Source organism: Mytilus californianus, unplaced genomic scaffold (assembly GCF_021869535.1).
Source record: "Mytilus californianus isolate M0D057914Y unplaced genomic scaffold, xbMytCali1.0.p SCAF_4, whole genome shotgun sequence".
Classification (NCBI taxonomy): domain Eukaryota; kingdom Metazoa; phylum Mollusca; class Bivalvia; order Mytilida; family Mytilidae; genus Mytilus; species Mytilus californianus.
Genome location: NW_026262690.1, coordinates 210037 through 498394, shown reverse-complemented (window position 1 = coordinate 498394; position 288358 = coordinate 210037). Strand labels below are relative to the sequence as shown.

At 33.6% G+C, this 288358-nt stretch overlaps 4 protein-coding genes and 2 long non-coding RNA genes across 15 annotated transcripts in view; 2 read left to right on the top strand and 4 right to left on the bottom strand.

The window, feature by feature from the left end:
- Nucleotides 1–1940, bottom strand: part of LOC127737238 (uncharacterized) — a 15315-nt gene extending 13375 nt beyond the window's left edge. The window contains exon 1 of the long non-coding RNA XR_007999284.1: nt 1096–1940. This is a non-coding gene — a long non-coding RNA (uncharacterized LOC127737238). The remainder of the gene's footprint in view (nt 1–1095) is intronic.
- Nucleotides 1–27675, top strand: part of LOC127737233 (uncharacterized) — a 50868-nt gene extending 23193 nt beyond the window's left edge. Inside the window, exons 2-8 of one of the 2 annotated variants that reach the window (XR_007999282.1) lie at nt 2987–3234; nt 13171–13668; nt 16271–16302; nt 17050–17124; nt 20208–20265; nt 21640–21773; nt 24575–27675. Coding sequence is in view for 1 of the 2 variants with exons in the window: in XM_052247771.1 (XP_052103731.1) it covers nt 2987–3234; nt 13171–13668; nt 16271–16302; nt 17050–17124; nt 20208–20265; nt 21640–21702; nt 24575–24631 (1031 nt within the window). In the remaining variant the exon portion in view is untranslated. The remainder of the gene's footprint in view (nt 1–2986; nt 3235–13170; nt 13669–16270; nt 16303–17049; nt 17125–20207; nt 20266–21639; nt 21774–24574) is intronic. The other variant, XM_052247771.1, reaches the window with a different exon arrangement.
- A 9390-nt stretch (nt 27676–37065) lies between these two features.
- LOC127737235 (P2R1A-PPP2R2A-interacting phosphatase regulator 1-like) lies at nt 37066–87945 on the top strand. 8 transcript variants are annotated; one of them, XM_052247778.1, is made up of 11 exons: nt 37066–37557; nt 49075–49171; nt 54519–54607; nt 57576–57627; nt 60544–60666; nt 73239–73330; nt 74488–74537; nt 76009–76120; nt 79162–83314; nt 83407–83452; nt 83544–87945. In XM_052247778.1, the coding sequence occupies exons 1-9, from the start codon at nt 37403–37405 to the stop codon at nt 79433–79435; spliced, it is 1044 nt and encodes a 347-aa protein (XP_052103738.1). In that variant the 5' UTR covers nt 37066–37402; the 3' UTR covers nt 79436–83314; nt 83407–83452; nt 83544–87945. The 8 variants fall into 8 exon arrangements, with proteins under 8 accessions (XP_052103738.1, XP_052103740.1, XP_052103739.1 ...); XM_052247780.1 differs by having other exon boundaries at nt 83499–87945; XM_052247779.1 differs by lacking the exon at nt 83407–83452 and adding an exon at nt 83361–83406 and having other exon boundaries at nt 83636–87945.
- A 24575-nt stretch (nt 87946–112520) lies between these two features.
- On the bottom strand, nt 112521–245131 carry LOC127737232 (kinesin-like protein KIF28P). 2 transcript variants are annotated; one of them, XM_052247769.1, is made up of 25 exons: nt 244887–245124; nt 241989–242183; nt 239855–240070; nt 235939–236056; nt 232275–232386; nt 231197–231304; nt 190070–190203; nt 187527–187597; nt 177804–177864; nt 175992–176162; nt 166847–166962; nt 164199–164313; nt 163087–163150; nt 160405–160533; nt 156370–156530; nt 147729–147877; nt 136196–136333; nt 135125–135260; nt 131861–131946; nt 130201–130269; nt 126676–126795; nt 126102–126215; nt 124897–125052; nt 120161–120217; nt 112521–118179 (listed from the first exon to the last, which is right to left on the bottom strand). In XM_052247769.1, exons 1-25 carry the CDS (start codon nt 244926–244928, stop codon nt 118093–118095), a joined length of 2925 nt encoding a protein of 974 aa, XP_052103729.1. In that variant the 5' UTR covers nt 244929–245124; the 3' UTR covers nt 112521–118092. The 2 variants fall into 2 exon arrangements, with proteins under 2 accessions (XP_052103729.1, XP_052103730.1); XM_052247770.1 differs by lacking the exons at nt 112521–118179; nt 120161–120217; nt 124897–125052; nt 126102–126215; nt 126676–126795 and adding an exon at nt 126821–126853 and having other exon boundaries at nt 244887–245131.
- On the bottom strand, nt 203764–209060 carry LOC127737237 (uncharacterized). Its single transcript, XR_007999283.1, has 3 exons — nt 208185–209060; nt 204960–205065; nt 203764–204417 (listed from the first exon to the last, which is right to left on the bottom strand). It is a non-coding gene; the product is annotated as an uncharacterized LOC127737237 (long non-coding RNA).
- Nucleotides 245132–260637: 15506 nt separating the features above from the next.
- Nucleotides 260638–277279, bottom strand: LOC127737229 (D-beta-hydroxybutyrate dehydrogenase-like). The gene is made up of 8 exons (XM_052247763.1): nt 277128–277279; nt 275853–275965; nt 274812–274934; nt 271268–271371; nt 269311–269383; nt 266644–266705; nt 262741–262794; nt 260638–260814 (listed from the first exon to the last, which is right to left on the bottom strand). The coding sequence occupies exons 1-8, from the start codon at nt 277277–277279 to the stop codon at nt 260722–260724; spliced, it is 774 nt and encodes a 257-aa protein (XP_052103723.1). The 3' UTR covers nt 260638–260721.
- Nucleotides 277280–288358: the final 11079 nt, after the last annotated feature.

The window sequence follows — 288358 nt, the reverse complement described above, 5'->3', positions numbered from 1 at the left end:
TAGCAAGAAATCTTCAATTGCACAGTATTGTGCAATAGCAAGAAATATCCAATAGCACAATATTGTGCAATAGCAAGAAATTGTCAATTGTACAGTATTGCGCAATAGCAACAAATATTCAATTGCACAGTATTGTGCAAAAGAAGATACTTCGTATAAATTGCTTATTTCTTGACCAATTTCAATGGGGTTTTATTCTTGAATTCTTGGGGTTCTTTAATATGCTGATTCTAACCGTGTATTAAGTTTTTGGATTTTTATGCCCCGTTTTTAAATTGGTCCACATTGATGGTCCAAAGGGTCCAAAATTAAACTTTGTTTGATTTCATCAAAAATTGAACTATTGGGGTTCTTTGATATGCCGAATCTAACCGTGTATTTAGATTCTTAATTTTTGGTTCCGTTTTCAAATTGGTCTACATTAAGGTCCAAAGGGTCCAAAATTAAACTTAGTTTGATTTTAACAAAAATTGAATTCTTAGGGTTCTTTGATATGCTGAATCTAAACATGTATTTAGATTTTTGATTATGGGCCCAGTTTTCAAGTTGGTCCAAATCGGGGTCCAAAATTAAACTTTGTTTGATTTCAACAAAAATTGAATATATGGGGTTCTTTGATATGCTGAATCTAACCATGTATTTAGATTTTTGATTTTTGGGCCCCATTATCAACTTTGTCCACATTGAGGTCAAAAGGGTCCAAAATTAAACTTTGTTTGATTTCAACAAAAATTGAATTCTTGGGGTTCTTTGATATGCTGAATCTAACCATGTATTTAGATTTTTGATTTTTGGGCCCCATTATCAACTTTGTCCACATTGAGGTCAAAAGGGTCCAAAATTAAACTTTGTTTGATTTCATCAAAAATTGAATTCTTGGGGTTCTTTGATATGCTGAATCTAACCATGTATTTAGATTTTGGATATTGGACCATAATAGGTGAATGTCCAATTTAAAATTTTTAAGCTCTTAGACCACATTCATTCTGTGTCAGAAACCTATGCTGTGTCAAATATTTAATCACAATCCAAATTCAGAGCTGTATCAAGCTTGAATGTTGTGTCCATACTTGCCCCAACTGTTCAGGGTTCGACCTCTGCGGTCGTATCAAGCTGCGCCCTGAGGAGCATTTTATTTAGTTTTCAGAATACCTGCCAGAGTTATCACAGGGATCATCCCGTATGCTAGAAGTCTCTGAAGATTCTGGAGACCTAAATCAGATGATTTTGTCTTGCGGTCTAAAAATTGCCATATTTCTGGGTTAACTGGCGGCACAACAAGGCTTTTGCAATTTGAGGGCACCTTCAGTTCATTGACCATTGACGAAACATCTGTTTTCTTTTTACAAATGTTGTCACAGACTTTAGAGATGGATTCACATACCTCTTCACCAAATCTTTCATCGCCTTCGAAAATACGGGGCAATTCATAATCAAAATCATTATTCTCATCTGAAGAGACTTCACTCTGATCATTACAGTTACCATCATCACTAAAGATAGAAAAGTTCCCATTCTCAATGTTATTGTTACATGTATCATAAACAGGATAATCAGACTCTTCTTCTTGGTCAGAATACTGATTATTGTGAATATTCTCAGTCCTAGCTGTCTCATTATTTTGTCTAGTTCTTTGCAGACTATTGTCTCTCTGTGTGTTCCCAGTAAGGGTGGACCTCAAAGAATCTGTCAACCCTTGAAATAATGATTTTATCAGTTCTGTATTGTCAGTTTTTGATTTTTTAGCCTTTGGTTTAGTAGTTTTTGTTTGTACTTTTGGTTTGGCTTTCTTTTTCATAGGGCTTACTGTTACTCTACTACCCGAGGGTATTTCAACTGATTCGGAAGTTTTACGTTTAAGGGCCTTGCCCTTTCCGCTATTCTTTACACTTTTTCCTTTTCTAGAGGTATTCTTCTCAGGAGACTTGACCGGTGCTTGTGTAGCGGCCATTTGCATTTCGAGTGTAACTACAGGTTCTTCCGGAATTTGCACGGTTTCAGCTCCGCTTTTCTGTGGGGTCGAAAACCCAGAAAAAGAAGCATCTATTTCTTCTTCAGATGCGAAAAGCTTTAAAACTTGCTCATCGTTAAGTTCATCATCAAAATTATCGTGGTCCGAGTCGGACTCACTGTCACTCAAACTATGACAACGTGACATTATTCAGTGTCGGATTTTTATATCTCGACCAAATTACTTTTTATCAATACCGAGTCGGTAAATTAAAGGTTAAGTAAATAATCTTAACAGAGTCTGTTAGATCTTTACAGGCGTGCTGCCTTTAAAATAAAGAGGACACTTACAGGTGTACCTCCACTTATATAGTACTGGTCAATTTAAAAACCAGCGAGCTGTGAAAAAAAGGCGTGCGACCTTCACATAAAGTAAAGGTGCAATTATTAACCCGAGCAAAGCCCGGGATTGTGAAATATAATGGATTTTTTTACTTTAGATGAACAATAATGAATAAGAAATGCTTTTGTGCAGTGGAAAATTATGCGATTAAGTGGAGTTGACTGTACTAATTTGTTAATTTTACAACTGTTCATTATAAAGGGAAGTAATATTGTTACCAAATATAGGCTCATTCAGAAAAAAACAATTAAAAATATTTTTTGTTAATGTTACATATTTGTATTGTTTATTGTTTATTTCTTGTATTTAGTAGCAGTCAGATTGTTTGATGGCTCAAATGAGGGAAAGTTTTTCCAGTGTTATTGTTTTGAATCATTACTTTATAAAAATTGAACATTAAATGGCACAATAATGAGAAAATCTTAAAACTCAAATAAGTAGAAGCAAGTCAGTAAAAAATCTCCAAACTTAACAGTTTTTGAGTCCACTACAACATGTATTTTTTCTTAAACTTTTGTGATTCAGGCTGACGAATGAACTTTTTTGGTAAAATCTTTGAAAAACAATTAGGTGATATTTACAAAATGTAAACATATGAAAATGTGATGAATGTTAACTCTCATTCCATTGCAGATGACATAATCAGACTTAACAGTCAGTCAGGGAGAGGTGGTAGAGGTCGTAGAAATCAAGGTCGTGGTGGGAGATCTGATAGAGGGGGTAGAGGAGGAAACAGACAAGACGATGGACTCAGAGGGACAAGATATGGAGGAGTACAGAAAGGCAGAGGGCAAAGAAATTTTAGAGGGTTAAAGAGAAACTTGGGTGCTAAAGCTTTACAGAGACAATTATCAGGAGTTAGTCCACTTAATAGACAAAAGGTAAACCAATTACTTATTGGTTAAATGCACCCTTATTTCCATAATGAGGACTTACAGATTAAGAATGCATTTTGTTCTGACTGACCAACATTTTGCCAAAGGACTGCATCTGGAAAAGGAATATTGTGGCCTGTTGACACATTTAAAAAAAGTAAGGAGATGTTGTGTGAACGTCAATGAGGCAACTATACACCAGAGACCAAAGGACTAGGAAGTGAACAACTATAGAATGGAAACACGGAATATAGGTCACCATTTAAACCCATACCATAAAGTAAGCTATAAAAGGCTCAATAGTTAGGTTGATATTTCTGGAATAGGAGTTTCCTATATAAAAGACCAGGATTTTTCCAATCCTTTCTAGATATTTTTTGACGTTTTGCTCCCATATTTTTTTATATTTTTTTTTTACATTTCTGTACGGACTTTGGCTTGAAATAAGGGAAATCTTGAAAATCTGTTGCAAACCCACAAAGGACCAGTATTTTTCCTCAATATTTCAATATAGAGTTTTTTGCAACTGCTACAAGAATCGCAGAAGCAAGAACATTCTGTTTCCAGCATCAGCAGTTTCAACAGTTGTAAATGTTTGTCACACAGGGAACTATATGGCTGTAATGATACACCTACCAATGATACGAAACAATACAAGGGTGACAATACGATACAATACAAGGGTCACAATACGATACATTTAGATACGATACATAATCAATACTTTGAATTAATACATGTACTCATGTAGTCTAATATACCAAACTACCTTTATTCTGTTTTTTTTTTGTGTTTAGTAAACCTGCTGTTCCTTTAGTGTAGCTGAAATACATAAAGATTTTAGATGTTTATTTATTCAACATTCAACAGCCATTTTCATAGAGACATTTAACAATTTGTAGTTTTGAGTGGCCAATAGAAAATTATAACTTCAAATTTATCAAGACTGGAACCGAACTGAAATATGGATGAAATAAATCAAAAATGGAACCAAACAAAAATATGGTGGTTCATTGTTTCTTCAGTGAATAGTTTCACCACTACTATATATGACTACAGGCAATCCATATCTCTGGGTTAACTATTTATTTACTTTAAAGATAAGGATGTATTCCTCTGACCTCTGGGTTAACAATTTATTTACTTTAAAGATAAGGATGTATTCCTCTGACCTCTGGGTTAACAGTTTATTTACTTTAAAGATAAGGATGTATTCCTCTGACCTCTGGGTTAACAGTTTATTTACTTTAAAGATAAGGATGTATTCCTCTGACCTCTGGGTTAACAGTTTATTTACTTTAAAGATAAGGATGTATTCCTCTGACCTCTGGGTTAACAGTTTATTTACTTTAAAGATAAGGATGTATTCCTCTGACGTTTTAGTCTTGTTGAAATCTCGTTCTGGAATTATTTCCAAAACATGTGATACAAGTGGAAAATATCAATGAATTTTAAAAATATCATAATCAAACTTAACTCTGTGAAAAAATTGTGTATTTACAATAAGTAGTTTTTATACGACCGCAAAAATAAAAAAAAATTTGGTCGTATATTGGTATCACGTTGTCGTCGTCTTCGTCAGCGTCGTCCGAAGACAGATGGTTTCCGGATAATAACTTTAGTATAAGTAAATAGAAATCAATAAAATTTTAACACAAGGTTTATAACCACAAAAGGAAGTTTGGGATTGATTTTGGAGGTTATGGTCCCAAAGGTTTAGGAATTGGGGGCCAAAAAAGGGGCCCAAATAAGCATTTTTGCAGTTTCCAGACAATAACTTGTGTTTAAGTGTATGAATCTCTCTGAAATTGTACCACAAGTTTCAATACAACAAAGGGATGGTTATGGGGGGTTATGGCTCAAACCATTTAGCAATTGGGGCAAAAAAGGGGGAAAACAAGGGTTTTTATGGTTAAAGGACAATTTAGACTATTTAAAAGCAGTGTAAGGGAGGTAATCCAATCCATTTAAAGAATACTATTGTATATATGTTTGATTACCTCCCTTACACTGCTTGTAAATTATGTATTAAGAAATGATGATTGTCTTGAGATGATTAGCTGTAAATTTATTTTTAGAAGTTACTATTTTAATTAATATTAATTTTAACCATGACTGTATGTCATTTTATATTTTAATATTTTATGATGTATTTAATTGAGCAGTTATGGTTGCAAACTCCATTAGAAATTTGAATTGAGATTATTTTTGGAATAAGGGAAAGGGGGAGTTGAAAAAATTTATTTTTGGGGGGGGGGGGGGGGGGGGGTAAATAAGAATTTGTGAGGGGGGAGATACAATTTTTTTCATTTCAGATTTCAGAAATTAAAAAGAAAATTTCTTCAAATATTTTTTTTAGGGGGGTTAATATTCAACAGGGAAAGGGGGAGTTGAAAAAAATGGGGGGGGGGGGGGGGGGTAAATAAGAATGTGTGGGGGGGGGGGGGGCTACAATTTTTCTCATTTCAGATTTCAGAAATTAAAAAGAAAATTTCTTCAAATTTTGCAACAGCATAGTCATGATAGTGTATTGCACAAAAGCAAAAAATTAAATATAAATTCAAATCATACAACCAATTTTAAGTTCTTTGACTAAACCTATTATGTGTCAAATATTTAATTACAATCCAAATTCAGACCTGTATCAAACGCGAATAATGTGTCCATTTTCCAGGGTTTAAGCTAGGATTTTGAGGGCTTTAGTCACTTTTGCGCGATATCAAAATCAACGTTATTTTGGGTAACAGCAAGGGACCAAGGATGTATTCATATTACTAGCTATACATCTTTGTCAGACTTTGAAGATCTAAGGCATCAATTTACTAGGCAGTAATTGCATGATTTGACTGATGTTTCACTAAAATATGAAGATTAGGATATAAGATCTGAAAATCTAGTTCAAAATTAAACTTCAATTAGTTTCAGGGGACGTTCCTGATCAACAAAAGTTGGGTTCCGTTTTTTGAAACCAGGAATCACAGTATAAACATGATAAATAAACTTGTTAAACTTTGTAAGACTATTACACTGCATAATCATTATCCTTATAAAACGTTTAAATCGATATTTTGAATTAATTTCTATAAAGTTGGAACCAAGGATTTGTAAAAATTCACATGGAACGATTCCAATAACTGTAAATTGTAAATTAATCGAGAATTGATCACGTTTACTTTCAATTTTCAAATGAAATGTAAACGGGAAGTGACAAGTAGATAATAAATTCAGAATGTATCAGGATTCATCTACGGATTGGTTCGTGTTTAAAAAAAGGCAGGAAATTATCATTTTTTTATTTCAATTTGCTTAGTAAGAACTATATTTGTCTCTCTCATTTATTTCGGCACTAAATTAATTTCTTATTTATCCTTTTAGTGTCTATAGGAATACTTTCACGCATGCGCAGTATATCGTAAAAGAAGCACCTGTTTGACTCGTTGATGATGATGGAAGGTTTTAACGTGAAAACCTTTCTGAACGTTTTGAATAAAGTTCTATCTTTTTAATCGAAATTGAAAGTTTTATATCAAAAATGACGAAAATACGATCATTTGACGGAACTACGACAAACGAACTGCAAATTATGATCGTTTTAGAAATATTGAAATTAAAAAGAGAACTGTCAGGGGGGAAACAATTTTGTTCAAATGACGAAACTAGGATAAACGAACTGCAAATTGTGGTCGTTGGCCTTCAGAAATATTGAAATTAAAATGCAGACTGACTAACTTTACTGGGGAAAATAATTAACCGGATTAGTGACCCATCCGATGGCGATAAGCGGATTAGCTGTAATCACAACTTTATAACACCTGTTGTAAATGTTAATTAGCTGAGGGTCATAAACTTGTCAGAAACATGTAGACAGGTAGATCTATAGCATTTTCATGCGAAAATATTTTTACACTTTCCAAATTTAAGTGACGAGATTGATTTGAAATACTTTCGTCATTTTGAAAACAGGTTTGTAAATAACGAAAGTGACGAGCGCTAGCAAAATCACTGCATTTTGACCGCAACTTTTCAGGGTTGGACATCTGCGGTCGTATCCAGCTGCGCTCAGCGAAGCAATTTATTGAGTAATAAAATTTTCAAATTTTATAAACAATCAAGTCAGTCTCATTAGCAAAAATGTTGAGAAAATGTATGAGGGGTACAAGAAATGATTTTACCAGAAACATGTACATCCCATATCAATTTTTTCTTTTCAAATTTCTCAGATATATATATATATATTTTTATACGCCCGCAAAAAATTTTTGAGACACATTGGTTTTCGCACTCTAACTTTAGTTTAAGTGAATGGATCTCTTTGAAATTTTACCATAAGGTTCAATACCACAAAAGGAAGGTGGGGATTGATTTTGGGGGTTATGGTACCAACAGTTAAGGAATTAGGGGCCAAAAATAAGCATTTTCTAGTTTCCAGACAATAACTGTGGAACGGTGTATGGATCTCTCTGAAATTATACTACAAGTTTCCATACCACAAAGGGATGGTTAGGATTTACTTTGGGGGGTTATGGCTCAAACCGTTTAGGAATTAGGGGCAAAAAAGGGGGAAAAACAAGGTTGTCCTGGTTAATGGACAAATACTTTAGTACAAAACATAATTTAAAGCAGTGTAAGGGAGATAAATCAAATACATCATTGAAATTATCTCCCTTACACTGCTTTTGAATTATGTATAAAGTAATGGTTAATGAACAATTAAGATAATTTAAAACAGTGTAAGGGAGGTAATCCAAATACAACATTTTGGTTACTTCCCTTACACTGCTTTTAAATTATGTTTAAAGAAATGCATATTTATAAAGGAAGACCAGTAAAAATATCTGCAAATGTTGCATCTTTTTTTTTTACAAAAAAATCCATATGAAAGATTTGACACTATATTTTAAATTCTATTATAAAATAGATTAAGTTAGCACTATGGTAAATTTAAATGGGTAATTATGGTTGCAAACTCCATTGGATATTTGAATTGAGATTATGACCATATCTTGAGGGAAAGAATTTTTTTGGGGGAAAAAAAGGTGGGGGGAGGGGGGGGGTTGTAAAAAGAAATTGTGGGGGGTCAATTTTTTCTCATTTCAGATTTTAGAAATTAAAAAGAATTATTCTTCAAATATTTTTTTTTTTTTCAAATTTCAAATATTGAAAAATTTCAAGAAGTAATCTTTAATTGCACAGTATGGCGCATTAGATTTGTAAAATCTTTGACCACATTTATTTATTTGTTATGCCGAATCTAACCATGTATTTAGATTTTTAATTTTGGGTCCAGTTTTCAAATTGGTCTACATTAAGGTCCAAAGGGTCCAAAATTAAACTTTGTTTGATTTTAACAAAAATTGAATATATGGGGTTCTTTGATATGCTGAATCTAAACATGTATTTAGATTTTTGATTTTTGGCCCAGTTTTCAAGTTGGTCCAAATTGGGGTCCAAAATTTAACTTTTTTTGATTTCAACAAAAATTGAATATATGGGGTTCTTTGATATGCTGAATCTAACCATGTATTTAGATTTTTTATTTGTGGGCCCCGCTATCAAATTGGTTCATATTGAGGTCAAAATGGTCCAAAATTAAACTTTGTTTGATTTCATCAAAAATTGAATTATTGGGGTTCTTTGATATTCCAAATCTAACCGTGTATTTAGATTTTTAATTTTGGGTCCCGTTTTTTAAATTGGTCTACATTAAGGTCCAAAGGGTCCAAAATTAAATTTAGTTTGATTTTAACAAAAATTGAATTCTTGGGGTTCTTTGATATGCTGAATCTAAACATGTGTTTAGATTTTTGATTATGGGCCCAGTTTTCAAGTTTATCTAAGTTGGGGTCCAAAATTAAACTTTGTTTGATTTCAACAAAAATTGAATATATGGGGTTCTTTGATATGCTGAATCTAACCATGTATTTTGATTTTGGACATTGGACCATAATAGGTAAATTAAAAAAATTCAAGTTCTTAGACCACATTCTTTCTGTGTCAGAAACCTATGCTGTGTCAAATATTTAATCACAATCCAAATTCAGAGCTGTATCAAGCTTGAATGTTGTGTCCATACTTGCCCCAACTGTTCAGGGTTCGACCTCTGCGGTCGTATCATGCTGCGCCCAGCGAAGCATTTTATTTCAATCATTTATAACAAAGAAGTTGAAATAATATGCTTTTTGTTCTAAAAAATGAGAAAAATCCCAAATTTACAAAATTGACAGCATGGTAAATTTGACACGAAAAAGCAACAAAATTTTATAAAGTTTTTTTATATTTAAAATTAAAACACCTACCTATAGTAATTGTCGACCTTGCAAATTTTGTTGCAGAAAGCTCAACATAGGGATAGTGATCCGGCGGCAGTGGCGGCGGCGTTAGCTAACTTCTTAAAAGCTTAATATTTCAGAAGGTAGAATACCTGGATCCTTCATACTTTGTATATAGATACCTAATGTTATGAAGTTTCCATCTGTCATATGTCCATTGTTCTTGACATCATTTTCATGGTTCAGTGACTACTTGAAAAAAAGTTAAGAATTTTAGTATTCTTAATTTCTCTCTTATTATGAGTAATAGGATAACTATATTTGGTATGTGCGTACCTTGCAAGGTCCTCATGCCTGTCAGACAGTTTTCACTTGACCTCAACCTCATTTCATGGATCAGTGAACAAGGTTAAGTTTTGGTGGTCAAGTCCATATCTCAGATACTATAAGCAATAGGTCTATTATATTTGGTGTATGGAATGATTGTAAGGTGAACATGTCCAACTGGCAGGTGTCATCTGACCTTGACCTCATTTTCATGGTTCATTGGTTATAGTTAAGTATTTGTGTTTTGGTGTGTTTTTCTTGTACTGTATGCAATAGGTCTACTGTTTGGTGTATGGAATGAGTGTAAGGTGTATATGTCCAACTGCCAGGTGTCATCTGACCTTGACCTCATTTTCATGGTTCATTGGTTAAAGTTAAGTTTTTGTGTTTTGGTCTGTTTTTCTTATACTGTATAAAATAAATCAACTATATTTGGTGTATGAAAATATTTTATGATGTACATGTCAGTCTGGCATGTTTTAATTTGACCTTGACCATGTTGACCTCATTTTTACGGTTCATTGCTCAAAGTTAAGTTTTTGATTTTGGTCTATTTTTCTAATACTTTCAGCAATAGGTCAACTATATTTGGATTATGGAATGATTGTAAGGTGTACATGTCCAACTGGCAGGTGTCATCTGACCTTGACCTCATTTTCATGGTTCAGTGCACGTGGTCAAAGTTAAGTTTTTTAGTTTTGGTCCTTTTTTCTTATACTATATACAATAGGTGAACTATATTTGGTGTATGGAAATATTTTAGGACGTACATGTCTGTCTCGCAGGTTTTATCTGACCTCAGTGTTAAAATTGGTGTTTTGGTCTATTTTTGTTCAACTATAAGCAATAGGTCAACTATATTTGGTGTATGGAATGTTTATCAGGTGTTTATGTCTGTCCGCCAGGTATCATATGACCTTAACCCCTTTTACATGGCTCATTGGTCAGTGTTAAGTTTTAATGCTGAACTTTGTTTCTTATTAAAAATAAGCAATAGGTCAACTATATTTGGTGTATGGAATGATTGTAAGGCGTATCTGTCTGTCTGGCAGGGTTCATATGACCTTGACCTTATTTTCATGATTCATAGGTCAATGTTAGTTTTTTTCATTCTTCACTGCCATCTTTAATCACAATAATCAATATCAATGGTATATCACTAAGTTATTTCACTCTTAACCACAGTTATCCAACATATCTTCATATAGCGGATAATAACCTAAACAATTAGTAGTATGAAGACGCTATGATAGTTGTCTTCATCAGGCCTGGCAGCAGCTTTAGCGTTGATTCAGGCATCAGCAGCAGCGACATCTCATTATTTACAGCTTAAAATTTATAATGTATGTCTGATAGCATTTACTTTCAACATAATTTCAATTAGAAATACACGACAGGCGAGACATTTCTGTGTGTCCACTCTTGTTTTAAGTTGAATTTATTCAGATTGGTCCACTTCATCTTTAGTGAAAGTATGAAAAAAAGTTTAATTGTGAAACTGATTTTTTTCATGATAATAGCCCAAAAATAGCTAAAAATTGATGAAAAATGGGAAAATCATCAAAATTGGGTACTTTCAAATGGCCGTAGCAAAAAAGTGCACCACCATATGATTTTTTCTTCACCAATTATTTTTTTACAGACATATAAACCCAAAAATCAGGTTAAAAAAAGTTTAATTCTAGAAATTTTTGGCTCCTCAGACATTTGTCAGAGGTGTACATCCTTAAGCAACATTGGGTTAGGCAAACATCTTGTCTACTTGACAGCAAACATCTATCCATCTATATATATATATTGATATAAAATAAATTGGGTGCAGGTTTTCCCATGAAAAAATATTGTTAGTAGAGGTTACAGATTAATTGACTATAGTAGATATTTGTGAGCATTTTCAAACACCGTACATTTAACAAGTTTAATGATGACAAAATTAAGGTAAAATTTAATAAAATTTCCAGATCCTTGGATTTCAGTTGCATTTATACAATGTATGTATGACAGGAACCAGTCTCTGGCAAACAGGAAGTCTATTTTCATATCCCTCTTTGGAACAGTGACATACATGTATCTCAATTAGATGACATCATACAGATAATAACATTAAAGGCACCACTTTTACTGCATTTCGACAATAAATGTCTTGTCAGTGATGCTCAAGCCCAAAATATTTGAAAATCCAAAACTTTTTCAAAATTTTAAGAGCTGATAAAACCAAAAAAAGACAAAATGTATAAGGGTTTTGATAAAGCTTTTACAACCATGATTGATACCTTATTCATCAGGGATGGCAGATACAGCATTATTTAGGGGGTACAAGGGGTTTGATAAAGCCTTTACAACCATGACTAATAACTTATTTATCAGGGATGGCTGATACAGCATTATTTAGGGGGTACAAGGGGTTTGATAAAGCCTTTACAACCATGACTAATAACTTATTCATCAGGGATGGCAGATACAGCATTATTTAGGGGGTACAAGGGGTTTGATAAAGCCTTTACAACCATGACTAATAACTTATTCATCAGGGATGGCAGATACAGCATTATTTAGGGGGTACAAGGGGTTTGATAAAGCCTTTACAACCATGACTAATAACTTATTCATCAGGGATGGCAGATACAGCACTATTTAGGGGGTACAAGGGGTTTGATAAAGCCTTTACAACTGTGACTGATATCTGATTCATCAGGGATGGCAGATACAGCACTATTTAGGGGGTACAAGGGTTTTGATAAAGCCTTTACATCCTTGACTAATAACTTATTCATCAGGGATGGCAGATACAGCATTATTTAGGGGGTACAAGGGGTTTGATAAAGCCTTTACAACCGTGACTAATAACTTATTCACCAGGGATGGCAGATACAGCATTATTTAGGGGGTACAAGGGGTTTGATAAAGCCTTTACAACCATGACTAATAACTTATTCATCAGGGATGGCAGATACAGCATTATTTAGGGGGTACAAGGGGTTTGATAAAGCCTTTACAACCATGACTAATAACTTATTCATCAGGGATGGCAGATACAGCACTATTTAGGGGTACAAGGGGTTTGATAAAGCCTTTACAACCGTGACTAATAACTTATTCATCAGGGATGGCTGATGCAGCACTATTTATGGGGTACAAGGGGTTTGATAAAGCCTTTACAACTATGACTGATATCTAATTCATCAGGGATGGCAGATACAGCATTAGTGTTATTGATTGTATTATAATTCATCAGGGATTGCTGATACAACACTTATTGCTATTGATTATTACACACACAATATACTTATCTATCATGATCTATTAGGTATATAAAAAGAAATGTTAATTTATCTTTCATGTTCAGAAGTCTGGACATCAACAGAACCAACAACAAAATCGGCAAGGACAGCAGCGTTATTTCTCACAAAATTCATGGCAGCAACAAAGCAGAAAAGGTCAAAATAGACAAGTGGTACCAAATCAGAGTCCAAGGCAAAATAGAATAGGCTTACAAAATAGACAAAGACAACAAGGTCAAAACCAACGACAAAATAGACAAATTCAACAAGGACAAATCCCAAGGCAAAATATGCAGCAAGGATTTTATCAGCATGATTCTAGACCCAACCGTGGAAGAGGGCGAGGTGGTTTACAAGGAGGAGGTGCACGTAGGCAAAATTTAGGAGTGAGGAATAACATTAATAATAATATAATGAATTTATCCAAGAAAAAGACGGAAGCATTGAAAGCACTTAAAAAAGCAAGGCAAACACTGCAGAAAATTAATCAGCAACAAAATCAAGGACAGCAGATTGTTGGATTTAAACGGAAAAACAGTTTACATACATCTATGTCCTCTTTGGTATGTATAAATACATTTCCTCTCTAGTATGTATAAATACATCTATTTCATCTATGGCATGTATAAATAAATTAATGTCCTCTCTGGTATGTATAAATATATTTATGTCCTCTCTGGTATGTATATATAAATACATCTATGTCCTCTTTGGTATGTATAAATACATTTATGTCCTCTTTGGAATGTATAAATACATCAATATCCTCTCTGGTATTTATAAATACATCTAGGTGATCTGTGGTATGTTTAAATATATATATGTCCTCTCTGGTATGTATAAATACATCTTTTTACTCTCTGGTATGTATAAATAAATCTGTCATCTCTGGTATGTATAACTATATCTATGTCCTCTCTGGTATGTATAAATACATATATGTCCTCTCTGGTATGTATAAATACATCTATGGTATGTATAAATTCATATATGTCCTCTCTGTTATGTATAAATATAGATTCTACCACTGTATCGAGTGTGATACGATATTTATCCACTCGAGTCAGTTAAATTTTTAAATATTTAAAATTTAACTGTCGAGAGTGGATAAATATCGTATTACACGAGATTTGGTGGTGGAATCTGTTTCTCTAATGATTTTCAAACAATATGCAGGCAAGCTTATTCCGTCTTTTCGAATGATCTGTGTTCTTTCTATGGGACGTCATCTGGCATGGTTGCCTTTTTTCATGCCGTCACAATAGGAAATTCAGAGGAAAGCAAGTAAATTCGACGTCATAATCGGATTTTAACCAATGAAGAACTGAGATCAAACGAACCAGACGTTGATTAAATTTTTTTATACAATGGGTGCAGAAAGGGATAAATTGACGAAGAATTAGAGAAATACATATATGTCCTCTCTGGTATGTATAAATACATATATCTGATGTTCAGTAGTTGTCGTTTGTTGATGTGGTTCACAAGTGTTTCTCTTTCTCGTTTTTTATATAGATTAGACTGTTGGTTTTCCCGTTTGAATGGTTTTACACTAGTAATTTTTGGGGCCCTTTATAGCTTGCTGTTCGGTTTGAGCCAAGGCTCTGTGTTGAAGACCGTACTGTGACCTATAATGGTTTACTTTTATAAATTTTTACTTGGATGGAGGGTTGTCTCATTGGCACTCATACCACATCTTATATCTATGTCCTCTCTGGTATGTATAAATACATATATGTCCTCTGGTACATGTATGTGTATTTATAAATCTTATATGAATCTGACATGTCTGGCATTGATATCAATTTCATGCTCTGGACAGTGGTCAGGTTGGCTTTCCAGAGTGAGGTCTGTTGTTCAGTCACTATGCCTTATAAGTATACAATATTGTCTGTTGGTAAGTTTGTTCATCCCAAAATTAGTTTCTGTTCTCTAACTTTACTTTGCCACAACCAAATGTTCTGAAAGATATACACAATGCTTATTACCAACAAACACAGATCAGGTTTGAATATGGGTGGCATCCCTTTTGCCGTTCAGTTCTTAAGTTATGTCTAGTCCCTTCATAAATGTAAAAATTGGCAAATTTGAAGTTTCTGTACTCTTAACTTTATTTTGCCACTACTTTGTAGATAGAAATTCACAGTAGGTCAAGGCTGTACACAAATATACATGTAGATGAATGTTCACAGTAGGTCAAGTCATGTACATGTAGGTAAATGTTCATAGTTAGTAAATGTTATACATATGTAGATAAATGTTCACAGTAGGTCAAGGCTGTACACAAATATACATGTAGATAAATGTTCACTGTAGGTAAATGTTATACATATGTTGATAAATGTTCACAGTAGGTCAAGGCTGTACACACATGTACATGTAGATAAATGTTCATGGTTGGTAAATATTATAAATATGTTGATAAATGTTCATAGTAAGTAATTAAGGCTGTACATGTCGATAAATGTTTATAGTAGATCAATAAAGGCTGTACATGTCGATAAATGTTTATAGTAGTTAAATGTCCACAGTAGGTAAAGGCTTGCTGTACAAATGTACATGTCAATTAATGTTTATAGTAGATAAATGTTCACAGTAGGTAAAGGCTTGCTGTACATGTCGATTAATGTTTATAGTAGATAAATGTTCACAGTAGGTAAAGGCTGGCTGTACATGTCGATAAATGTTTATAGTAGATAAATGTTCACAGTAGGTAAAGGCTGGCTGTACATGTCGATAAATGTTTATTGTAGATAAATGTTCACAGTAGGTAAAGGCTGGCTGTACATGTCTATAAATGTTTATAGTAGATAAATGTTCACAGTAGGTAAAGGCTGGCTGTACATGTCGATAAATGTGTAAAGTAGATAAATGTGCATCATGTTCATGGTTAGTAAATATTATAAATATGTTGATAAATATTCACAGTAGGTAAAGGCTGTACATGTTGATAAATGTACATGTAGATAAATGTTCATAGTAAGTAAATGTTATACATTTATTGATAATGTTCACAATAGGTAAAGGCTGTACATGTACACTAAAATCTTCATAGTAGGTAAATTTTTAACTACAGGAGGTTCTGTTGATGAAATATTGCATTCAATTTATACAATACTAATTACATGAATTACTAATTCTAAATTATTATATTTTCATTTGCAGATTGAGCAGCCTCCAGTTAAAAGACGAAGAAGGTAGGTAAAAAATGTCTTATATGGTAGTAATGTTGTCTGCTTGATTGAATCTAATATTATATGATAAATATCTCACTACATGTATATGTTGACAAGTCTGAGATAAACATGATAAATATCTCACTACATGTATATGTTGACAAGTCTGAGATAAATATCTCACTACATGTATATGTTGACAAGTCTGAGATAAATATCTCACTACATGTATATGTTGACAAGTCTGAGATAAATATCTCACTACATGTATATGTGTATCAAGAAAACTTTTATTTCCTCTTTATCATGTTTATCACAACTTTTGTATATTTAAATGGAACATAATTCTGAATTTTAGGCATGTAATTATATAATCAAACCAAAACAAATATGTAAATGACTTGCAGGAAGTATTATACTCAATAAAAAAGGATACAAAAGTCTTACATACATCTGAACTTATAATACTCAATAAAAAAGGATACAAAAGTCTAACATACATCTTAACTTACAATACTCAATAAAAAAGGATACAAAAGTCTAACATACATCTTAACTTATAATACTCAATAAAAAAGGATACAAAAGTCTTACATACATCTTAACTTATAATACTCAATAAAAAAGGATACAAAAGTCTTAACATACATCTTAACTTATAATACTCAATAAAAAAGGATACAAAAGTCTTACATACATCTTAACTTTTTATTCAAGTATGTGACCTTCAAAGTGTAATATAATAAACAAAACTTAATACATTTACAGATGGAGAAAACCAGCTGCTGTAGATGTAGATGACGGAATATTAACTGTGAATGTTGATAATTCAACTGTTGAACGGTAATATTAGTTATCACTTCCTGGTTAAATTAAATTCTTAACGAACAAAAGTAATTATTAATGTTGACAAGGAAACACTCAGAGGGTAAATAGAATTATTGACAAAAAATATTAAATGTTAATGTCAACATTACAACACTTAAAGGGTAACTTTGTGATTACATCAGTCTGTGCGAAACTATCTGACATTTGGTCCAACTGTAATGCCATATACCTCTGACCGAGAAGAATTTTTTTACTTAATTGTTATAATGCCTTCTATTTCAAAGATGTTCTCAAGAAACAATTCATGTCTTTTATTTATAAATAATTTATTCAAGTGTATATTTATCTCTATTCCACTGCTTCAATTCCCTGAACATTACTTAAATCAACCTTACAATTGGCAATTTATGGTACTTTTTTATTTACTAATTGTCAGTGAAATAAGAGTTTCTGGATTCATTCATGCAATGGAATGACCTTATCTGGAAACTCAGATTTTTACCAGTATCAGGGTTATGGTCACTGCTTTTACAGTATGGTGAAAAATGGTGATTGCTAAATTACTCAATGAAAAAGTATTTTACAATTGTAAAGTCTTTTTAAGGAACAGAAATTTATCATTCCCTATGCAACAAAAATGATGAGGTATAATGTTTTTGATGCCTTCCTCCTCTCATCAAATAGTGCCTTCAGTTTTTTATTGTACCCTTTTCAGATTTCCATTCATCAGAACCACTGATGTTTTTGACAGGAAAAACTTAATGAGGGATTATTGTTTGGAGGGGAACTAAAAAAAAATAGCCCAAATTATTTTTTTTGACATGTACCTTCAGTTTTATTGGGATCCTCTTCAAATTTTGATGAAGGTTTTCATCCAAACCACAGATAAGTTTGATAATCTGAAAAGGGTGAGTGATTTGTAATAATAATCATAATAATCCATACTATTTCTTGTCGCTGGAATAGCACCTTCATTATTATCAATTGGCATCAAAACCTAGGATGAGGCTGATAATCCGAAAAATTCGTAAGGGTTCCGCGGAACCCAGTGTCTCGCCTAGTTTTGCTGTTAATCGCAGGCTCAACAAAAATGAGATGAGGAAAAAATTTAATAAAAATAATCCTCTCGATACAATTTTTTTATTGTAAGAAGCTTCTGTCTAAGTTTGGTAAAAATCCAGGATAGTTTATGAATCTAATAAATGTTTTTAAAAATTGTAACTGCAGACTGTATGTAATGTTAACTGGAAGAAAAACTAAGTCCATTTATAAGTAAAATACGGAAAAACAGGAATTTTTTTTTTAAAATTTACTTCGGGATACTATCTTATGATCATAAACAAGCTTCTGTCCAAGTTTGGTAGAAATCCAGGATAGTTTGAGAAAGTTATTAAAATTTTAAAAACTTTAACCAGAGTGAATGTAATGTTTCCTGGCAAAAAAACTTAAGTCCATTTATAAGTAAAATACGGAAAAACAGGAATTTTTTTTTTTACAAAATTTACTTCTGGATACTATCTTATGATCATAAACAAGCTTCTGTCCAAGTTTGGTAGAAATCAAGGATAGTTTGAGAAAGTTATTAAAATTTTAAAAACTTTAACCAGAGTGAATGTAATGTTTCCTGGCAAAAAAACTAAGTCCATTTATAAGTAAAATACGGAAAAACAGGAATTTTTTTTTTACAAAATTTACTTCTGGATACTATCTTATGATCATAAACAAGCTTCTGTCCAAGTTTGGTAGAAATCAAGGATAGTTTAAGAAAGTTATTAAAATTTCAAAAACTTATAACCACAGAGTGAATATTTGTGGACGCCGACACCGACGGAATGTAGGATCGCTATGTCTCGCTTTTTCGACAAAAGTCGAAGGCTCGACAAAAATCATAAGTCCCTTCTTTGGTTCCATCTTCTGTCGTACCGACTGATAAATTGCTAATTTTTTTTCCTTTGAAATTGCATGAAATATTTGCCATTGGAAATTTTGGTGGTTCAGGTGTTTGAATATTGTGTTGGGTCAAATGATTCTTGTAAATTTTTACTACATGTAAAAAGTTGGAATATCTTTTTTAAAATCCTATCTTTTAATTTTCTTATCCTCAATTCTGTTTTACCATAACAAAATATGTCAATTGTGTGCTTCCTGTAGTTCAAAACAACATGGTAACTGATATACAAATAGAAATATGATAATTAAAATAACTTTTATGAATAACATAATTAAAATAACATGAATATCATAATTAAAATAACATGAATATCATAATTAAAGGGGCATTAGCTGTCAAATTCATGTTCACCGATTTGATTCAAATTCTCATATTTGATTTATAACAATGTAAAACATTTATCCAAATTATTAAAATTCTAAAATAAACAATTTACAGGGCATGGGCTCGATAATATGTAGCTTCGTTTTGTGTGTATTTTATTCTAGACGTCATCTAATTAACTATCGAGTTGACCTCCGAAGACCTCCGAATGTCATATAAGCGATATAAACATAAATATAGATATAAATAGATTAAGCGAACTTGGGCAATTGGATTTTTCTAGGTCTATTTAATTTCTTATTATAGATTAAAATATATGTTAATCATCGTTTTTACCTGTAAAAGAATGATTTTTTGTGGATCGAAACCAGTCAATCAAATGATTTACCTTTGTTACACTTTCAATGTTGACATTCTTTTCCTTTAAATAACTGATCACACACGATTCATGCTTTATCCATCTCTAGCTAAGGGGTTAAATTAAAGTTCACATGAATACAGATTCAATGAGGTCGAATTATTCACTTGCAAGTGAATAATTCATTATCAATGTTTCTTAGCTTATTTTGACAAAATTGAACCATACTGGCAGCCAAAAGCGAATTATTATTTCATTATTTCACTTTCATTAATGATTGAACGAAAAAAATCGTATTTTAGATTTTTTATATATCTTGTAGCTAGTGCCCCTTTAAAAACTTAATTTTGACATAGAAAGAAATATTTTATTGAATTTAGTTAAGGTGTTTGAACTACTTATTGTGATATGAATAAATTTCACATTTAAAGACACCATAGCTATACTATGTAATTATTTTGACAGTGGTCCTCGTCGAGGCAGAAGATTAAACAGACAAGACAATCTTAGGAAACAAATACAAGTAAGATAAAAGTATTCTTTCAAGTATTTCCTCTGTGAAGATTTTCAGGTTAATTGTTAGGCACTTCATTTCCTAGTTCAAAATTCAATTCATCTACCCCCTTGTAAATAATAGGAAAAAAAGGGGTGGATGATACCAAGGGGACATTCAAATCTCATGTCTAAATAAAAACTTACAAAACAACGGCAAAAAAATGAAAAACGGTGAAAAGACGAACAAATGCACAAAACACTACATGGAAAATAAAAGATTGAGCAAGACAAACCCCATGCAAACTAGGGACCGGCCCATGGTCTCGTGGTAGCGTATTTGCCTTGAAAGCGGTAGGTTGTGGGTTAGAACCCTGACCAAGTCAAACCAAAGACTTTAAAATTGGTATTTGCTGCTTCTCCTCTAAGCACGAGGCATTAAGGAGCAAGAGCAAAGACTGGTCAGCTAGGAGTCAGAATAATGTGTCCGGGTAAGGTGACATGTCTTCCTGCAGGCTGTTTGTTACCTTGTAAACTAGCACGTTAAAAATCCAGCTCAGCTTGTCGGTCTAGTACAAAGCCGGGTAAATATTCATATTACATTAACATGTTCTCGTCCTGAATATGTATATTAATTTGCCGCTGGACATTAAGCAGCCATCCATCATCATCAAAACCAGGAATGTACTGATGCTTTGGAAGTGTGAGCAGTTGAAATCTGCTTCATATGTGGCACCGGTGAAAGTGATGTAATACCATGTTTTTCCATGTATTGAAGCTGTAGCAATACGTGGTGATCACTTCTGTGATCTTTTATCATTGTCCCTGTAGGTGTCACACATTGTTAATCCTCAAGTTCTGAAAATTGCATGACAAAATTTAACCAAACTTGGAAAGAATATTCTTCAGGACATGAAGTTGAAGACCTGCTATTTTGATTTTTTTCAACCATAAACCTTCACCTTTTCTGCATATATTATTTGGAGAACCATCGCCATATGACATCCACAAAAATTAAAAATCGGCAATTAAAATATGTTACAGGCATCCATTTATTAAAAAATGAATAGTAAGCATGGAATATTGTCATTTGTTCTAAATATTTGTAGAAATAAAACAAAACATCAGTTATTCAATTTTTATGGTTGTGAATTTAAGCAATTTTGGTACTCCTCATTACAGAATCATGTTTTTTTTTTAGGTCAGTTAAAACCCATTTGTCTATGATTCAATATGGATTCAAAATCAAATTGATGGAATTATATAGTAAAACAGGAAAAATCTACAAAATAAACACAGAATGGAAACTTTTGTCTGTATCATGAAAAAACTATAAAAATAGGTGCAATTTGGGTACTCTTCAATAGAATAAATAGGGATTTATGTTTAAATGTTTATATTTTAGGCACTAAAACCATCAGAACAAGTGACTTATACAATGGAAAAACAGTTGTTCTCTCAACCATCAGTAAGTAGGATTTAAAACCATGGGAACATGTAACATACACCATGGAAAAACAGTTGTTCTCTCAACCATCAGTAAGTAGGATTTAAAACCATGGGAACATGTAACATACACCATGGAAAAACAGTTGTTCTCTTAACCATCAGAAAGTAGGATTTAAAACCATGGGAACATGTAACATACACCATGAAAAAACAGTTGTTCTCTCAACCATCAGTAAGTAGGCTTTAAAACCATGTAACATACACCATGAAAAACAGTTGTTCTCTCAACCATCAGTAATTAGGATTTAATTCCATGGGAACATGTAACATACACCATGGAAAAACAGTTGTTCTCTTAACCATCAGTAAGTAGGATTTAAAACCATGGGAACATGTAACATACACCATGGAAAAACAGTTGTTCTCTCAACCATCAGTAAGTAGGCTTTAAAACCATGGGAACATGTAACATATTCATCAGTTAGTAGTTTAAAACCCTAAATACATAACCATGGAAATAGTTGTTCTCTCAGCTGGCAGTAAGTACAGTTTAAAACCCTAAATATATAACCATGGAAACATTTGTACTCACAGGTCATCAGTAATTACAGTTTAAAACCCTAAATATATAACCATGGAAACAGTTGTACTCACAGGCCATTAGTAAGTACAGTTTAAAACCCTAAATATATAACCATGGAAACAGTTGTACTCACAGGCCATTAGTAAGTACAGTTTAAAACCCTAAATATATAACCATGGAAACAGTTGTACTCACAGGCCATTAGTAAGTACAGTTTAAAACCCTAAATATATAACCATGGAAACAGTTGTACTCACAGGCCATTAGTAAGTACAGTTTAAAACCCCTGAATATATAACCATGGAAACAGTTGTACTCACAGGCCGTTAGTAAGTACAGTTTAAAACCTCTAAATATATAACCATGGAAACAGTTGTACTCTCAATCATTTGTATGTATGCACAGTTTATAACCCTAAATATATAACCATGGAGATAGTTGTTTTCACAGGTCACCAGTAAGTACAGTTTATATCAGTTAATAAATAACCATGGAAACTGTTGTACTCGCAGGCCATCAGTCAGTACAGTCTAAATCCCTTGATAAATAACCATGGAAACAGTTGTTCTCACAGGTCATTAGTTAGTACAGTTTTAATCCCTTAATATTTAACCATGGAAACAGTTGTTCCTACAGGTAACAGTTCTCCCAATCATTGGTGCCTTTCATGTAACCATGTGGGATAGCAGTTTTTTATGCCCTCGCCGTAGCGGAAGGGGCATTAAGTTTTACCCTTGTCCATCTTTACGTACGTACATCCCAAAATTGGTTTCCATTCTCTAACTTTAGTTTGCCTCAACCAAATGTTATGAACCTTATACACAATGCTTATTACCACAAAACACAGATCAAGTTTGAATTTTTGGTGGCGTCACTTTAACCGCTCTAGAGTTATGCCCCTTTACAAATGGAAAAATTGCTGAATTTTTCGTTTCCGTTCTCTTTAGTTTGCCTCTACCAAATGTTATGAAACTTATGTACAATGCTAATTACTACAAAACACAGATCAAGTTCGAATTTTGGTGGCATCACTTTAACCTTTCTAGAGTTAATCCACTTTACAAATGGAAAAATTGCTGAAGTTTTCGTTTCCGTTCTCTAACTTAAGTTTGCCTCTACTTAATGTTATGAAATGTATACACAATGCTTATTACCACAAAACTCAGATCAAGTACAAATTTGGGTAGCGTCACTTTTTCAGTTCTTGAGTTCTGTCCCTTTATAACTTTATATGCAAACGGGGGCATCATCTGTGTCCCATGGACACATTCCCCATTTATTTTTCTATTATCTTGAAAACTATTATAGATAGGGAGAAACTTAAAATTGCCAAAAAATGATCAGCAAGACAAGTTCTACAAATTAGTCTACATGGTCGAAATCGTCAGTGGACTCCATATTAGAGCTATTCCTCTTTGGACGATATTTACCAATTTTTTGCATTTTTGCCTTATATTTTAAAAATAATGGCTAGATAGATGAGAAACTTAAAAGAGCAAAAATGATCAGCAAGACAAGATCTACAATTTGGACAATATGGAGGAAATCATCCGACGACTCTTTATTGAAATTGTTGCCCTTGAATGACGAATTTTACCATTTCTTTGTATTTGCCTTATATGATAAAAATTATAATATATAAATAGACACTTTAAATCACAAAAATGATCAGCAAGGCAAGATCTACTAACAAGTCAAATTTTGCCGATATAGTTAGTAGACTGTCACCCTTTATGGGAGTGATTGCCCTTAAATGAGGATTTTTTTTACCCTCTTTTGTGTTTTGAGCAAAAACTAAAGAAGATACAGATAGAGAGAAGCTGAACAGACTAAATGATCAGCAATACAAGATCAACAAAACAGAGACTTTTGTCATGAATTCTATTCTCGTCTACAATGTTGGAGAGTGTCCTTTGTTGAATCTGCAAATAGACCAAGTTGAACGACACAGGCTCTTTAGAGCCTCTATTTGTTATTTACCACAAATGTGAGCAAAATTTAAAAGAATAAAGAATGGAAATGGGTAATGTGTCAAAAAAATGTATGATATTTAACTCCTCCATCCGTTCATTCAGACCACAAGGCATGGAAATAAAACCCTAACATTTGTAATGAAAAGGCTTTTAAAAATAACTAGGTGAAATTCAACAAATTATTGCATGAAAAGCATTTATATGACTGCACAATTCTCCATGTTGGGTCTTCACTTCTTTCCATTTGGCTGCCAGTGAGAAACCACTTCCTAAGTGTGATAAACCCTGATAAGAGTTAGTGTTTCATATCTTTTACGTTATTGAATTTATTTCAGACCAGTTTAAGCCTTAGTGAAAGATTCAAACAAGAAGGAAGAAAGGTATTCTTTTGATGACAGAGAACTAAATCAGAGAGAATGAGAACAGAATGGAGATAACTGTTGGTGTTGACTGATGTTTGTAGTTTTGGTGGATGTTTATTGGTGCTGGAAAGTTCTTTTGTCATGATGGACCATGTCAGAGTGTAAAGTTTGTCTCTAAATGGAACATGACAACACATGGCTGATGTTGAAGATCATGGGATAGTTCTAGGAGAGTTTTACATATGATAGGCAAACTATCAAATCCTGCAGTATGAGATGACTAGTCCAGTTTTAAATACTTATCTTGTTTTCTTAAGTTAAACATTATACCAAAAATAGGTAAATAAATGGAATAGTTACCAAGGATCCTTTGCAGACAGCAATACATTGTTGGTTCTCGGTAAATTTTGTTCTTTAAGAAGTAGTTGAATTTATAAATAGTTTAAGATCAACTTTGATTTTTTTCATGTTTTGTTGTCCTTGAGTTTATAATATTATATTAATTTTCTTATTTGTTTTGCAAATAAGCAGATGTAAGGTTAAGTTAAATCTTTACAAAATATTTTGATGTTAAAACTTTTAAAATAAATACAGGTCAAATTTGACAGACTATTTTCCTTGTTCTTGAATTTTGCCTAATGAGTACATGGAAACTAGCTTAATTGAATTATATATGTAGTTTTTTATATATAACATTGACCAAATTAAATGTCATTTGAAATTTGGAGATGTTGTAAGCAATTTAAAACTGGCTAAATTGAATTTTTATATATTTCAATATTTTAGTGTTGTTGTTACTGTGTTATTGCCTTTGATAAGGTCAAAAAGAGGGACAAATCTAATTTTCTGTTCAATAATTTGAGTGAGCATATACAGGTAAAATTCTTTAAAAATCAGAACTGTCATTATGGACCATTAAACTGGGATCAAGTAGCCTGGTATCCATGATGAGTTTTTTACTTTGACATATTTTGCTTTTGGTAGGTCCTGAGTTAGGCTATTCATTATATGGAGAATTTGATGGTTTTTTTATATCATTGGTATGGTCAAAACTGTAGGGGAAAGTTGTCTCATTGGCAATCACACCACATCTTCTTATTTTTATATTTTCAATAATCTCACACAATTTGAAATTATATGTAAGCTACAAGTTGACAAATTATATGTGGTTTTCAAAAAATTATAATAAATTGAAATATTTTCTATATTTCAATTTATTATAATTGATTTGCCAAAACCATATATTGAAAGTAGTTTATGTGCATCTGTGTCTGGGAGCCCTTTTTAGTTTAGTTCAATATTTTGTTAACTTATTCATATTTCCATTTTTGAAGTTATATGCGAGTTGTTTCCTGTCACATATTTGGTCTGTTAGAAATTAAATTTTGTGTAAGAAAGTGTGTGGAGCAGACAATACTATACACTTGATGAAATCACTGAACTTCATACTAAAAGTTAGTCAAATATTTTGTCTTATGTAGTATTCATTTTCTGTTGGACCTAATAGCATGTAAGGTCTGGTACATTTCTTTCTTGTTTAAATTTGTTTATAACTGCACTAAGGACAATTTCTATCCTATGAAAGCAGATATGTTAGAAACTCAGGTTATGATATTAATTTTTCTGTAGTTTTTTTATGGTTAGTCCAATTGTTGCAGCTTGACTGTTATTTTCAATATTCTTGATTAGTTGTATGAATAATAATTGTATATTAAATCTATTGATGTGTGAATGAGTTGTTCAGTTCTCTCAGTTCTTGTATATTCTCCACTCTGTGCCTCATACAAGGACTTATTATTATCAATTAACATACTGGTCAATAAGTACAATGCTTACTGTGAGAAAGGAAATCATTAGGGCAGTATGAATTAAATGTTATCCCTTGACAGATTATTGAGATTATGAGCTAATGTGTGTAAACCAATCATTGGATGTTTATATTTGGTATTTTATAATATTTAGAATATATCTTTTTTATATTTCACTCTGTTGTAGAATTTATGTTTTTAGAAGTTGTACTCAAATGTTTTATTGGATACTCTTAATTACTAGAATTTTTGTATTATTAGATGAAGTGGCAAAGACTTAGACATACTGGTGCTTGTATATTATTACAACTGATAGTAGAACAATGATATTTAGTAATGTATAAGCATTGGCTCATCTTATTTTCATGGAGATTATTTGGCCTCACTCCTCACTTAAGTCTTTGTCCATTGATGTGAAACCTTTTCCATAATTTACTTCTTTGTAATTAAGTCACATTATGAAAAAAAACTAATGATAAGTCAGTGATATTTAGAGGCAGTTTAAGTTTAAGAACATCTCATATCCAATGAGACTATTTGCCTCCCCCCCCCTTCCACAAGTCATTGGTCATTAACTTCGAAACTTCTGCATACCTCATATGTTAATGGGCTGTTGTTTGATTTTCCACATTTGCATTATACTAAAGAAATATCTGTGTCAAAATGTAATCATATCTTTTTGTTAAAGTTATAGTTTATCAAGTATATATGTTATTTTGTTGATATTGGTGATAGGACATCATTAGTTATTTTGTTAGTTGTTGGTGTGAATGATATAAAGTAATACATTACATGTGAGAAATGAAATAAAAAGTCTACTCAAATAGATTGTTTGATATTTTGATGAAGAAACATTGCTGATTATGTGTGATTTTGATTTTATGAGCTATCTTGCTTCTGTTGGATTAAAATATGTTTTATGGTAGCTATGTAGTATATCTACTTAACTATAAGTAATGGCAGACCTTAAATGTCATCATTTTTATTTTCAATAGAATATTGCAATTGTTTACTTAATTTAGATGGACTTATCTGAAATTGTAAAATTGTTCAATTCATTCACCAAACATTTGTATTTCATAAGTTTTATTCATGCAACATGTATTTTGTATAATCTGCTCATAATGAAATCACTTAACACAATTCTTGAAGACAATAAACAATTTAAAAAAAAGGATTAGAAACTCTCTTTATAGCCCTTGATTCAATGGAGATTCCATTTGTATGTTTGTCAATTCAAGTACAAATAAAAAGTTGAATTTGCAATGTTACTATTTTTTTATGCCCCCGCCGCTAGGCGAAGGCGGCATTAAGTGTTACCCTTGTCTGTTCCGTCTGTCCGTCGCATACGTCCCCAAAATTATTTTCCGTTCTATAACTTTAGTTTGCCTCAACCAAATGTTGTAAAACTTATACACAATGCTTATTACCACAAAACTCAGATCAAGTTCGAAATTGGGCGGCATCACTTTTACTGTTCATGAGTTATGTCCCTTTATAAACAGAAAAATTTTATCGTTTCCGTTTTCTAACTTTAGTTTGCCTAAACTAAATGTTATTAAATTTATACACAATGCTTGTTACCACAAAACCCAGGTCAAGTATGAATTGGGGTAGTGTCACTATCACCTTTCTTGAGTTATGTCCCTTTATAACCTTATATGCAAGCGGGGGCATCATTTGTGTCCCATGGACACATTCCCAATTTATTTATTATGTTTAAGCTTCATAATCTGGGATTTAAGAAACATTTCCAGTTTGTGATCCAAAATGGTGGTAGCAGATCTTTCAGAGGTGATTTCACATAGCGTTATAGTCTTAACAAACTACTGGATGTAACTCCCTTTCAGAGATGATTTCACATATCTTTATAGCCTGAACAAACTACTGATTTCTCAAAGCGTTATAGTCTGAACAAACTGCTGCGTGTAACTACCTTTCAGAGGGGATTTCACAAAGTGTAATAGCCTGAACAAACTGCTGGATGTAACTTCTTTTCAGAGGTGATTTCACAAAGCGTTATAGCCTGAACAAACTACTGGACATAACTCCCTTTCAGATGTGATTTCACATAGCCTAATAGTCTGAACAAACTACAGCATGTAACTCCCTTTTAGAGGTGATTTCACAAAGTGTTATAGCCTCTACTGGATGTATATCCCTTTCAGAGGTGATTTAACAAATCATTATAGCCTGAACAAACTACTGGATGCAACTCCCTTTCAGAGTTGATTTCACAAAGTGTTATAGTCTGAACAAACTGCTGCATGTAACTCTCTTTCAGAGTTGATTTCACATAGCGTCAGTCTGAACAAACTGCTGCATGTAACTCCCTTTCAAAGTTGATTTTGCAAAGCGTTGTATAGTCTATACAAACTGCTGCATGTAACTCCCTTTCAGAGGTAATTTCACAAAGGGTTATAGTCTGAACAAACTACTGCATGTAACTCCCTGTCAGAGGTAATTTCACAAAGGGTTATATAGTCTGAACAAACTGCTGCATGTAACTCCCTTTCAGAGGTAATTTCACAAAGGGTTATAGTCTGAAGAAACTACTGCATGAAACTCCCTTTCAGAGGTAATTTCACAAAGCGTTATATAGTTTGAACGAACTGCTGCATGTAACTCCCTTTCAGAGGTGATTTCACAAAGTGTTATATAGTCTGAACAAACAACCTGATGTAACTCCCTTTCAGAAGTGATTTCACAAAGCGTTATATAGTCTGAACAAACAACTTGATGTAACTCCCTTTCAGAGGTGATTTCACAAAGCATTATATAGTTTGAACAAACAACTTGATGTAACTCCCTTTCAGAGGTGATTTCACAAAACGTTATATAGTCTGAACAAACTGCTGCATGTTACTTCCTTTCAGAGGTGATTTTACATATCTTTACAGCCTGAACAAACTACTTGATGTAACTCCCTTTCAGAGGTGATTTCACAAAGCGTTATAGTCTGAACAAACTGCTGTATGTAACTCCCTTTCAGAGGTGATTTCACAAAACGTTACAGTCTGAACAAACTGCTGCATGTAACTCCCTTTCAGAGGTGTTTTCACAAAGCGTTTTATAGTCTGAACAAACAACTTGATGTAACTCCCTTTCAGAGGTGATTTCACAAAGCGTTATATAGGCTGAACAAATAACTTTATGTAACTCCCTTTCAGAGATGATTTCACAAAGCGTTATATAGCCTGAACAAACTACTTGATGTAACTCCCTTTCAGAGGTGATTTCACAAAGCGTTATAGTCTGAACAAACTGCTGCATGTAACTCCCTTTCAGAGGTGATTTCACATATCGTTATAGTCTGAACAAACTGCTGCATGTAACTCCCTTTCAGAGGTGATTCACAAAGCGTTAGTCTGAACAAACTACTGGATGTAACTCCCTTTCAGAGGTGATTTCACATAGCGTTATAGTCTGAACAAACTGCTGCATGTAACTCCCTTTCAGGGGTGATTTCACATATCTTTATAGCCTGAACAAACTACTTGATGTAACTCCCTTTCAGAGGTGATTTCACAAAGCGTTATAGTCTGAACAAACTGCTGCATGTAACTCCCTTTCAGAGGTGATTTCACATAGCATATTTGTCTGAACAAACTGCTGCATGTAACACCCTTTCAGAGGTGATTTCACATATCGTTATAGTCTGAACAAACTGCTACATGTAACTCCCTTTCAGAGGTGATTTCACATATCTTTATAGCCTGAACAAACAACTTGATGTAACTCCCTTTCAGAGGTGATTTCACAAAGAGGTACAGTCTGAACAAACTGCTGCATGCAACTCCCTTTCAGAGGTGATTTCACATATCTTTATAGCCTGAACTAACAACTTGATGTAACTCTTTTTCAAAGGTGATTTAACATATGGAAATAGTCTTAACAAACTACTGGATGTAACTCCCTTTCAGAGATGATTTCACATATCTTTATAGCCTGAACACACTACTGATTTCACAAAGCGTTATAGTCTGAACAAACTACTGCATGTAACTTCCTTTCAGAGGTAATTTCATAAAGTGTTATAGCCTGAACAAAATACTGGACATAACTCCCTTTCAGAGGTGATTTCACAAAGCGTTATATAGTCTGAACAAACAACTTGATGTAACTCCCTTTCAGAGGTGATTTCACAAAGCGTTATAGTCTGAACAAACTGCTGCATGTAACTCCCTTTCAGAGGTGATTTCACATATCATTATAGCCTGAACAAACTACTGATTTCACAAAGCGTTATAGTCTGAACAAACTACTGCATGTAACTTCCTTTCAGAGGTGATTTCACAAAGTGTAATAGCCTGAACAAACTGCTAGATGTAACTTCTTTTCAGAGGTGATTTCACAAAGCGTTATACATTTTGTATAGTCTGAACAAACTGCTGCATATAACTTCCTTTCAGAGGTGATTTCACATATCTTTATGACCTGAACAAACTACTTGATGTAACTCCCTTTCAGAAATGATTTCACATATCGTTATAGTCTGAACAAACTGCTGCATGTAACTCCCTTTCAGAGGTGATTCACAAAGCGTTAGTCTGAACAAACTACTGGATGTAACTCCCTTTCAGAGGTTATTTCACATAGCGTTATAGTCTGAACAAACTGCTGCATGTAACTCCCTTTCAGAGGTGATTTCACACATCTTTATAGCCTGAACAAACTACTGATTTCACAAAGCGTTATAGTCTGAACAAACTACTGCATGTAACTTCCTTTCAGAGGTGATTTCACAAAGTGTAATAGCCTGAACAAACTGCTAGATGTAACTTCTTTTCAGAGGTGATTTCACAAAGCGTTATACATTTTGTATAGTCTGAACAAACTGCTGCATATAACTTCTTTTCAGAGGTGATTTCACATATCTTTTTGACCTGAACAAACTACTTAATGTAACTCCCTTTCAGAGATGATTTCACATATCGTTATAGTCTGAACAAACTGCTACATGTTACTCCCTTTCAGAAGTGATTTCACATATCTTTATAGCCTGAACAAACAACTTGATGTAACTCCCTTTCAGAGGTGATTTCACAAAGAGGTACAGTCTGAACAAACTGCTGCATGCAACTCCCTTTCAGAGGTGATTTCACATATCTTTATAGCCTGAACTAACAACTTGATGTAACTCCTTTTCAGAGGTGATTTAACATATGGTTATAGTCTTAACAAACTGCTGCATGTAACTCCCTTTCAGAGGTGATTTCACATATCTTTATAGCCTGAACAAACTACTTGATGTAACTCCCTTTCAGAGGTGATTTCACAAAGCGTTATAGTCTGAACAAACTGCTGCATGTAACTCCCTTTCAGAGGTGATTTCACATAGCATATTTGTCTGAACAAACTGCTGCATGTAACACCCTTTCAGAGGTGATTTCACATATCGTTATAGTCTGAACAAACTGCTGCATGTAACTCCCTTTCAGAGGTGATTCACAAAGCGTTAGTCTGAACAAACTACTGGATGTAACTCCCTTTCAGAGTTTATTTCACATAGCGTGATAGTCTGAACAAACTGCTGCATGTAACTCCCTTTCAGAGGTGATTTCACATATCTTTATAGCCTGAACAAACTACTGATTTTACAAAGCGTTATAGTCTGAACAAACTACTGCATGTTACTTCCTTTCAGAGGTGATTTCACAAAGTGTAATAGCCTGAACAAACTGCTAGATTTAACTTCTTTTCAGAGGTGATTTCACAAAGCGTTATACATTTTGTATAGTCTGAACAAACTGCTGCATATAACTTCCTTTCAGAGATGATTTCACATATCGTTATAGTCTGAACAAACTGCTACATGTAACTCCCTTTCAGAGGTGATTTCACATATCTTTATAGCCTGAACAAACAACTTGATGTAACTCCCTTTCAGAGGTGATTTCACAAAGAGGTACAGTTTGAACAAACTGCTGCATGCAACTCCCTTTCAGAGGTGATTTCACATATCTTTATAGCCTGAACTAACAACTTGATGTAACTCTTTTTCAAATGTGATTTAACATATGGTTATAGTCTTAACAAACTACTGGATGTAACTCCCTTTCAGAGATGATTTCACATATCTTTATAGCCTGAAAACACTACTGATTTCACAAAGCGTTATAGTCTGAACAAACTACTGCATGTAACTTCCTTTCAGAGGTAATTTCATAAAGTGTTATAGCCTGAACAAAATACTGGACATATCTCCCTTTCAGAGGTGATTTCACAAAGCGTTATATAGTCTGAACAAACAACTTGATGTAATCCCTTTCAGAGGTGATTTCACAAAGCGTTATAGTCTGAACAAACTGCTGCATGTAACTCCCTTTCAGAGGTGATTTCACATATCATTATAGCCTGAACAAACTACTGATTTCACAAAGCGTTATAGTCTGAACAAACTACTGCATGTAACTTCCTTTCAGAGGTGATTTCACAAAGTGTAATAGCCTAAACAAACTGCTAGATGTAACTTCTTTTCAGAGGTGATTTCACAAAGCGTTATACATTTTGTATAGTCTGAACAAACTGCTGCATATAACTTCCTTTCAGAGGTGATTTCACATATCTTTATGACCTGAACAAACTACTTGATGTAACTCCCTTTCAGAAATGATTTCACATATCGTTATAGTCTGAACAAACTGCTGCATGTAACTCCCTTTCAGAGGTGATTCACAAAGCGTTAGTCTGAACAAACTACTGGATGTAACTCCCTTTCAGAGGTTATTTCACATAGCGTTATAGTCTGAACAAACTGCTGCATGTAACTCCCTTTCAGAGGTGATTTCACATATCTTTATAGCCTGAACAAACTACTGATTTCACAAAGCGTTATAGTCTGAACAAACTACTGCATGTAACTTCCTTTCAGAGGTGATTTCACAAAGTGTAATAGCCTGAACAAACTGCTAGATGTAACTTCTTTTCAGAGGTGATTTCACAAAGCGTTATACATTTTGTATAGTCTGAACAAACTGCTGCATATAACTTCCTTTCAGAGGTGATTTCACATATCTTTTTGACCTGAACAAACTACTTAATGTAACTCCCTTTCAGAGATGATTTCACATATCGTTATAGTCTGAACAAACTGCTACATGTTACTCCCTTTCAGAAGTGATTTCACATATCTTTATAGCCTGAACAAACAACTTGATGTAACTCCCTTTCAGAGGTGATTTCACAAAGAGGTACAGTCTGAACAAACTGCTGCATGCAACTCCCTTTCAGAGGTGATTTCACATATCTTTATAGCCTGAACTAACAACTTGATGTAACTCCTTTTCAGAGGTGATTTAACATATGGTTATAGTCTTAACAAACTACTGGATGTAACTCCCTTTCAGAGATGATTTCACATATCTTTATAGCCTGAACACACTACTGATTTCACAAAGCGTTATAGTCTGAACAAACTACTGCATGTAACTTCCTTTCAGAGGTAATTTCACAAAGTGTTATAGCCTGAACAAAATACTGGACATAACTTGACTCCCTTTCAGAGGTGATTTCACATAGCGTTATAGTCTGAACAAACTACAGCATGTAACTCCCTTTCAGAGGTGATTTCACAAAGTGTTAGTCTGAACAAACTAGCCTCTACTGGATGTATATCCCTTTCAGAGGTGATTTCACAAATCATTATAGCCTGAACAAACTACTGGATACAACTCCCTTTCAGAGTTGATTTCACAAAGTGTTATACTAGTAGTCTGAACAAAGTAACTCCCTTTCAGAGGTGATTTCACAAAGGGTTATAGTCTGAACAAACTACTGGATCTAACTCCCTTTCAGAGGAGATTTCACATAGCGTTATAGTCTGAACAAACTGCTGCATGTAACTCCCTTTCAGAGGTGATTTCACAAAGCGTTATAGCCTGAACAAACTACTGGACATAACTCCCTTTCAGAGGTGATTTCACATATCTTTATAGCCTGAACAAACTACTTGATTTAACTCCCTTTCAGAGGTGATTTCACAAAGCGTTATAGTCTGAACAAAGTACTGGATGTAACTCCCTTTCAGAGGTGATTTCACATATCGTTATAGTCTGAACAAACTACTGGATACTTTTACTGGCATGAAAATACGGATTTTGTGTTATTAAAATTTGCTGTTACAAAACATGCAAAATTTTGGAAATTATTTAAAATTAAGGAATATATCTCCCTCATGCAAAGCTCTGATTCCTTGTCCGGCTTTGGCTATAATTTTTTGTCCATTTTGGTTTATAGCTCCTCATCTTTTTAATAAGCTTTGGATTTTCAAATGTTTTGGCCTCGAGCATCACTGAAAAGACATTGATTGTCGAAATGCGCATCTGGTGCAGAAAAATTGGTACCGTTTATGTTATTAATCTATTTGATACTTATTCAGACGATACTGTCTTGTTTGCCAAGTCACCCGAACTTCTTCAACATTTATTTGACAATCTATCCAGATTTTGTCGAAAACGGAGCACAGCATTTAACACTGATAAAACTAAAGTTGTTGTGTTCAGAAATGGATGACAACCTGTAGATAATCGTTTCGTATATAACAAGAGTGCACACGCTGACATGTTCCGCCTGCTTTTACTGGCCGTTGATTTTATGTTGATAGTTCTAAATATAAAGTGATACTACAAGTATCACATAAACTTAACATGATCAAAGAAAATGAGGTCAAGGTCAGATTAACCAAGCCAGAAATACATGAACACCTTACAATCATTCCATACACCAAATATAGTTGACCTATTGCTTATAGTATACAAGAAACCAAACCATGAAAACCTTTGACCAATGATCCATGAAAATGAGATTACGGTCAGATGAATCCTGCCAGAAAGAAATGTACACCTCACAATCATTCCATGCGTTAAATATGGTTGACCTTTTGCATATAGTATCTAAGAAACAAACTTAACCAGGAAAACTCAACATTGACCAATGAATCATGAAAATGAGGTCAAGGTCAGATGATAACTGCCAGACAGACATATACACTTTACAATCATTCCATACACAAAATATAGTTGAACCATTGCTTATAGTTTAAGAAACACAGACCAAAACACAAAAAAAATTAACATTGAGCAATGAACCGTGAAAATGAGGTCAAGGTCAAATAAAACCCGTCAGACTGACATGTACATCGTAAAATATTTCAATACATCAAATACAGTAGACCTATTGCTTATAGTATTAAACTGAGATATGGACTTGACCACGAAAACTTAACCTTGTTCACTGATCCATGAAATGAGGCTTAGGTCAAGTGAAAACTGTTTGACAGGCACGAGGACGGTCCTTGCAAGGTAAGCACATCATCTTTGAGACAACTATCCACCAAAGTTCAAATGAAGTGGATGTAAGCAACTATAGGCAATCATACTCCTTCAACAAGTCTACAAGTCTTTATCGAAATATGGAAAAGGCATGTGACCAGGTGGAATAAGGCTTAAGATGACACAGGAACATGTTCCCAGGATGACTCGAATGCGGAACGTTCAAATACTTTATTAAATATATTCAAAGAAGGCAATGACAGATCTGAAATATACAAGATAATGACATTGTGTAGCAAATAATGTATACTATGTTTAATTACACAATTGCGAATGAATAATAATGCAAAATACAGTTAAATGACAACTCTAAATGTAAACAATTTGTTAATCAATGCAAATGAAAACTGAAATGATAAATACCTTATACTGCTGGTTACGGCTCATAAGTGTTGCTTCTGATCTAACGTATTCCGCATTGACAAAATGATAAGATATAGATAAAAATCACAATATATATAGTCAAAATACAAGGTCAAACTAGCCAGTAACAGATAAAACAACCATAGATGTAGTACATCTATGAAACAACTATTCAGAAAAGTAGTGTGTCCACTGAATAGCCAGTAGTGAGTAAAAATCAAAGACTGAACCATATCATACATAGTTAGATCATTATAATATAAGGGTAAAATAGATATAAATGAAGTACAAAGTTGGAAATATTAAATCAACGTGTTCACAGGTAGAATCGCAGGTGACTCAGCAGTGGCGGATCCAGAACTTTTCATAAGGGGGGACCCGCTGACTGACCTAAAGGGGGGGGGGGGGGGCCGCTCCAGTCATGCTTCAGTGATTCCCTATATAATCAACCAAATTTTTCCCACGAAAGGGGGGTCCGGGCCCTCCAGCCCCCCCCCCCCCCCCCCCCTGGATCTGCCTATGGACTAAGACATTAAGTTTCCAGTGCTTTTGCATGTCCAGTCTAGGTTTTGTGTAACTGCAATACAGTTTTATTATTGAAAGAAAATTTCTAATGTAAGAAACTTCATCTTAACAGACGACAAACCTTTTTACTAATAGTAAAGCTATTACTTGTACTGCTAAATACACAGATATATTCAAGTTACGGAATATTGAAGTTTTTCCGTATAAGTCCAAAATTTATTTACTTCATTTGTAACGCCGACTCTGATTAGTTACGCATATATGATATTTATTTCATTTTTATTATTACCCAGTGTAACAGTTACATGGAAAGAGAATGAACTATAGCATTTAAATAAGCCAATTGTTACAAAATTTCTCTGAAAGCTGTTGACATCTAGCTAAAATAGTGTTTTACGACCAATAATCCTTGACCAATCAGAAACAGGCTTCCATAAGCAGTTTCGGAACAGATGGTTCATGGAACGATATAAATCAAATATGTAGACTAAATTCAGCTCGTTCATACAGCTGGAAGATTTCTCCAACATGTCACAATGCTTGCATCCTCCTTGTCTTTTAGCGAATACCGTGGACTAAGTTACAGCAAATATATAACTATTTTTTGTAAACAAGATACGAATTGAGGATGTCAGGACGTCAAAAATTAATTTTGTGCAAAAATATGACCTTGTTTCTGTTGATTTTACTGTAAATTATTTGTGTATTTTCTTCAAATGTGAATTCATCATTCACAGCATCGTGCATTTGATAAATTAATTACAAGCAATTAAATGAACGTAATGTCTATAGAACGTGAAAATAGTATGGAAGTGGACCTTCCTGTAAGCCATTCACATGGACAAGGAAACACAAACTTAAAGCGGTCAAATAGTGCACCCATGATAAATGTTTTAGTGAACACAACACAAAGTCCACCAGAGATCAGGTTATTAATCATTTTTGGTTTTCCTACTTGTATTTCCTGAAAATATTTAATTAGCCTAGGAATGCTACATGTATTTTGAAGATGAATTCATAAATATTATCATAAACTATAATATAGTTTCAGAGAAAACATATAGTCTAAGATAAATAATATGTCAAGGACTCAAGGTAGTACTTGATGAGCTCCTAAAGGTTATTGGTGCATGTTTTTTGTATTTATCACAAATTTTGGTATTCAGATATACAGATTTGGGGGAAATGATGTTTAAGAAAAAATCCCAAAATGCCATTGTGTAAAGCATCTTTGCAACACTATCATGTTTTATATCCTGAGCCATTATCAAAAGATTGTATAAGACCTTTTACTATCATGACTATATATATCTATGGCAGTCGATAAAACCCTTTCTAGCTGTTCATTATGCATGTATTATGCTTAGTACAAATGTATCTTGCAATCAAAACCACAAAATGATCAGTAGGACAAGATCTAGTCCAAATTATTATGATTTGAAAGTCTAGTTTAAGTTTTTTCTGTGACCCTTTCCTGTTACAATCTGGCGGCCATTTACATGGTTCATTGATTAATGTTAATATATAAGTTTCCATGGTCAGTAGGGGTACTACTTGTACAAGTAATTTTTATTTACTTGAAGAAGTAATATTAATATACTTATATAAGTAAATTTGTAGGATACTTATACAAGTGAATTTTATTTACTTGTATAGGTAAAAAAAAAATTGGCTTAGTTATGTCCCTTAGACATTCAGATTTTTTTACTTATATAAGTGAAAAAGTCATCCTATCTTCTTTTCTTGAATTCTTAGGATTTCTTTGCTTTAATAGAATTTTAAATTGTCTGCCCTTTGCAGTTGTCTTTACTAATTATTTAAGTGTAATTTTATGGACAATGGATATCCCATTTGTCTGTTATCTTCAGAACACTGCTCATTTACAAGCCCCTAAGGAGCAATTTTTGAAGGCCTTGCACAAATACTTAAGATCTTTGCGCAATCAGTTTCTTTGTTGAATTAATGAGATGAAACATTGAACTCTAATAAAAAATTATGAGCTAACCTGGGAAAAATCATTAAAGGCATGTTTTTACATCTCAAAACTTGAGAATTTTTGTGGGATTGTAAATATAATTCACTTATACAAGTGAATTTTTGAGAAAATTCAGGGGAGATTATTCAAACATTATAATTAACTTATACAGGTATATTTTTTTTACTTCTTCAAGTAAATAAGGATTAGTTGTACAAGTAGTACCCCTGACTGATGGTATTGTCCATTTATCAGATACTAGAAGCAATTGGTCAACTATATATGATGTGTATGGAATAATTGGAAGATGTACATTGTACATGTCTCTCTGGTAGGGTTCATCTGACCTTGATCTTATTTTCATGGTTCTTTTGTTAATGTTACTATAAGTTTTCAGGGTTATCCCTATTTCTCAGGTACTACATGTATAATTTATAAGCAATAGGTTAACTATTGGGTATATGCAATAATTGCATGGTGTAAATGTTGTCTGACCTTGACAATGGGAAACTGCATAATACTGCAACCCAACAACATAATCAATTATAAAACATCTAACATACCATGGATTTTTCTAGCATTCCACAGGGTCTGATATTCACCTAAACTATCTCAAAATTTCAAATGGAAATAAATCTGGTAGTTAACCTTGCCAAAATTAAACTACGCTCTTTCTTTAATGGGGAAAAGGGCAGTAAATCCTTATCAGATGTGTGCTTTAAGACTACTACATGTATCATGACTATCTACAGTGTTGATATTCCATAACCTGTTAGCTACATCCATTTGATATATCTTCAGTACCATCAACAGTGGATATTTCCTAACCTGTTAGCTATAATGTAAATTCATTTGATATATCTTTAGTACTATCTACAATGTGGATATTTCCTAACCTGTTAGCTACATCCAATTAATATATCTTTAGCATGCATGTTTAGTACCATCTACAGTGTGGATATTTCCTAACCATCCTACATCCATTTGATATATATTTTTATCATATATTTAGTACTTGTTATTGCGATTTTGAATATTTGATAAAGATGGAAACTCCAGACCTCTATGGCATTCCCTGTATCACACCTCCTGTATCTTAACCCTGTATCACACCTCTTTTGGATCATCTCGAGACTGTTTTTGGAAGTCCGCAGTGGTTATTCACTTGAAATTTCAGCAGACGCCAATGTGGGATACATGTATGTTAAACCTCTTGCTGCCGTGGGACACGTGCCCATTAATAAATTATGCAAGCACTTGTTTATCACTGCATCTCTTTCAAATAAAACTTCGAAGATTACGTAGTGTAATCTTTTTCTTCAATAGGTCTCCAATGTAACATTATCAAGGATAGACAAGGCATGACGTCATATATCGAATAACGTCAAAGTTAGTAGATATAAGAAGATGTGGTATGAGTGCCAATGAGACAACTCTCCATCCAAGTCAAAATTTATAAAAGTAAACCATTATAGGTCACAGTACTGTCTTCAACACGGAGCCTTGGCTCACACTGAACAGTAAGCTATCAAGGGCCCCAAAAAATTACTAGTGTAAAACCATTCAAACGGGAAAACCAACGGTCTAATCTATATAAAAAACGAGACATACATGTATGACGTCCAGTTGCTGTATTTCCTGGCATGCTTTGATATGGAACCACATTTAATTAGCGACTACAACAAGTTTAAGACACAGTCCGCGAACAGTGGAAATGGGAGAAGAACAGAATTTACTTCAGCCATACCTGAAGGTTGCATTTCTGTAAATATTGAAAATGCAATTTCCCATTGGAATTCCTTTTACGGTTAAAACTGTACCACTTTGACTATGAAGTTTTGAAAAAAATCATATCCTAGAATGGAAAGTTCATATGCACTACAATTTTTTTCAAAGGTCAAAATATAGGGCTGTGCTGCATATTTTCATTGTTTATTTGCCCCGAACTTCTAAGAGTTTAAACTAACACTAAATTGCTTAACTATCCCTACTTTGACTGTAGGATTACCACAGATTTCAGTATAAACAATATGCATATGTATATTTACTGGTAACATTCCCAAGTTATGTCTCTACGAGATGAAACCTAGAGAACATAACTGGGAACCAGTATGTAAACAAAATTAATTATCTATGAATATTCTATATCTCCCCAAAAGCGGCGTGGTTTGAGAAACAGCTGTATTTACAAAATGCAACCTATACAAACATTTATTCCAATAGAAAACTCTCTGAAAACACTTTTTCTCACATTAAAACTTATTTATGAGAATTATAGCCTTATAAAAATCACTGCATAAACTCTAAGTTTTCTTTTACCGTACATTTTATACCCCCTCCCCCGTTTCATTTTTTTAAAGAATTTGAAAACAAGACTTAAATTATTGCCAGCTTACCCTATTTGCATGTTTTCTGACATGAAATGCCTAGAACCTGTTTAAAACTGTTCTCATAACATATTGAAAGCATTTCAGAATAAACAGGCTATTATTTGAACTTGGAATTATTTTTAATTATGGAATTTGCATAATTTCTTGTGCTTGAAATTTTTAATGAATTCCATGTTTATTCTGTATTATAATGTTTTGAGCGGTGCATAACACTTTCCACACAATGTATTTTGTATAGATAGTGTTGTGCGCGGCACAGTACATTCTATTGAAAATGTGCTATATTCTTTGTAATAAAAAGTGTTGTGCGCCGCACAGAACATTAAAATACAGAATAAGCATAAAATTTATTAAAAATCTCAAACACAAGAAATTATACAAATTTCATAATTAAAAATAATTCCAAGTTCAAATAATAGCCTGTTAATACTATAAATGTAATGTTTAGCAGTCAATCATTCCAACATTCAAGATTATATAAAGTATCCAATCATGCCTGTGTCTCCAGTCCACATTTTACTGTATGCCTATTTGTTAATGAAAGTTCATAAATTCTGCCTCAAATGGTCAGTTTAGAATTCTTGTCACAACAGTATCATCTCTAACCATATATCTGACATAATTTAGCTAATATATGAGCTAGAAGTGTTAAAACAAAGCCATATTTGCAATAGTTGTATGTATGCAGATACCAGTCTGATGTATAAATTCACTTTAAATTTAATAGAAATAACTGCTAACATCTGAGTTTTGCATAACTTCCAAGCACAGTTATTGTTTTCTATATAAAGACCTTTAAAATCATAAAATCATAGCATTAACAAGTTAAATTATTTGTTTTATGACCCAGGGGTAGGCAATTTTCTCTTTTTTTTGCCCCTGGGCCTCAAATTTCCTAAATTATTCTGCTGTTTCTAGCAATATAGAATATTTAGTACATATTCAGGATAGAACACACTATTGTAAGTTTTGTTGAGATATTTTTGAATTTCTAGCTTGTATTTTTTATGCCGCTGTGACAAAAAAGCAGATTTAGGCGTTACAGCTTACTTTTGGGTTATCGACAGGACAAAAACACCCCACCAATAATATTCAGGAAGGATCTATGAGTTTCAATGACTGCGAAGAGTAAATATAAGTACTTCTAAACAATTTAACTTACAAATATGCATATATTATGAATTTATTTTGCATTCAGGGCTTTAAGTAAACTATGCATAATGTAAACTGTGAATTTATGCTGAGTCATCACAGTTAAGGCCCAGGATTTTTTCAATCTTCATGAAATATTTATAAAACTTCATATTTGAGTTAATTTCTTTAAAATCTGTGAGATAAACCAAATTTGGTTAAATTCTGTATGTTCTCTTTTTTCACCCAATATAGGTTGCATTTCTGTAAATATTGACAATGCAATTTCCCATAGGAATTATAATTTCCAACGGTTCGATAGTATAGTGGGAAATTACTGTAATAACGGTACTAGTGATTACTATTGATACGGGTACTTCGTATGTGCACGTATATATATACATATCACGTGATATTGATATTTAGCGGGAATATTTTCCCTTGTTGGTCACTTCTAGCCAAGCATCAGACTGGACAACAGTGAAATAAAGTTCATTTTCAATTGTATTGTTATTCTAATTTGTATTTAGTAGGAATTAGATATTTTACTAAAGAGTAACTTAAATTATTACTTATTACATATAGATAGTATATTTACTTTATATACAGTCCAAGTATAACTCTCGAGACGGTCTTCCGAGCATTTGGGTTTGGACACAGGTTTCCCACATTTTCCACTTTATTTAAAATGTAGTCTTTTGACTGCAGTTTAAATGGAGTTTGACCGAGGTGACTCGTTTTTGTTGGTTTTTCCTGGCCGGCGGGATCGTTGATGACAGAGCAAAATATTTTTGAACACAATTTACTAATTATTCTATTGAACTCTTTAATGAAAGTGAATTTATTGTGCATTGATACTTATGCTTTATGTATACTGTGTTTATCAATTATATTTAAATTAATAAAATATGGGGTCCACCAGTATTGCTGGGCTATCGGCTATATATAGTATTTAGTATTTATTGAGATGCCTAGAAATAGTTATTAGTAAAGTTGATACCTCCTTTTACGGTTAAAACTGTACCACTTTTACTATGAAGATTTGAAAAAAATCATATCCTAGAATGGAAAGTTCATATGCACTACAATTTTTTTCAAAGGTCAAAATATAGGGCTTTGCAGCATATTTTCAATGTTTATATGCCCCGAACTTCTAAGAGTTTAAACTAACACTAAATTGCTTAACTATCCCTACCTTGACTGTAGGATTACCACAGATTTCAGTATAATCAATATGCATATGTATATTTACTGGTAACATATCCAAGTTATGTCTCTACGAGATGAAACATAGAGATCATAACTGGGAACCAGTATGTAAACAAAATTAATTATCTATGAATATTCTATATCTCCCCAAAAGCACCGTGGTTTGAGAAACAGCTGTATTTACAAAGTGCAACCTGAAATCTGTTGATATCGGATTTAGTTTTTTCTGATTGTGTTTGTATAATTTAAAACAAAGAACAAAAACTGATCATCTCAGAGTGAGAAAATTTTTTTTTTCCCCTCTCATTTCTCTGTCCGCGGACTGTGTCATAACACATGTAGCATTTCAAATTCTAGACAAATTGGCGCCAGGACAATTCTGCATCTGTGAGCCTGATTGCAATATATATCTATGTTTTTGATTTCATTGAATAGTACAGACTTAAAAAATTTAGATAGTAAAATGGTGTTCAAGATATCAATGGTTTTGATGCTCTATTCATTAAGGTTCAACTGTTGATGCTGTGTTTTTGTTCATGTCAGTACAATACAGTGTTTTTGGTCATGTCAGAACATTACAGGGTTTTGGTCATGTCAGTACATTAAAGTGTTTATGTTCATGTCAGTACATTACAGTGTTTATATTCATGTCAGTACATTACAGTGTATATGTTCATGTCAGTACATTACAATGTTTTTGTTCATGTCAGTCCATGACAGTGTTTATGTTCATGTCAGTCCATGACAGTGTTTATGTTCATGTCAGTACATTACAGTATTTTTGTTCATGTCAGTACATTACAGTGTTTTTGTTCATGTCAGTATGTTTCAGTGTTTTTGTTCATGTCAGTCCATGACAGTGTTTATGTTCATGTCAGTCCATGACAGTGTTTATGTTCATGTCAGTACATTACAGTGTTAATGTTCATGTCAGTATATTACAGTATTTTTTTTCATGTCAGTACATTACAGTGTTTTTGTTCATGTCAGTACATTACAGTGTTTTTGTTCATGTCAGTCCATGACAGTGTTTATGTTCATGTCAGTACATTACAGTATTTTTGTTCATGTCAGTACATTACAGTGTTTTTGTTCATGTCAGTATGTTTCAGTGTTTTTGTTCATGTCAGTCCATGACAGTGTTTATGTTCATGTCAGTACATTACAGTGTTTATGTTCATGTCAGTACATTACAGTAATTTTGTTCATGTCAGTACATTAGTGTTTTTGTTCATGTCAGTACATTACAGTGTTTTTGTTCATGTCAGTCCATGACAGTGTTTTTGTTCATGTCAGTCCATGACAGTGTTTATGTTCATGTCAGTACATTACAGTATTTTTGTTCATGTCAGTACATTACAGTATTTTTAGGCAGTTAAGCTGCCTTATGCGAGCACCCTAGATTTGTGTTCTACCCAATAAATGTTGAAATACGTGCCATTGTTATTATCTAGCTGGCTATTATGTTATTTATAACTAATTGGACATTTTTTTAATACTTTTATTTCTGGAATACAAAAAATATGACCAGAAAAACCTTAAATGATCGTGGAACTACCCAAAACTTTTGAAGTTGCACATAGGAAGTAGTGCTCAATAGAAATCCGTACGTAGTTTATTATCCCCTGTGCTTTTGGCTACGATGTCAAAGAACAATTGTATGAAATATTTCATCGCCGAAAATCGGTAATTACAAGTCGTTTATATTTCCCAAATGGCAAAATGGTAATGTGGACAACTCGTCCCCGAGACAAGTCGGACCGAATCCACTCAAACCATCTAAGAAGACAACTTTGACCGTTTGTCAGATTTACTTAGGGTTTCATAAAAATATGAGACTAACAAGTCTAGCGGAGCCATTAATCTTTTGTTTGTGCATTGGGGTCTATTTAGGGGTATTTGGAGGGGCCTCAAGAAGGGAGGGGTTTACTATAGAACCCTATGGGATTTTTATATTTTTAAATTTTCAAATGACTCAGTAGGTGATAGACACATGCAGTCTTCAGTAATGAGAACAGGACAATACAAAAAATCAACCAAAATATAGGGTGAGTCCCTGGGGGTCATCCCAACCCCCTTCAATTTGAAGATGTACTTTTATCTTGTAAACCGTCGCGTTCCCCACCCCTAAACAATATATATACTTGAATGGGACAATAAAAGAAATCAAATGAAAATAATTTGGGGGAGTCCCCAGTACCGTCCCACCCCCTCCTGTTTGAGAACTTGGAAATAGTCGATCCCCACCCCTAAACCATATATATTCATATATGGGACAATAAAACAAATCAAAAATGAAATATAGAGTGAGTCCCTGGGGTCACCCCACCCCCTCCTGTTTGAGAACTTGTAAACGGTCGAGATCCCCACCCCTAAACCATATATATTCATGTATGGGACAATATAACAAATCAAATGAAATATATGGGGAGTCCCTGGGGTCACCCCAACCCCTCCTGTTTGAGAACTTGGAAATGGTTGAGATCCCCACCCCTAAACCATATACATTCATGTATGGGACAATAAAACAAATCAAATGAAATATAGGGGAGTCCCTGGGGACACCCCCGCCCCTCCTGTTTGAGAACTTGTAAACAGTCAAGATCCCCACCCCTAAACCATATATATTCATGTATGGGACAATATAACAAATCAAATGAAATATATGGGGAGTTCTTCGGGTCACCCCCCCCCTTTCTGTTTGATAACTTGGAAATGGTTGAGATCCCCACCCCTTAACCATATACATTCATGTATGGGACAATAAAACAAATCAAATGAAATATATGGGGAGTCCCTGGGGACACCCCCGCCCCTCCTGTTTGAGAACTTGTAAACAGTCAAGACCCCCACCCCTAAACCATATATATTCATGTATGGGACAATATAACAAATCAAATGAAATATATGGGGAGTTCCTCGGGTCACCTAACCCCCTCCTGTTTGATAACTTGGAAATGGTCGAGATCCCCACCCCTAAACCATATATATTCATGTATGGGACAATAAAACAAATCAAATGAAATATATGGGGAGTCCCTGGGGTCACCCCAACCCCTCCTGTTTGAGAACTTGTAAACGGTCGAGATCCCCACCCCTTAACCATATATATTCATGTATGGGACAATATAACAAAACAAATGAAATATAGGGGGAGTCCATGGGGTCACCCCACCCCTTTCTGTTTGAGAACTTGCAAACAGTCGAGATCCCCACCCCTAAACCATATGTATTCATGTATGGGACAATATAACAAATCAAATGAAATATAGGGGAGTCCCTGGGGTCACCCAACCCCCTCCTGTTTGAGAAATTGTAAACGGACGAGATACCCACACTTAAAATATATATACTTGAATGGGACAATAAAAGAAATCAAATGAAAATAATTTGGGGGAGTCCCCAGTATCGTCCCACCCCCTCCTGTTTGAGAACTTGGAAATGGTTGAGATCCCCACCCCTAAACCATATATATTCATGTATGGGACAAAAAAACAAATCAAAAATGAAATATAGAATGAGTTCCTGGGGTCACCCCACCCCCTCCTGTTTTAGAACTTGTAAACGGTCGAGATCCCCACCCCTAAACCATATATATTCATGTATGGGACAATATAACAAACCAAATGAAATATAGGGAGAGTCCCTGGGGTTACCCCAAGCCCTCCTGTTTGAGAACTTGGAAATGGTTGAGATCCCCACCCCTAAACCATATACATTCATGTATGGGACAATAAAACAAATCAAATGAAATATATGGGGAGTCCCTGGGGACACCCCCGCCCCTCCTGCTTGAGAACTTGTAAACAGTCAAGATCCCCAACCCTAAACCATATATATTCATGTATGGGACAATATAACAAATCAAATGAAATATATGGGGAGTTCCTCGGGTCACCCCACCCCCTCCTGTTTGATAACTTGGAAATGGTCGAGATCCCCACCCCTAAACCATATATATTAATGTATTGGACAATAAAACAAATCAAATGAAATATAGGGGGAGTCCATGGGGACACCCCACCCCCTCTTGTTTGAGAACTTGTAAACAGTCAAGATCCCCACCCCTAAACCATATATATTCATGTATGGGACAATATAACAAATCAAATGAAATATTTGGGGAGTCCCTGGGGTCACCCCACCGCATCCTGTTTGAGATCTTGGAAATGGTCGAGATCCCCACCCTTAAACCATATGTATTCATGTATGGGACAATATAACAAATCAAATGAAATATAGGGGGAGTCCCTGGGGTCACCCCACCCCCTCCTGTTTGAGAACTTGGAAATGCTCGAGATCCCCACCCCTAAACCATATGTATTCATGTATGGGACAATATAACAAATCAAATGAAATATAGGGGGAGTCCCTGGGGTCACCCCACCCCCTCCTGTTTGAGAACTTGTAAACGGTCGAGATACCCACATCTAAACCATATTTATTCCTGTTCATCATTTCAAAAAGATTTGAATGACATACAGGGTCAATCTCCTTGGTGTCACATATGCATATCACTTTACTAGACCAAACCAATATGAACTGGACTTTGCCCAATGTCAGGAGACCATAGGAATGACGAATTATGGGGGCTTTGTTTGGGAGACTTCGTAACGGCATCCTGTTACAATTATTTCTTGTTTATTATAAAAAAAATTTGATGCAAAAAATGAGTCTAGATTATTGAATTTACTTTAATTGTTTATTAAATTATTTCTGGGCCTATCATAATTTTCATTTATGGCTCATTTTAAAGAAAACATTTAAATCTTTCAAGCAGTGTAAAGCCCAAGAATGTTTGACCAACTGTTTTATAATCACCTGTCATTTTATTCCAAACTAGGTATGGAGTCACATCATGCACTTGGGGATGAAGATGGGGGTCATTTACATTGATATATGAGTTGCTTTTGAAAACCTTGATGAAATATTAATTAATTTGCCTTAATAATCAATTCATTTATTGAACATAAATGTACAATATACGATTGTTTAATGTTTGTTCTTACAAATCTTAAAAAAAAATTGAAGCAACATTGCCACAGTTTTCATAATTACGTTTGCCTTGGTTTTTGGTTAACTGCCTACAGCGCTTACAGTGCTTTGATTGTTCATGTCAGTACATGACAGTGTTTTTGTTCATGTCAGTACATTACAGTGTTTATGTTCATGTCAGTACATGACAGTATTTTTGTTCATGTCAGTACATTAAAGTGTTTATGTTCATGTCAGTACATTACAGTGTGAATGTTCATGTCAGTACATTACAGTATTTTTGTTCATGTCAGTACATTACAGTGTTTTTGTTCATGTCAGTATGTTTCAGTGTTTTTGTTCATGTCAGTCTATGACAGTGTTTATGTTCATGTCAGTACATTACAGTATTTTTATTCATGTCAGTACATTACAGTATTTTTGTTCATGTCAGTACATTACAGTGTTTTTGTTCATGTCAGTATGTTTCAGTGTTTTTGTTCATGTCAGTCTATGACAGTGTTTTGGTCATGTCAGTACATTACAGTGTTTTTGTTCATGTCATTATATTACAGTGTTTTTGTTCATGTCGGTACATTACAGTGTTTTTGTTCATGTCAGTACATTACAGTGTTTTTGTTCATGTCATTATATTACAGTGTTTTTGTTCATGTCGGTACATTACAGTGTTTTTGTTCATGTCAGTACATTACAGTATTTTTGTTCATGTCAGTACATTACATTCTTTAAATCCTTTCTGTTTTAGTCATCATAGTCATACACAGACCTTCAGACAAGCTGGTGATACTTCACGGATTAGAAGATTCAGTTCTAGTTCACTGTCTCTCAATTCTCCCACAGCTGTAAGTATTGGTAGTTATTAAATGGTTCATTCAAGTCAGTGATTTATTTTTATGATATACATACGACATATAAAAATAAGGAGATGTGGTATGATTGCCAATGAGACAACTATCCACCAAAGTTCAAATGAAGTGAATGTAAGCAATTAGGGTTAGGGTTATGCTTATCTTATTTGACCAATATTAGTGAAAATAAAGAGGATCTTCTTCATTTTGGGGTAGGAATCTGTCTGTTTTTGTTGAGCCTGCTACTTCTGTCACAGAAAGCTCGACATAGGGATAATGATCTGGCGGTGCGTTAGCTAACTTCTTAAAAGCTTGATATTTCAGAAGGTAGAATACCTGGATCCTTCATACTTTGTATATATATGCCTTATATTATGAAGTTTCCATCTGTCATATGTCCATTGTCCTTGACCTCATTTTCATGGTTCAGTGACTACTTGAAAAAAAAGTTAAGATTTTTAGTATTGTTAATTTCTCTCTTATTATGAGTAATAGGCTAGGATAACTATATTTGGTATGTGCATACCATGCAAGGTCCTCATGCCCTTCAGACAGTTTTCACTTGACCTCAACCTCATTTCATGGATCAGTGAACAAGGTTAAGTTTTCGTGGTAAAGTCCATATCTCAGATACTATAAGCAATAGGTCTACTATATTTGGTGTATGGAATGATTGTAAGGTGTACATGTCCAACTGGCAGGTGTCATAGATCTGACCTTGACCTCATTTTCATGGTTCAGTGGTTATAGTTAAGTTATTGTGTTTTTGTCTGTTTTTCTAACACTGTATGCAATAGATCATCTATAATTGGTGTATGAAAATATTTTACGATGTACATGTCAGTCTTGCATGTTTTATTTGACCTTGACCTCATTTTTACAGTTCATTGCTCAATGTTAAGTTTTTGTTTTTATACGACCGCAAAAAAATTTTTGTGGTCGTATATTGGTATGACGTTGGTGTCGTCGTCGTTGTCGTCGTCCGGCGTTGTCGTCCGAAGACGCATTAGTTTTTGCACTCTAACTTTAGTTTAAGTGAATGGATCTCTATGAAATTTTACCATAAGGTTCAATACCACAAAAGGAAGGTGGGGATTGATTTTGGGGGTTATGGTACCAACAGTTAAGGAATTAGGGGCCAAAAAGGGGCCAAAAATAAGCATTTTCTAGTTTCCAGACAATAACTGTGGAACGGTGTATGGATCTCTCTGAAATTATACTACAGGTTTCCATACCACAAAGGGATGGTTAGGATTTGCTTTGGGGGGTTATGGCTCGAACCGTTTAAGAATTAGGGGCAAAAAAGGGGGAAAAACAAGGTTGTCCTAGTTAATGGACAAATACTTTAGTACAAAACATAATTTAAAGCAGTGTAAGGGAGATAAATCAAATACATCATTGAAATTATCTCCCTTTTAAATTATGTATATAGTAATGGTTAATGAACAATTAAGATAATTTAAAACAGTGTAAGGGAGGTAATCCAAATACAACGTTTTGGTTACTTTCCTTACACTGCTTTTAAATTATGTTTAAAGAAATGCATATTTATAAAGGAAGACCAGTAAACATATCTGCAACTTTTTTTTTACAAAAAAATCCATATGAAAGATTTGACACTATATTTTAAATTCTATTATAAAATAGATTAAGTTAGCACTATGGTAAATTTAAATGGGTAATTATGGTTGCAAACTCCATTGGAAATTTGAATTGAGATTATGACCATATCTTGAGGGAAAGAATTTTTGGGGGAAAAAAGGGGGGGGGGGGGGTAAAAAGAAATTGTGGGGGGTCAATTTTTTCTCATTTCAGATTTCAGAAATTAAAAAGAATTATTCTTCAAATATTATTTTTTTTTCAAATTTCAAATATTGAAAAATTTCAAGAAGTAATCTTTAATTGCACAGTATGGCACATTAGATTTGTAAAATCTTTGACCACATTTATTTATTTGTTATGCCAAATCTAACCGTGTATTTAGATTTTTAATTTTGGGTCCAATTTTCAAATTGGTCTACATTAAGGTCCAAAGGGTCCAAAATTAAACTTTGTTTGATTTTAACAAAAATTGAATATATGGGGTTCTTTGATATGCTGAATCTAAACATGTATTTAGATTTTTGATTTTTGGCCCAGTTTTCAAGTTGGTCCAAATTGGGGTCCAAAATTAAACTTTGTTTGATTTCAACAAAAATTGAATATATGGGGTTCTTTGATATGCTGAATCTAACCATGTATTAAGATTTTTTATTTGTGGACCCCGCTATCAAATTGGTTCATATTGAGGTCAAAAGGGTCCAAAATTAAACTTTGTTTGATTTCATCAAAAATTGAATTATTGGGGTTCTTTGATATGCCAAATCTAACCGTGTATTTAGATTTTTTTATTTTGGGTCCCATTTTTAAATTGGTCTACATTAAGGTCCAAAGGGTCCAAAATTAAACTTAGTTTGATTTTAACAAAAATTGAATTCTTGGGGTTCTTTGATATGCTGAATCTAAACATGTATTTAGATTTTAGATTTTTGGCCAAGTTTTCAAGTTGGTCCAAATTGGGGTCCAAAATTAAACTTTGTTTGATTTCAACAAAAAATTAATATGTGGGGTTCTTTGATATGCTGAATCTTACCATGTATTTAGATTTTTTATTTGTGGGCCCGCTATCAAATTGGTTCATATTGAGGTCAAAAGGGTCCAAAATTAAACTTTGTTTGATTTCATCAAAAATTGAATTATTGGGGTTCTTTGATATGCCAAATGTAACCGTGTTTTTAGATTTTTAATTTTGGGTCCAGTTTTTTAAATAGGTCTACATTAAGGTCCAAAGGGTCCAAAATTAAACTTAGTTTGATTTTAACAAAAATTGAATTCTTGGGGTTCTTTGATATGCTGAATCTAAACATGTATTTAGATTTTAGATTTTTGGCCAAGTTTTCAAGTTGGTCCAAATTGGGGTCCAAAATTAAACTTTGTTTGATTTCAACAAAAATTGAATATATGGGGTTCTTTGATATGCTGAATCTTACCATGTATTTAGATTTTTTATTTGTGGGCCCGCTATCAAATTGGTTCATATTGAGGACAAAAGGGTCCAAAATTAAACTTTGTTTGATTTCATCAAAAATTGAATTATTGGGGTTCTTTGTTATGCCAAATGTAACCGTGTTTTTAGATTTTTAATTTTTGGTCCAGTTTTTTAAATAGGTCTACATTAAGGTCCAAAGGGTCCAAAATTAAACTTAGTTTGATTTTAACAAAAATTGAATTCTTGGGGTACTTTGATATGCTGAATCTAAACATGTGTTTAGATTTTTGATTATGGGACCAGTTTTCAAGTTTGTCCAAGTTGGGGTCCAAAACTAAACTTTGTTTGATTTCAACAAACATTGAATATATGGGGTTCTTTGATATGCTGAATCTAACCATGTATTTTGATTTTGGACATTGGACCATAATAGGTAAATTAAAAAAATTGAAGTTCTTAGACCACATTCTTTCTGTGTCAGAAACCTATGCTGTGTCAAATATTTAATCACAATCCAAATTCAGAGCTGTATCAAGCTTGAATGTTGTGTCCATACTTGCCCCAACTGTTCAGGGTTCGACCTCTGCGGTCGTATCAAGCTGCGCCCAGCGAAGCATTTTATTTGGTCTGTTTTTCTTATACTTTTAGCAATACTCATTATAGGTCAACTATGTTTGGTGTATGGAATGATTGTAAGGTGTATATGTCTGTCTGGCAATTATCATCTGACCATGACCACGTTTTCATGGTTCATTGGTCAATTTTAATTTTTCCTGGTTAAGTTTGTTTCTTGGATACTTTATGCAAAAGGTCAACTAAATTTAAAGCATGTAATGATTGTAAGGTATACATGTCTGTCTGGCAGGGTTCATCTGACCTTGACCTAATTGCATGGTTCATTGATCAATGTTAAGTTTTCCTGGTTAATTTTGTTTCTAAGTTGTGCAATAGGTCAACTACATGTATATCTAAAGCATATTTGGTGTATGGAATGATTGTAAATGTACATGTATTTTCAGTTTGGTTTATCTGACCTGTGACCTCATTTTCTTGGATCATGTTAAGTTTATGTCATAGTTTTAGTAAAGCTTTATATTTAGAACTTTCAACATAATATCAATGGTTAGTAAAGAAGGCGCAACATTTCAGCATGTGCACTCTTGTTATTAATAAAAATACATATGATATGCTTCCTTTATTTGACCAATATAAGTGAACATAAAGAGGATCTTCTTCATTAGGAGCAGGAATCTGTCTGTTTTTAATAAGAAATATATATATATAATATTCTGCCTTTATTTGACTAATATTGGTGAAAATATAGACGATCTTCTTCATGTTGGAGCAGGAATCTGTTTGTATTTGTGTCGCCTGCAACGAAAGTCACGCAAGGCGAGACATAGGAATTGCTTTTCAGGCAACCACATCATCAACAATTGTAAAGTTTTTTGCTTAAGTTAGTTTGATAGGAACTACTTCTGATAGATCAGTGATATTTTGTATGAGTTGCATTACTATCAGTACATATCAGTTTGACGACTATTTTGAAGCCCTGTCTGCTAAAGCATGGTCCAGTGACTTTTAATTTATTAATATATATATTTCAGTGTTAAGTTTCTGCTTGAGTTAGTTTGAAAGGAACTACTTGTGATAGATCAGTGATATTTTCTATAAAGTTGGATAAATATCAGTTCATATCAGTTTGACAACTATTTTGAGGCCCTGCCCCCTAGGTCATGGTCCATTGACTTTCTACATGTATTACTAAGCAATTTTCAATGATAAGTTTCTGCTTAAATCAGTTTGATAGGAACTATTTGTGAGAGATCAATGATATTTTCTATAAAAAATGCATTACTAACAGTACATATCAGTTTTACGACTATTTTGAGGCCCTGCACCCTAGATCATAGTTCATCATCATCTTTCAATTAATAAGCAATTTTCAATGTTAAGTTTCCACTTAAGTCAGTTTGGTAGGAAATATTTGTGATAGATCAATGATATTTTCTATAAATTTGCATTACTATCAGTACATATCAGTTTGACAACTAGATGCCCTGCCATGGTCCAGTGACTTTCAATAAATACCAATTTACAATGTTAAGTTTTCTACTTAAGGTAGTTTGATAGGAATTACTTACAATAGACAAACATATTTTTAGATAAAGTTACATTCTCTGGAAAATCAATTTTATGAAAAGAAGGAAGGACGCAGGCAAGTATTAGTATAATAGTATTCAATACTGGATGGATACTACCAAACTATACTGGAGTACTCCTTGACATCCCTTAATTTTATATGTATTGCAGGCACCTGTTAAAATACCAAACAGAGTGAATGAAATCAAAAGAGAAGAGAGTTTTGTTACAGTTGCAGAAAAAGAAAAAGAACAAGAGAGGTAAAATAAAATAATCATAGCCTCCAAATAAAATAAAATGATCATAGCCTCCACATTTAAAATCTTTATTTTTAATTTGTTACTATGTTAGAATATCAACTACTGTAGCTTAAATTTCATGACTTTTTATTTTTGTTGTTTTTGCAAGAAAAAAATGATTGTTTGCGATGTTACTTTGTATTATAGATTTCTAACTCAAAGTGTTTGAAGAACATCATATTTGATTGCTACTTAATTTTATGCTTGACCTCTAAGGCTCTTTAATTAACCAAGATATTTTATTTTTATCTCCTTGCATTAAGAAACAGGGAATATTTTTCTGTCCTTTCCTCATTATGAAATGAACAAATTGTCAAGACCTTTTTTCATGATGACTGTCACTACAGATAGTAATTTGATATTTGGCCTATTAGTGTATAATGATGACTTACAAATGAAATTGAGGTTTGGTTCAGGTTGATTGGTTTAAAATATTGGTTTAGTTATGACACTTGGGCTTAAAGTCGGGACACTTTTCAATGATGCCTACAGACCTTGAGCTGATTTTTAGGACATCTGTATATAAAGATGATTTGAAGATTGTTTTGATTCACAATTTTTTTTTATAGAAATACAGCCCTCAGAAAATATCATGAAAATTGTACTTGTCTACACTTTTTGTCGAGCCTTCGACTTTAGTCGAAAAAGCGAGACATAGCGATCCTACATTCCGTCGGCGTCGTCGGCGGCGTCCACAAATATTCACTCTGTGGTTAAAGTTTTTGAAATTTTAATAACTTTCTTAAACTATCCTGGATTTCTACCAAACTTGGACAGAAGCTTATTTATGATCATAAGATAGTATCCAGAAGTAAATTTTGTAAAAATAAAATTTCATTTTTTCCGTATTTTACTTATAAATGGACTTAGTTTTTCTGCCGGGAAATATTATATTCACTCTGTGGTTAAAGTTTTTAAAATTTTAATAACTTTCTTAAACTATCCTGGGTTTCTACCAAACTTGGACAGAAGCTTGTTTATGATTATAAGCTAGTATCTAGAAGGAAATTTTGTAAAAAAATAAATCCATTTTCCCGTATTTTACTTTTGAATGGACTTAGATTTTCTGCCAGGAAACAACACATTCACTCTATGGTTACAGTTTTTAAAATTTTAATAACTTTCTTATACTATTTTGGATTTGTACCAAACTTGGACAGAAGCTTGTTTATGATCAAATGCTAGTATCTAGAAGGAAATTTTGTTTTCTTCCAGTTAACATTACATTCAGTCTGCAGTTAAAGTTTTTTAACATTTATTAGATTCATAAACTATCCTGGATTTTTACCAAACTTGGACAGAAGCTTCTTACAATCAAAAGATAGTATCAAGAGGAATATTTTTATTGATTTACTTCCTCATTTTTGTTGAGCCTGCCATTAACAGAAAAAGTAGGCGAGACACTGGGTTCCGCGGAACCCTTACAAATTTTTTAAGCTCACCTGGCACGAAGGGCCAAGTGAGTTATTCTTTTCACTTGGCATCCGTTGCCGTCATCTGTTAACTTTTACAAAAATCTTCTCTTAAACCAATGGGCCAAATTTAACCAGACTTGGACACAATCATCATTTTGGTATTTTAAAATTGTGTCCGATGATTCTGCTTGCCAACCAACATGGTTAGAATTAGAACATAGGAGTTATAAGTTTTGTCTATTATCTTGAATATATATCTATAGCTTTAGAAAATCTACAGCTGACACGGGCAGAATTGTTCAGAATGTTGAGATCTACCTACTGTCTATTTACATCAAAACTGCCAGACCACTTCTGTAAGAGTTAATGACCTAAGATGAAGAAATTTTACCATTTTTTTGTCTCAACTGTGACGAAAATCGTAGTATGCGAGTAAAAAGGATTACTATCCAGCAGTGGCGGTGTTAACTATTTGTATAAAGCTTTATATTTCAGAAAGTAGAGTAGAAGACCTGAATGCTTCTTACCTTGTATGCAGATACCTTAAGTTAAAAAGTTTCCGTCTGTCATACGTCCATTGTCCTTCACCTTATTGGAAAGTTTGCTATAGCTTGCTATAGCAATATACTTTCCTAAGGCATCGGCCTCAAACTGGAAGTAGGACAGACTAACTTACTTCCGGTGTTCTACTCCTAGATAATGTAGTACTAGTGTTTGAATACTAATTGTAGGAAGATTCTTTTGAAATTTTGAGTTACTACTTTTTTGATAAGCTTACAGCTTGAATAAAAATGGACTGAATGTTCACCGACAATTCAAATGAATTCAACTTCATTTTGAAAATGGGTATCACAAACACTACTTCGCGGATCTGCCCTGTGCGGAAGAAAAAATCAATACAAATCTACATGAGACAGCAGTTTCTACATTTAATTCATAGAAAATATCATTTTTGCATATATATGTTATCACAACTTTTGAAATACACAAAACATATTGCATTGAGCACAACATTCTATAAATCTTACCTATGAAAATTTCAAGAAATTTATCAATGATATGTATACTCAGATAATCAAGTTACAAAATCATGTGTATGTGTATAACCATTCTTGTCAAGAAAATTACATACATTGTGCATGGTGTAAGAATCAAGTAGCTGTTCTAAAAATATCATTGATGTTAATTGTTCAAGAAGTATTTAAAATTGGAGTTATCTTACTTTATACATATAAATTGTCATGATTGTAGTTAAAATAACTAAAATTATATCTCGAATTCATTGTAAGGCCTTCTAATGCTTAATACATTGCATTGTTCAATTTTCAGTTTCCACTGCAAAATGAATGTAATCTTTACCCTTCAGTGCTTACATTCTCTTTGATTTCTAACTTTTGTATCCGACTTTTATCAGTGGCGCTTAATAAAATAAATACACCAAATATATTGAAATTCATTACCTATGACCTTGGAATGTAAAACTGTACTGCCATGTGAATGTATTTCTCTTGCAGAGATATTTGTTCACAGCTGAAAATGTCAACATCATGGAATGATTTCTCCTTGGTAAGTGTAGAAAACCTGTTAAAATTGTACAATAATTTATCCATGGCAATTCATTTTGTTCAAGAAACAGAAAATCTTTAAAAGTTAAGTTTCCTTCCTAGCTGCATTTCCTTTTAAGCTCAACTGGCCCACAGGGCCAAATGAACTTTTCTCATCACTTGGCGTCCGTTGTCCATCATCCGTTGTCATCGTCTATTGTCTGTCTTCGTCATCTTTTACAAAAATCTTCTCCTCTGAAACTACTTTGCAAATTTAACCAAACTTGGCCACAATCATCATTGAGTATCTAGTTAAAAAAAATGTGTCCTATGACCCTGTCTGCCAACCAACATGGCTGACATGGATAAAAATATAACATAGGGCTAAAATGCAAGTTTTGTCTTTTATCTTGAAATCCGCTATAAATAGAGAAAGTCTGACAGGGACAATAATGTCAGAATGTTCAGAATGTTCAGATCTACTTTTTGTTTATCTACACTAAAACTTTCAGACGACGTCTTACAGGAGTTATTGCCCTTTAATGATGATTTTTACCAATATCTTTCGTTTTTGCCGAATACTTTAAAAACTATAATAGATAGATACTAACTAAATGATCAGCAAGACAAGATCTACAAATAAGTCTTTATGGTTATAATCGTCCTAAAACTCATTATTGGAGTTATTGCCCTATAATAACTATTTTTACCAATTTTTTTTTTGCAATTTTGCCTAATATCATAAAAACTATAATCACATAATGGATAAACGAAAAACTGAAAATATGTAAAATGATCAGCAAAACAAAAGATCTACAAATAAGTATGATGGTCCAAATCGTCAGTTGACTCCTTATTGGAGTTATTGCTCTTTAATTACTATTTTTACCCATTTTTTGTGTTTTTCCTATATCCTTGAAAATTATAATTGATAGATAAACACTTTCAACAGTAAAAATGATCAGCAAAATAAGATGTACAAATTAGTCAACATGGTTGAAAATATCAGTTGACTCCTTATTGGAGTTCTTGCTCTTTAATGTCAATTTTTGGCGTTTATTGCCTTTCATCTTGAAAACTTTAAAGGATAGATAGACATTTAAATAAGCAAAAATGATAAGCAAGACAATATCTACAAATAAGTTAAATTTTGCTGAATTCGTTAGTCAACTTTATAGGAGTGATTGCCCTTAAATGACAATTATTTTTACCCTTTTTTGTGAAAAAGTTATTAATATAAGAACAACAAAAAAGAGATTTTTGTCATGAATTTTAATCTAGCCCACATTGTAGGAGTGTGTCCATTTTTGTTAATGCACTTAGAGATAGGTGAGTGACACAGGCTCTTTAGAGACTCTAATTTTTAAAGAAACAAAAAAACTTAAATATTGACATAGATGAAAGATTTTTCTTGGTAAGTGTGAGTCATTTCAAGAAAATAAATGATTAAAATTTTAAAAACACTTCCCTTGGTGTCGTCTATGTGAGAGTCTTGTCTTAACAAACACATATGTTTCCATTGTTTATATAAAATCTCTAGTTATTGCAGGTTTCCATTGTTTTGATAAAAAATCAAGTTATTGTAAGTTTGAAATGATATTATCAATTGAGAAATCATTGGAAGTTTACATTTATTTTATCAAGTGAATTTCCTTTGGAATAATGACTTCTAGGTTGCACTTTGTAAATACAGTTGTTTCACAAGACACGCCTCTTTTGGGGAGATATATAATATTCATAGATATTTTGTTTTGTTTACGTACTGGTTCCCAGATATGATCTCTATGTTTCATCTCATAGAGACATAACTTGGGAATGTTACCAGTATAAAAACACTTGGTAGCGGCGAAAATTGAATTCTCAGGCAGACCCAAAGTGAAAGTAGGGGTAGTACAGAATTTTAGTATAAGTTTGAACTCTTAGAAGTTTGGGGCATATAATTGTTGAAAATATGCCGCACAGCCTTATGTTTTGACCTTTGAATAAAAAAGTAGTGCATATCAACTTTCCGTTCTAGATATAATTTTTTACGAAACTTCATAGTAAAAGTGGCACAGTTTTAGCCGCAAAGGGAGTTCCTATGGGAAATTGCATTGTCTATATTTACAGAAGTGCAACCTCTTAATAGGAATTAAAAATGGATTTTTTAGTTTTCTTTTAAGACATTACATTTGCCTCCTGAGTAAACATTGTTTCATACATGTCGATCCTCAGTCTTCTTTTAAGACATTACATTTGCCTCCTGAGTAAATATTGTTTCATACCTGTCAATCCTCAGTCTTCTTTTAGACATTACATTTGCCTCCTGAGTAAACATTGATTCATACCTGTCAATCCTCAGTCTTCTTTTAGACATTACATTTGCCTCCTGAGTAAACATTGATTCATACATGTCAATCCTCAGTCTTCTTTTAGACATTACATTTGCCTCCTGAGTAAATATTGTTTCATACCTGTCAATCTAGACATTACATTTGCCTCCTGGGTAAACATTGTTTCATACCTGTCAATCCTCAGTCTTCTTTTAGACATTACATTTGCCTCCTGATAAAACATTGTTTCATACATGTCAATCATTGCACAAAAAATAAGTTGAAGTTGTGACAGGATTGCTTCCCTTAATACATGTAGTAGATTTATTAGGTTGGAGTCCCGGAGGAGACCATATGATTTTGTAATGAAAATCATGCTTTCTTGTATGATGATTAATGGGCTTCAACAGCTACATCCTGGTTTGAGAGATCATGCCAAACTTGGCAAAGGAAAGAAGCTTAATTTGATTTAAAAATTTGTGTTTAACATTAACATCTACAGTTTTTATCTGACACACTGACCTATGATGTAAGAAGTGCATTAATATGTTTCTTTTGTTTCTGATGGGAAGGGTCTGAGCTTTAAGGTCAAAAGTACATAAGCAATTACATTTTTTGTCTTACAGGACGAGCCCATGATGCCAGAAGTACAAAAGAGGCCACGATCCTTTAGTGAAACTCTTCATATTTTTACATCACCTAACATGCTAACTAGTGCCCCATCACCAACAAGAGTTGGACCAGGAAGGGTGAGTTTTGTGTTTTATGAATAATGTCACAATCCCTGAAATCTTAATATATAGATATTAATGTTTTGCAAATTTTTAAACCAATTGCTTTCATATTTTTAAGTCTCCCAAACGAAGTTTGGGAAGACTTATTGTTTTTGCTCAGTTCTTATTATTATTATTATTCTTCTTCTTCTTCCGCCGCTTTTAAATTTGAACTTGTCCGCACCCGTTCTCCAAAACCACTTGTCAGATTAACTTAGGGTTTCACAATATGTTAGACTAACATGTCTAGTGGTGCAATCAGGGTTTTGTTTGTGCAATGGGGTTTATAAAGGGGTACTTTGAGGGGCAAAAAGAAAAGAGGGTTTTACTATAGAACCCTATGGGATTTTATTTTTAAAAATTTTCAAATGATTATAAATTGAAAACTGTTTGTGATAGACACAATCTTTTTAATTGAAAATGTTCTAAATGATAAAGCCAATTAAATGAAATACAGGGTTAGTCCCCAGGGGTCACCCCCACCCCCTGCCATTTAAGAAAGTTCTAATACCTTGTAAATGGTCAAGAACCCCATCCCTAAACCATATATATTTTGGTTTGTCATGCTAAGATGGTTTGAATGATATACAGGGTTAGTCCCCAGGGGTCATCCCGACCCCCTGCCATTTGAGAAAGTTCTAATATCTTGTAAATGGTCGAGATCCCCACCCCTAAACCATATATATTCTGGTTTGTCATGATAAAGCACATCAAATGAAATACAGGGTTAGTCCCCAGGGGTCACCCCCACCCCATGCCATTTAAAAAAGTTCTAATATCTTGTAAGTGGTCAAGATCCCCACCCCTAAACCATATATATTCTGGTTTGTCATGCTAAGATGGTTTGAATGATATACAGGGTTAGTCCCCAGGGGTCATCCCGACCCCCTGCCATTTGAGAAAGTTCTAATATCTTGTAAATGGTCAAGATCCCCACCCCTAAACCATATATATTCTAGTGTCATGATAAAGCACATCAAATGAAATACAGGGTTAGTCCCCAGGGGTCACCCCAACCCATGCCATTTAAAAAAGTTCTAATATCTATTAAGTGGTCAAGATCCCCACCCCTAAACCATATATATTCTGGTTTGTCATGCTAAGATGGTTTGAATGATATACAGGGTTAGTCCCCAGGGGTCATCCCGATCCCTTGCCATTTGAGAAAATTCTAATATCTTGTAAATGGTCGAGATCCCCACCCCTAAACCATATATATTTTGGTTTGTCAAGCTAAGATGGTTTGAATGATATACAGGGTTAGTCCCAAGGGGTCAGCCCGACCCCCGGCCATTTGAGAAAGTTCTAATATCTTGTAAATGGTCGAGATCCCCACCCCTAAACCATATATATTCTAGTTTATAGACCAGTTATTTCCAAATGTAAAATGAAGACAATATACAGATATCTACATGTACGAACAAACTAGTAAATGTCTCATGTCATATACCACAATAACAGAACTGGATACATGTATTAAGAAAGCCAATCTTTTGAACTTTACCAACCTATTACTATTTCTTGCATGACTTAAAGACCAACAACATTGTGACCTGAGCAAACTATACCAACTTATAAGTCCTATACTGCAGTATTAAATAAACTATTGCCAAGTTTGAACTGATGCTGCTTCTAAGAACATGTATACAAGATTCTATTCGTTTTTGCTGTCTCACGGATTTATACCAGCACCTCTCTCATACTTTGAATCTATATATGTTAACAACAATAGGATAAAAGAAACATTTTATTACGAACTAAGCATTCTAATCTAACAACATATATACATATTTACATAAACAAATTACAACTTGGAAAAACTGGGGACTAACAGCTGTTTGACACTTTAGAAATTAAAATTGAGTTATCCCCCTTTTCATATAAATATAAAAATTAAAACTTGGGGGATAAGATACAAAGGCTAATGTGTAGAATTTGTATCGAATTGGCATACCAAAGTATAATTTAACTGAATAAACATATGATTTAGTATTGGTAAGCACAAAATTTAATGATGCAAAAATTTAAGATCAATACAATATATACGTCAGCATACGTAAAAGCAAATGAATAATTCATAAGTCAGCATGGTAAAAATTTATACATAAGCATATGGATAAATAGTGAAAACACAAGAAATTCCATACGTCAGCATGGATAGTAAAAGGCAAGTACGTAGACCATACGTAGGCATGGATAATAAAGCAACAAGAAATTCCATACGTAAGCATGGAAAGTATTTAGACAAAGAATTTCCATACGTCAGTATGGATAGTAAAAGGCACAGTAGACCATTTGTTAGCATGGATAATAAAATACTGAGATAGTTCACACGTTAGTATGAATATAAGATGACAAGAAAAATCAAGTGAAACCCATACGTCAGCATGGATAGTAAAAGACAAGAAGAATCCATACGTCAGCAATGGATAGTAAAATATAAGAGATCCATACGTCAGCATGGATAGTGGAAGCAGGTTGAAACCATACGTCAGCATGGATTGAAAAAACAAGTAAAACCCATACGTCAGCATGGATAGTAAAAGGCAAGAAGAATCCATACATCAGCATGGATAGTAAAATATAAGAGATCCATACGTCAGCATGGATAGTAAGATAAATAGATCCATACGTCAGCATGGATAGTGGAAGCAGGTTGAAACCATACGTCAGCATGGATTGAAAAAACATGAATTCCATACGTCAGCATGGATAGTAAGAAACATAAATTTCATAAGTTAGCATGGACAATAAAGCATAAAAAATCTATACGTCAGCATGGATATCAAATCAACAACAGAAAAATCCAAACATTAGCATGGATAATAAAACAAAAATACACATGGGATAAGTAAGTAATATAAACAACGCAAAAATGCTACTAAAAATAATAAGAAATATATAGTGTCATGTATGTCCATAAAAATTAACTATTAGTTTCTATAAAAATTAATTGTCCCCAGAGGCACTGACAACAAAGGCGATTGTAGGGGATGGCGGTGGGTGATGAAATTCTAGATATAAATTTTCAAACGAGAACTATGCTCTGCACATGAAAGGAACAAAGAGGTTATTGAAATCTGAGACGTCTTGTACATTGTACCAAAGTGAGGCTGGAATGACCACGCGGATGAAATTCCTTAAGAGGGGCACCAGGGGGAAAAAACAACTATAAACTATAATTATATACATAATTGCCATTTATAGACCAGTTATTTCCAAATGTAAAATGAAGACAATATACAGATATCTACATGTACGAACAAACTAGTAAATGTCTCATGTCATATACCACAATAACAGAACTGGATACATGTATTAAGAAAGCCAATCTTTTGAACTTTACCAACCTATTACTATTTCTTGCATGACTTAAAGACCAACAACATTGTGACCTGAGCAAACTATACCAACTTATAAGTCCTATACTGCAGTATTAAATAAACTATTGCCAAGTTTGAACTGATGCTGCTTCTAAGAACATGTATACAAGATTCTATTCGTTTTTGCTGTCTCACGGATTTATACCAGCACCTCTCTCATACTTTGAATCTATATATGTTAACAACAATAGGATAAAAGAAACATTTTATTACGAACTAAGCATTCTAATCTAACAACATATATACATATTTACATAAACAAATTACAACTTGGAAAAACTGGGGACTAACAGCTGTTTGACACTTTAGAAATTAAAATTGAGTTATCCCCCTTTTCATATAAATATAAAAATTAAAACTTGGGGGATAAGATACAAAGGCTAATGTGTAGAATTTGTATCGAATTGGCCAAATACAGGTGTGAAGCAGCTGTAGCCCCCAAGTGGGATGGGGAACCTTTGTTGCCAGTACAATTTAACCTAACTTCTGTCTGTCTCTGCTAATTGTTTTTGAGCATTTTTAAGAACATTAGGAGAAGTATGAATGTATCTTGTGTAACAATTAGATGACCATCTACCAAGTGTTTGAATTAAATGATCTTCAAGACGGGCTTCTTGAGCAGATGTAGCTGCACCAATTCGAAAGGAGTGTCCATTGTAGGAGTCACTAGATAAGCCTAATTTGTCGAGTAAAATTTTGACATGTGAAATGAAAAATTTTCTGTTTAAAGGTTTCCTATCTTCAGAAATGAAAAAGGCCTCAGTATTAGAAGAGTACACAGACTGCCTCAACTGATTGTATTTCAATATAGATAAAACAGGACAAATAGAATAACCTGTTTTGTAAAGTGGAATAGTAATACCTTGTCTAAAAGGATCAGTTTTAGACTTTTTAAGAGTTACAAAAATACAGTCAGCAGTGATTTGCATATCACTGCAGCATAAGTTACATTCAGGATCAAACTGATTCATTACAGTGAATTCACCACATCTTAAAAAACCAAAAAAGGCTGTTGTACAGGCAGCCTCTAACATAATACTATTGAAATTACCAAAAATACATGTATGTAGTAATTTACACATTTTTGACAAAATTGACATAGTTATAGGTAAACGTTTGCGTTTGACAGTAGACCCCTGTTTTTTCTTTAAACCAATTAAAATTGTTTTAAGACACTCAAGAGGCTTTCCAAAACTAATTAATGGATTAAAACCTCCATACTTTAAAAAATGAAACCTTATGCCACATAAATATAATTTAATTGTTGAATGACATAATTGTTTGTGTTCGGCACAATATGCTACGAAGCGCATAAGCAAGTTTTCTGACACAGGTGGGAGACGGTCTTTATCCCAAGTTGATCCATCTAATAATAGAAATCTTGTATATAATTCGATTCCTGTATTATACACACTACTGGTGTTACTAGAAAGTGAATAATTCCACAAACTGTCTATTGTGCAGTCCAAAGGATCTCTGCCAGTGACGGACAAGGTGTTGGTTCTCTCTCGGCTTCTGGTGCTAATTCTTGGAATTTGTGTATCTGAAAACGAGATAAAGCATCTGCTATAGTGTTACTCGCACCAGGTAAATGTTCACTAAAAACCGCAAAATTGTTATATACAGCACACATTGTTAAGCGTCTCATAAGTTTCATTATGCATGGTTCTTTTGAGCGACCTTTTTTAATGATATGAACTGTAGCAGCATTGTCACAATAAAAAAGGATCTTTTTTCCACACCACTGTTTACCCCATAAAAAGGCTGCAACCACTATAGGGTATAGTTCTAAAAAAGCCATCGATTCTGAATAGTCTTTAATACTTGGCAATTCTTTTGGCCATTTATCATAAAACCATTTGTTTTTGAAAAAACCACCAAAACCAATAGTAGATGAAGCATCAGTATATAACGAAATACTAGATGCTGTAGTCAGTTGATTGTCATAAAATAAATTGATACCATTCCAATTTGTTAAGAATTCTAACCACATCTGTAGATCTGCTTTGCATTCCTTGTTAAGATGTACATAATGATAACTTTCTTTAACTGTTGACATGAGTTTATATAAGTAAGTCACAAATGCACGGCCTGGTATAATAACACGACTGGCAAAATTTAGGTGACCCAATAATTGTTCTAAGTCTTTCCTAGTACAGGTTCGTTTATGTATCATTGTTTTGATAAAATCAGTAATACGAACAATTTTGTCTTGTGGCAGACGAGCTTGCATGTTAACAGTGTCTAAAATAATACCCAAATATTCAAGTACAAAAACTGGGCCTACTGTCTTCTTAGCAGATAATGGTATATTTAATTTGTTAAAAATTAATGATAATAAAGACATAGTTCTTTCACCACAAAAATTTGGTTTATCTATGGTTAAAAAATCATCCAATAAATGAAAAATAACATCTATATTATAATTGTTCTTGGCTATCCAGCATATGCTTGTGGATAACATGTCAAAAAGTCTTGGACTTGAACGACAACCAAAAGGTAATCTTACATAGTTATAATATTTATTGTTCCATTTAAAACAAAAAAGATGCCATTGTTTTGGACTAATAGGCAATTGTTTGAACGCGTCTTGGCAGTCCACTTTGCAGCAGATACTTTTTGGTCCATAGTTTTGAATTACATTTATTGCATCGTCCAACTTAATGTAAGACAGAGAACATAAATCTTTGTCAATTAAATCATTAATACTAAAGTGTTCTTCTTTGTTATGCGGCGAGGAAAGATCCAGAATCAGTCTTTTCTTAAATGAATACTTGTGAGTGGCAATGCCAATAGGACTCACTCTATAAGCAGTGAAAGGAGGGATATTAAATGGACCATTGATAAACCCTTTTTTAAGTTCATCATTAATAAGTGTATGAACGGTTTCTGGATCTTTCCTAGCAGAGAGTGCATTTTTACATTCATAAGTAATGATATCTGATTCAGAAACAAGCATATCAAATCCATATTTTATACTGTTACATAAAAAAGAGGAAAAATCCCTATCAGGGTGATTTTGTAACTCTAAAGATAATTGAGTATAATTGACAGGTGATGTGGCAACAGGAAGTCATTGTTTTTTAACTGGTGCTGGTCTTTGACTTGGCTGGCCCTGTTTTGTTGAATCTTGGGATTTAATGCAACTGAATTTCCCATGACTTTTTGCCTTGCACAATTTACAAACATGAAGATATTTGCAGTACGGTTTTTGACAACCACGTGCCCAATTAAAGTTGTTACATAGCTGTTGACCTTCATGCCATACAATATCTCGGCCTAGAGAATCTGACCCTTTGGATGTGTTGGCAATGGACATGGTGTGTTGATTAGAGGTTTTCATCTGACACATAGCTGAAGTATGCAGGGTTGAACTGCAGAAAGAACAGGAATTTACTTTGGAACCAGCACAAATTTTTTGTCGTAATTCAAAGTCACCCTTTGACCAATCAATTTTGAGATTATGCTGAAGAAGCATAGTTGCACATTTAGCAGAAAACATTCTGTGATATTCGAAAAACTTGTATGGCCAAATGTTAGCTGTTTCAACAATGTGGGCTAAATAGAGTTCCAATTCCTCTCCCCTAGATGGAAAAGCCGAGCACATTATCCTTTTGAAACGGCCAAAAGCGATTATAAATTCATCTAGGGACAAGTTACGCATCAATCGGTCATCATTTTCTGAAGTTTTCCTCTTAACAGGAATTTCATAATTTGGTATTAATAGGGAGTTTAAGTTCACATCTTTACCTGTGATAATATTCTGTCTGATTTCCGGCGAAATCATATCTGTATCGCTGATAGATGAAGCTGGCACACCAAACGATTTAACGGAGTATACTGGCATTCTGTACGAGTCGTTTTGAGCGACACGGTTTGTTGACAGGGCCGTTTCGGCCATTGGGGTTGTTATAGAATGAGGCATGAAGGATGCCGCCATAGCTGACTGTAAATTAAATGATGGTGTTGATGTTTCTTGTAGCATACTCTGTCTGCTATTTACTTGTTTGAGAGTTTGTTGACATAGTTCAATAGTGTTTATCAACATGTTGTTGACTTGGGCGGAAGCTGCCCCATGCAGATGCGCAGACGTCGGAGTATTTATGTCCGGATTAATCCGCGGCGATGTATTTGAAGCAGAATTTATATTTGCTGAATTTACACTTTCTTCTATAACACGGTTGGAATCATCGTTTGCTGGAATATTTTCGTCAGTTGAATTGTCTACAGAACTATTATTTGTGACGATAATAGTTGGATTGTCTGAAGAGTCGGGACTATTTTGTACGACATTTTGCACGTTTCTCCTGTTGTCTACATTGTCTAAATACAATTTTCTGAGCGCACTATTATTCAATTGAATAGAAATGTTTATGCCCAATTCCTTTAACGCATCCTTTAATTGCGAACTTGTCCAATTAGCGGGATTAGAATTGTCAATATGGCTTCTGGTCCTTACACGTCTGGAGGCCATGATAAATTCCAATATTTATAAAAGTTTCTTTCTAAACTTGACTAGCACATACTTGTATGTTAAAATAGACTGCAATCACGATATATATACGTAAAATCCAAATTTAAGTTGAATAAATAAGTGAAATGTACACAGTTGATGAAATTCTAGATATAAATTTTCAAACGAGAACTATGCTCTGCACATGAAAGGAACAAAGAGGTTATTGAAATCTGAGACGTCTTGTACATTGTACCAAAGTGAGGCTGGAATGACCACGCGGATGAAATTCCTTAAGAGGGGCACCAGGGGGAAAAAACAACTATAAACTATAATTATATACATAATTGCCATTTGTAATGATAAAGCACATCAAATGAAATACAGGGTTAGTCCCCAGGGGTCACCCCCAACCCATGCCATTTAAAAAAGTTCTAATATCTTGTAAGTGGTCAAGATCCCCACCCCTAAACCATATATATTCTGGTTTGTCATGCTAAGATGGTTTGAATGATATACAGGGTTAGTCCCCAGGGGTCATCACGACCCCCTGCCATTTGAGAAAGTTCTAATATCTTGTAAATGGTCGAGATCCCCACCCTTAAACCATATATATTCTGGTTTGTCATGATAAAGCACATCAAATGAAATACAGGGTTAGTCCCCAGGGGTCACCCAGACCCCATGCCATTTAAAAAAGTTCTAATATCTTGTAAGTGGTCAAGATCCCCACCCCTAAACCATATATATTCTGGTTTGTCATGCTAAGATGGTTTGAATGATATACAGGGTTAGTCTCCAGGGGTCATCCCGACCCCCTGCCATTTGAGAAAGTTCTAATATATTGTGAATGGTCAAGATCCCCACCCCTAAACCATATATATTCTGGTTTGTCATGCCAAGATGATTTGAATGATATACAGGGTTAGTCCCCAGGCATCACTAATGCATATAACTTTACTGGACCAAACCAATTTTCACTGGACTTTGCCCAATGTCAGGCGACCCTGGGAATTACGAATTATGGGAGCTTCGTTTGGGAGACTTCGTAACAGCATCCTGTTACAATCATTTCTTGTTTTCATAAGAATTTCTCACTTTATATCATATGAGTAATATCTATATACATAGAATAACTATTATTGGTTTATTGGATGCTTTGCAAGATCTATATGTCTGTCAGTCAGAGTTCATCTGACCTTGACCTCATTTTATGGATCAGCAATCAAGGTTAATTTTTCCTGATTAAGTTTGTTTCTAAGATACTTAAGGCAATAGGTCAAGTATATTTGGTGTATGGAATGACTGTTTGGTGTATATGTATGTCTCATTCTTCACCCTTGGGCATACAAGCTGAGGTTTTTAAAATTTCTGTCAGGCATGTTAGAATTTCTACTACAGGCCAATAGAATCTATACAAAATTATCAAAAAAATATTGTCTGTGGCTGCAAGAGTTCATTATGACAACTGCCGTCTGGCAGGGTTCATCTGACCTTGGCCTTATTTTCAAAGTTCATTGGTCAATATTAAGTTTTCATGTTTAGGTCTGTTTCTCGGAAACTATAAGCAATATGTAAACTTTCTTTAGTGTATGGAATGATAATGTGAGGTCAAACAGGCTGGGTTCATCTGATCTTGGCCTTGTTTACACATGGTCCCTTCTAGAGCACCTGAGCTTACCCCCCAGTTTTAGGTGGTGTTGCTCTGTATTTAGTTTTCTATGTTGTGTTTTGTATACTGTTGTATGTCTTTCAGACGTTATGCCATGGCATTGATAGTTTGTTTTGGGATTATGAGTTTGATAATCCCTTTGGTATCTTTTGCCTCTCTTTTACATGGATCATTGATAATGTAAAGTTTATTTAATAAAACCTTTATCTTTAAGACTAAATTCAATCATGATCAGTTAAGCAGGTGAGACATTTAAGCATGTGTACTCTTGTCTAAATAGGTCTATTTCAGAATAAATACCTATAATATTTCTTTGTAATTGGTAAACTGTAACATTATCATAAGATGTGTTTCTAAAATTTATGCAGGATATAAGGCCCTGCTGCTGCTTCAATTTTACTCAAGGTACCTTGAAATTTAAGACATTGCTCTACAAGATTGGGCTGTACCAGTTTTTTAAAGTTTAAATGTGATTTTTCTGTACCTACAATGTATTTAACAGTAAGTTTCTTATATCAATTGAAGAATTTGTATCTTATAATAAAAGTTTATGAACTGGCTGTTTCTGTATTGGCCCTTTTATTGATTCTTGATCAGCTGTTTTCGAGTCTTGGGGCTAATACAGCTAACCTTGAATCTATAACAGGGCCAATACAGAAACAGGCAGTATGGACTGGTAGACACCTTAGTTATCAAGAGCACCCCTCCAGAGCTGTGAGGGTACAGTGGTCATGGTGAACACCCCTCCAGAGCTGTGAGGGTACAGTGGTCATGGTGTACACTCCCTATCAATCATGTTAATGGAGATGTGTCACTTACTTATGTACAACCCACTACCAAGGAAACAATCCCCAACCCAACACCAAGGGAGTGTTACAGTTAGAACACCAGGAAGTCTGTTATTAAATATATAGGAAAAATGTGCTGAAGTTGAATGAAGATACAGTAAATTTCAGTGAGACCCTAACAGGCATATCCAGGTGTTGAGATATTCCATGTCTATCGAAGGGAGGTTTTGAATTTATTTTCCTTCAAGGTGGGACTTAAAAATAAGAGAAACTCCAATGTTTCCCTCCAGGTCTCCCCAATAAGATAAAATGACCAGACTCTCAGATTATAGGTATACTAATCAATAATCATAAGACCTTGCTTGATCTTTTTGTCTTGCATGGGTCGAAAGTCGCAGAATGCAGGATATAGGGATTACAATCCAGCAGCAGCGACAGCATGAACTATTTGTATAAAGCTTTGTATTTCAGAGGGAAGAAGACCTGGATGCTTCATACCATGTATGTAAATGCCTTATGTTATGAAGTTTCCGTATTTCAATTGTCATTCACCTCATTTCCATGGTTCAGGGACCGCTTGAAAATGTTTTTGAGTGGTTTTGTCATGTGAAATACTTCCTTATTATGAGTTATAGGGCAACGGTATATTTGATATATGGATGATTGCAAGGTCTACATATACGTCAGACATATTCACCTGACCTCGACCTCATTTCATGGATCAGTGATCAATGTTAAGCTTTCGTGGTCAAGTCCGTATCTCAGATACTATAAGCAACTGGTCAACTATATTTAGTGTATGGAATGATTGAAAGGTGTACATGTTTGACTGGCAGGTTTCATTTGAACTTGACCTCATTTTTTTTGGTTCATTGGTCAAAGTTTTCAATGCTAACTTTATTTCAGTGTATTTGGTGTATGGTATATATGAAATTTAATCATTATAAGTAAAGCAGGCGAGACATTTCAGCATGTGTACTATTATCATTTAAGTAACATTTTATGAAGTTTATTTTTTTTGTGAGTATGATATATACAAAGTTGCCTTTACAAAGAGTTTTGATAATATGACCCCATCACCATATTGAAAATATTTATTAGTGGCTACATGTAGCTTAACTTTACTTGCACTTTTTTCTCTCGAAAAATATTGAGATATTAGATCTGTAAACATGATAAACAAGCAGCGTTAATTAAATTTATTACTTCACTGTTATATTATTTTCTTTAATGTTTTGCCATATAGAAGTTTGGGAAACCTATTTGAATTATGTTGTATCTTTGCATGCACAATTGGGTATCTTACATTGATTATTTAAGTGCATATTTTAGAGAACTATTTTTGTTTCCAATCCACTGTAGAGGTCTATTTCTATGCATGCACATAGTCTTGGTGTGTTTTCAGTCTTGTAAAAGCAGACTGTATCTAGAAAATACATTATTGCCTCTCATTGGGGAATATTTTGAGGTTTTGTTTCTTTCATGTGATTTATTAAATCATATAACTAATTTGTTAACTTTATAAATTCTTTTGAACTTCAGTATTTGTTTTGAATAAAGGATATTGGGCATTGTGAAGATTATTACCAAAATTAACAGTACAACCTACTGATATACTGAATGTGTTCATTCAACATACCTATATACAAATAATGCATCTGTCATGGTTATCTGCAGTGAAAAGTCACATCAACTGTTACATCTCTAAGCTGTCACAGTCAGTCAATTTGAATGTCCCTTTGGTATCTTTCACCTCTCTTTTAGACAATTATTGAATCAAATCTTGTTGTTTATACAGTATTTTCACTGCTTCCAATTTCTACGTTTGTGAAATGCTCTCCAATTTATATAGCCAATACTTAGTTTTTACATCAAAAAGGATATACTACCAAATTCATGAACTCATCTTGCGGCATTCTTGCCCAGCATAATCATTAATTATCAACTTTTATCAATATTTTGATTTGGAAGGTGCTGATTTTTTTCATTTGTTCAAATTGACTCATTGATGAATTCTTGACTAAGGACATACATGCAGCCAATTGTGGTTAAACGGACTGTATAAAAGGAGAAAATGCAATGTCATTATGCTTAAATGTATTTTTTTACAGGAAATCCCAAAGTAATTTTTGCAGTGTTGTCACTGTATGGCTGTTATTTGTGACAATAATCTATGAACTATTGCATGTATTGGTAGATTTGACAAACTAGATAGAACCAGCTTATTTAAATATTAGATTACTTTTCTTCAGCAATGTTTTAGTCCATCAATGCAAAAGCCAGTGGTGAATAGTACGTTTACACCTAGCCCAAGTCCAAGTCCAACAAGGAAAAATTTTATCAGGTATGTTATAAATGCATTAAGAAATTAAGAAAAGAAAATTTAGATACATGTACTATAAGAAGCTGAGTACTCCATTAGAAGCATGTAAATCATTGTGAGTAAATAAATGTCAAACTTTGACAAATAACCAGTGACAATTGATTTGTTGAATTTCTGTTACATATTTATGTCACATCATGATGTTACTACCCTATTTATTAAAGATTCAACCACTGCATCAAGGGAGATAAAATATTTCTCCACTTAAGACATTAATTTTCACGTTTTAAAAACAAGGCATGTCAAGAAATACCATATCACATCAAATACAGTGTGTTTGGGTATACGGTTTGTTGACAATATACAATATTTAAAATAAACAAATTTTAACATTCTTTTTCACCTTTTCAACTTGAAAGAATTGTATAACAATCAGTAGAAATAGTTTGTTATTAAATGGAGTTTTCTTGGTCATATAATTGTGGACATTATTCTGAAAGAATTCTTGAAAAAAGTGTTCATATGATGCCGAACAGACATCCAATAATGGCTGTAAAATGTATATTTAGTTCTTGTTGTACAAACTCAAAGCTTTTGGTGTGTAATACAAGCATTTTCAACTGTTTCCACTATTTCCATCACACAGCGTGTACAAGCATTCCACGTCATTTTCATTATGCACAATCACACTCATTCTCATATGTTTTATGGATTTTATGTTGATCATAATGGTCATGAATGGTTTCTTCTACAAAGTTTAACATTTTTCATTTTGTTATATTGTTATGTGTTTTGAAGAGTTGGCAATGTAGACTAGTAACTTCTTATGAAGAGGAGAGATACTATTATACCTGTTATAATGTTTGGGAATAGGAGTTTATCGTAAATTAAAGAAAGTGGACAGAATAGATTGCTTCATTTTTCACTTTTGTAACTTGCTTATATTTACATATATAAAATAAGAGAGGTGTAATGTAAACTATTTAACAGAGTTCAAACAAAGCAGATTTGATCAACTCAATCACTTTACTGCCCTCAACAAGAGAAAAACTCATATCGTATAGTCTGCTTTGAAAGTCCCCAACATGCAAAAATGTGAAACAACGAAAAAAAACAATGGCCTGATTTTTGAAAACAATAAACAAATTAATCATGAATTTAACTTTCATTTCTTCCAGAAGTTTGAGTCCTATAGCTGTTAGACCAAGTCCACTTGGAAAAAGACGATGTAAGTTATACCACCTCTCTTGGTCTTGTATCTCAGTTATCAAACATTAAGTCAGTTAGAAGACAGGAATCATACATTTATTTTAGACCTAAAATTGAAGTAGCCCTTAAGTTCACATTTCCAAAAAATAATCTCAAAAGGGCAGGCGATCATCTTGCTGGCGTAATGATGAAGTCAAGTCGCTATCAAAATCAGCATAAGGGAGACAACTTGTGATTTACAGGTCACACAGGTAAACAAAATGGCGACTGACAAGGAAAATCAAGACACTCTAAACAACGAAGGACTAATACTTTTGATGATTAAATGAAATAGATACAACAGTGATTTTGAAAATCCTAGGATTTAACATCAAAAATTATTTAAACGAGAAACCAAGCGACTGTTTGAGTTATCATTTTACGATGATTTTCATCATTAGGATGTTGTGTAATCACTCAGCTAATTTGTTTTAATTTTATTTATTAGGAACCGGCCCGTTGTACTACGCAGTAGGTTAAGGGGAAGGAATTAACTGGTGATTTTTTATTATTCATTGAATTAAAATTTAAAAAGTAAAACAGAACTGAAGGATAATTTGATTGCATAGAACGAAGTGTAGTCAGCTTGTGCTGAGCAGCTTGTTTGGTTTCCACGACCAACTCGTTATTATCAGATATATTTTCTAAAAAAATAATAAGAATTTGCTCTTTATCGGTTAATTAATATGTGATTGACAGATGTCTTCCTTTATAGGCCTACAATCATTCACAAGAATCTCAAATTACAAATGGTTTACAAAATTATGACAAGTGGCTAATATGAATTAAATTGCCCATTCATTCTCAAGCAGTTCTTGATTAAAAAAAAAACAAGTCATCAGATTCAAACTGGGTTTTTTTTTTTTACTTTTTAAAATAAATTGAGGTAGAGCACATGGAACTAATACATGATATGCTAGCAACACATTTTATTTAAACTTAAATTCAAATTGACTGTACAAATGATATGACTAAATAGAAAAAAAACAATCTTTTAAAGACAATTTTATTAAGAGTTTTCAATATATACAGCATTACATAAAAAAAACTGCAGGTATATTTTTTATTGCATATATAAAACAATTTCCTTAATGTATATGTCATAGATATTGATAAGCATGAAAACACGACACAACCAAAACAGTAATGGAATTTCACTTCTCCAAGAAATTGACCACTTCTCCTTACTCTCTCATGGAATGAGAAGTCACTTCGCTCTCTCCAATATCCTAGATAAGGCCAGGCACAAGGTAGAACTACCATGTAATGAAAAAGTTCAAATTTATACTTTTTTGTAGTACTAAAGTGACATGCAAAATAGCCATACTTAAAAAAATATTTTAGATAAAAACACTGCAATTTTGATGGGAGAGATTTCTTGCTAGGAAATTTTTAGATTTCTTTGTATAATCATCTCTGTTTTTATTGTATATTTAACTTTTTGTTTATAGTGGATCATGATTCCTCGGATGGGTATATAAGTCCAGCAAAGAAGTTTCATATAGGACCAATCACACCAGATAAAGTTATGCATGTCCATCCTTTAGCCCACAGTCATCACAGGTAAGTCCATGTTAGACCTATCACACAAGGTAAAGTAATTCATGTCTATCCTTTAGCCCACAGTCATCACAGGTAAGTCTATGTTAGACCTAGCACACCAGATAAAGTAATGCATGTCCATCCTTTAGCCCACAGTCATCATAGGTAAGTCCATGTAAGACCTATCACACCAGATAAAGTAATGCATGTCCAAAGCCCACAGTCATCACAGGTAAGTCCATGTTAGACCTATCACATCAGATAAAGTAATGCATGTCCATCCTATAGCACACAGTCATCACAGGTAAGTCCATGTTAGACCTATCACAAAAGATAAAGTAATGCATGTCTATCCTTTAGCCCACAGTCATCACAGGTAAGTCCATGTTAGACCTATCACACCAGATAAAGTAATGCATGTCCATCCTTTAGCCCACAGTCATCACAGGTAAGTCCATGTTAGACCTATCACACATGATAAAGTAATGCACGTCTATCCTTTAGCCCACAGTCATCACAAGTAAGTCCATGCTAGACCTATCACACCAGATAAAGTAATGCATGTCCATCCTTTAGCACACAGTCATCACAGGTAAGTCCATGTTAGACCTATCACAAAAGATAAAGTAATGCATGTCTATCCTTTAGCCCACAGTCATCATAGGTAAGTCCATGTTAGACCTATCACACCAGATAAAGTAATGCATGTCCAAAGCCCACAGGCATCACAGGTAAGTCCATGTTAGACCTATCACACATGATAAAGTAATGCACGTCTATCCTTTAGCCCACAGTCATCACAAGTAAGTCCATGTTAGACCTATCACACCAGATAAAGTAATGCATGTCCATCCTTTAGCCCACAGTCATCACAAGTAAGTCCATGTTAGACCTATCACACCAGATAAAGTAATGCATGTCCATCCTTTAGCCCACAGTCATCACAAGTAAGTCCATGTTAGACCTATCACACCAGATAAAGTAATGCATGTCCAAAGCCCACAGTCATCACAAGTAAGTCCATGTTAGACCTATCACACCAGATAAAGTAATGTATGTCCATCCTTTAGCCCACAGTCCTCACAGGTAAGTCCATGTTAGACCTATCACACATGATAAAGTAATGCATGTCCAAAGCCCACAGTCATCACAGGTAAGTCCATGTTAGACCTATCACACATGATAAAGTAATGCACGTCTATCCTTTAGCCCACAGTCATCACAAGTAAGTCCATGTTAGACCTATCACACCAGATAAAGTAATGCATGTCCATCCTTTAGCCCACAGTCATCACAGGTAAGTCCATGTTAGACCTATCACACCAGATAAAGTAATGCATGTCCATCCTTTAGCCCACAGTCATCACAGGTAAGTCCATGTTAGACCTATCACACAAGATAAAGTAATGCATGTCCATCCTTTAGCCCACAGTCATCACAGGTAAGTCCATGTTAGACCTAGCACACCAGATAAAGTAATGCATGTCCATCCTTTAGCCCACAGTCATCACAAGTAAGTCCATGTTAGACCTATCACACATGATAAAGTAATGCATGTCCAAAGCCCACAGTCATCACAGGTAAGTCCATGTTAGACCTATCACACCAGATAAAGTAATGCATGTCAATCCTTTAGCCCACAGTCATCACAAGTAAGTCCATGTTAGACCTATCACACCAGATAAATTAATGCATGTCCAAAGCCCACAGTCATCACAGGTAAGTCCATGTTAGACCTATCACACAAGGTAAAGTAATTCATGTCTATCCTTTAGCCCACAGTCATCACAGGTAAGTCCATGTTAGACCTATCACACCAGATAAAGTAATGCATGTCCAAAGCCCACAGTCATCACAGGTAAGTCCATGTTAGACCTATCACACATGATAAAGTAATGCACGTCTATCCTTTAGCCCACAGTCATCACAAGTAAGTCCATGTTAGACCTATCACACCAGATAAAGTAATGCATGTCCATCCTTTAGCCCACAGTCATCACAGGTAAGTCCATGTTAGACCTAGCACACCAGATAAAGTAATGCATGTCCATCCTTTAGCCCACAGTCATCACAGGTAAGTCCATGTTAGACCTATCACACCAGATAAAGTAATGCATGTCCAAAGCCCACAGGCATCACAGGTAAGTCCATGTTAGACCTATCACACCAGATAAAGTAATGCATGTCCATCCTTTAGCCCACAGTCATCACAGGTAAGTCCATGTTAGACCTATCACACCAGATAAAGTAATGCATGTCCAAAGCCCACAGGCATCACAGGTAAGTCCATGTTAGACCTATCACAAAAGATAAAGTAATGCATGTCCATCCTTTAGCCCACAGTCATCACAAGTAAGTCCATGTTAGACCTATCACACCAGATAAAGTAATGCATGTCCAAAGCCCACAGTCATCACAAGTAAGTCCATGTTAGACCTATCACACATGATAAAGTAATGCACGTCTATCCTTTAGCCCACAGTCATCACAAGTAAGTCCATGTTAGACCAATCACACCAGATAAAGTAATGCATGTCCATCCTTTAGCCCACAGTCATCATAGGTAAGTCCATGTTAGACCTATCACACCAGATAAAGTAATGCATGTCCAAAGCCCACAGTCATCACAGGTAAGTCCATGTTAGACCTATCACACCAGATAAAGTAATGCATGTCTATCCTTTAGTACACAGTCATCATAGGTAAGTCCATGTTAGACCTTTCACACAAGATAAGGTATTAAACCACAGACTTTAAAATGATATGTGCTGCATCTCTGCAAAGTAAGCAGCATTTAAAGAGTAAAAACAAAGATAAGTTTGGCTTGGAGAAAAAATTATATGACAAGAAAGAGTGAAATATTGTGTTGGACCTTCTACATAGTAAACTGACATGACTGTGCTTGTCAGATTTTTACATGTAAATAAGAGATTAAGGACATCAAACAAAACAGATATTTCTGATTCCAATATATATCATTTGTCACAGAGTTCCATATTACATTTCATATGATATTATGAATCGCACACCATATTCCATGGACAAGTTTTCTTATTTTTCAGTGTATCATCGAGTAGTCTAGAAGATGGTAGCCCAGAACAGACTGTGCCAAAGGGAAACAATTCACATGATATCCGGTTACGATATCAGCATCAGCCAAACATGTATACTTTTATGCCACTTGGGCAGGACTCGCGTGATTCACGTGACTCACAAGACATGCAGACAACAGATTCAGAGACATCAGATATAACAGACATTTCTGATCCCAATATATCATTGTCAGCCAGTCCAGGCACATCTGGATTTCAACCAATCAAACACACCCAAGTATGACAACAAGTGTCCTTACTTAATGTTACTATGGACACAAAACTAACCTGTAAATATTGTTAAAAATCTAAATGTGCAGATGAAATCATTAGAAATATTTTACATCTTTATAAGATGATATATAATTTTTATTTAAAGTTCAAATGAAATGCATTATATGTAATTTCCAGTTACATTTTACAACATAGATTGAAAGAGAAAAAAGATACTGTTATAAATATGCAAATTTGTATATATCTTATCTCCTATACACATCTAGGAATATCATTGGTTAAAAGCAAACATGCGGAGACTGTGTATATATTTAATATTTGGTCAGTAGGCATGTTTTATTTTAATACACGGTTAGTAGTGGTGTTACGTCCCTTTATAAAAACAACTTGGGGTTGAAGAAAAATCTGAAACTTGTCGCCCAGAAAACAAAAGAAGAAATTGATGACAAACGATTGAAAATAAATACAGGTAACACATTAAAAGCTAACAAATTGTTATTCTTGGCATTTTTTTTTGTATAGACCAATGGAAGTAGATTCTTGATATAAAAGACTTGATCACATTAATAGGCCACTAGTCTAAATTCCACATATGAATCTAGTCGATAAGATAAATTTGTTACACAGTGTGCTAGTAACCTAATATGATATGTAAGGGGTCAGTAAACTCTATATGAAATTTACTAATCCCATATATATCGTATAAGGTCATTAGCAAACTGTGTAACTAATAATATTATAACAAAAGTTTTTAAACTGTAAAAAAAAAACATAACTTAATAATCACTGAATTTTTGGAGCAATACAAAATTATAAAAAAACATGTGCTTGTCTTTTTCCTCATACTAAATATCCATATATGCACATGTTTGTTAAAATGTAACTCAGCTTTAAAATTATGCCATATAAAAAATCTTTTGGGCTAATTAGCATCAAATTGCATTATAATAATTTGATATTATTATTTATGTTAAAAAAGTGCTAGTCAAAACATTCACTTGTTTCATTTTCACTCAGTAGTAGACCAAAATAACTTAAATATGATTTTATTATGTTTTTGATTGTTAATGTATTACTACTTTCTGTTTTTACCTGACCAAAGGCGCAGAGTAAGACATTATATTTACTTGATATGACCTGTCTTTGAATAACCCTAAAGAAAACATCTTCTTTCTATAACAAAACAAAATCTGTAATACCACTGAAATGTTAATTTATGACAATATGTAACACTTCTCACTAAGTATGACCAAAATTTTAATCATACTATGCTTTCCACTGTTATTAAGAGAAAAATGACAAATTTCTGAGAAATCCTGTTAAGGTTCCAGATACTGCAGAATGATACTTTTGTGATGCTTTAGAAACAATGGTTCACACCCTCAGCAAACAATAACTTGGTTAGAAACAATGGTTCACACCCTCAGCAGATGATAACTTGGTTAGAAACAGTGATTCACACCCTCAGCAGAGAATAACTTGGTTAGAAACAGTGGTTCACACCCTCAGCAGACAATAACTTGGTTAGAAATAATGGTTCACACCCTCAGCAGACAATAATTTGGTTAGAAACAATGGTTCACACCCTCAGCAGACAATAGCCTCGTTAGAAACAGTGATTCACACCCTCAGCAGACAATAACTTGGTTAGAAACAATGGTTCACACCCTCAGCAGACAATAACTTGGTTAGAAACAATGGTTCACACCCTCAGCAGACAATAATTTTGTAAGAAACAGTGGTTCACACCCCCAGCAGACAATAACTTGGTTAGAAACAATGGTTCACACCCTCAGCAGACAATAACTTGATTAGAAACCATGGTTCACACCCTCAGCAGACAATAACTTGGTTAGAAACAATGGTTCACACCCTCAGCAGACAATAACTGGGTATTAACGTAATGCAAATATTTTACAACATACTCAATGTCTTTTTAAAGATTCATACTATTTTATGAATAATTTGAGAGAGTTTTCCTTTTTTTTGGCAAAAGACTTCAATTTTGACATTACAGTAGTACTGCAAAAATTTGAATTTTTGTTATAATAAATCCATGGTGAAACATTTATACAAACTTGAAATGTAAAACTGTGAAATGCTTACAATGTATTATAAAACAAATCATTGTTTTAGTTTTCTCTAAGAGTAGAAAATTACCAATAACTTAACATTGTGCTGTGTACTGTAAAACTTGATAAACAAATTATCATGAAGGTATGGAGATTAGCATTCATAAAGTATTTTTAGTTACTGAATGCAATTCATATTTTTTTTTTATTAGTGAAGCATTTTGTTAATTAATTTTATCATTAAGTTATATCTCATTCATCCATTGGAAGGTATTATATGTAAAAATGTATGTTTGCTAAAGATTTCACAAAAAATCAAACCATTATTGACTAAGTTTGATATCTGTAAACATACGAAAGAAATATATTGTTTTTGAGAAATACATATAGTTTAAATGGAACTGATTGATACACAAATAATATGGTAAGTGGGTGAAATCAGTAGGAGTTAAAAGTGTGACATTTGTATATACCAAAAACATGTAACATTTTTGTATATTTTCGCACACAGTTTTGTGATCATTTTGTAAATATACATTCTGTGATCTTGTAGATACTCACATTAATTTGTTGATATAGTTTAAAGATGCATATGCAGAAAAGTGCTATTTTACTTTTGTTATTGTTTTGGTAATGTATCCAATTGTATATGTATCAGTTAGTTCATTAAGTGTGCAAGGTGCTATGTTCATTGGTGTTCTTTTTCATCCTGCGATATTGTAAAAATAGGACAAATAAATGTCTTTATTTGTCCCTTTGTCAGTCTTTCTTTCTGCCAGTAGCACACTTCTTATCTGAAAAAAACTTCCCTCAAAATTTTCATGCTGATAGGATGTTTTTCTCATCATATGCTCTTAACTACACTATTTCCAATTTTGATTTAACAATTTTCGTGAAGTGGTGGGAATTTGACATTTTTTTACCAATTGCAACATGACACTTTGTGAATGTACTCTATGACCATTTGCCTTAAGGATTCAAACACTTAGTTAGATGGTTTTTGCCTTTATGAAGCGAGACATAGGGATAGTGAAGCCTCGTCGGCGGCATTGTTAACTTATTACTTAAAAGCTTAATATTTCAGTTTCCGTCTGTCATATGTCCATTGTTCTTGACCTCATTTTCATAGTTCAGTGACTACTTCAAAAAAAAGTCAACATTTTTTGTAATGTTAATTTCTCTTGTTATGAGTGAAAGGATAACTATATTTAGTATATGTGCGTACCTTGCAAGGTCATCATGCCTGTCAGACAGTTTAGTTTTCTCTTGACCTCCACCACATTTTCATGAATGAGTGAACAATGTTAAGTTTTTGTGGTCAAGTCCATATCTCTGATACTATAAGCAATAGGTCTACTATATTTGGTGTACGTAATGGTATTAAGTTGTACATGTCCAAATGGCAGGTGTCATATGACCTTGACCTAATTTTCATGGTTCATTGGACAATGTTTAGTTTTTGTGGTTTGGGCTATTTCTCAGATATTATAAGCAATAGGTCCATTATATTTGGTGAATGGAACAATTGTAGGGTGTACATTTCTGTCTGGCAGGGTTCATATGAACTTGACCTCATTATCATAGTTCATTGGTCAATGATAAGTTTTTGTTATTTTGTCAGTTTATCAAATGCAATAGGTCAACTATATTTGGTGTATGTAATGATTGTTAGGTGTACATGTCTGTCTGACAGGGTATATATGAACTTGACCTCATTTCCATCAGGTGTAATAGTAATAAATTATATGTGTTTATGGCATGATAGTGAGAGGTGTAACATTAATAAATCATATGTGTTTATGGCATGATAGTGTGAGGTGTAATAGTAATAAGTCATATGTGTTTATGGCATGATCGCATGAGGTGTAATAGTAATAAATCATATGTGTTTATGGCATGATCGCATGAGGTGTAATAGTAATAAATCATTTGTGTTTATGGCATGATAGTGTGAGGTGTAATAGTAATAAATCATATGTGTTTATGGCATGATAGTGAGAGTTGTAATAGTAATAAATCATATTTGTTTATGGCAGATAGCCTGAGCTGTAATAATAATAAATCATATGTGTTTATGGCATGATAGTGTGAGTTGTAATAGTAATAAATCATATTTGTTTATGGCATGATAGCGTGAGGTGTAATAGTAATAAATCATATGTGTTTTTGGCATGATAGAGTGAGGCACCTGTTATTTTTTTGTTTTGCACCTTATATTTTATTTCTTTTTTTTAAGGGTTAAATTTCGGATGACATGGTCTTTATCATATATGCACACTATAGCACACTTTTGTATCCGCTTCTCCTAAACTAATCATAACCTAATATATTTTCCCAGAATCTTAACTATATAATATCATCATGCACCTATTTTGTTTTTTATCCAAATTCTTTTTGGGGTTTCCCTTACCAAAGCATAATTAGTTATCAAAGGTACCAGGATTATAATTTAATACGCCAGATGCGCGTTTCGTCTACATAAGACTCATCAGTGACGCTCAGATCAAAATAGTTATAAAGCCAAACAAGTACAAAGTTGAAAAGCATAAGCTTTGCCATTTGCTTTATTTTGGGGGTACCTATTTTTTACCTGCAACTCTCTCTAAACCCCTTATTATAATTTACAGTCTTTACTACATAATCCCATTTGGTATCTGCAACTTCTCCTAATCCACTTATTACAATTTAATGCAACTTTCTCACTATCTTAAGTTCTTAACCAAATAATGCCATTGCATTACTTTTAAAACTTTTTTTGGTCCTAATTATTTTTTTAGGTTTCCCTTAGCATGGACTTTGCAAGGGGTGGGGTATCATTTTGTGTCTTTTGCTCTCAGCACCTCTGGTTTAAATATATGGAGAAAGGATACAAATAACATACACTTAAGTATTTTAAACCTTTGTACATCTCATAGAGTTTATGAACCATCCTGGTATATTGAAGTAAAAATAACTCCCTAACAGTGTGTACCTATATACAGATCTTAATTGATGAGTAAATCATATATGTAATAACTGTACAAAACTAAAGGTGCTAGGTTTCATGGCAGCTCAGCTCAAGGTCACACCTTACATGTATTTGTATAATTTCAAATCGATAAAATACACTACATATGCAGACATTTGAATACACTACATATGTAATTGTTTAAATACACTACATATGCAGTTGATACAATACAATATATATGTAGCTGATAAAATACAATATATATGAAGTCGATAAAATACAAGATATATATAGTCGATAAAATACACTACATACATGACATATGAAGACGTTTAAATACACAACATATGTAGTAGATAAAATACTATTTTATTGTGTGTATTGCTGTGTTTGTTTATTCCACATTGGCTAGAGGTGTAGGGGGAGGGTTGAGATCTAATGAAACATGTTTAACCCTGCCACATTTTTGTGCCTGTCCCAAGTCAGGAACCTCTGGCCTTTGTTAGTCATGTATGTTTTTTTAATTTGGTTCATTTATATATAAGTTTTGGAGTTTAGTATGACTTCCATTTTCACTGAACTAGTATACATTATGGTTTAGGGGCCAGCTGAAGCCCACCTCCGGGTGCATGATTTTCTTGCTGTGTTGAAGACCCATTGGTGGCCTTGGGCTGTTTTCTGCCCTTTGGTCGGGTTGTTGTCTCTTTGATGTATTCCCTGTTTCCATTCTCAATTTTGATATATGTAGTCAATAAAATACAGTATAAATGAAGTCTATAAAACACATTATCGCTATTTTACGAAATTTTCCTTTGATCTTACGGACTGATAATTTCCTTTCTCAGCACAGTGGAGTGATATGAAAAATTATCGCTAGAAACTAAGGGCGCACGTGCTGTTGTCAAAGAAATTAACAACGTCGTCATAGGTAAAATAGCGATAAACAGATTATCATTGGTCATCTCAACTCGATTGCTTTTCTCACTTTCGTTGAGATGACCAACGATAATCTATAAATGTATATATGCAGCCTATAAAGTACACTACATATGAAGTCCATAAAATACTCCATATATGAAGTTGAATAGAAATAAATCAGTTGATTGTTCAGTTTATACATAGCCTTATTATGATCTCCCAATTTGATTCATTATAGATAATTAAGAGAGAAAAAAAACATCATAATTTGTGTCTGCCAAAATTTAATTACAGTATCTTGTAAGTGTATCGGTATACTCAATTATATGGTGTAAGTGTTTGTTATACATCAGTTATATGGTGTAAGTGTTTGGTATACATCAATTATATGGTTTAAGTGTTTGGTATACATCAATTATATGGTGTAAGTGTTTGGTATACATCAATCATATGGGATAGGTTGTTATAAAGTTTTCCATTTCCTTCTTTGTAGTTTTCGGTTTTACTTATTTTTTGTCTTTTATAGTTTGAATTCATTCATGTTCATATTAATATATTCATTGGAATTCTGTTTTCAGTGGATATATTTTTGCATATATAATGAAGTTTAAAATGCAAATCAACCTTACATTTAAAAAAACTTCAAAAGAATTTGTAGGAAGCAGAAATTTTCTTTTTGATTGATAGTTTTTGGAAATATCCATACATTAAGAAAAAGTTTTGGGTCATGAGATATTTTACTGGTTTCATTTCTGTGTAACAGTAATACACACTATATGTATTGCTTTGTGTGTTATAATAATATACACTTTATGTATTGCTTTAGAATAAAGTGTGATACAGATATTAAATTTTGTAGACAGTTGTTATAAACAGGGTAGGTTACTTCATCCTTGTATATATTGTAACATATGTAAATTTTATGTAATTATCATGTAAATAGATCTCATAAATGTGCATATGTAGATATTGTAAATGGTCAGTAATTCAGTCAGCGCTTACACATGCGTACTTTAATTACTACTACTAAGTTAGATTGTAAATATGGAAATAGTTCAATTTTACTGATAGTAAAGGGAAAAATTATCATTTATTAAATAATGATAACTATTTCACTGAAAAATTCCTCCTGCCCACACATCAGTCAACACTGACTGGTAGTCTGTACATGATCTTTGATAGTTTTAGATAGCACACATGTGTTTAGTTTAGTTATGTAATACTTTAATAGATTTATTAGATACAACTAATCAGGATGGGTATCATTATACAGTTATAATTCACTATGATTTTTTTCATGAAACTTGTACACAAAGTTAATTTTGATATGTATTATCAAATTTATGAAGAAAAATGAGCAAGACTTTTCTATATCATTTTGGATTGTTTGAGCAGAAATTTAGGATTTTTTGCAATTTTAAAGAAAAATTATTGTTTTTAGTTTCATCTTTAAAAACTGTCAGCAATAAATGTTACTAATAAGGCAGCTTCTGTTCATTTCAAAGGCTTGTTAATTATCTGTATCATTGGTTGATAAGTTTGAATATATGCTGTTTTTCTTTTACAGTAAACTATATGAATAAGTTTTCATCCCTCATTATGCTTATTTTTGGTATTTTCCTGTCTCTTGCATCAGCTAACAGTTGGGTTTTGGGCTAAACAGTGGTCTGCAGGTGTAGTCTCTAAATGTTATTGTGACATGTTGAGTCCCAATTTTTTTGCTTAAATTCTTTAGCTGTTAAACATCTGTAACCAGTTAGCAGACATATTGTAAAAAAAAAAAGCTCACTGTAACTTAAGATACGTAAAGAGACTGTTTCAAGTACCCAGTAGCAATTACTTGAATATTCACTTATCTCAATGGAGTACAGTGTTGTACAGTCAGAAAGGTCAAACGTGATTCACCATTTGAAATTTCCGCTATATATTTCATATAAAAAAAACAATTTAAAAAAAAAATTCTACTTCTTTTCAGAATTGAATGATTTTTTTTCGATTAAATTCAGAAATGTCAGCAGTTTCTTGCAATACTCATGAAATTTGTTTATGATGTATACTTTTAAGAAAATCACTGTTTAAAGGAAAATATGAATGTCTGCTAAAAATGAATTATGGTTATAGAGGAAAAAATAACACTTAATTTCTATATTTGTATATAAATAATGATTTCTCAGTAATGACATATCATTAAAATATTTCATGATAATCATAGAAAACTGTATGTATTGATGAATTTAACAGTAAAAATTTCATTAAAATCAGACCTGAAATAAATAGAGAAGATGTTACTAAGTTGTAAAACTGGTGCCTGATCCATTTGTCATTTTGAACAATAAAATATGTTTAAACTATAATAAATAAAAACAATATTGGTTGACATTTCTGTTTAATGTCCTTCATTTGTAATTTATATCATTTAATATTTTTTCTGGTTTCAAATGTAATTATTTATTAGAAATAGTATATCTAGTATGTAAAAGTGTAAATGTATATATATTTTTGATTGTTGAAATTTAACTTACTGCATTAAAATGTGAAAAAAATATTACATAGATAATGTAATAAATATTAGCAATTTGATTTTTATTATTTCTTCAAAATTCTAAACAAGTAACGAACCTAATGAAATAAGACTTGAATGGTACCAATCTACAATTCATATACTTGATAGTGCTGTTAACTGGTACCCTGTAAATCTTTCACATGTACATTGTCATGTAATTGCATTGTTAAGTAAATGAATAATTGGGGACTAGTTAAAGGCAATATCTGGTATCCAGAAGACACACAGTGGCTAAGGCACTCACAGATAGATAACAATTCATGTTAAGAGATTTCAGTCTATTTGGTAAGTATCTACATTGTTAAGGTAGATGCTTACTTTCAGTTACCTGCAGAGAAGGTATACTTACTGTGTTCTGTACAGGTTGAGTTTGACCTACCCTGTTCTGTATAGGTAGAGGCTGATTTTCAGTAGTCTGCAGAGCAGGTTGTCTTACTGTATTCTGTACAGGTAAAATTTGACCTATACTGATCTGTATAGGTAAATGCTTACTTTCAGTAACCTGCAGAGAAGGAAGACTTACAGTGTTCTGTACAGGTAGAGTTTGACCTACACTGATCTGTATAGGTTAATGCTTACTTTCAGTAACCCGCAGAGATGGTAGACACAGTTTTCTGTACAAGTAGAATTTGACCTACCCTGATCTGTATAGGTAGAGGCTGACTTTCAGTAACCTGCAGAGAGGGTAGACTTTCTGTTTTCTGTACAGGTAGAGTTTGACCTACCCTGAATTATATAGCTAGAGGCTGACGTTCAGTAACCTGCAGAGAGGTTAGACTTACTGTTTTCTGTACAGGTAGAGTTTGACCTACCCTGATCTGTATAGCTAGAGGTCGACGTTCAGTAACCTGCAGAGAAGGTAGACTTAGTGTTTTTGGAAAGATTGGAACTTGTTCCAATTCTTTCCTAAGGCACCGGCCTTCCAAACAGAAAGTAGACAGATTTGCTACTAATTCAGTAACTAAATCTATATACACTGACGTATAGTTCCCAATTGTTCTCATGTCTGTGTACATATTCAATTATACCAGAATATGCATAAAAATGCCTAGTAGATGATTCTAGATCTGGAACAAAAGACGAGTAATAGTGCACATTACCACGATCTATTTAAAACATAGGGTTTCTGTAAAAAATATTCTGAACTGAACATCTTAATTATCCGGGAAGACCGGCATGAAGTCTTCGCTATTTACGTAAAACAAACTCGTTCATTGTTTTCGATTTAGAACTAAAGTGCAATTGATCTCTCTTGTATATGTATATTCTGCTTGAGAAGAGGGAGGGGGAAAGGTATTAGGAGGAAGAGTAAGGGAAAAGGCAGTATGAGGAGGATGAAGGGAAAAAGGTATGAGGAGGGGAAAGGCACAATTATGATGAGGAAAATGATGAGTAGGAGGCGAAGGAGTGAAAAAGGTATGAGGAGAAGTAGTAAAATCAAAGATACACAGATTTCTTTATCAAAATCCAGACCATCATGTCTTGCACGAACTTTCACGAGTTTTTCGAGAAAAGACAATATGCCAAGACACTGGAGAATGACTAATTTCGACAAGGCCTTGCTTATGATCGGAGAAGCACCAACCCCAGAGAAAGACGTGTTTCGTTTCCAACATCACCATGAGCGTGTCTGGACCAACCTCCAGTGGAAAAAAACTATTCTATTCAAGTAGGAAGATTGCGCAGTCTTCGACCAGAATACAAGAGATGAAAATTACTCTACGGGGAAATACAGAAAACAGTGACACCGCGAGTTGAATTGGTCCGCGGTATCCCTATCCATCTTGAAACTGACAATTTTATTACGATCCCACAATGAGAAACATGATCGTAAAGAAAGACCTGATGTCGACCACTTCAAAATATTCCAGAATCAATGACTTGTTTACGGAAGGAAGTCCTCGTAGAAATTGATCTGTAGTGGTATTAAATCAAAACTTGTATTTTGGTAAAGTCATTATACAGAAACGAAACACTCACCACCTCGTACTCTTTTACGATCCCATGGACGGGCAACCAATCATGACTCTCAGATGTACCCGTCTCAACTAGACTTTTTTGTACGAAAGTTGGAGAAGGCTGCAAAGAAAACGTTCGGCATTCTCTTGATTGATCTGGAAGCGAGAACGCCAGAATCGTTGAGATTACGCTAATTTCTTGCAAACAGGCAGAGGACTTGATACCCCTATCAAAGTTACAGATCGGGACGGAGATATGAAAGAGTACGGCATATCGGAAGACGCATCAGACACATCGGAAGAAGACACGTCACGGGGAGATAGCTCTGACCAAATCTTGAAGCTTGCAGACTTGTACCCCTTGGGGTTAAGAGAATTGCTTACAAAAAGGTTGCGGGTTAAACAAATTGATCGAGCTCCCCATGTCTGGAAAGGCACTTGCAGACGCATGGAGCGGGTTTTCGTCACTGTTGGATATGCAGACGATTTACCTAGATGTATGATGGACAAAATCAAAGCGTTCGGGTTCAACACGAACCACTGTGACAAAAGGGAAATCACTGGATTTTCTTTTAATTTCCGGCTTCAGTCAGTCCGAATTTTTTTATTCCATAGGACAACCGCCAGAAGTGTATCCACGACGTTTTAGAAACGTACTAATCGTTAACGTACCGCAATACTGCTTTTCTCAATGTAAATAAACTCATCATAGATATCAGGATTGAAATTTTGTATTTGCGCCAGACGCGCGTTTCGTCTACAAAAGACTCATCAGTGACGCTCGAATCAAAAAAGGTTAAAAAGGCCAAATAAAGTACGAAATTGAAGTAATATAACTTGAAAAGACACAATGTTGACTTCTGTACCCCAATTTTTTTTTACATTTTTACCTTTTATGACTGTTTGTTTTCCATTCGTTTGATATGTTTCAGCTTTTGATTTTGCCATTTGTAAGGGACTTTTCGTTTTGATTTTTCCTTCGAGTTCGATATTTTTGCTATTTTACTTTTTGATGATTTGGAAACGTCTGGAATATTACGCGGTTACTATGTAAAATAGGTTTGACGGGGATTCAAGATGGTGGATATTGTGAACGACTTTTCAAAGGAGAGGCGTCAGATTTCAAATCGATATTCAAACTCATTAGTCGAAAATAAACTGACTATGCCATGAAAAAACACGAAAAACGATTACAAAAAACCCATAAAACAACAGTACACAAAAACGAAATAGAAAAGTAAAGACTGAGCAACACGAACCCAACCAAAAAAACCAGGGGTGATATATTGTGCTCCGGAAGGATACTGCTCCACATGTGGTACCCGTCGTGTTGCTCATGTAAGTACAAACCCGGTGATAAGTCTTATTCAGTAGGTCACATTCGAGGAAAAGAGGACGGGATTACGGCTACGACAATTTGAACTTATACGCGTCATCTGTGAAACAGATATTCAATAACGTTGAACTAACTCGTGCTGGCGTCCTTAAACAGTTAAAAGGGATGACTTCAACTTTACCACTTGGAACTCTTGGTTTAATAGCTAAAGCTTGTAAGCAGCAACCTTCTATCAAAGAAATCATGATAGGAAATTCAAGTTCTAGAATATCGTATCACCGAGGAGATATAAACTCCATATACAGGCGCTGCTGGAATGTTGCTACATAGAAATGGAAAGTTCATACTAGTAAGAAGAAAACTGAAATCATCTCCTTTGTCTTAAAGTTTTGTTCTCAACCGAACTTAATTGTCAATTTCTAGATGTAAGTCAGGATACGAGGCAGACGTAACTGTTTCGTTGTATCCTTTATTTCAAGTTGGATGGGATAGATGCGTTCAACATAGTCACCAAACTTTCAATCATTTAGTGAGAGTACACAAATAAAGGCAACTGTAGTATACTGCTGTTCGAAATTCACAAATCTATTGAGAAAAAAACAAATCCGGGTTACAAACTAAAACTGAGGGAAACACATCAAATATAAGAGAAGAACTACGACACAACAGAAACACAACATTAAAATGTAACACACACAGAAACTAACTATAATATAACAATGGCCAGTTTCCTGACTTGGTACAGGACATTTTAAGAAAAAAATGGTGGGTTGAACCTGGTTTTGTGGCTAGCCAAAACTCCCGCTTTTATGGCAATGTTAAATATAACATTAAAATGACAACATTACATGACATAACTACAATACAAACAAATGGGAGAACATATAGGACAGAGAAACATACGAATAATAGCTTACAAAAGGTACCAGGTTTATTCACCATCTTTATAGCGGGGCATGAAGTTGATAGATAATGCTAGCTTCTTTTCATTCTTTTTCAGAAGCTCCTTTATGAAGAGTCTCTATAATGATTAAATGATCAAGTCGACAGTTGGTTTCGTGGGAATGCCGATTGTTTGATGAAAAACGTAACAAATATGTTGTCAATCAAGAAATAACACATCTTGATATATCATGTAATGTAATACAAACGATAGAAAACTCATTGTGAATTTTCATTGATAGCAGAAAGAAAAAGTAGGTTTACGAATAGAAAAAGACATACAGAAAAGTTTGAAACCAACTACACGAACATGTAACAGGTCTCAAGTCCTTTTTCGGATCGTAGATATAGAAATGAAGAAATGATTTTACAATTTTACAAGACTGATTCGCGTAAAGTGTGTCGATCGATATACAGAGGGTATATTATTATCGTCATTTGAAAAATTGTGCGTGCAATTAAGATGCTATAAACAGACACATGAACGAAGAATTTGATTGTTTGATTTTGTTTATTTAACACCAAATGGCAGCTGTAACAATAATTGATGCAACCTATATCTGACATTTGCTATAGTTAATCTCAACACTTGTTATGGTCGGTCATGGATTTAATGAAGTTTAATCATATTTCTTTGTTTTAATTTTCTGCATAATTACATGTTTGGACATGATTTGACTCTGGTGATTATTTAATTCAGAGGTCGATATTAACACAATAAATGTATAACCTTATCCAAAATATATGGGTAAACTAAACAAACATTATTTAATTTTCGTATTTTTTATTAAACCATAATCTAGGTACAAAGGGTCATAAATAAAGGCAACAGTAGTATACCGCTGTTCAATAGTAATAAATCGATTTAACTGAAACAAAACGGGTTACAAACCAAAATCGAGGGAAACACATCAACTATAAGATGAAAACAAAGGAACAACATAAACAATGAACTGCTACAAAAACAAACGCCAACATACATAGAAACGGACTATTTGATAACAACTTCCATATTCCTGACTTGGTTCAGGACATTTTAAGAACAAATGGTGGGTTGAACCTGGTTTTATGGCTAGCCAAACCTTCCGCTATGCTACAAATACCGCAAAAAATGACAACATTACGTGACAGGAATACATTACAACTAAACGCAAGAACACTAAGGACAGAGACATAAATAAATAAATAATATAATAGTACATTACAACATGTAAACCACAGAATAACAACGGACACCTCCCATTTACACCACAAGAGAATTATGAACTATGCGTCAGACGAATGTATCAACGCCACAAAAAGTGACATCACAGGTAAATTTTGGAAAGTTGGAGAAGGCTACAAAAAAAAGTAAAATCACAAAAATACTGAACTCCGAGGAAAATTCAAACGGAAAGTCCCTAATCACATGGCAAAATCAAATGACAAAACACATCAAACGAATGGACAATAACAGTCGTATTCCTGACTTGGTACAGGCATTTTCAAATGTAGAAAAAGGTGGATTGAACCTGGTTTTATAGCGCTAAACCTGTCACTTGTACCAGGTTCAACCCACCATTTTTTTCTTAAAATGTCCTGTACCAAGTCAGGAAAAATGGCCATTGTTATATTATAGTTCGTTTCTGTGTGTGTTACATTTTAATGTTGTGTTTCTGTTGTGTCGTTGTTCTCTTCTTATATTTGATGCGTTTCCTTCAGTTTTAGTTTGTAACCCGGATTTGTTTTTATCTCTATCGATTTATGAGTTTCGAACAGCAGTATACTACTGTTGCCTTTATTTATGTACGACAGTCTCCTCAAATTCCGTTATATTAACAACGATGCGTGAACAAAACAGACATAATAAATAAAATAGTCAAAATATGGGTACATCAGTCATCACTGTGTTACAATATCAAAACAAACAATCATTTACAAAAAAGCACAAAAGCATCTATCAAATTAAAAACCACATTCATTGCTTCGCGTGTCTGACGTCAGAAAATGTAAACGTCACATAAGAAGAAATTTTGTCGTTCAATGTTTATTCAAAACAATTTAATAATTTCACATGGGGAATGTTGGTTTACAGGATTAGAAAATCAAAAGTTATGTTAGAATTAATTTCAGAAATAGACCGAGATTTAAAATTGTCCAGAAATTCTTTAGAATTTTTAAGAATCCACATACGCGAGTAAAATAAATTAGTCGTTTGTCGTTCAAAGTAGTTTCAAATTTATAATAGAACAATAACATAATGACGGGATCTTTTAAAGTACAGAGTCACGTTATAAGAACCAAAGAAACACAAAAAGTCGCATATACAAAACACACCAGCAAAAATGAAAGATAATACAAACACATTGACGGGATGTATAAGTACCGAGCCACGTCAAATGGATATCACAGAAAACAAACCAAACAGTAAAAGTAATATTAATAATAGAACAAAGACAAATGAAAGAACAATATAACACGTTGTTAAGATGATAAACAACGTCAGTACGCAGAATCTATACTTCTAGACCATCATGTATTATTTGTGAAGTTGATACGGAATATTTATCAACAAGGTCTTGGTACCTTCCGATGAACTTTTTTTTAGAAAAAGGACGAGACGTTCTTTGACATACCCCTGGTTCATCAACTTTCTACTCAGACACTGGTGACGTTTTACAAAGTCTGAGTAGGAGCTGCAAGCTCTTGAATATCGAATAAGTTGGGAAATGTGTAAAGAAAACGTTCGGCATTCTCTTGATTGATCTGGAAGCGAGAACGCCAGAATCGTTGAGATTGCGCTAATTTCTTGCAAACAGGCAGAGGACTTGATACCCCTATCAAAGTTACAGATCGGGACGGAGATATGAAAGAGTATGGCATATCGGAAGACGCATCAGACACATCGGATGAAGACACATCACAGGGAGATAACTCTGAACCAATCTTGAAGCTTGCAGACTTGTACCCCTTGGGGTTTAGAGAATTGCTTACAAAAATGTTGCGGGATAAACAAATTGATCGAGCTCCCCATGTCTTGAAAGGCACTTGAAGACGCCTGGAACGGTTTTCGTCACTGTTGGCTATGCAGACGATTTACCTAGATGTATGATGGACAAAATCAAAGCGTTCGGGTTCAATACGAACCACTGTGACAAAAGGGAAATCACTGGATTTTCTTTTAATTTCCGGCTTCAGTCCGTCCGAATTTTTTTATTCCATAGGACAACCGCCAGAAGTGTATCCACGACGTTTTAGAAACGTACTAATCGTTAACGTACCGCAATACTGCTTTTCTCAATGTAAATAATAGTTATCAAAGATACCAGGATTATAATTTAATACGCCAGACGCGCGTTTCGTCTACATAAGACTCATCAGTGACGCATAAATCAAAATAGTTATAATGCCAAACAAGTACAAAGTTGAAGAGCATTGAGGACCCAAAATTCCAAAAAGTTGTGCCAAATAAGGCTAAGGTTATCTATTCCTGGAATAAGAAAATCCTTAGTTTTCCGGAAAATTTAAAGTTTTGTAACAGGAAATTTATATAAATGACCATATAATTGATATTCATGTCAACACCGAAGTGCTGACTACTGGGCTGGTGATACCCTCGGGGACGAAACGTCCACCAGCAGTGGCATCGACCCAGTGGTGTAAATAGTTATCAAAGGTACCAGGATTATAATTTAATACGCCAGATGCGCGTTTCGTCTACATAAGACTCATCAGTGACGCTCAAATCAAAATAGTCATAATGCCAAACAAGTACAAAGTTGAAGAGCATTCAATAAATAAACTCATCATAGATATCAGGATTGAAATTTTGTATTTTCACCAGACGCGCGTTTCGTCTACAAAAGACTCATCAGTGACGCTCGAATCAAAAAAGGTTAAAAAGGCCAAATAAAGTACGGAGTTGAAGTAATATAACTTGAAAATATTTTTGTTGTTTGTTTTGATATTGATTAAGACACAATGTTAACTTCTGTACCCCATTTGTTTTTTACATTTTTACCTTTTATGACTGTTTGTTTTCCATTCGTTTGATATGTTTCAGCTTTTGATTTTGCCATTTGATAAGGGAAGTTTCGTTTTGATTTTTCCTTCGAGTTCGATGTTTTTGCTATTTTTCTTTTTGGTGATTTGGAAACGTCTGGAATATTGCGCGGTTACTATGTAAAATAGGTTTGACGGGGATTCAAGATAGTGGATATTGTAAACGACTTTTCAAAGGAGAGGCGTCAGATTTCAAATCGATATTCAAACTCATTAGTCGAAAATAAACTGACTATGCCATGAAAAAACACGAAAAACGATTACAAAAAACCCATAAAACAACAGTACACAAAAACGAAATAGAAAAGTAAAGACTGAGCAACACGAACCCAACCAAAAAAACCAGGGGTGATATATTGTGCTCCGGAAGGATACTGCTCCACATGTGGTACCCGTCGTGTTGCTCATGTAAGTACAAACCCGGTGATAAGTCTTATTCAGTAGGTCACATTCGAGGAAAAGAGGACGGGATTACGGCTACGACAATTTGAACTTATACGCGTCATCTGTGAAACAGATATTCCATAACGTTCAACCAACTCGTGATGGCGTCCTTAAACAGTTAAAAGGGATGACTTCAACTTAACCACTTGGAACTCTTGGTTTAATAGCTATCTTGTAAGCAGCAACCTTCTATCGACGAAATCATGATAGGAAATTCAAGTTCTAGAATATCGTATTACCGAGGAGATACATACCCCATATACAAGCGCTGCTGGAATGTTGCTACATAGAAATAGAGAGTTCATACTAGTAAGAGGAAAACTGAAATCATCTCCTTTGTCTTAAAGTTTTGTTCTCAACCGAACTTAATTGTCAATTTCTAGATGTAAGTCAGGATACGAGGCAGACGTAACTGCTTCGTTGTGTCCTTTATTTCAAGTTGGATGGGATAGATGCGTTCAACATAGTCACCAAACTTTCAATCATTTAGTGAGAGTACACCGTCTTTATAGCGGGACATGAAGTTGATAAATAATGCTAGCTTCTTTTCATTCTTCTTCAGAAGCTCCTTTATTAAGAGTCTCTATAATGATTAAATGATCAAGTCGACAATTGGTTTCGTGGGAATGCCGATAGTTTGATGAAAAAAGTAACAAATATAATCGATATACAGAGGGTATATTATTATCGTCATTTGAAAAATTGTGCGTGCAATTAAGATGCTATAAACAGACACACGAACGAAGAATCTGATTGTATGATTTTGTTTATTTAACACCAAGTGGCATCTGTTACAATAATTGATGCACCCGGCCTATATCTGACATTTGCTATAGTTAATCTCAACACTTGTTATGGTTGGTCATAGATTTAATGAAGTTTAATCATATTTCTTTGTTTTAATTTTCTGCATAATTACATGTTTGGACATGATTTGACTCTGGTGATTATTTAATTCAGAGGTCGATATTAACACAATAAATGTATAACCTTATCCAAAATATATGGGTAAACTAAACAAACATTATTTAATTTTCGTATTTTTTATTAAACCATAATCTAGGTACAAAGGGTCATAAATAAAGGCAACAGTAGTATACCGCTGTTCAATAGTAATAAATCGATTTAACTGAAACAAAACGGGTAACAAACCGAAATCGAGGGAAACACATCAACTATAAGAGGAAACAAAGGAACAACATAAACACTGAACTGCTACAAAAACAAACGCCAACATACATAGAAACGACTATTTGATAACAACTTCCATATTCTTGACTTGGTTCAGGACATTTTAAGAACAAATGGTGGATTGAACCTGGTTTTATGGCTAGCCAAAAAAGGGGCTAAAGATACCAGAGGGACAGTCAAACTCACAGATCGAAAACAAACTGACAACGCCATGGCCAAAAATAAAAAGACAAACAGACAAATAATAGTACAGATGACACAACATAAAAAACTAAAGACTAAGCAACACGAACCCCACCAAAAACTTGGGGTGATCTCAGGTGCAATGGAAGGGTAAGCAGACCTTCCGCTATGCTACAAATACCGCAAAAAATGACAACATTACGCGACAGGAATACATTACAACTAAACGCAAGAACACTCAGGACAGAGACATAAATACATAAATAATATAATAGTACATTACAACATGTAAACCACAGAATAACAACGGACACCTCCCATTTATACCACAATAGAACTATGAACTATGCGTCAGACGAATGTATCAACGCCACAAAAAGTGACATCACAGGTAAATTTTGGAAAGTTGGAGAAGGCTACAAAAAAAAAGTAAAATCACAAAAATACTGAACTCCGAGGAAAATTCAATCGGAAAGTCCCTAATCACATGGCAAAATCAAATGACAAAACACATCAAACGAATGGACAACAACAGTCATATTCCTGACTTGGTACAGGCATTTTCAAATGTAGAAAATGGTGGATTGAACCTGGTTTTATAGCGCTAAACCTGTTACTTGTACCAGGTTCAACCCATAGAATTATGAACTTTGCGTCACACGAATGTATCGACGCCACAAAAAGTGACATCACAGGTAAATTTCTAAAATTAGAATATAAAATTGGGATTAGATTTGTAATAGTGTTATTATATGTATTTTCTAACCATTACAAGAATATTAGTATAGAATTGTGTTAGTAATGGTGTTATTATTTGTATTTTCTAACCGGTATTTCTTCTAAATCAAAACTGTAAAAAAAACAAAGAAATCCTGTGCATACCCGTATGAGAATATTAGGTGGATTCCGCTTAAAATTAGCAGGATCCCAGGCGGAATCCACCTAAAAGTTAAGACTTTTAGACGGAATTAAGGCGGACATGGAATATAGAAGAAAATCCGTCTTAAGTATCATAAACCTTAGGCGAAATGTTTACTATTTTCCTGTTGAGTTAACAAGATTTTTGTAGTAAAAGAAATATTAGAGACGGAATGCTGGACTTAGTAGATACGTTCAAGTTTCTTAGGAGGAAATTGGACTTAGAAAATTTTGTTCAAATTGATCAGGCGGGAATTGTACTTAGAAAATTTTGTCAAATTTATGAGGCAAAAATCGTTCTTAAAAAGATTTCCGTTTTTTTTAAATGAAAAATATATCATTACTGAAGTATTTTTTAATTTTATAGTGATAAGAGAGTGCTGATTATCTGGGAAATAAAACCAGTGTTTGTACCACCCTCAAATCCAACATTTATTCAGAAGAGATGCATTATTCAATCATGAATTAAAAAAAAATATATAACCAATTATAATCCCTGCAATGGTTACTTTTTAATATTTATATACTAAATAGTGTCTATAAATTAACAGCATTGTTAGGTAATTTATAATTTTAATTGTGTAATTTAATTAATCTTTGGAATGATTAATCCACTTTAAAATAGATTTGCATGTTATGTGTTGTTATTTATATGCACTTAAACATATATAAAGTGACAAGATATATGTATATATATGTATATATATATAGATTGCGTAACAATGTAATTTTAACACACTATTTAGTATGTAAATATAAGAATGTTTAAAATATTTACAAAATGATGAAAATAAACGCAATATTTCGCTAGACTAACTAGCTTTATCAAGCGTGCATCTATCCAGGTGAAATCGGATGTAGATGATAAGAAACTTTTGCAGCTCAATGTATATGTTGCACTTGAATTTAGCTGCCTTGAAAATAATACATAATTTGGATGAAGTTCAAGATTTTTACAAAATTGGTAGTTGAAGTTAGCAACGTCCATTGGCCAATATTACAGGATAAAAAGGACGATGCTGTGTACTAAATTATTCTTTATCTTTCCTGTATCTTTTCTCATCTTTTTCGTTAAGACCATCAGGTTCTAAAGTGTGGAGTTGGTGGATCCAAAAATTTTCTCTTCTCCTTCTCGCCGTGGTGTCCCACTCGGTGTTGACTTCTATGATTTGGAAGGTAACATTATCAAAAGAATGTTTTGTTGAACGAAGATGTCTTGTGAGAGGACAGTTTTTGTTGGTTTTGTACCATGAACGATGGTTATTGAGCCGAATATTAAATTTGTCCATTGTTTCTCCCACATACTGAATGCCACATGTGTCACATGTTAATATATAAATTGAGTTCTCCGTTTTACAGTTGGAATTTGAGTAGATGGTATAATTTTGTTTAGTAACGGAGCTGATGAAAGAACTGCTTGTATTGGTAGCTTTACAACACAAGCAGTTCCTTCGACCACATTGTTTGTAGCAACCGGGAGATGGAGTAGGCTGCTTTGCTAATACAGATGTCACTAATTTGTCACGGATGTTTTTAGGTCTTCTGAAGGCCATGACTGGTGGTGAGGAAAATACTTTTTTAAGATTTGAATCATTTTCTATAATTTTCCAATGCTTCTGAACAATGGAAGACACATTTTTAAAATCAGGATGGTAAGTGAGTACAAGGGGTGTTCTGTTAGCTGCTTTATTATTATCTTTGTACTCTAGAAGTTCTTGGCGACTAGTTTTGTTTGCTCTTTCGAAAGCGCTATCAATGATGTTGTTATTGTATCCCCGAACAACTAGATGTTTACGTAGTTGTCCAAGTCTAGCATTTTGCGTATTTTCAGTAGAGCATATTCTCTTGATTCGCAATGCCTGGCTGAATGGGATGCCACGGGAGCAGTGTTTAGGATGGCAACTTTTAGGAGAAAGAGTTTTCCACCATTCAATAAAATTTACATATGAATCATCTATGGAGAAAATAAACTTCCTCGACACTACGAGTTACATCAAGAACGGAACCATTATAACGGACCTTCATACCAAACAAACGGACAAACATAAATTCCTTTCTCCTAAAAGTTGCCATCCTAAACACTGCTCCCGTGGCATCCCATTCAGCCAGGCATTGCGAATCAAGAGAATATGCTCTACTGAAAATACGCAAAATGCTAGACTTGGACAACTACGTAAACATCTAGTTGTTCGGGGATACAATAACAACATCATTGATAGCGCTTTCGAAAGAGCAAACAAAACTAGTCGCCAAGAACTTCTAGAGTACAAAGATAATAATAAAGCAGCTAACAGAACACCCCTTGTACTCACTTACCATCCTGATTTTAAAAATGTGTCTTCCATTGTTCAGAAGCATTGGAAAATTATAGAAAATGATTCAAATCTTAAAAAAGTATTTTCCTCACCACCAGTCATGGCCTTCAGAAGACCTAAAAACATCCGTGACAAATTAGTGACATCTGTATTAGCAAAGCAGCCTACTCCATCTCCCGGTTGCTACAAACAATGTGGTCGAAGGAACTGCTTGTGTTGTAAAGCTACCAATACAAGCAGTTCTTTCATCAGCTCCGTTACTAAACAAAATTATACCATCTACTCAAATTCCAACTGTAAAACGGAGAACTCAATTTATATATTAACATGTGACACATGTGGCATTCAGTATGTGGGAGAAACAATGGACAAATTTAATATTCGGCTCAATAACCATCGTTCATGGTACAAAACCAACAAAAACTGTCCTCTCACAAGACATCTTCGTTCAACAAAACATTCTTTTGATAATGTTACCTTCCAAATCATAGAAGTCAACACCGAGTGGGACACCACGGCGAGAAGGAGAAGAGAAAATTTTTGGATCCACCAACTCCACACTTTAGAACCTGATGGTCTTAACGAAAAAGATGAGAAAAGATACAGGAAAGATAAAGAATAATTTAGTACACAGCATCGTCCTTTTTATCCTGTAATATTGGCCAATGGACGTTGCTAACTTCAACTACCAATTTTGTAAAAATCTTGAACTTCATCCAAATTATGTATTATTTTCAAGGCAGCTAAATTCAAGTGCAACATATACATTGAGCTGCAAAAGTTTCTTATCATCTACATCCGATTTCACCTGGATAGATGCACGCTTGATAAAGCTAGTTAGTCTAGCGAAATATTGCGTTTATTTTCATCATTTTGTAAATATTTTAAACATTCTTATATTTACATACTAAATAGTGTGTTAAAATTACATTGTTAGGCAATCTATAATTTTATTTGTGTAATTGAATTAATCTCTGTACTGATTAATCCACACTCCCATAGATTTGTATGTCATGTGCTGCTATTTATAGGCACTTATATATATATATATATATATATATATATATATATATATATATATACAAGTCTAAATTGAAAACAACGTTCAAACCTATGATTGCGTTGGATAAAAACCGCAATTTTTATACGTGTGCATGCAAAACAAATTTCTTGATAGAGGGATCTAAATACAGCACAAACAACATTTTCCAAAAGACCAAAAAAGTGAAAATGTATATTTTAACAAAACGCATTTGACTAACAGGTCGAACAACAGATGTTCTTAAACCCTGCTGACTGCCATTGGCGATTGCCAAATAAACGGATCACAAGATGTTACGAAATGGATCTTTTAAAATTTATAAATTTAATACCAAACAGAAAACAATTCACTTGCGGAAAAGATAGTATACCGCAAACAAAAGGTGCAAAAATTAGTACACCATATCCGGATTTCGACAATAATGTCTCTTCAGTGATGTTAGGGATCGAAACGGTATTTGGAAGGCCATATAATTTACCTCAATTTGGGATAGACTCTTGAATTTTGAAGAGTCGAAATATTAGAAATAGGATGAACGGATCATATAAACCCGAAGGAAAATATAATACAAGCCCAAACGAAAAAATATAAACAAGTCTAAATTGAAAACAACGTTCAAACCTATGATTGCGTTGGATAAAAACCGCAATTTTTATACGTGTGCATGCAAAACAAATTTCTTGATAGAATGGTCTAAATACAGCACAAACAACATTTTCCAAAAGACCAAAAAAGTGAAAAAGTATATTTTAACAAAACGCATTTGACTAACAGGTCGAATATATATATATATATATATATATAAAATGACTGAATAATAGCCAACGATAAATCTTATGGGGCGATGGATCATATAATTATGATACAGTACACTACAAAATATAATATATAACCAGTCTAAAAGGGTACAACATCACCAAAAATAACAATAAAATGAACAAATGTAACTATAAATATTTCGGATAACAGATATCCTTCATCAATATGATCACGATGTAATATGAATCTTATCAATCTATTCTGATTATGAAACTATAGCAATCTTGAATTCTATACAAAAAACAGTTTTACCAGAACATCATAGAGACGCTAGTACAATTCTAAAATTTCCAAACACGGCGCAACGACATACCTAAAATAAAAATAGTAATAATTTGCGATATGAGCTTGCACAACTTTAAAATTCCAAAGGTGACGACAGTTAAGATGTTACAACAACTGCGTGGAAATATATCCCAATAAACAGCACTGACCGATCTAAGCTTGTATAATATTTCAAATTTGACAACGGTAGAGTAATTAAAACAGAGGCTGCGTATTTAAACACCCCAAATAAATAGCAGTTTGATAATGATAAGAAAAATAATTGAACGTGACTGCGTACTTTTACATCCATCCCAAAATGAACCCTGTAATTAAAACTAGTATAATTAAAAAATTCCTTAAAAATGTAGGAGTCTAGTACAGAAGCCGGAGTTACTGGAAACAAATGATGGCCGAAAAATAAGTGATGGCAGGAAAATGAGTGATGGCAGGAAAATGAGTGATGGTAGGGAAAATGAGTGAAACATTCTATGGTTTTTCATTTATGCCCTCTGGGAAACTGTCTTAGCTTTCTTATCCAAAACCTTTCCCGAGCAAGTCTGTCGGCCCTTGTCCAACCCTCGTTGTGGTCTATGATTGTGATGGTAAGGTTTTTGAGATCAGCTTGGGCGTGCCCAGGTGATCTCAAATGACGACTTACGGGAAGGTCGGGCTTGCAGGTGTAGTCACTTCGATGACCATTCATGCGTTTGTTGAATGGCTGTTCTGTCTCGCCAACATACTGCATGCCACATCGACACTCAAAAAGGTATACAACATTTTGGGTTTTGCAAGTTACATAACAAAATATAGTGTACACAGACCCAGTGGAGTGGCAAGTAAATATTTGAGTATTTAGTATTTGTTGGCAAGTCAGACATCGTCTGTTACCACACGACTTGCACCATCCTGCAGTTGAACCGCTTTTATTAGAGGAGACGTCAGCTCTCTCAAATAAGTCTTTGAGACTTGCTGGATTTCGAAAAGCTAAGACAGGAGGATTGGGAAAGATCTTGGATAATTTTGGGTGCTTGGCAATAATTTTCCAATTAGCATGGATCAAACGTGAAAGGTTAGTAAAGGCAGGATTGTATGTTAAAACAAACGGAACTATTTTACTGCGACTCTTCTGTTTGTACTGTAACAGGTCATTGCGGCTGTTATTGTTGGCACGCGCAAACCCCTTATCTATGTCACATTTTTTATAACCTCGTTTGGTCAAAAATCCGCGAAGTATATATATATATACTTATTTCACTTACATTATTTAAGACAATATTTCATTTTTGAATTATCCATTAAATGAATTGCAGGTTAAATTTAGTTTATTTTCCAGTATCTCTATTTAATTAAGTATACACAAAAATTATTTCCATGCAGTCTCTTTCTTATCAATTAGTGATAGAAATGTTATGTGCCATCTGTTTTCCATCTATTTCTGTGAAATGGACAGGAAATGATATGTACACAAGAGTTGGGGCCAAATGAAGGAGGGCATATGGCTTTGTACATTTTTCTGAAATTTCTATAACTTAAAAATATAAAGAAATAGATAAAAAATATGTTAATATTTTTTTTATTATTATTATATATATCAAATATTAAAGATTTAGGTAATTAATAGTATTATTAGGGACACATTTCAAGGAATAGGACAACTCCCTAAACAACCCCAACAAATTCAAAATTTGAACTTGCAGACAACAAGCAAAGATGTATAATTTATCATGAACAAAGTATGAATTTCACAATAGGTGTAGACTAAAAAGTTCCAAAGTAGTCTATTGACATTAAAAAGTGCAGATGTATTCTTTTGATGACATGACTATTGGATTTAGGAAGATTGATGTTTTCATATATTTTGGATTAAATCTTTTGGAAAGTACAAATTATGAATTAGAATTTCCACCATTTTGAATATTATGAAACCGCTATTTCCTTCAAAACAAATGTGACATATAAAATATCTTCTTAACCATTTAGGATCAAGAAAAAAAACTATAAGACCATAAATTTTTGCATATAAATACTAATTATTATGGTATTGTGTAAGACAAGAGACATAACTTATATTTTTTTAAGACAATCTCTTTTGTAAAATATTATTTAAAAGCAGTTTTGGCAAAATTGGAGATCTGTGGTATGACTGCAATAATTAAATTATCTATCCACAAAAGACAAAAAGTATTATCTTTAAATAGTACACAATTATGGATCATAATTAAGATTTTAAAAATGGGCAAGACCTATATAGGCCTATGATGTTAAAGTAAAATGAAAAAGAAATATTAAACAAAGGATAGAACGTACAACATTATACACTTCATGCACTGAATATATAATAATATTTAGTATCAGACCATTTTTTTTATATTTCAGAACTGGTGAAAAGAAAATTTTAAAGAATGATGTATGTGCAGTATTAGTTTTAATATATCTTTTCAAAATGTGTTCTGATAGGACTGATGAATGGACGCACTATGAATTTGAGTAAGTAGTTTGTACAAAAGAAATCCTTATTAATGCTTTTTAAGTAGGATTTGCACATGTTGCACTTTCAAAACTTTTTGAAAAAATCAAAAGTTATAAAACCATCTATACATTTTTTCTTTAGATATAAACGTGATAAATACCTTTTATTTAAACATAACAATTTGAAATAATCTATGATGCTTAAAATACACATACAATCCAAAAAAGCAAATTAAAATAGGGGGTCACAGGTCTTATTTTCTTGGGAAAATCCCCAAAACAGGGCCTAGCAAATTCATAAAATTATCTGCCCTTGATTTTACAAGGATTTTTTCTGAAAATTTAATTACACTTAAAAACATGCTGAACGACTCTTATTTTTTATAGTTTAATCTTATAATTTTAAGTTTTAGATGTTTCTGTTGTATATTGAATGATATATGGTAAAATATATGCAAACGAAAAGTTATTTTTGCAACATGGCCAGATGTGTCATGCTCAGAAAAGACACCCAATCTACCAGATCTAGGCAGCTCATAATTTACATGTGTAAAAAGTAAAATCACAAAAATACTGAACTCCGAGGAAAATTCAAAAAGGAAAGTCCCCAATCAAATGGCAAAATAAAAAAAAAAAAAAAAAAAAACACATCATACGAATGGAATATAGACAAATTTGCAACATGAAAATTTGATTTTATATTTATTGACCCAATAATGCATTTGATATTATTATTTATGCCTTCATTATTTATTTCAGATTATGTTACTGCTTGGTGTAAAAACAACAACAATTTAACAGATGTATGCAGAACTGCCAATTTTGATCAAATTAATGATGCTGTAACAGAGCAAGTTAGCTACAAAGGAAAGAAATAAAGAAAATTGTGATTTTAACAGAAGAAAATGTGCACCCAACACTGAAAAAACACTTTAATTGTGACTGTAACAACTGATATGCTCAAATTGTGAAGAACTTAAAATGTCAAAATGATAGTTGCTTAAATAGAGTAAATTAAGTTAACAATATCAGTATTTCATTTATGAGAAGGCCTCATTTTTCTTAGCAAAAAATGGAAAAAAAAACCAGGTGGAATGGAAACATTTTCTCCTTTGTAGGAGGAAATATTTTTACCTCGTAAGGCGGAAATTTTGTCCGCCTCATAAGGTGGAAAATTTTCCGCCTCAGAAGGCGGGAAATTTTTCCAACCTCATAAGGCGGAAATTTTTAACACCTATTTAGGCGGAAATTTGTAGGAGAGAAATATTTTCCCTTTAATCAGACGCATATTTCGGCCCTATTCCGCCCTGAATTCGCCTGGAATCCATGTAAAGAAAGATTCTATGTATAAAGAGGCTTTAATACGGGTTCCCTCTAAAAAGATCCATCTGAAATTCATGTAAATTCCACGTGGATTTTTTCGTACAGGTATAGTAGCTTTAAACTAAAAAATCATATAAATGAACTATCTGATTAATTATCTTAACTTTCACATACATGTAGAAAATAAAAATAGAATTCAAACCACAAACGATAAGACATAACACAATATCTAACCAGAATTACAAACGAAAAATCATAACTAAATACACGAATGTTGGATGTATAAATACCGAGACACGTTTAATAGCAATGCAAATTCACACTCGGGAAAACAGTCAAACTCGGGAATAGGTCACGTTCGGTACTTAGCAGACCAGACGACGTAGATAGTAAACCACAATCTAAGACGTGGTAAAAATGTCGTTAGTTAGTTTAGACACAGACACATCGTATAGATCAATCAATTCGTGATGATGTCCATAGAGTGTCATTTTTAATCTTTCCTCCTCATAACTCTGTTTGAGCAGGTTCTGCGTAAGGAGCACACTCATGTATATGAAGTCCTTATAGTGTGAACATGCACGACCATAACGTATCAACTGAGATATGTAGACACCATATGTAAACAACATAAACGTGGCATCACTTACCTGCTGTAATAATTACCGTTTTGGAAATTTATTAGATTTTTCTCTAAATTAAAACGGGTAACTTAGGTACTGTATAGACTTCCGGAAGATAAATGACGTCACAGTGAAAGATGCATTTCCGATTTCTAAAAAACAAAAACCTGCCTTGATACTCTGAGAGGAACCGTTTTATGTCAACACTGGATATGGTCTCTGGAATTACCAAGCAGCTTGACGAAAAGAAGACACAACACAGCATTTGTGACGAAAAAAGTAAAAATAACAAAAGTACCGAGCTCCAAAGGAAAATTCAAAACGGAAAGTCCTTTATCAAATGGCAAAATCAAAAGCTCAAACACATCAAACTATTGGAAAACAACTGTCATATTCCTGATTTGAAATACGACCTTGAGTTTACAAAACTTCCGTTTGGTCTTTGTAACACTCCCGCAACGCTCAGCAGAGTAATTCATCTTGTTATTCAAGACCCCATCTACAAAAAAAAATTATTGGCGTATCTAGACGATGCCATTCTTTAGGACAAGATTCGTTTACTACCATCGTGACCACATGAAACTATTTGCTGATCTTTCAGAGCCTTTACATCGACTTTCTGGCCCAAAATCAGATTTTAAATGGAGTGAAGAACAGACATAGTCATTCCGTATTCTTACAGAATCTTTGATAAACGCCTTGATACTGAGTTATTTATACTCGATACCAAAGCTTCACAAAAATCTATTGGAGCAGAATTTAACCAGGTACAAGTTAGAATGGAAAAGACAATTAGATTGCCAGTAAGGTTTTAACACCGACTCAACGAAAAATATTGTACTACTCGGAAAGAACTACTGGTCATCGTTTGCCCTCACTAGACAATTTCGTCACTACTTGTTGTGTCGTACCTATGTAATGAGGACAGATCACAACAGCTTGACTTGGTTATTGAATTTCATAAATATTTAGAGCAATTAGCAAGATGGATTGCAGAACTGTCTCAATATAACATGGTAACACAACACAGAGCTGGCAAGAAACACGTCAATGCAGATGGGTTGTCCGGAATATCTGACGAGGTAGAGTCATGCAGTAACTATAGATAATACGTCAACTTAAAAGAGTTACCTTGTGATGGTTGCAACTTCTGTACGAAGGCAAGGCAACAATGGAGGAAGTGGAGTTTGTCATTCCTTTAACAACCAGACGAGTTACCGGAGAAAATTATTACGACACCCACTGGTCACTTCATATTTTTTTATATAATTGAACGAAGAACAGATGAAATTTAAAGACATTGAAAAAAATAGGTAGACATGGAACACAAGCCATCTAAATTGGAGCTCCATCTTAGTAGTAAAGTAGTTTGACATTTGTGGTCTCTAAGACAGCAACAAGTGATAAAAAATAATGTTTTATTTTATAAGTGGGATGATCCTGTTTCGCCAAGGTTACTCTGCATGGCTTCGAAACAAATGCAAGATGAACTTCTTCATAGATGTCATGATATGATATCTTCTGGTAGTTTGAGAAAGTACAAAACTTTAGAAAAATTGAGGCAAATAGTTGTATAGTACAATATGTCACAGGACTACAAATTGTATGTAAAATCATGTGCTGTATGCAACATAATAAAAAAACTGACAAGAACAACGAGAGCGAAGTTAGAGCAATACCACGCTGGTGTTCCTATGGAGTAAAATGATATTGATCAATACAACGAGTGGTTGGAGTGTTTTCCGATAGCAACACATATAACTGAGGTTGTCGTAAAAATAGTTTCAATTAATGAATGGTTTATTCGATATAATTTCCAAGGAACTTGACTGAATTTCTTTACAAGATCTCTGTTATTTCGAAGACAAAAGATCTCTGTTATTTCGAAGACAAAAGTTGTGTTTCAAAAGCATTCAGAACCTATCTTTCAGAGAAATGATTTGAGGTAGATCATCGGTATTTATTTCCTTAGATAGAATTTTCTTACACTTTGCCAATATGTAGATTTTACTATGCTATTTTCGAAAAATATAATGAAAAGTATGGGTCACCGTGTAATTTTTCAAGCTACAAGTCGTGCAAAATGGCCCAGTTTTGCAAAGATCATTCATGAAAAATATTTATGTTAGTGAATAAAAAGAAATCTATTAGATAGAACTTTGGAATAAAATAAGATAGGTTTTATAATATGCTTTAAGAAAATAAAAAAAGAAAAAATGGTGTCACCGAACTTATTTTTTTGCTACAAGTAAAGTAACATTCCATTACAAAATTTTTACATTTAGAGTTAGCTCCCCTTAAATGGCTTAATAGAAAAATTGATCCAAACAAACACAAATATTTGGTATTTGTTAAAACTGTCTAAATAATGCAATAAATCACTTATTTTTCTTTATTAAAAAAAAAGTCTTACACATTCAATGTCAATATGTCTCAAATTTGGAAATTAAAGCAAAGAATACGACAGATTGTGTATTGCTAATTTTACAATCCAAGACGGCGGTATACATTTAATCTACCTTAAAACTCTTGTCATTATTCAATTGTGTTAATAAATACTCATTTGAGTTTGAGAGTAGAAATGTTAATGCAAAACCTCCGTTCAGTATACTTTTACTGCTGCACTGCAATTTTGGCATTACTCATCCTGAAAGCAGAAAATGGTGAAAACATAATTTTTACAGAACAAACGATAACTTCAAATTCAACCAATGAGGAAACAAAGGTGTTTAATTTGATACATTCTCTTTTACAGATGGATATTTTTTCAAAGAAATTAAGCACTGTCATATCATCCACTAATTCATTAGGTGGGAACGCACAGATTTACGAGTTGGTTGACCGTTATGAAATAACCGTTTCACAGATGATATCGGATATGTCCCTTATGTCGTAACTACAATACCCTTTCCTTTTCACGAATGTGACCTACCGAATTAAGACTATTTACCGGATTTGTAATAACATAAGCAACACGACGGGTGCCACATGTGGAGCAGGATCTGCTTACCCTTCCGGAGCACCTGAGATCACCCCCAGTTTTCTATGTTGTGTCATCTGTACTATTATTTGTCTGTTTGTCTTTTTATTTTTGGCCTTGGCGTTGTCAGTTTGTTTTCGATCTATGAGTTTGACTGTCCCTCTGGTATCTTTCGTCTCCCTCTTTTACGAATCTCGTATCTAATTAGCAATTATTGTCATCCAAGAAGCTGGCTATCAAGTGACTATAGAACAGAAATAATCGGCATTCATCATAGAACAGCGGAATTAGATGGAAATTTGACTCTCAATAATTTGATTTCAGATTTGGAATATATGTTGAAAGCTGAAAAAGTCGTTGCAGTAGGTGAATGTGGCCTGGACAGTAGTGTTAGGAAATAAGATATGGGAAAACAGATAAACTTTTTTGAAAATCAGATTAAATTTTAGTAAAGAAAGACTAACTTATATTATCCAATTGTAAAGGAGATGTTTGTACTGATGAACTTTGTCTCAACTGTTTTACCCGTTTTCTTCCGAAAGATTTCAAAGTACACCAACACTGTTTTAATGGCAACGACACAACTTATCAAAATGGAAAATGGCCTTCCCTAGTTGTACATCTCGAATTTCCCCCTTAATCTTGAATGACCAAATCGTTCCTGAAACAGATGCGCCTAATCTTCATTCTGATTGGGAGGAATTTAGTTCACCTTTATTTATTAAAGATATATGTGCCCAAATTGGTGACTGTCTTCCTATGTTATGTTATTGACATCTTAAGCATTATCATCCTTTTGTATATAGTGATTCTATCGTGTTTTCGTGTACAGATATAAAAGGTTTACAGTATGTAGTTCATATGAATTATTATTGAGACGCTTACAATGCAGTATCGTCTCTTTAAATGTATCTTCCAAGTTGGCTGCATCTATTCATCACTTATATGAAATACTCCGTTTTAAAACTAAGAAAAGGAAAGGAATGTTACAAACTACATCAGTTTACTCAAAGCCAATCTTGACCTCCTTTTTCTAATCAGTTTACTCAAAGCTAATCTTGACCTCCTTTTTCTCATCAGTAACAACATATTAAAATTTAAAAAGATATTAAATATAGCGTTCTCCAGTTATTACAGGGAGTTGACATGAAGTGACATTTTTGTTGTCAGTTTATTTTCAACTTAGGAGTTTGAATGTCCCTTTGATATATTTCGCCTCTCTTTTCCAATTAATCAAGGACATAACTACTGCATCGCAAATGTAAAAATTGTCATCAAACTTTTGTCATTAGGAACAATATATTAAAGTTTGAAAAGCATTTGTAGAATAGATCTCAGGTGATTATACAAACAAGAGTGTGTCCATAGTACACGGATGCCCCACTCCCACTATCATTTTCTATGTTCAGTGGACCGTCAAATTGGGGACAAAACTCTAATTTGGCATTTGAATTAGAAAGATCATATCATAGGGAACATCTGTACTAAGTTTCAAGTTGATTGGACTTCAACTTCATCAAAAACTACCTTGACCAAAAACTTTAACCTGAAGCAGGACAGACGGATGGACGGACGAACGGACGGACAAACGAACGGACGCACAGACAAGAAAAAAATAGTACCCCTACTACTATCGTAGGTGGGTCATAAAAAGATATAAGTCATTTCCCAATCAATCAAAGAAAAAATGTAGATCAATAAGTTTGAACTTTGGATATCTGGATGAATAATTGATTCACAATTTCACAAAATGAAACAGACTTTTATTATATAATTATATATGATCAACAAGACAGATTGTAAATAAGTTTCTGTTACAATAAAGTATAATTCCATCACAGATCTTGTATAAACACACTGATATTCAGATGTAAAATTCTCTGTACATTTCATTAACTATAAAATAGATTATAAACATACATACATGTGAAAGCAAGGTTAGTGGTAGAGACGTATGTAAAATAGAATGGTTAAAACAGTTTCCAGCTGGCTCAACTAAGTTCTTGTGTAGAAATGTGAATAGATAAGATATTTTACATCATTGTAGTAGTTAAACCATTTTATAGAAGTTTCGCCCACTAGCCATCTTCAGAATCTTTATTATGCTTCTACTCTGCATGGTAGACATTTCACTTAACAATTTTTATTTCTGTTATAACAGCAGTTTTTATTCTACAATACATGTAATTTCTTACAAGTCGTGCCAGTGACAAGTTTACTATCAATTAATGTTAAGGTAACACTCTTTGTATAAAATTTGTTTGATCTAAATCTAACTATTTAATCTATGAGGTAGATTAACAATCTCTGACTAACTGAATTATGAAAAAAGTTTGGAGGGAATAATTTTTCATTTTACAGTTTAAAACTAAAAAAAAAACTATGAATAATTTCAACCATGGACGGAAAATATATAGACAAAAAATATAATTTCATCATAAATATTAACAGAGAACAAAGATTATATATATATGTATAAAAATAGAAAGAAGGTTTAATTTGGGACTATATTGGGCCTTAAATCAAACACCTTTCAAAATTCCTGCAATTTGCAGAATAAAATGTTGAACCTATGAACTTCATTGCTGTTAAAACTAAAGTGTCTTTAGCTATTGTCATAAAGTAAATTCAATAAAATGTTGACAAAACAAAAAAAATATAATGACAGTTTCACAGATGCTGAGAAATAATGAAGAATACATCCCTCCCCCAAAATGTATTAAGACAGGTAAAATGTATTAACACAGGTAGTGTAGTTTGTTATTCTTTACTCCCTGTTACAGTTGTGCAGTCTTTTAAAAATTTTCCTAACAATCGCCTATTTTATGTTAATATCTAGTGAATCTCCCGAATGAGGTCACATTCAAATTATTTCAAAAAGTCTAAATTAATATTTTTATATTCTTTAAGCCATTATTTAGACTTTAAAAATAATGCACAAGTATGGTACAATACATTTTTTAAAGTTTTTGGTGCACTTGCAAGGCTAATCAATTAAAAAAATAAAATGAAAATAATTTTTTTTAAATTTGTGGAAGTATTTATCATCACCAGGAACACCCACACCACATTTATCATCACCAGGAACACCCATACCACATTTATCATCACCAGGAACACCCATACCACAAAAGTTGATAGCCAAGAATGTATAATTACCTAAACATGTGAAGAGATATATATGATCATAACAGGCCAAAACATACCTTCTCCTTTAATGTCTCTATAAAAATTAGTATTGTTCATAAAGTATTAGTTCTGCACCAATAGGGACAAATCTTTTTGCAAACATTAGATTGGAATATGTGTTGGTGTATACTATAAAAAGTTTAGGCCTCAATGCACAAGTAGTTGTTGAAATTTGGCCTTTGGAGGAATTTTGAATTATTTGTGGTGGGTTTTTCATTTTCTTTTTACAGCAAAATAGAATAAAATACAAAGAAAAATCTATATCAAAGAAAAACACCATCATTCAACTCACTAAAATAAAAAGCTTACACCAGTCCACATTTATTGTAATAATTGGAACTAATGCTTAATCAACTGAACTTTACATTTTATAATTTCACAACAGAAGTTTCCTTACAATTCTTTTCCCAGGTTATTAGATAATAGTAATGCCTCATATAATTGTAATGTCAGACACTTTACAAAAACATTTATAATTAATTGAATTATTTTCTAATACCAGCTGATTTTATTAAACTGTTCATGATTTTTTTTCTGAAAAAAAACTATTATAGTATCAGTTGTTGATCACCATATTCAGGGATGTATAACCTGCAGTTTTTTACTCCAAAATTAAAATTGCCAGTCAGGGGTGTGGATTATTAAGTACTACAAGCAAGAAGTAAGAGTAAACTTGCTTTTGGGAAGTTTGATTTATGTATTGCTATGTTTGTTCTTCCCAAACTAAATGACAATCAATTACCTTATCAACATTAATATGAAATTTTAATTTAAAATTCCACTATTTACTGATAAATATCAAATTATAATATTTCATTAGAATTCTCTTTCTTCTTTTGATAGCATTGTTTAATAAAATATAGACTACAAAACAAAAATTGTTATTTGTTCAGATTTGGTGATTTTGAATGCTGCCTGTGTTTTGTTCAAGCTAAAGACCCTTCAAAAATTAAAGTGATGAATAAATGTAACATAATTTTAATAAAAGACACCACTGTGTTACTTTTAAAGTCATATTCATTTTGGCCTACTCTAACCCATGTGAAGTGTTTTAGAATCATTTACAAATAATCATACTTCTTCTTGATTAAGGAAAATGGGTTATTCTATGAAAATACAAACCACCACAAATGACTTGAAATTACCAGATGCTCACTCTAAATTAATTTGTAGATGAATTCGGCTAATTTTTAGGTATTTTTTTGTTCATATAGCTATTCAACTGTTTCAGTTCTTATACATCCTAGGCTTTAAAATATTTGGCTTTGCGCGTTCCTGATGAAGGTAAATCCAGAAAAGTGCTTCGGACGCATGAAATAAATAACATATTTTTTTTTCATTTTTTACAGCACTGGGTTGATACCTCTGCTGGTGGACTTTCAGTCCCCAATGGTATCATCAACTCAGTAGTCAGTACCGAAAATATCTCTAAAATTGTCTGTTTATAAATTTTTAAATTATAAAGAAACTAAGGTTTCAACTCCCTCAGGAAAAGTTGACCGTAGATGAATTTGGCTAATTTTTGGGTACTTTTTGGTAATATAGCTCTTCAACTGTTTTGGTTCTTATACATCCTAGGCTCTCAAACATTTGGCTTTGAGCATTTCTGATAAAGGTAAATCCAAAAAAGCGCTTCGGAAGCATGAAATTAATAACATGTTGATTTCATTTTTTTTCCTACATTTTCAATAAGTGACAAAAAGTGTTTTCCTGCATTGGCCACATTATTTCCTGCATTGGCCACATTATTTCAAGTAAATGGTAACAGAAAATACAATAACTTGACTAAACAGAAAATTAACAAATAAAAAAAGTATGAACAGTTCAACATAAGTAAAATAACATGCACATAAATTCTGAATACTTATGCATATATAGAAAAGCTATACTTACCATACTATACTAATTCAGAAATATGATCATCTAACAGGATAAGATTGTGTGTATCATATAGTGCGTGTATAAAAATGTGTAGATTGTCATAATTAACAGGTTATAAATACAAAGGTAAACAAGACTATATTTTTAAGGGACACTGTGCCCTGCTCACACTTTCACATTTTTATGGAAAGAAAACTGAAAAATCTTGGCAAAATTCCTAATTTGGCATATAATCAAAAGTTTCATATCATAATGAACAGGTGTACTAAGTTTCCAATTGATGTGACCATACCTTGATGGAAAATTACCGTAAACCAAAACATTACCTGATACAGAATGGAAAACATAATGCCTACCTTTCATTAAATACAGTATTAAAGGGATTAGCATATACAAACAGATTCGCAAACATTTTTCACGGTCTATATACAGGACATTTTCTTAATTTCCAAGTACATTTTTATGGCATGTCCAAGGTTTAAAATTCATAAATTTTGGATATTTTCATTTTTTCAAAGGTTGTTTTCTTGAACCATAAAAACACTAGTACTTGACCTGATTTTGTAGTGTGTGGTAGTTTTTAACATATAAGAATTATTGATTCAAAACAAACCTATAAACATATTCTTGAACCATCAAAACAGCTGATTTTTCTTTTTTCAAGGGAATAACTCATGAAAAATAGCAGTCATCATTTAAAACCTGACATGTATTATGCTTAATAGGACTAAAAGCCAACATAGGAACTACAAATCAAGGCAACTATTAATAACATCTGTTGAAAAATTGTTTCTTAAACTACAAACTAGCAAAGCAACAATTTCCTTTCCTAAATTAGTCTTAAAGATTATGAAAAAATTACAAACATTTGCAAATAAAAAATCAATTATCAAAAGGTTATAAAATGTGTAGAAAATATTTTTGATTGTAATTTTCTTTCTTGCACCATGATATTGCATCCTTTAAACTATATACTTCTTACAAAAAACAGTTAAATATATACAACATTTCTAAATATCAATCTTATCATCTGTACTGAACAAACCAGTTTATCAACACATTTTTTACCAAATCAAAATATTTCTAAAATGTGTGAACAGGGAAAATGTTCATTATGTGCACAGATGTATATTATAAATTCTTGTCTAACTAAAATATTTTTTATTCACTGGATCTTCTATAGAAATTCATTGGAAAGGTAGTGTAAAAAGAAATTCATAGGAAAGTTAGTGTAAAAAGAAATTCATAGGAAAGGTAGTGTAAAAAGAAATTCATAGGAAATATGTGTAAAAAGAAATAAATAGTAACTTTTCTTGTCTTCAGAAAAACAAAAAACACTTTGTATTTATAAATCAGATTCCACTGAACATTAAGAGATTTTGAGCTTATATGTGCATACACAATTATCTGTTTAGGAGCTCACACATATATATTACATGATGTGGGATAGCTTTGAAAATATAAAATTGAGACATTTGATTTGTAAAAAAATCATTTATATGAAGAATAAAGAGACATACATTGCTTAAGCACAATATTTCAAAATGCCCATCACCATTATGACATAAAATTGCAAACATGAATGAAAATTCCATCTATTAAGGGAAACATACATGATAAATTCTCCCAGTACTAATCTATCATGAGAGATAATGGTTAGAAAATATCCTGAACTGTTTTGATTTATTAATGTTAAAGTCAGTGAGGACCAAAGAAATATACACTTTTGATTAACATCTCAACACTACATTAACAAGTAGCTGATTTAATTAACCTGATAATTGTACACTGACCATTTTTTAGTTTTGGCAAAATTAACACTTACCATGTGCAACCTTTAGAATAAGACTTAAAAACAAAACAGACAATATAAATTTATACAAATTAAATTATTTTACAAGATTTAAACTGAAAGACTAAATAATGTTGAATTTTTTTATGAATTATAAAGCACAAAGAATTATCACAGTTTTAACAATTCAAAGAATTGTACTCCATTTCCTTGTAGAGCATGTCTTTGTAAAGCTTTAATTGAATCCAGCTCGTTAAATCTTCACAAAGACAAGTTAAACAATTCAAAAAACAACTAATTGGTAACGAAAGTTATTTACTATTTCCTGAAATATTATATCCTATTTAGAACAAATATTCAAATATTGCAATTAATATTCAGTCTAACATGAGCAGTAACATTGCTCCATCCTTCCAGAGTTACGTCTGTATAGTTAGTTGTAGACAGATGATTACTGTACAGTGCAGGCAGAGGAATTGTTGTTTCCTCCTCCACCTGGTGGAACACTTCCTCCTAATAAGGACTCTAAATCAGATATCTGAAAATTTAAAATAACAATCAATTATTTTTGTTTTTCATTCGAAAATATGTCCTCAGTTGCTACAAAACTTTTACATTATTAAGTGTTATCTTTGATTACTTTGGCAGAAGACAACCAGTAATTTCATGTTATCTTTGATTACTTTGTCAGAAGAAAACCAGTAATTTCATGTTTTCTTTGATTACTTTGTCAGAAGACAACCAGTAATTTCATGTTATCCTTGATTACTTTGTCAAAAGACAACCAGTAATTTCATGCTATCTTTGCTTACTTTGTCAGAAGAAAACCAGTAATTTCATGTTTTCTTTGATTACTTTGTCAGAAGACAACCAGTAATTTCATGTTATCTTTGATTACTTTGTCAGAAAACAACCAGTAATTTCATGTTATCTTTGATTACTTTGTCAGAAGACAACCAGTAATTTCATGTTATCCTTGATTACTTTGTCAAAAGACGACCAGTAATTTCATGTTATCTTTGATTACTTTGTCAGAAGACAACCAGTAATTTCATGTTTTCTTTGATTACTTTGTCAGAAGACAACCAGTAATTTCATGTTATCTTTGATTACTTTGTCAGAAAACAACCAGTAATTTCATGTTTTCTTTGATTACTTTGTCAAAAGACAACCAGTAATTTCATGTTATCCTTGATTACTTTGTCAGAAGACAACCAGTTATTTCATATTATCTTTTCATTACTTTATTACAATTTCATACTATCTATTAGGGGTCACCACATTTCAGAATTTGATTTAGAAATGACTAGGATCAAAGTGTTTTAGTAAGGGATCATTTCAACTATGGTCGTACTTTGACCTATATTTGCTTTCACATGGTGAATATTTTTCTCATTGGCGCTGATACACCATCTTCTTATTTTAATTTTAATGGTTTTCATGATTAGGACATTTTATCAAGAACTTAAAAATCCTTCAGGATACAGAATATGTTGCACTGGGTATAATACTGATCCAGTACCAGTTCCTGTCTTGTCGCAATCTTATGGTGTTTATATATCTCAACTTGTTCGATTCGCTCGTGTATATAACAAAGTATTTGATTTCAACGAAAGAAATCTCTGTATTACTGAAAAATTATTACATCAGGGTTTTCAATATCACAAAAGAGTCAAAACATTTACTAAATTTTATCATCGGTACAAGGACATCATTCGTAAATATAAATCAACATGCAGACATCTTATACGTTCAGGTATTTCACATCCAATATTTTATGGTAATACTCTTTACAAAGCACAAAAATGTCGGCATTCACCTCAAAAGCTAACCAAACCTTTAAACAGACTTATTCGGAAAGGTTATAGTTACGATACTGTTGTCAAGTCATTAAGAATTGCAAATTTTGGTATTAATATTGATTCACTCATTGGGTCTTTGCATCGGAAATAAACACATTAATTCTAAAACTAGTTGTTGGCATGATAGGGGTTATGATACTAAACCCCTAACGGGAGGGATTGTACTTGATTTTCATATGATGAAGACATAATCTTTCAATCAGTTTAATTGAGGTATGGAGCTGGCATGTCAGTAACTGCTAGTAGTCCTTTGTTCATTTATGTATCATTGTCATTTTGCTTAGTTTCTTTTGTTACCTATTCTGACATCGGACTCTTTTAAACTGAGTTTTACTGTGCGTATTGCTATGTGTTTCTTTATTCTACATTGGCTAGAGGTATAGGGGGAGGGTTGAGATCTCCCAAAACATGTTTAACCCCGCCACATTTTTGCGCCTGTCCCAAGTCAGGAGCCTATTTTTTTAAAAGGAACTGTTTTGAAACATTTTTTTTACATATAAAGGGTAACAAAATATTAGGTTTATATTGAAATCTGAATACATCAAAAGATGATGTGCCAACAATTCAATATAACACAAAAATATGACGAATAATGTCTTTATTTCTTCTCCCTTTTCTATGTAAAAGCACTCCCTAATTGTTTAATAAATTACTTACAGAAATCTGGGTAACTCCTTGGTTTTTCTTGTTAGCCAAGAACTGTTGAACATCAGTCTGTAAAAAAGACACATTACTACAATTATATCGTGAAAATACATGGATGGTACCAGCAGGATTAGAGACCACAATCTGGGGATCTAAAGGCAGCACTCTAATCGACCGAGCCAAGGAAGATCTTCCCAAACTCATCCAGTTAAGACTATTTTTATATCTCCAATTATACAACACTTATTACTCATCCCTATAACAACAAAAAGAGACTGACACATGCAATACATTAATTTAAATCAATCTCTTATAAACGTTAATAAATAAAGAAAGGCAAATGTATAAATTTTCAATTGTGCCTAAAGAAAAATCTTAATTCAACACAATGAATGATGTATTTACATTATTAAAATACACAACTATACAGAATGTTTAAAACAAAAATTGCTGTAATCATAAAATAAATAATACAAGAACTCAAATATCCCAAAATATCTAACAAGTGGGCACACAAAACATTAATTCTCATAAGAGGATTTCACAATTTACCTAAAGGATAGTGATCAGAGAGTAGCCATCACAGACAGACAAGCAATAAAACAGGTAAATTGTGGAAGAGCCATCACAGATAGACAGACAAGTAAACAGGTAAATCGTGGAGGAGCCATCACAGAAAGACGAGCAAGTAAACAGGTAAATTGTTGAGGAGCCATCACAGACAGAGGAGCAAGTAAACATGTAAATCCTGGAGGAGCCATCACAGACAGAGGAGCAAGTAAACATGTAAATCCTCGAGGAGCCAACACAGACAGACAAGCAAGTAAACATGTAAATCCTGGAGGAGCCATCACAGACAGAGGAGCAAGTAAGCAGGTAAAATGGTGGAGGAGCCATCACAGACAGACAAGCAAGTAAACAGGTAAATTGTGGAGGAGCAATCACAGACAGAAAAGCAAGTAAACAGATAAATTGTGGAGGAGCCATCACAGACAGAAAAGCAAGTAAACAGGTAAATTGTGGAGGAGCCATCACAGACAGACAAGCAAGTAAACAGGTAAATTGTGGAGGAGCCATCACAGACAGAAAAGCAAGTAAACAGGTAAATTGTGGAGGAGCCATCACAGACAGACAAGCAAGTAAACAGGTAAATTGTGGAGGAGCCATCACAGACAGAAAAGCAAGTAAACAGGTAAGTTGTGGAGGAGCCATCACAGACAGACAAGCAAGTAAACAGGTAAATTGTGGAGGAGCCATCACAGACAGAAAAGCAAGTAAACAGGTAAATTGTGGAGGAGCCATCACAGACAGACAAGCAAGTAAACAGGTAAATTGTGGAGGAGCAATCACAGACAGAAAAGCAAGTAAACAGATAAATTGTGGAGGAGCCATCACAGACAGACGAGCAAGTAAGCAGGTAAAATGTGGAGGAGCCATCACAGACAGAAAAGCAAGTAAACAGGTAAATTGTGGAGGAGCCATCACAGACAGATGAGCAAGTAAGCAGGTAAAATGTGGAGGAGCCATCACAGACAGACAAGCAAGTAAACAGGTAAATTGTGGAGGAGCCATCACAGACAGACAAGCAAGTAAACAGGTAAATTGTGGAGGAGCCATCACAGACAGACAAGCAAGTAAACAGGTAAATTGTGGAGGAGCCATCACAGACAGACGAGCAAGTAAGCAGGTAAAATGTGGAGGAGCCATCACAGACAGACGAGCAAGTAAGCAGGTAAAATGTGGAGGAGCCATCACAGACAGACGAGCAAGTAAACAGGTAAATTGTGGAGGAGCCATCACAGACAGACGAGCAAGTAAGCAGATAAATTGTGGAGGAGCCATCACAGACAGAAAAGCAAGTAAACAGGTAAATTGTGGAGGAGCCATCACAGACAGACGAGCAAGTAAGCAGGTAAAATGTGGAGGAGCCATCACAGACAGACAAGCAAGTAAACAGGTAAATTGTGGAGGAGCCATCACAGACAGAAAAGCAAGTAAACAGATAAATCATGGTGGAGCCATCACACATGGAAGAGCAAGTAAACAGGTAAATTGTGGAGGAGCCATCACAGACAGACGATCAAGTAAACAGGTAAATTGTGGAGGAGCCATCACAGACAGATGAGCAAGTAAACAGGTAAATTGTGGAGGAGCAATCACAGACAGACGAGCAAGTAAACAGGTAAATTGTGGAGGAGCCATCACAGACAGACGAGCAAGTAAACAGGTAAATTGTGGAGGAGCCATCACAGACAGAAAAGCAAGTAAACAGGTAAATTGTGGAGGAGCCATCACAGACAGAAAAGCAAGTAAACAGGTAAATTGTGGAGGAGCCATCACAGACAGACGAGCAAGTAAGCAGATAAATTGTGGAGGAGCCATCACAGACAGAAAAGCAAGTAAGCAGGTAAAATGTGGAGGAGCCATCACAGACAGAAAAGCAAGTAAACAGGTAAATTGTGGAGGAGTCATCACAGACAGACGAGCAAGTAAGCAGGTAAAATGTGGAGGAGCCATCACAGACAGACAAGCAAGTAAACAGGTAAATTGTGGAGGAGCCATCACAGACAGACGAGCAAGTAAGCAGGTAAAATGTGGAGGAGCCATCACAGACAGACAAGCAAGTAAACAGGTAAATTGTGGAGGAGCCATCACAGACAGACAAGCAAGTAAGCAGGTAAAATGTGGAGGAGCCATCACAGACAGACGAGCAAGTAAGCAGGTAAAATGTGGAGGAGCCATCACAGACAGAAAAGCAAGTAAACAGATAAATCATGGTGGAGCCATCACACACGGAAGAGCAAGTAAACAGGTAAATTGTGGAGGAGCCATCACAGACAGACAAGCAAGTAAACAGGTAAATTGTGGAGGAGCCATCACAGACAGACGAGCAAGTAAACAGGTAAATTGTGGAGGAGCCATCACAGACAGACAAGCAAGTAAACAGGTAAATTGTGATGCAAATTAGATGTAATCAGGGTAATATCCACAGAAGGCTGTAATGTTACTGATGCATTATTATTGCATCCCAAAACTCCAAGGGGTCTTAAAGTTAGGGAGCTGAACAAATATTTGTACATCACAGACAGACAGAACAGGGGTGACTTAGTTGAACTAGGTTTATTTTTCAATGTATAATTTAATTCCTTTTTTCACCTTTATGAAGTGATGATTAATCATTTCAGGTTTTATTAACCAAGGGGTTTTTAAGTTAGAAAGGGGAAACAAGATTTAATGTATATGCACAGATTTTGACCAAGATTTTCACAGTATCATCCTAAGTTTTATAACTGAACTCCAAGGATATGATAGTTAGAGTGGAAAGGATTTTTGTACATATGCACATATGAAGTAATTTTTTGACCCTGACTTTCACTGTATGTTTTTCTTTCTTGTATGTTATACATCTTCTAGGAGGGATGACTTATCATAAAAAAAAAAATTGACACATGATTTTCAATAAGACAACTCTCTACCAGAGATAAAATGATGTAGAAGGTAAGGAACTATAGGTATGGCCTTCTTCAATGAGCAAAACCCATACTGCATAGCTAGCTATAAAAGGCCCCGAAATGAAAAATGTAAAACAATAAACAATTCACAAATATGACATACAGCAACAAACAACAATGTCTGAATTAAGGGCTCTGACTTGGGACAGGCTTATACAGAATGGGCAGGGTTAAAAATGTTTGCAGGCACGTAAGAGCACAGCATATCAAGTTTCATTACTCCAAGGCGTTTCTAAGTTAAAAGCAGAAATGAATTGTAGATATTTGATCTCCTGATACAATATTCCAGAGCTTGCATTTCATATCATGATTTCCATGATAACGTGTTGCTGCTTACAAGGAACTGCTTATAAGGAAGCTATTAAAACAACAGTTCCAAGTGATGAGGATGAAATTATCCCTTCGAAAATGCTACGGACTGCATCACAAGTTAGTGGACTGCAATATATATGGATATGTTGGAATTGTTGTAACCACAATCCTGTCCTCTTTTCCTCAAATGTGACCTACTGATTTAGACTTATCACAGAGTTTGAACTTAAATGAGCAAAACAACAGATGCCTCATGTGGAGCAGGATCTGCTTACCCTTTTGTGTACTGTTGTGTGTATTTTGGTCATTTTTCTTTTTTTGCTAGGGCATTGTCAGTTTGTTTTGGACTTATGAGTTTGAATATCCCTTTGGTATCTTTTGTCTCATGTAAAATTATCAGTTTTTATTTGAGTGGAAATCACAGTATTTCATTGAGATCAATCTAATGAGAAATTATATACTCTTGAGCTTTAAATGCTGGAAACCTGATTAGGCTGGACCAAACTGTTAATACAAAGCTAAATATAACAATATCTACTCAATAGTTGCTACTCTTTTTCTTACTCAGAAGATAACATTTACCAAGGAACTTCATTATTTTGAATCTGTCAAAAGACAAACAAGAACAAGAACAGTCTATTGTTTGCTTTTTGTAAGCATAAGATTGTTTGAAATATCATACAGTATTTTGGTCTTTTGTTTTGTTTAGTTTTATGCAAGAAAGCCAATTTGTGAAATAGACTTTTGATTTGTACATTTCATTGAATTCTGTTATAAAATAGTATTCTCTATTTCTTCCTAGAAATTGCTTCAAATAAATACTGGAGTAACAATGTGCATGGAAAATGATATGAAAGTGGGAAAATATGCCAAACATAGACATCATTTGAATGACAAGCTTCTAGAATTAGTCTGAAAACTTACCATTTTCTTTTCCGAGTCAGCAGCTTTTTTCTTGTACATGTTAACCTCATCTGCCATTTTCTTGGTCTGAGTATCATTGTTTGATACAGTCGCAGCAGATGCTGCAACAGCAGGCTTGGCTGGTCCTACATCCTTCTTTGTCTGTTGTTCTTTTTTCTGAATCAAAATTAGATAGCTGAGAAAATTAATACAATCACAGTTTGCCATTATAAATTTCGATATGTCAAAACTATATACTAGTTAACAAAAGTAACAATACAGAAGTTTGAATTAAAATTCTTCTTCAAATATAATAAATAAGAAAAACTGTTAAATATCTAATGAAAAAAAGTATTTGCAGAGCGAGAGCATATGATTACAAAAATTTAACCAAGTTAGTAAGTGACAAAATGGCAATGTATTGAACAAAGAGGGCTGTTTATTTTGTGGAAAATGCTGAGAGAAATTTACTCTATATTTCAAACTGTCTACTAAAACTTTCCTCAACTTCAATTGATTCTTCGTCTGGTGCAGACTTCCCCATCTAAATTATGTCTGCCTCAATTCTTAATCAAACCTTCTGTTAAGTTAATGCTTTAATGGATGCAAAAGACCCTTCTCTAGCTTCTTTTCTGTCTACTAAGACTTTAACCATACTCCAACTTCAGTAGGTTTGTTCAAAAGTGCAGAAGATCCCTTACTTCTCAAGATATCTTTCTGTCAACTAAGACTTTAACCATACCCCAACTTTAGCTGGTTTGTTCACCAGTGCAGAAGATCCCTTACTTCTCCAGTTTTCTTTCTGTCTACTAAGACTTGAACCGTACCTAAAGATCCCTTACTTCCCTTTTCTCCTTTTTGTCTACCCCCGACTTAAATCTTACTGCAACTATTGCTATTGCTTCAGTTGTGGCTGAAGATTTCTTACTTTGCTTTCCTCCTTTCAGTCTACCTCTGACTTTAACCTTACCACAACTATTGCTATTGCTTCAGTTGTTGCTGAAGATCCCTCCCTTCCCCTTTTCCTTTCTGTCTACCCCAGACTTAAATCTTACCACAACTATTGCTTCTGCTTCAGTTATGGCTGAAGATTTCTTTCTTTGCTCTCCTCCTTTCTTCCTACCTCTGACTTTAACCTTACCACAACTATTGCTACTGCGTCAGTTGTGGCTGAAGATCCCTTACTTTGCTTTTCTCCTTTCTGTCTACCCTGGCTTTAATCTTACCTCAACTTTTGCTGGTGCTTTAATTGGTGCTGAAGTTCCCTTACTTCCCCCTTCTCCTTTCTGTCTACCCCAGACTTCTATCACTATGGCTGAATCTTGGAGGTAGCCAACAAGCTATAGTATAGAAATACATGTACAGGTATTAATTAAAACTTTACTAATGTTAAATAAGGGACTAGTTTATATGCCCCTTATTTTTCAAAAGACTGTAATCACATATACAAGATATAGTCAACCTTATATCTATAGGCCACATTATCTGTTCTATAAAATTCTTTATTATCCAATCAATGCAAACACTCAAAATGATTTTCAGAATATTCGATTATTTTTATAAAACATTTTTCCTTTATTTCTCAATTGTTACTGAAATTTTAGATATTTTACTATCTGCTTGTAGTTAGTAAAAGTACATTTATTATACATAAGAAAATATCAATATAACTAGATGTCTTTAGTCTATATATGTATTGTTAGGTTGCTGTCTCATTGACTTATGTTTAAACTATTCTTTTAGACATATTATAGAACTTTGATTCCAGTGTATAATAAATCTATGTTCCTATATACTTACTTGCTGAGTGACTGGTTTAAAATGGAAAAGTTTTTCATGAGTAAAGTTTGGATTCATGCTTTCTACTTCTGGTGTTTTCACATATTCATTATCTAGATAAACTTTGTACTGGCAATAACTCTGTAAGAGAAGGTCAAATAAATCACTATTATGGATAAACTTTGTACTGGCAATAACTCTGTAAGAGAAGGTCAAATAAATCACTATTATGGATAAACTTTGTACTGGCAATAAATCTGTAAAAGAAGGTGAAATTAATTCCTTATTATGAGTTAACTTTGTACTGGCAATAATATGTCTCGCCTTTATAAAATTTTGATAGCATAAAGCAACTGTTGAAATTAACAAGAGGCTCTCAAGAGCCTAAATGGCTCACCTGTATTTCAGAGGAGAAGATTTTTAAATGTTAGCAAACTTGATGAACAAATTGTGTAAAATTGTCTTTAAAGGGCAATAACTCCTTAAGGGGTCAATTGACAATTTTGGTCATATCAACTTTTTTGTAGATCTTACTTTGCTGAACATTATTGCTGCTTACAGTTTATATTTATCTATAATAATATTCAAAATGATAACAAAAAACTGCAAAATTTTATTAAAACTACCAATTCGGTGGCAGCAACCCAACAATGGGTTGTTCGATACATCTGATAATTTCAGGGCCGATAGATCTTGACCAATTAAACAATTTTACCCCATGTCACATTTGCTCTAAAAGATTTAGTTTTTGAGATATAAGCCAAAAACTGCATTTGACCCTTATGTTCTATTTTTAGACATGGCGGCCATGTTTGTCGATGGATACAAACTTCGGATATAATTTATAAACAAGATACCCTAAGGAACATTTAGTTAAAGTTTGAAGGTAATTGGCCCAGTAGTTTCAGAGAAGATTTTTAAATGTTAGCAAACTTGATGAACAAATTGTGTAAAATTGTCTTTAAAGGGCAATAACTCCTTAAGGGGTCAATTGACAATTACGGTCATATTAACTTTTTTGTAGATCTTACTTTGCTGAACATTATTGCTGCTTACAGTTTATATATATCTATAATAATATTCAAAATAATAACAAAAAACTGCAAAATTTTGTTAAAACTACCAATTCTGTGGCAGCAACCCAACAATGGGTTGTTCCATTCCTCTGAAAATTTCAGAGCTGACAGATCTTGACCAATTGAACAATTTTACCCAATGTCAGATTTGCTCTAAAAGCTCTAGTTTTTGAGATATCAGCCAAAAACTGCATTTGACCCCTATGTTCTATTTTTAGCCATGGCGGCCATGTTTGTCGATGGATCAAAACTTCGGATACACTTTATAAACTAGATACTCCTAGAGGAGAAGATTTTTGAAATAGTTTACATCGACAGACGATGACGACAGACGACGGATGCCAAGTGATGGCATAAGCTCACATGGGGCCCTTCGGGCCCCGGTGAGCTTAAAAGGCAACACTTTAACTTGTTAACTTTGCAAAACATTCAGTCAATGAACCATGACTGAAGCTGCAGGGTCAAGATTGAATAACCTCTTTGGAAATGAGAAGTGCTAATGCTTATACAAATGCATACCAAATACCATTGAATTCTCAGCCTAAAACTTTAAAGGAGATCATTTGGAACTTATTGACCCTCTATAGGATTTATATGATTTTTGTTCAGCATAATTTAATGTTTCAGAATTTATTTTCATTTTTCTGAAATTTACAATTGGATGGACATGACTTTTTTACAGTTAACATTAAATACAGTCTAAGGTTAAAGTTTTCAGTCATTAATAACTTTGTCAAATCTTCATGAAATTTTGGACAGAAGCTTTTTTTAAGGTCTCCTCGGAGACGTTATTAAGAATTGAACGATGGACAATCTGCAGGCTGAATGCTTCTTACTACCGATTGGAAGATATTACTGAGACGTGAATAATTAAAGTTCGTTGATTGGTTGGGACAATCCAAACCTAGTAAATGTCTTTCAATCCCGTAGAGTATCGGATTTGTACTCTCTATTTTAGCAATTAAATCTTGCCTAGTCACAAATCATGCATGTCGATACACAGGTAAACTTTATCTATAAATAGCGGAATCTCCTGATGTTTTGTTAACACGCACATGATTGTTTCACATTCAATCCATGAATCCAGTCGTTCACTGTTACGTACATTTTATACATGAAAAATATAAGAAAACTTGAACATGGTTATGATATTTCATGATGAGAGAATGAATTGTTTGACAAACATGTAAAGCATTTACAACCATGATTTGAAGGATTAATACGATAAGGACCTTATTTGACACACAACATTAAACGATATACTACGGCTTCATAACGTGTGTGGTAAAATGTGTTGATTAATATGCAAGGCTATTCTGAATGAATTAATCTACAAAGCGAGAACACTTTCCACTTTTATCAGCTAAGAGACGGCTAGCTTTTTTCGAAAAGCTATTACTTGTATGACCAAAAGACAGTATCTAGAGCAAAGTTTTGAAAATTTTATTTTCATTTCTCTATATTTTCCTGATAAATGGACTTATTTTTTTTCCAGTTAACATTAAGATGCAGTCAAATGTTAAAAGTTTTTCAATCATCAAGAATTTTGTTAAACCTTCATGGTATTCTACATAAGACAGAAGTTTTTTAAAGACCAAAAGACAATTCCCAGAGTAAAATAATCAAAAATATTTTTTTTTCATTTTTCCGTATTTTACTGCTTTACTGATATAAGGACTTAATTTTGTTGCAGTTAACAAGTAGATACAGTCTGGGGTTAAATATAGGAACAAGTAGATGTGGTATGAGAGACCAAATGACATAGAAGTTATCAACTATTAAATTTCACATCAGGTAATTTGTCCAACCTTCATAGAATTATATAAAACATTGGCAAAAGTTTTTTATGATTATGAGATAATGTCCAAGACAAAATATATTTCTTTCATTTTTCAGAAATTGGTAAAATTTCATGTAAAAATAAGGAGATGTGGTATGATTGCCAAAGAGAACTATCCACCAGTGTTTAAATGAAGTGGATGTAAGCAATTATAGGCAACTGTGGAGTGTTATGAAACTTGGATAGAAGTTAATCTTTAAGATAAATATTGAAGAAAATGTTTGATTTTTTAAAAATTTTGTATTTTACTGATAAATGGACTCACTTTTTACAGTCAACATTACACTTTTACACTGACAGCAGCAATAGCAGGTGGAACACAGTGGTACAAATGTTTTGGGTGAATTTTCTAATAAAATGGCACTTTTAGTTGGTGGAACATTGTAATTATTGAATACATAGGGGAAGACTAAAAATTGAAATATTGAAATGTGTGTCACATTAAATCTTCCAAGGAAGCTGTTTGTTGCCATCTGTCTCCAAATAATTAAAAGCCATTTGTCATGGGAAACCCTAAAATAAATTAGCAGGTACAAAAATTCATATTTTGTAGAGCAATTTGTGAAAGTTTGGTGGAATTCTGACTTTTTGACCAGGTAAGCAAATATGATTAATAAAAGAAAATCTTACTTTGGCGATATTCTGGGGAAGACCTCTGGCATGATTAATTTTCATCTTGAAATGAAGCTCCTGACCAATCTGCAAAATAAAGTGTTACATGTTTTATGTGTATTCTGTACATAGTGTCTATCAAGGCATAATTCATTGAATGAAATATGTAATTATACACATTTTTCATGAAAAATATTTGAATATTCAAACTAGGAAGACTTCTTGTAAGCCATTTAGTAAATTCTGGCTAATTATGTTGGTCTTGTACACAAAAGGATATATCTATATCTCATTAACATGTTATAGTCCTGAATATGCATTACATATTTGCCACTGGACATTAAACAGCCATCAATCAAACAAAATTTGTCCTATCCAAGTCACCAACTATCTACAAATTATCTGATCTACACAAAACTTCACCTGTGACAAAGCAAATCTGACAAATTTCAGTCTATCCCAATCAATTCAATACAAACTATAGGTTTTGTTTTGACAGACTTCCCCACTTTACCACTTCAAATGCCATAGGCAGAAGAGTAGAGTCTATAATTTGCTATTCAAAATGCTCCAAAAATCAATCTGATCAAGTAATAAATATGGATTGACACGTGATGCAAAGTAATTCTACTGAGTTACACTCATATCTAATGTAAAGTGTAGACTATGGCATTCTAATCCTATGTCAAGTGTAGACTTTGACATTCCAATCCTATGTCAAGTGTAGACTTTGACATTCCAATCCTATGTCAAGTGTAGACTTTGACATTCCAATCCTATGTCAAGTGTAGACTTTGGCCTCCCAATCCTATGTTAAGTGCAGACTTTGGCCTCCAAATCCTATGTTAAGTGCAGACTTTGACATTCATACATATATGTAATTGTAGATATATATTTTCTCTGTAACTATGACATGTAGTTTTGTGAGAATAAAGTTCATCTTGTATACATATAGAATGTATACATATAGAATATATGTAGTCAAAATAAAATTGTATCAGACTGACCTAAGTTTTAATTTCAAAAACATAATTAATTACTTACTAATTAATAATAATTAATTACTTTCTTATGCATGATAATTAATTAAATACTAATTTATGATAATTAATTACTTACTAATTCATGATAATTAATTACATACAATTCATGATAAAACATTACTTTCTAATTCATGATAATTAGTTACTTACTAATTAAGGATAATTAATTACTTACAAATTCAGGATATTTTCAAATTCTAATTAATGAGAATTAATTACTTTCTAATATTAGATAATCAATAACTTACTCATTCATGATAATTAATTACTCATTAATTACTTACTTATTCATGATTATTAATTAATCACTAATTCATGATAATAAATTAAATACTAATTTATGATAATCAATTATTTACTTAGTAATGATATTCTTATTACTCACTAATTCATGATAATTAATTACTTACTAATTAATGGTAATTAATTATTTACTAATTAATTATAATTAATTATTTACTAATTAATTATAATTAATTATTTACTAATTAATTATAATTAATTATTTACTAATTCATGATATTTTAATTACTCACTAATTTATAATAATTAATTACTTACTTATTCATGATAATTGATTACCTACAATTCATGATAATTGATTACTAACTAATTCATGATAATTAATTACTTACTAATTCATCAGGACTATCTACAAAATCATCCTCTGGTAAGGGCCCTCCTTTAGCAGAACAAGGCTCTATAGCACATTCTATATGTCCTGTAAAATTCATCATTTTTCTTATTAGATTTGGATGCACTGATATTCAAATCTCTAACATAAACTATGTTTTCTCCATACTCCTACTGAACAAAAAAATTGGACCCCTGAGTAGAGATGAGAAGGGTGTCATCCTAGATAGGAGTATACACAGATGTGCTGCTGGTATGGGTCACTGAATAGAGATGAGAAGGGTGTCATCCTAGATAAGAGTATACACAGATGTGCCGCTGGTATGGGTCACTGAATAGAGATGAGAAGGGTGTCATCCTAGATAAGAGTATACACAGATGTGCCGCTGGTATGGGTCACTGAATAGAGATGAGAAGGGTGTCATCCTAGATAAGAGTATACACAGATGTGCCGCTGGTATGGGTCACTGAATAGAGATGAGAAGGGTGTCATCCTAGATAAGAGTATACACAGATGTGCCGCTGGTATGGGTCACTGAATAGAGATGAGAAGGGTGTCATCCTAGATAAGAGTATACACAGATGTGCCGCTGGTATGGGTCACTGAATAGAGATGAGAAGGGTGTCATCCTAGATAAGAGTATACACAGATGTGCCGCTGGAATGGGTCACTGAATAGAGATGAGAAGGGTGTCATCCTAGATAAGAGTATACACAGATGTGCCGCTGGTATGGGTCACTGAATAGAGATGAGAATGAATAGAGATGAGAAGAGGGTGTCATCCTAGATAAGAGTATACACAGATGTGATGCTGGTATGGGTCACTGAATAGAGATGAGAAGGGTGTCATCCTAGATAAGAGTATACACAGATGTGCCGCTGGTATGGGTCACTGAATAGAGATGAGAAGGGTGTCATCCTAGATAAGAGTATACACCGATGTGCCGCTGGTATGGGTCACTGAATAGAGATGAGAAGGGTGTCATCCTAGATAAGAGTAAACACAGATGTGCCGCTGGTATGGGTCACTGAATAGAGATGAGAAGGGTGTCATCCTAGATAAGAGTAAACACAGATGTGCCGCTGGTATGGGTCACTGAATAGAGATGAGAAGGGTGTCATCCAAGATAAGAGTAAACACAGATGTGCCGCTGGTATGGGTCACTGAATAGAGATGAGAAGGGTGTCATCCTAGATAAGAGTATACACAGATGTGCCGCTGGTATGGGTCACTGAATAGAGATGAGAAGGGTGTCATCCTAGATAAGAGTATACACAGATGTGCCGCTGGTATGGGTCACTGAATAGAGATGAGAAGGGTGTCATCCTAGATAAGAGTATACACAGATGTGCCGCTGGTATGGGTCACTGAATAGAGATGAGAAGGGTGTCATCCTAGATAAGAGTATACACAGATGTGCCGCTGGTATGGGTCACTGAATAGAGATGAGAAGGGTGTCATCCTAGATAAGAGTATACACAGATGTGCTGCTGGAATGGGTCACTGAATAGAGATGAGAAGGGTGTCATCCTAGATAAGAGTATACACAGATGTGCCGCTGGTATGGGTCACTGAATAGAGATGAGAATGAATAGAGATGAGAAGAGGGTGTCATCCTAAATAAGAGTATACACAGATGTGATGCTGGTATGGGTCACTGAATAGAGATGAGAAGGGTGTCATCCTAGATAAGAGTAAACACAGATGTGCCGCTGGTATGGGTCACTGAATAGAGATGAGAAGGGTGTCATCCTAAATAAGAGTAAACACAGATGTGCCGCTGGTACGGGTCACTGAATAGAGATGAGAAGGGTGTCATCTTAGATAAGAGTATACACAGATGTGCCGCTGGTACGGGTCACTGAATAGAGATGAGAAGGGTGTCATCCTAGATAAGAGTATACACAGATGTGCCGCTGGTATGGGTCACTGAATAGAGATGAGAAGGGTGTCATCCTAGATAAGAGTATACACAGATGTGCCGCTGGTATGGGTCACTGAATAGAGATGAGAAGGGTGTCATTCTAGATAAGAGTATACACAGATGTGCCGCTGGTATGGGTCACTGAATAGAGATGAGAAGGGTGTCATCCTAGATAAGAGTATACACAGATGTGCCGATGGTATGGGTCACTGAATAGAGATGAGAAGGGTGTCATCCTAGATAAGAGTATACACAGATGTGCCGCTGGTATGGGTCACTGAATAGAGATGAGAAGGGTGTCATCCTAGATAAGAGTATACACAGATGTGATGCTGGTATGGGTCACTGAATAGAGATGAGAAGGGTGTCATCCTGAATAAGAGTAAACACAGATGTGCCGCTGGTATGGGTCACTGAATAGAGATGAGAAGGGTGTCATCCTAGATAAGAGTAAACACAGATGTGCCGCTGGTATGGGTCACTGAATAGAGATGAGAAGGGTGTCATCCTAGATAAGAGTAAACACAGATGTGATGCTGGTATGGGTCACTGAATAGAGATGAGTGTGTCATCCTTAATAAGAGTATACATAGATGTGCTGCTGGTATGGGTCACTCTTTTGGAATGTCAAATACACCAGTGGGGTGCTATTTCATGGAGGTAATATACCAATAGGGTGATATTTAACAGAGGTAATATACCAATGGGTACACATTTATATATCAGTAGGTCATAAATGTTCATCATCTTTAGAGATGTCTGTCAAAACTGTGATTCTGATCTATTTATCTGATAATATTCATGATCCCATGTGGTTAACGTCTAAATAAGATGTCATAATAGCTTGAAAATGTATGAATGGGTAGGGATTTTCGCATGAATCAATATATGAATGGGGTAGTTTTCAAACCCCAGGGGGACATCTATACCCAATTTGTATGTTGAGCCCCCCCATGTTAAAATTCTGAAAACATATAAGCTGAAAATATTATTCCCCCACAAGATGACAAAGTTTATAAAAATAATGAGATGTGGTTTGATTTTCAATGAGACAAATATCTACCTGACACTTAATTGCTTGCTTGGTGAACTTAAAACAATTGAGAAATTCAAAATACCCGAGAATAGAAGGGTATGTTTAAAGATATATCTACCAATTCTCCAACAGTCATCCCCACATCAGTAAACCATGACCGTTGGTCAGTAGCTATCTTATTGAATATAGTAAATTATACTTTGTATAAAGATATATAAACATATATCTCCACATGAGATGTAGTACCCTTACAGTGACAAGTCCTTCACAGATGGAAAACAGAAAGAAACTGCAGCATATTTACCTAGTTCTACACCCTTATAGTTTGTGATGGTTAGAGTCTCCTCAGAGTCTAGTTTATGAGCTACTGACATAAGATGAAGGTGGACTGTACCCAGCAACAGTTCTGTGTCAGCTGGTTCCCAGAATGGATCCTTCTCCTGTAATAATAGATTGTAAGAGAAGAATTAAGTTGTTGCACACAAAAATATGTTAAGACACAAATTTATGTTTAAAAAGTTGCCTCCAACCCCATTCCCATGCATTCAAATCTGGAACAGTTGGATGGAGAGTTGTCTCATTGGCACTCATACCACATCTACTTAGACAATGTTGGCTGCTTAACAAAAAATGGAATTTTTTTTAAATGACATACAAATTGACAAACATAGGCTCTATTCCTCTTTTTAAGGTTGAACCACACTATCAAAAATTTGTGGACTGCACCAGTTACTCACCTGAGGTATGTCCCAGTCATCATCTCCCTCATCTACTACAGTTACTTACCTGAGATAAGTCCTAGTCATAATCTCCTTCATCTGCACCAGTTTCTCACCTGAGGTAAGTCCCAGTCCTAATCTCCCACATCTACACCAGTTACTCACCTGAAGTTTGTCCCAATCATCATCTCTCTCATCTGCACCAGTTACTCACCTGAGGTTTGTCCCAGTCATCATCTCCCTCATCTGCACCAGTTACTCACCTGAGGTAAGTCCCAGTCATCATAACCCTCATCTGCACCAGTTACTTACCTGAGGGAAGTCCCAGTCATCATCTCTCTCATCTGTACTAACTTACTTACTTGAGGTAAGTCCTAGTCATAATCTCCCTCATCTGCACCAGTTACTCAACTGAGGGAAGTCCCAGTTATTATCTCCATCATCTGTACTAGTTACTCACCTGAGGTTTGTCCAAGTCATCATTTCCCTCATCAGCACTAGTTACTCACCTGAGGTAAGTCCCAGTCATCATCTCCATCATCTGCACTAGTTACTCACCTGAGGTAAGTCCCAGTCATCATCTCCATCATCTGAACCAGTTACTCACCTGATGTAAGTCCCAGTCATCATATTCCACATCTGCACCAGTTACTCACCTGCGGTAAGTCCCAGTCATCATCTCCCTCAATATAGTTCTGGTACATTTCCTGCATCAGGAACTTTCTGTTGATGAACTTATTTCTATCCCACATCCATTCATTTCCCGTCTGTGGGTTCAACATTTTCACCATGACCTAAAGAACAGAAATCTATGATATTTCCAAATTCAACTAATCATTGATGAGACAATATGTAGAACAAAAATCATAAGACAAATTATCTACAGGTATTACAATTCTGACAGGGCAAAATGAAAATAATTGAGATTTAAGTAAAGACCTTCAAAACTGTCACCTTTCTGTTTATTGGTACAATCTAGTCCATTTGTCATGTAAACAATCTTTTTCCTTATAATTCCCCTGTTTAAGGGGTACCCAACACTTTGACTAAAATAATAAATTTGATTCGTTTAATTTTTCTTAAAACTTTGACAAAATATTCACTTTGACCTGTTGACAAAAATATGAAAAATTCAAGAAATTTGAACCACACAATTTACAGGAATAATTTCATTAGATATATAGCAGTTTGATAAACAATAATTTTGATCATTGAGAAGCTTGATTTCTCTTTACTAATAGTATGTGATTAAAACGTTCAGCTGATTTTTAAAGAGTTAACTCCTTTAGGTGTTCTGTACCTACTTAACAAAACAGTAAACCTTTTTGAACTCGTTCACTGCCCACACTTGACAGAGAGTTTTATATTGTGACTGACAGCTGATTTATTACAGTATAAATATGTGGAATATGTATTTGTAGGCTCTTATTGATATACATGGTATATGTGGAATATGTATTTGTAGGATCTTATTGGTATACATGGTATATGTGGAATATGTATTTGTAGGATCTTATTGGTATACATGGTATATGTGGAATATGTATTTGTAGGCTGTTATTGGTATACATGGTATATGTGGAATATGTATTTGTAGGATCTTATTGGTATACATGGTATATGTGGAATATGTATTTGTAGGATCTTATTGGTATACATGGTATATGTGGAATATGTATTTGTAGGCTGTTATTGGTATACATGGTATATGTGGAATATGTATTTGTAGGATCTTATTGGTATACATGGTATATGTGGAATATGTATTTGTAGGCTGTTAATAAGTGTTATTGGTATACATGGTATATGTGGAATATGTATTTGTAGGCTCTTATTGGTATACATGGTATATGTGGAATATGTATTTGTAGGATCTTATTGGTATACATGGTATATGTGGAATATGTATTTGTAGGATCTTATTGGTATACATGGTATATGTGGAATATGTATTTGTAGGCTGTTATTGGTATACATGGTATATGTGGAATATGTATTTGTAGGCTGTTATTGGTATACATGGTATATGTGGAATATGTATTTGTAGGCTCTTATTGGTATACATGGTATATGTGGAATATGTATTTGTAGGATCTTATTGGTATACATGGTATATGTGGAATATGTATTTGTAGGCTGTTAATAAGTGTTATTGGTATACATGGTATATGTGGAATATGTATTTGTAGGATCTTATTGGTATACATGGTATATGTGGAATATGTATTTGTAGGATCTTATTGGTATACATGGTATATGTGGAATATGTATTTGTAGGATCTTATTGGTATACATGGTATATGTGGAATATGTATTTGTAGGATCTTATTGGTATACATGGTATATGTGGAATATGTATTTGTAGGATCTTATTGGTATACATGGTATATGTGGAATATGTATTTGTAGGCTGTTATTGGTATACATGGTATATGTGGAATATGTATTTGTAGGATCTTATTGGTATACATGGTATATGTGGAATATGTATTTGTAGGCTGTTATTGGTATACATGGTATATGTGGAATATGTATTTGTAGGATCTTATTGGTATACATGGTATATGTGGAATATGTATTTGTAGGATCTTATTGGTATACATGGTATATGTGGAATATGTATTTGTAGGATCTTATTGGTATACATGGTATATGTGGAATATGTATTTGTAGGATCTTATTGGTATACATGGTATATGTGGAATATGTATTTGTAGGATCTTATTGGTATACATGGTATATGTGGAATATGTATTTGTAGGATCTTATTGGTATACATGGTATATGTGGAATATGTATTTGTAGGCTGTTATTGGTATACATGGTATATGTGGAATATGTATTTGTAGGCTGTTATTGGTATACATGGTATATGTGATATTTCTGTTTATCATACATTTAGTACTAAATACAGAATTTTGTATATTTAATAAAGGTTCTTTTCTCCAGTCTGTATCATCTACACCGCATTGCATGACTAAACCTGTATCGCATGTAGGGCGTGACGTCAAATCAAATGACGTCAAAGTTAAACAAATGATGTCCAGTTGCTGTATTTCCTGGCATGATACGAAATGTATCCACATTTAATTGGAATTTCAGAAAAATTCTTGCAAGAGAAAATGGGTCATTTATGACACTGATTCAGACTAGAAATTTTTATTTTGGAAAAAGATCAAAAGACCCATTCTCTCTTCAATAGTATTTTGTTTAAAATTACATGTACATGCATGTGTGTTAACTTTGGTGCAATAGAACTGAGGTAATAAAAGTATGGAATCTATAAATCACTATTCTAAAGCATGTGTATTAATTAGCAATACTTCATGTATGTACCCACTGGACGTTAAGCAACCAACAATCAATCATGTATGAACATTAATACTTTTCCTTAATCAAGGGTTTGAATAGCAATGTTCACTTCAATTTCCCAATTATTTTGAATAATGCAAATATTGAAAGTGGTGTTAAAACAGATTACATCTACACATATAAATATGAGGTTCCACATGGGGAAAAGGGAATTTATAACTTACATGCCTCCAAAAGAAGGACTAGAAATTGTAATGTTGGATTATTTTAACAAATGATCAGGTTTCTCTTTTAATACAAGTATTAAACCTAATTTACAGTAGTTGTTATTTTATTTTTGTTGTAGTATGATCCTTGATGTGATATTATTGTTTAGTTTGTCAGATTAAAAATAAAATGATGTTATACAAATATTTATTCATTAGCATTAGCATCAGAGTTTCATTTGTGGAAATTCAAAGTCCAATGTTTTTAGATCTAATAAATGATGGAGTTACACAAGCTTCAGAAGTAGTCAAGGTATTCACTTTATATATATTTCCCATTTCAATGTTTTAACATCAAGCACTACTGAAGAGATTTTAGTCATCGAAGTATGCACATATTTAGTGCAGCAAAATTGGTACCCTGTCGAATATGTGGAGTTCATATATATTTAGGAATCCCTCTGTTTATCTGTCCATAATTTTTGAATAGATGATACTTGGTAACATTGTTGTCCACATTTATGTTAATAAATGAAATCAGATTGCAGTATAATATAAAAATAAAGGTCATTGTGAAACTTGGTTAAAGTTGACAACATATATTGGGAAGATGGGTTGTATTCTACAGGAGGGAACAGCTAATGAAATAAATCAGATGGGTTGTATTCTACAGGAGGGAACAGCTAATGAAATAAATCAGATGGGTTGTATTCTACAGGAGGGAACAGATAATAAAATAAATCGGATGGGTTGTATTCTACAGGAGGGAACAGATAATAAAATAAATCAGATGGGTTGTATTCTACAGGAGGGAACAGATAATAGAATAAATCAGATGGGTTGTATTCTACAGGAGGGAACAGATAATAAAATAAATCAGATGGGTTGTATTCTACAGGAGGAACAGCTAATAAAATAAATCAGATGGTTTGTATTCTACAGGAGGGAACAGATAATAAAATAAATCAGATGGGTTGTATTCTACAGGAGGGAACAGATAATAAAATAAAATGCTCTGCTGGGGCGCAGCTTGATACAACCGCAGAGGTCGAACCCTGAACAGTTGGGGCAAGTATGGACACAACATTCAAGCTTGATACAGCACTGAATTTGGATTGTAATTAAATATTTGACACAGCATAGGTTTCTGACACAGAATGAATGTGGTCTAAGAACTTAGAAAATTTTAATTTACCTATTCAAACCATATCATTATTATTTGCTTTTATATATAAATCAGAAATAACCAATTTAAAATGGAAAATTTTAAAGAAAAAAAAGGAAAAAAAAATCCCCCCCCCCAATTTTTTGAACCCCCTTATGATTCATCGACCCCAAACTCAATCCCAGCCTTCCCTTTGTGGTATGGTACCTTGCAGTACAATTTCAGAGAGATCCATACACTTGAACACAAGTTATTGTCTGGAAACTAGAAAAATGCTTGTTTTTTGGCCCCTTTTTGGCCCCAAATTCCTAAATGTTTGGGACAATTACCCCCAAACTCAAACCCAGCTTTCCCTTTGTGATATGGAACCTTGCAGTACAATTTCATAAAGATCCATACACTAACACACAAGTTATTGTCCTGAAACTAGAAAAATGCTTGTTTTTTGCCCCTTTTTGGCCCCTAATTCCTAAAATTTTAAGGCAATTACCCCCAAAATCAATCCCATCATTCCCTTTGTGATATGGAACCTTGTGATACAATGTCAGAGAGATCCATACACTTACACACAAGTTATTGTCATGAAACTAGAGAAATGCTTGTTTTTTGCCCCTTTTTGGCCCCTAATTCCTAAAATTTGGAGGCAATTACTCCCAAAATCAATCCCAGCATTCCCTTTGTGATATGGAACCTTGTGATACAATGTCAGAGAGATCCATACACTTACACACAAGTTATGTCTGGAAGTTACAAAAATGCTTATTTTTGGCCCCTTTTTGGCCCCTAATTCCTTAACTGTTGGTACCATAACCCCCAAAATCAATCCCCACCTTCCTTTTGTAGTATTGAACCTTATGGTAAAATTTCATAGAGATCCATTCACTTAAGGGCATCCGATACAGTTTCAAGGGAGTTAACTCTTGGCGTGACGTTATGCGTTTGAATTCCCGCAAAACGTCACTTTTTGCGGGACGTAATGTGTGTAATTTTCCGTAATAAGAAACGTAATGTGGATTTTCGATGCTTCAATTTCTGTTTCTCCCGCATGCTAACTTCTAAACCATTAATATTAGTGCATTTGATTCTAACAGGATAACAGTCTAATAAAATCAGAAGAAATAAAACATATTACTGTTTCTGTGAGATCTTCAACAAAGTATCGTATAGTGAGCAATCTCAAGACGACTGACCCTTTTGGTGTTACTAATATAATGCATGTCAATTATCATTTTTATTATCATTCATCATCCATGATTTGGTCCGAATCCGATTTTCTGACATTTTATTACAGCACAGAAAACCAATGATATTTTAAAACTAATACCGAAAATTTAGGTACACGAAGAAGTAAATTTCCTAACTGAACAATTTACTAAAATAAATAATGGTATGCCGCTAATATTAAAAATGATACAACAAAGTTCCTATTTCTTCCACGTTGCACGTATTTTATCTAACAAAAGGCAAAAGTCAACAATATTAACGCCCGAAAAATTTTGACGGAACGTAATAATGGTATACAAATGTCCGGCGTCTGTCTGTCCGTCTTTAACATAGTACAGCACAAATATCCAAATTTCATTAAACTTAACATAGTTGTTTTTTATGATGGTCAAACGATAAGTATACTTTTTGGTGAATGTTTTGAGTTACAGGACTTTGTAACTAAAACAGAGGTGTTTTTTTCACAGTTCGCGCCGTATCTCAAAAACGAATTATGATTATTGCTTAAAACTGTACACACTTCTTAGTTATATTAATCTGAAGATCTGTGTACTTTTTGGGGATGATTCAAAATTTTATTTTACAGTTATTGAGTTTATGAAAAAAGAGGGGTTTTCACATGTCGCGCCGTATCTCAGAAACTATTTATAATTATTGCATAAAACTTCACATACTTGTTACTTAAATTAATCTAAAGATCTGTATACTTTTTCGTGATGATTCTTTAATTCATTTTTGAGTTCTTGAATTTTTATTGAGCTTCAATTTGATATCATAGAACACATGATGTGATATATAAACTTCCTATTGAGAAAGAATAAGGAATGAGTCAGGATATACTTAGCATGAATTCATGTACAACCCCCGTGTTATTTTAAAAACATTTATTATGGGTTTTTTTCATAAGACGATGGGCGTATCATGCGCTCGTAGCGCAGCTGTTTATTTTGTTCTTTATTTTTTTTTACAAGATTATAAAAGTGACGTGCAGAGGCGTATTCAGGGGGGGGAGGCTCAGGCCCCCCTTTTGAGGAAAAATTTTGGTTGGTTATATAGAGAATCACTGAAGCGTGACGAGAGCGGGCCCCCTCTTATGCAGTCAGTGGGCCCCTACTTATGAAAATTTCTGGATCCGCCACTGACTTGCTTTGCAATCGTACTTTAAGTGGGTATAGTGTGGAAAGTTGGGAGAGGAACAGAAACAAAACCAAAGCTGGGAGTGGGTGGGGGAATAGGTAATATGTCCAGTCCTTTCGCTATTAATTCAATCGTTTTGCCAAATCAAAAATTTCAAAATTATGGTTTAGTTTCTCTGTCTGGACAAAAGCATCCTTTGGCAAATTGAAGATTCTCCTTTATAAGATTTTGTTTTTGTTTTCTGACAACATAAAAAAAGAAGATGTGGTGTAATTGCCGATAAGACAACTCTCCACAAGAGACAAACATGACACAGAAATGAACAACTATAGGTCATCGTACGGTCTTCAACAATGAGCAAAGCCCATACCGCATAGTCAACTATAGAAGGCCCCAAAATGACACTGTAAAACAATTCAGACGAGAAAACTAGCGGCCTAATTTATGTACAAAAAAGAAGTTCCGTTTGCAGGAAAAGACCTCATGTAAGTAACCTTTGTGCTGTGATCCAGTGGAGATAATTTTATCAAGTGAACTTTAAAACTATTCAGAAGCCTATAAATTTTATTCAATTGCAGTCATTGACCGTAATAAAAGTTTTATTTTATGAATAAATGTGAAATTCTAAAAAATGATTAAAAGGTGAATAAAAGGATTTTAAAGAGTATTGTAATGAAACAGCAGCCCACCAAACAAAACAAAACAAAAAACAACATCTAGAGGTCAACATATTGTAAAAAATAATACACGAGTGTGTACAGTACATGTACCTGTATGTCAAGTTCTAAATTGCCGAGTCTTTAATTCTAAAAGCCGTAAAATTATCAACAGTCCGTAATAACTTTTTTTGCGATGTTTCTCACTTAGACCACAAACAGAGACAGGTATTTATGATTCACATGATTTTATTTCCGAAAACAATTTGACCAATTTATAGGTAGCTGTTTACAAGCAATATTTATACATCTAAAAAATGTCGCCGGTAACTTGCAGAGATAACGTCGAGATTGTCTGCCAGCGACGTCGTGCATTTTAGCGCTAACGTTGAGGTTCCAAAGGGGGGGGGACTCAATTTTTAGGATAACTCGCGTTTATCATGGAACCCAGCACGGTGACATATATTTTTTATTTGAGATTTGGAGAAAGCATGACAAAATGCAGTTTATGTAGAAAAATGATAAAAATGACATTTTCAGAAACACTTTATTTCCCTATTTTTAGGTTAAAAAAAATACCACTTTGAGCATCTGGTCCGCAATGTCAAGCAAGGTTTGCATAATTGTATAGTCATTCGTGTAGGGATTTATTTTTTTCCTTATTGTGTCTTATCACAGCTTCAAATTGAACCCGATCTTAATAATTTACGACGAAGAATATCTGCTCCAAAAATTTTATAACATTGCCTAACTTTTTTACAAAATTGCACAAATCCCCAATTTTCAGCCTCAATTTTCTCGAAAACAAGCATGGTGACCTATGTTTTATTTTGTGTTTTATTTAATAACTCGCCAAGGCCTACAACATATTTCAAAATTATAAAAATGACATTATATCGAGAAACTGTATCGGATGCCCTTAAACTAAAGTTAGAGTGCGAAAACCAATGTGTCTTCAGACGACGACGACAACAACGTCATACCAATATACAACCTCAAAATTTTTTTGCAATCGTATAATAAATCAGATGAGTTGTATTCTACAGGATGGAACAGCTAATAAAATAATCAGATGGGTTGTATTCTACAGGAGGGAACAGATAATAAAATAAATCAGATGGGTTGTATTCTACAGGAGGGAACAGCTAATAAAATAAATCAGATGAGTTGTATTCTACAGGAGGGAACAGCTAATAAAATAAATCAGAGAGACAGTATCGTTAGTTAATGCATTTAAATACCTGAAAATGTATTATTCTATATGTATCATTCAGCATTAATACACAAATGTGGTATTTCTGTGTATCAGTGCAGCATTGATATACAAATGTGGTATTTCTGTGTATCATTGCAGCATTAATATACAAATGTGGTATTTCTGTGTATCAGTGCAGCATTAATATACAAATGTGGTATTTCTGTGTATCAGTGCAGCATTAATATACAAATGTGGTATTTCTGTGTATCAGTGCAGCATTAATATACAAATGTGGTATTTCTTTGTATCAGTGCAGCATTAATACACAAATGTGGTATTTCTGTGTATCAGTGCAGCATTAATATACAAAGAAGATCAATAATCTGTCAAACAAATTAAACTATATTTTCAAGTTATTAATAAATTGTTTGCATTCAACTAATCTCTATCCAGAAGCAGTTACCTATAGGTTACCTGGCTTGTGCTGTGACTAATCAAAAATCAGAGCTAGCAGAAAATATGAGTTTTGTGTATAAAACAAACTAGCATTAATCTATGTTTGCCATTTCCGAATGCCTTGATTTTACGTAAAATTAAGGGGTAGACCTGGGGCACGGGAGACAAATCTTGGACAAGTTTAACTCCACCAAGCATTAAATCAAGGAATAAAATTTCTTTAAAGATCCAAAAACCAAAAGCTGAAAAGGTAGAAAATAAACATTCATACATGAAATGCTTCTACAGGTTACCTTCTCTGGCTTGAGTCTGCGGTAGGACATTCTTGAACTAGGTCAATTAAGAGCAACTAAAAGAAGTAAAATCAAGCTTACAATAGGTGCAATTTTGGGAGATAAATAAATGCCTTCCAATGATTTTGTTGTGTACAGAAAACATAAAAACTAGTAGTTTTTCCCAAAATTCCACCGATTGTAATCTTGATTTTACTTCTTTTAGTTGCTCTTACTTGACCGAGTACCAGAATGTCCTTCCACAGATTAGGTAACCGGTTGAAAAATGATATACTTCGAAGTCTTGGTAATATGAAAAAAGATTATTGGAAAAAATGGATTGAATAAGTTATAATGTTGTGGTGTTAAGCTAAAGGCTGGTAGGCTGTACTTAACTGTATTTGGTTTTCAAATACAAACAGCAATATTCTAGTGACAAACTGTCAAAACATTAAATTTTAACATCACACAAAATAAAATCCAGAGATAGAAAAATTAATATTGCCAAATATTTTCTTATGTCTGCAAGCCCAATTGTTTGAAGATTTTGTAAATTTCAAACAGTCAAATTCAAGAAAAGTTTGGGATTTTCAAAGCATAAAAAATAATTGTGTAAGCAATTTTTTGCTGGAATTAAACGATAACTTTTTTTTCTGAAAAAATAAATGTGTTATCTGAGAGTGCCAGAATTTTTGACTTATTTAATAACTTTCAGCCATATATTTACATTCAGGCTGCAAATATTAACATGACATTTCAGATTTACTTTAAAATATGTCAATACAATGCATTTTAACAGTCATGAATATTCCTAATGAGAACATGTGCAAAAACACACAATAATTAATATTTGCCTGCTAGTGTTTTCAACCATTTTTTAGGGTACCTAAAAACTGGTCATTTTCAATATACCCTAAAAAAAGATGTAACTGTAAATTTCAACAAGGCTTTGCAAGGCTCCAGATAAGAATTCACAAATTGGGGTTTTTACCCACCATTTTTTTATGTAATTGGGTGATAAAGTTTTGAAATTGCATGATCAATTCCAATTCACCCCTCAAGCAAATATCAATTTGGGTTTTTCACCACCAAGCTCCTTAATGTATTGGGTTTTTTCATCAACACAATATTGAATGTTTAGGCATGTTATAATCACATTATATCAACCCCATGCAGATGTTTTTCCATCTTAAACGTTCTGCCAGTTTTGTATTTTCTCACAACTTATAGAAACTGCAACTGGTGTCACTAGTTGGACAGTTACTAATTACCTTTCTAGATCCCATATGATCACCCTACAGTTAAGTTGGGGTAGGCGTGGCTAAGTGTTTAGATTTTTATGTAATATATGTGAAATTTAGGTGCTGTAAGAAAGTTTTGCAAGTCCTTTCACCTATTTGCCAGATCTACTTTTTAATAAAAATAATAAGTAGTTCCCAGATTTAAGATATACCCCAAAACCTTGACCAGGTTTATAGGTTTAATGACGGAGACCACATTCAACTTAAATTTACAGAGTTAAATTTACAAATAATTCTGCAACATCAAATAAATAAATGACAATGTTAAACTGCACTTGCCAATACGACAACTATCATAAGCATACAGAACAATAAGACCAAAACAAAGAAAGTGTCAAGATGCATTGACGTAAAAAACGGATATGTGTATTCACTAAAATGAAAAAAATAATATATAAACTAAAATTATACTTGAATGTTTTTGTTTAATTTAATTTACATAAATCTGGGTTAAGTTGTCCCAGCTGATTAGAACTTTTGGTTTCTGAAGCTTTCCAACTACATATATCATGTCATAATTGATTTGGCCTTTCACTTTTTCCAGCTGATTTCGTTCTTGAAAAAACCCCGTGTTTATCGTTTTAGCAATGTTCTCGTTAAGGTACGCAAACGGGTCTTGTTATCATCATAATAACTTTCCCTAAAGTATCAAAAAGAAGCTGATAACATGCTTCTATTTGATATTTTTATCGGATATTTACTTTCGTTTTAATTCATTGTATGTTATGATAAATCCCGAGCAATTCGAAAAAAATATGACAACAAGACAAACGCTAATTGGATAAACGCCGAGAAGATCGAAATGTTTTCATAAACACGTGTACCTTTTGAGCAACGGAAAATTCCAACAGGGTACTTGATGCAGGGCTCTATTTTTAGAACGAAAGGAAATTTCCAATTATAAATATTATAAAAATAGATTTACGCGACGACTGTAATCAGATAAGGGTAAATAACGCAAACAATAGCGAATAAAAGCGTTAAGAACTCATGGTTTTGGCATATAATTGGGTTTTCCTTTGAATGAATTGGGTTTTTGAACCCTTCAATGGGCAATTGCATTGGGTTTTTAATTATTTGTATTGCGTGATCACGCAAATACGCAGCTTATCTGGAGCTCTGGCTTTGGCAGATGATGCATGGACCCTGACCCTTTCAATGGTGTAAATATAAGAAAATTAAACAAGAGGAAAAATTTGGGTCACCAAGGCCTTAAGCCAACTGAAACTACTTTTTCTTTGTACATATATCAAAATATTTACCTCTGTTTTACCATCTTTAAGTCCCCTTGCCTGTGGTGAGATGAGAGCCAGTTCAAATTGTACTTTCTTTTTGAGCTCATCAGACATGGCATTAGCTTCATTAACCATGGGTAACAACTGAACCACCTCTTCTTGTAAAACAACATCCTCTATAATCATACAAATGAAAAAATATTATGTTATATATACCATTGTCATTTCTTGTCAACCATTCAATTGCAACACGGCTACAATCTTTTCTATGTCTTCCTGCAATAATGTATAATTCTTATCTGTATTTGGATGAAAGAGCAACTTATTAAGTATTTGAGATATATATTCAAAGCAATATTTAACATCCAAAACAACACAGAAATCAAAAAGAAGCTTATTAAAATTGTGAATGATATTGAATCTAAAAGAAAAATGCAATGTGCTGGTTTAAAATTCAAATAAAGTCTTTTCGTTATCTTTAGTTTTCCTAAAAAATGATATTTACCTTCATGATAACATATTAAATCATAAAAAATTACAAATAATAAGAATTCTTAATTTTTACAGAATATAATAATGAGATAAGCGTTATCCCATTTTGATTTTTTTATGTTAATTTTTTTCTATCTTAAAACATTTTATAAAGCATTTAAAATTTAAAAAAAATATTGAACTTAAATTTCCTACATTATGTGCAGATAAACTACTGTGTGTCACACCTTTTTGTAGATAAAAACTGTTTCTCACTTCACAAACTAAATTTTAATACCAAAGTCAGGCATATCTCAATTTACAATTGATGTTAGTAAATTTAATACATTGGTTTTAATATATTACTTTAATTGTCTATGAAATGTTGCTTTTTTTAGAGATGCATTACAATGGTTCCTTACTGAGCATGCCTTTAATGTCTACATAATGAAATCTACTCATGAAAATGTAACCTGTGAGTCCATACATCTAGAAATCAGTATTACTAGTTTTTTTTTTCAATAGAATATTAAAACATTATACGAAAGCCATGCCTAGTTATGTGGAATTAATGAAATAATATAACTGTTACTATAATTTGCTTTTAAATATTAAAGGTTATCTTAAACAAGCATTTTGAGAGTATAGCATGGCAATACATAGTCCCCTACCAGTTAAATATTCATTGTATTGGAACAAAATGCTAACTTGATCTATAACTTGTCATGGTGTAAACTATATAACAAATATCAAGTCAATATCTTCAAGCATGATGAAAAAAAGTGTTGAAAACTGATTATTTAAGTGAATTTTCTAAGTCCAAGGACCATAACTCTGAACAAAATCATCAGACAGGAACAAAATTCAAACTTGATCTGTAACTTGTCATGATAAAACTATATACCAATTATCAAATCAATATCTTCAAGCATGACGAGAAAAAGTGCAGAAAACTGATTATTTGAGTGAATTTTCTAAGTCCAAGGACCATAACTCTGCACAAAATCATCAGACGGGAACAAAATTCGAACTTGATCTGTAACTTGTCATGATAAAACTATATACCAATTATCAAATCAATATCTTCAAGCATGACTAACAAACTGTTGACACAGAGATGTGTCTAGCCTGTCGGCAGATAATTTGAAAAAAGACAATCTGATGGACAGCAACATTACTAATTAATTCAAAGTCTCTGGACCATGACCTAGGGGGGAGGGCATCAAACTAATATGTACTGATAGTAATAATACTTTATTTTTATTATCACAATGTAGTAATGCAACTTTATAGAAAATATCAATGATCTATCACAAGTAGTTCCTATCAAACTAACTTAATCAGAAAACTTAACATTAAAAATTAATTAAAAATTACTTGACCATGACATAGGGGGCAGGGCCTTGAATTAGTCGTCAAACTGATATATACTGATAGTAATGCAACTTTATAGAAAATATCATTGATCTATCACACAAGTAGTTCCTATCAAACTGACTTGAGCAGAAAACTTAACATTGAAAATTGCTTGTTAATTGAAAGTCACTGGACCATTACCTAGGGGGCAGGGCCTCGAAATAGTTGACAAACTTATATGTACTGATAGTAATGCGATTTTATAGAAAATATCATTGATCTATCACAAGTAGTTCCTATCAAACTGACTTAAGCAGAAAACTTAACATTGAAAATTGCTTGTAAATTGAAAGTCACTGGACCATTACCTAGGGGGCAGGGCCTCGAAATAGTTGACTAACTTATATGTACTGATAGTAATACAACTTTATAGAAAAGTAGTTCCTATCAAACTGACTTAAGCAGAAACTTAACAATTGGTGACGCCTCTGCCATACTTTTCATGTTTTATGTGACATGTACGTTTTATTTTCATGTTTAATATGAAAAGTGCTTTTTATGTTTTATGAGACAATGTACTTTTTTACAGATCATGTGACATGTGTTTTTCTCATTTTTGTGTAAATACACTTTACTATTATGTGACATGTACATTGTCTGATGACAAAATCAATTGTCTTAAACTGAAGTTGAACAGAAATACCTGTATACAATATTATTATCATACATTGTACAATATTATTATCATACATTATACAATATTATTATCATACATTGTACAATATTATTATCATACATTGTACAATATTATTATCATACATTATACAATATTATTATCATACATTGTACAATCACTACAAACCAGTAAAAGTCTGAAATGGCCTATATTTGTACTCGACTGTACTGATTTTTACTCGACCAGTCTGAAATGGTCTGAAATTTACTTGATAATACTCGACTGTAGTCTGAACCATACTTAACAGTCTGTACTCGACCTTTACTCGACCAGTACTTAACAATTTTATTTTCGTCTGAACCATGCTCGACCTAGTCTGAACCATGCTCGACCTAGTCTGAACCATGCTCGACCTAGTCTGAACCATACTCGACCTAGTCTGAACCATACTTCACTAAGTCTTAACCAACCTAGACCTAATTTTTGTATCTATCTATTGTATTTCATCAATTTAGGAACTGTTTTTAACAGCTATTTCCCCTGGCTAAAAATTTGAACAACAATTTGAAATTTAAAATGTATTCAATATGGCATTGAAACCAAAATTTCACAATAAACATAATATAAATTCAACACCATATTTATCAACACTTACATATATATATATATCACCTTTAAAATAAAAATAAAACAAGCTGATCAAATAATCTCAAAACTGAATTGTGACTAATACTTTCAATGTTATTCAAATTTTTTTGAATGTTTCAGATATATTTTATGGTTACTGGACAATTTTCACCATTAACTTAAGCCTCCTATAGATTTATAGTGTCAGTTGAGTTTAGTTAATAATGCAGTGAACATTTTTCTTATTAAAATATATTTAAAATAGTATATAAAGCAACTTAATAAATTTAAAAAATCACACCTTTGTTTTGCAAAACCAAGAATTTAATATAATCATGATAATAGAACTTCCATAGCAATCCTTGATAACCATTTTTTAATGTGTTCCAAAGTTGCAGAAAAAAATTATTTCAATTAAATTTAAATAACTTTTGTCAAAATTAAAGACATGGCATACAAGAAGCACTTTAATAAGGGATAATTACCTCAGTACATGTGTGTTTTACAGGTAAAAAGAAAGCCCCTTTTTTCTTAAACTCGTGTATTACTTATCTAGTGAATTCAAAAGGCCTTGCGATTTAAGTTTTACAGGATGTTGCAATTTTTAATGAATGCTAATTAGAAATTAATACTCTCTGACCAGGTGTGATCTTTTTAATGAGTTTGCCTCAAGCAGGAGGTATTACTTTATACTTTACCACTAATCAGAAGAAAAATTTTATCTATTTCTTTAATTTTTCTATCCCTTTTTGATATCCCAAATTATAATAAGAATAGATATATTTCTAATATAAGGTTAAACAATTTCAGTGATTTGTTGGCTGTTGTTACCTCATTAAAAAGATAATTATATAACTATTGTATGTAACCATGAAACCTATATAGTTTTTCTTTAGGAATTTAGGAAAATTAAGTTAAAAAAAAAAAAAAAAACACATGCCAAACAAGAAGCACCTTAATAAGGTTTTATTACCCTCAGTAAAGTTGTGGTTTTTAGTTAAAAGAAAATCTTTATTTTAACAAAACTTTAAAATTAATATAATTAAATTATTATATAAGATGTTGTCATGTCAGAAAAAAAGAAATTAATTTTAACAGCTAAAATTAAAAAAAAGTATAGGTTTTTTGGTCAAGTATGGTTAAGACAGGTAGAGTATTATTCAGACCTTTAGTCGAGTATGGTTAAGACTGAAAAAAATTGGTCGAGTACAGGTCGAGAATGTGTTAAGACTGTTTCAGACTGGTCGAGTAATAGTTCAGACTATTTTCAATGGCAAAGATAAGGGTCAAGTACAAATCAGTACGGTCAAGTATGGTTAAGACTGGGGTCGAGTAATGTCGAGTAAAATTCAGACCAATTCAGACTGGTCGAGTAAAAATCAGTACAGTTGAGTACAGATATAGGCCATTTCAGACTTTTACTGGTTTGTAGTGAATATTATCATTACGAAGCATTAATTACCCAGTAACATACTGTGATAATAAAACCAAACCTTTGATGCCAGAAAATTTATATACTTAAAGTATTTAATTTAGCTTTTAAAAAATATGCTTTCAGACAGCATATCTATTCACTGATTAAGCCTGTGTTTCCCCCACACTGTTTAACACTCTCAAATAAAACTCATAGCATATTAACAAGAAGCTGATAAAACAGTAATCAATTTCACAGGAATCTGAATTCAGAGCTTAAGAAAAATAATAGGTGCAAAGTAAATAGAAAAAAAAAATGAAAGCAACAAATGTTGTGACAAAGATAATAGTTGACTTTGTGCTCAGCTATAGTTATCATAAAGTTATTTTTCCCTTAAGTTTTTAGAAGGTTTCCAAAAGGTTAAACTTGCTACGAAAAGAACTTATTGCTTTCCTATGAGACTTGGTTTTATTTCATTACAATCATTGAAGAATATATTAAGTAAGGCAAAGCATTATTGTAGTATTTTGTACTAATTATTTTATTGTAACATACGAACGTTGTTTACGACATGTATTTATTTTAAATAATATACAAATCTTGATCTGTTATAAAACAAATCCAGTGTTTTAAGCTGGATCTCTATGATGATTAAAGATGTTACAGACACACTTGAGTACTGTTTCAAAAAAGTACACAAAATCACAGAACAATGACTTAACCTGATAGATGTGACAACAGATGTAAAAGATCTCATGTCATGCAGTAGGAAAGAGCAAGTGTCTCGTACAATAACAAAATTAAAGATTCTACAGAATGATTCAAATGTTCTCTTTCCATTTCTTTTCCTATTTTTATAGTTACCCTCCCCTTCCTCAAGGGAAGTTAAAATCTCTGTAAAATACAGAATTTTCAGTTTTTGTTTGGTTTTTCACTTATAATTTTGAGATGTATTGTATGGATTGACAATACTGACCAATTATTTCTAACTTTTAAAAATAAAGTTTTTTCATCTTCCAACTGTCCTCTGTACAGTTGTTAATTTAAAAATATTCAAGAATCAGCTTCAAACAAAATATCTGTAGGTTATATGCCAAAAACATCAAACTAGGTCATGAAGCTCTTTCTCATTAATATAAGGTCATATATTTTAAAGTCACACACATGGGCAAACTTGTTGAAAAATAAACATCACAATTCATAAAACCATGTACACAAATGCTGTAAAGTAAAAATAGCTGCCTTGACAAATAGTGATATAACAACAATATAGTTACCACTTTTGTTTCCTAATTACCTGAAACTGATTAAACACATCAAACACATTACACACAGCAATAAAACACTCACTGACAATCAACATTATCATGTCTAATATAAATAATGCATTAAATACTGAGAGAATTTAACATTGAAGGATCTTTACAGAACAAGAATGTGTCCATAGTACACGGATGCCCCACTCGCACTATCATTTTCTATGTTCAGTGGACCATGAAATTGTGGTCAAAACTCTAATTTGGCATTACAATTAGAAAGATCATATCATAGGGAACATGTGTACTAAATTTCAAGTTGACTGGACTTCAACTTCATCAAAAACTACCTTGACCAAAAATTTAACCTGAAGCAGGACAGACGGACGAACGGACGGACGGATGGACGAACAAACAGACGCACAGACCAAAAAACTTAATGCCCCTCTACTATCGTAGGTGGGGCATAAAAATGACAACTAAATCTCCAACTAAATACTGATAGAATTTAAAATTGAAGGATCTTAACAGAACTGAAGTCCTAAAAGTTTTCTCCTATTTTTTTATCCATCGATCCCTTCTGTTTATTTCATTAAGTTAAATGTTCAATCATTTTATGGTAGCAAGATACTGCTAAGCTGAGACCAGACTTAATCATGACAAAAAAGAACTAGAGGCTCTAAAGAGCCTGTGTCGCTCACCTTGGTCTATGTGCATATTAAACAAAGGACACAGATGGATTCAAGACTAAATTGTGTTTTGGTGATGGTAATGTGTTTGTAGATCTTACTTTAATGAACATTCTTGCTCCTTACTATTATCTCTATCTATAATGAACTTGGCCCGGTACTGTAGTGACAGTGGAAAATATTTTGTAAAAATTTACAAAAATTTACAAAATTTATGAAAATTGTAAAAAAATGACTATAAAGGGCAAAAACTCCTTAAGGGGTCAATTGAAAATTTGGTCATGTTGACTTATTTGTAGATCTTACTTTGCTGTACATTATTGCTGTTTACAGTTTATCTCTATCTATAATAATATTCAAGATAACCAAAAGCTGCAAAATTTTCTTAAAATTACCAATTCAGGGGCAGCAACCCAACAACGTGTTGCCTGATTGGTCTGAAAATTTCAGGGCAGATAGATCTTGACCTAATGAACAATTTAATCCCATCAGATTTGCTCTAAATGCTTTGGTTTCAGAGATATGAGCCAAAAACTGCATTTTACCCTATGTACTATTTTTTAGCCATGTCGGCCATTTTGGTTCGCGGACGGGGTCATCGGACACATTTTTTAAACTAGATACCCTAATGATGATTGTGGAGAAGTTTGGTTAAATTTGTCTTAGTAGTTTCAGAGAAGAAGATTTTTGTAAAAGATTACAAAAATTTATGAAAAATGGTTAAAAATTGACTATAAAGGGCAATAACTCCTTAAGGGGTCAACTGACCATTTTGGTCAAGTTGACTTATTTGTAGATCTTACTTTGCTGAACATTATTGCTGTTTACAGTTTATCTTAATCTATAATAATATTCAAGATAATAACCAAAAACGGCAAAATTTCCTTAAAATTACCAATTCAGGGGCAGTACCCAACAACAGGTTGTTGGATTCATCGGAAAATTTCAGGGCAGATAGATCTTGACCTGATAAACAATTTTACTCCATGTCAGATTTGCTCTAAATGCTTTGGTTTCAGAGATATAAGCCAAAATCTACATTTTACCCCTATGTTCTATTTTTAGCCATTGCGGCCATCTTGGTTGGTTGGCCGGGTCACCGGACACATTTTTAAAACTTGATACCCCAATGATGATTGTGGCCAAGTTTGGTCAAATTTGGCCCAGTAATTTCAGAGGAGAAGATTTTTGTAAAAGTTAACGACGACGGACGGACGACGACGATGGACGACGGACGCCAAGTGATGAGAAAAGCTCACTTGGCCCTTTGGGCCAGGTGAGCTAAAAAGGTTATCAATCTGCGTATATAAATTACTGTTTAGATTTTTGTTAAAGAAAGATTTAAGAAATATTTCATGGGCTTGAATTTATACTGATTTTACCACGAGTTGGCCCTTAATGATAAATATTTCACCCCTCGCTATAACTCGTGGTAAAATATCATCACAAAGTGCAAACCTGTGGTAAAATCAGTATAAATTCAAGCCCCCATGAATTATTTCTATTCTAAACGGACAAACACAGCAATTCTTTTAGATTGAAGTGCTCTAGATGAGGGCAAATAATTGCTGTATAGGTAATTAAACACACTATTAATATTGATGTAAAAGACAAAGAAAACTAATTTAGTGACATGCTTAAATGATTTACAATAACATACTCAGACAGGTTTGGACAAATTAAAATTATTATTCTACTTTTATCTAAGAAAATTGGCTTTCAACAAATTTTTATCATTGTTTGTTTTTTTCCCCCTTGTTTTGATGACTCAGTTCAACATTTGTGCATTTTTCTCTGGTCAAAATTAGTATGGTGATATACATTTTGTTTAATTGAATGTTGTATGTACATGATTGTAATATTGTTTTAGGAGAATTAACAAAGTCAAAAAAATGTCAATCATTGGAATTCATCCAGAATCAAGTTTAATTTACAAGGTCATTTCTAAAGGAAATGTTTCTACACTAAAATAAATTTTATAAATCATAACAGCTGTAGAAATTACTGATGAATAGAATTGATTTAGTCTAGAATGAATTAAGGAGGATATATGTCAGAAGTAAGAAAACATATCATATTTATAGGATAATATAATCTGAATATCAAAGAATGACGAAAGACTAGAAAATGTTAATCCAGAACTGAACAATAAGGAAATGTTAAGGGGAGATAATTTTACCTGAAGTTGCCCCATCATGTCTGACAAGACCAGCTTTCTCTGCTATTTCCTCATTAGCCGAGTCAAATGTTGGTGTTTCTTCTGATTTCCCTTCTTTCATAGCCTTGGATGCATCTTTTGGATGATGAAAGACATACAAATGGTTTGGTCCAAATAGTACTCTGTAAATTTAACAGGGTGACAAACATTAGTTCAAACTACATATGAATAAAAAGACAAGTGGGTAGATGTCTGGGAGACAAAAACACAATCAAAGTGTCATCTGATGTAGTCAGATGAAATTATCTAGTAAATTCACTTTTTAATTTTGAATTTATTAACATGCATATTTAACGACTAATGATGATGAGAAATAAATAAATGTGGTTCAGTTTGTATTGTTGTAGAATAACACTGCATGAACTTTTGAATTGGCCGTATTCTTGCAATACATATCCACAAAGCTCAAATATCTTTCATAAAAATTAAGGAAATACTGTCCTATCTGATTCAGTTTTTTAATGTAAAAATGCATAATTTCATCTTGGTTTACCAAATGACAGCCAATAATTTAGAACATAATAGCATAAACCTAGCTTCAGATCTAAACTGCACAAAATTTAGCAAAATTGTATGTAAATTTAACAGAGCCTTTCAAATATCTACAAACAATACTCATTTTCCTAAAGAAATAGAAAATTTAAGATATGACTTCAGGATTTAGGACAGGCACATTATATAAATAACACATAGCTGAGAGGGTGATAGAGCAGATTGTTACCCCTAAGAAAACATTGTCAACTGAGGCTAAGCCAAGGTTGACAATGTCTTTTCGAGGGGTAACAATCTGCTCTATCACCTTATCAGATATGTGTTATTTAATTTATTATACTGAATGTTCTGTTATTACTGTCTATTAAATTTCAAAAAAGTAATAAACTATATCGTCTTGTACATAACAATCATCCGTATTCATTAAAGCGCACACTTGAGCAAGCGTCTCCGGGTAATAGAGTATTTGCCATGGGATAGAGTAAATTGTCTCCCTCTTATTAACCAAACAAAATCTGGCATTTTGACATGAAGTAAAATAAAATATAATGACTAAATACTCTAAGATAAATTTATATACAATTTCAGTGCAGAAAAAAATGAAAAAAACTTTAGTCTTGTTTCTTATTGGAAACATATTTTTGGAATTTTTTGCTCTCAATGCTTTTCAACTTTGTGTTTGATTTGGCTTTCCAACGTTTTTTTATTTGAGCGTCACTGATGAGCCGTATGTAGATGAAAGTCATAAACTATTTTGCACCACTTTAAAAATGTTCCCATTCGAGATTTTTCTGATAATCAAAAAAGAAAAAGAAAGAAAAAAGGTATTGATGAGTGGAAACGTTTAACAAATTTGAAGAGATCATGCAACAACAAAGTGATGATAAACAGAAAATGTCTGATTGTTTACAGAATAAACAGACAGATGGACTGACAGACAGACAGGTCAGAACATTACACCCTCTGCACTTTTGTTCCATAAGGTAAAATAAACGGATATTAGTACCACAAAATACCAGACATATATGGGAATGTTTTTCTTATTACTAAAGTGTTTAACCCTGTTTTAGATGTGCATGCAATTGATCTAAAAATACAAGTATAGCACATCATTATTTTATTTTGACCCAAGTCGTATCATTGATTATTGAACTCAAAAGATTATTTTCTTTATAAATGAAGCATCTGTCAATTTACGTACCTGTCATTGTGATGTAACTGCACACCTTTGCCAATCTACTCACCTATCATTGTGATGTAACTGCACACCTTTGGCAATCTACATACCTGTCATTGTGATGTAACTACACACCTTTGGCAATCTACTTACCTATCATTGTGATGTAACTGTCAATCTACTTACCTGTCATTGTGATGTAACTGCACACCTTTGGCAATCTACTCACCTATCATTGTGATGTAACTGCACACCTTTGGCAATCTACATACCTGTCATTGTGATGTAACTACACACCTTTGGAAATCTTCTTACCTATCATTGTGATGTAACTGTCAATCTACTTACCTGTCATTGTGATGTAACTGCACACCTTTGGCAATCTACTCACCTATCATTGTGATGTAACTGCACACCTTTGGCAATCTACATACCTGTCATTGTGATGTAACTACACACCTTTGGCAATCTACTTACCTATCATTGTGATGTAACTACACACCTTAGACAATCCACTTACCTGTCATTGTGATGTAACTACACACCTTTGGCAATCTACTTACATGTCATTGTGATGTAACTACACACCTTTGGCAATCTACTTACCTATCATTGTGATGTAACTGTCAATATACTTACCTATCATTGTGATGTAACTGTCAATATACATACCTATCATTGTGATGTAACTGCACACCTTTGGCAATCTACTTACCTATCATTGTGATGTAACTGCACACCTTTGGCAATCTACTTACCTATCATTGTGATGTAACTGCACACCTTTGGCAATCTACATACCTGTCATTGTGATGTAACTGTCAATATACTTACCTATCATTGTGATGTAACTGCACACCTTTGGCAATCTACTTACCTGTCATTGTGATGTAACTGTCAATATACTTACCTATCATTGTGATGTAACTGCACACCTTTGGCAATCTACTTACCTGTCATTGTGATGTAACTGTCAATCTACATACCTGTCATTGTGATGTAACTGCACACCTTTGGCAATCTACTTACCTATAATTGTGATGTAACTGTCAATCTACTTACCTATAATTGTGATGTAACTGCACACCTTTGGCAATCTACTTACCTATAATTGTGATGTAACTGCACACCTTTGGCAATCTACTTACCTGTCATTGTGATGTAACTGTCAATCTACTTACCTATAATTGTGATGTAACTGCACACCTTTGGCAATCTACTTACCTGTCATTGTGATGTAACTGTCAATCTACATACCTGTCATTGTGATGTAACTGCACACCTTTGGCAATCTACTTACCTATAATTGTGATGTAACTGCACACCTTTGGCAATCTACTTACCTGTCATTGTGATGTAACTGTCAATCTACTTACCTATAATTGTGATGTAACTGCACACCTTTGGCAATCTACTTACCTATCATTGTGATGTAACTGTCAATATACTTACCTATCATTGTGATGTAACTGCACACCTTTGGCAATCTACTTACCTATCATTGTGATGTAACTGCACACCTTTGGCAATCTACTTACCTATCATTGTGATGTAACTGCACACCTTTGGCAATCTACATACCTGTCATTGTGATGTAACTGTCAATATACTTACCTATCATTGTGATGTAACTGCACACCTTTGGCAATCTACTTACCTGTCATTGTGATGTAACTGTCAATATACTTACCTATCATTGTGATGTAACTGCACACCTTTGGCAATCTACTTACCTGTCATTGTGATGTAACTGTCAATCTACATACCTGTCATTGTGATGTAACTGCACACCTTTGGCAATCTACTTACCTATAATTGTGATGTAACTGTCAATCTACTTACCTATAATTGTGATGTAACTGCACACCTTTGGCAATCTACTTACCTATCATTGTGATGTAACTGCACACCTTTGGCAATCTACTTACCTATCATTGTGATGTAACTGTCAATCTACTCACTATCATTGTGATGTTACTGTCAATATACTTACCTATCATTGTGATGTAACTGCACACCTTTGGCAATCTACATACCTGTCATTGTGATCTAACTGCACACCTTTGGCAATCTACATATCTGTCATTGTGATGTAACTGCACACCTTTGGCAATCTACATACCTGTCATTGTGATGTAACTGCACACCTTTGGCAATCTACATAACTGTCATTGTGATGTAACTGTCAATATACTTACCTATCATTGTGATGTAAATGCACACCTTTGGCAATCTACTTACCTGTCATTGTGATGTAACTGCACACCTTTAGCAACCTACTCACCTATCATTGTGATGTAACTGCACACCTTTGGCAATCTACTTACCTATCATTGTGATGTAACTGCACACCTTTGGCAATTTTCTGACCATTGACTAAGATTTTAGCTCCAGAACATGGTTCTAAAGTCACATTCATTCCCTTGTTAGTCACAATGGCATGCTGTTTCTGTATACTGAAAAAGGTTTTTATAAGTATAAAATTCAAATATAACTATAAGGTTTTTTTTTATCAAAACATGGTCTTGGTAGAAACTGACTAAAAGTAAATGTTGCTGTCCTTTGACATAACAATTCTGAAGATATTAATTTACAACAAACAATACTTAAACATTTAAAGGCTTATTACCTACTAAAGGTGAGACTATCCTGAATTTCATTCCAAACAATATAAAGTTTCCTAATAGTCCAGTTCCCAGTATTTTTTTTTTATTAAATATTTTTTGCACTATTTATGTGTCACATCCTATACACTTTTTAGGGAAAGCAGTTTTTAGAACATAGACAATAGTGAATTGCTACTAATGGTATGTGCTGTTTAAACTGAATAACTTTCCAGTTGCTTGAATAGTTCAAATACCTGATTAAATGATAATTACATGAAGTATATGAGCAAAGAAGGTTAACAGAGTTAATCAATAGACAAACATACAAACACCTATTGACATGCAAGTTTTATATAGACCTTTGATAAATGTAATCAATAGTTACGGGTCTTATTATACTATGAAAGATGATGTGAACAACTATCATAATACCTTGGACATTTTTTTTATGTTAATTGTTTTTAAGCCTTATACTGATCTTTTGAGTTAAGCCAATTGATACTGATTTTTATAGTTTGTTCTTTTGTTGTGCTGTTACACCACTGTCCTAGGTCAGGGGGAGGGTTGAGCACCTAGTTTAACATGCTTAACCCCACACATTCTTTATGAGCCTGTCCCAAGTCAGGAGCCTGTAGATCAGTGGTTGTATTTGGTTCATGTCTGTCATATCTGTTTTTTTTGTAGTTTATAAATGCAGTGAGAAATAAAAGAAGAATGGATGCCCCGGCTTGTAAATGTATGGTAAATTCAATAATTTTTCAAATTATAAAGGGACATAATTGGAGGACTGTGAAAGAGACACCACTTAAATTTGAACTCGATCTGTGTTTGGTGGTTATTAGCATTGTATAGAAGTTTCATAACATTTGGTTGAGGCAAAGAAAATTTAGAGTGAGGAAATGGCAAATTCAGCAATTTCCATCTTTAAAGGGACATAACACGAGTACAGTGACAGTGACACCTACCAAATTCAAACTTAATCTGTGTTTGGAAGTAATAAGCATTGTGTATAAGTTTTATAACATTTAATTGAGGCATTTGTTGCATATGTCAGACAGACAGACAGACAAACAAACGTATAAACAGACAAGGGTACCTCTTTGTCTTGCAGCAGGGACATAAAAACTGACAATATCCAAGGGCAATAATCCTATGGAAAGTATATCATTAACTAGAGGCTCTCAAGAGCCTGTGTCGCTCACCTGTATTTACATAATTATAATTAATAGCATTAGATATTAGATATTATAATGGTATCTAAGATAATAACAAAAAACTGCAAAATTTCTGTAAAATTACTCTAAGATAATAACAAAAAACTGCAAAATTTCTGTAAAATTACTAACTCAGGGGCAGCAACCAAACAACAGGTTGTCGGATTCGTCTGAAAATTTCAGGGCAGATAAATCTAAATCTGATGAACATTTTTGCCACCTGTCAGATTTGCTCTAAATGCTTTAGTTTCAGAGATATAAACCAAAAACTGCATTTTACCCCTATGTTCTATCTTTAACCAAGTAGGCCATGATGGTTGGAAGGCGGGGTCATCGGACAAATTTTTTATACTAGATACCCTAATGATGATTATGGCCAAGTATGGTTAACTTTGTCTCTGTAGTTTCAGAGAAGAAGATTTTTGTAAAAGATTACAAAAATTTACGAAAAAATTGACTATAAAGGGCAATAACTCCTAAAGGGGTCGACTGACAAATTTGGTCATGACGACTTATTTGTAGATCTTACTTTGCTGAACATTATTGCTGTTTACAGTTTATCTCTATCTATAATAATATTCAAGATAATAACCAAAAACTGCAAAATTTCCTTAAAATTACCAATTCAGGGGCAGCAACCCAACAACAGGTTGTCAGATTTGTCTGAAAATTTCAGGGCAGATAGATCTTGACCTGATAATCAGTTTTATCCTATGTCAGATTTACTCTAAATGCTTTGGTTTCAGAGATATAAGCCAAAATCTACATTTTACCCCTATGTTCTATTTTTAGCCATGGCAGCCATCTTGGTATCTTGGTTGGTTGGCGGTGTCATCTGGCACATTTTTTAAACTAGATGCCCTAATGATGATTGTGGCCAAGTTTGGTTAAATTTGGCTAAGTGGTTTCAGAGGAGAAGATTTTTGTAAAAAGATAACAATGACGGACGACGAGGATGACGGACGCCAAGTGATGAGAAAAGCTCACTTGGCCCTTCAGGCCAGGCGAGCTAAAAAGAAGATTTATCAGTTACTTGCCATTATTCTACAAGGGTGGTTTAACGAACTCGACAACCATGAGGGATTCCATAGCTTTAGCACCATAACAATTCTTTTTTTCAAAACTAAGCAGTTTAACATATTTGTTAATATTGTTCAATATATTAATACATATTTGTCTCTTATTTTACCTAAGTCCATTTATCTGTATATTGGGTGGTGGTTGGGCATTCTTTGTACCAATGGTTGATTTCCCTAAAAAATATCAAAATATTGATATATATTCTAATGCAGTCTAAAATCTTCTAAATAAATGTGAAAAAAGGTCGCTTGTTACATGTGTACCCACTCATTAAGGATATTTTTATAAATGCAGTACAACTGATGATGACATATTTTTTTTAAGTCATATGCTATAAAAGGGAAATGTGATTCAATAACTTTTCTAGCATCCCACAAAGTTCTTCCTATCTGTAGTCTATGTTGATATGTGTAAGACATACATAAGTCATTTGAACTCACGTTTTTACAGGACGGCAGCACTTTAATAAAACAATCTATGACTGAAAATGTTCATTACATTTTAGTACAACTTACAATTAAGTTTGATCATAAAATGCTTGCCAAAAGAGCAGTAGAACAATATTTATAATTCTGCGGAAATTAAACACTATTTATAGCAGTTTAAAGGAATACATCAAGCATGACTTATTCATCATCATAAATGGATTTCTGAAATTACGTAAAAGTTATCAATCCTAGAGTATGTTCCTACCATCATAACAGAAGTGCTGTCAAAGCACGATCCTCACTGAGATTCCAGAAATGTGGGATCACTTACCATCATTACAGAAGTGTATAACCATTGCTGTCAAAGCAATATCCTAACTGAGATTCCAGAAATGTGGGATCACTTACCATCATTACAGAAGTGTATAACCGTTGCTGTCAAGGCTGGATCCTCATTCAGATTCCAGAAATGTGGGATCACTAACCATCATTACAGAAGTGTATAACCATTGCTGTCAAGGCTGGATCCTCATTCAGATTCCAGAAATGTGGGATCACTTACCATCATTACAGAAGTGTATAACCATTGCTGTCAAAGCTGGATCCTCATTTAGATTCCAGAAATGTGGGATCACTTACCATCATTACAGAAGGGTATAACCATTGCTGTCAAAGCAGGATCTTTATTGAGGTTTCAGAAATGTGGGATCACTTACCATCATTACAGAAGTGTATAACCGATGCTGTCAAAGCAGGATTCTCATTGAGATTCCAGAAATGTGGGATCACTTACCATCATTACAGAAGTGTATAACCATTGCTGTCAAAGCTGGATCCTCATTCAGATTCCAGAAATGTGGGATCACTTTCCTATCTTCATTCTTCTTTTTATCTTCTTCTAATTTTCCCTGAAATAAAAATATAGTAGAAAATTTAAAGAACATCTTACTTTGCTGAACATTATTGATGTTTACAGTTTATCTCTATCTATTATAATATTCAAGATAATAATCAAAAACTGCAAAATTTCCTTAAAATTACCAATTTAGGGGCAGCAACCCCACAACGGGTTTTCTGATTCGTCTGAAAATTTCAGGGCAGATAGATCTTAACCTGCTGAACAATTTTACAGATTTGCTCTCAATGCTTTGGTTTCAGAGATAATAGCCAAAATCTACATTTTACCCCTATGTTCTTTTTTTAGCCATGGCGGCCATCTTGGTAGTCAGGCTTGTAACTTTAAAATAATGCATTCCTCAAAGAATTATAAGATAACTTTGTGTGTGGTTAATTGCATACTACTTTAATAGCTTTGAGTCAATTAACTTTGTATTTGATATAATCCTGTCCTTATGTAGAATCTTAAACATCAGATGGTAATTTATTAAATAGTTACACCAAAAAAATTTATCAGATGCTCAAAGTTTCCTTCATCATACAGTTAAAAATACTATTTAAAATAAAATTTGTCATAAAAATTTCATCAAATGAAAACTCCCTTAGTTTTTCCTTGCCATAAATACTCAGTGTTCATGTTAGGACTCAGTTTTCCTTGTCATAAATACTCAGTGTTCATGTTAGGACTCAGTTTTCCTTGTCACAAATACTCAGTGTTCCTGTTAGGAATCAGTTTTCCTTGACAAAAATACTAAGTGTTCATGTAAGGACTCAATTTTCCGTGACACAAATACTCAGAGTTCCTGTTAGGACTCAGTTTTCCTTGTCACAAATACTCAGTGTTCCTTTTAGAAATCAGTTTTCCTTGATATAAATACTCAGTGTTTCTGTTAGGACTCAGTTTTCCTTGACATAAATACTCATTGTTCATGTTAGGACTCAGTTTTCCTTGTCACAAATACTCAGTGTTTCTGTTAAGACTCATTATTCCTTGTCATAAATACTCAGTGTTCCTGTAAGGACTCAGTTTTCCTTGTCACAAATACTCAGTGTTCCTGTCAGGACTCAAGTTTTCCTTGACATAAATACTCAGTGTTCATGTTAAGACTCAGTTTTCCTTGTCACAAATACTCAGTGTTTCTGTTAAAACTCAGTATTCCTTGTCATAAATACTCAGTGTTTCTGTTAGGACTCAGTTTTCCTTGACATAAATACTCAGTGTTCATGTTAGGACTCAGTTTTCCTTGTCACAAATACTCAGGGTTCATGTTAGGATTCATTTTTCCTTGTCACAAATACTCAGCGTTCAGATTCTGACTCAGTTTTCCTTCCCACAAATACTCAGTGTCTATATGAGGACTCATTTTTCCTTGTCAAAAATACTCGTTCTTTATATCATGACTCAGTTTTTCTTGTCAAAAATACTCAGTGTTCCTTTTAGGACTCAGTTTTCCTTGCCATAAATACTCAGTGTTCCTGTTAGGACTCAGTTTTCCTTGTCACAAATACTCAGTGTTCCTGTTTGGACTCAGTTTTCCTTGACATAAATACTCAGTGTTCATGTTAGGACTCAGTTTTCCTTGTCACAAATACTCAGTGTTTCTGTTAAAGACTCAGTTTTCCTTGTCATAAATACTTAGTGTTCCCGTTAGAACTCAGTTTTCCTTGCCATAAATACTCAGTGTTCAGATTATGACTCAGTTTTCCTTCTCACAAATACTCAGTGTTTATATGAGGACTCATTTTTCCTTGTCAAAAATACTAAGTCTTTTTATCATGACTCAGTTTTCCTTGTCACAAATACTCAGTGTTCCTGTTAGGACTCAGTTTTCCTTGCCATAAATACTCAGTGTTCCTGTTAGGACTCAGTTTTTCTTGTCACAAATACTTAGTGTTCCTGATATGACTCAGTTTGCCTTGTCAAAAATAGTTACTGTAAGGAACTTTCCTGCTATTTTCCCATGGTAACTTACCAAGTTTTCTTGTCCAAATTAACAAAGCTTTCCAGTTCTGACTCAGTCATTTTTTCCTGACACTCACCAAGTTTTCCTGTTATGACCATGGCAGCTTTTCCTGACACTCACCAAGTTTTCCTGTTATGACCATGCCAGTTTTTCCTGACACTCACCAATTTTTCCTGTTATGAACATGCCAGTTTTTCGTGATACTTACCAAATTATCTGTTCTGACTCAGTCAATATTTACCTAACACTCACCTAGTTTTCCTGTTCTGACTCACCAAGTTTTTAACCTTAACACTCACTTAATTTCCTGTTCTGACTCAGTCAGTTATTGTTTACACTCACCAAAATTTCTTGTTGCTGACTAAGTCACTGACCAAGTTTTCATGTTCTGACTCAGCTACTCAAATTCTGACTTAGTAACTCATCAAGTTTTCCTAGTCAGACTCAGTCACTCACCAAGTTTTCCCATTTTGACTTAGTCACTCACCAAGTTTACTTGTTCTGACTCAGTCACTCACCAAGTTTTCTTGTTCCGACTCAGTCACTCACCAAGCTTACTTGTTCTGACTCAGTCACTCACCAAGTTTTCTTGTTCTGACTCCGCCAGTTTTTGCTGCCATGATTTCTTCATTTGTTCCATCTCTGACTGGTTTTGATTAAGCTGTTCCTGCAGTTGTCTTTTCATTTCTTCCACCTCTGTTAAAGACAGTAAAATTTACATGATAGTTAATAAAGTTGTATCTTTAAACAGATATCTGACACAGTCAGATTGGAGCATGTGAAAATGTATAACACAAAAAAACTTGAAAAAAACAGTTTTAGAATAGTGAAGAAATGTCAATGAAAACTATAAAAAGATGAATTTAACGATTATAGATGCTAACCCTTTCAGGGAGTACTACGGATGGAGGCTATAACAAATCTGTTGACAGGTAATCAAATTTGTGATATATATAAAGAATGTCAATATATATATATATATATATATATATATATTGACATTCTTTATGTCAAGTATTAAATGTTGCCCCTAAAATTATTTATATATCAATTCTTAATTACTTTATAAATAGGAAATTTGAAAATTTCCCTTGAAAAAAGTCAAGGGAAGACATTTTTATAGCATTAGATCTAATAAAGCCTACATGACCTAATACATTCAAGTAGATATAAGGAGATGTGGTATGAGTGCCAATGAGACAACTCTCCATCCAAGTCACAATTTGTAAAAGTAAACCATTATAGGTCAAAGTACGGCCTTCAACACAGAGCCTTGGCTCACACCAAACAGCAAGCTATAAAAGGCCCCAAAAATGACTATTGTAAAACCATTCAAACAGGAAAACCAATGGTCTAATCTATATAAAAAACCCTAACCCTAACCCTATATAAAAACAAATAAGAAATACAGCAACAAACAACAACCATTGAATTACAGGCTCCCGACTTGGGACAGGCAAATACAGAATGTGGTGAGGTCAAACATGATTATGGGATGGCCAAACCCTCCCTACCCTGGGACAGTGGTGTTATAGCACAACAAAAGAACAAACTATAAAAATCGGTTAAAAAGGGCTTAACTCATCAGATCTATACAAAGCACATCTCAATATCTTCATTACATTTATCTGAATGTTTTCATCTCAAAGTAGTATTTTCTATCCATAAATTTGTCTGTTTTGTATTTAGCATACATCTTTATTCTTTGGTTTGAACATTTACATTCTCAAAAACCCCACGAAAAATACTACATGGATATAGTATTCTAGTATAGTTTGTATTGAATTTCAAAATTGACAATTTACCTATCATGTATAATTACTGAAGATATTGAAAATTAACCTGACCACTGGAGCATGAAAATCAGGTTAAGGCATATGTCATGTGTGAAAGGGAAATATGTAAATTGCAACCAATCCACCTGCAAATTATCGTTGATCTTTCACTTAAATCTTTGAGAAAAAGATTTAATAACCTGACCACTGATGAGTCATGAATACGGGGTTCTGGTCATAAAACATATGTTAGATATTCCTTACAACCACTCAATATACACAATATCAGTGACCAATCAAGTATATAAAAATAAAGAGATGTGGTATGATTGCCAATGAGACAACTATCCACCAGACACCAAATGAAGTAGATTTAAGCAATTATAGGCACCTGTATGGCCTTCAACAATGTGAACTCCCATACCATATAGTCGGCTATAATTTAAAGGCCCCGATATGAAAAAAGTGAAACAATTCTAGCGAGAAAACTAGAGGCCTTATTCATAACAAAACAATTTACGAAAAAGGAATATGATAGACAATTAAACTTAACCTGACCACTGGAGCTATGAAAATAAGTTTTTGAACAAACTCACTACATGTTTTTGTTAACATAATAGTGAAAATGGGAATACCCCAAAAAAGGTTCTTAAAACTTGTCAAAGCTTCCATCACCAGAAAAGAAATAACAGTCTTCTAGTCTTCAGTGATACTAGAACACACCCGTGACATAATTTTTACGTGACTGAAATAACGTACCTGTGCCTTATTTTAGCCTGGTTTTGTTAGTATTAGTATTGTCATCTGATAAAATCATGCTTATTGGAAAGAGCACAGTTTTCTCTGCTTTCAAAATCTTTCTGTTTGAACCCGTCCTTTATTTTGTACGACAATAAACTTACCATAAACAAAATTTACTTTTTTTAACTAATTAACCAAATTAATGGTGGTATTGAGGTGGAAGAAAACAGACTTGTTAAATAGTGTACTATTATAAGTGTAACATGGATATTAAACAACTACTGGAAGACTTCCAGGGTCTCCTGATAGAGGAGTGATTTACAGAAGGTAACAGGAAACTACATGTGACATATACTATTGGTATCAGTATCGGATTTGACCCGGAATTTGTTAATTATTGGTAATATTAATTATGTGGAAAACAAAAGGGCCTAGAATGGTGTCATTTTAAAACTACACCATTGTCCTATAATAGTTATATATAAAGTTTAATTCTTTGATTTGTCGTTTTCACATCATGCCAGCTAACAAATTGGACCTTGTTATTTCATTAGTATAGATAATACTGCAATTTCCAAACCAGTTCAGATAAAAACTCTTCCAATCTCTTTAATACAAACACCAGTATACTATAACAATATTCTACTGTATTCTAATAAATCAATTACTATATTCTATCTGTTTATAGCATCTATAAAACACAATACTTATCTATCTATTATTTCAGTAATAAATATAAAAGACTTTCATGCATGTTAGTATAAGAAATAAAGACTCAGTTAAACATTATTTAGAATATATGCTGTTTGTAAGAGTAGGATTTCCAGTCCTTAGCAAGGAAGAAAAAGAGGACAGACAGATCATGTCAGTATAGACATTTTCTGAAACTAAATTCAACTGTTTATCAGATATTCATAAAAAACGTGACTTAATTAGGTTATCTATAACTCTGAATGAACAGAAGAAAGAAAATTTTCAAAATCTCATTTCAAGTATCTTTTAAAAATGTTTTTCCATATCAGTAGGGTCACTGACTGATCAATACATTAAGTCTAAAAACCATATCAGTAGGGTCACTGACTGATCAATACATTAAGTCTAAAAACCATATCAGTAGGGTCACTGACTGATCAATACATTAAGTCTAAAAATCATATCAGTAGGGTCACTGACTGATCAATACATTAAGTCTAAAAATCATATCAGTAGGGTCACTGACTAATCAATACATTAAGTCTAAAAATCATATCAGTAGGGTCACTGACTGATCAATACATTAAGTCTAAAAACCATATCAGTAGGGTCACTGACTGATCAATACATTAATCATATCAGTAGGGTCACTGACTGATCAATACATTAATCATATCAGTAGGGTCACTGACTGATCAATACATTAATCATATCAGTAGGGTCACTGACTGATCAATACATTAATCATATCAGTAGGGTCACTGACTGATCAATATATTAAGTCTAAAAACCATATCAGTAGGGTCACTGACTGATCAATACATTAAGTCTAAAAACCATATCAGTAAGGTCACTGACTGATCAATACATTAAGTCTAAAAATAAAGATGATGTAAGGTATGTGGGATACAAAAAAGTATGTAACCTTTTATGAACAACTTCACCTATTTGACCTTTATACCACTTTTAATTTGGCTAGCCTGGAATTCAATATTAAAAATTTTGTTGAGACTGACCATTATGGTAAAATCATTTTGGAAACATCCATTGACTGAGTGAGTTGCTAAAATCCCTGCCTTGAAAATTCCTTCTTCAGCCTATTGACCAACATCTTACCATTTACCCTGCTGAAAATGGCTACTTTTGACCTTTAGATGTTGAACTTTGAGATTTGTGATCGTCTTCAAACAAAGATTATTTTTACAGAGTTTGTAAAAGGACGACTGTGTTGTTGAGTCATTATACTGGTGACAGAACAGCCTGACCTTTAGATTCAGTCATCCTTTGCTTATGATTCTATTTACCATGTTGTTTATGCTCTTTCTTCTTGGAAAAATCTTGAAGACCTCTGGATGGCTGAGCCTTACATGACCCCAAGAAGACCTTGTAGATCCATGAATGGCTGAGCCTTATATGACCCCAAAAAGACCATGTAGATCTATGGATGGCTGAGCCTTATATGACCCCAAAAAGACCATGTAGATCCATGGATGGCTGAGGCTTATATGACCCCAAAAAGACCATGTAGATCCATGGATGGCTAAGGCTTATATGACCCCAAAAAGACCATGTATATCCATCGATGGCTGAGCCTTAAATGACCCCAAAAAGACCATGCAGATCTTTGGATGGTTTAGCCTTAAAAGACTCCCAAAAGACCATGTCGATCTCTTGATGGCTGAGCCTTATATGACCCCAAAAAGACCATGCAGATTTCTGGATGGCTGAGCCTTAAAAGACCCCAAAAAACCATGCAGATCTTTGGATGGTTGAGCCTTAACTGACCCCAAAAAGACCATGTACATCTTTGGATGGTTGAGCCTTAAATTACCTCCAAGAGACCATGCAGATATTTGGATGGTTGAGCCTATCATGACCCCAAAAAGAGCATGTAGATCTCTGGATGGCTGAGCCTTAAAAGACCCAAAAAAGAGCATGTAGATCTCTGGATGGCTTAGCCTTTAAAGACCCAAAAAAAGAGCATGTAGATCTCTGGATGGCTGAGCCTTATATGAACCCAAAATGACCATGCAGATCCATTGATTGCTGAGCCTTATATGACCCCAAAAAGACCATGCAGATCTTTTGATGGCTGAGCCTTATATGACCCCAAAAAGACCATGCAGATCTTTAGATGGTTGAGCCTTAAATGACCCCAAAAAGACCATATTGATCTCTGGATGGCTGAGCCTTGTTAGACCTCAAAAAGACCATGTAGATCACTGGATGGCTGAGCCTTAAAAGACTCCAAAAAGACCATGCAGATCTTTGGATGGTTGAGCCTTATATGACACCAAAACGACCATGCAGATCTTTAGATGGTTGAGCCTTAAATGACCCCCAAAAGACCATGTTGATCTCTGGATGGCTGAGCCTTGTTAGACCCCAAAAAGACCATGTAGATCACTGGATGGCTGAGCCTTAAAAGACTCCAAAAAGACCATGCAGATCTTTGGATGGTTGAGCCTTATATGACACCAAAAAGACCATGCCGATCTCTGGATGGCTGAGCCTAAAAAGACCCAAAAAGACCATTGAGATCTCTGTATGGCTGAGCCTTAAAAGACCCCAAATAGACCATGCAGATCTCTGGATGGCTGAGCCTTAAAAGACCCCAAAAAGACCATGCAGATCTTTGGATGGTTGAGCCTTAAATGACCCCAAAAAGACCATGCAGATCTTTGGATGGTTGAGCCTTAAAAGACCCCAAAAAGACCATGCAGGGGGGCACTTCAATACTTAATTGATAAGGGGGTGCCACTGGGGTTCTGTTAACCCACCCTTTTCAGATAATTTAGATTTAAAAAATGTATACCATTTATATATTGCGTAGGTATAAATATAATATTTAAACTATGAGTCTAGCAGGGGGTTGAGAATCACATTCTGGCATAGAAGAGAGGCGAAAGATACCAAAGGGACATTCAAACTCATAAGTCAAAAATAAACTGACAATGCCATGGCTAAAAAAGTAAAAGACCAACAGAAAAACAACAGTACACAAAACACAACATAGAAAACTAAAGACTGAGCAACACTAACCCCAACAAAAACTGGGGGTGATCTCAGGTGCTCCGGAAGGGTAAGCAGATCCTGCCCCACATGTTGCACCCATCTTGTTGCTCATGTTAGTACAAACCCGGTGATAAGTCTAATTTGGTAGGTCACATTCGGGGAAAAAGGGACAGGATTACAGTTACGACAATTAGAACATATCCGTTGTCATCTGTGAAAAAGATATTCCATAACATGCAGTCAACCAACTTGAGATGGCGTCCGTATAATTTACGAAGGGATAATTTCAACTTCACCACTTGATTTAATAGCTTCCTTGTGAGCAGCAACCCTCTATCAAGGAGATCATGAAAGGAAATACAAGCCCTGGCATAATCCAGAAATATCACTGTTACTTGGAGCTCAGATCTGAGGCTCAGATTCCTTATGTAATGTTAACTTACGGAGAGACTTTCAGCTTCACATATATCAAGTAATGGGGACTTTACTGACCTTATCATATATTTCTGATAGATTTCCCCACCTATTCACCTATTTTAAGTTGGACAATGTGACCTATTCCAGCAACACGTCCTATCACCTTATAGGAAGTGGCACCCACGAGGTGAAAATGGAAAGAATACACAGACACAATCATGGGATGCTCTATAAATACAGATTAATGATGGAATAGTACATATAAAGTACAGGTTACAGAAACTCTTCACCCTCACACCTGTGTTATCCTAGTGTTACTCGTGTCATATACTATAGCAATGCAGTTGTGCAAATCACAGAATTTTCATGGTCATATTCAAGAAGATAATCAACTTATTGTAAAGGAAAATTAATAATGTTTCAAAACAAAGGTTTATTAAAATACTAGAAGCAGTAGATGTTTTCAAACAGGAACAATAGTAACATTTTAGAAAATACCAAATAAATAAATTTCTTCTATTTAATGCCATTTTGTTTTGACTATTTGATGTTTAATAAGAGTAATCTAACTACAAAGTATATTTAATCAAGATGAAAATTTCTACATAAACATGCCCATGTCATACTTTCCACACAGGCAATATATATATCATGCCAAATACTAGTACCTTGTTCTGAAATATAGTAAAATTGATTCCTTTATGATTAAACAAAATCGTATACTTTAAGAGAATGAAAAATCAAAAACAATATTTTATTTCAACAACACTTAATATTTTTTGCCTTTATCGTTTTATATGTTAAGAAAAACCCCTCATTCTTAAGACTTTACTAGTAAACTTTAATTCAAACTTTTTCTTAATCCAACATAATGGTTAATATGAGTTAATTGTGATGAAGTATCATATCACATTACAAAGTTATCCATGATATTAATATTGTAACTTTGTAATTGCATAAAATCTTTGATACAGCTTAAATCATTACTAACAAGATATATTTGAATAATTAATATATTTAAAACATATGTAACATTATTTAAATTAATTATCTTGAATACAAATTAGTGTGTAACATTAAAATTATATACATAATAAACTGTTGACACAGAGATATGTGAATTCAGAAAAAGACAATCTGATGGACAGCAAGATGGATAATCAATTCAAAGTCACTGGACTATGACCTAGGGGGCAGGGCCTCAAATAGTTGTCAGACTGATATGTACTGATACTAATGCAACTTTATACAAATTATCATTGATCTATCACAAGTAGTTTCTATCAAACTAACTTAACAATTGTTGACACTGACGACGACGCAGCAGGAAAAGCAACACCTATGTCTCGCCTTCCGCACAGGCAGGACTGCCATTAATTGATCGGTAAGTTCATCCTTTATATGTTTAGTTATGTTTCCATGAAGTCATTTAAAAGAAAAATAAAAGAAGAATGTGTCCATTGGACACAGATGTCCCTGCTTGTAAATATACAAGAGGCGATGTACTAATTTAAACCTATTGATATTTTGTTTTCTTTGAAACTAATAAAGTGGCATAACACAAAATTCCTGAAAACGAAGCCACCCAAACTTGAAGTTTACCTGTGTTTGGTGGTAAAAAGCTTATGTATAAGTTTCATAACATTAGATTGTGGCAAAGTAAAGTAAGAGTGCAATAACAGCATATTTGCCATTTTTTCCATTTAAAAATGAACATTAACTTGAGAACAGTGAAACTGACACCACACAAATTCAAACTTGATCTGTGTTTGATGGTAATAAGCTTTGTGTGTAAGTTTCAAAACATTTGGTTGTGGTAATCTTAAGTTAGTGAATGGAAACAAATTATGGGATGTATAGATCGACAGACATACAGCATACAAGGGTAAACCTTAATACCCTATTTGCATAGAAGGGGGGGGGGGGGGATAAATACTTTCTCAACATTAATCTTGACTAGAACCAGAAAAATAAACATGTACAAATCAGTTCTTATATTTATCAAAGTTGATAATCCAGGAATACATTTACTACGACCATAAAGGGGCATTAGCTGTCAAATTCAGGGTCACAGATTTGACTCAAATTCTAATATTTTATTTATAACATACTAAAACGTATATACAAATTACAAAAAGTAAAAAAAACAAAACAATAAACGATGGGCTCACTATAATGCATCAGTATTTCCTGCATCTTATAGACTAGATGCCATTTAATCATCCATGGAGATGAACTCCGAAGACTGCAGACCATCATTTAACCCAATGCAAACATAAATATAAATAGTGACAATGTGCAATTTGATTTTTCTAGGTCTGATTGATTTCATGTTATAGGCTTAAAATTTGTGTAAATAATAGTTTTAATTGTATAAGAATGATTTTTGTGAGCAATGTTGACATTCTTTTCCTTTTAATAAATAATGCACATGCAGAATACATGCGCAACCCATTTCCACTAAAGGCTATAAAGAATACAGATTCAAATGAGTTGAATTATTGATTTGCAATTCAATAATACACCAGTGATGTTTTTCAGCTATTTTGACGAAATTGAACCAAACTGAATTTTAAAAGCCAAATATTATTCCTTTATTCTGCTTTTATAAATGTTTATAACAAAAAAATTCAATATCTTATTATTTTGACAAATTCATAGCTAATGCCCCTTTAAATGGAAGATCTATAGAGATTCTAACACTCAGCATCAACTGCAATGTAATATTTCTCCAGTTCTGACAAAAACTTTTTTTAAGAAAAAAAATTAAGCTTGCCTAGCATTGTAAAATTTTTAATTTCAACTATCTGTCAATATACCAGATAAAACAACTAATAAGCAAACTTTGATGTTCAATAACCTACACAAAAATTGCCTATTTCTGTAAAATGTCTGCAAATATGGTTATTTTCTTTAAATAGATTCATAATAGCAAAATTAGTGGACAAGTAGAAACTTAATTGAATTTTTGACCAATGAAGAACTGTGAATAAGTGAACATATTTTTGAATATAAATGATTTATTTTCACATTAATTTTTAGATTGGTGAGTGTTGACAATATCCAGAGGTATATGTGACTTACCATCAGTAGTGTAACCTCCACCACCACCACCGCCACCTATTGGCAAGGATATCCCGCCAGATTTGATCATGTCCATCAGTTTGGCATTCTCCTCTCGTAATTCACGAATCAATTTATCTGTAGGACTTTCATTTACTGTTGCAACAGTCTTTATAGCCTTGGCTCTGTCAGCTAAAACAATGAATTTATTGTTCATTTGTTTTGTTTATTTTTGTTGTTTTAAAGCATTATGACAATAAAGAGCTATGCCATGAGTGCATGATATGCCTGTCACCCTTTTAACTGGTCTTTATGCTTTAATTGAATTTATTTGCACAACTAGAAAAACTTTGAGCATTCCTCAGACCCCCTTCCCCCCCCAAAAAAAAAATGAAGAAGACATGCACACACAGTGGTAATCATTGACACAAAATGATGATTTTTCAACAAATAAAGTTTCATAACATTGCAATGTTATTCAGAAATTTATAAAAAAAAAAAAAAAAAATATGGGAGCTTTGATAGATATAAACAAGTCACATGAAAACTGCTCAAAGCATTTGTGAGTTATTGTCTGAAAACTGGAAAATCCCCCCTTTTTTATAAATAAAGTCCCAATACTCCAAAACATAAAATCAGAAAGGGAACTCATGTTTATATATTTGTAGGACACGGACAGTTGGGGCAAGTATGGACACTACATTCAAGCTTGAAACAGCTCTGAATTTGGATTGTGATTGAATATTTGACACATCATAGGTTTCTGTCACACAACGAATGTGGTCAAAGAAATGAAAAATTTGGAAAATTAATTTATACAGAACAAACCTTCTTCATTAGGCCCCTAATTCCTAAATGGTTTGGGCAATGACCCCCAAAATCAGTCCCAACCTTCCTTTTAAAGTATAGAACCTTGTGGTAAAATTTGGTAGAGATCCATACACTTATACTCGTTATTGTCTGTGAACTAGAAAAATAATTGTTTTTGTTGGCCCCTTTTTGGCCACTAAATACAAAACAGCTATGACAATAACCCCCAAAATCAATCCCATTCTTTCTATTGTGGTATAGAACCTTGTACTAAAATTTCATACAGGTCCATACACTAATACTTAAGTTATTGTCTGCGAACCAATTTATTGTCTATGAACCAGTGAAAATGTTTGTTCTTGGACCCTTTTTTACGCCTAATTACAAAACGGCTGTGACAATACCCCCAAAATCAATCCCAACCTTCCTTTTGTTCTAAAATTTCATAGAGATCCATACACTTATACTGAAGTTATTGTCTGTGAACCTAAATGTCTTCTGATGCTGACGCAGACATCGCCATAACATAATACAAACGCAAAAAATTTTGCAGTCGTATAAAAACTCACTGGAAAATCCCCCTTTTTTTTATGAATCAAATCCCATAATCGGAAATGTAAAATCTAAAATTTATAAAAATCAAAAGGGACCTTACTCAGATGTGAACAAATCACCAAAGTTTCATGAAAATTGGTGGTAGCCCTTTCAGATATTGTCTGAAGTTTTGACGACGGACAGACATACGGATGGACAACGGTATACCATAATGCGTCTCGTCTTTCAAGATGGGCATATAAAAAATAAAAAATACATATAAACTACAAATTTTACTTACAAAATAAAACAGAAGCGAAAATGAAATGAAGCATTTAGAGTATAAGAGATAAGAATGACATTCTATATATGTTAGCAGAATTTTTTTTCTCTTAATATGAAATAAATCATAAAAAAGTGCTATTAAGTTTACTTTTTGTTGTAAAATTTCAATTACTAAAACTTTAGATAACTTAACCAACAACCTACCAAATCTCAGTGTAGAAAGTGTTTCTTCATAATTAATATCAGCAGGACTCAACGCTGCTATCTACAAAATAAAGCAAATTTCTTCCTGATTAATATAGCAAGATTAAGACCCTGTACACATTTAGATAGATTTAAACTAGATGGGTTCACTTTAGATGGATGTGAACGCTTTGAATCGGTTAAAAGAGGTAGTTTAGCTTGAATCTATCTTAAGTGAACTGATCTTACTTTAAATGTGAATGCAGAGATTAATTCAAACTAGTATGATTTCAAAACCATAGAAAGGATGGGATCATACTCACTATCTGCCTTCTGCTTACTCATACTCACTATCTGTCTTCTACAAACTCCTACTCACAATCTGTCTTCTACAAACTCCTACTCACAATCTGTCTTCTACAAACTCCTACTCACAATCTGTCTTCTACAAACTCATACTCACTATCTGCCTTCTGCTTACTCATACTCACTATCTGTCTTCTACAAACTCCTACTCACAATCTGTCTTCTACAAACTCATACTCACTATCTGCCTTCTGCTTACTCATACTCACTATCTGTCTTCTACAAACTCATACTCACAATCTGTCTTCTACAAACTCATACTCACAATCTGTCTTCTACAAACTCATACTCACAATCTGTCTTCTATTTACTCCTACTCTCAATCTGTCTTCTACTAACTTCTACTCACAATCTGTCTTCTACTTACTCCTACTCACAATCTGTCTTCTACTTACTCCTACTCACAATCTGCCTTCTGCTTACTCATACTCACAATCTGTCTTCTACTTACTCCTACTCACAATCTGTCTTCTACTTACTCCTACTCACAATCTGTCTTCTACAAACTCCCTACTCACAATCTGTCTTCTACTAACTCATACTCACAATCTGTCTTCTACTTACTCCTACTCACAATCTGTCTTCTACTAACTCATACTCACAATTTGTCTTCTACTTACTCCTACTCACAATCTGTCTTCTACTAACTTCTCACAATCTGTCTTCTACTTACTCCTACTCACAATCTGTCTTCTACAAACTCCCTACTCGCAATCTGTCTTCTACAAACTCCTACTCACAATCTGTCTTCTACTTACTCATACTCACAATCTGTCTTCTACTTACTCATACTCACAATCTGTCTTCTACTTTTCAGTTTTGATATGCTTACATGATGTCATCAACTAAACTAATTATTATTTATTGTTTAATGATGAAAAATTAATATTATTCATATTTTCATAAAAGTTTGATGCAAATGTCATGGTGATTGCAGTAGAAATATTGTAAAAGAACAATAAGTCACCAAACAACCTTAAACAATCAGCAAACCCTTACTGTAAACCAAGCAACCTTAAACAATCAGCAAATCCTTACTGTTCACCAAACAACCTTAAACAATCAGCAACCCCCTACTGTACACCAAACAACCTTAAACAATCAGCAAACCCTAACTGTACATCAAGCAACCTTAAACAATCAGAAATCCCTTATTGTACACAAAACAACCTTAAACAATGAGCAAACCCTTACTGTACACCAAACAACCCTAAACAGTGAGCAAATCCTTACTGTACACCAAACAACCTTAAACAATGAGCAAACCCTTACTGTACACCAAACAACCTTAAACAATGAGCAAACCCTTACTGTACACCAAACAACCTTAAACAGTGAGCAAACCCTTACTGTACAACAAGCTACATGAAGCCCTAGATATTATTATTTTTATTATTTCACTCTATGTAAACATCTAGAAGAGGTCACTTGAGGTGAAACAAATTATCCATCTGAATATACACGCAGCTCTATAATTGGTGATTTTGTCTTTTATAATATTTAAACAAGAGTACACAAGCTTAAATGTCTCTCCTGCTTTACTTAACATGATTGAATCTATGTTGAAAGTCTGTAATATGGTTTTACAACAAGATTATTGCATGTTAAAACACAATGTTACATCATGACAATGCTGGATGTGGTAACACTCATTGTGACATTCATTGTTTGACCTACTGTAACATCATTGACAATGCTGGATGTGTTTTGACACATTGTGACATTATAAAGGTGGTCTCGCATTTGATTAACACACTGTATCATCATTGACAAGAATGGATGTGTTTTGACACATTGTGACATTATAAAGGTGGTCACTCATTTGATTAACACACTGTAACATCATTGACAATGCTGAATGTGTTTTGACACATTGTGACATTATAAAGGTGGTCTCTCATTTGATTAACACACTGTAACATCATTGACAATTCTGGATGTGTTTTTACACATAGTGACATTATATAGGTGGTCTCTTATTTGATTAACACACTGTAACATCATTGACAATTCTGGATGTGTTTTGACACATTGTGACATTATAAAGGTGTTCTCTTATTTGATTAACACACTGTAACATCATTGACAATGCTGAATGTGTTTTGACACATTGTGACATTAAAAAGGTGTTCTCTTATTTGATTAACACACTGTAACATCATTGACAATGTTGGATGTGTTTTGACACATTGTGACATAATAAAGGTGGTCTCTCATTTGATTAACACACTGTAACATCATTGACAATGCTGGATGTGTTTTGACACATTGTGACATAATAAAGGTGGTCTCTCATTTGATTAACACACTGTAACATCATTGACAATGCTGGATGTGTTTTGACACATTGTGACATTATAAAGGTGTTCTCTTATTTGATTAACACACTGTAACATCATTGACAATGCTGGATGTGTTTTGACACATTGTGACATAATAAAGGTGGTCTCTCATTTGATTAACACACTGTAACATCATTGACAATGCTGGATGTGTTTTGACACATTGTGACATAATAAAGGTATCCTTTCCTTTTGATTGACACATTGTAACATCATTGACAATGCTTGATGTGTTTTGACATATATTGACTGATCTGTGTCGGTTATGTTGTATTGAGTATTTGACCAATAGAATAGGTCATAAAAAATAACATTTCATGTAAAAAATTGGAGTATTTTACCCAAAGTGGTGGAAATGGTTCCATGCTATAATAGTATAATCAATAATCTGATTTTAAAACCAATTGAAGACTGACTATAAAATTGTACGTACCTAGTACATGATGAAATCGTTTCTTATGTTTAACTAAATATTCAGATAACAATCAACAATTTTTATTGCTGTTTATATGATAATGTTAAGTGATTATATGCTGAAGTATGTTCAGAAAGTAATGAAATTTCAATAAAACAAACTTTTATTACATTTAAGCATCTGAAATAAAGATGTAAGTTTCTTATTGAATTGCTGCAGGTAACATACTTATTTTAGTATTGTATTTTCCTTTAGTTTCTTATCGAAATACAGGTAGCATACCTATTTTAGTACAGTTCATTCTGTTTATTTGCATAGCCGATTTGTAAGACAAAACTATGCAATTAAGCAGAGTATGCTTATATCCTAAATTCAAAATCAAGGGTTCAAATAAGATCGATAGTAAAGGAAATCCCTGAAGAACACTGAAAAATAGGAAAGTGGAATGATTTAACCCAATCATATGAACACTGAAAGATGGTAAAGTGGATTTGATTTGACCCTATCATAGGAACACTATAAGATGATAAAGTGGATTTTATTTGACCCAATAAGAGGAACACTGAAAGATGGTAAAGTGGATTTGATTTGACCCAATAAGAGGAACACTGAAAAATGATAAAGTGGATTTAATTTGACCCAATAAGAGGAACACTGAACAATGATAAAGTGGATTTAATTTGACCCAATTAAAGATAACTGAAAGATGATAAAGTGGATTTGATTTGACCCAATAAGAGGAACATTGAAAGATGGTAAAGTGGATTTGATTTGACCCAATAAGAGGAACACTGAAAAATGATAAAGTGGATTTAATTTGACCCAATTAAAGGAAACTGAAAGATGGTAAAGTGGATTTGATTTGACCCAATAAGAGGAACATTGAAAGATGGTAAAGAGGATTTGATTTGACCCAATCACAGGATCACTGAAAGATGGTAACTTGGATTTGATTTGACCCAATCACAGGATCACTGAAAGATGGTAAAGTGGATTTGATTTGACCCAATCATAGGAACACTGTAAGATGGTAAAGTGGATTTGATTTGACCCAATCATAGGAACACTGTAAGATGATAAAGTGGATTTGATTTGACCCAATCAATGATCATGTTTAATATTCATTAATGTATACGTATATACATGTCATATTAGTATTTATCGTCTCTCATAAATCTGTACAGACTGGCTTATGTATATATATTTTATAATTGTATTGTGTAATTGTATGCATAAGCAGATAAAAAAATATTAAATTGCAACATTGAAAGTTGGAAAGGCAAAATTGATTTGACCCAATCAGAGGAATACTGAAAGATGACAAGTACTATCTTTAAAAAAAGATATCTGATGCATTCAGATGTGAGCATAGAGTTTAATGTTTATCAGTTTTTTTTTTATCATAGTTAATTCTAAGATTCCAAAAGCTACAGCTGTGAAATAGACAAAAACATAAGATATTAGAAGTTTACAATCTGTAATAAATAACAAACTTGAAACAGTTTAGATCCGTGAAGAAATGTCAATTATAACTATATGTCAAGAACAACTATAACAACAAGAAATGATTGTAACAGGATGCTGTTACGAAGTCTCCCAAACGAAGCTCCCATAATTCGTAATTCCCAGGGTCACCTGACATTGGGCAAAGTCCAGTGAAAATTGGTTTGGTCCAATAAAGTTATATGCATTAGTGATGCCTGGGGACTAACCCTGTATATCATTCAAATCATCTTGGCATGACAAACCAGAGTATATATGGTTTAGGGGTGGGGATCTCGACCATTTACAAGATATTAGAACTTTCTCAAATGGCAGGGGGTTGGGATGACCCCTGGAGACTAACCCTGTATATCATTCAAACCATCTTAGCATGACAAACCAGAATATATATGGTTTAGGGGTGGGGATCTTGACCACTTACAAGATATTAGAACTTTCTTAAATGGCATGGGGTGGGGGTGACCCCTGGGGACTAACCCTGTATTTCATTTCATGTGCTTTATCATGACAAACCAGAATAAATATGGTTTAGGGGTGGGGATCTCTACCATTTACAAGATATTAGAACTTTCTCAAATGGCAGGGGGTCGGGATGACCCATGGGGACTAACCCTGTATATCATTCAAACCATCTTAGCATGACAAACCAGAGTATATATGGTTTAGGGGTGGGGATCTTGACCATTTACAAGATATTAGAACTTTCTCAAATGGCAGGGGGTTGGGATGACCCCTGGAGACTAACCCTGTATATCATTCAAACCATCTTAGCATGACAAACCAGAATATATATGGTTTAGGGGTGGGGATCTTGACCACTTACAAGATATTAGAACTTTCTTAAATGGCATAGGGTGGGGGTCACCCCTTGGGACTAACCCTGTATTTCATTTGATTTGCTTTATCATGACAAACCAGAATATATATGGTTTAGGGGTGGGGATCTCGACCATTTACAAGATATTAGAACTCTCTCAAATTGCAGGGGGTCTGGATGACCCCTGGGGACCAACCCTGTACTTCATTTAATGGGTTTTATCATTCAGAACATTTTCAATTGAAAAGATTGTGTCTATCACAAACGGTTTTCAATTTATAATCATTTGAAAATTATAAAAAATAAAATCCCATAGGGTTCTATAGTAAAACCCTCTTTTCTTTTTGCCCCTCAAAGTACCCCTTTATAAACCCCATTGCACAAACAAAACCCTGATTGCACCACTAGACATGTTAGTCTAACATATTGTGAAACCCTAAGTTAATCTGACAAGTGGTTTTGGAGAGCAGGTGCGGACAAGTTCAAATTTAAAAGCGGCGGAAGAGGAAGAGGAAGAGGAAGAGGAAGAAGAAGAAGAATAATAATAATAATAAGAACTGAGCAAAAACAATAAATCTTCCCAAACTTCGTTTGGGAGACTTAATTAGAGATACAACCTATTTCGGTGTGTATACCGGGGACGGAGTGACACCAAAGGAAGATGATCTGTATAATACAGCTTTTGACAAGTAATTAAATTCGTGATAAATTGTTTTTTGACAATCTTTATTTCAATTATAATTTTTTGTCCTCATTGAGATTATTACATGTATTATTACGCCTTGGAAGTTTTAGTCAGTAAGATATATTTATAGCCCTCAAGCTATTAATAGCCTAATCATGGCTTGACCTGGTAGATCTTATGAACCTTTCAGTGATATTAAAATTACCTACACATGTATTAATGTCTAATCCTACAAAATCCAAAGAATTTGACACCTTCTTTACCTGAATTTATTTTTATTTATCTGGATAATTTCATTTTTAAGTTTGATTTTATGTCCGTAATGTTTTTCTTTTATTGTAGCATATATCTTTTTTTGTTGGTTTTTGTTCTGTTATTTCATCCAATCAAACTGAAGATTTTTGACATCATGCATGCCGTTACCATAGTGAAGCGTCCTTTTTAAATGGGTCACAAACCGAAATTAATACTGACTGTGTCAGAAAAAGGTGAATTTGATTTAACCCAATCAAAGAAACACTGAAAGATTGAAAAGTGGATTAAATTTGACCCAATCAAAAAACACTGAAAAATAAGAAAGAGGATTTGATTCAACCCTGTCTTTAACAAAATGCAAGTAGCCATAAAGTATGTCAATATCTCAAGTCCACTGTCTTGAAATGTTCGGAATAGATACAACTACCAATTATCTGCCATCAACACTGAATTTCCTAAAATACACGACTAAAGACAGCAAGTTACTAAGACACAGGAACAGGTTGCAGAGTAAAACTTTTAAACTTAATTCAACCCTCCCCTACCTTTAGAAGATAGGTTAATACACGACTAAAGACAGCAAGTTACAAAGACACAGGAACAGGTTGCAGAGAAAAACTTTTTTAAACTTAACTCAATCCTTCCCTACCTTTAGAAGATAGGTTAATACAGTTCAAGTATAATTCAAGAATCAAATTCAGAATTTTAAAAAACTAATTGTAAATTTGAAATGAAATTTTAAATCTTTTCATTATTGTAAAAATTGTCACACGATAGGTTTCGCAATAATAAAAATTCACATTTTAAAAATTTGATAGCATTATTGTATGCAGCTTTTCCTGAAATTGCAATACATTATCTCACATTTGGGTCTATTGTTCAAAACAAAAGCAAAAATGAATGCATGCAAAATTTTATGAATTTACAATATAGAATCAAAGCACCAAGGGCGCTATAGGCAGTTAATTAAAAAACCCCAAGGCAAATGTGGCAGAAGCTTAAGTTAAGATTAATATTGTAGAAGAATTGGTTTAATTTTTTATCTCAGCTATTTCAAGTTAAAAAAATGTTTGTACCTTAATGTTTCCGCTATCCAATCCTACCATTTTCAAAAGTTATTTCTAATTTATCTTAAATATGTTTCCTTTAAGATGAGCCTTAAATGAAAATTTTTATAGGCCCCGACATAACTCAAAAAATAATTAAAGTAAATTCAACCTAGACTTATTTCTTGCATCAATTAAATTCTATAATAAACAAAAAATAATTGTAACAGGATACTGTTACGAAGTCTCCAAAACAAAGCTCCTATAATTCGTCGCCTAATTGGGCCGAGTCCAATACAAATTGGTTTGGTCAAGTCAAGTGATATGCATATGTGACACCTAGGAGATTGACCCTGTATGTCATTCAAACATTCTTAAGTTGACGAACAGGAATATTGTATATATGGTTTAGGGGTGGGGATCTCAACCTTTTTCAAGTTCTCAAAAGGTGGGGGTTGATCCCCAGGGGACTCTCCCTTTATTTCATTTGATTTGTTTTAATGTCCCATACAAGAATATATATGGTTTCCGGATGGGGATCTCGACCGTTTGCAAATTTTCAAAAAGAGGGGTGGGGTGACCCCCATGGACTAATCCCCTATATTCTATTTTATTTGTTTTATTGTCCCATACATGAATATATATGGTGTAGGGGTGGGGATCTCAACCGTTTACAAGTTCTCAAACAGGAGGGGATGGCGTGACCCCCAGGGTCTCCCCTATATTTAATTTGATTTGTTTTATTGTTCCATACAAGAATATGTTTGGTTTAGGGGTGGGATTTTCGACCGTAAACAAGTTCTCAAACATGAGGGGGTGGGGTGGATTCCCCCTGTATTTCATTTTATTTGTTTTATTGTACCATACAAGACTATGTATGGTTTAGGGGTGGGGATCTCAACCATTAACAATTTCTTAACAGAAGGGGTGGGGTTGACCCCCAGGAACTCCCCCTATATTTCATTTGATTTGTTATATTGTCCCATACATGAATATATATGGTTTAGGGATGATGATCTCGAACATATACAAGTTCTCAAACAGAAGGGGTAGGAGTGACACTTGGGACTCCCCCAAATCATTTTCATTTGATTTGTTTTATTGTCCCATACAAGTATATACTAGTATATGGTTTAGGGGTGAGGATCGCGACTGTTTACAAGATAAAAACACATTTTCAAATTGAAGGGGGTGGGAGGACCCCCAGGGACTCATCCTATATTTTATTTGATTTGTTCTATTGTCCTGTTATCATTACTGAAGATCGTGTGTATCTATCACTTACTATTTTCAAGTAATAGTCATTTGAAAATTGATAAAAAATAAAATCCCATTATAGGGTTCTTTGGTAAACCCCTCCCTTATTTAAGCCCCTTAAAATACCCCTAAATAGACCCCAATGCATAAACGAAAGATTGATAACTTCACTAGACATGTTAGTCTAACATTTTATGAAACCCTAAGTAAATCTGACAAGCAGTCCTAGTTGTCTTCTAAGACGGTCCGACTTGTGTCGGGGACGAGTTTTCCACATTTCTTAAAACATCCCATCAACGTCGATTGTCGGATCTTTTTCGTTCAAAAAACAACATTCATAAAAACAACAACGCCTGCCAAGGTCAGTGATAAACGGGATAATATACATGTAATAAAAGAAAGGAATTTAAATGTGCATCCATTTAATTGAAATGAATAAAATAATCACAATCTTCTTAAACGAAAAGAACATCATTATTAACAAAACTTACTTTAAAACATCAGAATACTTGCCTTACGTTTCGTGTAAGTTAAAATTACTGCCAACGTAGACTAATACATATAACTTTATTTCCTCTATCATAGAGATTTGGTGTACATGAACAATATTCCTGCGCTTTTGGCCATTTGGGAAATGTAAACAACTTGTAATTAGAGATTTTCGGCGATGAAATATTTCATACAATTGTTCTTTGACATCTTAGCCAAAAGCACATGGGATGATAAACTACGTACGGATTTCTATTGAGCACTACTTCCTATGTGCAACTTCAAAAGTTTTGGGTAGTTCGACGATCATTTAAGGTTTTTCTGGTCATATTTTTTGTATTCCAGAATTGAAAGTATGAAAAAAGTGCCCAATTAGTTATTAATAACATATTATCCAGCTAGATAATAACAATAGCACTTTTTACACCATTTAGTGGGAAGAACACAAATAGAGGGTGGTAGCATAAGGCAGCTTAACTGCCTAAAAATACTTTTGACAACCATACTTCAACTACTACCAATAAGACCATATTGTAGCAATGTAATACAAACTGGTTTCCGGAACTTACCATTATAGTTTTACTGTTACCCCCAAGTGCATTCTGTAGAAGTTTAGTAAGCGTTGAATCTCTATAAGGCACTGTAAAAAAGCAGAAGTAGTTATGCAAAAGCCATTCACATCTAAATGTAGATTAAGATTACCATCCTCTACAATTGCCATATAATTTAACTAAGCAGTAATATAAAAATCTTTTAAAATATCAAAATTAATTATCTACTGAACAGAAAGTACATGTATAAAAGCTTTAATACTGCAGCCTTTTAAGACAGTAATTGTATATTTTCTCATTAAAAAGCACCCACTAACAGTTCACATCTACCGTCATCATGTAAAATAGAGTTAGCTGTATACAAACTTGATGTGTCCATACTTTGCTTACAACATGTACAAAGATCTGATAACACTTGGTTTTACTTTCTGTTCTGGTAATTATAATATGAGCCAATAAAATTCTGCCTCCAGGTGTGTATCATGACAACAAAACCAGAGAATCCCAAAAGATATAGTGAAAAGGGCCAGATATGACAAAATGTAATACAATTTAAAACGACAAGAGTGCCCATGAATTATGTATTATGAAGGTTTTGCTTAAAGTATCACATAAACTTAACATTATCAATGTTCTATGAAAATGAGGTCACAGCCATATGAACCATAACAGATAGACATGTACACCTTACAATCATTCCATACACCAAATATAGTGGTCCTATCCCAAATAGTACATGAGAAACTGATCAAACCACAAACATCTTAACATTGACCAATGAATCATGAAAATGAGGTCAAGGTCATATAAACCCTGCCAGACAAATATGTACACCTTACAATCATCCAAATATAGTTAACTTTTGGTTATTGTATTTGATAAACTGACAAAATTAGGAAAACTTATCATTGACCAATGAACCATGAAAATGAGGTCAAGATCATATGAACCCTGTCAGACAGACATGTGCACCTTACAATCTTTTCATACACCAAATATAATTGACATATTGTTTATAATATCTGAGAAATAGATCAAGTAACAAAAGCTGAAAATTGCCTCATGAATCATGAAAATGAGGTCAAGGTCCGGTGAAACCAGCCAGACAGACATGTACACCTTACAATCATTCTATACACCAAATATAGTGGCCCTATTCCTTATAGTATCTGAGAAATAGACCAACTGACAAAAAACTTAACATTGTCGAATGTACCTTGAAATTGAGGTCAAAGTCAGATGAAACCTGCCAGTCGGACATTTACACCTTACAATCATTCCATACAACAAATATAGTTGACCTAATGCTTATATATAGTATCTGAGATATGGACTTGACCACAAAAACTTAACCTTTCTCGCTGATCCATGAAATGAATTAGAGGTCAAGTGAAAGCTGTCTGACAGGCATGATGATCTTGCAAGGTACACACATACCAAATGTAGTTATCCAATTACTCATATTTAGAGAGAAATTAACATTACAAAAAATATTAACTTTTCTTACAAGTAGTCACTGAACCATGAAAATGAGGTCACGGACAATGGACCTATGACATACGGAAACTTCATAACATAAGGCATATATATACAAAGTATGAATCATCCAGGTCTTCTAGGTTGTGAAATATTAAGCTTTTAAGTAATTACTTAACGCAGCCGCAGATCACTCTCCCCATGTCTTGCTTTCTGCGACAGTAGTCACAGTCGAGACAAAAACCAACATTATGAATTATGTTCAAAACAATAAAACCTTAATCCAATATGACAGACAACAGTGAGAGTTTAACCCTCCCCTAATTGGAACAGTGGTGTAACAGCAAAACATAAGAACAAACTCAAAATTAGTTGGATGACTCATCAGATTAGCATGAAGCACAAATAGAAAAAAAAAGTTCTAATTATATGCTTACAAAAGAAAATGTACATATCCTTAATATTTTTCTACATGAATTTTAAAATGTTGATATGTTAGTAATATGAATTTTATATTCAAGAATTAGCTAGAACTTTACAGAACTTTTCCTTTTGATTTTCAGAACATTTTGGAAGTATAAGTAGTATTAACTTCATCATGCGTCAAGATTTCTAACTGTCCGATATAAAGACCCTTAGAATTAGTGAGCTGTCTTTCTTATGAGAACATTGGTGATTTATGCTTTAGGACATACAATATAGTTATAGGGAGATAATGACGTCACTATCGTAATATTTTATTTTTGCATTGTCAAAATGTGAAAAAAGTATTTTTCGAATTATTTTAATCATTTGCTTAAAAATTAGTTCATGGACCCCTCTCTCTTAAAATCACATCCAGCTTAATTATGTAGGAAGATTATTTGTACCAATTTTCATGAGAAATCACAGATGAATTTAAAAAAAAAAAAAAAATATCCTAACAGCAAAAAAAGTGTTTTTTTCTAGAAGTAGCTAGTATGCAAATTTTAATAAAATAAGCTAAAGATTAAAATTGTATTGTATGCCCTGAACTGACTAATTATTCACATCATTGAACAGTCTACCAAGGAACATTGGATAATACTTAAGCACTAGGTACTTACCAACAACTTTTTTGTTACCAGTTGATAGGTCCGCCAAAGCTTTGATGACATTTCCAAGGGTGCTTAGTGACTTGTTAATGGCAGATCCTTCCTTAAGTCTGTCCCCTGTTGCACCAGTAGAGTCTGCCCTCTCACTGAGAAACAATAAATCAAGGCATCAAATATGCACTGGTATTGTGAAATAAATGGTAAATTTAAATAAAGAGCTGCGCCTTGAGCGCATGATACGCCTGTTGCCCGTTAAACTCATCTTTATGCTTTAAATGAATTTATATGATCAACTAGAAATATTGTTATTTTCAACAATTTTTCAACAAATAAAAGTCCGTAACTCAGCAATGTCTTATTAGAAATTAAAAAACAAAAAACAAATGGGAGCTTATTTCAATAGAAATAAACAGTGAACAAAGTTTCATCAAAACTGCTCAAAGCATTTTTGAGTTATTGTCCAAAACTGGAAAATCCCCCATTTTTTATGAAAAAAGTCCCAATACTCAAATACATCAGATCAGAAATGATTAAAAATCAAAAGACAATTATGTCATTATATATAAACAATTTATCAAAGTTTCATGCATTTTGGAGTTATAGTCAGAAAACTGGAAAATCCCCAATTTTTTTAAGAATAAAATCCCATAACTCAGAAAAGTAAAATCTAAAATATATAAAAATCGAAAGAGAGCTTAAGTCTATAGATATAAACAATTCATCAACGTTTCATGAAAATTGGTAAAAGCATTTTTGATTTATTGTCAGAAGAGCTGATGACAGACAGACAATGGACAGACGTTCTGACAACGGTATATCATAATACCTCCAGTCTTAGACAGCCGTATAAAAAACTGAAAAACAAGCAAAAATTACTGTCAGTCCTTACAGTCTAAGTTGCACATTCCTGTCCCAGGATAACTGTTCACAACTGAAACTAATACAAACGATATTTATCTTGGACAATGTCCCAAGATAACTGTTTACAACTGAAACTAAGACAAACGATATTTATCTTGGACAATCATTAACTGTCAGTCTCTTAATCATGTACTGACAGTCTTACTCAACATTTATCTGTACTAATTATAACTGTTATCTGTTATTTATGCATTGATTCACACAACATGGTTCTTGTTAGTTCCCAAAACAGACCTTATGTTTACAGTGTAAATCAGTTCCCAAAACAGACCTTATGTGTACAGTGTGAATCAGTTCCCAAAACAGACCTGATGTTTACAGTGTAAATCATTTCTAAAAACAGACCTTTTGTTTACAGTTTAAATCATTTCTAAAAACAGACCTTATGTTTACAGTGTAAATCATTTCCCAAAACAGACCTTATGTGTACAGTGTAAATCAGTTCCCAAAACAGACCTGATGTTTACAGTGTAAATCATTTCTAAAAACAGACCTTTTGTTTACAGTTTAAATCATTTCTAAAAACAGACCTTTTGTTTACAGTGTAAATCATTTCCCAAAACAGACCTTATGTTTACAGTGTGAATCAGTTCCCAAAATAGACCTTATGTTTACAGTGTAAATCATTTCTAAAAACAGACCTTATGTTTACAGAGTAAATCAGTTCTCAAAACAGACCTTATGTTTACAGTATAAATCATTTCCCAAAACAGACCTTATGTTTACAGAGTAAATCAGTTCCTAAAACAGACCTTATGTTAACAGTGTAAATCATTTCCCAATACACACCTTATGTTTACAGAGTAAATCAGTTTCTAAAACAGACCTTATGTTTACAGTGTAAATCAGTTCCTAAAACAGACCTTTTGTTTACAGTTTAAATCATTTCCCAAAACAGACCTTATGTTTACAGTGTAAATCAGTTCTCAAAACAGACCTTTTGTTTACAGTTTAAATCATTTCCCAAAACAGACCTTTTGTTTACAGTTTAAATCATTTCTCAAAACAGACCTTATGTTTACAGTTTAAATCATTTCCCAAAACAGACCTTTTGTTTACAGTTTAAATCATTTCTCAAAACAGACCTTATGTTTACAGTGTAAATTTGTTCCCAAAACAGACCTTTTGTTTACAGTACAAATCAGTTCCTAAAACAGACCTGATGTTTACAGTGTAAATCAGTTCCCAAAACAGACCTTATGTTTACAGTGTTAATCCTTTCCCAAAACAGACCTTATGTTTACAGAGTAAATCATTTCTAAAAACAGACCTTATGTTTACAGTGTAAATCAGTTCTAAAAACAGACCTTATGTTTACAGAGTAAATCAGTTCTCAAAACAGACCTTTTGTTTACAGTGTAAATCATTTCTCAAAACAGACCTTATGTTTACAGAGTAAATCATTTCTAAAAACAGACCTTATGTTTACAGAGTAAATCATTTCTAAAAACAGACCTTATGTTTACAGTGTAAATCATTTCCCAAAACAGACCTTATGTTTACAGTGTAAATCATTTCTAAAAACAGACCTTATGTTTACAGAGTAAATCAGTTCTCAAAACAGACCTTTTGTTTACAGTGTAAATCATTTCTCAAAACAGACCTTATGTTTACAGAGTAAATCATTTCTAAAAACAGACCTTATGTTTACAGAGTAAATCAGTTCTCAAAACAGACCTTTTGTTTACAGAGTAAATCAGTTCTCAAAACAGACCTTATGTTTACAGAGTAAATCATTTCTAAAAACAGACCTTATGTTTACAGAGTAAATCAGTTCTCAAAACAGACCTTTTGTTTACAGTGTAAATCATTTCTCAAAACAGACCTTATGTTTACAGAGTAAATCAGTTCCCAAAACAGACCTTATGTTTACAGTGTAAATCATTTCCTAAAACAGACCTTATGTTTACAGTGTAAATCAGTTCTCAAAACAGACCTGATGTTTACAGTGTAAATCATTTCCCAAAACAGACCTTATGTTTACAGTGTAAATCATTTCCCAAAACAGACCTTATGTTTACAGTGTAAATCAGTTCCTAAAACAGACCTTATGTTTACTGTGTAAATCATTTCTCAAAACAGACCTTATGCTTACAGTGTAAATCATTTCTCAAAACAGACCTTATGTTTACAGTGTAAATCAGTTCTCAAAACAGACCTGATGTTTACAGTGTAAATCATTTCCCAAAACAGACCTTATGTTTACAGTGTGAATAAGTTCCTAAAACAGACCTTATGTTTACAGTGTAAATCATTTCCCAAAACAGACCTTATGTTTACAGTGTAAATCATTTCCCAAAACAGACCTTTTGTTGTCAGTGTAAATCATTTCCTAAAACAGACCTTATGTTTACAGTATAAATCAGTTCCCAAAACAGACCTTATGTTTACAGTGTGAATAAGTTCCTAAAACAGACCTTATGTTTACAGTTTAAATCATTTCTCAAAACAGACCTTATGTTTACAGAGTAAATCAGTTCTCAAAACAGACCTTATGTTTACAGTGTAAATCATTTCTTAAAACAGACCTTATTTTTACAGTATAAATCATTTCCCAAAACAGACCTTATGTTTACAGAGTAAATCAGTTCCTAAAACAGACCTTATGTTTACAGTGTAAATCAGTTCCTAAAACAGACCTTTTGTTTACAGTGTAAATCATTTCCCAAAACAGACCTTATGTTTACAGAGTAAATCAGTTCTCAAAACAGACCTTTTGTTTACAGTTTAAATCATTTCCCAAAACAGACCTTATGTTTACAGTGTAAATCACTTCTAAAAATAGACCTTATGTTTACAGTGTAAATCAGTTCCTAAAACAGACCTTTTGTTTACAGTGTAAATCATTTCCCAAAACAGACCTTATGTTTACAGTGTAAATCACTTCTAAAAATAGACCTTATGCTTACAGTGTAAATCACTTCTAAAAATAGACCTTATGTTTACAGTGTAAATCAGTTCCTAAAACAGACCTTTTGTTTACAGTGTAAATCATTTCCCAAAACAGACCTTATGTTTACAGAGTAAATCATTTCTCAAAACAGACCTTATGTTTACAGAGTAAATCAGTTCTCAAAACAGACCTTATGTTTACAGTGTAAATCATTTCTTAAAACAGACCTTATTTTTACAGTATAAATCATTTCCCAAAACAGACCTTATGTTTACAGAGTAAATCAGTTCCTAAAACAGACCTTATGTTTACAGTGTAAATCAGTTCCTAAAACAGACCTTTTGTTTACAGTGTAAATCATTTCCCAAAACAGACCTTATGTTTACAGAGTAAATCAGTTCTCAAAACAGACCTTTTGTTTACAGTTTAAATCATTTCCCAAAACAGACCTTATGTTTACAGTGTAAATCACTTCTAAAAATAGACCTTATGTTTACAGTGTAAATCAGTTCCTAAAACAGACCTTTTCTTTACAGTGTAAATCATTTCCCAAAACAGACCTTATGTTTACAGTGTAAATCACTTCTAAAAATAGACCTTATGCTTACAGTGTAAATCACTTCTAAAAATAGACCTTATGTTTACAGTGTAAATCAGTTCCTAAAACAGACCTTTTGTTTACAGTGTAAATCATTTCCCAAAACAGACCTTATGTTTACAGAGTAAATCATTTCTCAAAACAGACCTTATGTTTACAGTGTAAATCAGTTCCCAAAACAGACCTTATGTTTACAGTTTAAATCATTTCCCAAAACAGACCTTATGTTTACAGTGTAAATCACTTCTAAAAATAGACCTTATGTTTACAGTGTAAATCAGTTCCTAAAACAGACCTTTTGTTTACAGTGTAAATCATTTCCCAAAACAGACCTTATGTTTACAGAGTAAATCATTTCTCAAAACAGACCTTATGTTTACAGTGTAAATCAGTTCCCAAAACAGACCTTTTGTTTACAGTTTAAATCATTTCCCAAAACAGACCTTATGTTTACAGTGTAAATCATTTCCCAAAACAGACCTTATGTTTACAGTATAAATCAGTTCCCAAAACAGACCTTATGTTTACAGTGTGAATAAGTTCCTAAAACAGACCTTTTGTTTACAGTGTAAATCATTTCCCAAAACAGACCTTATGTTTACAGTGTAAATCATTTCTCAAAACAGACCTTATGTTTACAGAGTAAATCAGTTCTCAAAACAGACCTTATGTTTACAGTGTAAATCATTTCTTAAAACAGACCTGATGTTTACAGTGTAAATCATTTCCCAAAACAGACCTTATGTTTACAGTGTGAATAAGTTCCTAAAACAGACCTTATGTTTACAGTGTAAATCAGTTCTCAAAACAGACCTGATGTTTACAGTGTAAATCATTTCCCAAAACAGACCTTATGTTTACAGTGTGAATAAGTTCCTAAAACAGACCTTATGTTTACAGTGTAAATCATTTCCCAAAACAGACCTTATGTTTACAGTGTAAATCATTTCCCAAAACAGACCTTTTGTTGTCAGTGTAAATCATTTCCTAAAACAGACCTTATGTTTACAGTATAAATCAGTTCCCAAAACAGACCTTATGTTTACAGTGTGAATAAGTTCCTAAAACAGACCTTATGTTTACAGTGTAAATCATTTCTCAAAACAGACCTTATGTTTACAGAGTAAATCATTTCCCAAAACAGACCTTATGTTTACAGTGTAAATCATTTCCTAAAACAGACCTTATGTTTACAGTATAAATCAGTTCCCAAAACAGACCTTATGTTTACAGTGTGCATAAGTTCCTAAAACAGACCTTATGTTTACAGTATAAATCAGTTCCCAAAACAGACATTTTGTTTACAGTGTGAATAAGTTCCTAAAACAGACCTTATGTTTACAGTGTAAATCATTTCTCAAAACAGACCTTATGTTTACAGTGTAAATCATTTCTCAAAACAGACCTTATGTTTACAGTGTAAATCAGTTCCCAAAACAGACCTTATGTTTACAGAGTAAATCAGTTCTCAAAACAGACCTTATGTTTACAGTGTAAATCATTTCTTAAAACAGACCTTATTTTTACAGTATAAATCATTTCCCAAAACAGACCTTATGTTTACAGAGTAAATTAGTTCCTAAAACAGACCTTATGTTTACAGTGTAAATCAGTTCCTAAAACAGACCTTTTGTTTACAGTGTAAATCAGTTCTCAAAACAGACCTTTTGTTTACAGAGTAAATCATTTCCAAAAATAGACCTTATGTTTACAGTGTAAATCATTTCCCAAAACAGACCTTATGTTTACAGAGTAAATCAGTTCTCAAAACAGACCTTTTGTTTACAGTTTAAATCATTTCCCAAAACAGACCTTATGTTTACAGTGTAAATCACTTCTAAAAATAGACCTTATGTTTACAGTGTAAATCAGTTCCTAAAACAGACCTTTTGTTTACAGTGTAAATCATTTCCCAAAATAGACCTTATGTTTACAGTGTAAATCAGTTCCTAAAACAGACCTTATGTTTACAGTGTAAATCAGTTCTCAAAACAGACCTTATGTTTACAGAGTAAATCATTTCTCAAAACAGACCTTATGTTTACAGTTTAAATCATTTCCCAAAACAGACCTTATTTTTACAGAGTAAATCAGTTCTCAAAACAGACCTTATGTTTACAGTGTAAATCATTTCTTAAAACAGACCTTATTTTTACAGTGTAAATCAGTTCCTAAAACAGACCTTATGTTTACAGTGTAAATCATTTCTAAAAACAGACCTGATGTTTACAGTGTAAATCATTTCCCAAAACAGACCTTATGTTTACAGTTTAAATCATTTCCCAAAACAGACCTTATGTTTACAGTATAAATCAGTTCCCAAAACAGACCTTATGTTTACAGTGTGAATAAGTTCCTAAAACAGACCTTATGTTTACAGTGTAAATCATTTCTCAAAACAGACCTTATGTTTACAGAGTAAATCAGTTCTCAAAATAGACCTTATGTTTACAGTGTAAATCAGTTCCTAAAACAGACCTTATGTTTACAGTGTAAATCAGTTCTCAAAACAGACCTTATGTTTACAGAGTAAATCATTTCTCAAAACAGACCTTATGTTTACAGTTTAAATCATTTCCCAAAACAGACCTTATTTTTACAGAGTAAATCAGTTCTCAAAACAGACCTTATGTTTACAGTGTAAATCATTTCTTAAAACAGACCTTATTTTTACAGTGTAAATCAGTTCCTAAAACAGACCTTATGTTTACAGTGTAAATCATTTCTAAAAACAGACCTGATGTTTACAGTGTAAATCATTTCCCAAAACAGACCTTATGTTTACAGTTTAAATCATTTCCCAAAACAGACCTTATGTTTACAGTATAAATCAGTTCCCAAAACAGACCTTATGTTTACAGTGTGAATAAGTTCCTAAAACAGACCTTATGTTTACAGTGTAAATCATTTCTCAAAACAGACCTTATGTTTACAGAGTAAATCAGTTCTCAAAGCAGACCTTATGTTTACAGTGTAAATCATTTCTTAAAACAGACCTTATTTTTACAGTATAAATCAGTTCCTAAAACAGACCTTATGTTTACAGTGTAAATCAGTTCCTAAAACAGACCTTTTGTTTACAGTGTAAATCATTTCCCAAAACAGACCTTATGTTTACAGAGTAAATCAGTTCTCAAAACAGACCTTATGTTTACAGTGTAAATCATTTCTCAAAACAGACCTTATGTTTACAGAGTAAATCAGTTCTCAAAACAGACCTTATGTTTACAGTGTAAATCATTTCTTAAAACAGACCTTATTTTTACAGTATAAATCAGTTCCTAAAACAGACCTTATGTTTACAGTGTAAATCAGTTCCTAAAACAGACCTTTTGTTTACAGTGTAAATCATTTCCCAAAACAGACCTTATGTTTACAGAGTAAATCAGTTCTCAAAACAGACCTTATGTTTACAGAGTAAATCAGTTCTCAAAACAGACCTTTTGTTTACAGTTTAAATCATTTCCCAAAACAGACCTTATGTTTACAGTTTAAATCATTTCCCAAAACAGACCTTATTTTTACAGAGTAAATCAGTTCTCAAAACAGACCTTATGTTTACAGTGTAAATCACTTCTAAAAACAGACCTTATGTTTACAGTGTAAATCAGTTCTCAAAACAGACCTTATGTTTACAGAGTAAATCAGTTCTCAAAACAGACCTTATGTTTACAGAGTAAATCATTTCCCAAAACAGACCTTATGTTTACAGAGTAAATCAGTTCTCAAAACAGACCTTTTGTTTACAGTTTAAATCATTTCCCAAAACAGACCTTATGTTTACAGTGTAAATCACTTCTAAAAACAGACCTTATGTTTACAGTGTAAATCAGTTCTCAAAACAGACCTTTTGTTTACACACTGGTAGACCTATTTGGCAAATGACCGCGATTTTTGGATAATCTGCGCGGAACGGAAAATAATTAGAGGTTCATCGTAAATTTGCTGTGTCACAGAAAATTATTCATGTCATCCGGAGATTTACCGTGTCGGCGGGAATTTGCCGTTTGTCCGATAAAACTGATGTGTATTGAGTCATTGATAGAACCAGTGATGCGTGAGCGACGGTTATTAATAGATCGTTGTATATAGATGTTTACATAATCCATTATACAGTGTCGACGGGAATTAGCCGTTGGTCCGATAAAACTGGTGTGTATTGAGTCGTCAATAGAACTACTGGTGCGTGAGCGACGGTTATTAATAGCTCGTTGTGATATATACAATGTTTACAGTCAGATAAACAAAACTGTCTTATTACTCTTTTCAGTCGAGATAATAAAGTTACTTACGATTTAAATATCGAATTTGGTAATTGTTCAATAAAGAAAAATCTATTTTAATGTGACCAATGAACAGGATGAATACACGTGGTAACTTTGCAATACACAACTACAAATATTCTCACCTTATAAAATTCTTCTTTATTGTCATGTTTAGAAAAGAAATCAGTTCCTGTACTAATAGAGTCTTTTTACTGAAGATGCAGTTATCCGGCAAGATGTCATACTGATTTGACACTTGTCCTAGTGTAATTAACACCTGCTGTGATATTCCTTGTACAATACAAGTGGAAGGTCGTAAATAATTCAATCTGTACCCGATTGATCAGAATTAAATTTTACCTGTACAGATATTTACTCTTTATGGAGGATATCATAGATACATGTTATATATTGTATTGTATTTGATGAAGATAATTTAAATACATTATATAATAAAGACCTATTTGCATATACATCGAACATGTTCATTCCAACCAAGAAGGTTTGAAATCGAATGTTTTCATCAAACTTTCGATACAATCAGTCCCGTAAATTATATATACGAGTCATTCGTTTATGGTTACAAAATTGTTACCCTTCTATCGTCTTATTTCTTTGTGCTATTAAAAGAAACTCACAATTTTCCATATCAGATCGACATATCGTACGAGTCCTAAAATAAATAATTGAGTAATCTTCTTTTTACTTTAGACACCACGTTCCCCACAAGAGCCTCAAGGTCTAATCATACCTGTCAATCATTAGCCGCAAGTTGAACATTTTGGTCAGCCTTTCTATTTTGACATCGTTGCGATTTTTTTTAAATTGATATGTGATATAGTGATGGGAGGTTTATATACGGCCGATCAGAATTTTTTTTTTACTCTAATAAGATTTTTCTTAGTGTCAGAGTCTGAATTCGTAATCGTCAAAATAGCATGCTTTACAAAAAGATCGGGCAATTCAAACGTTAAAAACTTTCTTTACACATAGATGTTATTAAATACGTCATACAATACATGCAAATAAAACATTTGAGTTCATTTTTTCTGTATCTATATTCAATATATCAAAATTTATTTCAAAAGGTAAACATTTATAATCATTACAAAGTTATAATTTGATTTTTATTTAAGTCGGTTTATTGAAACAATATAATGACATCGTCTTTGCAGAAGTATTAATCCAGAAATTAACGTATTTTGACTTCACATTTGTTCCACTGTGTAGGATAATTTATTCACGAATTGCATCTTAAATAATTACTAACAAAACAGTTGCTGAAATGCAAGTTGTATATTTATAATTTTACAAATATGCGTTTTGGTTTCGTTCAGATTTGCTGTTATAGCATGTATTGATTCCTTGATTTTCATTATTTATCTAGTTTTCAGTTGTATATACTAGTTCCAGTCAGTATAGGGCTAAATATTTTGCCTTCCAACAAAGCCAACAATTTAGCATCGGACGTATACGTGATTGCGTATTTATACATTAATCATATATCTATATGTAATATCAGAAGTAATGGACTCCTAGTATTTTGTCCTTTTATAGCTGGCTATGCGGTATATGCTATGCTCATTGTTGAAGGCCGTACGGTGACCTATAGTTGTTAATTTCTGTGTCATTTGGTCTCTTGTGGAGAGTTGTCTCATTGCCAATCTTACCACATCTTTTTTATAACGGACTCGTTTAGCAATGTTATATCATCACAACAGATGAGAAAAACCCCATGGATGACAATTGTCTATATCCATGTCAACTGGGGTTAGGAGCGGAACATATTGATTGTGTATGTTTATGAGGGTCTGGGTAGGATTTATAGAAGAATAGAGAATATAAATGGACAAAAAGTGCACAACAAAGGGCCAAATAAAGTGAAGAAAATAGACGCCAAGAAAATAAGGAATAGAGAAAAATTTGAAGAATAGAGAAAAAATGACTTACAAATTAAAAGACAAACAGGATTGAAAGACACCCCTTTCCCCCAATATTCAAGACCCTCGTATGTGTTCAAAGAAAATCTGCATACGCTATAGTTCCTTGCTATAAAGTTACGTTCTCAAATGTTATTTGCCCAAGCCTTTTAAATTAATCAATTCCATTTAAAAATCGGCTCTTTCCAAGTCAATTGGAACGTATTAACGCTCTAGATAACTCATATTATTGACAATTCTGTGTTAAGGGGGTCTCAAATTCAGTTAGACAGCTTCAGACGTACTAATATTTGACCTTTTTTAACTGGACCAAATCACTACTTAACATAAAGATTCAGCACCCATTTTTTTTTAATATGTAATTTCATCCACTTACATAAAATTTCATGCATTAGATATCAAGAAATAAATTGGGAAAGTGTATTATAAAAAAAAAAAATGCTAGTTACACACTGTTCACACCACGACTCTAGGTAAACAAAAACCAAAGAACGATAACTTTGTCCTCGGACCATGTAATGACCTAACTCGAATTATTCAAGCCCTTAACGTCTCCGATTCTCTCCACCTTAGTTTATTTTGGCACCTTCTGCAGGAACGAAAAAAAATGAATAGCAAAATCTAGTAAAGTTTTCAATATTCTGAAACTTAAAATGCATTTAAATTTTATTTATCTAGGTCCTGCCATACTGAGGGGGGTAGGAGGGGTCCTGATCCCGAAATCCCGGGCTTAAAAACATGGACAATCCCGAGGTCCCGAATTTAAAAAAATGTAAATCCCGACATCCCGAAATTCGAAAAAAGAATTCCCGGATCCCGAAAGGATCAATCCCGAGCTTAAAAACACCCGATCCCGGAGTCCCGATAAAGGTCCTACCCACCCACCCAATACTCTAAAACTTTTCAAGATGCACAGGTTTGTCTGTACTCAGAGTGAAATTTGTAGTGTAAATACGGCCCTATTTGCGAAAAGGTTATGATGAACATTAACAGTCAGCAAACTGTCACACAAGAAATAGATTTAATGTCCGAAAACATGTGAAATAGACCACCTTTGTGAGGACATGTAATAAAATATGTCGCATATATCTCAACTCCTCTTCGTGACATGTCATACAGAATTTTAATTTATACCGTCTTAGATGACAATTTATCATCGAGGCTGCTTCAATGGTATATGCATAACATAAACTTCATACATTAGTCCCATTTCTAATGTTGTCTTTTCGTCCTCCAACATTTTTTTCAAAATCCGGGATCCGCACTCGACTATATTATGGGAGTCTATCAATGGAGCCAGAGATACATCATAACAAATGGAGGTTTCAACGACCTTGACTGGCTATACAGCCCTTGCACGGTCGGTAAATACATTATACACAGATACACTGGCTAGTTAAAGGGACAATAAACGGAAGTATAAATTGCCCCAGGTATTTAAAGTCATATATTGTGTGTTATGTGTACACCGCCACGTGTGAGTGATTTCAAAGATAATCAAAATGATGTAATTCATGTAGTATCTACCATGCAGCTACGCATCATCGCACGTAATATTGGACATCGCAAAAACCTAGTCTTTTTTTATGTGCATTGTAAGATATTTAAAATGATATAACACACATCAAATGAAAAAAGAAATGTTGAAGATGGACATAATTTTCTGATTTACTGGTGAATTAAAAATTCTATAGAATATCTGAAATGATTTTAAGGAGCATGCATCTCGTTTATCTGGGTTTTTTTATGCTAAGTTAGTATAATAAGTCAAAGTGTTGATCGAATTATAATTGTGTTTTGTCTTTTAAAATGTGTAGCCGTGTTATTTTGTTCACAGAACGAGGACAAATTGAAATTGACACAAAAGAAAAATAAAAACAAAACAAAAATAAAAGTTATTACCGTACCATAAGTTGATTAATAATCATAAAAACTGTAAAATACTGTAAAATGGAATATATTTATTATACCTATTCCGACACACATGAGGCCACACTAAAAAAATATTTTAGTTTGCCCAAACCCTACCCAAAGGTAGAGACAGTGGGTAGGTAGGTAGGTAGGTAGGCAGGCATTTTCTTTCTTTTTTCGGCAAAGAGAAGTTGAAGTATCAGATATGTTTTAGTATACAGGACTATCTGATTTAAAAAAAACTTTTCAAATCAGGGCAATAAAAGATTTTGAGTAGGCAGCTATTTTCTGGATAGGTAGGGTTAGGGCAAACAAACATATTCCTTTTATGGCCTGAGTTCAATTTATTAATCCCTCAAGGGATACCAGCTACCAAGGAGACATTTAATTTATCGGTACTCAAATCACTTCAATATTTTATTTCTCCGCGTGAGTACCTGATGAAACTTAGATTATTTCACATAGACGGACCAAGAACAGTCTCCGGGACAAGTTTGCACTTCCGCTGAGTGCAAAAGTTGTCACCTTAATTTTTGGAGTTAAGTCAAAATGAAGTTGATAACTTGGTTGGTATTGGTTCCCTGATATTTGTCCTAAAAAATTTTGGCTCTAGTACCACTGTTGAAAAAGTTATGCCCCTTTTTTCAACAATTTCCTCAGAGGAAAAGTAGTTTTCCTCAAGGGAAATCAAATTTCCCTAAAGGAAAAAGATTTTTCCTCAAGGGAAATTGTATTTTCCTCAAAGGAAAAAGATTTCCCTTAGGGAATTTGCTGCATTAATATTTCCTTTGAGGAAATTCTATTTCCTGTGAGGAAATTTGCGGCTTCAAATTTTCCTTTGAGGAAATTCTATTTCCTCCAAGGAAATTTGAGGCTTCAAATTTTCCTCTGAGGAAATACTTTTTCCTGTGAGGAAATTTGCGGCTTCAAATTTTCCTTTGAGGAAATACTTTTTCCTGTGAGGAAATTTTGTCAACAGCTATTTCCTGTGAGGAAATTTTTGACAGACAGTTTTCCTTGAGGGAAAATTCAAGACCACAAATTTCCTCTAAGGAAAACATTGTTCTCCAAATTTCCTCTATGGAAATTTCTGTTATTCAATTTTCCTCTATGAAAATTTCAAAACAGTAAAAACAGTATGAATATAATTTTTATGAGACTGAATAATTGATACAAAAGATAATTAAAACTTTAATAAAATGTTCACTGATGAGTAACATGACATACAAAACAATAGGCTAGCTGTTTGAGACAATACAATAACAAGCAAAACGCTATGAATATCATACTATTTGTGATGTAATTAATATTGTGCTCATATTTGCAGATTAAAAAAAATAACCACTTTTCATGTTAATTTAACTTTTCTTCTGTTTAGGCTGCTGCGTACAATTATTCAATCCCCTACATAACAGTTCAGTGAATAAATAATTACATCCACCAGACATCTTCCTTCAATTGGTAGAGAATACATTTTTGCAATTTGTTCTCAAACGTCTTCCTCTGTATATTTGATATGACAGAGCTTTGTACATGAATGGATAAAGCAGGTGTTTATTTCGACAACAAAATACTATTTTTTCTACATTTCTCCATAATCCTTCAGTGAATATGTAGGTTGTTGCAATTACACAATTGTGTTCTTGTGCATCTATGATTTTACTCCATTTTGTTTACAGCCATTTTGTAGAAATTTCCTATTTTCTTTTTCCAGGTAAGTACACATTTCATTTCACATTAATCCAATTAGCACACAATGTAGAAAAGTATTAACCTTAAGTTTCCTCTTCTGTATTGACCTGTTGATGATCATGAAAACCAAGAAGTCTCACCTACATGTATAAATACACAAAAAAATTGAGAAAAAAAACAGCAATATGAAATAAGCTTATTTTATCATGTTTAATATGAACATTTTGAGAAACTTAAATTTGATATTCTTACTAATCATGATTATGAGTTCTGTTATTTCAGTGCTTTGTGTCCACGACTTAATATCAGTTGTTTTAGTGCCTTGCAGTGATAATGAGTTGAGCCACTTGCAACAGTTTTTACAGTTTGTTCATATGATGTGCTATTTGAACCACTGTCCTAGATTATGGTAAGGTGGAGTGCTCACAGACATGATTTTTTTATTAATTGTTATTGGCTTTGAACTAATTTGGATTGTTTAAATCTTTTCATGTTGGGGTCTTTATTGGCTGACTTATAAGGTATGGGTTTTCTCATTATCGAAGGCCGTCATTGGTCTTTAATTGCTTGCATCCACTTCTTTGAACTCTGGTGGATAGATAACTCGCATACCACATCTTCTTATTTTTATAATAGTCATCATTCAAGGGCAATCACTTTTATTATATAGAAGTGGTCTTACCATTTAGGCCTTGTTGTCTTTTGTTTATGTTGTTTTGCCGATCATTTCTACTGTACAGTTGTAATTGTTTATATTTTTCTTTATCTTCTATATTTCTTGCCCTAAACTTAAAAAAGGTAAAAACTATAATTTAATGCCTATAACTATTATTGTACATCAGTATGTGTTTTTCTATATACCATGATATATAAAAAAGGAATGAAATATTTGTGCTATTTCATTTCACAGACTATTTGCCAGTCAACAGTTTCAAAGACATAACCACGGTCAATAGTTTAACAAACAAACATTCCCGTACTTTTTCATCGTGTTCATACTAATTTTTCAATGGACAACAATGACGTGATTAAATATTCTTCTATGATGAGTGTGCATGACAACATTAAACTCTGAAATATTGTTAACGGTATAATCTGTATGTGTCTGTCGTCAAAATTTCAAATTAATATATTACTTACAGAAGCAATTAAAACAAGAGGCTCACAAAATGAATGGGATCTAAGAACTTAAAAATTTCTAATTTACCTATTCAAACCATATCATTATTATTTGCTTTTATATATAAATCATTCAGAAATAACCAAATTTTAAAGAAAACAAAAGGAAAAAAAGGAAAAAAAAATCCCCCCAAAAATGTTTTGAACCCCCTTATGATTCATCAACCCCAAACTCAATCCCAGCCTTCCCTATGTGGTATGGTAGCTTGCTGTACAATTTTAGAGAGATCCATACACTTGAACACAAGTTATTGTCTGGAAACTAGAAAAATGCTTGTTTTTTGGCCCCAAATTCCTAAACGTTTAGGGCAATTACCCCCAAACTCAATCCCAGCTTTCCCTTTGTGATATGGAACCAAGTAGTACATGTAGTACAATTTCATAAAGATCCATACACTTACACACAAGTAATTGTCCTAAAACTAGAAAAATGCTTGTTTTTGTCCCTTTTTGCCCCTAATTCCTAAAATTTTGAGGCAATTACCCCCAAAATCAATCCCAGCTTTCCCTTTGTGGTATGGTACCTTGCAGTACAATTTCAGAGAGATCCATACACTTGAATACAAGTTATTGTCTGGAAACTAGAAAAATGCTTATTTTTGGCCCCTTATTCCTAAACATTGTGGGCAATTACCCCCAAAATCAATTCCAGCTTTCCCTTTGTGATATGGAACCTTGTAGTACAATTTCAGAAAGATCCATACACTTACACACAAGTTATTGTCATGAAACTAGAAAAATACTTCTTTTTTGCCCCTTTTTTGGCCCCCAATTCCTAAAATTTTGAGGCAATTACCCCCAAAATCAATCCCAGCATTCCCTTTGTGATATGGAACCTTGTGGTACAATGTCAGAGAGATCCATACACTAACACACAAGTTACGTCTGGAAGTTACAAAAATGCTTATTTTTTGCCCCTTATTCCTTAACTGTTGGTACCATATCTTCCAAAATCAATCCCAACCTTCCTTTTGTGGTATTGAACCTTAAGGTAAAATTTCATAGAGATCCATTCACTTAAACTAAAGTTAGAGTGCGAAAACCAATGTGTCTTTGGACGACGACGACGCCAACGTCATACCAATATTTTGACCGCAAAATTTGTTTGCGGTCCTATAAATACTGCAAAGTTTCCTTAAAATTACCAATCTAGTGGCAGCAACCCAACAATGGATTGTTAGATTCATCTGAAAATTTAATGACTGATAGAACTTGAAATAATAAACAATTTTACCTCACAGAAGATTTGCTCTAAATGCTTTAGTGTTTGAGATATAAGCCAAAAACTGACAATTTTATGTTTAAAGGGTCTATAATTTAGATTGACAACTTCAGTATACTAATATTTGACCTTTTCAAACTATACATTACCAAATCACTATTTAAGGATGTTCGCTACTCTGTTTCAAAATAACAAGCTTTTTAAAATTTTTATAAATTGAAAGTATATGAATAAAGGAACTAAAAAAACAGAAAAATGAAGGGTCCATGTGCTTGTTTTTAAGATATAAGCCATTAAAAATTTGGCGGGAAGTGATTCTCTCTAGACTTTTCATACACTTAACACTGGCACCTTTTTCTTTCAAAAGCTATGGAAAAAAACAAGGATTTTATAAGATTTTCAAATATGGCTTTTTAAACTATGTTATAAAAATATGAAGAGAAAAGTAGGGATTTGCGGGGGCAAAATTTTTTAATGGCACTGCATGGATAAAACCAGAGGATTCCGAATATCTGGTAAAAATTCAAAATCAAGAGGAGCGAACATCCTTAACCTAAAAAAAATTGCCACATTTTTTCCAATGTAATTTGGAAGGAGTATGAAAATAATTTGCAAGTTATACACTATCCACACTATAGACCTAATAGAGCATGTAGTCAGAGTAGAAATACTAATTTTAATCAAACTTGGCATGAACTAAGATTATTGAATTATAAGACAGTTTACCTAGTTTCGTGGCAATAGCATATATACATTAAAGACTATAAGTTCATTCTTATATTTGAACTTTGGGTGTTAATTTTTTCAAATTAAGAGGGGGGGGGGGGGAGGAGGCTAATATAAAAATTCTTCATGTATATTTATAAAGATATTTGTATTTCAAAAGGAAAGAAAGATACTTATCTGCTTATAGCATACCACATGAGTAGAACAAGGTCCCATTAGGCCATGCAAGACTGAATAACATTTAAGGTCAATATAGGCAGTAACACATTTTTACATGTATATGAAAAGGCATACACATAACAATGCATAAGCTAGAAGAAATAAAAATGTGTTTCTTTTTGGTAATTTGTAGGCTAAGGTGACATCATACAAGAAGTATGAGTGATTCTCAAACTAAAAATAAAATAATTTCATCCCCCTACTTCATTGTACAATTAAGTTAATTTACTTTTTATGCATAAAAAATATAAATAAATAAATTTTGAAGTAATACATGGTCCACACTAAGGAATCTTTTTGTAAAAAATGAAAATCAATGGATAATAACTATGTACTTGGAATAACAGTTAAGATTTCACATGCTGAAATGTCTCGTCAGCCCAATCTCAGTCAGTGAAATAAATTATTGTTTTTTTTTTTTTAAAGTGATATGGAAGTAGTCCAAATAATAATGACGCATTGCAAGGCTTTTTTTTCTCTCTCTGACGCCGTAGGAAGTAGAAGTGAGTTGACATATTAAACATGTATGTTATCATGCAAAATCAACAGTAATGAGTATACCTATGATTGTCATCGTCACTGCAAATGGATCATGAATACTAGGGGGAAAGGAACCAATAAATTGATCGGATCCGATATGAAGTTCCAAGTAACGGAGAACCTCTAACCTGCTAACTTTGAGGTAATATTATTAGTGTCGGTGGTCTCACAAATGAATCAGGGTGAATTGCAGGTTACATTAATTAGCAGAGAATCAACTTGTTATTCATTATCTGGCAGTTATTTACGGTTAATTAGCTGAATATATCCCAAAACAGGTGCTCGGAGCTAGTACTAGTCTATGACTAATAAGTAACAATTATATTTATATTCACAATCAGTGGCGGATCGAAGGAGGATGGGATCCGGGGGTTTGACTCCTCTTTTGGTGAACGATCAATGCATTTAATGGAGACATATATTTGGACCCCCTTTATCCTGGCTGGAATCGCCCCTGATGTTACATGTAAATCAAGTCCCGGGTTACTGTTAGCATAATAGCATAACGGTAATCACAAAGAGTGTGGTAATTTTAAAAAGGACGAGGATTTATAAATATACAATTCTTGAAGGTAAACGGACAGAAAGTCACAGGACAAAAGTCACAGGACATAAAGTCACAAATTGGATAGGACAAAAAGTCACAGGACAAAAAGTCACAAATAATTTGTTGACAATTGTTTGAATATATAAGAGAAAGATCTTCAAATAATTTCTTTTTTCTACATTTATTCATTTTTAAGTTTAGGAAATTGTTCATAAGCCTTGATAAATGAAAAATTATTAAATTTTAATCATGCAAATGATATATTTTTTGGAACCATGCAGCCATTTAAGTGCCAAACCACTTTGACATTTTGTTATCATAACAATTATTTGATCATCATTGATATTTATTGTATAAATTTTATTACAATGTTGCTTCATATATTATAGTTCAAGAAAAAATCAAAAATTTATTTTTAAAATTAGTGTTTTCTTGTTCAGAGAAAAATAATCTCAAAACTGAATTGTGACTTTTTGTCCTGTGACTTTTCGTCCGTGACTTTTTGTCCTGTGACTTTCTGTCCTGCATTCTTCTTAAAGAGGGAGGAGAGTGCACTTCACGATAATCGAAAAAAGTGCCTTGCACGTTATTTTCATCATCTTGTCTGAAACAGTCTGAATAATGAGCTCCAAGGCGAAGCGTGAAAACAACAAGTCATGTGAAATACTGATGACAAACACGTTGTACGGACAAACCCTTAAATCCCTCAATGTTATGTCAAATGAATTATAGCGAGGAAAGGTAAATTTAATTTAATATCAAAACTAAATATTTGTTATATTTCGCTCCTGATTTCTCAAGAAATCATAGAATCAATAAATGTATAAATTTGAATTATGCATGTCTGTGTGAGATCCATTTCATGAGACCAAAGATTTCTATAAAATCCTTGATGGGACCTTTATATATACAGTTTTCTATTTTCCCCGGAAAATTTAAAAAAAAAATATAATCCTATTTTGTTGAATTATTTCCCTTCATAATTACGATAAATCCTTTTAGTTCTTCAATTTTAAATTAAAATAAATATTTCGTTTTGATCTAACGACAAACTTTTTAAATTGTAGTGGCATGGCCAGTCAACTGATTAGTTGCATGGCTGATTACCAGTTTACTGGCGACCCAGTAATTTTCCATATAACTGTGGCGTGTACCCTTGGGGTGTGTATAACTTATTTTGAATACCTTAATTTTCTGAGGAACATCCTGTCCATGTGTAATACTTAGTATATATTGCAACAGATGACATTAAACAAATTTTCTTTGTAGCATCGGTGTCCATTTCATGTTCAACCACTCAAAATTTTCACAAAAAAAGATATAATAAAATCATTAAAAAAACACTAGCAAATAAACTTCGCAATGAGTAAACGGAGATTTGTGTTTTAAAGGGCTTATTTCCAGTGGATATATTTCATACTAGATAACTAGACCTGAGATAAACTTTTTTTTGTAATATATATTTTTTTATTTTCATATCATTCTCAAATCTCGATCATCTTAAATAAAGATGTACAAAACATAATTTTGTTATAACTCATAAATATATGGTAAATCATAATTGTTACAAATTATAAAATGGTATGTCAATGCCCGATGTGCGCCGTCTGTTGCAAAACTACGATTTAATCTTTTAAATGAAAGACGTGCACTGCCTTCATCGGAACAGAGGAATTCCACCTGGTGTACATTAAAGAGTACCCGTTTGTTATGCTCATCATAAACTTTTTAGCAGACCTTCTCGTGTAAAAAAACCCCAAACTTTTAACTGAATTAAACAAAAAATTATCAAACAAAACTCATTAGAACACTCATAGCAACATTTTGTTTAGACCTGAGATAACTTATAGTACGATTATTTATATAGAGCAATTAAAAAAAATGTCCGATCTGATACACATACCTATAATGTACAAAATTTTGAACAGCTTCAAATATATGGCCTTATCATTGGTAATATATCATATTTGTATCAGTTATTGCTGAACGTGTAAACAAATTAAAATGAAGAAATAGGCTCGAAACCGCATTTTTTAAAGATATTTTTTTTCAATCCCAAAATAGGTAATAGATATACAGATTAAAGTCCAGATGAGAAGATTAACTTTCTTTTTTACCGAAGTAAATATATGAACAAGGATTTAGGATATCAATAAATTATTGAATTTATCAATTTATTAAATTTGAACATGTGAACCAAAAATAAAAAAAATAACTGACGGGAAATTGGCTATACCTTTTTGGTATTAGCCATGAAGTCATGTATGTACCAGCCACTTTAACTTATTGTTTTCTTAACCTTTAAACAATACATTTTAAAATGAACTACTTTATTTATAGTTGTTCAAGAAAAAAAAAATATATATATATATATATATAAACAAGTCTAAATTGAAAACAACGTTCAAACCTATGATTGCGTTGGATAAAAACCGCAATTTTTATACGTGTGCATGCAAAACAAATTTCTTGGTAGAGTGGTCTAAATACAGCACAAACAACATTTTCCAAAAGACCAAAAAAGTGAAAAAGTATATTTTAACAAAACGCATTTGACTAGCAGGTCGAACAACGGATGTTCTTAAACCCTGCTGACTGTCATGGCGATTGCCAAATAAACAGATCACCAGATGTAAAAATGGATCTTAATTTATTAATAATATACCAAACAGAAAACAATAAACTTGCGGAAAAGATGGTATACCGCAAACATAAGGTGCAACAATTTGTACACCATATCCGGATTTCGACAATAAATGTCTCTTCAGTGATGTTAGGAATCGAAACGGTATTTGGAAGGCCATATAATTTAACTCAATTTGGGATTGACTCTTGAATTTTGAAATATATATATATTAGATAACTCTTTCCTTTATATTCAATGGAACAAGAAGCGAATTCGTTAGCGAACTAGAGTAACTATAGAAATAGCGTCGTTTCAGGTCTTCTTCTGACCGGCAATCATGTGAAAACCTTAGCTGTAATTAAAGTGGAACGTCCAGTGGGCTGTGCTCAGCCACGTCCGAATGGGGACGTTGAATTCTTGCAACAACTCTTCGAGTGGACTGTAAGTAGCCTGGTATAAGGCCAATTTTCTGTCCCTCCTTTTTCATAGGCAGTCGAAATTTTCCGACCGTATCACGGGCGGTCTCAATTACAAGACCTACATGTACCTATCATATATTATTCGGTACGTCAGACACACCCGACATTAATCAACCAAAAACTCAATATTTTACAGTAGGGAATGAATATCTCCCACGTTCACTTGTCCCTTGAAGGATCAATATTGAATTTCTTCCAATCGCCCCCCCCCCCCTTTTTTTATAAGATTACATTATGGCGTATGTTTTTTTTTAATTTTACGAAAGACCAACAAATCGATTTTGATCACCAAATTTGTCTTTGCTGAGATTAACAGTAAAAAAGTATAACAAAACGTAACGATTGAAAACTCACAGTTCAGTTTTTAAGATATTTTTTTCTTTGGAAACTAACAGACTAATTTTCAAAAAAAAATTTCTTGAACCATTATTTATTAAAACGAATTTGTAAACAAAAGTTATTCTTAAATATTAACAATGATCAATGATTGTAAAGAAAAATCCATCATAGTAGTTTGTTAATTTACTGGATCCATGGTGTTAAACATGTCACCTTTCTTTTACAAATAACTGATTAAAAATATGAAGCCTTTACTGTAAAATAAATCATTCTAATAAAAATAAATTCATCCAGATTTTTCTCTCATAACCTTTCAACAGTTATTGTAAACTAATTTATTCGAACTATAATAGTCCTATGACTTGCTGTCCGTTTACCAATATTTATACTTTATTAAGTGTTTTCATATTCATTGATCATTAACTTCATGTTTTGCGAATATTTATAAGGGGGGTAATTATTATAGCCAGTAATAGCTAACAATTTGTCTAAAGAAAACGAGATGCTATATTCAAATTCTGAGATACGAATCTTGTTCTTTAAAAAAAAAATTCTCAACAACAAAATTCTACACTTTCATCTATCTTGGTCTTTTTGTCTCCGCTTCGAAGCCGCCATCCCGTACCAAACATATCTATTCGTTCGCCAATATACAATCATGTAAGCAATATACAACAGGCAGTAGATCTGAATTTGTAAATTGTTATTTTGGATTTTACCTGATTAGGACGTGTCTCGTTGAATTTTCTAATAAACTTGCACACACATAATCTGACTTTTAATCGTAATGTTATGAGATCTATAAGAACATAGAGCTACTGTATATATAAGCCTAGTTGCATGCAAGTCTTTACAACTTATATAATTTGGTATGCTATAGTTAGTTTTTATAGACTATTTGTCATTTGGTCGGGGTTTTTTGTTGTTGTTTTTTTTTAGTTTTTGAAATGGCGTTGACTCGAGTTTGATATATTATGCATCTTTTGTGCTGTATTTTAACAATTATTTACAAGAATGCTGCATGTTTACACATTCATCACTATACCGCATCTAAATATAGCTTTATTGTAAAAAAAAATAAGGAGATGTAGTATGATTGGTGATGAGACAACTATCAACCAGAATTTAAAATACCTGATATAAGCAATTGTGACTGACTTTCTTTACTCAGAGTGATCGTGAATTAATCAGATAAGCTGGAGGAGGGTTTTTTTTGGGGGGTGGGGGTTCATATTTAAAGAAAAGAAATTAGCATTAGCTTTTTGTGATAAATATATAATAAACTCACAGTAACAGAAATAGCTCTTGAAAGCTCTGTCAGATCCCGACATTTTTAACTGTTTTTGACGCGTGCTAAAAAATGCAGCACCTGGTTACAAGGGCTCATTTGACAAATTATCATCTTTCGTAATTTAAGTTATAAAATCTAAATTTAAAGTGATCTAAAATGTTCATGACTAACGAGTATTTTCACTTGTACGCTGTGAAATGAGTCTAAGAGTATAAACATGTATATCGGGATACTGACTGCATAGTAAAATATTTATGTACCTATTAGTTGCGGCTCATTTTGGTCTTTTAAGTAAGTGTCCTTCCCCTGCATTACTTGATCGCTTTTGTAAAAAATAAACAGCACTCGACATCAGTATAATTTGTACCAAAAAATGAAGAAAATATTCAAAAAGAAGACTCATAAAATTCAAATATTGGTAAACACATACACTAACTTGTCACTACGGACATGATCATTTTGTTAATGCGCCAAACTCGTTTCTTCCACAGGACGATGTCGATGGTGGGGGAAATGACGTCTTGCAAGGCTATTCAGGCGTCCCAGAAAAAAAAATTAAAATAGCCTTGCCAGACGTCATAATTATTTGGACTTGGGAAAACCCAACAAATCATTAGTTCCCCAAATGAGTATCCTAGTTGAAAGGTTTTTTTAATATGATATAGCTATTTCATATTGGAATGGCACATATTCATGAAAAATCAACAAATGATCCGAAAGTTTGAAAGATGAATATAGTCCTCTGACTTCACAAACTTAGAAACAGTTGTGATGTTGCTTCGCTGAGCTATAGATAACCGTACGACCATCAACAATGAGCAAAATTCACACCATATAGACAAAGGTGCTTGAGGACAGGAGTCGAGATTCACATTGATAGTAAACATGCATATTAAGAGTAGTAAAAATATGGTATATTAGTATATATATGGTACAAATAAGTGATATATATTGAAAAATCTAAGATTTATGATAAGAAGGGGGAGGGACTATGGGGGGGGGGGGGGGGGGGGGGGGGGGGGGTGCTCAAAACAGGATCCTGTCCTCAAGCACCTATGCATATAGAAAGCTGTAAATATAATAAAAGGCCTCGAAATGACAAATGTAAAACAAAAAAAACAAGAAGCCTAACATTTATAATAGAATTTAAAATAAATTGAAAATAGAAATGGGGAATGTGTGAGAGACAACAACCCGCCCAAAGAGCAGATAACAGTCGAAGGTCACCAATGTGACTTCAATGCAGCGAGAAAATCCCACAACCTGAGGCGTGCTTCAGCTGGCTCCTAAACAAAAATGTATACTAGTTCAGTGATAATGGACGTCATACTAAACTCAGAAATATATAAAAGAAACTAAAATTAAAAATCATACAAAACTGACAAATGCCACAGGCTCCTGACTTGGGACAGGTGCAAACATATGGTGGGGTTAAAAGCCTATATACTGTAAATTTCAGAAATTATTGCATGTATTTACTAATATTGCCAATTAACATAATCAGTCAAGGATATAACTCTATAGCATGTATAGGGTTATTACAGAAAAATAACATACATTTGTTATTGTGGACTAAAAAATCAAAGAACTGTGATAACATATGCATGTTACATGTTTCAAAGGGACAATATACATCATTAGTTTTCTTAAAATGTACACAGGTTCTATTGATATTACTATTGTCTTTATGTATACTTAACTATAGAAAGATATAACAGTTCATAGCTCGCCAATCATGCATAGTACACCTATGTTATTACTGAAAAAAATATGCCTATAATAACTAACGGGTGTTATTACAGCTACTCTACATCATTCCTAAGGATTTGCTCAGACATTCATCATGCTTAATTACAATGTATTTTAATTTATTGTAAGAAATAATGAATAGAGCATGTAATGAGGTTCTGCGCAAGCTTCCCAGTAATTCCCAAGTGTCTTATATAACAAGTTAAATGCCTTTAATAACTGATATAAAAAAGAAGATGTGGTATGATTGCTAATGAGACAACTCCCCACAAGAGACCAAATGACACAAAAATTAACAACTATAGGTCCCCGTACGGCCTTCAACAATGAGCAAAGCCCATACCGCACAGTCAGCTATAAAAGGCCTCGAAATGACAATGTAAAACCATTCAAACGAGAAAACTAACGGCCTAATTTATGTACAAAAAATGAACGAAAAACAAACATGTAACACATAAACAAACGACAACCACTGAATTACAGGCTCCTGACTTGGGACAGGCACATACATACAGAATGAGGCAGGGTTAAACATGTTAACGGGATCCCAACCCTCCCCCTAACCTGGGACAGTGGTGTAACAGTACAACATAAGCCTTATTATTACAGCTAAGTTTATCCCTTAAAAGCCTCGTTCATTGATTTGCCATGGTTAATGAAAAATGTATTAATTTAATTCAAAAATTAGTTATCAAGGCTATGCATTTAGTTTCTGCGCAAAGTTTCAAGAGTTCCTTAGAGCCTACTAAAAATCAAAATATTTATGATTTATTTTACAAATAACAAACATATGTTATTACAGATTTAGAAAATTTAAGGATTTAAGAGTAGACAACTCATGAAAGTATCTGTAATAACACATGCAAGTTATTTTCTGTAATAACCCTATAGAGTTATATCCCTGACTGATAATCATGATAATTTCCCTTTCAATTTTTAAAAAATTCTGATTTAAGTTTTTGTTGCATATTGGGACTTTGGATAGTCTCAAGAATGCTTTCACCAATTGTTATGAAACTTTGGTGAATTGATTTTATATATTGACATAAACTCCCTTTTCATTTTTATGACCCATAGTGGGTCAACCCTTGACCGTCTGTCCCAAAGTCATTGGTTTTTGTTCTCTAATTAAGTTTGCCTCAACCAAATGTTATAAAACTTTTACAAAAGCTTATTACCACAATACTCAGATCAAGTGTGGTGGTGTCAGTGTTACCGTTCTAGAGTTATGCCCCTTTACAAATGGAAAAATTGCTGAATTTTTGGTTTCCCGCTCTCTAACTTTAACTTTAGTTTGCCTCAACCAAATGTTATGAAATTTGCACACAAAGCTTCTTACCACAAAAAACAGTTTGAATTTTGGTGGTGTCACTTTTACTGTTCTAGAGTTATGTCCTTTCCAAATGGAAAAAATGATGAATTTTTCGTTTCCGTCCTCTAAATTAAGTTTGCCTCAACCAAATTTTATTAAACTTTAACGCAATACTTTTTACCACAAAATCAGATCAAGTTCAAATTTAAGTAGAATAAATTTTACCGTCCTTAGTAATCTTCCTTTATAACTTTATATGATATGCAAGCCGGAGTATCATCCCCTATTTATTTTTATATAAGATGCAGAGTAATGGAATTTTAGTTGTTGGAAAATTGTTCAAAATTATCCATTTTCACACTTTGGAAAGTTTTAGAATTGTATTTGTTCAAAAATCACGGCCTTAAACTTATATACACTTGCAATATCCCTAAATGGAGCCAAATTATTTTCATGTTTTGTTTCAATGTATACCACTGTGTGCATGTCCTTTTTTAGCTCACCTGGCTCGAAAGGCCAAGTGAGCTTTTCTCATCACTTGTCGTCTGTCGTCGTCCGTCGCCGTTGTTAACTTTTTACATTTTGAACTTCTTCTAGAGAACCACTGAATGGAATGGAATTAAACATGGCATGAATGTTCCTTATGAGGTGCTGACCAAGAGTTGTTACTTGATCCAAGATGGCCGGCAGCGGGGGACTTATAAGATAGGACCCTATAGGAAATACATACAAATGTCTTCTTTTAGAGAACCACTGAATGGAATGAAATCAAACATAGCATGAATGTTCCTTATAAGGTGTTGACCAAGTGTTGTTACTCTGTAGCCAATCCATCATCCAAGATGGCCGCCAGCGAAGTACGACAATATTAAACCAAATATGGCCTCAATCATTATTAAAGTATGTGTTATGATTTTTATCTTTTTTACATGATTTCAAAAACCCAAATAGTCAGGTGAGCGACACAGGCTCATTAGAGCCTGTAGTTTTTTTTTTTAGGGGGGGTCTTAGTTGCGCAGTGCTCACAGTTTTTCTATAATGATTAATGTAGTTGATCATTAAAATTCATTTAAGGCATAAACCCAAGCTAAAAGGACAACAAGCTTATCAAGCACTCATGGTACAGCTTTTTATTAAACACGCATTGATATATACATTAAACAGCAAAATGATTATTGATGCAAGATGTCATTAAATAATAATTTTTACTCTTTTTATGTGTAGGACAAGAACTATAGAAGATACAGAGAAATTATAAACAGCAGAAATGATAGGCAATTTAAAATTTGCAGAAGTCAACAAATCCTAAATGGTAAGTAAACTCATCATAGATACCAGGATTTAATTTTGTATTTACGCCAGACGCACGTTTCGTCTACAAAACACTCATCAGTGATGCTTGATAAGACTCATAAGGCCACTTTTATAAAAGTTATTGCCCTTGAAAGATGATTATCATGATTATTATAAAAATAAAAAGATGTGGTATATTAAATATGAAAACTATTGATCATGGCTGTAAGAAAGCAATTATAGGCCAGGGAGGGCCTTCAATAATGAGAAAATCCATGCCCTATTGTCAAAGTAGTCATAATAAAAGGCCCTCAGATGAAAAATTGAAATAATCCCAACTGTAGAACTAATTGCCTAGTTTATAACAAAACAAATAAAAAAAAATAAATATGACAGAAATGAAACAACAACAACCACTAAATTTTAGTGTCAGAATAAACTACAGGCTCCGAACTTGGGACAGGCACAATCAGAATATGGAAAGGTTATATAAAAATAAGAAGATGTGGCATGATTGTCAATAAGACAACTCTTCACCAGACAAGAAATGACATACCGGTAGATTTCCTGCAAAAAAAAATAAACAGTCCGGACTGAGCAGGAAATTTATACCTTTCCCTTAATCGAAAAGACACAAAGATCTGTTAGTACTCACAGTTACTGACAGCTAGTTAAAAATCAATAAAAACTAATACATGTAATAAAAAATCAGGATTGTGAGCACTCAACCCTACCTTAACTTTGGACAGTGGTTTAACAGCTCAACATATAGAGAACAAACTGTAAAATAACCGTTGCAATTGCCTCAACTCGAAAGATTGATAAAATGCACAAAATCAACAAATATAAAAACCCATAGACAAAAAGCACGGAATTGAGAGAACTCACAAGTAAGAAAGGAAATATTCTTAGAATGTTCATTAACATGACAAAATAAGCTTTTTTATTGCTGTTTCTCTCTCCATTTATAACATTTTATTTGTTTATTTTGTGTATTTATAGGTGATCAGACATCTTGGTTTTCATGATCAATAGGTCAACACTGAAGAGGACACTGAAAGTTGATATCTATCTACATGGTGCGCTAATTGGATTAATGTGAAATGGAATGTGTGCTTGCCTGCAAAAAAGAAATAGGAAATTTCATCATAATCACATGATAATGGCTATAAACAAAATGGAGTTTTATCATAGATGCAGAAATTCACAATTGTATACATGTGAATGCAACAACATATTATATATATTTGTCGAAAGAAGGGAGAAATGAAGAAAAAAATAGTATTTTGTTGTTGAAAGGAACACCAGCTTTATCCACTCATTACATCGTTACCTCATATCAAGAAGATCTTCGAAGAACAAATTGCAAAAATGTTTTCTCTAAGAATTGAAGGAAATTGTTTAGTGAATGGAATAATTTATGCATTGAACTTTTACGTAGTGGATTGAATAACTGTACACACATGACACAGCAGCTGAAACAGAGGAAAATTAAAATTTACAAGAAAAGTGTTTATTTTATTATTTAATTTGCAAATATCAACGCATTCTTAAGAACACCACAAATGGTATGACATTCAAATTGGTTGCTTATTAATGTAAACAATTAAAACAATAACAAAGAAAACAGAATACTTTGCTACAAAAAATATTTTATAAATCAAAGTTAAAGTCATATAAAGTATGTACAATACCTTGACCTAAACAGTCAGACTCACTGTATTGTTTTTGTATGTCATGATAATTTTAAGGCAAAAATTTATTAAAGTTTTAAATATCATTTTTATCATTTATTAAGTCTTGTAAACATTATGTTCATACTGTTTGTATAGTGAAGAAATTTACAATGAGTAAAAATAGGGGAAAACATTTCCTACAGGGAAAGTTGATGTACAGAAATTTCCTTTGAGGAAATTTGGAGAATAATGTTTTCCTTAGAGGAAATTTGTGGTATTGAATTTTCCCTCAAGGAAAAGTGTTTGTTAAAAATTTCCTCAAAGGAAATTGCAGTTGACAAAATTTCCTCACAGGAAAAAGTATTTCCTCAAAGGAAAATTTGAAGCTGCAAATTTCCTCAGAGGAAAATTTGAAGCTGCAAGTTTCCTCAGAGGAAATAGAATTTCCTCAATGGAAAATTTGAAGCCGCAAATTTCCTCAGAGGAAATAGAATTTCCTCAGAGGAAATATTAATGCAGCAAATTCCCTAAGGGAAATCTTTTTCCCTAGAGGAAAATACAATTTCCCTTAAGGAAAAATCTTTTTCCTTTAGGGAAATTTGATTTCCCTTGAGGAAAACTACTTTTCCTCTGAGGAAATTGTTGAAAAAAGGGGCATAACTTTTTCAACAGTGGTGCTAGAGCCAAAATTTTTAAGGACAAATATCAGGGAACCAATACCAACCAAGTTATCAACTTCATTTTGACTTAACTCCAAAAATTAAGGTGACAACTTTTGCACTCAGCGGAAGTGCAAACTTGTCCCGGAGACTGTTCAAGGATTAAAAAAAATAAAAGTAGTAAAAAATATATCATTTATTAGCTAGCACACCAGTGGCGGATCCAGAAATTTTCATATGCATTGGCTGCCTAAAAGGGGGCTCGCTCTAGTCATGCTTCAGTGATTCCCTACATAATCAACCAAATTTTTTTTCCAGAAAAGGGGGGACCTGCCCCTTCTAAATCCGCTTCTGCCACACTATATTTAAAACTATATTGTATTTATACATTCGGTCTTCTTGCATGGTGAACTACTATCAAAATTAATTCGTACTCGAGCTTAACCACGAGTCCTACAGCCATGGCGTACAGAATTGTTTTGGGGCTTGTAAAATTCTTCTCTACATGCCAACAGATTCCAAATTAAATGTTCGTAAAATTGAGCTTCCGGCTTGTGGATTCAAAAGTTTATCGTGAAGACTGGTACCCAGCCACTTATTTTTCAAGCGCATCTTTCCCGTTTGACAGAAGGGCCTAACATGCCTTTAATTTTATGTTTTATTACTTATGAATTAAAGAACACTGGTTAAAACTTTGTCCGTCACTCCCTATATCTGAAAAGAGGGTGGTAAAGGGTTATTTTCGTGCAACTTGTTTTGCCATTTTTATTTCACGTGCAGCTGTGAAAACAGGTTCGTTATTCACCGTGTGTCGTGAAATCGGTAAAAAGATCAACGTGCAAGACATTTTTAATTGTTCGTTCATCGTGAAATGGCAATGTTATTTCGCGTTCTTCCGTGCAGGAACGCCCCCTTTTACGTCCCTCTGAAAAAGCTTTCATTATTTAATAATAATAAAAAAGTTCAATCACCATTATCTTATGATTAATTTAAAATGGCCATTAATTCTCGCTCATTGATAATCCAAGTTTAATTAACCACTTGACCATGCACCAATACCCTGAAATTTCATATTACTATACAAATCCTATGGTACAGCGTTGACACGTTTATTAGTTGGCACATCGAAGATATTACCTTCACAGCTTTTTTCTAGATATGTTTATATCTATGACCCACTCTTTGAGACCTAGCCTAAGTATGACGAAAGTGCTATATATAACGAAAACAGCGGAGAAATGGATTAAATAGACTTGCTATATTGTACAAACTAAAGAAGGTCGGAGTTGAACTAAACCCGAAAAATTCAGTCTCTCCCCGTAATCGATTTCTCCTATATACTTGTTAATGAAGTAATCGTAGATCAGCGGAATATAACGACTGAATTATTAGGGTAGGTGCAAATAAAAGTCTGAATTAACCAAATATGTAGTTTCACAAGGAGGGACCTGGCAGCCTGCCCCCACCCCACCCCCCTAAATCAGCCCCCGAGTTGTCATACGTATTGACCGTTCTTGGCGCACACACGGTTTTCATTGCCTTTGTGTATTTTTGTACAAATAAAAAAAATGATTATAGTACTTAATTCAATCCATTTTCTTGAGACATTACACGTACACGAATCATAAATTTTCTACGTTTTTATAATTTTGAACACAGCGTATGTCCTGGGACCTGACCTGAAATATACATGAAACATAGAAAATTCATGATAGTAACGCGTATAGGAGCAACATTTAAATTCAAGGGGTTAGGGGGTTTGGTCTGAGTCAGAAATCATTTGGAACACGTTATTCCCCACTGTTACCAAGCAATTTTTTTCTCAAAATAAACGGTATGGGGAAATCTGGAATTCAGAATATTTTTTTTGTCATCTGCCTGACCACAATATTTTTTTCTCTCATCAAATTGGGGATCAGAATATGATTTTATGAGGGGAAAAAAGCAGTCACCCACCCCTTTGAAGTTAAATGGTTGTCTTAAGAATTAATTAAATTGATATAGGTATGGTGTTTCAGGGGGGCTATCAGGGATTTGGAGTACTTGTATTCGGGATTATTTTTATAATCTGAATATAAAATAAGTGGTACAAATATATAATTACATTAGATGTATGTTTCATTATAATACGTTATTCTGAGTGGCTAACTGAAATCTCGCGTTATTCCTTAATCAACTTCATTACACAATGAAATTTATCATTCATGATGACACGAGATCCAACAGTAAAGTGCACAGGCAAATTAAATTAAAAAATGATAAAAATCGTGTTTTCATGATCCTAGCTAATTAACAATGTAATTATAAGTATTGGATGCTTCTTTTTGTAACTTCATAGGGGTGTAAAAGCATTGACCGTGCGCACATTTTTAGAATGAAGCGCTTCCGCGCTTCATACAAAAGGTACTTCGGCCAACGCTTTTACACCCAAATGAAGTTACAAAAAGAAGCTTTCAATTCTTAAATAAAAAAAAAAAACATTTGGAAATCAACTTGACAAGATATCAGAAAACGGGATTGAAGTTATCCTCGACATACAAAAAATAACTAAATAAGTTGTCTAATTTGTTGACAAATATAAATATTCGTGGTAAAAAAAAGACAAAACATTGCGTGTGAGGATCTACATGGAGTTAACAGAATAGACAATTCGGGCAAATCTGATGAAAAAAAACGAAAATTCGTAGTTATAGGAAATTAACCCAACGAACAGCAATTGAAATCTCCTCCCCAACAAATTGTACCTCACGACCTGTATAATGCTGGAAGTGGTTTAATGTGCTTTTGGAACACCCTTTAAAAATATGAGTAGGGTTATGCAGGCCACGGCTTAGGTAGCACTTCAAAGTTAGAAAATAAAATTAAAATTGAGCCACAGAATGTTTAATAATCTTCCAATCCTGGCCTTCTAATACATTAGGCCAACTGCAGCGCTTGTGTCATACATGTGAAACTACACACCTATCTATGGAGTGCTACCTTACTCGAATGCTCCCGATACAGTTATGCTGATGAAGATATAATGAAATTAATAGAACCGGGAGTTTTTAACGACCTTGACTGGCTATACATATATATATGGAAGTTTTTAACGACCTTGACTGGCTATACATATATATGGAAGTTTTTAACGACCTTGACTGGCTATACATATATATGGAAGTTTTTAACGACCTTGACTGGCTATACATTGCTCGGTCGGCTATATAGGGGGAATGGCATGGTGCCCACCCCCTTTTTGTGGGAAAATAAATGTTGATTATATAGGGAATCACTTAAGAATGATATTAGCAGTTAGTGCCCCCTCCCCTTATATAAAAAAATCTGGATCCGAGAACCGAGAACAAGTTAAACTAAAACAAATAATGCCGAAAATGGAACATCTCAAGTATATAAGGTAATCACACTCCCACTCCCGAAACAAACAAAAAAACGTCATGTTATTGCAATCTAGTAACAGTTATTTAATTCGCTATATTATTGTTTTCATTAGTTTACAAGTTGTGACCTTCGAAATTGCTTTATTTAATTTTCCTATAGACTTTTATGGTTACCCCCTTTGCCCCTAAAAAACAAACAAAATAAAGTTTCCCTCTCACAAGATTCAAAACTTAAACGTTGATTTGAAAAAAAAACTTGATTTTAGATTTTCGGTTATAAATTGAAATGAACCTTCTAGAGCCTCAACTTTAACGCGCACAATAATGTCAATCATTACACATCAAATTTAACCTAAATTGACATTCCACAATCGGTCAGTAACATCACCTGTGTTTATAGTTACATGATATTTCCCGCCGTTGGAAAATCTCGTGCAGTCGACACAATTGATCTGAGCTATTTTTAACATTCTCTTTTGTGAGCGAAGTCGAGTTTAAGATCAAGTTGATTACAGATATTTTTGGCGTGCATCATTTCATTATTTAAAATGTTCGGTCTACATTCGTTACAGTCTAATTTTTAATTAAAAGAAACGTAACATCATTTCTTTTTTTTTTGTTGGCAATTATAGTAAATTAATCTCATCCCGGAATGTATATAATATACACTTTAACATTACACCTGAAAGTGCTTTATAATAAACGGAGAAACTGTCTAACAATTAAAATTTAAAAGAATATTATCTCTCAGGCATATTTTAAGATGAGTGATTGTTGGTTGCTTAACTTCCAGTGGCAAATATTTCATGCATGTCAGGACGAACTTAGTTTTAAGATCGCACTCTCAAAAATAATTAAAAAACAATAATGATCAGAAAAACTTTTATTCATGTAAAATAACCCTCAAATCTTTTAATTAGAACTTATTTATTTTTCACAATGTAACAGATTAGTTTACAAGACGTGCATTGAGGTATACATGTACGCAACTTTCATATCTTTTAAATGGAACTTTTTTGTCTAAAAGACAACCTACGAGTTAGCGAAATCGAGTTTGAAAGGACTGCATTGTGCGTAAATACATATACATATTATGAAACGACGGTCGGTGTATTACCAACATACTGCTATACCAGTTGACCCCTGATATCAACTAAGGTTAAAACTTTCCCCTGTCCGTCAGAAATGTAAAGCTTCAATTCAATGTTGACACCTGTATCAAATAAACAGATGGTTCATTGTATTTTAGTTCCAATAAACGGTTCTTTTTGTATAACAGTTGAATTGTAATTCAATAAAACAAATGACGGATGAACTAATTAATTATGAATATGAAATAATGTCCAAATGTTCCTATATACTAGTATACACATTCGGACTACAATTCGCAACTTGTTATTATCTCATCGAATCATATTGTTTTGTTTATATATGCCTTCAACCCCTAGGAGTATAAATGTGCATTTCATTAATAAAGATTAATGGATCACACAGGTAAATCAGATCGTAGTCAGAAAAATTCATATTTGCCAATGAAATTTAAATGATCTCTGGCCTCGGACATATACATATATTTTTCTATTAAACAAGTGTCAAATCAGTATGTGACATCTTGCCGGATTACGGCATCTACAGTAATAAGACTATTAGTACAGGAACTGATTTCTTTTCTAAACATGACAAAGAAGAATTTTATAAGGTGAGAATATTTGTAGTTGTGTATTTCAAAGTTACCGCGTGTATTCATCCTGTTCATCGGTCACATTAAAATAGATTTTTCTTTATTGAAATAACCAAATTCGATATTTAAATATTAAGTAACTTTATTATCTCGACTGAAAAGGGTAATAAGACAGTTTTTTTTATCTGACTGTAAACATTGTATATATCACAACGAGCTATTAATAACCGTCGCTCACGCACCAATAGTTCTATTGACGACTCAATACACACCAGTTTTATCGGACCAACGGCTAATTCCCGTCGACACTGTATAACGGATTATGTAAACATCTATATACAACGATCTATTAATAACCGTCGCTCACGCATCACTGGTTCTATCAATGACTCAATACACACCAGTTTTATCGGACAAACGGCAAATTCCCGCCGACACGGTAAATCTCCGGATGACATGCATAATTTACTGTGACACAGCAAATTTACGATGAACCTCTAATAATTTTCCGTTTCTCGCAGATTATCCAAGTTACACCGCATTTTTTCCAAAAATTGCGGGGGTTTGCCAAATAGGTCTACCAGTGACAGTATAAATCAGTTCCTAAAACAGACCTTATGTTTACAGAGTAAATCAGTTCCCAAAACAGACCTTTTGTTTACAGTTTAAATCATTTCCCAAAACAGACCTTATGTTTACAGTGTAAATCAGTTCTCAACAAAAGACCTTATGTTTACAGTTTAAATCAGTTCCCAAAAAAGACCTACTGTTTACAGTGTGAACTACAGTCATTGAAATTTAAGGTAACTGTTTCAAAAGACTGCCAATGTCACTATCACTCATGGGTTCCTAAAAGGTCGTACTTTCAGAACTTGCCCGCCAAATTTATTTCTGGTCTGGCTGAGAAGTGGCATAACAGGATATCAATTGTGTTTTTGTCACTTTCATATTTAAGGAAGAAAAAAAAAACACTTTTACCCTAGTACAGACACACTTTTCCAGTCATAACAAGAGGCTGTCAGAGGGACTGCAAACCGGATTTTTTAACATTTATTTGTGTCCTGGCATTTTTCAATATCACAAGGACCATAACTCCTGAACAGTCAAAGTGACAATCATCAATATTGAACTTGACCTCCATTTTGTCATCAGTAACAACATATTAAAATTTGAAAAGCTTTGGTTGAACGGTTCATGAGTTAAAGCACGGACACGACTGGAAAGACCATTTTTCAATCTTTCAAGAACCATAACTCCTGAACGGTAAAAGTGAAAATTGTCAATATTGAACTTGACCTCCATTTTGTCATCAGTAACAACATATTAAAATTTGAAAAGCTTTGGTTGAATGTTTTATAAGTTAAAGCACGGACACGACTGGAAAGACCATTTTTCAATTTTTCAAGAACCATTATGAACTCCTGAACGGTGAAAGTGAAAATCGTCAATATTGAACAACATTTTAAAATTTGAAAAGCTTTGGTTGAATGGTTCATGAGTAAATGCAGGGACACTGTCTGGCAGCCGCCAGCCCGCCATACATCCCAAATCAATATCCGATTTTCCTTCGGAAATCCGGTTAAAAATTACACAAGCAGGGCTCACAATACTTAAGAATCATAAGGAGAGGTAACCTCTCTCTTTGAATCTGATAGGGAGAAGTGCTGAGACTTAAACGATTTGAACAATACAAAACAAAATCAAATAAACAGAATACAAATGACAAGATATATCATTATAAAAGGCAAACATTATAGCCTCACTAGCGAACAAGCACTTTTCCTTTAAATTTCAAACTTAACTTTTGAGCTCATTATTCTTCATTTTTCAATTACCAAAAAAACAATCTTTGACAAGCAATTTGGAATGGAATATGACGTTTTGAATGCAATAAATGGTTCAAACATCTGATTCAACTTACAGTCGAACCTCGTTAAGTCAAATTCGAAGATTCAGGCCTAAGTATTCGATTTATCTGAGGTCAAGTGTGTTGTAATAAATTTGGAATGTAGTATGATATTTATGTAAACTAAATATTTTGAACATTGTGCCTTTTTTATAAGACAATTTATGATTGTGTATTCAAGCTCAATATTTTTTAGTCCATCATAGTTATTAAACACACAAGTATAGATACAAAACATTCAAAACTAGATGTATCGAAACGACACATTAATGGCCCTGTCGCAAAAAGTCGAAAGCCTGATATTTCAACAACAAGTGTGGACACAGTCATGCATGGATAGTAATCAGCATTCAAGACCAATACAGGTTTGACAAACAATTTCCTTTAACAACGAGTAGTTAAATTTCAAACTATCGGCAGGGGTTAAAAAATTTTGTTACAGGTAACTAGCCCAGGAATTATTTGCAGCAGGATATTACTAGCCCTGTTGGAAGAACTGCTAGCCCATCAAAACTGACCTGCTAGCCCATCAAAACTGACCTGCTAGCCCATCAAAACTGACCTGCTAGCACAAGAATGCCTTACAAATCAGAGTTTGCTGCACAATTACAAAGTGGGTGTCCCTTGTTTTGAAGGTGGCATTATACACTGTATTCAATAATTTTTGTTGACCTGCTATTTTTTCTGTTGGTAAACAAACAGTGGTGCTTGTCCTAACTTAGTTGTTCCCACATACAAAGCAGACTTTTTATTGGCATGCTCGGGAAAATAACGGCAATATTCTCTGTTTTTTTCATCAGCAACCCGGCTGACCTTGCCCAGGGGAATCTTTCTTTTGGGGACACTATAAATTTTCCTTTCCGCTATTCCCGGTCGTATTTGGCATTTTTGGGGGATGAATTGTCAGTCTCATTACCCCTTCATCTACAGTTTCTCGTTCTAAAACTGATGAAGTTCCTGGGGTGCCCGTACTAAAATATTTAGAAATATTTGGTTGCATGGATTGGTTTCGTGCTCAACAGCTGTCTGATAAGACAGGTCAATACCGATCAATACATCATACCCCCAGTACTGTTAATTGAAAATCTCGGCATAAGAAATGTACAATACCCCCCCCGTACTGAGAAATCGATATTTAAAGTACGAGAATTGTGATCAATATATGATACTGGGCCGCCCAGAGTTATTTGTTCTATTTTTAAAATATGTACAACAGGACCTGTACAAACCAGTTCAAATTCTTGGATTCCCGGATGACGTAATTGAATCTGATTGGCTAAGATAGAATAGTGATGAAGGGATTTTCGACTTTCTATTTTGGAAACGCCAAGAATTTTTTCTTACTAGTCCGTCGGGCATATTGGGTTAAAAATTTTGATTGCCCGAGGCGTAAATGCTCTAGTCCCGGGCGTTGGGCTAGTGGATTTTTTAACCCCTGTATCGGCAATCAGGAAGTGGATGCACTGCAGATCTAAAAATTGTTAATGCAGTACAACTCAACATGATCAAGCTCTGGACCAAATATCAAATTATTCCCTTTCATAGAAGCCAAAAAAATGATGAAAATTTTCTTTGTACATTTAGTTAAAGTTCAAATTATTGGCAAACAGGAAGTGGCTGCACACCAGATCTAAAAATTGCTTACACATTACAACTCAACATGACCAAACTCTGGACCAATATAAAATCATTTCTTCATAGAAGACTAGAAATCTTTGATGATGGTTCGATATGCAAGGTCTTTCAGACTGACGAAATGAAGGAAGGAGTTGAGTAGTTACTAGACCTGCTTTCACCATTGGTGACACAGTTTAAAATCAGCAGAGCGGAACAAAAGTGAACTTGATAAGTAACTCATCATGGAGAACTCACATACCAAAAATCAGTCCAATATCTGAAGCGGTTATGAAAAAAAGTCTGTATAACTGTTATTTTCAAGAAATTTTCAAAGTCTAAAGCCTGTAATACCAGCTAAAATCAGCGGAGCGGAACAAAATGTAAACTTGATCTGTAACTCATCATGGAGAACTCACATACCAAATATCAGCCCATTATCCTAAAGCGGTTATTAAAAAAAAGTCTGCATAACTGTTATTTTCAAAGTCTAACGCCTGTAATACTGGCTAAAATCAGCGGTCATTAATGAAACGTAAACTTGATCTGTAACTCATCATGGAGAACTCGCATACCAAAAATCAGTTCAATATCTGAAGCGGTTATGAAAAAAAGTCTGTATAACTGTTATTTTCAAGAAATTTTCAAAGTCTAAAGCCTGTAATACCAGCTAAAATCAGCGGAGCGGAACTAAACGTAAACTTGATCTGTAACTCATCATGGAGAACTCACATACCAAAATCAGCCCAATATCCTGAAGCGGTTATTAAAAAAAAGTCTGTATAACTGTTATTTTCAAAGTCTAAAGCCTGTTATACCGACTCAGGTGAAATATGTTCATCACACTGAAGTGCTGCTTGGATGTTCAACAAAGGTGTTAATTACCGGCCACTATTAACATGTCATTTTAACTGTTATACAAACAAGTCTGATTACACAGCTTTAAACACTTATGAATATGATTAGGTTACATAAGAAAAAAACATCTGATTTGAAGATTTGTCTTTACATTGTAAGTCTGCATTTTTGGAAATTTCTTAATTTCGAACTTCGAGACATCAAGGCCTAAGGCAATTTACATAAATTTTTCATTGAATGGACTATAAAATTTATTCGACTTAACCGAGAATCCAAATCATCTGAGTACGACTTACCAGAGGTGAAAATGCATTGATTAAACAGGAATTTTGCCAGGACCGAGCAGTTACTTCTACTCATCCGAGTTTTCAACACAACGAGGTTTGACTGTAATAACAATTTTTTTACATTCGTCTCCATTATTTATATGAAGATAAATCGTGGAAAAACTAATTCAACTCAAGGTTATACTGAAAAATGACTAAGATTTCAGATATCACATGCATATTCAGCCTTGTGTTCTTAGTTTTACTGGTGTCAAGTCAACATCCTGTGTTACCATAGATACCAACCCCCTTTTGGTGCAATCAGTAAACAAGTATTAAGATTTCTGTAATTTGTGTATTATGTATTAATGAACATAAATCCATTACAAATAGACTGTTAATCGTAACACCATAATTTTCGTCCAAAATTAATAACAATGACAGGAAAATCAAAACGGTTGGTAATTATGTATTACAAAATGTGGGCTTTTAACATAAGTAAACTCACTTAGAGTGTTATCACATTAATAACTAGATGTGCTGAAATAATATGAATGGCCCCGCTGGCAAAAAAAGCTTGAAGCCATTTTTAGAAAATGGAAATTTGAAAATGAAAGTCCATATAACTATTATTTTCAAAGTCCGAAGCCTTCAATTTTGGCAAAAATCAGTCCAGCAGACCCAAACATAAACTCGATCTGTAACTTATCATAGTAGGCTGACTGTGTGATATGGGCTTTGCTCATTGTTGAAGGCCGTACGTTGACCTATAGCTGTTAATTTCTGTGTCATTTGGTCTCTTGTGGAGAGTTGTCTCAAGAAATCATATTACCACATCTTCTTTTTTATATTTACATACTAAAAATTTGTAAGGGGTTCCACGGACCCCGTGTCTCGCCTACAATTACTACTGTAAGGGTAAAAGTGTAATGTTGACTTAAAAAGCAAGTCCATTTATCAGTAAAATACAGAATTAAAAAAAAATTCAAAATTTTTCTCTATATGCTATTTCATGGTCTTGAAGATTAGCTTCTCTTTCATAACAATCCATGAAGGCTTACAAATGTAAAATCCATATGTCTCGCTTTTCTGACATAAATGTCGCAGGCTCGACAAAAATCAGCTCAATATGTAAAGGCGTTTAGAAAAAAAGTCTGTATATATCAGTTTGTTGCGGAATGATGGAACGACGAAATGAAGGGATGACGTATAAGGGTAAAATTATATATCCAGACCACTTTGTAGCGGGCCATAAAAATTACATCACAACTATGTTACCAATAATATGAAAGTTAACCCTTGCCTGAGAGAATAGAATATATATCCATTTATTTAAAAAAAAAAACAAGTCTCAAACCTGCCAGCAAGATCCACCAAGTTTACTACAGCTGTACGTGTCATGCTTTCACCAACATCATTAGGACATTTCTGTGTGAAATTTATTCCAATAATGGTGTGAGCTCGACTGAAAAAAAGAACTTAAATATTATCTGTGTACTTTAAAGTTTTCAAAAAATATATAAAAACTTTGAGAAATTGATATTAAGTACTTCCTTTTGATTCAACCATACCAGATTGGCATGATATTTTCCTATTTGGAACTGCATCTTAAACTCGCTAACTTAATAAAATTTTTATTGTTAATGGAGAGTGAATCACCATGTTCATATGGCTTAGGATTCTGGGAAATCAATTCTGACGAAACTGTCTGCATGCTGTTTATCAAACTGAATGCAAAACATAAAGATATGTGTGTCTAAAATTAAACTTGTTTTTAAAGATATTAAAGTAATATAGATTTAGTCTTAGATGCATGATTTTTTATTAGTTGTTAGTGGCTTTGGACTAGCTGTCAGTAACTGCGAGTACTCTCAGATCTGTACTTAGTGTCTTTTTGTTGTTTGGATGTACAAGTACCCGGCCATGTCCACTTGTATTTGTAGTATTTGTATTTTTATCCATCTGATGAGTTAAGCCTCTTTCAACTGATTTTAATAGTTCGTTCTTATGTTGTACTGTTACACCACTGTCTCAGGTTAGGGGAGGGTTGGGATCCCGCTAACATGTTTAACCCCACCACATTCTGTATGTATGTGCCTGTCCCAAGTCAGGAGCCTGTAATTCAGTGGTTGTCGTTTATGTGTTACATATTTGTTTTTCGTTCATTTTTTGTACATAAATTAGGCCGTTTGTTTTCTCGTTTGAATTGTTTTACATAGTCATTTCGGGGCCTTTTAAAGCTAACTGTGTGGTATGGGCTTTGCTCATTGTTGAAGGCCGTACAGTGACCTATAGTTGTTAATTTCTGTGTCATTTGGTCTCTTGTGGAGAGTTGTCTCATTGGCAATCATACCACATCTTCTTTTTTATATTCCATCCTTTTTGTGGCTATGTATCCTATAGCATTCATAGCTGTTATTTACTTTTTATCTTACCTGCTGGTGGCATTCATATTGGTAGATGCCACTGTTCTGTTTCTTGTTCCCTCATTTATTTTAGAATCTATTTCTTCATAACTGTTCACTTGTTTAGAGGTCATTTGTTCAACTAAGAAATAAAAAAAATGTTTCAACAAAATAAAACAAGATATCCATTTCACATGGGCTTCAGAAGATCTATCATTAGCACCTAAAAAACATAAAGAAAACAATGACCCCAAAGATAATTAAAGATTGGGCCATAACAGATGAACCCTTTAGACAGGAGTGTCCCATACTTCCTTTCTTTGACATGACATAGATGACCTATTGCAAGATACAATTTCTACCCCTCTATTTTTTTGCTTTATCAATTAAAGTCTATTTATCCTTCCTTCTTCCCAGTTGACAAATTTTTCACAACTTACTAGATTTATAGCTCAAATTGAATGTGCATGTAATATTTGTCACTGGATGTTTAGCAACTAATTATCAATCAAGTAGATGAGCCTACTTTAAGTGTTTGAGAAATAGGATGTTATTTTGTGAAACATAAATTTTACAAAATTCCGTTGAAGTTTTATTTCAATGGCTATAAAACCATCATTGAGAGAGTGTTTCCCAATCATAAAAGAACTGAGTTCCAATGTCCCCCTGGTTGCTCATAATTTATCTGTCAAAGAGAAATAACTTTTTTTTTTGTGGGGGGTCTTTTTCTTTTTTTTTCATCTAAAAACATCTTTATTGCACTTTTCTTTACTTATAAAACAAATATCTTGACAGACAGCAGTTGGCCCCGAGTGAGAGTCCCTGTAAATTAGTCATTGGATCACCAGGGACATTACCCAATGATTGAATTAATAGTTATACGTAGTTAGTTTTACAAATCATAATTCAATACACAAAATTTTTGGAGTATAAAGGTGTTATACCACCAAATCAAAGTACATGTACGTCACATCAGGTTTCATATGAAAAAGGATAAAAAAAAAATTTCCCTTGAATTTGACAGTTGTAGGAAGTTAACCCTGCATTTTATTACAGAAAAAAAATTCTGAGTCATTAACATATATCTTGGGTGTTTCAAAGCATCATTTTTTTTATTTGGTGTTTCTATAAAATATTAGTAAACTTGAGATTACATGGTTACTAAAGATTGTAAACAGGACACCACAGCTCTAAAGAGCCTGTGTCGCTCACCTTGGTCTATGTGCATATTCAACAAAGGACACTCTCCAACATTGTAGACGAGAACAGAAATCATGACAAAAATCTCTGTTTTGTTGATCTTGTATTGCTGATCATTTAGTCTGTTTAGTTTCTATCTATTTTCTTTATTTTTTGCTCAAAACACAAAAGAGGGTAAACAAATCCTCATTTATCGGCAATCACTCCTATAAAGATTGACAGCCTACTAACTATATCGGCAAAATTTAACTTGTGAGTAGATCTTGCCTTGCTGATCATTTTTGTGATTTAAAGTGTCTATTCATCTATTATAATTTTTATCATATATTGTAAAACCCCAAAAAAATGGTGAAAATCGTCATTAAAGGGCAATTACTCCAATAAGGAGTCATCGGACGATTTCCTCCATACTGTCTTAGTTGTTGATCATTTTTGCTCATTTAAGTTTCTATCTTATCTATTATAGTTTTTACGATATAAGGCAAAAATGCAAAAAATTGGTAAAAACTCTAAAAGGAGTCAACTGACGATTTCGACCATGCAAACTTATTTGTAGAACTTGTCTTGCTGTTCATTTTTGCATTTTAAAGTTTCTCTTTATCTATTATAGTTTTCAAGATAATAGGCAAAAATGAAAAAAAATGGTAAAATTTGTCATTTAAGGGCAATAACTCCTATAAAAAGTCGTCTGACAGTTATGATGTATATAGACAACTGGTCAAGCTCAACATTCTGAACATTTTTCCTCTGTCAGATTTTTTCTATTTATAACAGTTTTCAAAATAATAGACAAAACTTGCATTTTACCCCCTTGTTCTATTTTTAGCCATGTCGGCCATCTTGGTTGGCAGGCGGGGTCATCAGACAATTATTTTCAAACTAGATACCCCAATGATGATTGTGGCCAAGTTTGGTTAAATTTGGCCCAGTAGTTTCAAAGGGGAAGATTTTTGTAAAAGTTAACAGACGATGACGGACCCCAAGTGATGAGAAAAGCTTACTTGGCCCATTGGGCCAGGTGATCGAAAAAAGTGGTAAAAATTTGATTGGTTAACTTCCAGTGATGGTTACTATCGTATACCCAATGAAAAGTTATGTGAAGTTTTGTCTGTAGTACTGGACAGGATAAAACTTGACTCATGCCAAGTATTTCTTTATTTGAAACAAATATAAATTCTGCACAACTTTTTGAAAAGTGCCAATTTAACAAAGACTAATAGGGGAAAATCAATGGTGGTATTACTCCTAAAAGTAACATGATTAAGGAATTTGTACAGTTTTGTCCTTATTTGTTTCTTGGAACAAGTAATAATCATTGACCTTAACCTTTAAAAAACCATTATCAGTTATCCTGTTGAATGTGTCTTATTGACTGTTCTTACAAACAGCTTCAGTTTCAACTAAATATTGTAAGTGATGAGTCTTGCAATCTTCATAAGTTTGTATAAACATTTTGATCAAGCTGTCATATGACAATAACTATAATTATCTTAAAGGAACGTAGGCTTGAGAGTGCTTATAATTCAATTTTCCAAATATTCAATTTTTCCAAGAGATAGAACTCTTTTAAAAATAGTTCATTGACACTGATTTTCATACTTGTCCACGCAAGACATTGCTGATATATGATGATGATGGATGGCTGCTTAACATCCAGCCGCAAATCAATATGCATATTCTGGACGAGAACATGTTAATGTAATATGAATATTAACCCTGCTTTGTACTAGACCGACACGCTGAGCTGGATTTTTAACGTGCTAGTTCACAAGGTAACGGTCCGCAGGAAAACTTGTCACCTTACACGGACACATTATTCTGACTCTGAGCCAACCAGTCTTTGCTCTTACTCCTTAATGCTGAGTGCTTAGTGGAGAAGCAGCAAATACCAATTTTAAAGTCTTTAGTTTGACCTGGCTGGGGTTCGAACCCACAACCTCCCACATTCGAGGCAAACACGCTACCACTGAGGCAGCAGTCATTGCTGATATAAACCTTTAACATAAATTTCATAAATATCTGGCAAGAATTGTACACGAGAGCCCTTACAATGCAATTTTCCATATAATCAATATTTCCATGGGCATAACTCATTTAAAAATAATTCATTTGCACTGATTTTTGAACTTGTCCAAGACATTGCTGATATAAATTTGATAAAAATCTGGCGAGAATTGTACAGGCTTACAATGCAATTTTCCATATAATTAATATATCTAAGACGTAACTCTTTTAAAAATAGCTGATCGGCACTGACTTTCTACCTTGTCTGAGATATAGGTGATATAAACTTCATAAAAAATCTGGCAAGATTTGTACTCATGAGAGCGCTTACAAGACCTGACAGATAGACGTGTGGAAGCTAATTCTATGTCCCACGCAGTGTTGTACAGGGGACAATACTAACTGTCCAATGTTGAAATATACTGAACATGAAATAGTATCACTACAGATACTAATATTTTATAAAAGACACAAGAAATATAACAAATACCATAAAATCCCTTCTTTGGATCCTGTCTAACCTTTAACCCTCCTTTAACGCTCATGGTCTTAGGGTTTAAAAGGTCACGGACCTGTTCATTGTAAATCTCCAACATGCTCAATGAAACCTACAAATAAATAATATTAAGACATTACTGTAATTAAATTTCATCAAATAAAAGCCGTGGGGACTACTAATGTTAGGAAAATAAATAAATTCATCAGTCACTGGGCTTCTGTTTTCAACACTATAATACCTTCAATTGGTAATTACGTTCCAATAAAGATAAAATTATGAAAAAATTTCAATGCAAATAACTATTCATTTGACAATTAACCGATAACAGTCTTTAATATGTTAATTGCCAAGGTGTGGGTCAATTCTACTTGGTTTACAATAACAATTGCCGCTGGTTCCCCCCTTTTTGAAAATCCTGGATCCACATCTAAAAAGCTTACAGGTTCCTTAATTGTTAAGTGCTCTAGGTATGATATAACTGATTACCATTCATAGAATGCCTCATTAAATTTCAAAAGATATAGGCCCCCACAGAGCCTATATAGCTCACCTAGCACTTTTGCTGAAAATAGATTGAATACAATGCAACAAGATTACTTGGCGACACCATGAGGATGGTAAATCTTGAAAACTGAGCATTTTTGCCCCTGTCAGATTTTCTTTGTCTATATATGGTTTAAAAATATAATATAAACTTTAATCTCATGATATTATTAATATGTAAAGCAGCTAAATGTAGATATTGAAACTATCAATGTTAATGAGAATAAAAATGTTTTAATTAAGAGGTATATATGCAATTTTGGAAAGATAATCTTCTATAGAATGCTACAGTTAAAAAGGGTAAATTATGAGCTTATTTCAAATTTAAGGATATTTTCAAAAGATAGACTTATCTTAATGTTATAAAGAATTTCGAAACTAGAAAGCACCTCACACAAATATGAATCAGTGCTCATAAATTAGCTATTGAGCATGGTTGTTATAAAAAGATTGATAAAGATAAAAGACTTGGTAAATTTCTTTCTTTAAATTCAATTGAAGATGAAATTCATTTTCTGATGGATTGTCCAGCATTTGAACAACAACAACAATTTCTGCTAAATTCTGCTTTAAAAATATGTATTAATAATTTTTAAAATCTAAATACAGAAAACAGATTTACTTGGCTTCTTTCTTGTGAAGATGGAGAATAAAATTGAGAATGGAAGTATGCATCACTGTGGCTTTAACTTGTTATAAATGTTTTACAATAAGAAAACACTGCTACAGTTAAATCCATTTTATCATAAGCATTATCATTATTGTTTCTTTACTTAATGTCCATTTGTAATCGTTATATGTAACATAACCTGTATGGGCAGATAATTGGTTTTAAACATGTCCTGTATGGGCAGGTAATTGGTTTAATAAAGTATTCATATTCATATTTGTGTAAGACAATTTATGCATTTTACCCAAATATAAATACTATGATCATAAAAATTATTTTCAATATTTGAAAGTGATTTTAATTCTACAGATGCATCAGTGCATGGTGAGTGAACCAAAAAAACCAACATAAGAAATTACAAGATATGTTTGACAATTGTTTGAGGATTAAAAAAGATTTTAAAAATCTACTTCTTTTATGTTGAATCATGTGTAACAATAATTAAACCCACAACTACTTCCATGATCAGGGTGTTTGAATTTTGATAAATCTTTTAATTAAACAAAGGTAAAAGTGATATATATAACTTTGTTATCACCGAGTGAGATTTACAATAGAGATCGTGACTGTTTACTTTGTATCCGAGGTAAACAATCATCCACCTTGACTTTAAATGTTTAATGTATTTTAAACCATGTCATGTATTGATTATAAATAATTACAAGAAAAGTGAGGAAATAAGATTAATATATATAACTCCTGATACACTTTTATAATAATTTCAAATAAAAAAGTTTTTTTTTACTCATAAGTCATGTAAGTAAATGTATGCATATATATATCATGTACCGGTATATATACTTTTACCCCATCATAAAGCTGTTCAGCTGAATAAAATTAAAGGCAAATAATATGCCAGAAAGATGATCAACAGTGAAATTGTCCTGTTATAGGAATCCTAATTATGCTTATAAGATACATCAATTTATATATCATAACTACAGTAAATTCCTGGAGCTTTATGATATCTTAACAAAATACCAAACTCAGTAAACTGTCAGAATAAAAAGAAAACGTTTGAAAAAATTTCTTTTCAACTTATGCTTGTGCTAAGAACACAGGTTTCTAAAGTTTCTCTATTTTAAAGAGACTTCTGCAAGCCTTAATGAAGTCAAAGATCACTCTTAAATGTTTTTATTTCAATATGTGACTTCATAATTTTAACTTGGTGGTTTCCCTTTTTTTCAGTCACAATTTTAATTGGATATTTTTGCAATGCTATATACTGTTTATCCTTGACTAAATTAAGCATATTGTAATAAAAGATAATTCTTCAATAGCTTATTAAAATATTGACAGTTGTTGATTTAATTAAAAAGATCAAGAGTTAAAGCTATTTAAACTTTGATCAAATATGTATGAAAGTTTAAATCCCAAATTATTATGTGTACTTTCTTATTTATGTAGATTTTCTTCCCCTTGAGAGTTAATAGACAACCTTCGAGTTTGTTGCATTTCCTTCAAAAACTTTGGTTATAGAGAACATCATTCGTGCGTTTAGGGACATCGTAATATCCTTCCCATGTTGAGCGAGTGGTTGAAAAATATAATGCTGTATTCCACGAATTATTTGGCAAATTAAATTCTTATAATTGATAATCAGCACTGCTGTCATTAGGGATTTGTGATTAAGTACCTACAGAACAAACATTATTTCTAGTTTATCCTGCACAATGACGATCACGAAGACACTTTATGAACTTTAATAGTGCAGGGATACAGGCGACCCCTATATCTGGTAAATGACGTCATAAAGGCACGCATAATTGACGAATTTTTCTGGTGTAGGACATAACTCGAAAGTGGTCTATTGTATCTGTATCTGTATGAGAACGTTGTGGGTACCAATACTGGTAATTGATGTTTGTAAGTTGTATAAACCATGCCAAAATGATTAAGATTTAAACTAAAATGGTATTACAAGCAAAATGTGAAAAAGTCCTAAAATTGTAGGTAACATTCCATAATCAACTAGATATCATTGAGATGGGAGCCATCTCTGTGGGCCCCGCTGTGAATAATGTGTGGTAAAAAATTTGTATCTTTATCATTGGACATGGGGTTGTCAACTGAAACCAAAGTTTTTGACCTTGACCTTTGACCTAGGAAGTTGTACATAAATTATGACACACCCTCTGGTGTTGGTTTATATACATATCAAGTATAAACTTTGAAATCATAACGGTTCTCAAGATATAGAACGGACACAATCTTTACCATAGGACATTGGGTTGTCAACTAAAACCAAAGTTTTTGACCTTGACCTTTGACCTACATGTAGAAAGTTGTACATACATTATGACACACCCTCTGGTGTTGGTTAATATACATATTAAGTATAAACTTTGAAATCATAACGGTTCTCTAGATATAGAGCGGACACAATTTGTTACGGTCGGACGGACAGACTGATCACTATAGGGCATCCGCCATTCGGCAGGGCCCTAATTTCAGATAGTCTCTTTATCCATCAATATTATCTGTAAATAATTACTTACAATTTTATTTGTAAAGATGTTACATTTTAACTTTTTATATCCCACGGCTCTTGTCTATGTTTTGGTTGGGTGGAGAGGCATTTTATGTAACATACTGTCTATTACACAAGTATAAGGTGTTAGTTCCTCACCTGATACTTTTCATTTTATGTAATATACTGTCTATTACACAAGTATAAGGTGTTAGTGATCTCACCTGATATTCTTCATTTTCTCCTGCTGTTGCTCTTTTCTTCTCAATTCCATCAAACAAGTCATCACAAAACAAAGGTACAATTCCCTGGTTTTTGCCATATCCCACAACAGAGTAGGACTTTCCACTACCTGTTTGTCCATAGGCAAACAATGAACAATTATAACCCTTCCATGCATTGTCTATTATTCCTTTTCCTAAATCATTGAACACTGTTTGCTGAAATTAATTTACAATAGTGGAATCAAAGCATCAAACAAATGTGAATTAGTTAAAACTATCGTGCTCAAGGTTTAGACACAGGACATACTACAATGTCATTGCTTTAGATAAAATATTAAGCTCATGGGTAAGCATATTATAAAAACAAGGTTAAGAAACAGGTTGTACTACAATGTCATTAATGCTTTAGTTAAAACTGTTATGCTCATGGGTAAGAGTATAATACAAACAAGGTTAAGAAACAGGCCTTACTACAATGTCATTGCTTTAGTTAAAACTGTTATGCTCATGGGTAAGAGTATAATACAAACAAGGTTTAGAAACAGGTTGTACTACAATGTCCTTGCTTTAGTTAGAACTATTATGCTCATGGCTAAGAGTATAATACAAACAAGGTTTAGAAACAGGCCTTACTACAATGTCCTTGCTTTAGTTAAAACTGTTATGCTCATGGGTAAGAGTATAATACAAACAAGGTTAAGAAACAGGCTGTACAACAATGTCGTTGCTTTAGTTAGAACTGTTATGCTCATGGGTAAGAATAATACACAAACAAGGTTAAGAAACAGGTTGTACTACAATGTCATTGCTTTAGTTAGAACTATTATGATCATGGGTAGGAATATTATACAAACAAGGTTAAGAAACAGATCATACTACAATGTCATTGTTTTAACATACATAACATAACAAAGCAGACAAAGCTTTCATCATGTCACAATTGGGCAGATTACAATTATCAAAAACATTAATTATAATCTTAGAAAAGAAAAAAAACCACTATTTTGTTCATTTAATTTGTACTTCTTAAATGAAAAAAGGAGATATGGGCTACATGTCTATAAGATGACAGAAAACATTAAAATACAGACCTTTTCCACTATTTTTTTTACTTCTTAAAATATGTACATTCAGTAAGCATACAATATCAGTACTGTTGCTAATAATTTTATTAATCTAAATAAACTGCTTCGCTGAGCGCAGCTGGATACGCCCGCAGAGGTCTAACCCTGAACAGTTGGGGCAAAAATGGACACAATATTCAAGCTTGATACAGGTCTGAATTTGGATTGTAATTAAATATTTGACATACATCTATCATAGGTTTCTGAATAAATGTAGTCAAAGAACTTGAAGTTGGTTATATGAATTGAATTTATATTCAATTAAAGATTTCTTGCTGTTGTGCCATACACTGTGCTGTTGCGCAATACTTAGTAAATCTGTTGTCAGACTATAAACAAATAAAATTTATAAAATTCTAAAGGGAGCTTACATCAATAGATATAAACAGTTCACCAAAGTTTCATACGAATTGCTGAAAGCATTTTTGAGTTTTTGTCTGAAAACTGGAAAATCCCCCCTTTTTTAATGAATAAACCCCATAATTCAGAAATGTAAAATCTAAAATTTATAAAATTCTAAAGGGAGCTTACATCAATAGATATCAACGTTTCATCAAAGTTTCATGAGAACTGCTGAAAGCATTTTTGAGTTATTGTCCCAAAACTGGAAAATCCCCCTTTTTTTTTATGAATAAAACCCCATAACTCAGAAACGTAAAATCTAAAATTTATAAAAATCCAAAGGGAGCTCATGTCAATAGATATAAACAATTAACCAAAATTTCTTGCAAGTTGGTGAAAGCATTCTCGAGTTATTGTCCGAAAACTGGAAAATCCCCCTTTTTTTAATGAATAAAACCCCATAACTCGGAAACATAAAATCTAAAATTTATAAAAAACGAAAGGGAGCTCATGTCAATAGATATAAACAATTCACCAAAGTTTTAAGCAAATTGGTTAAAGCGTTTTTGAGTTAATGTCTGAGGTATTGACGACGGACGGACGGACAGACGGACGTACAACGGTATACCATAATACGTCCCGTAAACAGGCGTATAAAATGACTATACCTGATCAGCATATTTTGTTCCAGTTGGTTCTAGATATCCATCAGGTCGTTCTTTAAATTCATCATGTGACCAATAAGAGAAGTCGAAGCTGAACCTGCGTGGGTCAGCTGACAAGTTTTCAGGGTCCTTAATTTCAGTCTGGTTCCCTGTCATGTTAATGATAACTGTAGCATTTCTGTTCTTCTCACGTTCATTGTATCAATGGTTAAGGAGTGTTTGTTATTGGTTTTATTATTACTGAAAATAGCTAAATTGCAAATTTGGGATAGTACATGTACATTGTAAAATAAGGTTCAAAAGAACTTATATGATTCAATCACAACATAAATTCTATGATATAGCATATACAATTAATGATTACAGTTCTAGCATTCTGACACTACTTTTCATTCTACTTTAAAGCATTTAATCATTTGTTGATTGTCATTACTCTATGTACAACAAGGTCCAAAAGAAAATCATACCAAAATCCATATACTGTGTCTTAATGCCAGAGGCTTTTCATTTTGCTAACACATTTGTTGATGATTGAAATAATGTACAAGAAGAGTAAAAAAATAAAATGCAGTTTATAAAAATCCAAAGTTTAAAAAAATTACAGGTATAATTATTTCATTCTCATTTAAAACCTATTTGGACCTTCTGTTTGGAAATTCAAGGTTTTTTAAATCATATTAGATTTTTCAGACTATCCCATTTTATATTTGTTTTAATACTTTTTCTCTCAAATCATTTATCTGCTCTGAGACATAATATACATGTATTAACCTATTAACCATCCTCTTTTCAGATCTGCTACAGACTATTCATTCATTCTTTCAAATTTTAGGTAAATACATGTACAAATGTAACTACATGTATTGTCCAGTTATTTCGCACTACTAATGCAAAACATAATTTCATTAAGCCATGTAAGCAGTTGGATAAACAAATATAAAAAATAGTGCATGTTTTTTCAAGTTTTATTTCTTACTTTAAAGATCTTGTTACAGAAATGTTGACATACAAGTGAGAGGTTTAGCAAGCTAAAAAAAAAACAGGTTTAATCCACCATTTTCTACATAAGGAAATGCCTGTACCAAGTGAGGAATATGACAGTTTTTTTCCATTTGCTTGAGCTTTTGATTTTGCCATTTGTTAAGGGACTTTCTGTTTTGATTTTTGCTTGGAGTTCGATATTTTTTTTATTTTACTTTTGACATTCTAATCATGAACCCCATTCATGATGATATACAATATATACATGTACATTTGTACCAAAAAAAGATTTCGTAAAATCCCTGAAATATTCAGAGATTTTGTAAATCACTAGCAGATTTGTTATTTTGTAAAATCCTTGAAATTGTAAGGAACTTTATATAATCACATGTCATGAATATATATATGAAAAGTGTTTTTTTCTAATATAAAATAGATTGTAACATGTTTGAACTATCTTTTTACAGACATTACCACTTTAATCTTTTTTTTTTTAAATACAGCAATTATGAATAAAAGACATGTTTACAATTACAAAGATTACAAACTACTGTAATTACTTTTATATACTACAATTTGGATAACTTCTACAGTGACACAATTACCCTGCCCATGTTAGGCCAACTTAAAACCATATAAATGTCAAGAATGTATCTAAAAAGTATTTCATCTAATATGTAATAACATGTTTAAACTATCTTTTTTACAGACATTACCAGTTAAAACTTATAAAAAAAACAGTGATTATGAATAAAAGACGTTTTCAAAATTTTACAAGGATTACAATTTACTGTAATTACTTTTACATGCTATATAATTTGGATGACTTCTAAAGTGATACAAATTAACCTGTGTATGTTAGGCCCAGTCCTGTTTTGATTCCAGAACAAACGCATTTCACATGATCTAATCAAAACCTAATCAAACACAAATGGCAGATATTTTACCTGCTCTACAATCAACCTGCCCCAAAGGAATTTAAAAAAAAAAATTCACATGCCCACATTGCAGATCTTTATACATGTACATGTACATGTAATACATGTATAAACACAATTTATATTGTAACTTTGACTTTTGATCTAGGATGCAATTAATTATAGAAAATTGTTTGAAATTTTAACAGTATCTAGTGATCTTGTGTGCTTATCTGAAATTTTGATAGCTTCAGATATTGCAGTATCTGAGTTATTGCTTGAACCAAAGTGAGCGACTACAGGAACCAATGGTCAAACTGATCTATATTTGTGTCAATGATGACCTGAATATTAAAATGAATGTCCCATAGCCAGTATTGTTTGGTCTAGGTAATATTTTGTTTGAGTTCCTGTCAATATACATACATGTATAACACATGTACATAATAAACACATCACATCATGCAAAAGTCTTGCCGAAAATATAAAATCACACAGCCCCAAAGCTGGCAGTGAGATTAAGGCTATACCTGTTGTAAGTGTAGAGATATGTGAACACAACAGGTGTCCAGTTTACCCCGACAACAAGGGCAAAAGATGCAACAACCATATTGTGAGGCCAATCTAAAGAACCTTGTCATCTTGTTAAATGCAAACGAAAATCCAGAGAAACAGAATATCATGTTGATGACACACCAGCCTAAGCAGCCATCGTTTAAACATATAAATAGATCATTATTTTTATCTATGTAAGAGCTGAACAACCCTTGTCATATCATTTGACATACGAGTAAATATTGAATGCTAAAAATTTCCATTTTCATATATATTATTAATTATTTTCTCATGATAACAATTTTTAGTATTAAATGCTTAAAATCTGATCAAAATGTCATGTCATATTTCATTTATCATTTATTATGTTTTGCCTCTGAAATATTTTTGTTTTTAAGATGTTGATTACTTACACGCAATTTGTTGAATTTTCTTCAAAAAAGGATATAAAAGGCCGGACTCTGACTGCCACTTTCACGCTTTCTGCCATACTGCAAGTTTCCTCTTCAACAGAGTTTCAGAAAGGTCTTTGTAAAATGTGTTCAAATGTCTAAATAACAATAATCTTGCGTATTTGTACTGGGTTTACCTGTCATATACTGATCACAGCACGTTTACATTGCCGTTCTTAATTTTAACATACTCCTGCGTGTGGAATTTATTTCTTGACAATATAATGAAAATCGCTTCACACATGTACTTTTTTTCGATTATCACTATTGTCGCAAGAAAATATTGAATGTATAGAATTTTGAGGTAAGGTATGCAAACAAGACTGATTCACAGTTTTAATATGAAAAAAGTATTTACGTGGGAGGGAAGTCAAACAGCTAGCTGTCAACAACGGTAACTTCCGTAAATAAAAGAGAGATAACTACTTTTTTTGCGATTCAATCACCAAGTTGTACAGGGTGTTTCAAGGAGGTCCGCGTCTGGCTGTGGGTACAAGTCAATTCGGCACCTATAGAAAAAGTCAAATCGGCACCTGGTCAAATCGGCATCTGTCAAATCGGCACCTATTTAAAGTCATTTCAGCATTTGGTTAGTCAATGTGGTCAACTTTTTTTCTTTCCTTTTTATTTGAGGTATCATATGGGGAGAATAGTTTTTCGGCTTTTTTATTTAACTTTTTTTTTTGAAAAACGTACGTTTGCAGAGGTTAATTAAAAAGATACATTTCCTACATCGTTAAAAAATCAAGGCATGTAATTAAGCAGTTAGAATCTGGTACTATTATACTAAGTAATAGTATAGTAGTCCCAGTTAGAATACACACTAAAAAATAATCAGTTGTTTGCTGTTTGAAGTTTTCTCAATATTTAATAAACTCATTAAAAAAAAATTATTGAATAACCCGCTTGCGCTTGTTGTTTTAACCATTTTCAAGTTGTTCTTAAAAAGGTGTGCGGATGTGTGAACAGCATGGACGTAATTTTTTTGGCTCGTTAAAAAATTAACGAAATTTATAAAAATGAACTTTAAAATTATATTGTGAGAATTAATTCTAGTGAATATACAAATGAACTGACTTGTTATACTGTATGAATTCAAAAAAGGATGGAAAAGGGACTCGTAAAAGGAAGAATTCGAAGGATCAAAATATCAGCGGTGAGAAACCACAAAAACAAACACAAAAGAGTAGTACTCACAACGTTAAAAATGTAAATAAACAATCGGTAGCAGTACATAACAAAACTAATCCTATATTAACTTCTACTATGACCTCTTATGACTCTTGTCAAATGATACAGGGAAAACAAAATAGTTTACTTGCAAAACATTATAATAATCATGGGTGCCGAATTAACCAGGTCCCGATTTGACTAGGTGCCGAATTGACTATACCGGGTGCCGATTTGACCAGGTGCCGATTTAGCCAGGTGTCGAAGTGAATAGAATTCCCCAGTCTCCTGTGTGGATGGTCCAGGCTCCTGTGATGATAAAAGTGAATCATCAAAGGAATAAAGATCTCTTTCTGACTCTAATTCAGATAGTTTCTTCATCCTTTCAAAGTTTTCTTTCTTCAGTTGAGCCAACTCTAATCGATTTTTTTAAGCTTCTCATTATTCTCATTGGTTTGTTGTACAGTTGGTTTTAGTTCCTCAGCCATTTGTTTTACATTTGACCCTAATGCTGTAATATCCTGTAGAGTTTTTCTCAAGTATCCCGTTTCTCTACTGTTCTGTCCTGACAAATTCATATTACTGATACATCCTTGAAGCTGGTAACCTCTATTTACGAGTTCTTCAGAAAGAACACAAATAGAACACCAACAGTACAAACAAAACATGTGTCATGTGACCCTTGTATGAAAGACTGTCATCCTCATAATGTTTTGCAGTATGATTGAGTTTGAATGAGCAAGCATACAGTAATCAAAGTTTTTGATATAAAAAAAAATTATGCAAAAGCACTATTATTCAATTAAGATGGGGTTGCACATGTTTTGTTGTTAAGAAGAATACCCCATTATATGTCCCTCTAAACAGGAAGTAGGTATCGGACTGCCCCGAAAATCAAATACACTTTACAACTCATCATTGTTAAGGAGCTGTCCAAATGTGAAGTTATTTTGGTTAGTAGTAATCGAGAGAAGTGTAACCAACATTTTTGGAGGACTAGGGACCAACGAACAAACAGACGAACGACCCCATACTATGTCCCTCTAAACAGGAAGTAGGTATCTGACTGTCCCAAAAATTAAATACACTTTACAACTCATCATTGTTAAGGAGCTGTCCAAATGTGAAGTTATTTTGGTTAGTAGTAATGGACAATTTTTTTGGAGGACTAAGTACCAATGAACAAACAGACGAACAGACAAACAGACGAACGAACAAACAATTGATGTAAACGCAGTATAATCCCTACTCTAGGGGATATAATAATATAATATTTCCATGTATATACAAGAAAAAAAAAGAACCAGAGTAAATATTAACAGTATCTCATTTGCCTCTACCACTGGGTAGGATCCATTCACCTGTGGGTGAACCAGATTATATTAATCAATATAGAAAGTCAGTTAAACAGCACTCAGTAGATCTACAATAATGAATACAAAGAGCACAGATAAAGGGCCTGAACTGTGCTGAATGTTTCTGATAACATCACCTGGAAGTCTACAATGATAAATACAAAGTGCACAGATAAAGGTCATGAACTGTGCTGAACGTTTCTGATAACATCACCTGGAAGTCTACAATGATAAATACAAAGTGCACAGATAAAGGGCCTGAACTGTACATGTGCTGAATGTTTCGGATAACATCACCTGAAAGTTTGAAATACAACATATATATATGAAACTGAGCAGTGTGTATTTTGCTCTGAATTTCAGCAAATCTGATGTTAGTATGGTAAGAAATATGTTAACCAACCACATTTCTTCATGTAGGGTCTATGCATCAAAAAACCTTTTAATAAAATGAATCCGTCTGTGCTAAAATATTTTTCATCTACTAGCCCAAACATCCAAAATAAAAAGTTTCAACTATATGTTCAAACAAAATTTCAGTAAATATTCTCTAGCCTATTGTCGTTTAAGACACAAACTGAAGAATTGTTAGTAAAAAAAAACAGAAACAGCATAAAAGTTTAAATATTTGTTCAATGGTTGATTTTGCATGCTGTATCATGTGTTACGTAATATATATGTTTGCTGTTTGACTTTGATATATTATGACAATAAAACTAGTTCTATTCTAAAAGAAACTTTTATTCTAAATTTAAAGAAACTTTTATGCTGTTAATTCAGGTATCATTTAAGAGGGGCCTTGTGTCAAATGGGAAATCAATTTTGATAATTGCCCATTGTAAATTGGCCATAATGACCCATTTGGTTTTTGTTTGCCTTATGCATATTTATAGAAAATTAAACATTAACATTGGTCCAACTTTTACTAAAACTACTGGGTCATTGGCCCATTCAACCTCGATTCCAAATTTATCCCTGTGACCCTTAGCCATGAGTGAATACACACGTGTTTCAAGCATTAAAAGATTAAACAGGTAGCATACGGTTATCAAGATTCTCATACGTGTACATTTGTAATTTAGTGATTATTTAATATAATGCTATCGTCATTTTATGTGTATTCTTACATGTTGTCCGGCGCTACTACATACCAAGACTTAAACTCAGTGTAGTGATAAAATAAAGCAAATCTCAAAGGTTCAGGTAATATAATACATGAGCAAAAATGCCACAAAGCTGTATAAAATGATAAAATGTCTTCACTACTAACAAAAATGTCTTGATATGATGCTTGGAGGTTAGGTCTGAGCACCTTGAAACATGTATAAACAATATGCTGCACAGCTTTAAAAAAAAAAGGATTAACAAACAAACATGAATCATGGTAAACAAAAGTTCCTAACTTTTAAACTTTTACTTACATTGTATTTGCAGCATATCTTCAATGTATGCATGGATGGACAGACAGTGCTTGACATATTATATGCTGCACCACTTGTATATTCTCCCAAAATCTCCCAAAATTATCTTCAAAACAGCAAATATTGATACAAATCTAAAGAAGACATTATGCACACCTTCAATCTAGGTACAAACAGACAGCAAAGTGAAAACTTCCTAGCATTCAAACTGTAGGAGGAGTTATGCGCAATAACTATAACGTTATGCTCCTCTTATACTCCAAAAATAACAAAGTTCAACTATCTCCCAAAAGAGCAAATATTAATCAAAATCAAAACCCTGACCACATGCACACCTTCAATATATGTACAAACATCCAGCAAAGTGAAAACTTCCTAGCAATCAATTGTAGGAGGAGTTATGCGGAATAACTATAACGTTATGCACCTCGTATACACCAAAAATGACAAAGTTCAACTATCTCCGAAAAAGAGCAAATATAAGTAAAAAACAAAACCCTGACCACATGCACACCTTCGATGTATGTACAAACAGCCAGCAAAGTGAAAACTTCCTAGCATTCAAACTGTAGGAGGAGTTATGGGGAATAACTATATACCCATAATGGGACGGATGGACGGACGGACAGGGGTAAAACAATATGCCCCAACTTTTAGTTGCGGGGGCATAAAAAGAGACTGCCATCTTTAAAAGTAAGAAGACTCAGAACAATGGCAAAAGAGGTTTATATTTAGGACAGTAAATCAGGACCATACAACATTCCTACATAGTTTGATAAACAGTAAAGAAACAAAATCATCCTTCAACAATGAGCAAAACCCATACCTCATAGTCAGCTATAAAAGGCACCAAAATGACAAATGCAAAACAATTCAACGAGAAAACTAAACTTCAACTCTGATTTGTGTTTAATTTGCTTTAGAGTTTTATGATTTGTGTTTAATTTACTTTAAAGTTTTATGATTTCTGTATGATTTGCTTTAGAGTTTTCTTATTTTTGTTTGATTTGCTTTAGTGTTTTATGTTGCTGCTTTAATGCGTTATAGTAGTGCTGCTAATAACTTTAAGTTTAGTTCTAATTAACTAATGCATAGTAGTTATATTAACAGTATTAATTAGAATTTGTAATTGTTTTACAAGACTGAGCGTGGAAATTTTCGAGTCGTGTATGTAACAAGAGTATTTCCACGCCACTGGCTTGTAAATCTGTAAATGTTTTGTTTCATATACATAGTCATGAAGTTCTTCTTGCGGCTCGTGCAATAAAGTATTTCGGAATTTTCTTAACCGAAAGACATGTCAAAAGTTAAAACATTCACCGAACATGATGGACGAGGGAGAGCTGTTGAATTTTCTGTCAAGTTAGGGTGCATTCATCCGAACAGAGTTGAATAGTAAAAATGATGCTCGGAAGGTCAGACATTGCAAAGAGATTAGGCATCTTGATTCAATTTGGTTTACGACGGCTTTAATGCTCGTCATGAATATGGCTTTTTTGCATGAAACATAACATGAAACCCTGTTGTTACCAGTAACACAATATCAAACTTTGAAATGCATTGATTGATCGGTTATCGATTTATTGAACAGAAACAGCTAGACCCGCAAGCCCGTCAAACTTCTTAAAAACAACAACATAATTTCGGTCGGAATTTCAGCATAGTGATTCTGGAGATTGGTAAGTAATTCTATTAAACCCTGAATATGTTTCACACAGTCATGAGATAAAACATTGGACATTGAATCAAAACAAATCATTCAATCCTTCGATGCACATTTAAGTTAAACATGTACAACTTTCATTTATTCTCTCAAAACTGTCTCCAACAGCAAGGTTAAATTATCATTTACATTTTGATGTTGTGGACATATGGGAAATCTTTAGCTAAATTCTTCAAGTGAAGTAATGAGACTTTCTTACATGTATATCTAACTTGAATTCAACTAGGTTTCAACAGCTTTCGGGATTTTATCTCATGACTGAGTGAAACATATTCAGGGTTTAATAGAATTACTTACCAATCTCCAGAATCACTATGCTGAAATTCAATTTTTTATTGGGTTTCCGACCGAAATTATGTTGTTATTTTGAAGTTTGACGGGCTTGCGGCTCTAGCTGTTTCTAGTAAATAAATTGATAACCGTTCAATCAATGCATTTTAAAGTTTGATATTGTGTTACTGGTAACAACAGGGTTTCATGTTATTTGGCAGCCTTTTATTTTAACTTGATTGATATAATACGTAGTTGTAATTAGTGATCATTGCTTATATTTGTAAGTGTTTAAAGGATACGTAAAATGTTTGCAAAACATACATATATACTTTGAGGGGAAGAAAAGCTATTCCTTTGTCTTTGTGTTTCTTTGATGTGCATGTACTGATTTTGTGTCATGGATGGATACCCCATGTACTTTCTTTTCTATAATATAATTAATCATTTTGTATTATTTTAATGGTGACCAATGTTAAAGACAGGGATACAGTAGAAATAATTTATTCATATGGCACATTATTTCAGGCATATCAAAAAGAGAATAAATAATTTAACAACTGCTACAATAGTTTTGTCAGAGATAAAGAGCGGGCAATTTGAACTGCGACTAGGAATTAAGGTATATTGGATAAAAGCAAAATATTTGCCTTGCAATGGTATTCTGTATCAATCAATATTGCATGTGGTAGCTACTCATTAGTTTTAGCAAATTTAACATGCTTATTTAGATTATAATCAAAGACATTGTAGACAAAATCTTATTTCAATTCTATTTTCAGGGAGACTGAATCTATTTACATACGCACACACAACCTACATGACATACACCAGTTTGGAAACTAAACACTATTACACGTTCCAAGACACAAAACAGAAGTACAAAAGCAGAATATTAACCGAAACCGTTAACGGTCTTCAAGAGATACCGAGCTACGAAGATAACCTTGAATTTATGAAATTCTGGTGCTTCAAAAAGAACTGTACATGTCAAAATGGAGGAGTCGCTCCAACTAGAAACACCGATGGACTCACTAACTACTAATTGAATTGAATATATGTAATGTAAGTCAGAAATATGGCAGTTGTTATCAAATAGTAGCGTTTGTTTTTGTAGCAGTTCAGTGTTTATGTTGTTCCGTTGTTTTCCTCTTATAGTTGATGATGTTGGTTTGTAACCCTGATTTGTTTCAGTTAAATCGATTTAATGACTATTGGACAGCGGTATACTACTGTTGCTTTTATTTCCAATAATAACAAGTCTAGAATATAATAAATGAAAACAAAACCATACTCTCATCTGTGAACATCAAGATAATGGACAATAGAACACATAAAGTACTGGCGAATATCGATAGAAATAATCATCTGTAAACATCAAGATAATGGACAATATAACACATAAAGTACTGGCGAATATCGATAGAAATAATCATCTGTGATCATCAAGATAATGGACAATAGAACAAATAAAGTACTGGCGAATATCGATAGAAATAATCATCTGTGAACATCAAGATAATGGACAATAGAACACATAAAGTACTGGCGAATATCGATAGAAATAATCATCTGTGAACATCAAGATAATGGACAATAGAACAAATAAACTACTGGCGAATATCGATAGAAATAATCAACTGTGAACATCAAGATAAAGGACAATAGAACAAATAATGTACTGCCGAATATCGATAGAAATAATCATCTGTAAACATCAGGATAATGGACAATAGAACAAATAATGTACTGGCGAAATAATCATCTGGACCAGATTAAATATCTACAAGATTTCTAAAATTTGTCGCCGAAGAAGTATCACCAATATTTTCCACTTTTTCCCAATATATCGATCGAAGCATATTACTACCCGATTTGGAAAATGCTTTTGCACTATCCTTTGCTTTTGTTAAAAGGGGATAGTTCTCTAAATGGACATCTTTTTATCATAAATATAGTGACCTCACCGCTTTGTTTATGTGGTGCTATAGAAACCACAGCGCATTACTTGTTGCACTGCCCCCGATTTCACACCATGCGTGAACAGCATTTTTTTAACATCAGAATCAAACATTTCTTGTCAGACAAAATTTTGCTATCCGGTTCAACGGAACTCAGCTATGAACAAAACATCGAAATATTCTTGGCAGTTCAAACATTCATACTCAGTAGAAAAATATTTGTCATATGATAACAAACATCTTGTTCAACAGGTTTACAGTGCATATTTATATCTAAAGTACTTGTGTCCGTTCAGAAACATGCACTTCACTATTGTATTTCTGATATATATATATCTGATTTTTTTTCTTCTTCTTGTGTTTACAACATTATTATATGTTTTGTTTGTTTTCCATTTAGAGTATTCATTATTTAATTTTACTACTTCTTAAGTATTACACATATGAAATGTTCTTATTTGTATTAGGAAACAGATTAATGTATATTAAAAACTTGTTTCCTGATCATATTAATTATTCAGTTATATTAATTGTATTAATATGTTAATGCAATATTGTGTATATTATTTAACTTGAATTTAATTAATAAAATATGTTTACACTATAAGGGATCGTAGCCAGGCATAAAGCAAACTATATCCCTATCTCAATAACTACTTTCGTATGTAAAGCACTAGATCACGTGACCTGTAGTAGCATCATGAAACAAACCAATCCATCTTGACTGAGGATCATTGTGGATTAGAAAAGTGAGATCTCGTATCTCCCAACCAATACTCACAATACATACCCTTTCAAAAAACATCGACAACAAGGAACACATATATCTTATACTATTAGATTTCTCAAAGGCCTTCCACAAGATTCCATGCTAGCGATTCTTATATACAGTAGAACATTACAGTATTAGAAGAACAACCAATCATTGAATACTCAAATACCCTATATGAACCTGCATGTAAATCAAGTACAATTATATACTTGAAGCTATACAACGCCAATATCCGTCGTCGTCCTAACTGCTAATACAAAAACTCGTAGCTTATTATCAATGATACAAACACTAGATTGGACATCATTACAGGAAAGGAGAGGGTACAATGTAAAGTCAACATGGTTTATAGAGTAGTACGTGGGTTGGTTGCTATACCAACTACAAATAGCTAGTTATATAAAGAGCAAGAGGCTTTCAAGAACGAGTTCCTGTTCCTTTGAAAGGACCTAAGAGAATCATCACTTGTTTCCCCATGCAGACACCAAAAGAATCTGGAATGGACTGCAACCATAGCTAGTGAGTTTAACAACCATTCAGTTATTCCGGAGGGGTGTGCAAGAGATCAAGTCTTATTTCAAAGGAGTACAATTGCACTATTGATAAGCTGCTATTATTAACACATCAACGTTTAACATCGAACATGTACATACACTGTTCGATGAGGTGCTTCACTTTAAAGGAAGAAGAATTATGTATGAAGAAGTTCGAACTCCAATCTTAAAGCTTTGAGAACAATAGAAATGGAAATTAACAAACAAAATTCTTAATTTGAATCACCCCAGTACTCATTAGTTACTGGGTTGATTGTACCCTCAGGGACTAATGGTACAATAGAATCAGAACTGAGCGCACGTCACGTGTCATTGATGTTATTTTCATCAAATACGATCGACACAAAAGTTTAGAAAGTCAAACATATCAAAAAAACTTTGGCATACGATAATATATTTTTATATTAATAAAAATTATACGCAGGAAAGTTTTAACACAAGGATTTCTGTACTCATAAATAACACAAGGACTGAGAAAACGCACATTTGTGATTACAGATAATGAATCTCATATCTGTTTTCGGTATAACAAAACACTTAATGACTGGTTATGGGGATAATATCAAGATTGTTAAAAGTGACATATTTATGCTGAATAGTCCAAAATAGCGAGCGCTTGAAACTCAAAGTAAAAGTCAACCGATTCGTTACAATACCAGTCGTCAGGATTTTAAAAAGGTATGTATAAAAAGTCTCCTCAACCTAATTAACGACGTCATTTAATCATAATGGTACTTCATGCAAATGAAGAGTGGTTCGTGTCTGTGAATATTGAAGTTATTTGCCTTTACCTCGATCTATAATAGTTCGTATTTGTTAATGATGGGGTATTCTGCCGTTACCTCGATCTATAATAGTTCGTATTTGTTAATGATGGGGTATTCTGCCGTTACCTCGATCTATTATAGTTCGTATTTGTTAATGATCGGGTATTCTGCCGTTACCTCGATCTATAACAGTTCGTATTTGTTAATGATCGGGTTTTCTGCCGTCACCTCGATCTATAACAGTTCGTATTTGTTAATGATCGGGTTTTCTGCCGTTACCTCGATCTATAACAGTTCGTATTTGTTAATGATCGGGTTTTCTGCCGTAACCTCGATCTATAACAGTTCGTATTTGTTAATGATCGGGTTTTCTGCCGTTACCTCGATCTATAACAGTTCGTATTTGTTAATGATCGGGTTTTCTGCCGTTACCTCGATCTATAACAGTTCGTATTTGTTAATGATCGGGTATTCTGCCGTTACCTCGATCTATAATAGTTCGTATTTGTTAATGATGGGATATTCTGCCGTTACCTCGATCTATAACAGTTCGTATTTGTTAATGATGGGGTATTCTGCCGTTACCTCGATCTATAACAGTTCGTATTTGTTAATGATGGGGTATTCTGCCGTTACCTCGATCTATAACAGTTCGTATTTGTTAATGAGGGGGTATTCTGCTGTTACCTCGATCTATAACAGTTCGTATTTGTTAATGATGGGGTATTCTGCCGTTACCTCGATCTATAATAATTCGTATTTGTTAATGATGGGGTATTCTGCCGTTTCCTCGATCTATAACCTCGATCTATAACAGTTCGTATTTGTTAATGATCGGGTTTTCTGCCGTTACCTCGATCTATAACAGTTCGTATTTGTTAATGATCGGGTTTTCTGCCGTTACCTCGATCTATAACAGTTCGTATTTGTTAATGATCGGGTTTTCTGCCGTAACCTCGATCTATAACAGTTCGTATTTGTTAATGATCGGGTTTTCTGCCGTTACCTCGATCTATAACAGTTCGTATTTGTTAATGATCGGGTTTTCTGCCGTTACCTCAATCTATAACAGTTCGTATTTGTTAATGATCGGGTATTCTGCCGTTACTTCGATCTATAATAGTTCGTATTTGTTAATGATGGGATATTCTGCCGATACCTCGATCTATAACAGTTCGTATTTGTTAATGATGGGGTATTCTGCCGTTACCTCGATCTATAACAGTTCGTATTTGTTAATGATGGGGTATTCTGCCGTTACCTCGATCTATAACAGTTCGTATTTGTTAATGAGGGGGTATTCTGCTGTTACCTCGATCTATAACAGTTCGTATTTGTTAATGATGGGGTATTCTGCCGTTACCTCGATCTATAATAGTTCGTATTTGTTAATGATGGGGTATTCTGCCGTTTCCTCGATCTATAACCTCGATCTATAACAGTTCGTATTTGTTAATGATCGGGTTTTCTGCCGTTACCTCGATCTATAACAGTTCGTATTTGTTAATGATCGGGTTTTCTGCCGTTACCTCGATCTATAACAGTTCGTATTTGTTAATGATGGGGTATTCTTCCGTTACTTCGATCTATAACAGTTCGTATTTGTTAATGATGGGGTATTCTGCCGTTACCTCGATCTATAACAGTTTGTATTTGTTAATGATGGGGTTTTCTGCCGTTACCTCGATCTATAACAGTTCGTATTTGTTAATGGTGGGGTATTCTGCCGTTACCTCGATCTATAACAGTTCGTATTTGTTAATGGTGGGGTATTCTGCCGTTACCTCGATCTATAACAGTTCGTATTTGTTAATGGTGGGGTATTCTGCCGTTACCTCGATCTATAACAGTTCGTATTTGTTAATGGTGGGGTATTTTGCCGTTACCTCGATCTATAACAGTTCGTAATTGTTAATGGTGGGGTTTTCTGCCGTTACCTCGATCTATAACAGTTCGTATTTGTTAATGGTGGGGTTTTCTGCCGTTACCTCGATCTATAACAGTTCGTATTTGTTAATGATCGGGTTTTCTGCCGTTACTGATAGGGTATTCTGCCGTTACCTCGATCTATAATAGTTCGTATTTGTTAATGATGGGGTATTCTGCCGTTACCTCGATCTATAATAGTTCGTATTTGTTAATGATGGGATATTCTGCCGTTACCTCGATCTATAATAGTTCGTATTTGTTAATGATGGGGTATTCTGCCGTTACCTCGATCTATAACAGTTCGTATTTGTTAATGATGGGGTATTCTGCCGTTACCTCGATCTATAACAGTTCGTATTTGTTAATGATGGGGTATTCTGCCGTTACCTCGATCTATAACAGTTCGTATTTGTTAATGATGGGGTTTTCTGCCGTTACCTCGATCTATAATAGTTCGTATTCGTTAATGATGGGGTTTTCTGCCGTTACCTCGATCTATAATAGTTCGTATTTGTTAATGATGGGGTATTCTGCCGTTACCTCGATCTATATTAGTTCGTATTTGTTAATGATGGGGTTTTCTTCCGTTATCTCGATCTATAACAGTTCGTATTTGTTAATGATGGGGTATTCTGCCGTTACCTCGATCTATAATAGTTCGTATTTGTTAATGATGGGGTATTCTGCCGTTACCTCGATCTATAATAGTTCGTATTTGTTAATGATGGGGTTTTCTTCCGTTACCTCGATCTATAATAGTTCGTATTTGTTAATGATCGGGTTTTCTGCTGTTACCTCGATCAATATCTTGTATATGTTGATAATGGAGTTATCTGCCGTTACCTCGATCAATATCTTGTATATGTTGATAATAGAGTTATCTGCCTTTACTCCGATCTATATTTTGTATCTATTGATGTAACCCGAATAATTCAGTCCCTCGATTTGTACCAGACGAACCTTGTGGTTCCTTTAATTTAATCTATTGATAATGGAGATATCTGCCTTTTCCTCGATCTATAACTCGTATTTGTAAATGACGGAGCTAACTGCTTTTCCCCAGATCTATAGTTCTTATCTGTTGATGATGGGGTTGTCTGTTCTTACGTCGTATACGGTTTGCACCAAGCGAACCTTGTTGTTCCTTTAATTCAAAACTTTGGAAAGTTAGTTTATTAATAGCAAAGAACAGATTGGAGATGTTTCCGTATTACGATGAGTGTTTTATGCCTTTTCTTGTATTTGCTGTATCATTTCTCTAGTTCTAAAGTATTAGTTATCTCTAGATCTTCTGTTAATTTGTATATTGTATACAGACTATCTATTCTTTAAACATAAATTAGCTTGCAAATTATTCATATACCAAATTATGTATTGAAATGACTGAAAAAACATTAAATACGATTCCGGATGACTGCTTTGTGGATAATTAATATCAGACTGTCACGCTGTTGATTGCTTTGATTACAATGTCATATAAAATTGATGCTGTGAGTTTTAAAATTTACTGTTCCACTGAACCGTGTGACGTCGTTTGAAAACGAAGAAAAGAAGATGTTTGGTGTACATCAATGAGATAGCAACCCCCAGCGACGCAATAAATCAACCGATATATTAGACAACAGAAACACAGGTTTAAGTAAATCAACAATATATTTCCCGGAAAATAACAAACAGAACACAGGTACAAGTAAATTAACGATAAATCAGACGGTATGATAGACAACAAAAACACAGGTATGAGTAAATCAACGATAAATCAACCAGTATAATAGGCAACAAAAACACAGGTATAAGTAAATCAACGATAAATCAGCCGGTATATTATAGGCAACAAAACACAGGTATAAGTAAATTAACGATAAATCAGACGGTATGATAGACAACAAAAACACAGGTACGAGTAAATCAACGATAAATCCAACAGTATAATAGGCAACAAAAACACAGGTTAAACGATAAATAAAGGCAACAGTAGTATACCGCTGTTCGAAATTCATAAATCGATTGAGAAAAAACCAATCCGGGTTACAAACTAAAACTGAGGGAAACACATTAAATATAAGAGGAGAACTACGACAAAACACAACATTAAAATGTAACACACACAGAAACGAACTATAATATAAGGATGGTCATTTTCTTGACTTGGTACAGGACATTTTAAGAAAAAAATGGTGGGTTGAACCTGGTTTTGTGGCTAGCCAAACCTCGCACTTTTATGGCAATGTTAAATATAACACTAAAATGACACCATTACATGACATGAATACAGTACAACATTACGGACAGAGAATTACGCAATTAAACAATACAATATAGTACATTTGGACAACGAAACAACAGAAACACTGAAATGAACAAACAACAAACGACAATGCAACACACGCAGAAACAAACTATACGATAACAATTGCCATTTTCCTGAATTGGTACAGGACATTTTTAAGAAAAAAATGGTGGGTTGAACCTGGTTTTGTGGCTAGCCAAACCTCCCCCTTTTATGGCAATGTTAAATATAACATTAAAATGACAACATTACATGACAAGACTACAATACAAATAAATGGGAGAACATGTAGGACAGATACGCAAGACGCGCGTTTCGTCCACACAAGACGGTAAAATAGGCAACAAAAACACAGATATAAGTAAATTAACGATAAATCAACCGGTATGATAGGCAACAAAAACACAGGTATAAGTAAATTAACGATAAATCAACCGGTGTAATAGACAACAAATCCAAAGGTATAAGTAAATCAATGATAAGTCTACTGGTATAATAGACAAAAAAACACAGGTATTAGTAAATTAATGTAAATAATACTGTGTCAAATAATGCTAGCAGTTACTAGCTCAAACTTGCTGATATCTATTCATGGTCTTATGTTCTCATGATAATCTACTCACATACTAAGACAATGTTTGGAATGATTCAATTTACCAAAGTAGATCATTTTGTTCGTCATAACAATATTTATCGAAAATTCTCTAAATTAAGTACGTCAACAAAAAATAGTAACTTGAAATGAAAACACTAATGCGATAGTAAGGAGAATTTCGCATGTTAAGTAAAAATGAGTGGTGGTGTGGGGAATGTCGCATGTTAAGTAAGAATGAGTGTTGGTGTGAGGAATTTCACATGTTAAGTAAGAATGAGTGGTGGTGTGAGGAATTTCACATGTTAAGTAAGAATGAGTGGTGGTGTGAGGAATTTCACATGTTAAGTAAGAATGAGTGGTGGTGTGAGGAATTTCACATGTTAAGTAAGAATGAGTGGTGGTGTGAGGAATTTCACATGTTAAGTAAGAATGAGTGGTGGTGTGAGGAATGTCGCATGTTAAGTAAGAATGAGTGGTGGTGTGAGGAATGTCGCATGTTAAGTAAGAATGAGTGGTGGTGTGAGGAATGTCGCATGTTAAGTAAGAATGAGTGGTGGTGTGAGGAATTTCACATGTTAAGTAAGAATGAGTGGTGGTGTGAGGAATGTCGCATGTTAAGTAAGAATGAGTGGTGGTATGGGGAATTTCACATGTTAAGTAAGAATGAGTGGTGGTGTGAGGAATTTCACATGTTAAGTTAGAATGAGTGGTGGTGTGAGGAATTTCACATGTTAAGTAAGAATGGGTGGTGGTGTGAGGAATTTCACATGTTAAGTAAGAATGAGTGGTGGTGTGAGGAATGTCGCATGTTAAGTAAGAAGGAATAGTGGTGTGGGCTTTTAATGAGCTTAATGTTTTGTGGTGGTTACTAACACCATATATAGGAATTTCCTAATTATTTTACGTATATGTTTTTTTTTTTTAAATACAAAGAATCGTATCGTCTTATGTATAAATGTATTTTATTTCATAATTTTGCTGTGACTGGGACGAAACACTCATTGGTGATGTATCAGTTTTAGTATTACTGAGCAGTATATCCTCCATCCATAGTAAGAACAGATCCAGTCATACTGGCTCCTCCATAGGAACATAAAAACACAACCAGTTGTCCTAGCTGAAAAATAAAACTTTTCTGAGAAAAACCAAAATGCAAAATCAAAGTTGATAAGAAACAATGAACTGCTCCAATATGAATACATTTGAATATTATTGAAAAATGGAATATGGCGTCCACTCTGTATATCTCCGCGAAGACATGAAATACATATACGTTCGTCAGTATCCTACCCTTATATTTAGCTGTTACCTCTTTTTCCCCATCACCAGAGCTAATATTTTTCATTTATTACCGACTACAAAACATTTACAGTTAATCAGATTTACAAAAAAATTAACAGAATTAACAAAGAGATACGATAGACCACACCAACCACAAACTCCTCAAGCTTTACAGAATTAACAAAGCGGTACGATAAACCACACCAACCACAAACTCTCCAAGCTTAGCGATACGATAGACCACATCAACCAAAAACTCACCAAGCTTTACAGAATTAACAAAGCGATACGATAGACCACACCAACCACAAACTCCCCAAGCTTAGCGATACGATAGACCACACCAACCACAAACTCACCAAGCTTTACAGAATTAACAAAGCGATACGATAGACCACACCAACCACAAACTCCTCAAGCTTTGCAGAATTAACAAAGCGGTACGATAAACCACACCAACCACAAACTCCCCAAGCTTAGCGATACGATAGACCACACCAACCACAAACTCCCCAAGCTTTACAGAATTAACAAAGCGATACGATAGACCACACCAACCACAAACTCCCCAAGCTTAGCGATACGATAGACCACACCAACCACAAACTCCCCAAGCTTAGCGATACGATAGACCACACCAACCACAAATTCCCCAAGCTTTACAGAATTAACAAAGTGATATGATAGACCACACCAACCACAAACTCCCCAAGCTTAGCGATACGATCGATAGACCACACCAACCACAAACTCCCCAAGCTTTACAGAATTAACAAAGCAATACGATAGACCACACCAACCACAAACTCCCCAAGCTTTACAGAATTAACAAAGTGATACGATAGACCACACCAACCACAAACTCCTCAAGCTTAGCAATACGATAGATCACACCAACCACAAACTCCCCAAGCTTTCCAGAATTAACAAAGCGATTCGATAGACCACACTAACCACAAACTCCCCAAGCTTTACAGAATTAACAAAGCGGTACGATAGACCACACCAACCACAAACTCCCCAAGCTTTACAGAATTAACAAAGAGATACGATAGACCACACCAACCACAAACTCCCCAAGCTTTACCTGTTGCAAGTACAAGATTTGGCTGTACTAACCCAGTTTACGCTCTCCATCGGTACTTCAAATTGTACAGGTCTTAGTAAAATATTACATCGATGGATATCCGCAATAAAAATGAATTAATCCGTAAAGGAGACTTTAATTATTTAAAGATAATTGAAATTTATTTGCAGATTGATTGATTTTTCTTTGTAAATGGCCTTCTTTAAGGATTACGATGTCTTTTCGGTGGTTTCATATTTTAATGAAATACCGATGGCGTAACAATCTAATTAGAATATAGACCTTTGATTTCATAATGAGGATAATAATGAGGATAATAAAATCAGAGGTCTAATGAGGCTAATGAAATCAGAGGTCTATATTTTAATTAGATTGTCAGAGGTCTATATTTAAATTAGATTGCTGGCGTAGGTTTTTGACGATTCTGAAACTTTCAACTAATAAACAAGGGTGGCCAGATCAATGTAAGAGTAAAGTGTCGAGTGTTATTAGTGGGAAAAAAAAAAAAAAAAACGGATCCGAATGATGCAAGTTACATTTATGGAAAATAGGAATATATCAAATTTCTTTCATAGAATTGGTTTATCTAATTAATGAGATAAACCGTATTATTCCTGATAAGCTATATATCTCTACATTTGATACACATCATAATCATTAAATTTTGATATTTACCTGAGCTGTGTCTATCATTTGCTTAGTGGGCTGGGTCTTTTCAAGGAATATCTCCTGAAATGATTATTGATGCACTATTTCACTTAAGCATATGTTAAATAATTGACCCTTAACAAAACACATGTTTAATTCATTTATTACAAGGCACTGTGAGGATTGATTATGAACATACAACGAGGTGTAGGTTTTTTGCTCCGTGTTAAATGTTTTACTTTAAGATAAATTACTGTAACTCTAATAAAGAATAGCGAATATCGCACCGAGCCTGTGGTCAAGGTTTCAGTACGAATATCGCACCGAGCCTGTGGTCAAGGTTTCAGTACGAATATCGCACCGAGCCTGTGGTCAAGGTTTCAGTACGAATATCGCACCGAGCCTGTGCTCAAGGTTTCAGTACGAATATCGCACCGAGCCTGTGCTCAAGGTTTCAGTACGAATATCGCACCGAGCCTGTGCTCAAGGTTTCAGTACGAATATCGCACCGAGCCTGTGCTCAAGGTTTCAGTACGAATATCGCACCGAGCCTGTGCTCAAGGTTTCAGTACGAATATCGCACCGAGCCTGTGGTCAAGGTTTCAGTACGAATATCGCACCGAGCCTGTGCTCAAGGTTTCAGTACGAATATCGCACCGAGCCTGTGCTCAAGGTTTCAGTACGAATATCGCACCGAGCCTGTGCTCAAGGTTTCAGTACGAATATCGCACCGAGCCTGTGCTCAAGGTTTCAGTAACTGCTTTTTTCCGGTATCTTGAATTATTTCACTTCATCTCCTTTCCCCATGTACGATGTTAACCAGAGACTGTGTTGACTTGCCAATGATTTTAGTTTTAAGCTTTGTTTTTTTTTGTTTGATATGTCTGTCAGTTTTCTTATCCTGTTGTGTTTGTTTTTGCACCTTTTTATATTTTATACGTTTGTAAGCCTGCCCTTTTTTCTTTGTTGTTTGTTTCATCATTTGTGTTTCAGTAACATTTAATTGTGTTTTCAATTGTTCTATTCAAGCGAAGGTATTGTTCTATTCAAGCGAAGGTATTGTTATATTCAAGCGAAAGTATTGTTATATTCAAGCGAAGGTATTGTTATAATCAAGAGAAGGTATTGTTATATTCAAGAGAAGGTATTGTTATATTCAAGCGAAGGTATTGTTATATTCAAGCGAAGGTATTGTTATATTCAAGCGAAGGTATTCAAGCGAAGGTATTGTTATATTCAAGCGAAGGTATAGTTATATTCAAGAGAAGGTATTGTTATATTCAAGCGAAGGTATTGTTATATTCAAGCGAAGGTATTGTTATTGTCTTGTAAATGTTATACATACTTATATTTGCTACAGCCATTTTGTTAAATGAATGAATTTTCAAGCAATTTGTAAAATGTCTGACCTTAACGGGTATTATATAAAACGACTAAAGATACCGTTTCAGGTTATTTGTTGAAAAAGAATATCATTGAGATGCATATGATCAAAAATACAATTTTGTAAGGAAAATAATCAATGGTTCAGTAAATTTAAGTGTGTTCTTCAAATACTAGCTGGGAAAGTTTGTATATCTTCAATATTGTTTTTGTGAAACTACATTTAATTTGCTCTCTCTCTCTCTCTCTCTCTCTCTCTCATTTCATGATATGACTGTCATGATGACAGAAGTACAAATTGTACTTATAATAGAACAAAAATATGAAGCAGAGAAAAAAAAATGTTACACGAGGCATCAGATTTCATGTCCCCATTCAGAAATAATGCGAATTTATACATCCTGCACAGCGAAAGGTATTTCCCTTCAAAGCACGGGTTTCACAATACAAGGCCGTCTTTGGTTGTGATGCAATGATATGAATATCTTCATCGTCACTGCCTGAAGGTAATTTTTGGATCTTTACAATTTAGAGAATTGAGGCGACGGTAATTTACCAATGTTAAAATCGTGTAAATCGACAAAGATGAGATTAATCAAGGTAACAAACAAAAACTGAATTCCATAAGAACGAGACCTGGTGCAAAGATAGGATAAAGGTCTCCTGCCATGCATGCGTCTCTTCAATGCTTTAATAACCCAAAAGATGTAAATAAGCCTAATTATGAAAATGTGCCTATTAATCATTTAGGAACACATGAAAAAAAAGATATTCATGCGTATGCTTTTGCAAAACCCAATGCTTTCGAACATTGAGTGTTTATCAGGAAAACAATTGTCAGAGCTGAACGTGTCATGGTCCGGGTTTCACCAAAAGTTGCTGTAGTGCCAAGACCAGATTTGACGACAAACAATGTATTTGCAAAAAAAAATAAGACAAATGTATGACTGGTCCTGCCATCCAAACATTATATGAAATAGCAAATAATTGTCGAGTTCAGTGCTAGGAATTTTAAATAATTAAGAAGAATTTATTTTCAATTATTTAGTCTCTTAAAATGCAAGCGTTAAAATTTAGTAATTATAATCGATAAAACTGCTTTGTTGTTCAATGCTTGCAGTGGCTCTGTATGTTTTTTAAATGCTTTATATAAAACAATTTCAGACATTTTCTAAAACGCCTTTCAGTTTTGTTAAATGCCTGAAAAAATAAGTCAATATATCTAATGCCTGAATCTGACAGGCATTTAAAAAAAACCTTCCTTCCCTCTGGTATCTTTCGTCCCTCTTTTTCCACAAAACAAGTAGAATAACCATGTATTTATTTGGGGTAAATCCGCCCATGTAGATGATAAGCTTAAGAAAACAAGTTCTTTGAATATTTCCACAAAAAAATTTCATTCAAAAAAATGAAAAAGAAGTTTTTCCCAGGTAAAATTTGAGTAATATCCATTGTCATCTGATTGCTTCTTTTTAGGGCGAACTTCCTATGATTTTTTTTGTGCACCAATTACAACAAAAAATGTATAGAAAATCGGTAAACTAGAAAACTCAATTATAAAATACTGATTTTGATCAAATTCACTCAAAAGGCCATTACAAAGCAGAATCCTCATTGAATTTTTACACATGCGCGGCTCAAGTTGAGTTTTGTTTTAATGTACGGATTGATACAACTACAAATCCCAGAGCAACTATATTTTGTCAGTTGATGTAAACAACTACGAATCCCAGAGCAACGATATTTTGTTAGTTGATGTAAACAAATACGAATCCCAGAGCAACGATATTTTGTCAGTTGATGTAAACAACTACAAATCCCAGAGCAACGATATTTTGTCAGTTGATGTAAACAACTACAAATCCCAGAGCAACGATATTTTGTCAGTTGATGTAAACAACTAAGAATCCCAGAGCAACGATATTTTGTCAGTTGATGTAAACAACTACAAATCCCAGAGCAACGATATTTTGTCAGTTGATGTAAACAACTATGAATCCCAGAGGAATGATATTTTATCAGTTAATGATTCATGTCTATTGAATGCAGGAATAGAAATGGTTAAGTTTTGCGTTTTAATTAAAATTAAGCTAATAATTAAAAAAATAATGAGTTATCGTATATGACGGCTCCATTTCTAATTCAAAAATAACGCACCTTCATGATTCATAATTATCCCCTACCGTAGACAAAGTTTGTACTTAATTTAAAAATGACTATATCTATTAGTTGAAAACAGTGTTTTATATGTACATAATGTATAACAAATGGTATATTCTAAGTCTGCAACATATGTAATAAACATAACACAATGTTACCAATCATAATATAACATTTTATTTCCTTTGACTTTCATTAATAAATATTTACAAACATATTTTGTCAGTGTCAAGTTGTTGTGTGATAACTATATTAAAAGAACTTTTTAACTTAGACGTTAGTACATTTCCCGCTCTATGAAGTCTTTAATGTGGTCAAATCTTTGGAGATCTTTGATTATCATTCAACACCTCCACTTATTTCTTAGTATCTTATAAAATGATATACCTTTGTTTTATCTACTGAAATGTTGTTTTCACGTGCATACTTTTCAAACTGGACTTGCACCACTGAAAACATAATTAAATAAACCAAATTTATTTCCAGACTCCATGTAAATAAAAGGTAAGACAAGAAATAAATTATTTAGCGGTAGAAATTAACCCTGAATGCGGAAAATTTCAGACTAAAGAAGAAATAATATAAGACCACCTCTTTCCTCTTCATAACACACCAAAAACAACAGCCAAAGGAAGATAGATAAACAAATTTAAAGAGATTGCATCTGTCCATAAAAACAAGAGTGAAAACCAGGCGTTTTAGAGAAGTAAGCAGCATAAACTGCTTCTTATGTGTCTCTAAACGGCCAAGAACACTCGAAAGACCATAATTGTGATACACATAACTTTATTAGAGAATTTAAATGTAGTTAAAAAACACCTACAGATAAACGAATGTGGCATTTGTTATTAACCACCACAGCTCTGACACACCTTTTATAAAAGACAGCTCTGGTACATTTTATGTGACTGTATTACGACATATTAGTTTCATTAACGGTCTAATATAGCTCTGACCAAAAATGTGTCACAGCTGACAAAATCTCTGCAACAGTATAATATAGATATATGTACGTTTCGGCGATAAAGTGTATCGACAGGTAGTAGGTATTCCTATGGGCACCAATGGCGCCCCTTTAATACTAGTAGCAGATTTATTCCTGCTATGAATCTCAGTTTATGACCAAAGACACGTCATTTTGTTGAAACATTCAACAATACCTACCGTTATCTTGATGATATTTTTTCGTTAAATAATCCAGAGTCCTCTAAATATACTACCGAAATTTACCCAAAGGAACTTACTTTAAATAAATCTAACATAAACAGCAGTAGTTGTCCTTTTCAAGATTTAGACATTTCAATTTCTGAAGGGAAACGCCATACTAAAATTTACGACAAAAGAGATGATTTTTCATTCCCTATTGTTAATTTTCCTTTTTTTGAAGGCGATGTTCCTTTGGCTCCAGCATACGGTGTTTATATATCCCAACTCGTTCGTTATGCCCGTGTGTGTAGTGATGTCATAGATTTTAACGAACGCAATCAATGCATCACTGGTAAATTATAAGTCAGGGATTTCGTTACCATAAATAACTTAAACTTTTTACTAAATTCTTTCATAGATACACAGATTTGATTAGTGAATTTGGCTGTAACTGTAGAAAACTTATTAAAAACGGTATTTCACATCCTAAATTTTACGGTAATATTGTACTAAAAGCGCGGAAATCGCTATGTTATCCGTGTAAACTCATCGAACCTTTAAACAAACTTATTAGTAAAGGTTATCTTATTAATGTTGTTATAAGATCTTTGATTATTGTTTACATTGGCACAAATATCGATTTTGTCATCAACTAAATTTGTATTCTTTTCAAATGTTTTTTGGATGTAAAATTACACATCCACATTCATTTTCTATATAGAGATTGCTTTATCTATATATAACATTATACATATTTATTATAAGGTTAAATCCAAACTATTCTACTGCCTGTCGATACTTTTATTTTGGCAATGCACAAGTCATGTCTTCTTTGACTGTTTTAATTTACCTGTGTACGTTATTTTATTTAACGCCATTTTGTCCAAGGTTATAGTTGTCTTTTTGACATTGGGTCATAGATCAAATTTATTCGTTCAGCGTATGTTTACTTGTTTTTGTTAATATGTCTTTTTGATTGAGTTAAGCCATTTCAATTGATATTGTATAGTGTGTCTTTCTATGTTGTAATGTTGCACTACTATTTCAGGTTAGGGTGAAGGTTGGCGCCTGTTAAAACGTTGAAACACGTTGCATTTGTTTGCACATGTCCTAAGTCAGGAACCTGTTTCAGTGGTTGTCGTTTGTTAATGTGGTTCTTAAGTGTTTCCTGTTCTCGTTTTTTATATAGATTATACCGTTGGTTTTTCTGTTTGAATTGTTTTACACTAGTCCTGTAGGGGCCCTTTATAGCTTGCTGTTCGGTGTGAGCCAAGGCTCCGTGTTGAAGGCCGTACTTTGACCTGTAATTGTTTACTTTTTACACATTGTGACTTGGATGGAGAGTTGTCTCATTGGCACTCATACCACATCTTCTTATTTCTATATATGACGCATTCTCTGTGACAGTACAAATACAACTCTGACATACTCTTTGTAATAGTCTAATATGGCACTGATGAAATCTCTGTAACACATTAAATATAGCTCTTATACTTTCTCTGTGGCAGTATAAAACTACTTTGACATGTTAGTTTCTACATTAGTATTATGTAGCTGTGAAAACACTCAGTGTGACAGTAACAGAAAACACTCAGTGTGACAGTAACAGAAAACACTCAGTGTGACAGTAACAGAAAACACTCAGTGTGACAGTAACAGAAAACGCTCAGTGTGACAGTAACAGCACAGCTTTTATATATTACTTTCTTTCAACTCGGTTTACACATTCCGAGACCATAAGATTACAGATCTAAATGGTTTCTTTATGTGACAGTCGATTATTTTTTAGTACTTCTTTTACTGCGAATAATAACTTATAGGGTTAGGATAATAACATAACTATTTTGATATATCCAGTTCTTAGTGCTCGGAGGAACATAGATAGTTATTAACTTTAGTTGAACTTACATGGAGTGTCAACCCAAGCTGGACTGATAGCATTCACTGTTATACCCTGAGCCGCTACCTCAAGAGCTACGCCCTGTGAAGAAACAACGAGAGGTCAATTAAAATCAACATATATGTTTAAAATTATTTCAAAAGTAATTCACAATCGTGAAGTCGTGTCGTCTTCTTCCTCAAATGACCATGCTTAATAAGAATAACTTTTTCAAAAGTACCCGAGATTTGCGTCTTGACCTGCATCGGAGAAAATGCGGTATATATATATGGTTAGACATTTATGTGACCTGTATTGGAGAAAGTATCGTATTTAGATATTTGCATCTTTATCTGTATTTCCGATAGTGTGATGGTTGTAAACATGTATGTGACCTGTATTGGAGATAGGACGGTGCTTAGACATTTATGTGACGCGGAATTTCAAATGCAGCTACGGGATTGGAGGATGTTGAGAATGCCGCGGGAGTTGCGACGTCGCATTTTACCTATTGTATATAGGGTTGACGTCTGTACAGGACGTAGCCTTAGCATGCAATACATATATTAAGTAACGTTAAAAACAGTATGGTTGTGTTTCTGCTTTTTTATATTACGATAGTTGATTTAGCCCGACATTTATTGTCTGTTGTCTCTTTCGGTATAATAAAACACTTACTGACTGGATATTCGTGAAATAGTAAGTTTATTGTCCCCTCGGATACAACTATTGCCCTCGGCTACGCCTCAGGGCAATAGTTGCACCTCGGGGACAATAAACTTACTATTCCACTCATACCCAGTCAATAAGTATAAAATGTTACCTGTATGGGAAAAAATTGATGGTTAAACATTTATGTGACCTGTATTATATATAATGCGGTGGTTAGACATTTAAGTTACCTGTATGGGAGATAGTGAGGTGGTTAGACATTTATGAGACCTGTATGTGGGATAGTGCGTTGGTTAGAAATTAACGTGACCTATATTGGAGATAATGCGGTGGTTAGACATTTAAGTTACCTGTATTAGAGATAGTGCGTTGGTAAGATATTTACGTGACCTGAATGGGAGATAGTGCGATGGTAAGACACTTAAGTTACCTGTATTGGAGATAGTGCGGTGGTTAGACATTTATGAGACCTGTATCGGAGATAGTGCGGTGGTTAGACATTTATGTGACCTGCATCGGAGATAGTGCGGTGGTTAGACATCTGCGTCTTGACCTATTCTGTATTGGGAGATAGTGCGGTTGTTAGACATTGATGTGACCTGCATCGGAGATAGTGCGGTGGTCAGACATCTGCGTCTTGACCTGTATTGGGAGATAGTGCGATGGTTGGTGGACATTTATCTGTAGGACACATGCTCCGTGTATGCAGTATCAGATTCTATATCAACACCTGAACACATTACAAATGTCTAACGATTGCTCTTAACCAAAAATTTGATATATTTGATAAATTTTAGCGCATTTATTTAAAATATGTAAAAGAAAGGCATTCCAAATTAGAATTGAGAGAAGTTGGATTGAAACGTAAGTTTCTATTACTCTGTCAGTGAAGCAAATAAAGGAAAAACTGATCCTATCTCTTAGGTCTACATTACATTTAACCAATATAAATCTTGCCGGTCTTATTTTGTCTGATTTCGAATGAATATGCTAAACTATCGATTTCAAATTTAAATGATAAAAGTCACGTATAGGATCTTAGATGGTGAGACGATTTAATAATAAAGAATCTTGTAAGACACATATAGCGACACTGCGGTTATACTTTACAATCAAAACAATAACAAACAGTTACATGGAAAGTAATCACCACATAAATCACGCCTAAACAACAAATTGGTAGTGTATTCGGTAGAACAAGACTTCAACAGGTTGAAGGGAATTATCGACAACAAAAAGATGTTTTCCTTATAAAATGTCGACATTTGCCTCAAATCCCAATTGAAATCGCCTCTCAATGTGTTTAAATCTTGCCTTTGTAAGACCAATAATTCCATGTTTTGATGTGGCATACGGAGCTTTTCCTGGTGCACTAATTGTGCCCTGCACGGACGATATATTGATTATTCTTCCCCAATCTGTAATGTAGACAATAATTAAATCACTATTATATTATATTATATTAATGAAATGAATAAAAGAATGTGAGGAGTATATGTCAATGAAACATCAATCCAACATCAAAATACAGGCATTTACTAGCTTTCAGTAACTGCGAGTACTCTCAAATCGTACTTTCGTGTTAATTTGACCTGTTACACAATTTGTAATGCATTTTTGTTATTCAATGTTTACTTATTTTGTGTTATATCTCGTCTCACTATTTTTAATATGTACCACCTTTAATAAGTATTTAGTATGACGATAAATTTTCAGTGCTGCTCTCGTACTATGAACAACAAATTTATTTATTTTGTAAAAAAATATCTCCGTACTCCTAACAACAAAATTATATTTTAATTTACCTGTGTACGTTATTTTATTTAACGCCATTTTGTCCAAGGTTATAGTTGTCTTTTTGACATTGGGTCATAGATCAAATTTATTCGTTCAGTGTATGTTTACTTGTTTTTGTTAATATGTCTTTTTGATTGATTTAAGCCATTTCAGTTGATATTTTTTTATGTTGTAATGTTACACTACTACTTCAGATTAGGGTGAAGGTTGGCGCCTGTTAAAACATTTAAACCCGCTGCATTTGTTTGCAACTGTCCTAAGTCAGGAACCTGTTTCAGTGGTTGTCGTTTGTTGATGTGGTTCTTAAGTGTATCTCGTTTCTTGTTTTTCATGTGATTAGACCGTTGGTTTTCCTGTTTGAATTGTTTTACACTAGTCATTTTGGGGTCCTGTATAGCTTGCTGTTCGGTGTGCTAAGGCTCCGTTTTGAAGGCCGTACTTTGGCCTATAATTGTTAACTTTTTGTGATTTGGATGGAATGTTGTCTCATTGGCACTCGTACCATATTTTCTTATTTCTATTAATATATCAATGAAACAACAATCCAACAGCAACATACAGGCATTTAGACATCAATATACGACTTTCATCAATACAAAGTGTCCAATATGTCAATGAAACAACAATCCAACAACAATGTACAGGCATTTAGACATCAATACACGGCCTTAACTAATACAAAGTGTCCAATATGTGAACGAAACAACAATCCAACAACAATGTACAGGCATTTAGACATCAATATACGGCCTTAATTAATACAAAGTGTCCAATATGTCAATGAAACAACAATCCAGCAACAATGTACAGGCATTTAGACATCAATATACGGCTTTAATCAATACAAAGTGCCCAATATGTCAATGAAACAACAATCCAACAACAACATACAGGCATTTAGCCATCAATATACGGCCTTAACTAATACAAAGTGTCCAATATGTCAATGAAAAAACAATCAAACAGCAATGTACAGACATTTAGACATCAATATACGGCCTTAACTAATACAAAGTGTCCAATATGTCAATGAAACAACAATTCAACAACAATGTACTGTAACAGGCAGTTAGACATCAATATACGGCTTTAATTAATACAAAGTGTTCAATATGTCAATGAAACAACAATCCAACAACAATATACAGGCATTTAGACATCAATATACGGCTTTAAATAATACAAAGTGTCCAATATGTCAATGAAACAACAATCCAACAACAATATACAGGCATTTAGACATCAATATACGGCTTTAATTAATACAAAGTGTCCAATATGTCAATGAAACAACAATCCAACAACAATATACAGGCATTTAGACATCAGTGTCCAATATGTCAAGTTCTTCTTCGTTAAAATACTGATATAGAGCAAATGGGAATAAAATGAACAATCAACTGTCGATCTACCGTTAAAACTATTTCCTCAAACGACAAGAAACAAAGAAAACCTAAGAAGAGATTCCTGACTTGTAACGGAAACATTGACAATGACAGAAGTGCATAATCAAAACTAATGATCACAACAACGCCAATGACAGCTGTGCATAACAAAAAAGATAGATAAAAAACGCAAATGACAGTAGTGCATGACCAAAAAGATGGATCACAAAAAGGCAAATGACAGCAGAGCATGACCAAAAATATGGATAAAAAAGTGCCAAATGGCAGTAGTGCATGACCAAAAAGATGAATCACAAAAACGCCAATGAGAGCAGTGCATGACCAAAACTATGGATCATAAAAACGCCAATGACAGTATTGCATGATAAAAAAGATGGATACCAAAAACGCCAATGACAGCAGTGCATGACCAAAGAGATGGATCACAAAAACGCCAATGACAGTAGTGCATAATTAAAAAGATGGATAACAAAAACGCCAATGACAGTAGTGCATGATTAAAAAGATGGATAACAAAAACGCCAATGACAGTAGTGCATGATTAAAAAGATGGATAACAAAAACGCCAATGACAGCAGTGCATGACCAAATAGATGGATCACAAAAACGTCAGTGAAAGTATTGCATGACTAAAAATATAGATCACAAAAAAGCCAATGACAGTAGTGCATGACCAAAAAGATGGATCACAAAAAAGGCCAACAACAATGGTGAATGACCAAAAAGATGGATCACAAAAAAGGCCAACAACAATGGTGAATGACCAAAAAGATGGATCACAAAAAAGGCCAACAACAATGGTGAATGACCAAAAAGATGGATCACAAAAAAGGCCAACAACTGTGGTGAATGACCAAAAAGATGGATCACAAAAAAGGCCAACAACAGTGGTGAATGACCAAAAAGATGGATTACAAAAAAGGCCAACAACAATGGTGAATGACCAAAAAGATGGATCACAAAAAAGGCCAACAACAATGGTGAATGACCAAAAAGATGGATCACAAACAAGGCCAACAACAATGGTGAATGACCAAAAAGATGGATCACAAAAAAGGCCAACAACAGTGGTGAATGACCAAAAAGATGGATCACAAAAAAGGCCAACAACAATGGTGAATGACCAAAAAGATGGATCACAAAAAAGGCCAGTGACAGTGGTGAATGACCAAAAAGATGGATCATATCTACAGTCAGATATATGACAGCTGTTCTGTAATTAAATGTTTTACTGAATTGAAAACAGGGATTTTCAAGTATAGCACATTTGCAATATGATTTTTTAGTTCTTAATGATTTATATATACGAATGGTCCAGCATAAAGTAGGAAAAATATAAAAATCCCGTTTTGCTTATTATTATTATTTTGGAATATGTTTTTTTTTTGTGGTATAGAATTCTTTCCACTGCATGTTGGCATGACGAGATATTTTTTGGAAAGATACAATGTCATATAATTACTGTTTCTGTATATATTTTCACTTCTTGAATAATAATTATCTATAATAAAATTGAGAATGGAAATATAGTATTAAATAACTTTACTGTTCAACTTTTTTGGATACAAATACTAAAACTGTTCAAATGTTGTGTTCATTCAAGGAAAAAAATCGTTGAATAAATGTTTGTAAAATAATAGTTCAAAGTAACTTACGTTTTTTCTTCATTTTTGGCAAACAATGCCTTATCAATAAGAAAGGAGCAGTTAGATTGATTGCTATCAACTCGTTCCATTTTTCTACTGGATATTCATCAATATATTTCACAAAATTGATACCTAATGAAATAAAAAAACACAAAATATTTAGCTATATATTCACACTTTGACACTTACTTTTTTACTTGTTGTTAATTTATGTTAAATGCACCGTGCGTCCTTATTGTGTTTGTTTCTTTGAAAACGGAATTATTGAGAACAGTCGATTTACTCAACACGTTGTTATCTCGTGATAGTAATGTCATCTTACTTTACATTTTGTATTTCCTCAGGATGAAATACTCCGTGCACGAACGTAACTAGATCAGCAATGTTCACGTCTTCAGGATGAAATACTCCGTGAATGAGCGAAACTAGATCAGCAATGTTCACGAAAGAATTACTAACACTATCGAACGCATTAGAAAGGATAAAAACGGTTTTAGATTAAGTGAATAATAGCGTGTTTCTAATAGTGCTACGCATGACAAAATTATCCCGAAACTTAACTAGAAAACTGATATGTCATCAATAGGCCCGATTCACATTGAAGAATAAGAAACAAGATCCCTTATTTAATTCTGATGCAAACAAAGCGTATCTGTTTCTGAGGCCTCGTGTTTACAAAAGAAAGATGAACTTTAGTGCCAAACGAAATTCATATATTTTCATTTATTTCAAAAGTATTAACCTTAAAACAATGTAATTTTAAAAATGGCAGCAAAATGGGAGCCTATACAGAATATTTAACACATGACATCAATATTGTGATTTAAAGCTATATATCTGAAAGGTTTGAAATGAAAAGAAAAGCAATAACCTTCTTTAAAATATGTGTGTAACTAGCTTGAAATGAATTTTGGTTTCTCGAAACAGAAAAATGATTTACTTTTGAATTACTTTTCTGCTCTCTCCTCAACAATTATCCCAATGAACTTATGTAAATAATTTATAATGTAAAATGCTTATATTATTGTACATGTATTGATGTTTGATTACCTGCATTGTTGACTAGTATGTCGATACCACCAGGATATATTTTATCTACTTCATTACACAGGGATTCTACCTGACAGGACAAATCACACTGTATATAATGCACAACGGATCCACTGAAATTATCATCACATATTTACTATTTGATAAGAAATATCAGTAGAATGAACAACAAACGTAAGATACGGACTGTTAAGATAGAGCACGATCACATACTTCTATTTTGTAATGGAAAGCCTTTATAGAGTAAGCAAATACTTATATAAGGAAAAAACCTTTAAAGAGTAATCAAATACTTCTATAAGGAAATAACCTTTAGAGAGCACAATCACATGCTTCTATAAGGAAATAACCTTTAGAGAGCAAAATCACATGCTTCTATAAGGAAATAACCTTTAGAGAGCACAATCATATACTTCTATAAGGAAATAACCTTTAGAGAGCACAATTATATACTTCTATAAGGAATAACTTTTAGAGAGCACAATCACATGCTTCTATAAGGAAATAACCTTTAGAGAGCACAATCATATACTTCTATAAGGAAATAACCTTTAGAGAACACAATCACATACTTCTATAAGGAAATAACCTTTAGAGAGCACAATCACATACTTCTATAAGGAAATAACCTTTATAGAGCAATCACAAATTTATATAAGGAAATAACCTTTAGAGAGCACAATCACATACTTCTATAAGGAAATAACCTTTAGAGAGCACAATCATATACTTCTATAAGGAAATAACCTTTATAGAGTAATCACACACTTCTATAAGGAAATAACCTTTATAGACTAATCAAATACTTATATAAGGAAATAACCTTTAGAGAGCACAATCATATACTTCTATAAGGAAATAACCTTTATAGACTAATCAAATACTTATTTATATAAGTAAATAACCTTTAGAGAGCACAATCATATACTTCTATAAGGAAATAACATTTATAGAGCACAATCACATACTTCTATAAGGAAATAACCTTTAGAGAACACAATCATATACTTCTATAAGGAAATAACATTTATAGAGCACAATCACATACTTCTATAAGGAAATAACCTTTATAGAGTAATCACATAATTCTATAAAGAAATAACCTTTATAGAGTAATAACTTACTTCTATAAGGAATAACCTATATAGAGTAATCACATACTTCAATAAGGAAATAACCTTTATAGTAGTAGATGCTATCGATCGAACACTAGTTAGTTAAATGAAAAAAGACTCTTAAAGAAATGGACAGAACATTAATGTCATACAAGTTTACCTTGCCTTCGCTTCCTTGATAGCTGTTGTCGCATTTTCTTTACTTCTTGAGCCAGTCAAGATAACTTCACACCCATTCTTAAGAAGTTCCTTTGCAATCCCTAGACCAATTCCACTTGTAGATCCCGTAACTAACGCTACTTTCCCCTCCATTTATCATACAGCTAGATATATATATTCATAGATAAAGTAAATGTGTCGTATATGATTAACCTACTGATTACCATTACGTTTGCCTCCTAATACAATGTATTATTCATTTAAGTTCAAGAAGGTCACTATTATCTTAAGTATTGATAATGAATTTTATAGAGTCGAATCGAATGGGGATGTTTAGAAAAGTAAATAGACGATTTGAATAAGTAGCATTATGTTTCAGTCAAATGAAGATCTATCAAATTAATATGTTTTAAATGTTTGTTTATCTACTAACAATACTTTGAAATTTCGCTGTGAATCTAGAATAAACACACATATTAAAACTAGTTACAGCGGGATTTAAAACGTCAATTGTTATCTTACATGAAACTTTAATTTTGCACGCTAGAATTAGAACTGAGAGCAGTGGTCTGAAAGAACATTTGTATAGAAAAAATTTAGTTACTGATCCTTTTTGTAAATGTAGACAGATTGAAACATCTGAACACTTTTTATTGCGTTGTCCGCAATACCAATTACTTAGAGAGTTTATGCTGAGTAACTTGTCATGTCAGCCTAATATACATAACTTACTGTATGGTAATCCTTTGGTGTCCGACATTGAGAATTCTGATAACTTTCTCATTATTCAAGATTTTATTCTTAAAACAAAGAGATTCGTGTGAATTTCATATACATGCATTGAGATATATAATTATGTATAAAATAAATTGTCGTTAATTTATATTTATATTTATACCTGTGTAGTTTGATAGCACTGTTGTTCAGTTGTGAATTTGGTCAACAAATACTTCTTATTTCAGTTAAAAACACATTTCTGACGCCATCCATCTATTATTATATCATATGGGAGAGGAATTTGTAAAAGTGAAAATTCACTTGTTTTCCAATCCTGTCATATTGTAATGTTTACGTTATTATTTTCAAAATAAAATATTGTTTACACTAAACTTTATCAACTCAACTCATAATATATATGAGGCAAAATAAACTGTATCGGTTAGCATTTCGGTGCCTTGCTTTCAGGTGAAAAACTAGTTTCCGGGCTCTCGGTTGGCCTTTGTGTACCCGAGGCAGGTGTAGGAAGTAAACTTTGGAGAGCGGTGCATGATTGGATGTAAGGGTATAATATTATTTTTTTTAATTTATTTACGAATAACTACAGTGTATATATTTACAATATGATATTTTGAAACACTTAAAAACATTTTCTTGAAAATTATTCGAAAAGCCTTCCAATTTTTCATAAATTTGATGTAAAATGACGGTGGCCATGGATACTATTGATAAACTCCGTTCGAAGATGGTCATGCCACCATTTGACTTTAATTTCTAAAACAGAATAATAAAGTACTAATATCACACATAACTGTTTTGTCCAGGTTTTTGTCATAAAAAATGGTAAATTTAGAAAGATTATGGAGGAAAAAATACTACTGTTCAGTAAACGTCAACTAGTATCGATATATTTAATGGAAAAAACAACACAAAAAGACAAAATAACCTTTCTTCGTTGTGGCAAAATCCTTTTTGTAACACTTCATTCGAAATTACTGATTTAGACAGCGAAAACGAAATTTGAACCAAATTAAACACTGACACAATGGAATTTTTACCTACCCTCCCCGATGAATTCTTAACATAATACAGGAGAATTCATTTTGGACGTTTTGATTTTTTAGGACAACATTATGTCTTGAATGTTGTCCGTAAAGTAATGCCTCTGCAGAATCTATTTCCGGTTACACGGAGACGACATCTCAATGATAATTCATTTCCCGGAAGTATCCGTATATCAACCCTGGATCCACTTGAAGCCTTACTTATGAACAAGTAATAGCTAATTTCTAAAAAGTTTGCCGACTTCTAGCTGATTATGTTAAAAGTTAGTTTCATCCATTCAGAATGAGAAGGGTCTAGACACTGCCAATTTTGCCCCTATGTAGAACAACTAAAGTTGCTTCCCTTTGTACATTAACCGAATTTAAATTGAAAAATAATATCATGTTACTTTCTTAATTTAATTAAGATTAATAACAGCTAGAAATTAATTATATAAGATCGCAGGAAAGTATAATTTAAATGGTTTATAAAATTTGGAATACACTGTTTAAAGTTTTGTCTATATTATAGGTCACAATAAGAGTACATAAATTATTTGGGAAAACAATGATGATCAAAGATGTATTTTAAAATCATTGCAAAGTTACTTAAAAAAGTGAAATGAAATAATTTAAACTTATAGCAGGAAATTAACTTATATTTCTTTAAATTGAAAATTAAAGATTATTGTTTGAATACCACTAAAAGAAGTTAATCATACAATTGATATATTTTACGCAATGATTTTATGATTAATGCAAAACGATAGAGTTCATTTTTTTGGGGTTGGGGCATTCTGAAATTTGACCACGTTTATGGTGATCATGATAAAGGTAGGGTATCCTTTTACTATCAATGGCATCATGGTGTAAATGTATTTTTAAATTTGTATGAATAGATACAATTATGACTTATTTTCATTACATATATTTTGATAGAGGAACCTTTATATCACCAGTGTTTATTTGCTTTATTTTTTTCTTGTATACCAATTAAAATTTATATAATCAATTACTCATTGTACTAAAATTCTACATATATCCCAAACAGCACTAGCAGAAGAAGTATATTTAATTTACACTGATATTAGGAGTAATGATACATTTATTGGTCGTGGTTTGTTTTACGTCCAGTGTCAAATATTTCATGCATGCTCAAGACGATAACAAATCAACAATGAATACAACAGGAAGGTCTTTAGTCGAAATGAATGCCACTAGAAAACTGAGGGAATATTGGATAGAGAAACTGGAATTTAGCCTTGCAACAGTCCACCTCAGGACACTTCAAAGAATTTTTTTAAGGGTTCTTAAGGTAAAACGATACCGAAATGGCATATCTCCCGATTTCTAAAATGTTTGGTACACTGGTATTTTGAATCGAGTTACATCGGAATATGAATTAAAAAATGGGGGTCTCCATTTTTTTTTAATTTTTGTAATTTATAAGAAAACGTCAATTTTGGCGATAAATTTACATATTAATATAGGGAAAATGCCTTTTTTTAATTTTTTTTTTTTAGATTATTCAATGGATGGCTATGTTCTTATATACGGAGAAAGACTAAAACTAACATAATACCCAGGATTGTATACTATATCCATGCATGTAAGAAACACATATTAAGCCCATCCTTGTTTTTTTATTAGATACATTGCTTCAAAGTTGACAGATACGCTTAGAATTTGACAGAAAATGTGTGACGTTTGTGAATACAGAATAACATTATTTTTATTCAGAGGTATTGAAATAAAAAATATGTAGCGGGATCTGAATGGTGTTTTTGTTTTATTTTCATCCCCTGTCCTAAATTTCCTAATAATTCAATATAATATTAGACTGAGTTAATTTTATTTCGTCCTTACTCCTAAATGGGTGCACTTTTAGCTTTTCAAAACCGAATCTTCAATGTAACCCTTCCAAACTAGAAAATGGTGATATCACCGATGGGTCCATGCATGAATAAAATAAAGTGCTTCAAAAATTTGATTTGGGAAACAGTGATGTTGAAGTACAATTTGAATTGAATTATTGATGGTTGCTTAACGTCCAGTGGCAAATATTTCATCCTTTTTCGGGACGATACAATACAATTTGAAATAATTGTGTCCAAAAGACACATTTGATGCAGCCGTCAAAAAAGGTTAAACATTCTGTTAGTTGTGAAACGGTGCGTTTTTTATCAGCTTTACCTGTACATCATGTAAAACTCATAACACCAAAAGCATACCCATACTCGAAGACCAAAGTGCTAATTAATTTGAATCTAAAATTAAAATGATTTTAAGATCTCGTTGGTTTTTTTATCCCCGCGCGATGCGTTGTTTGGGACATAAAAATACAGGGCGTCCGTCCTTCCTTCCGTCCGGTCTTGTTAGCTCTCACGTATAATTTTTTGCCAGATGTTTTATAAAACTTACATACATTGTATTAGGTTTATATCAACATTGTCGCTGACAAGTTTGAAAATCTGTGTCGATCAATTATTTTTAAAAGAATTATGCCCCTTTGGAATATTCGAATTTGTAAGCGCTATCACGTGTACGATTTTTGCCAGATCTTTAAATAATTTATATTAAAAGTTTAAATTTAACGCAAATATCATCTCTAAATTATAAAGAAGGGGTCTTGAAGGAATTTGCTCTAATTATGAGATAAAGAATGATTGAAGATGACATCATGGTGTAAATCTGATGAAAAAAAATCTTTGCATTAAACATGTTGATTATGTTGTATAATTATACTCAATTCCTTTGGTAATTTTCTTGTGAAAGGTGAACCATAGAAAGTGTCTCTATCGGCCCTGTCTTTACTTATAATATGCATAGAACGTGTATCTATCGGCTCTTTCATTACTTAAAACATCCCCTGCTGATATGACAACTCCCTGTTGGCACCATAGAAAGTGTCTCGATCTCCCATTTCTTTACTTATAACATCACCTGCTGATATGACCCCTCCCTATAGGCATCTTGGCAAGTGTCTCTATCGGTTCTTTCTTTACTTATAACATCACCTACTGATAAGATCCCTCACTAAAGGCACCATAGAAAGCGTCTCTATCGGTCCTTTGTTTACTTGTAACATCACCCGCTGATATGACCCCTCCCTATAGGCACCATAGAAAGTGTCGCTATCGGTTCTTTCTTTACTTATAACATCACCTGCTGATATGTTCCCTCACTAAAGGCACCATAGAAAATGTCTCTATCTGTCCTTTTATTTACTTGTAACATCACCTGCTGATATAACCACTCCCTATAGGCCTCATAGAAAGTGTCTCTATCGACCCTTTCTTTACTTGTAACATCACCTGATGATATGACCCCTACCTATAGGTACCATAGAAAGTGTCTCAATCGACCCTTTCTTTACTTTTAACAACACCTGCTGATATGACCCCTTCCTATAGGCACAATAGAAAGTGTCTCTATCGACCCTTTCTTTACTTGTTACATCACCTGCTGATATGACCCCTACCTATAGGTACCATAGAAAGTGTCTCAATCGACCATTTCTTTACTTATAACACCACCTGCTGATATGACCCCTTCCTATAGGCACCATAGAAAGTGTCTCAATCGGTCCTTTGTTTACTTATAACATCACCTGCTGATATAACCTCTCAGAAAAGGCAACATAGAAAGTGTCTCTATCGGTCCTTTCTTTGCTTATAACATCACCTGCTGGTATGATCCCTCACTAAAGACACCATAGAAAGTGTCTCTATCGGTTCTTTGTTTACTTATAACATCACCTGCTGATATAACCTCTCACAAAAGGCACCATAGAAAGTGTCTGTATCGGTCCTTTTTTTACTTATAACATCACCTGCTGATATGACCCCCTCCCGTTAGGCACCAAAGAAAGTGTCTCTATCGGTCTTTTCTTTACCTATGACATAATCTGCTGATATGACCCCTCCCTAAATGCATCTTAGCAAGTTCCTTTATCGATCATTTCTTTACTTATAACATCACATGCTGATATGACCCGTACCTCTAAGCACTATCCATTGACCCTTTCTTTACTTGTAACATAACCTGCTGATGTGACCCCTCCCTATAGATACTATAGAAAGTGTCTCTACCGGTCCTTTGTTCACTTGTAACATCACCTGCTGATATGACCCCTACCTATATGCACCATAGAAAGTGTCTCTATCGGTCCTTTGTTTACTTATAACATAACCTGCTGATATGACCCCTCCCTATATTGATCTTAGCAAGTGTCTTTTTCGACCATTTCTTTACTTATAACATCACATGCTGATATGACCCCTACCTATAGGCACCATAGAAAGTGTCTCTATCGGTCCTTTCTTTACTAATGACATCACCTGCTGATATGACCCCTCCCTACAAGCACCATAGAAAGTGTTTCTATCGGTCCTTTGTTTACTTATTACATCACCTGCCGATATGACCCCTCACTAAAGGCACCATAGAAAGTGTCTCTATCGGTCCTTTGTTTACCTATAACATCACCTGTTGATATGACCCCCTCCCGTTAGGCACCATAGAAAGTGTCTCTATCGGTCGTTTTTTTACTTATGATTTAACCTGCTGATATGACTCCTCCCTATATGCATCTTAGCAAGTGTCTTTATCGACCATTTCTTTACTTATAACATCACATGCTGATATGACCCCTACCTCTAAGCACTATCCATTGACCCTTTCTTTACTTGTAACATAACCTGCTGATATGACCACTCCCTATAGGCACTATAGAAAGTGTCTCTATCGGTCCTTTGTTTACTTGTAACATCACCTGCTGATATGACCCCCCTCTCGCTAGGCACCGTTGAAAGTATCTCTATCGGTCCTTTCTTTACTTATAACATCACCTGTTGATACGATACCCTCCCGTAAGCCACCGTAAAAAGGGTCTCTATCGGTCCTTTCTTTATTTATGACATAACCTGCTGATATGACCTCTCCCTATATTGATCTTAGCAAGTGTCTTTATCGACCATTTCATTCCTTATAACATCACGTGCTGATATGACCCCTCCCTACAGGCACCATAGAAAGTGTCTCTATCGGTCCTTTCTTTACTTACTACATCACCTGCTGATATGAAACCTCACTAAAGGCACCATAGAAAGTGTCTCTATCGGTCCTTTGTTTACCTATAACATCACCTGCTGATATGACCCCCTCCCGTTAGGCACCATAGAAAGTGTCTCTATCGGTCCATTCTTTACTGATGACATAACCTGCTGATATGACCCCTCCCTATATTGATCTTAGCAAGTGTCTTTTTCGACCATTTCTTTACTTATAACATCACCTGCCGATATGACCCCTCACTAAAGGCACCATAGAAAGTGTCTCTATCGGTCCTTTGTTTACCTATTACATCACCTGCTGATATGACCACCTCACTAAAGGCACCATAGAAAGTGTCTCTATCGGTCGTTTCTTTACTTATGATTTAACCTGTTGATATGACCCCTCCCTATATGCATCTTAGCAAGTGTTTTTATCGACCATTTCTTTATTTTTAACATCATATGCTGGTATGACCCCTACCTATAGGCACCATAGAAAGTGTCTTTATCGACAATTTCCTTACTTATAACATCACATGCTGATATGACCCCTACCTCTAGGCACTATATAAAGTGTCTCCATCGACCATTTCTTTACTTGTATCATCACCTGCTGATATGACCCCTCCCTATAGGCACTATAGAAAGTGTCTCCATCGACTCTTTCTTTACTTAAAACGTCATCTGCTAATATGAACCCTCCCTATAGGCTCCATAGAAAGTGTCTCTATCGGTCCTTTCTTTACTTATGAGATAACCTGCTGATATAAAACCTCCCGATAGGCATCTGAGCAAGTGTCTTTATCGACCATTTCTTTACTTATAAAACATCACATGCTGATATGACCCCTACCTCTAGGCACCATACAAAGTGTCTCTGTCGACCCTTTCTTTACTTGTAACATCACCTGCTGATATGACCCCTCCCTATAGACACCATAGAAAGTGTCTCTATCGGTCCTTTCTTTACTTATAATATCACCTGTGATATGACCCCCTCCCGCGTCGTTACGGGCGTGCATAGTATGATAGACTGATTATAAAAAATAAATGTAAAACTCATCTGGATCGTTTGTATGCTCTTTAATGGTAAACTCGTCCTGAATATGCATGAAATATATGCTACTGGACGTAAAGCCACCAGCTACCAATCATTTTATCATCAGTTAGATGATAAAACTGATAAATATTTGACAGTTTACATGTTTAAACAATCAAATCAGGCTTTCAATGAATAAAGAAAATGTAATAAGTATAAATAAGTACTAATAATTGTAATCTTTATTTTGTTCCGTGCACATCGTCATTATAAACTACAAAAAAAATACAATATCAGATTTATTTATTCATTCGTAAGTTGCGGTTTATTTTAGCTTAATTGCCTAAAAATGCAATATCTGTAAAGTGGATGTTTAGACTTACGTTACGTATTATAAGTTTTATTAATAGAGCTTTCTTACAATTTGACGAAAGGTACGTACGGTTGACAAATCATACGTAAAACCCGTCTGAGGGATCCTCTATTTTGTCTCTTTTTTCAAAATATGATATATGTAATCATAATCAAGGTTGTCATCGGACTTAGATGGCGTTTTGCCTCAATGTTTGCCTTACAAGAACCATTATACTAAAGTTACTAGACTCAAGCTAGCAGCCACTTTTAGCAGTCAATCAAGATAGCAGCCACTTTTTTCCAGCAGCCAATTTTGATGATATGTCTAAAAACCCAAAAACTTTATCGGAGTCAAACATTCCAAAAATCTCAAAATCTAAATTAAATGTAATTTAACTGCGGAATTCGACAATTTCACGGCTTGTAGTGATTCTCAAAGGATTTCAGTCCGTTTTAAATACCAATAATGATAGCAGCCACTTTTTTTCGAAATTCTAGCTACCAATACGATATATATTGTTTTTTAACGTCTAAATGACCAGAGATGTTCAGCCTTAGAAGTGAATGTTGGACAAACCAACTCCAATGACGTCAGTAACTGAAAGCACTTACTAACCTGATTTCTAAATCCCGGAAATTGTTTTATGACCCCTTTAAGCTGTCGTAAATTCTCGTTGTCCGCGAATATAAACCCTTATGTCAGTTGCATAATTCTTTATGTAAAATATAGTTTTATCAATAAAACAACATTTAAGATGTATTTTATATGAAATATTTCTTAAATCAATAAAAAAAAGTATCCTTAGGGCTAGAAACATTTGAAAAATATAAATATAAATATTTATGGAAAGCCCCCCTCCTCTCCCAAAGAATGTATAGTGAAAAACTACCAACTTTGAACCCCAACAATTTTCGAATGGGCCTAACTCCCAAAAAATCATTCCAGTGTGGCCATCCCCAAGTTACTACCTTTCATTTGAGACATGTCCGGTGGCGAACTTTACCGTACGGAGCTGGCGAGGCTTACCGAAAGAATGTAGGTTGTATACGTATTTTTTTCCTGAACAGCAACTTTGAACCCCAACAATTTTCGAATGGGCCTAACTCCCAAAAAATTATTCCAGTGTGGCCATCCCCAAGTTATTACCTTTCATTTGAGCCATGTCCGGTGGCGAACTTTACCGTACGGAGCTGGCGAGGCTTACCGAAAGAATGTAGGTTGTATACGTATTTTTTTCCTTAACAGCAACTTTGAACCCCAACAATTTTCGAATGGGCCTAACTCCCAAAAATCATTCCAGTGTGGCCATCCCCAAGTTATTACCTTTCATTTGAGCTATGTCCGGTGGCGAACTTTACCGTACGGAGCTGGCGAGGCTTACCGAAAGAATGTAGGTTGTATACGTATTTTTTTCCTTAACAGCAACTTTGAACCCCAACAATTTTCGAATGGGCCTAACTCCCAAAAAATCATTCCAGTGTGGCCATCCCCAAGTTATTACCTTTCATTTGAGCCATGTCCGGTGGCGAACTTTACCGTACGGAGCTGGCGAGGCTTACCGAAAGAATGTAGGTTGTATACGTATTTTTTTCCTTAACAGCAACTTTGAACCCCAACAATTTTCGAATGGGCCTAACTCCCAAAAAATCATTCCAGTGTGGCCATCCCCAAGTTATTACCTTTCATTTGAGCCATGTCCGGTGGCGAACTTTACCGTACGGAGCTGGCGAGGCTTACCGAAAGAATGTAGGTTGTATACGTATTTTTTTCCTTAACAGCAACTTTGAACCCCAACAATTTTCGAATGGGCCTAACTCCCTAAAAATCATTCCAGTGTGGCCATCCCCAAGTTATTACCTTTCATTTGAGCCATGTCCGGTGGCGAACTTTACCGTACGGAGCTGGCGAGGCTTACCGAAAGAATGTAGGTTGTATACGTATTTTTTTCCTTAACAGCAACTTTGAACCCCAACAATTTTCGAATGGGCCTAACTCCCAAAAAATCATTCCAGTGTGGCCATCCCCAAGTTATTACCTTTCATTTGAGCCATGTCCGGTGGCGAACTTTACCGTACGGAGCTGGCGAGGCTTACCGAAAGAATGTAGGTTGTATACGTATTTTTTTCCTTAACAGCAACTTTGAACCCCAACAATTTTCGAATGGGCCTAACTCCCAAAAAATCATTCCAGTGTGGCCATCCCCAAGTTATTACCTTTCATTTGAGCCATGTCCGGTGGCGAACTTTACCGTACGGAGCTGGCGAGGCTTACCGAAAGAATGTAGGTTGTATACGTATTTTTTTCCTTAACAGCAACTTTGAACCCCAGCAATTTTCGAATGGGCCTAACTCCCAAAAAATCATTCCAGTGTGGCCATCCCCAAGTTATAACCTTTCATTTGAGCCATGTCCGGTGGCGAACTTTACCGTACGGAGCTGGCGAGGCTTACCGAAAGAATGTAGGTTGTATACGTATTTTTTTCCTTAACAGCAACTTTGAACCCCAACAATTTTCGAATGGGCCTAACTCCCAAAAAATCATTCCAGTGTGGCCATCCCCAAGTTATTACCTTTCATTTGAGCCATGTCCGGTGGCGAACTTTACCGTACGGAGCTGGCGAGGCTTACCGAAAGAATGTAGGTTGTATACGTATTTTTTTCCTTAACAGCAACTTTGAACCCCAACAATTTTCGAATGGGCCTAACTCCCAAAAAATCATTCCAGTGTGGCCATCCCCAAGTTATTACCTTTCATTTGAGCCATGTCCGGTGGCGAACTTTACCGTACGGAGCTGGCGAGGCTTACCGAAAGAATGTAGGTTGTATACGTATTTTTTTCCTTAACAGCAACTTTGAACCCCAACAATTTTCGAATGGGCCTAACTCCCAAAAAATCATTCCAGTGTGGCCATCCCCAAGTTATTACCTTTCATTTGAGCCATGTCCGGTGGCGAACTTTGCCGTACGAAGCTGGCAAAGCTTACCGAAAGAGTGTAATGTGGAGACGTATTTTTTTTCTATA

What these genes read in the sequence shown, in the direction of transcription:
- LOC127737235 (XM_052247781.1), top strand. Translation starts at nt 37,403, where the DNA reads ATGAACGTAATGTCTATAGAACGTGAAAATAGTATGGAAGTGGACCTT. An exon ending in CATGGAATGATTTCTCCTTG is followed by an intron (nt 57,628 to 60,543) that starts GTAAGTGTAGAA and finishes TTTGTCTTACAG; the next exon opens with GACGAGCCCATGATGCCAGA. An exon ending in TTAGCCCACAGTCATCACAG is followed by an intron (nt 76,121 to 79,161) that starts GTAAGTCCATGT and finishes CTTATTTTTCAG; the next exon opens with TGTATCATCGAGTAGTCTAG.
- LOC127737232 (XM_052247769.1), bottom strand. Translation starts at nt 244,928, where the DNA reads ATGGCAGAAAGCGTGAAAGTGGCAGTCAGAGTCCGGCCTTTT. An exon ending in GAACAAAATATGCTGATCAG is followed by an intron (nt 240,071 to 241,988) that starts GTATAGTCATTT and finishes AATTAATTTCAG; the next exon opens with CAAACAGTGTTCAATGATTT. An exon ending in TGGTAACAAAAAAGTTGTTG is followed by an intron (nt 187,598 to 190,069) that starts GTAAGTACCTAG and finishes GCTTTTTTACAG; the next exon opens with TGCCTTATAGAGATTCAACG.
- LOC127737229 (XM_052247763.1), bottom strand. Translation starts at nt 277,279, where the DNA reads ATGGAGGGGAAAGTAGCGTTAGTTACGGGATCTACAAGTGGAATTGGT. An exon ending in ATCAAGGAAGCGAAGGCAAG is followed by an intron (nt 275,966 to 277,127) that starts GTAAACTTGTAT and finishes TGATAATTTCAG; the next exon opens with TGGATCCGTTGTGCATTATA. An exon ending in AGCTTGGGTTGACACTCCAT is followed by an intron (nt 266,706 to 269,310) that starts GTAAGTTCAACT and finishes TTATGTTTTCAG; the next exon opens with TGGTGCAAGTCCAGTTTGAA.